This window comes from Melospiza georgiana, chromosome 12 (assembly GCF_028018845.1).
Source record: "Melospiza georgiana isolate bMelGeo1 chromosome 12, bMelGeo1.pri, whole genome shotgun sequence".
Classification (NCBI taxonomy): domain Eukaryota; kingdom Metazoa; phylum Chordata; class Aves; order Passeriformes; family Passerellidae; genus Melospiza; species Melospiza georgiana.
Window position 1 is genome coordinate 16,973,047 of NC_080441.1, and position 285,624 is coordinate 17,258,670.

At 44.3% G+C, this 285,624-nt stretch overlaps 7 protein-coding genes and 1 non-coding gene across 10 annotated transcripts; 3 read left to right on the plus strand and 5 right to left on the minus strand.

Annotated features, from left to right (window-relative positions):
* Positions 1-32,065: 32,065 nt before the first annotated feature.
* On the minus strand, positions 32,066-92,938 carry AMOT (angiomotin). 2 transcript variants are annotated; one of them, XM_058032666.1, is made up of 13 exons: positions 92,874-92,938; positions 68,174-68,339; positions 65,857-66,775; positions 58,418-58,868; positions 56,877-57,021; positions 55,471-55,563; positions 52,810-52,955; positions 43,136-43,285; positions 41,454-41,644; positions 39,433-39,555; positions 38,567-38,799; positions 37,574-37,798; positions 32,066-36,599 (listed from the first exon to the last, which is right to left on the minus strand). In XM_058032666.1, exons 3-13 carry the CDS (start codon positions 66,726-66,728, stop codon positions 36,499-36,501), a joined length of 2,730 nt encoding a protein of 909 aa, XP_057888649.1. In that variant the 5' UTR covers positions 66,729-66,775; positions 68,174-68,339; positions 92,874-92,938; the 3' UTR covers positions 32,066-36,498. The 2 variants fall into 2 exon arrangements, with proteins under 2 accessions (XP_057888649.1, XP_057888648.1); XM_058032665.1 differs by lacking the exon at positions 92,874-92,938 and adding an exon at positions 81,430-82,031.
* A 3,080-nt stretch (positions 92,939-96,018) lies between these two features.
* Positions 96,019-107,564, minus strand: PGK1 (phosphoglycerate kinase 1). The gene is made up of 11 exons (XM_058032917.1): positions 107,426-107,564; positions 104,949-104,999; positions 103,944-104,099; positions 103,682-103,826; positions 101,600-101,703; positions 100,835-100,954; positions 100,099-100,213; positions 99,624-99,803; positions 98,906-99,083; positions 98,637-98,735; positions 96,019-96,487 (listed from the first exon to the last, which is right to left on the minus strand). The coding sequence occupies exons 1-11, from the start codon at positions 107,488-107,490 to the stop codon at positions 96,447-96,449; spliced, it is 1,254 nt and encodes a 417-aa protein (XP_057888900.1). The 5' UTR covers positions 107,491-107,564; the 3' UTR covers positions 96,019-96,446.
* A 5,621-nt stretch (positions 107,565-113,185) lies between these two features.
* Positions 113,186-144,512, minus strand: ATP7A (ATPase copper transporting alpha). Its single transcript, XM_058032595.1, has 23 exons — positions 144,425-144,512; positions 138,065-138,232; positions 135,155-135,644; positions 133,142-133,873; positions 132,396-132,602; positions 131,303-131,466; positions 130,528-130,689; positions 129,827-129,903; positions 129,433-129,658; positions 128,244-128,477; positions 127,783-127,874; positions 127,160-127,287; positions 126,775-126,929; positions 126,347-126,481; positions 124,316-124,510; positions 122,799-122,981; positions 121,661-121,874; positions 120,855-121,001; positions 120,275-120,417; positions 119,744-119,947; positions 119,111-119,228; positions 118,088-118,190; positions 113,186-116,522 (listed from the first exon to the last, which is right to left on the minus strand). Exons 2-23 carry the CDS (start codon positions 138,170-138,172, stop codon positions 116,246-116,248), a joined length of 4,494 nt encoding a protein of 1,497 aa, XP_057888578.1. The 5' UTR covers positions 138,173-138,232; positions 144,425-144,512; the 3' UTR covers positions 113,186-116,245.
* A 754-nt stretch (positions 144,513-145,266) lies between these two features.
* LOC131088642 (cytochrome c oxidase subunit 7B, mitochondrial) lies at positions 145,267-147,562 on the minus strand. Its single transcript, XM_058032873.1, has 3 exons — positions 147,427-147,562; positions 146,048-146,172; positions 145,267-145,465 (listed from the first exon to the last, which is right to left on the minus strand). Exons 1-3 carry the CDS (start codon positions 147,461-147,463, stop codon positions 145,391-145,393), a joined length of 237 nt encoding a protein of 78 aa, XP_057888856.1. The 5' UTR covers positions 147,464-147,562; the 3' UTR covers positions 145,267-145,390.
* A 175-nt stretch (positions 147,563-147,737) lies between these two features.
* On the plus strand, positions 147,738-147,855 carry TRNAL-CAA (transfer RNA leucine (anticodon CAA)). Its single transcript has 2 exons — positions 147,738-147,775; positions 147,810-147,855. It is a non-coding gene; the product is annotated as a tRNA-Leu (tRNA).
* Positions 147,856-150,894: 3,039 nt separating this feature from the next.
* On the plus strand, positions 150,895-162,148 carry MAGT1 (magnesium transporter 1). Its single transcript, XM_058032560.1, has 10 exons — positions 150,895-150,996; positions 152,096-152,265; positions 153,070-153,187; positions 154,133-154,273; positions 155,722-155,862; positions 156,187-156,276; positions 157,506-157,569; positions 159,157-159,231; positions 159,661-159,751; positions 160,680-162,148. Exons 1-10 carry the CDS (start codon positions 150,904-150,906, stop codon positions 160,693-160,695), a joined length of 999 nt encoding a protein of 332 aa, XP_057888543.1. The 5' UTR covers positions 150,895-150,903; the 3' UTR covers positions 160,696-162,148.
* Positions 162,149-167,117: 4,969 nt separating this feature from the next.
* ATRX (ATRX chromatin remodeler) lies at positions 167,118-236,579 on the plus strand. Of its 2 annotated transcripts, XM_058032341.1 has the most exons (35): positions 167,118-167,291; positions 178,251-178,363; positions 181,622-181,677; positions 182,561-182,613; positions 184,135-184,259; positions 185,444-185,563; positions 188,566-188,675; positions 190,678-190,745; positions 191,873-194,826; positions 197,692-197,770; positions 203,725-203,855; positions 204,345-204,560; positions 206,028-206,121; positions 206,628-206,736; positions 207,346-207,525; positions 207,877-208,018; positions 208,412-208,521; positions 210,316-210,462; positions 210,660-210,837; positions 215,836-215,973; positions 216,593-216,768; positions 217,777-217,894; positions 218,458-218,588; positions 218,881-218,969; positions 219,133-219,302; positions 220,154-220,307; positions 220,458-220,561; positions 222,051-222,159; positions 223,135-223,312; positions 225,101-225,295; positions 230,253-230,402; positions 231,646-231,768; positions 232,298-232,393; positions 232,862-232,990; positions 233,727-236,579. In XM_058032341.1, exons 1-35 carry the CDS (start codon positions 167,272-167,274, stop codon positions 234,003-234,005), a joined length of 7,344 nt encoding a protein of 2,447 aa, XP_057888324.1. In that variant the 5' UTR covers positions 167,118-167,271; the 3' UTR covers positions 234,006-236,579. The 2 variants fall into 2 exon arrangements, with proteins under 2 accessions (XP_057888324.1, XP_057888326.1); XM_058032343.1 differs by lacking the exon at positions 185,444-185,563.
* A 5,340-nt stretch (positions 236,580-241,919) lies between these two features.
* On the minus strand, positions 241,920-252,452 carry FGF16 (fibroblast growth factor 16). Its single transcript, XM_058032778.1, has 3 exons — positions 252,176-252,452; positions 245,889-245,992; positions 241,920-242,324 (listed from the first exon to the last, which is right to left on the minus strand). The coding sequence occupies exons 1-3, from the start codon at positions 252,450-252,452 to the stop codon at positions 242,079-242,081; spliced, it is 627 nt and encodes a 208-aa protein (XP_057888761.1). The 3' UTR covers positions 241,920-242,078.
* Between the last annotated feature and the right edge of the window lie 33,172 nt (positions 252,453-285,624).

Consider the following 285,624-nt stretch of genomic DNA (forward strand, 5'->3'; position numbering starts at 1 on the left):
CCCCAGGTGAGATATGAAGAACTCTGAAGCAAAGGCAGCTCCAGGTGGGATGTGCAGAATTCCCCAGAAATTACAGAATCTCAGGGCAGGATGGGATGCCCAGAGCTCCAGATTGATGGCAGAACCCAGGTGATGCAGAATCTCGGGTAGGACATGCAGAACCTCAGGTTGGATGAGCAGAACCTCAGAGAAATGACAACCCCAAGTGGGATACCGAGAACATGTGATGGCAGAACCTCAGGTGGGATGAGCAGAATCCAGTTGAGATGTGCAGAACCCCACTGTGATGTCTCGTGGCACAAAGGAAACAAAATCTGCCCCAAAAAGAGGGAGCAGGAGGCAGACACAGCACCCAGAGCCCCAAGGGACCAGCACAGGGCTCATCCTGCAGATCCCTTTGCCCCAGCACGTGGGATTGGAGGATTTGTGGCTTCTGCAAGTTCTCTCTGCTCAGAGCAGGTTTATAGGAGTGTGTATAAACATGAACACTCTCTGATGAGCAAATAAAGGAAATATCTCTGTGAAAAAGGAGAGGAATGTACAAATGGTTGAGCAAGCAATGAGCAGTTTGAAAAAGTAAAGGCATCAGCCAAAAACTCCTGCTGCATGATGGTGTTTCAGATGCTGGTTGTCACACACAGCAACCCAGCCAGGTAATTTGCTGCCTTTAGAACTGAAACAACTTCATTTTTCTTGCTTGAAATGTTATCTTGGTGCCAACTGGTCTTGTAGTGCCTCTGTTGTGCACTGCCTCCCATCAACCACGCTGCTCTGCTGTGGGGAAATGTCAGCTTGAGAGATCCCACAATCTATTACTGCCCCAATTCATCCAAATTCTTCCAGCTACTTCAGTTATGGGATCAAAAAGGGCATAGAGAGCCTCAAATTTAGTATCCAAGTCACATAGCACATGTTAAAGAGCTTGGAGAGTTAAGCTTCAGCTACTCTGCTTTAATTTTTTAAATGCCAAAGCTCCCCAGAAAGCATCTTTCAGAGGAGGATACCTACTTAAATCCTAAACACTCTGATAAAAATGTTATTTAAAACATTAGGATATGTGAAAAAGAGGCACTTGAAAGTGAATAAGACATTCAGCAAAGTAATTGTGCACACACATAAAACACTCACCCCCTGCACACTCTGCTGGTTTTGCATTCTAAGCTTCAAATGATGGCCCATGAATTAATGCTGCATATAATGTGAAGGTTGTGGAATGAAATACAGCACAGTAGCAAAAAAAGCCCCAAACTCTATAAAAAACCTCTGCCTGCTGTCCTGAGCTGTCCAAACACACATTCCTGTTCCACCCATGAATTGTAGTGCCTGGTATACCGTCCATCAGGGATTTAATTTCATTATTTCATCAAGGGAAGATCATAAAACCTGATTTTACAGCTACTGTAGAGAGGCTGAAAAGTGCCCAGAGAGGAGATGGAGCACACTGTTATTCCTGATTGACTCGAGCACTCAGATTGATTTCACCATGAGGGGAATGGTTAATAATGTCTCCTCAGCCAGTAAATAACCAGAGTGATTTAGAGGCTGTGCTGCGGTACAGGGGGTCACCCCAGATCAAGAGCATCCCCTGACAGCCCTGGGGAGCCTGGGGAGTTCATGTCCCCCTGCAAGGGGGAGATTTTCATTTTTAGCACATTTAGCATTAAATGTCACTGTATTCCTGCCCCATCTTTACACTCAGCCTCTTTCAGAGGCCACCTTGTGTATAAAATTAACTTCTATTGATGCCTCAGGTTTTAGCTTTTCTATTTTTCAGATTCTGTGCTGCTGCAGTGTGAGGGTCTGGGCTTCATATGAGGGGATGGTGAGCTCTGTGCACAGAGCAGGGAGACAAAACAATTCCTGCTCCAGCTGGTACCAAGGATAAATGATCCAAATCTCAGCCCAAGAGCACAAACAGCATGGGCTGGAGAGAGAAAAACAAGAAGGATGGGACTGAATGGGCTAAAGCTGGAATGGGACAATGAACTCCAATATGGAAATGGAGCAGAATTTATAAAAGAGAGAGACCCCATGACTTGTTGTCCATTTTGTGACCATTTTAGTTCATCTTGCGTGCAGCTTTGGATCCCCAAAGCAAAGTTTCTTCTCTGGCTTTGGTGACTAGCAGCCCAAGCTGCCTCTGCTCTGAAGAGACCAAAGCTGAAACCAAGCTGTCAAACCATTAAAGCAGCTCAGGCTTTCCAGCCCATCCAGCCCTGTCCCTCCCAGCCCTGCTGTGCATTCTCCTGGTGGAGGAAATGTATTTTTCCAGAAATGAACAGTATTTAGGCACTAATATCTGGCACAGCCCTTCCCTTAGCAGCAGCACTACACAAGAAGAGGGATCTGAGGAGAGCTATCAAACCACCAGGTCAGGAGGGAAGCAGAAGAGCTCAGGTACACAAAAGCAGCCCAGGGCATGGCTTGCACTGCTGCTAAGATTAAACTGTTCAGGGAAGAGCAGCAAAAGCTTTTCTTGTCTTTTTTGTTGTTTTCCCCGAGTACAATTTTTATCAGTTTGGCAGGAGAAATGTCTGCAAGGCATCTCTCACCAGTTTCTGTCTTTCACTGGTAAACATGTATGAAATGACAGATTTTCCTGTGGAAACCTCAATCCTATGGCCACTTGACAAGTTGTAGAAGATGAGGCCAAGGGCTTGTAACAAGTGATAAGCTCATCACCTTGCTTGTGCTGGGATAGCAGGAAATACCCACCTGGCTCTAAGAATTTCTGAGATAGATGTGCTGATGTCTGCAAAGCCCTCAGAGATCCAGCAGCAGTGCCTGTGTGTGTTTGGAGCTGGGCCCTGTTCCCCCTGAGGACAGCAGCAAAGCTGGGGCCCAAAGGTGCTTATTCAAGATTCCCAAGTGTCTGACCTTCCTATTTCAGCACTGTTTAACATTGCACTCACACACACACACATATATAAGATTTAATCATTTTCCTGGTACTCATGCAGCTGCACTATTCTGGGAATCACTTTATTGCAGCATTCAGGGGCAAATTAGTCTTGCCAATAATTGCTGAGTGATAAGTGTGTTGTGTTTTCTCCTCCTGGATGTTTCCATCTCTCCCTCCCCTGTATTTAAGACCAGAGCAGCATTTCTCACTTGCTGCTCCTCTGCACTGAGGAGCAGAGCTGTGACTCTTGTCTGGCACTGCCATGGACACCCAGGCTGTCTTCCCCAATAGGTTTTTGCCAGGTTAAAGGATTCCATGATTTGGGATTTGGTTGCTCTGAGATGAGCCTGGTGCCACCCAGGACATTGCTCTGGCTGTCCTGGAGGACTCCAGACCCTGTCAGGGGGCTCAGAGACCTTGGCACTGAGTCAAAAACACCTGTGCCTTTGATTTAAGCCCATGAAAACAATTACCAACTTTGTGTGAGGATTTACAAGCCACAAGAGTTTGAGTAGAATGATAGTTAATTTGTCACAGGGTGAAAAAGTAGAATTTTGGGCATTTAGAATGGGGGTTCAAGAGACAAGAGGGAGGAATCTGGGCATATCCTCCTCCTCCTCCTCCTCCTGTGTCCCTCTCCCCTGGGGGACACAGCCAGGATGGCACTGTCCCTTCCCACCTTCCTCTCACACCCAAAATCCTCCCAGCCAACCAGGTTAACATTCCCCAGCTTCTCCCTCAGTGCCTGAATAATTAATATATTCATTAATATCATTAATTAAACAAAATACAAGTTTTAGGTGTTTGGTTTCCTTCCTGGGGGAAGGCTGTTGTTCTGTGTCATGGCTTTTCCCCCCCAGCTCTTTGTCAGTGCCTCCCTGCACATCCCTGAGGGATTGCTCAGGTGCTTCATTAAGAGTTTAATTACCTTGAATTGAAATCTAGCCTCCTTTTCTATTTTTAATAGAAAATTAAAAATTAAGGTTCGACTTAGAAAAACACCAAAAAACCCCAATTTTCGTTTCCTGCTTGAAATTGGAGGGGGATTGACTGAAACAAGCTGCTGAAAGGGGGCTCAAAATGAGGGATAACTCACCTGGATGTCACTTCATGACACATCCATCAGCCCCAGCCCTGCTCCAGCATGAGCACTGGGGCTGCAGGACCAGCGTCACCTCTCCCCATCACTCCTAACAGCCAAACAACTTCCAAAAAGGACCTCAGTGCTTCCTGGAGCAGAGCTGGAGCTGTATTTCTGTGTCATCTTCTCCGGTAATTGTCACTTGTTTGGGCCTGTGGCGGCTTGGCAGCCAGGATGGGGAGGCAATAATGTAGCAGGTTATTAATTTATGCTGCTTTATAAACTCTCCATCTTATCTACAAGCAGATCTTTACTCCGACAAGGAGCCTGAGCACAGGCACAGCCAGCTACAAGGTGTTATTAATTGTAGCACGTGGCTGTTTACAGAGATACAGCCCCGCTCCCACCTCTGGAGGGATTAAACGAGACCTCGCCCAGAAACGGGGGGTGAAAAATGGGCCCAAAATGAAATTCCTCACCACGATGCTATTTTTAAGCCAGAATTGCATTTTCACTCTACAGGCACATCAGCCCCGCAGCAGGGGCGTTAGATTAAACTGCAACATTTAAATAAATGACACTTTAAAAATGCCCTGGAGCCAGGCAGCTCCCGGAGAGGAGATGTCTGCAGGGAGGGAGCAGCAGGGGCTGTGCTGGGGGAATCATCTCTGCTGCTCCTGCTCTGCCCAGCCCAGCTCCAGAGCCCCCCAGCCAGGGCAAAGCCTCTCCCTCCCCTCTGTTGTATTTGTGGGGACTCACAATGAATGATGAGTCTGATTCCATGCTCTCAGAAGGCTAATTTATTATTATATTATATTATATTATATTATATTATATTATATTATATTATATTATATTATATGTATAATATATATTTTATCTATTATTAAAATATATCATATATATTTTATATAATATAAAACTATATAATTTTTATATATTTATATGTATAAATATATATTATTTATATATAAAGAATACTATACTAAAGAATACAGAAAGGATACTTACACAATGCTAAAAACATAATAATGAAAACTCGTGATAATAACAAATAAAAAGATAATAATGAAAGATAAAAATATAAATAAATAAAAAGATAATAATGAAAACTCTCTCGACATAGCTTGGCCCTAATTGGCCAAAGAGTGAAAACAACTCTCACCAGAATCCAGTAAAACAATCATCTGTGGGTAAACAATCTCCGAACACATTCCACATGAGCACAACACAGGAGAAGCAAATGAGATAAGAATTATTTTCCTTTCTCTAAGGCCTCTCTTGCTGCCTTTCAGCTTCCCAGGAGAAAAATCCTTTTTCCAGAGAATGTGAATGCCACACGTGGGCAGTCCTGTTTGGATGGCAATCTCCAGCCTGAGCAAACATGTTCTGCCTGATTTAAACACTCAGTTTTCTTCTCTTTCACTCGGTGTTCTTTCCAGCCCCACTGTGTCACCCTGATGGGCCAAAGAGTGAAAACAACTCACAGCAGAATCCAATGGAACAATCACCTGTGGGTAAACAATCTCCAAACACATTCCAGACCAGCACAACACAGGAGAAGCAAATGAGATAAGATTTGTTTTCCTTTTCTCTGAGGCTTCTCAGCTTCCCAGGAGAAAAATCCTGGGCAAAGGGATTTTTCAGAGGATGCGAATGCCACACCTCTGAGCACTGCCCAGGTAACCCTAGCAGGTCACAGAGCACCTGGAAGGGTTGGAAATTTGCTTTGAAGGTGGCCATGGTTCTGGTGTGTGCCTCTGGTCAGAAATGACCCAGCCCAGGAGCTGGCACAGCCCCTCTGGGCCGTTCCCAACCCATTGCCATCATTTTCCCAACACAAATCCCCTGGGGTTTGACTTCTGCTCTCTTCCACCAGCTGGGTTCTGCACAGGCTCAGAAATTTGGCTGAAATATGGGAAAGTCCTCAAGACTCAGAGAATAAAACATTGATAAACTTCTTTGTTCTTATCAGCATTTTGCCAAGCAATGTTTTGTCCTCTCTGGCAGGCAAAGTTTGCTTATTTCCCCAAAACACGCAGGCTGCCCTCAGCCCCATCCTCCCCTCCTCGAGCTGTTGTGACAACACAGACACCCATTTTTGCAGAACAGCTCACCCTTACTGATGTCAAATGTTGTTAAAATAATCTTCTTAGAAAGCTGCTTGATTTATGGTTACTTTTTACTGCTGGGCTTTTTTTTTTTTTTTTTTTTAAGAAAATCAATCCTTTTGTACTTTCCCCTTTGAAAAATTCCTCCAGTAAATTTCCTCCTCTGAACTGCTCTGACAGAAATCACTTCCCTGCCCTTTCTGCTTTTGAAGAAATGGGAAAATCAGAGGCAATAAATGACAAACCTCTGAGCCTCGCTGACAGAAATGAGATGGTTCCGAAAAACAAATATTATTTATAGTTATCACTATTTCCTAGTTTGTTCCTGTGTTTCAGCCATGCCTCCTGAGCTGTGCTGCATCTCTGAGGTGGCAATTTTGGCCTTTTTTCTCTGGTTATTGGCAGTGATGCAGGATGGCCTCCCTGTGATGGTGTGGCAGCTCAAATCCCTGTTTTTACTGGAGTGCCCCAGGGGCTGCTCAGGAATTCCTTGGCTGGGGGATCAGGAAATGGTGAATTGGGATCCCCAGCTGCTCTAGAGGCTGCAGGGTGACTCAGAGCTTGCACCAGGCTGTGAGAGTCCAATTTCTTCTGTCCCTGTAGGAACCAGTGCTCCCAGCCCAGCTGCTGCATGTGATGAGCAGCCCTCAATCCCTTCCTGCAAAAGTTCACAGCAGGATGCTTTTATTTTTGGATATGGCAACGAGTGAAAGTTTGGCAGAAGGAGGCAGGATTTGGATGGAGGAAATCAGACAGGGCTCCACCCCACATCTCTCCAGCCTGGGGAATTTGGGGTTTGAGCACTGTGTTTTCTTTGGGACCGAAGCCCCAAAGGAGACATTGGTGAAAGCGACACTCAGGAGGCTTTTGGGAGAGCCATATTTTTTCCAAATCCCCCTCTAACATGTCACTGGGAAGGGACACCAAGTGACCCTACCTGGAGGGACACCAAGGACCCCTCTCTGTCCCTGCCAGCTCACACCAAGTGTGAGGTCACCCCAAACCCCACCACCAAAACACCCCTGCAGGAAATGATTGCAGAACCTCGATCCAGCCAGGAGCTCTGCTGTCACCTCTGCATCCATCAGATGCACCTTGTAGGAGGGGAGAAGGCCTGAGATTAGATTGCACTGCAATCTCCAAGAAAAACTGCTTTTTGATGGCAAAAGTGATGAATTGCTGTCTGTTCAGGGAAGATCACATCCGCGTGTGGCAGTCAGAGCCATTCAGTGCTCTGAGGCTGAGGGTGATGAATCAGTGGAGTGGGGCCTGAAACTCGTCCAAGGGAGGAAAAAATCTCTATTTTATAAATATATACACATATACCTCCACACATGGGTATCTTGAGTCTGAAAACCATTTTCTGCTGCCCAAAGAGCAGCTGTTCTCCATTAAGCAGCCCAAGGTTTCACCCACTCCTGCTCATGCCTTTGCACCCAGGACTGGATGTTATGAGGATGAGGAGGGAAGTTAATGAATCCCCATATAATGAGGTTTCATTAATAAACTGTTTATCTCAGTGACACATTTTTCCCCAGACTGTGACTGCTCTAGGCTGGACAGAGCTTGGAGCAACCTGGTCTGGTGGAACATCCCCATGGCAGGGGCTTGGAACAAGAGGGGCTTTAAGGCCCTTTATAATTCTGTGATTCCATCATTTTGTAATTGTGTGATTTCACAAAAGCAGGTATAAAACACACAAGCCCTTCCGCAGGCAGAGCTGTGGTTCAGATAATAATGGAGACAAAATTGCCAATCTATTAAAAGGCATCTGCTTTTAAAGATAAACCCAGCTCACTTTGCTATTTCCAAGGTGACTCTTTTATTCCCAAGCCACCAGCTGAAAACTGCTTGGAGGGAGGCTGAGGGGAAGCAGGGGAGATCATTCCTCCTCCACTGCCCCAGCCCTGTGGAGCTTCCCTGCCCTGAGAGGAAAAGCTGCTGCTCTGGCATCTGCCTGGTTTAGCAGGGCTTAGTGCTCCTGCTCATTTATGGTGGCAAGTCCAGGAGTGGCTCTGGCCACGTGGGAAGGGGTCAGGATATGCAAAATCTCCTCCAGCATCACTGCAACAGGTTGTAAAATATTCACAGCACCTGCAAGCCTGGGATCTGACACGACACCAGCTTTTCCCTTCCCCAAGCAGAGGGAAAAACAGCATTTAAAACACTCAGAGCCTGCTAAGATCTGCTGTCAGGGCCAAATGTCAGGTTTCTAAACATCTTTACAATGGCTTTAAGTGTGGTCTGGAGATTTTGGGGGGTTTTTAAAGCCTGTCTTTGATCTCTTGGACAGAAGTGATCAGGAACATCTTCTGGGGGCACATTGCAGGAACCCCCTTCTCTGAACAGCTTGCTACAATGGTTTGTGCTTGGAGGGACCTTAAAGATCACCTTGTTCCACCCCCTCCCACTGTCCCAGGGTGCTCCAAGCTCTGTCCAGCCTGGCCTGGGACACTGCCAGGGCTGGGACAGCCATTCCCTGCACTACACCAGGGAATTCAGAGTCTTTGGAATGCAGTAAATCTGGGTACGGGCTGTCTGCATAAGACAGAGGTTTGGGTGGATAATTTATAAAGGATGGTAATAAAACAGACTGCACAGTTTAGATCTTAATAAAACTGTGATGCCTTTTGTCTGATTTTATGGACAAATTTTATTAACTTAGTAGCTTTGTACCAGAGAGGTCTGACAGGTTTCTTATGGCTGAGAACTCTCCTGTGCAGCAGAAGAATATCAGAAACATTTAGTACCCAGCAGCAGGAGATCACAAACCCACCCTCCTTGCAAATCCATCCTCCTCAGGTGAGCCAGGGCTGGGAGGGACTTGTAGGAGAGGAGGAATCACAGAATTATGGAATGAGTTGTGTTGGGATGGAACTGCAGCAATGAGGGAATCACAGAATTATGGAATGTGTTGGGTTGGGATGGAGCTGCAGCAATGAGGGAATCACAGAATTATGGAATGGGTTGGGTTAGGATGGAGCTGCAGGAGAGGGGGAATCACAGAATTATGGAATGGGTTGGGCTGGGATGGAGCTGCAGGAGAGGGGGAATCACAGAATTATGGAATGGGTTGGGTTAGGATGGAGCTGCAGGAGAGGGGGAATCACAGAATTATGAAATGAGTTGTGTTGGGATGGAGCTGCAGCAATGAGGGAATCACAGAATTATGAAATGAGTTGTGTTGGGATGGAGCTGCAGCAATGAGGGAATCACAGAATTATGGAATGGTTTGGGTTGGGACGCACCTTCAAGACCATCCTGTTCCACTCCCTGCCATGGGCAGAGACACCTCCCACCATCCCAGGCTGCTCCAAGCCCCATCCAGCCTGGCCTTGGGCACTGCCAGGGATCCAGGGGCAGCCACAGCTCCTCTGGAGGAGCCTCTGGCCTGGAGCCACCCCAGCTGGCAGCCACGGCTGGCAGCACTCAGGGACAGCTGGTGCCTGGGAGCACCAGGAATTAGGAATGGTTTGCTAACAAATCTCATTCCCAGCCATAATCAGCAGTGCTCAAGCACCCATCCACAGCCTCCCTGTGTCCCACCCCCACAGCTCACACTGGAGAGGGGTACCCAGGAATGTGGGGAGGGGTTCTGGCTGTGTGCTGTGACAGAGGGATATCCCTGCTGCAGGATTCATGGGGATGGTGTGGGATGAGACCCTGGCAGCCATGGCTGGGAGGCCCTTGGGACACCCCAAAACCAGCTCTGCTCGCCCTGCCTGCCCCAGCCCCTCCCTCCAAGGAACAAAATCCAGGTGAGAGCAACAGGTCCCAGTGTGCAGCCCTTCCTCACTCCAGCTGGTTCATGGATTGTTTATCTGCAGCTAATTATCTAAATGATTTGCATCTTCTCTAGGCCTGGGCCCAGCTCTCCTTGGTGAGTGATCCACCAGCCCTTTGTGCCTGCCTCGTTAAGTTAATTTAGTGAATTTCTGAGGTGCTGATTCTGACACATGTGTGCAAGACTTTGCACCTCCACCATGGCCTTGGGATGGGGGAAATGGCCTTGGGGAACTTCCACCCACCAGGGATGGGGGAAATGGCCTTGGGATGGGGGAATTGGCCTTGGGATGGGGGAAATGGCCTTGGGATGGGGGAAATGGCCTTGGGGAACTTCCCCCCACCAGGGATGGGGGAAATGGCTTTGGGATGGAGGAAATGGCTTTGGGGAGCCTCCCCACCAGGCACAGCCATGGGATTTATGGTGTTTTCCTTGAAGAGCTTCATCCCCACACATGACACAGCCCTTACAGAGATCATCTGAGTGTTTTTTGTCTGCTCTTTCCTGCAGGCAGGACAATTCAGCAGACATGGGAGGGTGGTGGGGTTTGATTGGGATCCAACCCCATCCCAAGGCATGCACACTGCTGAAGGACACAGCCAACATCCTCCTCCCTTGTACTCCAAGGTTAAAAAAGGGGGGGAAAGAAGGGAAGAGAGAGCAGCAGCATTCTCGTTTTGTTGCCATAGCAGCCTTCTGGATTATTTAGACTGATAGCATTTGTAAAAATTCAACAAAGGGTAAAGGATCACTTGGAAATGGGAGCAGATGTAACAGTGCGTGCCATATGCCACTGGGAAAAAAATCCCTTGGCAAAGGCAGCATCATCAGAACGAGAGCCTAACCCACATTGTGCTACGGAAAATGTCACTTTCTCTAGATTACAGGGTAGAGGATGGAGCAGAGAAAATTCTGTTCACAGGGATAATTGCTGAAAGGCGTCCACAGCACGGAGCCTCCCCTGCAGCCCTGCTCAACCTCCATGTGACACAAAAGAAAGGTTGTTAACATTAAAAATTAATTAACCCTCGCACACAGCTTAATGGAAGTCACTCCTGAGAAAGCCTGCCTGCCCAAGGGGGGAATTGCAGGGGGCTCTGTGAGGAGCAGAGCCCGAGAAAAGGCGCTGCCTTTGCAGCCTGAGCTCTGCTGCAGCAGTCCTGCAGTGCTGAGTGTGGTGTTGTGATTTCAGGATTTACCTCAGAACCTGGGGTCCTTCCCCTGATGATCCCTGCCAGGTGTGCCAGTCACCTCTCCTTTCCCCTCCCAGCACTGTCTGTCAGTCCTGGCATTCCTGAAGGGCATCAGTGATTGGCAGATTCAAAGGATGCCCCCTACCCCTGGGGGGCATTGGGCCATCCAGGTGTCCTTTGTCCCTTGAGACCTCCCCTACTGTACCTGGTTAGTGGCTCCCTACTCCTTCCCTGCCCCTCTCCTCAGGTAAAGGAGCAGCAACCACGGGCTCAGGGAGTTCTCTTGGAGCTGGTGCTGCATTCAGAGGCCTGTGGGCCAGAATAAAGCTCTGGATCCAAACCCTCCATCAGAACCGACTCCTTTCCTTCACCATCGCCTTAAAGCTTCTCCTCCATAGGGAAACCTGAGGAGCAGCCCCTGTTATGGGGGGAAGCTCCATCCCAGCACCACCAGAGCTCCTGCAGGCCTGGACTTGTCCCCAAGGGCCCAGTGCAGCACCCAGCCAGCCAAAAGTGTCTGTGGGGTGAAACACCACACACCCAGCCAGCCCAAAGTGTCTGTGGGGTGAAACACCACACACCCACAGCCCAAAGTGTCTGTGGGGTGAAACACCACACACCCAGCCAGCCAAAAGTGTCTCAGGGTGAAACACCACACACCCAGCCAGCCAAAAGTGTCTGTGGGGTGAAACACCACACACCCAGCCAGCCAAAAGTGTCTCAGGGTGAAACACCACACACCCAGCCAGCCAAAAGTGTCTGTGGGGTGAAACACCACAGTGCCACTGTTTGATTCAGCACCAAGGCCCAGACAAGCTCAGGCCCGTCCCATCTGGGTGTATTGGTAAATATTCCAATAGCTGACGGAGCCTCTCAGAGCTCCAGATCAATGCCAGGAGTTGCTAAAGGCTCCAGCACACCTGGAGGTGCTCAGGGCAGTCACCCTTAGCAGGGGTCAGGGCAAAAGGCCCCAGCCCCAGAGCGGGAGGGGGCTGCAGGCGAGGCTGTGGGTCAGGGGGAGCTGCTCCAGCATCAGCCTCGTCCCACTGCTCCTGGAAGGCACAGCCAGAGCTCCTCATGGATCCAGCCAACACCAGAGCCCTGTCAAACAGGCACTGAGGGATGAACAGAGGCCAGCACATCCAGTGTGTGGATGGATGAGGGCTTGGAGCAACATGGGATAGTGGAAAATGTCCCACAGAGGCATGCAATGAGATGAGTTTCAAGGTTCTTTCCAGCCCAAACTACTCTGTGATTCTCTGATAATACTTGGGAATGATGAAGCCTGGCAGGGGAAAGCTCTGGCCCCACCCCCAGAACCCTTCTTGGAGCTCCCTGCAATTGGAGGCAGATTGGCAGGAGCTCCCATTTTCACTCACCCAGCACTGCATGGGGCTTAAAAGGCTCTTATTTATCAGATCCTCATTATGAAAGGGGTTATTAAATGCCCAGACCTTCCTACAGCAGCCTGGGCACCAATCCTGGCCATGCCCCCTTGCTTGCTTCTGCTGCTGCAATTTTAAAATAAATAAATAAATCAGAATGGCCACGTAATTATAGGAAATGGAGACACACATTAGGCTGGAGCAGCAGGGAATAATTATTTGCTGTGCTTCAGCACCCCAAAGCAGACAGGAGTGGAGGGGAGGCTTGCTGTGGGTAGGAGCTCTGGGTTGCCCACCCTGGCCCTGGCACAGGACGAAGCCCTGGCAGCCAGGAAGGGGAAGCAGACACCAGGGATGGTGCTTGGCACAGCCAGGAGAGCCAAAACCGTGTGCAGAAGGGAGGGAAGGACATGGCCAGATGCACAGCTGGGGTGGGGATGGGGAATGGAGCAGAAATATTCCAAAGTGGAGCACACAGAGCCCCTGGAGCACCCCGAGCAGGGACCCCCCAGCCCAAGGGCAGCAAGACACAAGGATCAGCCCTGGAGGTCCTGGGTGCCCATGGGGGTGGGACATCACCACAGCCAGCAAAAATCACCTCAGATGCAATTTCCAAGGAAGAAAGTTGCTTTATTACATTACCAGCCTGTGGAAAATGTATATCCTGTTCCTCTCCAGAGGAGAGAGACACATAAAATTTGGGCTCGTTTTGACAAGCTCCCTTCAGTGAGTGTAAATCACTCATGGGTTGATTAACTCCTCTTCTTAGGCAATTCTGCAAGTTAAATGACAAAGCTTCCTCTCCTCCTGAAGGCTTTTACTGAACTTGTAATGAATCCAGGTATACTAATGTCTTTCTTTTTTATTATTATTATTCTTACAGAGCCCAGGCAGCACAGCAGCGTTTCTGTCTGGGAGCTGTTTGTCATTGCACAGGACACCACTCGCTGTTTACCTTGTTTTGTCCCCAAATAACAGCAAATTAAAAAAAGGGGAGAAAAAAAGGAAAGATGATTTTGTCAACCATGACAAATGATGCCATTTTTTGATGCATATGCAAAACAGCAAATGAGGCATTTGCTGATGCTCTTCCATTTCAGACACAAAAGGGGTGGGGTGCTGGATGTGGCCTCTGGGAGCAGCACAGGAGGGAGGGGTGGATGGGGTTGCCAGAACCAAAATATGATAAAAATACTGTAAATTCCCAGAAAACTCAGAAATTCCCCAGTCTGGCCACAGCCAGTTCATATCCGTGATAGCAGTGGCAGAACAATCCCTCAGGGCTGGGAGCCAGGCAGCCATCCCTGCCCATGGATCTTCATCTCCTGGCCCTGTCACAGCTTCTCCCTGCTGAGGTGCTGAGATGAAGGTTTCAGGGTGCTCAGGAACTGTTTTAATTCAAGGCATAATTATTTGAAAGAGCAATTATGTGCTTGGTTGTTGGAAGTCAGTGCATCCCTCCAGGTGTCCAGAGTTGCCCCCCGTCAGGGGGCTCAGAGACCCTGGCACACAGCCCAGAGCACCTGGGGATTTGATTTTGACCCCTGGAGCAAGTTGCCGACTTTGTATGAGGACCTGAAAGTCACACAGATTTGAATGGTGTAATAATAAAATTATCACAGGGTGAAAATGTAGATTTTAGGATTTTTGGTATGGGGGTTATGGGGACAAGATGGAGGAACTTGGGCATGTCCAGCCTTCCTTCTTCTTCTTCTTGTTCTCCATTTTCTGCAGTGATGTTGGCACTTTGGGATTGGTTTAGAGTAGAAGTGCACTGTCTAACATAGGTGATGGGTATTGGGAATTAAGTGTAAATATGTTATACATAGTTTGTAGTATAAAAGGACAACACCACCTCAGGGGCGGTCAGAGTGCCTGTGGCTGCCCTGCTGAGCAGATCTCAGCTGGGCAGAAAGAAAATTTTATAGATAAGAATTAATAAACAACCTCAAGATGGAAAAGTGAAGAGTCCAGACTCGTTCTTCAGTTGCGGGGCTGAAGCAGAGACATCCTGCACATCTTGGGCAGCAATTATCAACAGCAACCCGAGACTTGGTGAAGCTCAGAGACCCAAGTGGTGTCTGAGGGAGCACTGAGTGCCCTGGGTGGCATCTGTGGTGTTTGTGACCACCCTGGTGGCTGGGGGGGTTTGTTCCCCTCGTGACTGGAGGAGGAGGATGAACATCCCTGTTCCTGGCTCTGCACTCCTTCATCTCCACTGCTGCACCAGGGTTCTGCCCTGAGAAGCTGCCTCCAGGGTGGAGGAACTCATTTCATCTCTTGTCACAGACATCCTTTATGAAAAAATCCTTTCCTTAGGATTTTTCCTCCTGAGAAGCTGAGAGGCCTCAGGAACAAAATGTAAACAATGGTTATCTGCTGCTGTGGAATGCAACAGGTGCATCTGGGATTGGTCTCATGTTGGATGTTTCTAATTAATGGCCAATCACAGTCAGCTGGCTTGGACCAAAAGCCCAAGCCACAAACCTTTGTTATCACTCTTTGCTATTCTATTCTTAGCTAGCCTTCTGATGAGAACCTTTACTTCTATTCTTTTAGTATAGTTTTAATGTAATATATATGATAAAATAATAAATCAGCCTTCTGAAACATGGAGCCAGATCTTCATCTCTTCCCTCATCCTCAGACCCCTGTGAACACCGTCACAATCTCTCAGCTTCACCTGCAGCATTCTGCCTGTGAAATCACTGTGGCACAACAAAAAGCCATTTTTATGTGTGAGTTCTGCTCATGTCTCAAAGTCTGCAATGTAAAAATGTAAAATAGAATCATTTTTAAGCCCATTTGCAGCAATATTTCTCTCACTCAGGGCAAAGAGCTGGGGCTGCTTCCCTGCAGAAATTCAGATAAAAGAGGGGGAAAATCCTGCAGCTTCCTACACCAGGCTCAGGCAAAGCAGGGATGTGCTGTTAACACGGCTGTGAGCTGCTGGAATGTTTTCTTGGATTAACAAATAACAAATGCTGGTTTCTCTGGGCTGTAATAAGAGCAGGGACTGCAGTGAGGAGGGATGGATGAGCACCCACCCTGCCAAGGGCAGCTCCTCACCGAGGCTGGCACAGCCTCTCACACCTCATACAGAAAGTCCAAGTATCTCTGTGATGAGTTTGATAAATGATGGAATACGTCCTCCAAAATAAACTCTGTCAAGGAAGCTGATAGCAATAAAGGAGTTATGAGAGAAGAGGAAATTTGCCATTCAGAGAGAGATAACCTTGCAAACACTCTGTATTCCTGCCACAGAGAGAGCGGAGCCGACACGCTCCCTGCTCTCCCGCCTATCCCAAAGAACCGAGCTTTTCCACAAGCTGTGAAAAGGATCGTGCTTTATCTGCTCCTTCCCAGGTTCAGCTGAGGTTTCAGCAGGAGCTTGCTGAACCATCAGTGCCTGCAATTAACACTTGCAGCTATTTTTAAGCGGGATCTGGGCTGGGTGTTGGAGAGCCCCCGGAGCGAGGCTCAGGCTCAGGCGCTGCTGCGGGAGGAGCATCACCCTGACCCTGTGGCTGCTCCTTGCCTTCCATCCCTCAGTGGAACCTCTGGAAACCTCTAACCTCAGCCTAACCCTTAGGGGGACCCTAAACCAGGACTCAGTGTGGTCTCACTCCCTGCTGAGAGCACGGCCAAGCACTGCTGCCCCTGAGCATCATCACCAAACACAGCTTGGGACACCCAAAGGTTGGAAAATTGTCCAAAAAAAGCTTCCAGGTGTTATTTGGGCTGAAAGGAAGGGGCTGGAGCCTGAGGGCTCTGCTGCATGCTGGGCTGGGAAAGGCTTTGGGCTGTGCAGAGCTGAGCTCTCCTAGCAGGGACTTTGTGTGCAGGATTGCTGAGGGAGGCGAGGAGAAACTGTCCCAAGGGTGAGATCTGGTTGATTTTATAGCAGAGCAAACCCAGTGTGGCTTCAGGGAGCTCTCCAGCTTTACTCCAGGTGCCTCAGCCAGGACCTGCTGCCCACTGCAGGTACAAGTGTGTCCTTTCCCTAAGCAGGAACAACAGGCAGGACCTGGAAGCTCTGGGTTGTTAAATCTGGAACTGAATCCACAACCCAAGGCCATCCCTGGGTACCCCAAGGTGCCATGGGGCTGATGGTGAACACAGAACCAGAGGTGATGTCCAGTGCTGTACCCAGGCTGAGGATGTGAAGAACTTTTTATTATTCATTTTATTATTCAGTTCCTGCAGTGACCCAAGTGCAGATGGCAGGTCATGCTGGGGATCACTTACAGCCACAACAATGACATTTTTTTGCCTCTTTCTTTTTTGCAGACTCTGCAGAACCAGTGACCATTCACCCTGCCCCAAAGGGCACTTGAGGAAAAGCCACCGTCCTAGCAGGAATGAGTAAAAAAGCTTTCAATACAGGTTTTGGGGTTTTTTTTGTATAAGCTCCACTGTGAGTGGAAGGAAGCAGGATGGGAGGCATGGAATGGGAGGAAGGTCTCAAAGCTGCCATGGGCATCTCTGTCCCACAGGAAAGCTGAAGGTACCACCTCCAACTAATTTAATTTGTGGAGAGAAGGGGCTTTATTTGTATTTGTGGCAGTATTTCACACCCCTTTGGTGGCAAGGAGGGGCTCCCTCTCCTCCCCCAGTAGCCTCATTCCCTAGCAGCCACAATCCAATGATTCTCCTTTTTAATCTGCCTGGGAGAAGGGGGATAATTAGTAATGAAGCACACGTGCTAAGAACATGCAATTATAACCATTGGGTTATAATTTATGTCTTATCCTTCTGTGCAAAGTAATTAATATAGTAAAAGATTATTTATACCTAAGTGAGTAGAAGGCAAAGTTAGCTCTGCTCAGCAATGGACCCAGCTGAACAACCTTGCCCAAAAGTGGCTGGGGACTGGAAACCCAGGGAGAGGCAGAGAAATTCCTGAAGGAACAGGAACTTTTTGGGAAAGCCTCCTCTTCTGGGCACCTTACAGTGGAGGAAAAGAGGGAGCAGGCTCTGCCTTTCCTCTGCTCCCACTGCAGCTCCTCTGTGGGGTGGCTCTGGCCCTGCTGAGGTTCTGGGCTTTATTTTGGGATTGAGATTTACTACAGAATAATTTAGATTCTGTTCCCCACCCAGTAGCCAGTAGCTTGTTTTTCTGGCCACAAAACAAGGATCAAGCAAGGTGAGGGCTGGCCCATCCAGCAGGGAGGGGCAGGGCAGAGAGGGGACAGCAAGGACAGCAGGGACAGGGGGTCCCAGCCAGCCACCAGTGCCACTGGGAAGGGAAACTGGGACCAGCAGCCAGCTCTGAATGCATCCATGCAACAGTCTGAGCCAATTAGCAGGGTCTGATTTGTTTCTGATGATGCCCAAGCACTCAGGGCCTTGCCCTTTAATGAGTTTCTCCCCTCAGCTCTGGCCTGCAGCTGGTCCCCACCAGAGTCAGCTCAACATGTGCATTTTTATTAAAAATCACTGCAAACTCCTGCCAGGTCACAGAAATAGGGACCAATAACCCTCAGAGTCCCAGGGAAAGCTGGAACATGCCCAGGAAGCCCTGGGATGAGTTTCCCTGCCCTGTCCCTGCTGCCTCTGGAGCTCCAAGCCCCAGGGGCAGAGGGGGGAGGCAGCAGAGATGAACAAAGCCTCTCCCCTGGAAGAACCCCTCAGCCCAGGCTCAGAGGCAGATTTTGGGTGCCTGGGTTTTGTTTCTGTGGCAATTTGTCTGGGAGCACCACTGCAGAGGGAGCATCCCCAGGGGATGGCCTGGGAGCAGAATGGGCTGCAGGGCAAGGCTGGGGCTGCTGGGGACTTGGCATGGAGAATGTGGGGAAGGAGCTGGAGCTTGGACTTCCACTTCAATTCTTTACTTCAATCAACTTCCAAACTGCTGCTTTCCTCCTGTCCTGGTGGGGTTTACAGCCCCCTGGCCATCCCAGCTCTCTCCTGTGTCCCACCTGGCCATGGAGGAGCTGTTTCAGCCAGGAGGCCACAAAGTAAAGGAGCAAACGTTGCTGCCAGACCATGACAGGGACAAACCAGCCAGGCAGGGGCATGAGGACATTGGCTTGGCCACCAAAACAGCTGAGGGGGTTCAGCACTGTCATAACCCATGTTATGTGCAGGGCAAAACCTGGATGCAAAATCAAGGTGCACAAAGCAAAGCTCAGCAGCAGAATTCAGGTTTTAGAGCCAGCAGAGCACCCAGCAGTGCTGCAGCTGTGAGGGCAGAGCCTCCAGCCAAACTGCACTCAGGTGAATCCCCTCAGTCCAAGGGGTGTAAGAGCCTGAATGAGAGATGCAGGATTCCTGCCACTCTCCAAAATGCAGTTTATTCCTTGCAAGAGGTTACAGCAGTCCAGGATGGTGAGTGACAGAGCTGTGCCTACAGCTGTCAGCTCCAGCTGCAGGCAGGCCTGGAGACCCTGAGTTTAGGTTACAAATGAATTATATACTTTTCTTTTGGTTACAATGCATTATATACTTTTCTTTGCTGAGCGTCTCAATGCAGTAGAACCAATCTATAGCTTAACTTTTATCTATAGCCTATCATAATTACTGTAATTACCATATTTGTATTACTGTTCTCCAATCACTAAAAGTTAGTACATTACTGTTTAAGCTAGAAGTTGTTTTTCAGTTTTCTTGCAGTGGAAAATTCTGAGACCTTTTTTCTACTTGCTACATTTGCTGACTTGTTTGCCTGTGCTCTCTTCCTGCTTGGTAAAAGCATCTTCTTGTTTGGGGTGGGTTTATCCTTTGCTCTAAGTCATAAAAACCCCTTCTAATGAGCATACCCTTGGTTATCCAGTAAGACTGGCTCAGCAATTCTTTTCTTCCATATCAAAACTTGCTTCCATCTCTTTTCCTTCATCACACTCTACGTTTAAAAATCTTTCTGCTAAGCACACATATCTGTGAGACTTTCTTGCCAAACTTTGACCCTGGCCAACACCTGGGGCTCAGCCCAGTTTGGGAGTGGCTCAGGGGGTCCTGTCCTGCCCTCCAGCAGCTCCAGCTGCTCCCTGACCCCCCCAGGCCCCTCTGGCACAGGGTTCTGCCAGCCCAGGTGGGATAAAGGACAGAGGGACACAAGGCTGTGTGCTGGGTCTGTGCTGGGTGATCAGGGGAGGTCAGGGTCCCTCATGGCCTGTGCAGGAGCCTCCCCAGCCATGGGATGCTGCTGCTGGAGCCACCCTGGAGCAGGGATCACTGCCAGATCCTGAGCTCTGCTTTCTGCTGCTGGACCAGCCCTGAGCATTTCACCCCAGAGAAAAGCCAGGTATGAGAAAGCAAAAAATAACTTGGGGCAGGTGGCTGAGGAGCAGACAGGCTTTGCTTTCTTTTTTTCTGTGCCAGCTTCCAGAGTAATTTGCAAGAACCCTTTGACAGTCATTCTCCCTGCAAGAAAAACTGGCATTTTTACAGATGATTTAGGGATTATTGCTCTTTGACAGCACTGTAGACACACAGGTGGTGTGGTGGTAGTGCAGATAAACAGCCCTGTCCATCTGGCTGTGGCTCTGCCTTGGCTTGACCAGCCCTGGGCTGTGACATTGGACTGATGATGATGATGAGTGTGAGCATCATCACCTCCTGGAACAGCACTTGCCCCTCAGCTTTGTCCATGGTGGCTGTGCAGCTCATCAGCACCATGGTGGCACCCAGTTTGTGCCCTTGGCACCAGCTCCTCACACACAGAGCTCACCTGGGGCGCTTGTGCTTCTCCTGAAGGTCACTGCCATGAGTCAGGGTGATTTCGTCTCCCTCCAGGCCTCCTGAAATCCATGGAGCTCATTCAGCAGGGAGAGGTGAGCATTAAAGATTACAAAAGGATGTGCCAAACACCAGCAGAGAGTATTTTGAATTCTTTCCATCACTGTAAAGATGGGGGATTCAGCAGCAGGCTCTCAGGGCCCTGGCTGGTGCTGGCCATTGCTGCTCTGGGGTGCCCTGGGATTTGAGGAGACACAGCCACTCCCTTCTGCCCCTTCAGCAAGGATTGATGAGGCACTGAAATCCACCCAGCTGTGGGCAGTGCCTGTGCCCAGCTGCTGCCCTGGCTCCAGTGCTTCTCTCCAGTTCTGATGGCCATGGGGGCTCTTGTCAGCAGATGCTCCTCTCTGCTGCTTCCAGAAATGTGCTGTAAAGCACTGTAATGAAAAATTGATAGAGAGGCCTCCAAACACTGCTGTGCCAGCAAACACCTGCTCTGGGGTTCCTTCCTGCAGCCTCTTTTTAGAGGAGGCAAGAGAGGCAGAGAGATCAGCCCCTTGAAGGATCATCCAATGCCCCAGGAGCAGAGCTGGGCTGGATTCTGCTGCTTTACAGGTGCAGCCTGGGGTGTGAAACCCTATTTTCATTCACAGCCCTGCCAGGAAGGTTATTAATCTGGAATAGCCCCGTGGTGCAGCCTGTGGGTATCCCCAGGGTGAGTGGGGAGTGAATAACTCAGTGGTGCTCCTGCTGAGCAGCATCTCCCTGTCCATCATCCCCAGCTGGGCTTTCCCCATGTGCAAACGGGGCCAGAGCAATCAGCGAGCCTGGCATGAAGGGAGGGGAAGCAGAAGCAGCTGATGTGCCCAGCACAGCCTGTCCCTCCTGATGATCACTCAGTGCATTGACCCAGAGGTCTCAGGGCTCTCACTGCTCACAGTGACCCCAAGGTGTGTCAGAAATTCTCTTTTCCCAGCCTGGCACTCAAAGAAGGAGTCAGAACTCTTCAGTTCTCATTCTCAATGTTGTTTATTGTTTCTTATCTATAAAATTATTTCTCCTGTCCAGCTGAGGTCCATCCAGCAGGACAGTCAGAGGCACTCTGCCTGCCCCTGGAGTGGTGTTATCTTTTTATACTAAAAACTACGTGTACATTATTTACCATAACTTCCCAATACCCATCACCTATGTTAGACAGTGAGCTTCTACTCTAAACCAATCTGTAAGTGCCACCATCACAGCAGAAGATGGAGGCCAAGAAGAAGAAGGAGAAAGGCCGGACACGCCAAGATCCCTCCATCTTGCCCCCTGAACCCCCATTCTAAAAACCATAAAAAAACTGTTTTTCACCCTGTGATAAATTCACTATCATTCTACTTAAACTTTCATGGCTTGTAATTCTTCATACAAGGTTGGTAATTGTTTTTTCCAAGGGCTAAATCAAAGGCACAGAGGGATCTTGGGCTCTGTGCCAGGGTCTCTGAGCCCCCTGGGCAGGGTCTCGAGTCTTCCAGGGCAGCCAGAGGAATTTCCTGAGTTCCCACACAGAGGGAGAGGAAGCCCCCTGAGGTCTGTGCTGGAACAGCCCTGTTCTCACAGCCATGCTGACGCTGGTCTGGCTCCAGTGGAGCTGCTCCCTCTGCAGAGCCCCCAGAGCCCTCCCGAAGGACCCAGAGACCCCTGCAGGACCCAGAGACCCCATGCAGGACCCAGGGCCAGCAGCTGTGGGCTGGGGCTGGGCCCAGGCTGGGCAGAGCAGCCCATCTCAGACAGGGTTTGGTACCCAGCCACAGCCTCTGCTCCTGCATCCTCTGCTCTGACCAACACATCCCTGTGCCCCAACGTCCAGACAAACAGCAGGAGGGGAAGGATTTGGGAGCACAGCCCCGGCTGGGAGCGCTGCTGGCACAGTGCCCTCGCAGCTCTGCTGTTTGTCCTCCTGCCAGAGGCACTGAGAGCTCCAGGAGGATTCTCCAAGGCCAGTGGCTGCAGATGGGAGGGTAAAAGCCAAGCAGCACTCAGAGCTGACAGCTCTGCATCTGGCTTCTGCTCTGAAGGAAGTAATTAACAGGAATAATCACCCAGGAGCAGTAGCACACCCGGGAGGGGAGCTGGGTTTGTCATCACTGGGTAGGGGATGGTGCCACCTTCTCCAGGGGCAGAACAGCAAAAGGCAGATTCATGCAAAAAAAAAAAAAAAAAAAAAAAAAAAAAAAAAAAAAAAAAAAAAAAAAACCAAAAAAGGAGAGAAAAAGAGGTTCCAGGCAGAGCCTGGGGAGTCTCCCTCCACTCCAGGCACTGGGCAGATTTTTCAGAAGAGGTTAAATAATTCAGTGGTGGCCTGGCAGGGAAGCAGCACCGTCATGTTCTGAGTCTTTCGTCTTGCAGAGCAGGGATCAACTGCCCCAGCTCCTGATGAGTGAGATAAGGGACACGAAACGTTCCCCTGTGGGATTGCTGGCTGTCCCCATCACTGGGACCCTGAGAGGGAGCAGCGCCAGACCTGGCACTGTCACCTCCTGTCCCATGGGCTCTGCAGCAGGGGGGCACCTCCCTGCACCAGCCTTGCTGTGTGGCCACAGAACTCCTCCTCACCTGGCTGACACCTGCAACACCCACTAGGGAGCAGAAAAATCCTAATAAAATTCAATGAAAGCACTCAAAGCATCCTTGCACCCCCAGTAGGGTGTGCTCCCCAAATGCCACCCCATGGGGCGACAACATCAGGTACCAGCAGCAGATCCAGGATCCTGAGTGGGGACATGGAGCCTCTTGAGGCCCAGAGGGGAGTGGCAGCCACTCTGCCTCCTCAGCCTTGCCAGCAGACTTGCAGATGGATGTTAAAGGCATTTAAGTTTTAATTTTTTATGGTGTCTGACAGTTTATTTTTTAATTAAAGCCGTGCCTGTGTGGGAATAGCTGGAGTTGTTGCTCCTGTGGCTGCGCTGCCCTGGCAGATGCTCATGGTTGTGTTTCACCCACAGGTCTGGGAGAAGGAGCAGGATGGCCTCTGGGAGCACAGCCCTTTCCTGGTTATTTCAATAAAAATGCTCAGGATGCCATCTGTCCTTCCTAAGAAAGAAAAACTGAAGAAACTCCTCCAGGCTCCATCACCTCCAAGATACCAGACACAACAAGTCATTAAAACCCATCCTTTGCACTTACAAATGACATTACACACGGTGCAGCCCTGGAATGGCCTTTCTAGTGCTTCTGGGGGGAACGAGGATGAAAAATCAGCCCAGGATGAGAAATGCTGCCCATTTCTGGGAAAGAGGAACAGAAAAGCTCCTGGTGTGGGTGCCCAGCACAGGGCACTGCTGGAGCAGTCACCCCTTGCTTTGCCTTTCACACCAGCCCTGCTCTCAGGCAGTCGCTAAAACCAGGCATGAAACAGACTTAATTACGTTAGCAAATGGCTCCCAGGAAATAATTAACTCTTTTATGGGAGTGACCTCATTAGGCACCATTAAAGCGGGCAGAAAGGAGCCATCTGGTGCCTCTGACATCACGGCTCCAGCCGGGGCTGGGATGCAGCCACGTCCTCCCGGGGTCACCCAGGGGTGATTGTCCTGTCCTGCAGCCTGATCCCAACACACAGCTGTGCTGAGGGACACCTGGTGACAGCACAGGCACAGGGCAGCCCTGCCAGGGAGCCCAGGAGCAGTTCCTGGTGCGGGAGATGCGAGTCCTGCACAGCAGGGAAGGTGGAGGAACACAGATCCTGAAATCCTGAAGGAGTCAGGGCTGCCTCGGCTGGCAACACATCTAAATCAATAACCAGGCAGCCCAGCATAAATGGAGATAATTAATTACTTCTTACTGCATTATTTATTATTGCAGGGATTTATCATTTTCTATCATGATTCATTATTTTCTGCTTGCTCCCTTCTGCAGCTCCTCATCCCTGGTGCTGAGTCAAGTCCAGCCCTGGGCAAATGTGTCACCAGGGAAAAGCAGCCCTGCAAAGCTGCTGGGAAAGCTGCTTGGTGTCCAGCATGCCTGCAGCTCATGCTGTTCTTGAGGCAGGGAAAGTGAGCAGCTCCTTTTTCTGGATGTGCTGCACCCTTGTCACTGTTGGGTCAGACGTGACACCCACACGTGATCAGGGTCCAAGAAGAAAAAATATTTTTATTTTGTTCTCTTAACAAAGCGTGATCTTAAGCCATTAACTACATCCCAATAACTTATTCTATTCATTGGTGCAAAGCAATTAACGTCAATATAATTGGCAAAAGTTCTACAAAAATTTAAAATAGCACGTATACACATCTACTTATGCACGTTGTCTAGCTTACAAATATTTTTATGTATCTTTTCTAATCTGTTTCCATGCTGACAGCCTTGTCTTCTTCCTTGCTATGGATACACTCAAAAATCATCAGTTGTTATTTCTTGTATTAACTCAGCTTTGCTTGCAAGCCAGCTCTGCCCTGCCCATGGCTCCACCTTCCTCACAAAATCTGAACTGGTGGAAAAGTTGTTGAAACTGAAGGAAGATGGAGTGTGTTGGTTTTCTTAGCTTTTACAGAGATGGGGCAACTGAAAGGCATTTTAAAAGATTTTATTTTAATTCTCAAAACCTAACAAAAAGCTCACATAACTTATACATCTATATACGAATATTAAAATAAAATATACTAACTTTAAAAAGCATAAAATAAAAATAACATTATTTTCTAAAAATTAAAACAAAAACAAATTTCAAAAAGTTTCAAAATATAACCTTGCAAAAAACCTAAATATTTTTAAAAATTAAAATGTTAAAAAATACTATAAAAATACTACTAAAAATACTATAAAAATTATAACAAAGCCACATAAAGAAAAAATATATATAATTAATATCAAAATAATAACATTATATAACAAAAATTAATTAACCAAAAAAGCATTTATGAAATATTATAACCAAAAAATAAATTAACTTCTGATGGAATGGCATTGAGTTTTACATCTCTTGTGTCTCACTACTCATTGAGGCTGATAATAGAACAAAACCTTTTCAAACACCTCTCAGTTGTCTCTGTAAAAGCTGAGAAAACCAAGAGGTGGGCAGTGGGATGGGATGGGATGGGATGGGATGGGATGGGATGGGATGGGATGGGATGGGATGGGATGGGATGGGATGGGATGGGATGGGATGGGATGGGATGGGATGGGATGGGATGGGATGGGATGGGATGGGATGGAGGCAGGATGAGGCAGCAGATGGAGCAGACCCAGGGCCTTGGTGCCCCTGCCTGGCTCCCCCAGCAGCCCAGGAACCTGAAAATGGAAATTAGGCAGCAGCAGCAGTGCCCAAGTGTGAGCATGAGGAAACACAGCCGGAAAGTGACTCTTGTTTTTCCCCACCTCCCACCAGTGAGGCTGCAGTCTGTGATTACATTTTACGGGAGAAAGCAGCAATATTTGCCCTGTTACCTGCCCAGCAGCTGCAGTCTGGGAGCTCTCCTGTGAGCACAATAAATTCCATTTTCTGCACCCATCGCCGGGGACAGCCAGGGACAGGCGGGATTTGCAGTTTCCCGGCTGGAAGCTGCTCCAGTCTCAGGTTCCACAGCAGGACCCCGCTGGTCCCTGTCCCCCACACGTGGGGTTGGCCAAATCTGGGCTCAGCCCTCCTTGGCACCCCCAGCAGCAAGAGAGCCTGCAAAATCCTACTTGGCTGGCCAGTCACTCTCCACTTAAAAATACACTTTACAGTTTGGTTACCATGAGAAAATCCCTTCTAGCCAGCTGGGAATAAACTGGGTGACTTTGCTTGTTTTTCTCCAGGTGCGTTTGTCCCCCGTGAGACACAGGAGCTGATGTCAGGGCTGGTGGCTCGTCCCAAAGCCCCGTGTCGGGAGCAGGGAGGTCAGGAGCAGGGACAGAGCCCCGGGGGACAGGCAGGGAGCAGGACAGGAGGGATGTGACAAATGACACCGGCTCAGAGCATCTGCAGGCGGCAGAGGCCGGGCTGGCTCCGGCGAGCTGCGGGAGGAGGCGCGGTTAGCAGGGCTGGGAGCGATTGCCATCTAGAGGCTTTGGGGAGAGCAGTGCCCTGACCCTGCAGACCCTGCAGACACAGCCCGAGCCGTCAGCTCCCGCCCGGTAGGTGACACAGGGCCCGGTGGCTGACATCGGGGATGCTCCGGGACCCGGGGTGGCCGTGATGTCCCCAGAGGAGCCCCCCGGGCCTGCACGGCGGCGCTGGGATGGCTGAGCCGGAGCACGGAGGAAAAGCTGATGGTGGCTGGGATAGAACCATGGAATGTTGAAGTTGGAAGGGGACCTTAAAGGTCATCCAGTGCCACCCCTGCCATGGCAGGGACACCTCCCACCATCCCAGGCTGCTCCCAGCCCTGTCCAGCCTGGCCTTGGGCACTGCCAGGGATCCAGGGACAGCCACAGCTGCTCTGGGCACCCTGTGCCAGGGCCTGCCCACCCTCAGAAAACGATTTTCTTCCTAATATCTAAGCTAAATTTCTCCTATTTTAATTTTTACCCATTCCTCGTTGTCGTGTCACTGCAGGACAATGGGGCCCCAGAGAAAGGACAAGCTGGCATGGGGCAGGAGATGTGGGCACGGCCTGGGGCGCCCTCAGGGCTGTTCTGTGCCTGTTCCCAGGCCGTGGGCACCTGCCCAGTTTTGACCTCTCTGCCCAGGGTTGGGTGTGGGCTCTGCTTTGTGAGGTGGTGAAGTGCAAAGATACTCCAAAAAGGATCAGCTCACAAAGATGCTACCCCCACACCCATTATTTCAGTATTGCATTGATTGTAAAGGTTTTTTTTGTGGCACCGGGACAAAACTCATCTGTCCTCTCAAAGTGTGTGCAGCCTCCCTCCTCAGGTTTTGATGTGCTTGGCAAGACACGGGTGCAGGGTGGGTTTGATTTGATTTTTTTTTTTAATATACTTTTTTTAAGTTAATGACATTTGAGACTTCCCTGCTCCTTGGTGTCGCCACAGAGCCCCCAGGGCAGTGCTGCCTTTCCTGCCTCCTCCAGAGCAGCGTTGTGCAGCTGTGGAACCAACGAGGCCCCGCTTGTTTCAGGAGCACAGATGAATTTAATAAAGGTCTTGGGGACTGCCTTGTGGCACTGCAGCCCCGGGGCTGGGTTCCTTATCTCTCCCTTATCGATCTCTTATCGATCTGTTTATCTGCGGGGCTGGGAGCGCCCGCAGCAGCAGCACGGACACCGATGGCGCTGTTTGGGTGAGAAATGGGATTTGCCTCTCTTCCACTGCTCTCTGAAGCATGAAATGCTCATTTTTTAAAAGGCACGGATGTCTGGGAGAGGCAGTTCCTTTGTGTTCCCTGCTGTGCTGAGCTGCAGGTGGAAATGTTCCCCAAAGCCCAAATCCTGCTGTTTAACTTCCGTGTTTTGCTTGAAACTCTCGAGGAAAAATGCTGCTTTACAAAATCCCATTCTTGCCTTCCTTCATGTTAAAAACCAAAGTGAGAAAGGTGCATTGGGCACAGGCTCCAGCCCTGCCTCAGCTGGGTCTCCCTGAAGGGCTGCACTCTGCAAAATGGGATTTTCTTGCCAGTCCAGTGCCTGAGGGCTGGGTGGTGCCCATGGACACACCTGCCCTGCCAAGGAGGGCCAGGAGCAGCATTTTGTGTGGCTGCAGTGAGGGGTACAGGGACCATCACTGTGTTGGTGATGCCTCGTGGCCCCAGCACCCCAAGCCCCTGGTTAATAATTATAACAAATAAATACATGTGTTAGCATCAAAACCTTTCCCTACACATGGTAGATTCAAGCCTGGTTTGCTCAGCCACTTTGTTTTCCCATCCAGCCATGGGGTATCTTTTTTTTTTATTTATTTTTTTGAAGACTCAGCAGCAGCATTTGAGGGTTAAACCACCAAACCACCACCCATGAGTGGAGCTGGCACAGCTGCTTAGCCTCACTCCTCCTGGTGCTTGAAATGGAACAGAAATCTAGGTTTCATTATCACAGCAGGCTGTGGGAAGGGTTAATTTTGGATTTTTGTGATGTGGGGTGTCACTCATCAGCCTTTGTTTGGGCTGTGAGAGGGGCAGAGCAGCCCCTGCCCACTGTGTCTGTACAGGCAGAACTGTTTCACTCTGCAGGTCAAACTGAGTTTGATTTGCAGCACGTGGCTGTGCCAGCTGGGCATCTCCAGCTCCTGATGTTTATTTTCTCAGCTTTAACCTCTATTTTCTCCTCACAAGTTGTTCACAGTTGCCACTAATGCAATTACTTTAATTTAAATTGATATTAGGAAGGAATTCTCCCTGTGAGGAGGCCCTGGCACAGGGTGCCCAGAGCAGCTGAGGCTGCCCCTGGATCCCTGGAAGTGTCCCAAGCTGGATTGGACAAGGCTTGGAGCCCCCTGGGACAGTGGGAGGTGTCCCTGACCATGGCAGAGGGATTTGGAACAAGATTCCTCCTAACCCAAACCATTCTGTGATTTTATGATTTGGGGACCAGTGGAAGTTTCTGATTCTCCTTCCAAGGGCTTAATCTGGGAGTGAAAGATTTCCCATCAGAAATTGTTTACAGAGTGCAGGATTATGGCTTGTCCAGACTTTGGGGTTTGAAGTGCTGAAGAGTTCCGGGAATGTCACCTCTTAGCAGCAGGGACAGCAATTCCTGCCCCGCTGCACATCCCATCTCTGAGCCAGGCAAGGCCCACACTGGGATGGCTCAGAGGGCACCAGAGGCTCAGAAAAAAGGGAAAACAGAAGGACTGGGAATTGCTTAATTAGAAACAGTTTTCTCCTTTAATGTTCTGCAATTACTTTGAGGTCAGGAGAATTATTAGTAATATTAATGGCTGTATTTCCAGAGAACTGAAGTTAATAGTGCCCTAATTGGGCTGTACAGTCCAGCACTAATTGCTGAGGGCCAGCAGGCAGCTCGTTAAGTCTTCCAGCCCTTCTTCCTTGGCAAATCTCATTTCTCCTGAGTCCACATCCCAGATAATGTGGCTGCAGAGGGTTAAAGTGTGGGGATAAGCTCACCAGACCAACGAGGCTGAGGACTCTGCTTTCAGCCTCCCAGCCATGCCACTGACATCTCGGGCCTCTTGCCTTTGTTTGTGTCCCAGGTGGGCAGGGAGAGGTGTGTGCTGCTGGAGGTGGGCCCAAGTGTAGATTTTTTGGCTCTGAACAGGCTGGGATCTTCCAAACCCTTCTGGCCTGGGCAGGGACACCTCCCACCATCCCAGGCTGCTCCAAGCCCCATCCAGCCTGGCCTTGGGCACTGCCAGGGATCCAGGGGCAGCCACGGTTTCTTAGGCACCCTGTGCCAGGGCCTGCCCACCCTCATGGGGGAGAATTTCTTCCCAAAATCCCCTCTAAACCCTCTCTTCATCGCTCTGAAGCCATTTCCCCTTGTTCTATCACCACATTCCCTGGTCCAAAGTCCCTCTCTGTAGCCATGATATTTTCTGAAAAATCCTTTTCTTAGCATTTTTCTCCTGAGAAGCTGAGAAGCCTCAGGAACAAAATGTAAACAATGATTATCTGCTGCTGTGGAATGCAACAGGTGCATCTGTGATTGGTCTCATGTGGTTGTTTTTAATTAATGGCCAATCACAGTCAGCTGGCTCAGACTCTGGTCAGTCACAGGCCTTTGTTATTCATTCTTTCTTTTTCTATTCTTAGCCAGCCTTCTGATGAAATCCTTTCTTCTATTCTTTTAGTATAGTTTTAATATAATAAATATCATAAAATAATAAATCAGCCTTCTGAAACATGGAGTCAGATCCTTGTCTCTTCCCTCATCCTCAGACCCATGTGAACACGGTCACACCTCTCCAGCTCTTTTGGTCTCTTTTAGGTTCTGCAGGGTTGGGTGCCCCAGCAGGGAAGTGCTGGTGCTTCCCACAGGAGTACAGGACAGGGATTTTCCTCCTGCCAAAGGGGATGGATGTTCAGACAGGGATTTTGTGGCTGTGAATGAACGTGACCCAGGCATCATCCTGTCCTTTGGGGTGACCAGCAAAGGAAGAGCAACCAAAATACACTCAGAATACTGAAATAAAGAACTGAAAAGCTGCAGACAGGAGGGGTTCTTTCTTATTTCTGAGTTCTGAAATGCAGCAACAGGAAACAGAAGGGTAGAGACACAATGAGGTTCCAAACCTGCCCATTTATGTTTGAAAAACATGACTAGGGAGGAAAAGAAAATTTCATCAGGTACAATTTGGTTCTCAAAATTACCAGTTTTTATAAATTGCATGTATTTATGTGTGTATATATATATATAAAAAAGCCTTGTATTTAAAAGATTAGTGCCCCTTCTGGCAAGACATCAATGACAATTTTCCTCTCCCATTTACCTCCACAGTACAAAGTGAAGATTATCTCATTCCAACGTCACTGTACATAAATAGCACTGTAAAAGCACCTTCACAGGGCCAGTGTTTTGCTGCCATTTTATATTGTTCTTCCTTACAGAATTCAGATAAATGCTCCAAAATACATAAAATGCTCCAATTTTGCCTTGGGGAGCAGGAAGGGGAGGCACAGAGTTGTTGCTGGGAAAGATCCTGTGGCATTATGGAATTTTGCTTTTCTCTGGAGGTGTTTAACAGCAATAACAGGCAAGACTTTACAATAAATAGAATAATGCAGCCCTTGGGAATGTGCTGTACTCACTGTGCACTGGTTTAGCTTCTAACTCCCTCCTCCCACCCATGGGGCTGGCGTGGAATCAACCTCTGCACTTAGTGAGGGTTTGGAGCAAAGGAGCTTTTTCACCTAAAGGCTGGAGCCAACTGAGAGGGGGGAAAAAGCCCAACCAACCAAACCTAAACCACCAGCCTTTTCATTTTTATTCCCTTTTAAGCCCCAGCTCTTGGCAGGCTGAGTAGCAGATAATGGGGTTGAAGGAGGTGCCTTTCCCTTGCAGGTGTTGAGCAGATGCAGCAGCAGAACAGGGATGGCCTCTGGAGGGGTTTAAGGGCTGGACAGCAGCAAAGGTGGGGGCAGTGGAATCCCAGAGAAATCCCAAATCCTCCCTGCACGGCTCCTGGCTGCTCCCCACAGAGCAGGGGTTGGATCTTTGCTGCCCACATGGGCTTGTGAAATGCCCAAGGACTCCTCTCACACCCCTGTGCAGATGGGCCGCACTTGTGTTATTAAATAAAGCAGCTATTAGCCTGCTCCTCCAGTTTTATCTGGCCAGGTTGGGTTTTTTGAGGCTTTTTTGGTGGTTTTTTTTTTGGTGGTTGTTGGTTTTTTGTTGTTTTTGTTTGTTTGTTTTGGAGTTTTTGTTTGGGTTTTGTTGTTGTTTTTGTTTGCTGTTTTTGTTTAGAGGGTTTTTGGGTTTTTGGGTTTTTTTTTTTTTTTTTGTCTTCTTGTTTCTGCTCTGGCACTCCAGAGAGATTTATAGAAACAACATCAAAAGGCCTGAGAGTGGAGGGGATGGATGTGCTGAGCTGACCACTGGCCCCGGGATTTGTCAGGCTGGTATTTATTACAGCAGGGGAGGTGACAGCTATGTTAAGATCAAACTCAAAAGTCAACAGTGAAATTGCATCAAGGCTGACAACTTTCAAGCAGCTTCCCAGTAATCCCTGCTCCTTCCCTCCGACAGCACCAGCAGAGGGGAGAGATAAATTAGGAGGCAGCAAAATGCACCAAGAATACAGGAACAAAAGGCACAAGGGTCTAGTGCAGGCTGTGATGTGGGAAATACTCACAGGGCTGAAGGCTGCTCGTGGGCTGATGGCCTCAGATGTCTGGAAAAGGGACCAGCATCAAAGGAGAGGTGGCTGTCACCGCAGCTCAAAGTGCTGCTAATCTGCTGATAAAAGGTGTGAGCTGCAGGGACGGCCAGAGGGAAAAATAATTCGGGATGCTTAAGGGAACAGACTGGAATGACAATTACTTTATCCTGTAAAATGTCCCATTAGGAGTTGAAGACCCAAAGACAGAGGCCAAGCAGTAGTGAGGAGGAGGGAAGGTGAAGATTGTTTTTGTTTTATATTCCATAAGCTTCTCATACCAAACAAATTTACTGCAAAACAAGAAAATCAGTGGAAAAAAGCTGAAAACACAGGGTCCATTCTTTAAAAATACATGAATACACAACATTTACAAGACTTCTTGGTGCGTATTTACACTGACTATTTTGTTTTCTTTCTAGAATTAAAGCTGCCATAAACCTTCAAAGACTTAAGGGCTGTTTCAACAGCTGAATTACAAAACAGCCCAGTCACAAATTACAAAATAAACTTGGATGGTTTAAATAAAGGGGGGAAAAACAAACCACGTGATTCACTTCAATATAGATTTATATAGGGAAGATCATTCTCTTTACACACTGTCTGTGGTTGTGAAATTGTAAACTTTAGTATTTTAATTCATGCTTTGATATTTTGGGTCCCAAAGAGAAGCAGCTGACTGGGCCCCTGTTAGACCACAACCCTGCTGGGAGGGAAACTGCTCAAAGCCATTTGCCCCCCAAAAACCCTGCAAGATGATGGTGGTGGAAACCAAACTCTAAAACCAACTTAGAAGAAGATCTTTTTGAAAAGAAATGTATTTTCTTCATAAATACAGTACAATTACATTTTACAATGTCTTTTTACTTCCTAGACATAAAACCACTAACTTTTACAAAAGAGTTCCTATACAAATACATGAAAAGAGACCCTTCCCCCCTCCCAGCCCCTGGCACAGAGCACAGCCAGGGCAGCAGGGTGAATCCAGGATAAGCTGTGCCAGCCCTGGGGAGGGGAAGCTCAGCTGCCCCTGGCTGTTCCTGCCCTGGGTACTCCGGGTTTGGGCTTGTCTGGTGAGAATTTGGGTTTGCCTGGTGAGAATTTGGGTTTGCCTGCTGTGGAGAGCCCGGGTCTGAGGGTGTCACACGTGTCCCACACACTCTGGCCCCTGGAGCAGGAGGTGACCTTGGAAATGGGCCTGGATAAAACTCTGAGAGTGTCCCCCAACCCAGGCAGCCCCAAAAACCACAGCAAAGGCCATGCTCAGCTTCCAGCACAGCCCACAGGGGCAGAACTTCAGCCCCAGCACTCGTGGTGACCTCAGTGTCCCCCTGCAGACTCCTCACACATCCCCAGACACTAAATCCCTACTTTAACCCCCCAGGAGCTGCAGGTAGGAGCTGTTTAATTTAATAACAACCTTGGGCCAGGTGGAACAAAAGTCTCCAGATCTTAGGCAGTTCCCTGAGCAGTGAAACCACAAAGGAACTGCCCAAGGGAAGGACTTGGGAGTTTGGCCTTTCTGTAAGCAGTGAAAGAGGAAAAAATAACTAAACTTCATTTTCTTGTTTTGCTCTACAAAGAATATGTGGCTTTCTTTATAAAAGCTACAATTCTGCTTCTAATACCCGAGTTTAAGAAAAACTCTTAGTCTAAAATTTTGGTTTGCAAAGGTCATTGCAATCATTGTTAAAAACCACTTTCTACTAGAAATAAGCTCTACAGAAGGCAAAGGAACTAGGTGTGCAGTTTGTCCCCTTAAAGCAGGTTCTGTTTTAAAAACAAAATAAAAATCTGTACAGAGACTGAAGACTATGGTACACATCTTCCTCAAAGCAAGCAGCTCGTTTACATTCACATCAGGATGGCTCTGAGGAAGCTCCAGGGGAAAAATACATTCCTGATGGCTCCCAAGAAAACAACCTCCAGCTTCCACAGCAAAGTTTTGGGGTTTTGCTTTTTTGGAAGAAATTGAAATTATACAAAATAAGGCAAAGAGCCCGACCTAAGCAGTGTGAAACTGCATCATCTTCCAAAATTACTTCAGTGGGTAAGGAACTGCCAAGGCTGCTGCAATCCTGATGGCTCAGGCTGTAGAGACAGCCTGGCTTCCATTTCTGGAGGAGATAGTTGCTGTATTTTATTCACAAAAAGCTGTCATGTCCTTTTTGGTTTGTAAAAATAAAATGCAGTGGCACTCCACTTGAAATCAGTGAGCTGCAGGGAGGATAAACCAATTATTTTCACCTGAACAGCCAATACTGATTGGAGAAAATCAGTTTTCTGAAAGAAGTTTTATCTGTAAAATATCCAAATTTTCCCAGACATTTTAGAATTTATGTGAATCAAGAGAGTTGTAACTGTTTATTTAGAGCCCTACAGTCATAAAACTTTTTTTCCAGATGCTGAAATGTATTTGCAAAGATGGAATATTACTTTTCCTGACTCTAAAGGAAGAGAAAAGCATTCAAACAGTTCTCCCCCCCACACACTGCCACTCAATGGCATTTGATTTCCCTTGCTCATTTTAAGCCAAATTTATAAAATATAATACAGATACTTATGCTGAAATGGCAAAAAGGTGAACACCTTGAGCTAATGAGAAAAGCTGAATTTCCAACAACTGTGGAGGAGGAAGAGAAATCAAATCACCCAGGGTGGGCATTACATCATAAAGTGAGATGGAATTAAACCAAGAGAAATAAAACAAGACATTCTCAGGGATGAGAATGAGGTGGTGGTGGACAGAGTGCCTGGAAAAGAGTGGGGAATGGCTCAGAGGGAAGGGAGCTCTGGCACTGTCTGGACAGACATCCCACAGGACAGACAGAGCCTGGCAGTGCCTGCCTGATGGAAGGGGTTTGTGCCTGGCCACAGCATCTCCCAGCCCAGCCCTGGCCACCTCTGCCTTCTGCAGCACTGGGAGTGTGGCCTGAAGGTCCCTCAGCAGCAGCAAAGCTGCCAGAAAAGGTGGGAAGGGTTTTCCTTGGATTTGCAGTGATTATTATCAGAAGGAAAGCTCAGGGCTGAGTTTAGGCACCACCTGTCCCCTCGCACTGTAGAACTCCTGTGATCCCTGGTGGGCTGCTGAGGCCATTTCATTTGAACACCACAGCAGTAGGGTCAAACTGGAATTAAAGACATTCACTAACTCTGTGATAATTAATTGCTGGATTTCCTTTTTTCTGGGGTGAAATTATCTGTAATGAAAATTTTGCTACTCTAATGCTGAACAGAAAGCTGAAACTAGCCAGGTTCCCAGTGTGTGACCACTGGCTAATGAAATATTTTAATTTTCAAGTACAAAAAAAGAGTAGGTTTTAACAGAAATTAATATTGAAGTGTTTTAATAAAATGCAAAGACAGTAACAAAAAAAATACTCATGTGCTTCTATTGGTCTTAATATCTCCTTATAGTTTCTGTAACCAAAGCACTGCTGCATCTGTGCTAGTTCCCAAAAATCTGCAAGTGAACCTCATGACTTAAATATGTAACTTTTTTCTGTAATGCCTCTGGGACTTTCTTTAAACTGCTCTCTCCCCTCAGATGAATTAAAGAAGTATTTTGAAAGGAGAGAATCTGCCATTTGAACCTTTACACAGAGCTTCTCTTTAAAGCTCTACCTCTGAGGCTTTGCTATGTGAAAAAGAATCCAGTCTCTCCAGAAAGGAGGGATATACAAAAGGTATTTGAAATATAGAAAGGGTATTTGAAATATAGAAAAGTCTGCTACAGAGAAAAATCTCCACAGATACAGTAGATTAAGTTGTTATATCTACAACAGAGCTTCCCACTTGAGCTATGGTAAATTTGAAGTAGTTTCACTAAAGCCAATGGAATTATGATGTCAGAAATCTGATCTAGCAGATATGGGCTGGGCCTGTAAATTCTCCTTAATAATTCATGTAAAACATGAATGCAATATATTATTTACTATCCACTGTAAAAATTATTGAAAAAGTACTTAAGTATAAAAGTGTGGCAAATCTTGCAAAAGGAACTACAAATATGAAATGTGACATTAATCACCAGAGTAGTTTGTTTTAATAATGAAATAATTAAAAAAGGAACTTGGGAAGTTTAAAAAAACGTTACCACACTGAAAATGGACATCTTTTCAACCTATGAACATGAAACACCTACTCTGAGTTCTTACACTGAGAGGAAGAGGAAGTGAAAGGGAAATGTCCCTTGATCACAGCTCAGATTTGTCAAAGCTCCCCAGAACAGCTGAATTCCAACACCATTAAGTGATGCTCACAACCATGTCCCTGGTTCTGATCATTTTAAGGCCATTAAGCTCACCTCACTACATTCAAGCTAGACATGTATCAGCACCTGTGAGAGCAGGTACTTCTGCTTAAGAGACTTTAAAAACACTGAAATGAAATAGATGTAGTGCACCTAAGGTCTAGTTTTTTTCTCCAGATGTTACCAGATCCAGTATTTAAAAAATAAAGGGGGAAACTTTCAAAGAACAAGTGTTATGGGTTTTTTATAATTTAGAACAAATTATAAATTAACCTGTCCAAACTTTTGAGACATAATATACAAGAGCGAACAGCTGAGTGTTCTTTTATTACTCAGGTACTACATTTTTTTTCCCAATAAAAATGTCTTTTACAAATTTCTTGCTACTGTTATCCCAGCTTAGATCCTGGTACAGCCTTTCAGATGAGGTATTCTACCATCTCTCCATCTGGGAGGTCCTGCCCCACAGTCTGAACAGGGGCTTTTCTTTCAAGAGTGCTGGAGTGGAACAGTGGCCCATCTATGTGGTGAGGAAAAAACAAGAGACAATTAAAGGTGAAACTTCAATCAGGTTAAAAATGTGACATTAACGCTTTAAGTCATCTTGTATCATTGGCTAAAGACAGCTAATAACTTATTTAGTTTTAAAAAATTCAATTCCCACATATGCAGCCAGACAAATAAAGCAATTTTATCAAATTCCCTTTGGGTACCTCCCACTGATACACAAATCCACAGAACTGGAGTGACTGCATGTAAACCAATGCAGTCAGGGTGGATTTTCACCACCAGACCTGTTCTCCCTCAATACCCATTAAACAGCACAGCATGGGCAGGAGGCAGAGCCCAGGCAAACACTCTCTGCCATGAAGAACAACAGCATTGTAATGTGTCTGTAAGGAGAAGAGGCAAGGTTGTGTAATCTGCATTGATTTGGCAGAGTGGGCTGGAAAATGAGCAGCTCCTGCCAGCTGGGAGCTCTGTGGGAAGCAAATTCAGCTCCTGGGACAGTCACTGTCAACTGGATCTCCAAGGCTGAGGCTGCTCCTGTGACTGGGGTGGTACCAAGGCAGCTTTATTGTGATAGCTCCCTCTCCTCCTTCTCCCTCCCCCTCTCTGAGTCCACCTGGCTTTGGATGCCCCCTCAATGCAATAGCCAGTTTGAACAGCCCATTTCCATGTGTTTAAACCCCACATCCTACTCACAACTTACTTCAGAGCAGACACTGACTCAGAGACTGCCCAGGGATTTGCATCTCCCTGTTCTCAATTCTCAAATCTTGCTGCACCTCCCTGCCCAGTGTGCCCACACTTATGCTGCCACTCCTCAGGCTTTTCTTTTATTCCCTCAGTGTGTTTGAGACCACTCAATCACACTTGTCCTCATAGAAACCAACCCCTGTTTGCCTGGAGGGAGGAAGGGAGGTCAGGGCTGCCCCAGAGATGGGGAGTGGGTGGCAGGGTGCCCCTGGCACTGGGGCTCAGCTCTGTTACCTGTTTTCTCTGCACTGTAGCTCAGGTTGGTGCTGGGGAGTCGTGCTGGGGTGGGAGCTGCAGGGGAAGGAGCAGCTTTGCCCTGCTCACTGCCCCTGTCTGTCTGGGTGCTGCAGTCTCTGCTGCCTGTCTTGGAGTGGGCTGACAGCAGTGGTGTGGAGGGCAGGACAGGAGAAGGGGTGGAGGGGATGGATTCGGAGCGATATTCTGTTCCCAGCAGAACACCTGTGTGGGAAAAGGGAAGGAAATGTCACAATCACAGAAAACTAACTGCTATCAGCTCTGCACCACTCTGCACTGATTGCTGCAGGAGCTGGAAAGTGCACCCTCCCTCAAGAGGCAGCACAGGTTTGCCTTTGCACAGCACTCCCCTCCCCTGGGTGCTGAAGTACCAGAACAACAGCAGTGTCCCCATGCTGCTGCTTGCAGCTGGGCACTAATCTGCACTCTGAAATCACCTGCAACAGGTCCTCATTTACATTTCAGGGGTCTTTACTCTCAGTTCTGAGCCTAACTTCTCCCAGGGAAAAAAAAATCACCTGGGATTTGCTTTGTTACAACTCCATTTCTCAAACAATGCTGTTGAGCCATTCCAGACAGGAGTCATGTTGCTGCAGGCACAACACTACAGGATAGAAATCCTGATTAAAATCTCTGCTGCAATTCAAGGAGACTTTACACCACCATCCAGCTGTAACATCCAGCTGAAAGCAAGTGCTTGGGAACCCTGGAAACTGTATCCCAGACATCCCTAAAGTCAGGTGGCAAATTAGAAATAAAGGTTTACATATCTAATGGCAGAGCCTGAGTATCAGAAGTCACTAATTCCCAGAAGTGATTAAAATAAGCACCTATTTCAAATGTGTCCCATCCTACAGCTTTACTGCAGGCCAGGCCAGCTGCTCTATCTGTCCAACACACCCTCCTGTGCTGCCCCTGCCTCCCCTCCAAGCTGGCTCTGAATCAGAATTGCAACTGGTATCTGGAAATTACCCAGGCTGCCCTTCCAGCTCTTGTCCTCCCTCTTCTCCTCCAGGATGGGGGTGCTGCTCAGGGTTGAGGAGTGGGACAGCAAGCCTGAGCCAGCGTTGGAGATGGACATGAGGGACTTGGCAGGTCTCATGGAGGAGAGCTGCTCTGTCTTGCCAGGCTCCTTGCGGGAGCGCTGCTGCAGCACTTTGATCATGGCGTCCTTCTCGATGATCTGGGCATGCAGGGTCTTAATCCTTTGGGGCAAAGAAAAAGAACAGTTTAAGTGTTTCCCATCTCCCTGGGTTGAGGCCTCAGTGTCCTCATGGCTGTGATTAGGGCTCCCTTAGGCACTTGGAGAGGTGGAGGGAGGATGCCAGGAGATTGTCCTGGGCACTGGCTGCTCTCTGACCTACAGAGCAGATCACGTGAGATACACCCACCTCCCTCTGGCTGCTAGAAACTGCTCTAAACAGCCATGGAAGGAGCTCTGAAACAAACCTGAGAATAATGGGCAGGACCTGAGACCAACAGAAAGAATTAACACATTTTGGGAGTCTGAACTGGGGACCTAACCCCAGGGAAAACAGCTCTGTGAGCCTGTTAAAGGGTGGCTGGAGCCTGGGGTCTGATGAAGATGCCCTGAAGAGAGAAGAGGAACAAGCTAGATGCAAAAAATTTAAGACAAGACTTTTTTGCATTAGCCCTCAGTATCAAGACAGGTTTTGGATTGCTGTGTTTATTACTTCCTTGGCCAAATGAGTGTCTGGCATTTGACATGGCTGCTGCTGGTGAAGACACAAGAATTTCTGGTTCTGAGGCGTCTACCCAGGCAGTTCATCTCAAATCCCTGTCCCAAAGAAGCCAGACAGGACCAAAGTGCACTTTACCTTCCCTCCATGTCCAGACATCTCCTGTTGGCCAGCAGGATCTCCTCCTCCTCCTTCTGGATGCGAGCTTCCAGGGAGGTGTCATAGCTGGGGTTGGGCGAGTGGTTGATCACCGTGGTGTCCCTGCAACAAGCAGCACAGCACATGAGGGACCTGACAGCACATGAGGGACCTGACAGCACATGAGGGACCTCACAGCACATGAGGGACCTGCTAACTTTGCTGCTTTCCCCCCAGCAGCACAAAAGTACTGCTCAAATGGAACAAACACGGATATCCACATTTTTTTTTGCATTTAAGCTGGCTCAGTGTCTTTCAAAAATTCAACTCCTAATTTCATTTGTGTCCTACTGAAGAGGGATTACAAAAACATGGAGATCATTATAACAACAACCTCCTGTCCATTTTGGGACAGTGCCTCACCTAAACTGAGTCACTGCACTACTCTGAAGTGATTAAGGAGGCAAATCCAAGGACACAAGGAGGAGAAAGGAACACCAGGCACTTCTCTTCAGATTAAAAGCTTTTTCCCTTCCCCTTCCAACAGTATCATACAGGGGATGTGAATATCAAAGGGAACAAGGCATGGAAGTTTCTTAAGCAATCCTAAGAAGCTTGGTCCAAATAATCTGGAAAAAGGTGAAAAGAGTTTCAGACTAATATAAGGCCTAACGTTAACACTGTGATACTTGGTCAGTCCACTAACCAATTAATGAGTATTTCATTCTGCTTGTGAATGTGGCAGGATATGAGAAGATCCTTCACCAAAGAAACCCAACCTGACCCAGCTCCGGCCTCTAAAGCCTCTTCCTGCAACCTCAGCTTCCCAAGGGATGCCAGCTTCCACTGTTAAAGGAAAGGGAAAGAAATCTGGGCAGTGTTGATGAGGTTGCCACTGGAATTAGTGGAATCTAGATGGAAATGGAAAAGCAGAGGCTCTTTCCTGACTGGACAACATTCTTGTTCATTTGGTGAAACCTGAGCAGGCCTAACACATCCCCTCCCAGTCCATGATAAACAATAGACCAGGCCCCAACTTATCAGCCCACGCTGAAAATATAACCTGGCCTCTGAGCACAAGCAGCAGCTGGAGCCTTCAGGGAATCTCTGGAAAACAGTGCACAAGAAGCATCAATGCCCTAAAATAACAGCTTCCTTCTGGAGCAAGATAAGATAAGTCTTTAAACACCAACACAGCAGATCTGCAGCTTCACCCCTGTAATTCCAGTGTGATCTTACAAGCTGGGAAGCCAGTTGTGATAACATCCCTATCTGGATTTGGCTCATGAAACAATCTACAGGAAAATCTGCTGTCCAGAACCATGAACTAGTGAGCAATGAAATGACATGCAAGCAAGGCCTAATGCTAAGGAGTTGCACTCCAGTAACAGCTCCCATTTACCAACCAGCTGAGGCACTTGGCCTATTCACAGCCATAGTAAGTGTTTCTGTACAGTTGTCTTGGAATGGGAGCTTGTTACCAAATTTCAGACACCCTTCCCACCCCCACAAGCAGTGCTTTCCATACACAGCAGAATGTTTTGAGCAGAATTTCCTAGTAGATGCTTCTGGTTAGTAACCAGACAATACCACAAAGTAATTTGCAAAAACATTCTGGAGAACAAGGAAGCCATTCAGGGTGAATGATGTGAATCACCAAGCTCACCCCTTCTCACATGACTTCAGCAAGGACTGATCCCTGTTTTAAAAATTAAAAGAACCCAAAACCTCTTCCCCTTTGAATCAACAGCATCTAGGAATGGCTCAGAACAATTTTAGTCTGGAAAGTGGATCCTGCATGTGGAGGAATCTTCCCCTGGAAAAACATTTCTAATTGCTGGCAATTGCACAGCTCCCAGGAAGAGCAGCCAAGCTCCACTTGCTTGCAGAGCTCTGAGGAGCTGTTCAGACCACAGGATGAGCAATCACAGGAGGATGGCATGACAACATTCCTGGGTGGGAAATATGACATTCAGCTGGAAAAAGAAAATAATCCCAGTGCTGTGAAAAGTCCCATTTACCTCTGAGCAGCCACAGTCGCAGCTGCATCCAAAGCAAACTGTCTCATCACACTTTCCTCCAGGTACTTCTGTTCCCACTTGGTCATGTCAGCTTCCAGAGCAAGGATCCTCTCCTCCTTCTCACGCAGGAGCTCCATCAGCGCTGTGGCGTTGTACTCTGAGACATTGGCAGCCTGAGATGTGCCCTGGCGCTGAGCCCCAGGAGGAAAGGAACAAAGCACACAAAAACAGGAGTCTCAGGATGCAGCTGTAAGGTTCAGGGTTGGCTGCTTTGCTTTTTGTCACTGGTTTGACACAAGAACCCCCCAGAGGGAAATGCAGTGGCTTTATGCTGTGTTGGGCAGGGTAACAAGAAAACACCTGAGATGCAAAATAATCCTCCCACGGCCTTTTTGCCCAAAAGTATCTTTTTTTCCAAAGATGTATATTTGGGCCTTCCCAAAGTCCCAAATGTGCATCCCAGAGCTGGACTGTGCTATAGAGGTGTGATGTGCACAGCCCTTCCATAATGCCTGCTGTAACACAGACTGACTCCCAAGTGTTCACCAAGGCACCGACTAGTGCCATCCCTTCCCAAAAAATACATCAAAAATATTTTACAGCATTTGATTATTAAATTAATATGATCAGTGTATAGCTGGGGACTGAAATAATTCAGTTCTAAAGCAAGATTTGGAAGGCAGGCAGTGTTTCCTTTTAATGTAAGGAAACATGGAGATTTGCTCAGATAATAGTTCAATGAATAAAACTTGCAGTTTTATATGGAAGTCTCATGTGGAATCCCACATGAGCAAGACATTTGACTTAAAACATATTTTTAAAAAATGGTTTAAAGGAATAGAAATAGGGCAAACTAACTATTTTATGCTAAGCTCAGAATTTTAACCATGACAGGAAAACAATTTTGGTGTTGACTCAGGCTCAATGTAAAAAGCTGTGGGGTTTAGAATACCTGATCTTCCAAAAGTGTAACAGAAAAGTTTAGCAAATTACTGTAACTCCTACTAAAACCTACACAAAACCCCAAGATTTAAATATCTATTTCTATGCAGAGATGGAAGTTAGGGGATAAAAGTAAGCTGAATCACTAAAGCTAATCACTAAATGTGATTTAGAGCACAGGCCTGCATCCTATTTCCAGTAAAATTCAGACACCTGACAGTTTATCTGTATTTAACATAGGCTGAAGTTAATGTAATTTTTAACACAATTGCACAATCTATTTCTTATTCATTCTTTTCACTGAAAAAAGACTCTCAATAATACTGCAATACAGTCTATATGAAACTCCCATCTATTTCCATCAGCTGCATTTATAGAATTGACTTTGCTACTTTACCCTTGTGTGCTTTTTCAAATTCAAAAGGTTTTTGAAGGGCCTCTTTTCAGGCCAGTTGTTAATGAATTTTATGTAAAATCACAAACTGTGAACAAGAATTTTTAAATAATTTCAAATAACATAGCCATGGTATTTAAAGGTACAGCAGCATGTAGCTATGAGGCTGATCTTGTCACAGGATGGATCCTCTATTGTTCCTTATCTATAAATCAGGTGAAAGCAATACAATGGAGGAAATCCATGAATATAACTAGTGAAAAAGAAGTTTTTTAAGAACACCAGATTAAAAATGCAGTGCCTTTCTCCTGTGTGTGGGGCAGGAGCCCAGCAGGGCCAGGGGTACCTGCTGCATGCGGAGAGATTCCAGCTCCCTCTCCAGCCGGGTGCGCAGCCGGTGCTCCAGCTGCTCCCTCTTCTCACACGCTGCCTGCAGCTGAACCAAGGCCTGCTGCATCTTCTCCACCTTCTCAACATAGACCTGCTTCTTCTTCAGCTGAAACAAAGCAGGAAAAGGCAGCATAAACAATGGGAATGAGTGAGTGAACTTCAGGCTTTGCTGGGAAGAAAATGTCCAGGTGACTTCCAGCACCTGAAGGGAGCCCACAGGAAAGATGGAGAGAGATAGGACAAGGGGGATGGCTTCATATGATCAGGGGGATGTTGGGAGGAATTCTCCCCTGTGAGGGTGGGCAGAGGTGCTGTTGCTGCCCCTGGATCCCTGGAAGTGCCCAAGGCCAGGCTGGACAGGGTTTGGAGCGGCCTGGGTTAGTGGAAGGTGTCCCTATGACAGAGGGTTGGAATTGGATGATCTTAAAGGTCCCTTCCAGCTCAAACCATTCCATGATTCGTGACAGATTCCATGCTGTCAATGGGTCTGGGACAGTGGAAGGTGTCCCTATGGCAGAGGGCTGGAATTGGATCATCTTGAAGGTCCCTTCCAGCCCAAACCATTCCATGGTTCATGACAGATTCCATGCTGTCTGTGGGCCCTGGCCTCCTGCTCTGGCCTGGCCACTCAGGATGTTCCAGCTCTGTCCCAGCTCTGCTCTCCTGCTGGGTGTTTTTGTCCTTTTTGTCCTCAGTGACCCCATGGTAACGAGGGGGAAACAGAAGAAATTATCTATGGCAAATGTTTGAGAGCAGCAATGGACTAGAAAGGGCACCAGGGACTGAAACAGAGTTTGAGTGACTTGACACACGTTTCCAAGGAAACTGCAGCAGTGTTTAGAGCTGATCCCCAAGCTGGGAACACTCTCAGTGCAGAATTGAAAATTGCTGGCAGCATTTTCAGAAACTGAATCAAAATTTGTAGCATCCTATTGCTTTCCAATCACAAGAAGATAATAGGATCAAAGCACACACCAGCCATGGCCCAAGCTCTCCCCATGGCAGGTTTATCCCATCAGTATGGCCATTCTTCTTGGCCTGAGAGGTCCTGCTCTGTATCTGCCACTGCCCTTCCATCCTCCTCCACTGCTCGTCCTGCAAACCAAGCTGCCACCCTGCCTCACAAGAAGCAACAAAAAGTACTACACTGAGCCCCCAGTAACTGTCTTAGCAAGATTAATCCACAGTTCACACAGATTAAAAACTAAAACATTACTTAAAAATAAAATACAATATATCCAGGGCCCGGTTCTATTCAAATATAGGGAATACTGCACACCTGTAGGCATTATTTTCTGTTTAGGAAAAGATTAAACAATTGCAATTAGCTGGCCCTGTGCAGCAAATCTGGGGCACTGCTTTTGTAGCTCTGATTGTCATAAACCCTGAAATACAAAAATAGCAGGAAGAAGGCAACTTTTCCCAACAGTCAGAGCCAGAGCTCTAGACAAGCACCACAATGCAAAACACAGACTCCCTTATGTGAGTTCAAAGAGCTGCTCTACAGCTTGATGGAAGAAAAGTCCACTGAGGGATATTAAAGACAAAAGACACCACTTTTGGCTCAGGAAGTCCTTCTTGGAAGCGGAAAGTATTCTGGGAAAGTATCAGGGCTGGCTGGCCCCATGCTGCCAGTGCTCCCCAGGAATCTGCTCTCAGCCTCAGCACACACAGGATACTTTGATCTGAACAACACGAGCTCTTCTTACATCACACCTTTGCTCCAAAAAGGTCTTATCATTTGTTCCTTAAAAAATTTTGCCTTTTCTCACTCCTGTTCCTTCAGGCAATGCAAGGAGCAGAGACAGAAAAATCTCCCAGCAATATTAATCTCAGACATAGTATTCTTTTCTCCTCTCCATAAAGTCAGCAGGCATCTAATCTCACAGCGTGAATGTTGCTGCCTTAGAGGATTTTTCCCAAACAAGAATTTTTATTATAAAGTTACAACAAACAGTGAGCAATCCAGCCAAAGGACTTCTCACCAGTGCATGTACAGTAGAAAGGTATTTTTATTCTTTGATTGCTCAAGATTTCAAGCTTGTTTGGAATGGGAGGGATGAGAACATTTAAATGTAACTTAATAGTCGACTGCTGCTCTGCAGAAAATCAATGAATGTGTTATACTTAATAAATCTTTTAATTCCAGATCATAGTACTTGATAACACCAATTCAGAGTTTGTCAGACTCCACTGAAGTGTGCATTAATGCACCAGGTTTAAACTTAGATTAAGAGCAGCTCAGAGTAGCCAAAAGTGATAAATACAGGGTCAGATAGAACCCAGATATGGAGAGCACTCAGTATCTTGGGTTTTGACCTGGACGAGAGTGAGGAACAACTCGATAAACTCACTAGCAGTGAAATACCACACATTGAGCTGAAAAATAATCCCTTCAAAACCAGCTCTCCTACCTCTCTCTTCTTTATAAAGTTAAGGATGAGGTGCTGGACATTTGGTCTCATTACTTACTACCAAGCATTTCAATTCCTGAGCAGTTTTTTAACACACAGGTAAAATCCTGCAAAAGCAGCAACCAACAACTTTTTACAGTTTCGCAATTAACAAACCTGAGTATGCATATGTGTGGATTAACACTCTGGCCTGCATTCAAAGAATACCAAGAGCCCAGCCAAAAAGCAGAATTAGGACACAGAAATTCCACTGAAACATCCACTTTGAAGGTTCTCCCATCAGCCAAACCTGCAGGTGAAAAGTTGCAACACAAGGTGTTGCCCAAGCTCCCAGCACTGCCTGCACACGCCTGGCTCGGGCACCAGCCCCAGAGTACAGGCACAGCTTGTTCAGTGGCTTTGCAGAAACACAACGTTTTTTTTATCCCTTCATAAGATGCACTTCATCTTCCAGCATCAGGAAGAATTAGGAATGTTGGAAGATTTAGGGCTGGTGTGTGTATTCTTTTCAACAGCTTAAAACTGGAATTAATTCACAAATTCTTCAAATGATTTTCTGGTTTTTGGAACCCAGGCGTTCAGTAAGCTTTAAAGGCACGGGATGTCTCCAGACAACTCAATTTTCCTGATATCTTTTGTCAGAATTATCCTTTCTCTATAAGATAATCTCATTTCATGCACTTGCTGCCCTCAGTTAAGTCACTGCATATTCTGGCACTCTCATTCATTTCCAGCTCTGCCACTCTGCTGCTGCAAGTATTTGTGAGAAAAATTTACTTTTCTGTGCACCAGGATTCTCCAGAAGTGCTAGAAGGGAAATCTTAATTTATACATTTTTGGTTTTCACCTCTCTGAGTGGATCTAACTCTCACTGTAAAGAGGATCAGGAATGATTCTTCCAAGCACAGAGGGATTTCATTACCAGAAATCAAGAGTATGATCTTGTTTTCCTAAGACAGGGATTGGAAACAATTTCCTGAGTATTGCCAAGGTGCTGAAGACATAACTAAGATGGGAAGAAGGAAAAAAGGCAGCGAGCTGAGACTTGTTCTTGGTCATTTGCCATGGATTCCCCACCCTCCCTCTCCCAGCAAAGAACCAAAATTGGCTGCTCAGTGCCAAGGGCCACAGCAACATCCACCAGGGCAGGGATGGCATCAAAGGACACAGGAATTCTCTCCTCTGCATCAGGCCTTGCAGAGAACACGTGCTCCAGATAAGAGCTCATTCCTGAAGCTTTACAAGGATGCAGTCACACCCTTTGGGATGTAATTTTAAATAAATTTGACAAGATAGTAATTTTCCTTTTGATGGTACAGCATTTAACTAAGAAGCAAGCTCATGTTCACTTAATGTATCATAACTGCTTTGCCTCCAAGGGTGCTCTGAAAATGCAGAGCATTTTGCTAATGAGAGTATCTTTATTTTAACACCTATTTACGATGTAAGATCTCAAATAACCTCAGTGCATGTCTGGAAGCACAGCAGGATGACTGTATCCACTCCCAGCATTTCCTACAGCACAATTTCAATAATGTCCTTATCATCTCCAGGTCAGTCTCTGACTGCTTTGGAAAATGTCCTAACCAAGCATCAGAGGTCAGGCTGTAATTCTAACTAAACCAATGTAAACAGGAGCAGCCACTCTCCAGCTGCCATTTACTACAAAGTTTATGTAAATTCTGTACCAGGACTCAGGACAAGAAAAATAAAGATGACCATGACTGACCTGGGCTCTGCAGAAATCCAGGGCACAAAGAGCAAAGCAAGGCAGGGAATATCCCAGAAAGATTCCCTGGCTGCCTGATCAAGTATTTCCAGCTTCATTTAACTTCCCCTCTCCCTTGGCATGTACCTGCATGGTCTAAAATCAGTGGCCAAAAACAAGTTTTCCTCTCAGAAATGGGGGATATTTGATTATTACTACAACTGCCTAGCAGAAAATGATTTAACAACATTCTAAAAGCCAAACACTGTTCCTCATTTATTTAGGCTTTTACAAACCATGCAATGCCTTTCAGGGATCCCAGCTCCTTGCAGAGGCTCTGAGGAGTGCACAGAGGTTCATGGAAAGGGAGCTGGGGCACACAGGAATGAGGAATCTTCAGTCAAGGCACAAAGGAGGCTGTAACATCCTCCAACTGGAGCTGCCTGTGTAGGGCAAACACAGCCCTGGACACAGCAGGTGAGGGGGAAGGATCTTCTTTGAGGAAAGAGATTCATTGCTTCCAGATGAGTTACTCAGCAAAGATTTTTTTTTTTTTCTGGGGAAGAAGAGAAGACTTCCTGCACTGATTCAGAACTCTCCCAGGCATTTTGTCAAACCCAGCCATTACCCTCTTCATCTTGGACAGCTCCTATTTCAGCAAATTGGTAACACTCATCAGCATCTGCTTGTCTCCCACCCACTATTTCTGATGTCTTCAAAGTCCTTTGTTTAATATATTCAGGGTGTTTTCATAACATTTCTGGGTTTATCCTAAAGCTGAATACATTCAGATGCAGCTGAAAATGTGTTTCCCCACAAGAATTTGCCAGCTATGGCAGAAATGTAGTTAAAAAAAAAAAAAAAAGAAAGTTAAAAAAAAAAAAAAAAGAAAAAGAAAAAGCCAGCAAGCACGTTTACATCACCTCACCCTCTTGCAGTTGGAATATATTCCTCTAGGATGTCTTTGAACCCTCAGTTTGTTTGAATTCAGGCCCAACAAGGCGCCAGTGGCCTCAGCAAGAATTCCTGCTGAAACAATTTGGTAACACTATCCCGTGCTAAGGGAACAGTGTCTGTGGCATGGCAATGTCACAATGTCGTCGCCCGTTTGTTTGTGTTTGTGTTAAAATAAAGTTCTGACTCTCAAAGCCACTGCTGGAAAATCACTAACAGGCAGAACATGTGAGACAGTGGCATGGCAATAAAAAGGCAGCTCTGTCACAAGAATGCAGGTCATTAGAGGGAAGCAGTTTCAGGGAAAACAGGGAGGTTTCTCTCCTAGGCACCCAATCCATCCAAGAGTGACAAGCCATCCAAAACTTGTCCCTTTTAGAAGAAACTCTCTCCTGAAAGGATTATTAGGTAGCTCTCAGAGTCTATGTGAAACAAAGCTGTGGAGACCAGGAATATCTTTTTATAGTGACTAGAAAAAACTTGAGCAGGCATCAAGCAGACAGCTCTCCTTTGGGTCTCCTCCTTACAAGCCAGGGCTCTGTTCTGAAAGTATCTCAGGCACAGCATAAAAAGTACAAGAGATGTCATTGGAAATGTATTTTTGCATTTCCCCCCAGACAGAACCCTCAGTGTTATCAGAAATAGAGCATTTTTTCTCTGCACAACAGCAGAGTGAGAAATGAACACATTATCTCAGCTGGTATCTGCTCAATTTGGAATTGTGATGGCTGAAAGATCTATGAACTTTTAAACAAAAAGATATTTCATTCAAACTTGTCCCCTGCTTTATCCCCCAGTTTCTACCCATTAGAGAGGTGGTCTGTCTCCTCTCCCCACTGCAAGGTGTGTGTCTGAGGATGGCAAAGAGCAGATATTTTTATCTTCCTGATGCTTGTCATTATTCTTCAAAGCTGTCTCCTTGAGGCACTTGGTAAAAAAGTGATTTGTAAAGCAGTGGAGCAAAGGAGTACAAGTTACACTACTATCAAAAACCCACAAACTTTTGTTAAGTTGAAATGTGGTCTTCCATGGTATAAATTAAATAGGGTAAGCAGAAATGACCAATTTGAGGGGGAAAAAAAAGTAAAACCAGTAGCACTTGCAGCCTCTGCACTCAGCAGTTGTGGTTAGATAAAGTATTTGGCACCAAACTCCCTCCTGCAACATTCCAAGTCTAGTAAGGACTGGCAGCAAGTCAGCATTTCCTCAGAGTCAGGTGGGTCAGGATGGTCCTTTCTGCAAAGCCAGCAGTTCTGGCCCTGGCCCAAAGCTAAGCCCAGCTTAGCTGCTCCATCTGCTGCAGGCTCAAGGTGGATGAGAGCACACGGGGTTAAATCCTGTGGGAGAAACCACAACCCTGCTGCCATCCCACCTGAGACCCTCACAAATGCTCCAAAATGAGAATTTTTCATTGCTTTAGCTCCAAATATTAACACTAACTCTTTCTGACTGTGATATACATTTTAAAGCCAACTTTCATTTTACCTCAAATATGTTCAATTTATGTCAAATTACATGTATTACATTACATGTATTACATGTAATGAAAATAATCTGAAGTTTTGATTTCAGAAACCACAGACCAATACTTCACTAGAAACAATTTTAGTAAGCTGCTGATTTATGCAAAACTGTGGAACATTTACTAAAGGGAAGAACAAATATAGAGAAGTGAAAATAGGGGTTAATAACTGTGTATCTTTATGGAGAGTAGAGAAGTAGTAAAGTTTAAATATTATATATAAAACATATACATACTTAGCAATTCTGTTCGTAGACACATTTAAGTTTGCTTTAAATATTTATGAACACTCACCCTATTTTGCACTTTGCAGAAATAAACCCCACACTATCAAAAACTTTAATGGCAGCTTGTTCTAAATTTGAAGAGCCATTTCACCCCTGCTAACAGGAGAAGCATTCTGTGAATGTCTACTTTTGCATCCAACTGCTTCACACTGCACTTCAGTATCTCCAAGATCATTCCTTTCTCCATCACATTGAACATCCCATTATCTCTCCTTTTTTTTAACTTGGATGCTGAAATCCAGTATATATAAAAACCCTCAAAGCTCCACAGGTGTAGACAAGTGTCAACATTTTACAGATTTTGTCCAGACTGGCAATTCAAGCCAAGGGTTTTGAAAAGAATCTAAAGCTCCAATTCCAATGCAACATTTAAATTCAGTTACAGTCATATATTGCTTATAGCTCTCCCTAGAATGGAAATATTCATTTATAAAGGATCTGGTGCACACAAGGCAAGGTTACTCTGCTTAATAGGAAGTCAAAATGGAAAGGGTAAAAAGAAAAGGTGAAAACTTACATTACAGGAGGCAACACCTGAAATATGCATCCCCCCTCAGGCCCTGAGCCAGAGTAGCTGCCAAACCTGAGCCTAAGAAACTCCACCCTCTGCTGCAGGACCAGTTTGGAAATTCCTGACACTTACAGGGACTAGTCACTCAGATTAACTTGGACAGAATAAAGAAATAATCCACTAATGGTTCATATCTCTTGGCCACTGAATGCCACTAACTCAGAATGGTGTTCCCAGCCTTTTCTAAAGGTGCCCTGAGCTCTGAGTAGCTCCTTGGCTGCCTTTGGGAATTACCAAAGAGCCTGGGGATTGGAGAACTTTCCACAGTTCAACACTAATGAGGCAACAAATACGTTCTAATCCTAAGTATTTCATTAAAAAGTGATTTGGGAAACCTGCAAAAGTGACTCTTTAGCATTTGTTTCCCCTTATTCTCTCTCACCTCTAGGAAAAAGCAGAGTTAATTCCTGCTCCCTCACTGAGACACTTCCATATTTATCTACAGCAGGAAGGGTGGCACTTCCTGCACACCCTGGGATTGGAGCAAAGGTTGGATGCCTGTGACCACAAGCCCTCATGCAGATCATTTCACCCTGGATCAGCCTGTGTGTGCTTTTTAAGCTATCATACAATTTAGCCCAGAGTGACTTACCTATTTCACTATTCTACCTAGGCAGAAATACTCTGCCACAGCACTGAACCCAATTCTTCTACTGAAACAAGAGCAGTCTTTGGAAAATAAAACATACATTTATTACCCCTCAAGGCTTCAATTTTGCATTGAGGGAGCCAAAAAGAGTGCCTACACAGAGGTTCAGCCCAGCCAAGTGCTGTGTGTGCTGGCCCAGCTATCAGAGCACCTCATCCACGCTGACTCCAAGCATTTTCCAGGGAAACCACAAGGATGTCCCATGTCCTTGGAGTTAGTGACCCATCAGACTTTTACATAAGGTGCTGAAATTTGAATGAAAGCTAAAGAGCTCCAATACATTGCAGAATCAATGAGAGAATAGTTTGAGAGCTAAAGAGAGCCATGGCAGATGTAAATTATCCTATAACCTAATGCTCCCTGTCCCCTGAGTGAGTGCAAGTCAGACATGGCAGGCTAAAAGAGGTTATGACAGCAGATAAACCCACAAGAACATCCTGAATGAGCAGAGCAGCTCCAGGGCAGATCCAGAGGGACTGAGGGAAGGCTTCCATGAAGAGATTGAAAGAATGACAAAAATTAAGGATGGCAGGGAGAGACACAGGAAGATTCAAGGGAGGGCTATTGAGGCAAATCCAGAGCTCAGAGAAGAGCAGGCTAAAACTCAGAAATGAGCTACACCTGCACCTGGGAGAGGAGGATATTCACTTAGTATTTGATCATTCCTCCTCTGTTGGCACAATGGGATCCTGAAGGGAGAGAGAACTAAAAGCAGACAAGGGGAGGGTTTGAGGAATGTCTCTGAAAGCAGCAAAATTCAGGTGGGCATAGGCACAGTGCCCAGCTGAGTGCTGGTAGCCAGGGAGATGGCAGGGTTGGAGAACAAATCTGCAGTGAGGAAGTGTGCTTGGCCAGGAGATTTCCTCCTGAGACTGTCCATGGAGGAAGAGTAGGAGTAAAGGAAGCAGAGGCTGGAGTGGGAAATGGGGCCTTTGAGAGGAGAGGAGAAGGCAGGAGAGGAAAGGACGGACACCGTGACGCAGAAGGGACAAAGGTGAGAGCCATGATGGCAGGGACAAGGCTGCAAAAGAAACTGCTGTGAAAGCTGCCCAGCTGAGCAGCTCAAATGTATTATCCCCTCTTGGGAGGAAAGGCAGAGAAAACAACTAAGGTCATGCCCGGCTTATTACAAATGCTGGGCACACACGGGGATCTGCACTGTCCCCACACCTGGCAAAGGGACAAGCCACATTCATCTGATATTACTTGAAAGTCCATCCAGATCTGAATTTCTGCCAAGTTTAGCAGGCTTCCAGGGCTGAGATTCCACTTCCAGCCCATTTTTACAAGTTGAAACAAAAAAAAAAAAAAAAAAAAAACAAAATATGGCTGCTTAGACAAAAGCATTTCCAAGGAAATAGAGATTTGTGGCTTATCTGTTTAGCCAGTCAACACAAAGCTAAACTGACAGAAACAGCTTTGAAGAAAGCAGATTTCCTTATAACTTCCACAAGACAAAGTCATTCCCACAGCCACTTTTGCTGGCACACAAGCTACCCTGACTCCTCTTTCTCAGCTTTCTTACCTCCTCCTCCAGTTTCACCACCTTGGCCTGAGCGTTGTTCAGGGCCTGGTCTCGGATCTCGATGTGTCTCCGCTGGTCCTCGTTGGTGGAGCGGGCAGCAGCCAGCTCTATTTCCAGTTTCTCTTTTTCCCTCTGTGTTTCCTTGTCTGTGGATAAAAAAGTGATAGTTACCAATGCACAGCACTTGTCTCTGTCCAGTTTTCAGGAGCCTTTCACTCCAGAGGTGAAGGGAAGATTGCAATGGGACTTCTCAGAAGAAAGAGAATGCAAATCTAGTGCTAAGAGGGAAAAGAAAAGGACATGGCTTTCAAGGAAGAGAAGGACCTGTAATCCTGAAAAACAAGTATGGTACCTTCAAGCAACAATGTGCCACAAAGATAGTGAGAAGGAACAGAAGGTGCATCACTCAGTACAGTTACTCAGGTAATTTGCTGTGATTATACAGATGGTTAGTGAAACTTGGCACTTCCTCACCTCTGAGCTTTCAGCAGTGGAAAACAAACTGAGTAATTTTAATATCTCAGGCTGGGGAGAGAGATAGCAGACTGGTGTTCCTGAAAAACTTGTGTTCCTTTTTTCCACACTGACCCCCCAAACTGGAAGGGGGTTCTGTCCTTTCTCAGGGCAATATCTTCAGAGGAGGTATCTTCAGAAAACAAATCAGCAGTAAGAACTGCTCAGTCCTCCTCTACTGCCTGTAAAATTGACCCCCTGGGCCCGAAGTGAGGCACATACATCTGTTCTGTCCCTTCCCAGAGCAGACCTGCCACCCCAAACACAGCAGCTCATCCTTTTCTGCTGCTCTCCAGGAAGAGCTGGAGCAGCAATGCTGAGTGTTGCAGGAACAGGGCACTGCCTTCATAAAAACATAGATAGGATAAAAATAATTGGAGACTGGAGAAATTATCACAAAGGGTGTAAGGCAAAGCCACAACACAGAGCTGATGTCCTCTGTGTATGTTGCCATTCCCAGCTCAAACCAACCAGCTCCAAAGATAACATTAACCCACTTGCTGCATACACAACCACAGAATACTCCCTGGAGTGATCTACACCCAGCACTGATGACACCAGAGAAACTGCATTCCAGAAACCAATATCCCACGACAAAGGAATGAGGACAAGGAGTGGAAGGCTTGAAAAACAGGAACGAGGTGCTGGGTGTTAGGACAGACTGCATATGGAGCACACAGGCCCATTTGTGCAAGCATGTGCATAACTATATTTACAGGACCACAATTACTCCCTTTCTTCTGCCAGCAAAGAGCCAGGAGCAAAGCTTTAGCAACACAGAGGAGCTCAAGATTCCCTTCTGCCAGGGAATCAACACAGCCCACACACAGGTTGCAAAACAAACCTGTCCACCAACAGCACCCAGAGCTCTGCAGAGCAAACCCAGGGCCAGCCCAGGACATAAGGACAAATGTCATCACATGATGGGGTTTTTTTTTGCCCATCTTTTCCCAGCATTTCTCCTCCACCCAGGAATGAGCTGCTGCCAGTGTGAGCACATTGCACTGTACTGCAGAGACTGAGCTGCATTGAGACAGGGTGGCATTGTGCCAGCAGGTATCAGTCAGTGCTACCAGGCTGTTTGTTAATCTGGAAATGCTTGCAGGGAGGCTTTTGGAGGTTTTGTTGCACACTTTTCTCCAAAGGACAACTGCTTCACTTGACAAGTGCCTGCAGCACCCCCAGAAATGCTGGGACTGATTAAATGCAGGACTGTGGCTTCCATGTTCATCCAAAAGGAGAGGCCCCACAGCTTTGACCTCCCCAGTTTCTGGGTGCACCTATGAACCTCAGTGTCCACCAGCAGAAGGAGAGACTAAACTCCCAGACTTCCCATTACCACCAGGAGTTTGGAATTCACATCCTGCCAGCCATTTGCTTGCAAGGCAAACCACAAGGAATAAGCTAAAGATGACACAAGAGAGGGACACCAGAATCTGTCAGGGTAGCTGCTGTGTCTATTACACCACAGAAAAACTCTGTTTTGCAATTTTATTGTACTACCTTTTTATATAACAATTGGAGAAAAGTGAGCATTGTCAGAAGGGTGGAGCACACTGTGGGATGAGAGAAAAGTTGGCCCGACGCCGTCAGCCTCAAGACATTTCAGAACAAAGGAAAAGCAGCACTTCACACCCGTCATTTTGGTTTGCCTTGTGATAAATCCACTGCTGTGGACACAATTCCTGACCCTCACCCAGCCCAGCAGACTGCAGGAGTGTTCATCATCTCCTTTATTTTTGCTCAACAGGATAGGGCAGTGGCAAATTAAAGAGGAAGGAGATAGAGACCTAGCAGGCTCCTCTCCTGCTGGCCTTAACTCATGCCAGGACTCCTGCTGGCTTGGGAAGGTTTCATTTCAAAGCTTTCAAGGAATAAAATAGATGGATAAAATATGTAAATTATGGGGCAAACACTAATTTTATGGTTTAACTGAAAATTACCTATGCTCCAATATCTCTAATAAATCCCATCAGATGGACTTCAGATACTGACAGAAAAGGAATTCTTGGATCCCTCCTCCCTTCTCCACTGCCAGCTTTGGGCTGCCACTGCCCTGATTTCTGTGCTGATCATTAACCTGCTGCACTGTCCTCCCAGGCAGGTGACTGGAGCTTTCCAGTGACCCACAAAGGCTGTGAAACTCACTTTGTGCAAAGAGCTGGGAGATGGTTTTCCGATTGTCTTCAGAGCCCTCAAACTCCTTCTCTGCCAGCTGCTTGTTGGCTGTCTCCATGCGTTCTGCAAAACAATTCAATACAAGCAAAAGGAATAATTAACAGCTTTAAGTTACATCTGCTCAGGGCATTCCTGATACTGGGGGAATGGATCTGCTAATTCTACAGCCTATGAGAAACTGGCACTCACTTTTGAAATGTTTTTAATTATGTCTTTAAGGAAATACACTCAATGAAACAAAAAAAGGTTAAAGTTCCAAAGAAATTATTTTAAACCTCTGTAACACAGAAGTTTATTTTTTCAATTTATGCCTTTATTTTTTCCACACAAATAAATCCCACCATGCAATTAAAAGATCTCTTATAACTCTCCACTAAATCTTAACAGGAGATTAAATTACTGTTGTCCAATTACCTTACTTGAGGGAATAGTGTAAAACCCTAAAAACAGCTTAACAGCTCTGCTGCTCCAAGCTGCTAAAAACTTGTATCAGTCTGTGAAAATTAGAATGAAATGTTTATGCTGTGTTTTATTATGAATAAGATTATTTAATGCAGGCCTTAGTGTACAGTACTGGGAAATGCATGGCTTTACTCCCTGGATGCAAAACAATTTCTGTGAGTCTTAGTAAAAGACATGAGGCAGTGAGAGCATGCAGGATAATCAGAAGCCTTTCTTAAAAAAATTAAACTTACAGTTTAAACAACTGTTTGTGTACCTTCAAAAATGTCAAATTGCAGATGATTTCCACCTTCCAAACTAATGTTTAAACTTTTCCCCCCAGTAAGGTCAAATACCACTCAACACCACTCTGCTGCCAGCCGTGGGGCTGCCTCAGCCTCTTAGCAAGAACCAGACACCAATAGCAGCTCACTCTGGAAAAGGAAGGGAGATCCAAAAAACCAGATGCCTACACTGATAAGGAATGACAAGACCTTCAGGAAGAACAGATACTCTGCAGTTTGTATGTCAGTGCAAAAAGGGTCACTGGACAGGAAATAAAATGAACGTGCCTGCTGTGGAATTAGGCAGTCAGCAAAACCTCTCTCCATTTGTGTAAACTGAACAAATTGTACAAATTGTCTCTGGGATATAAGACATGAGAGAATTCCAGGCTTGCATCTGGTTTATGGTATTTGGCTTATCACATGTTTCTTGTCAATGAGAAACAGGCTGAAAATGAAAGACTGCAGCCCTCTCCTAAACCTGTCTTTTCCATTCCTCCAGCAAGTGCTTAAAATCTCTGACTACTGAATGCACCTGAGTATCCTGTCATATTCCAGTCGTGTGAATTCTGCAGCAAAACTCTGTCCTGCCAAGTAAGCATAACAATAAAAACCCCCAGCACTGAAGAACAGAAGTTTTACTTCATTTACCTCTTAGATCCCTGTTGAAATCATGAAGCCTACGAATTTCTCCTTCCAGTTTGTTTCTCATGGCTTTTTCCAGGGCATCCCGCTTAGAGGATGATTTCTCCAGGTTTTTGTAGGCCTCTGAAACTTGCTGAATTTCTGTTTCCAGCTGCAGTGGAAGTGAAAACAAGCACTTATTTTTTTTCACTGACAAATTTCATAGTCTCAGACAGGAGATTACTTTGTCTCAAGTGTTCTTCATTGAGGGAAACCTACACTTACACACTAAGTAAAAGTCTCAGATCCATGATGAATCCCTCTATAGAAAGAATACCAGTGGCTGAATAATTTTGCAATAAAATATTCATTATCCTTCATTTAGGATATGTTTTATCCTTCAGTGTAAATCTTCTCTGATCATCCAGAGCAGGAGATTCTCTCCTAACTCTCCTTGCTGGGCATGATTTGCTAGGGAAGTGTGGATCCACACCATAGCAAACCCCATCAGCACTGTCTAAAGCAAGTGATCAACAGCGAGGTGGAGGGAAGTGCATTTGTATCCTTCTGTCATTATCAGGAAGCTGTCAAACAATTATCTCAAGTATTTCCTGGCCAGAAAAATTCCAAAAAAATACAACCAAATGAACCTATGTCCGTGGTAAGAGGTAACATGGGGAATAATGAGTGTGGAAAGCCACACTGGTCACCTGAACTCAAGGACAAGCAGCCACACATTTTTCTGGCCCAAACACAGTGCAAAGAGCACAGCAAGGCCCACAAAGTCCTAAATTGCTAAGGAGCATCAGCTTTTCCACAGCTGCAAGGCAAAAGCAAAGCTGACCTGCTGCCCAGCTTTAAACCACTGGTCATCAAGAAGTTATTTCTGTGAGGCAGCATGGAAATACCTCCACACATGCACATTAATGATGGGTCTCACTGGGGTATTTCCTTCTAAATGTCTTAGCATCATTTATTCCGCTTGTTCCACAAAGCCAAAGGTGGAAAATGGCTGGGTCCAAATCAAGACATTAAGTTTTCATGGAAATTGTGTGGTGTTGAGAGAGGGACAAAAGGAGTGTTAGTCCCAGTCCTGCAGTCCAAATGCCTTTAGTGCAGCCATAGCAGCACTGCTTGCCCTGCACACTGTGGTGCCAACCAGTTTGTAGCAATGTCCTCTGAGCCTCCTTGAGTGGCTGTGGTCTTGTGCCACGCCAAACAGGCCCTTCCTGCAGCTCTGAAATCTTTTAGGGAAAATGAAACCTGCTGCTATCATGGACAAGCCTTAACTTAGCCAAGCAGTCAGCCTCTTCAGCAGCTGAGGAGGATGTGCTTCTGAGCATGGTCAATGAACTGTTAGCAGAAAACTGAAGGCTTTGATTCCATCTTCTGCCAAAGTTAAGCTGCTGCCCAAAGGCACAGGACACAGACTAATCAATCTGCATACCAAAGACTCTAAAGTACCTCATCAATCCCTTCAGCACAGGAATCCAACACTTGCAGATTAAATGATTCAATTAGGGACTAGACCAGAGACAGGAGAATGCCTGAATTACACATCCACCCACCTTCTGCAGCCGGGCCACCTTCTCATAGCACCCATCCAGCTCCTGCCGCAGGGACCGGTTCTCCTCAGACAGGATTTCCACCATTTGCTGGGCCCTGGACACGATGGCAAAAGGATCCACTTGCACCTGCTGGTATGGAGAAGGGATCTGCTGGGCTCTCATGGAGTAGGAGTCTCCTTGCTGCTGCTGCTGGGGGCCCAGGAAGGGCTGGCACAGTCGGTACAGATCCCCCTGCTGCACTGGGTTGGACAGGAAAGGCTGCTGGGGCCGGGGCAGAACGCCAGGGTCGGCCTGGCTGGGAGTCAGAGGTTGCTGGTGCTGGGATGGGGACAGCCTAGAGGGTGGAGGAGACTGGAGCAAAGTCAAAGATCCCAGGGATGTCAAGGAAGAAGTTGGGCTGTGGTGGTGAGGTGGTCTCTGTTGTAACTGCAGCTGCACATCTGGGTTCTGCCTGGAAAACAGAGAGCACAGGCTCCATCACAGTCATGCACAGGAAGGTGCACAAAGCAGGGACAAGCTGTGTAGCTCCTGTGCACAGGTCTTCCCATACAAAAGGCTCAAGTGAGGCTTTCTTCCATTTAAAAAACATTTCAAAATCAAATCTTTAGCAGAAAATTTATTCTAAGGGCACAAAGGTGTTTCCTAGAAACTATTTTTTTTTACAGAAGTACTAAAAGAAAGTGCATCAACAACTACCGGCCAAAATTATTTTCATAACTTTTCTCCACACTTTGTGGATAAAACTGCTCAACTAAGGACTGCTAGGAACAGGCTCTTTTGTTCTGGCCTTAAATGTGCCATCTGTCATCAAGAAAACAATTCATTTTCTTCTGCAAGCCAGGATAGAGAGTTGAAAGCATTGGCTAAGCTTGATGCTACTATTCCAGCATCACCGATCTGAGCTTTCTGAAATATCAATCAATAAACTGCAGCCTGGCTAAATGAGACAAAAAAAGGATATGAAAACCAGCCAAAGAATCAGAAGCAGCATTTCATTCCACCCTGCCCTGTCCTATGCAGTAGGTGTGCTTACTGCTCCTAACAATAATTCTGCTGGCTATCAGAGACACATCTAACAATCTATAACCTGCCTGAGTCCACCACAGAACTAAATCCAAGCTACACCCTCTGACATTTCCCAGGCTCTGGAGATCCCCAGCTCAACTCCTGCTGCATCAGCCAAGTAAGAAATCTCCCTGAGAAGACTGTGTGGATTTATCATGCTTGGATGACCTCAGGAGGCAGGATTTGCTTTCTCCTCCAAAAACATTCAACCTTTAACTTCTCTGGAGGTTCTTTATTCTAACAGCTGAAGTCCCTCCCTCTCCATGCTGCAGCCAGTCTCCTCCTGAGCATGGAGCTCAGGCCAGAGCAGACCCAGCCTGGCAGCTCAGTGTGTCCTGCTGCTCTGACACAATTCCCACCCTTTGGGATGCACTTCAGTCCTGCAGCTGGAAAAGCACACACTGTTGCTCCACCTGGCCAGAGCTGCTACAGAACATCCCCCTGGCTGCCTGTGCTCCGAGGAGGGACTCCTGCACTGCAGAGGATGGACAAGGCAGCTCAGAGCATTCCCACAGCACCAGGAACTGACAGCAGGGAGCAGGAAGCTGAGCTGGGAGCTCAAGGATTACACACAACAATCCTGAGCCCAAGTTCAAACACTCAGCACCATCCTTCCTGCTCTCCAAGAAAGAGGGAATCACTCCTTGCACCCACCACTCACATCTGGGCTTTACTCACATCTGGCAGCAGCTCTCAGCCCAGCACAAGGTTCACTATTTCAGCATCATGCCCTCCATGTCTCATTGCCCTGCTTCCCTGCAGAGAAACCTCCAAGTTCCTGCTCAAATTCCTTAATGGGGAAACAAATCTAGCCTTTGTTAACTAAGAAAAACAAAGAATCACTGCTCTAGCTACTGTTTCTCTCCTTCTCACATTCAGGTGATTGTGGTGCCTGCCAGCAGCATCATTTCAGGAGCTGTATTTCCCCAGAAATGATCATTTGCAGCATGAGGATTTCAGGGGTCATGCAGAAGAGTGATGTGCAATTAATTTCCTCAGGAATGTTCAGTTTAGTAGCAGCAATTTGGTTCTTCTCCTCCCAGGGGGGCAGCTCTGCTTATTGTTGCACTGATTTCATTAACTTCATTTGCCCGTTCTCCTAATGAAGAATGAGGCAAAACCATCACAGGCCATGCTCAAGGTCACCTGGTTTGTCTCAGGTGGTTTCCTGCTGCTTTCTCAGCTCAGCCAGTTGTGTGCAGAGTTAAAACTTTGCATCCTCACAAACCACTCATCTCCCTGAGTTTACTCTTTACCTATCACCACAGCTCTGCTTTGATGTTGTAATCAGTTAGGGAATAACCTTGCTGTGACATTTCATCTGTGATGACCTACAGAGTTAGATCAAAAAGAAATACATTGCCAGTCTGCCTCATGGGTGCAAAAAACCAATTTTCAACCTACAAAACACTCTTTTCCAGTTTGAAAACAACCTGGAGCAGTTACTCAGGAAGACTGGTGTCAGTGAGTTAATCTTAAAAGCTTCATGAGGAAGATTTAAATGCCAGTGTTAACATTTTGAGCTATTTGACTAAAAACATCTTGTTATTCTGTCAACAGAGACCCAGTGGCAGAACCTTGCCATCCTAAGCATCAATGAGATGAACAAAATAATGGCCACAGAAACACAACAGCAGCACTTTAATTCTGAAGGGCCAGTGGAACTGACATGCCTTGTAATTATCCTTTTTTTTTAAACCTATTGTAAAGAACAACTCTAGGAAATCATGGCTGAGCATTTCTAAACAGGATACATTTCCAAGAATTCCAGCATCTTGGCACTCACATCCAAAGCCTCTCATAGTCTTGAAATTATATCAATCTTGTGGGCTCAAGCTAGAACATGAGAGCTTGGAGCCTCTAGTTCTGTGGCATTACCAACAGCATTACAGCTTCCAAAATGTCCCAAATGCATTTATATTCCCAGCAGAACAAGACAGCACAACTGGGTTAATACATCCTAAAGAATTATATTTTAAAAATATCATCTTTTTAAAAATTGCATGAAAAAATCCTAGTAACCTCATAGTGACGCCAGACTTATTAAGATCTTGCATGCAAACTTTTGCATACACATTCAAAGAACTTTTTGGCATTCCCACTGCTTACAATTTTGTCTTATAAAATGCTTACATATAATTTGTGGGTAAAAAATACCTGGCTCTGGGATTTCTTTATATTAACAAGAGAAATGAAGAATTTATTTCTCTGGTAAAGCAATTTGGGGTTGAGAGAGTCAGAAAGGTAAACGAACACAATTTGGATTTTTCAATATTTTTATGCTACACTGCAAAATGTAAAGGTAAAAATGACTATTGCTGTCTCTTAACAGTATTGCTGATAAAATGGTAGCAGAAAATTCCCTCCATGAGAGAATGAGTCCTCAGGTAACCCCACAACAGCAATCACAATTTGATCTGAACCAACCACTTCAGAAAAAATGCAGACTCTCAAAACACATATACAACAAAATTACACAACCTCCTTCCATTTGCCTCAGTGTCACAAAGACCTGAATAAACCAAATGCAGGGGGAAAACAAAACTCACAGCAATTATCCCCACAAGTGTTTGGGTTTGAAAGCATGACTTTAAGGGCCACTTCTCTGTGCACCAGGCAGGAATTTCTGCTCTCTGGCATGGGCAGAGGAACTCCACAGAGGCCAAGTACAAACCTGCATTTATGGCTCTGGAACCAGCAGGGTGAGCTGAGCTTTTGGGGCAGGAAGGCAGAGCCAGAGAGCGAGGGCAGCTCTGCAGCCATGGGGTGCTCAGGCTGCCAGGACAGAGGGACACACACAAGGTCTGTGGCACAGCAGCACAGTGGGGAAGGCAGAAGAATGGATCAGGAAAGATTTCTGGCTCGTCATGGTTTTTTTTCTAATGCCTTCCCAGCTTCTCCTGCCTGTTTCATGTTCAAGAAGCTCCAGTCGCCCTCCTGCACCGAGCAGGAAATGCTGCCCGCGGGAGGGAGCAGGCTCCACTCCATTACACAGCCGAAATCAAACCCAGGAATTTTTGTTCTGCTGCCCAGTCACACCTGATTAGCCCCCACTTTGATGCTGCTCAGGGGAACGTAGTGCACACGGTGATTCACTAATTATGGGACAAATTCTGCAGACCTCCCTCTCAAAAACTTTCTGTGAAGTCGATGGGATTAATCACCACAGCAGGAGCTCAGGCACTTGGGCTCCAGACAGAGGATGGCGCTTGAAGCAGAGAGACAAGGAGCTTCATTGCACCCAAAAATGCACCAGACAGGAGCTTCCTCTGCACCCAAAAATGCATCAGACAGGAGCTTCCTCTGCACCCAAAAATGTATCAGAAATGAGCTTCCTCTGCACCTAAAAATGCATCAGACAGGAGCATCCTCTGCACTCAAAAATGCATCAGACAGGAGCTTCCTCTGCACCTAAAAATGCATCAGACAGGAGCTTCCTCTGCACCTAAAAATGCATCAGACAGGAGCTTCCTCTGCACCCAAAATGCATCAGGCAGGAGCTTTTTCTGCACCCAAAACTGTATCAGAAATGAGCCTCCTCTGCACCCAAACCTGCATCAGACGGGGGCTTTTTCTGCACCTAAAAATGGAACAGACAGGAACATCCTCTGCACTCAAAAATGCATCAGGCAGGGGCTTCCTCTGTACCCAAAAGTGCACCATACAGGAGTTTCCTCTGCATCTAAAAATATATCAGACAGGGGCTTTTTCTGCACCCAAACCTGCATCAGGCAGGGGCTTTTTCTGCACCCAAACCTGCATCAGGCAGGGGCTTTTTCTGCACCCAAAGCTGCTCCAGCCCTCGCTGTGCTGCCACAGGAGCCCTTGCAGCCCCAGGACACGGAGCCCAAGGCACCCCTGCTCTGCTCTTAGACTGGTGGGTTGTTTTCACTACCAATGCTGAAGTGCAGCTGAAGTATTAGGGAGAGAACCCGACTCTGGAGCTTCACATGTGGCCAGCCCTCTTCTAAACTTTCTGTAAAATTTCCACATAACAGCAGAGATGCCTCCGGCATGCCCGGTATTTACATTAAACCAACATCATTACCAATATACACCGTTCCCAAACTTGCACCGCCCAGGAGCAGGTGAGGCAAACTGTTTGCAGACTGGTTTAAACTTACCACACAGCCCATTCCTTTCCCAGACTGGGGAGGGTGAAGCATGAGAATGCTGTGAATTCCCCAATGTTTATCTTGCTCAACGAGTTTTATTTAACCGCATCATTAGGTCACCCTCAAATTCCCCCGAACAATGAGGGGAAAAACCCGCAGAAAAGGGTGTGGCTTCGGGAGCACAGAGAAGGGGCTTTGTTTCCTTGACGCACAATTCAAAAAATGCACACATTTACCAATCCAAATGGATCCCGATAAAGGCTGAGCCGCGGTGCAGGAAAACTGGAGGCTGCAAGGACGCTCCTGGTGAGAGGCAAAAGCTCTCCCCGGAGCTGTTTGCCTTTAAAATCCCCACACACCATCACCCAGCTGCACCTTTAGCAACACAGAAGGTTTCTTGTCTAAATGACAGTTTCTCTTACAGCATGTGGGAGAGGGAGGGGAATAGAGGACTCGCTGCCTTCCTTTGCTACACTGCTCTGTAATTTATGGATTAGTCTTGCAATTGTTCTACTGCTCCAGCATTTGCCTGCAAAGGAAACCTCTCCTCTGTGCAGCTATTTAGGTTAAAAAGTAACCTCATTAGATTCCCAGTGCTTTGAAGACAAATTTCAGTTGCTTCCCCTACTGGAAACGTTGCCAGCTGAACCTTTTTCCTCCCCCTCCTTCCCCCCACCATGTTCTTTCAAAGCAGCCAGGATCCATCCAATACAGACAAAAATCACCCTGTCTAGAGGAGCTGACTGTTGGCGTGTTTTCAAATACCTCTCCCTTGAACAGCAAGCAGGCTACATCTCACTGCATATAATATAAGGAGTATTTCTGATGCAGCAGAACCACTGAGGAGCTGTATCCCTGTTCTGTGTGCACAGAGGTTTGAGGCCTTTGAATTTGCAAAAACATTTACAACGAGCTTCTACAATCATTACCCCCCCTAAACCCTTTACTTCCCCTTTTCCTGGCCTCTTTATTATTTATTTAGCCAGATCAAAGGGCCTTTTCATCAGGCTTGTATGCTGCTGAAGTCATTTCAGATCACAAACAATGGTGGACAAACTCTGAAAATAGCTCCTCATAGGGCTAGGAAGGTTCTGAGCAGATTCAAACTCCCTAAAGCTCAGACTCTGCTCCCAAATACTGACGGGTTTCTTCATGCTCCCCTCAAAATGGGCAAACACAAATTCACAGAGACCTCTCCATTTACATCCTCTCGTTGCTCCTCTGAATTATCCTTTTAGCTTCAAAATGAGGCCAAAATCATTACACCAGATCCCACCTGGTCAGGCAGAGGTGAGATGGTATGGGAACAGGTAAAGTGAGGCTGGGGTTTTAGCCCACCTTAATAAAACTTCATCTTCCCACATGGACATCAGTGCTTGGCTCAAGCCAAATCCAGCTCCTTATCTAGAGGGAACCAGAACAGGCTGAGATTTCAAATGATGCAAGAAAAATGAGCAAAAGCTGAACAAGCAAGCCTGGGATGAGGCACAAAGCATATTCAATTTCCTCTCCTACACTTCAGGCCACTGGAAATAAAATTCTAAAAACTCTACAGGAGTCTCAGAGGTGATTTTTGCTACCTGCACCATTATTGCTTTCATTCATTTTCTCCTGTCCTATGTGATGCGCTTTTAAGAAAAATCTTTTGTCTGGCGGATGTAATTAAAGAACAACCTAAGTCTTGCAATAAGTAACTACAAGTTTCTACAATGAATCACACCATAACTTTGGCTTTTGTAGCAAAGATTTTGTGAGGCTCTGGAGCCTCAGCATTGAACTTCCCCATACCATAAAATCAAGTTGGCTTGTTTTTTTTTCTTTGTAAAAAAGTATCAGGCCTCAGCATCTCTTTTTTTTTTTGTTGGATTTTTTTTTTTTTTTTTTTTTGTAAAAGAGCATCAGGCCTCTAGTCAGCTCCTGAAGCAGGTAACAGTCCTTCCAGACAGTCTACAGCTGAACACAACATGTCATCTCACATAATGAAGATGGGGTCTGTGTGGAAGGAAAACCTGCCTCAGGAGTTTTATATTGTCATTCCCTACGTGGCTGTTTTAGTTTTGTATTGTCATTCATGAACTGAGTTTTATATTGTCATTCCCTACGTGGCTGCTTTAGTTTTACATTGTCATTCATGGACTGAGTTTTATATTGTCATTCCCTTCGTGGCTGCTTTAGTTTTACATTGTCATTCATGGACTGAGTTTTATATTGTCATTCCCTTCGTGGCTGTCACAGGGCTTGTTTTAAGGTCTCTCTTACCTGACTGAGCCATACTCAGGGGGATGCTGATACCTCATCATGGGCCCATCAGATCTTCCCTGCTGGCTCATGCGATGCTCACTATAGAAATGCCCCGAGTCCTGAGGCTTGCAGTTCATAGACGGGGTGGACACGTTTTTGTAAGGGTACTCTGGGGGAGGCCCCCGCTGCTCCATTCCTTTGATGCTGGGCTGGGAAGGGGGCTGCACCGAGTTCTTGTAGAACTCATTGGAGCCAGAATTTTTGTAAGGGTCGCTGGACTGCTGGGGAGAGAGCGGGGACAGCGGGGACAGCGGCGCGCTGGTGACGGGCGCGTGGGCCTTGACGCCGCTGGTGGCCAGGGACAGCTGCATCAGCCGCTCGCTCAGGGAGCGCACGTGGCCCTGCTTGAGGTCCTTCAGCCCCTCGTCCTGGTGCACCTTCCCCGGGCTCACCCTCTGCACCGTGGGCCTCCCCTCAGTCCTCATCTTCTGGTTGGTGACGCCCGTGACGTAGAAGGCGGCCCCGACGCTGGCGTGCGGCTGGCCCCGGAAATACTGCGACTGCACCTTGGCCTCCTCGTAGGTCGGCAGGTCCTCGCTGTTCTGGAGGCGTGGGGAGAGCTGCTTCTCCATGATGCTGTTGTCCACCTGTATCTCCTGGCCCTGGGGCTCCTGGCGGGCAGCATGGGTGACCAGCTGGTGCTCCTGGGAGCTCAGCCCTTCGTTCTGAGGGGCCGGGCTGCCGGTGCTGCTGAAAGGGGGGGCATTGCCTGTGGCTTGCTGGTGTAAGGCCAGAAGGTTGCGGTTGTCATTTGGGTTCCCGTATCGGAGCTGCTCCTGCAGCAGGCGCTGTAAAACTGTCGTAGCTGCTTGCTCTTCTGAATTCCTCATCTCAAACTGTGGTGCCTTTTGGGTGGAATGTAAAAGCTGCCCTTGACCTAAGGAAAGGAGACACGGTTATTAGCGCCTGAGTGGATGGAGGGAGAGATATTCAGGAGCCACGGCTTGAAATGCAGAAAAAAAGCAGGTTAGATTACCAAAGGTTCCCATAACAATGGGGGTCATCAAGGCCCGTGGAGACCTAAGAAGGACGTGCATGCCCGGGGGGCAAAGCCTCACAAAGGTGATGAAAGGTGACTTGAAAGTTTATAGGCAAATCAATCTGCTGCAAGCAGTAGGGATGCGTGCCAAATACCTCAGACAGCATCTCGGGCAAAAAGGAGACGTGGAATTCACAGGATGATGGTAAAAATGCCTGAAACCTGTTTGCTTTATACTCGGAGTTACCAACAGTGAAATACACTTCCCATATTTGTAGGCAGACAAGGATTGAAGTGTGAAATCAGCAACTTGTCGGTTTCAAGGGAAAGAAAAAAAACAAAAAAGAAGCCCATTGAGATAGCATATGGCTCAAAAGAAGTAAAGAAATCTCTCGGCTTGGATAAAGCAATCCATGAATACCTAGTTAGCCAGCAGGTTTTCAGAGTTATGAAATGCCCAGAGTGAGATCAGCACCTCTTCTCCCTGCTGCAGAAAAGCCCAGGCACGGTGCAAATGAGGATTCGGGAACTTCCTGCTGTACAAAGGCAACCAAATCCTCATACACATCTAAATATCCTCAGCGGAATGCATGCAAATGCAAGGGGAGGAAAAAGAGTTGTCTGATCTAAGGAACAGAAAAAGACCTCTGAGTGGCAGGAAAAAACACTGTGTCCCAATGAGAGAAACACAAAGAGCCAATGTCAGGCACATCCTAAGCACAGATTAGGCCAGTGACCAACAGCAATTGCATTTTGCTCAGCCTCCCAGTGGATTCAGGAGTGTGTCATGGAAACTCAGGCCCAATGGCCTTGCCTGAGTTGAAATATCAAAAATTAATGATACCTTTGAGACATGTAACTGAAAGCAGAGCTACTTCTGAGCTAGAACAGCTCAGAACAGAGCTCAGCCTCACACGCTGGCCAAGGTACAGCTCTGCCCTGACAGCAGAACACGTGTTGGTGTTCTAGCATTTTCTTTTGTCTCCTCTTTTCTGTATTACATTGTCCCTCAGCAGGAGGTAACTTGTTCCCAACAGTTTGTTCTGTGGCAGAACCAGGAGGCCTGAAGGGTCTGCTTTGTGCTGCACCTCCACAACCTCCCCGTTTGCTCCCTCAGACCAGCCAACCCTGCAACACAAGGATTCCCACTGGGCACACAAAAGCCTCCTGCAAATCTTAATGAAGAGAAAGTTAAAATCCACCTCATTCCAGGCTGCCCACCACGGCAGGAATTCAGGCCCTGTTAGCTGACCTGGAATGTGACTCCTTTGAAATGCTGTTTGAAGTGGCACCTACCTTTGTCCTTCACTTGCAGTTCCCTGGAAAGGAGGAGCAGTTCTGCCACATGGGGGTACACACTCAGCCTTCCTCCTGCAAACCCAGGATCTCCACTCAGAGATGGCTTCAGGCTCCTCTTCAGCAGGCCTGATCACTTGATACTCTCCTCGCTCCCAAAATAATTCTGAGGAAAGCATTGAAAACACCATTTTAACCAGCAGATGAGACCCTCAAAATAATAAACCTTGGCCCATAGTTCAGATTTTCCTTTTGCAGCTTCTTGTTTTCTCCCAGAGCCCAACAATTTTGATCCCTTTAGGATGAATGAACCCCCGTGTCCCCAGCAATCTACTCCAGCTGCTGCTTTAATCATGACCATTTCTGCTCCAAGATTAAATGTTGCCAAGTAATGCTTTGTCCCATCTGTGCCTCCAAGTGAAACAGTGATTAAAACCTGCTAATTCTTTAACTCCATTGTTTTATTTTTTGCTCAGAATGAAAGCTGCAGCACAGATGAGGATGCCCTGTGCTTATGGCTCCTTTGCCAGTGGTGCTGAGTATTTCAAACTGTGTCAGCAGAAATCCTCTGCTGGATGGTGACACTGTGAAATGCTTGATAAACTTCAACACACTGTGCCTTAGAAATGACTGTGAGAGTGATCAGTTTGTGAATATTAGCTTTATTTTACAGACTGGGAAAGTCAGGGGAAGAAAAGGACACTGACAAGAGTTTATGCCAGAAATACATTGCAGAGCACAGCTCTAATTCCCAAAACACTCTTTAATTACGTTACTTTTTTCCTTCAGAATATGAAGCAGTAAAGAAACTTTAACCATTGAGAGGAGAAGCAGGAGAATACAGAATAATGTGTATTTAGGCATGTTACAAGAGGCAGTTACTGAAGGTGTCCTAAAGAAAAAGCAATGCAAAAGATGTGGAACATATTTGTGCACTCAGTGTGTTCATACTTTAAGAAAAGGCAATGAAAACAGAACTAGTGAAACTAAAAATATTCATTGATACGTATAATTTAACTTAATTTCCTGGAATGTTGCAAAAAATAAAGCGAACAGATGTAGTGAAGGAATGCAGACGTGGATACTTCTGTCTCTGACTTATTACAGCACAAATCCACACCCAACAAAAACTATCTCAGATCTGCAAGTTAAATACTTGAGGTGTCAACAGCAATTTCAAGGCACATGAACAATATCTAAGGAGAGAACAAGGCAGTGTTGTGTGGTGTGGTACTTCAAGATGGTGGTTGAAAAAAGCAGCTAATGTCAAATTCTTAACTGGTGACTTAGCTCAAGAGGGATATATTGAAAACAGCTGCCAGCAAATATGCAGGAAAGAACCTTTAAAGCAGGCATTAAAGATAGCAGATAACTAGAGCAATTTCTAGCCTCTTTTCTCAGTGTTGCACAACAGAAGTTAAGGATTCCTCATCCCCCCCCCCACCAGAATCATCACTGACTCTTCTTTTTATAATTTTTTTTAAAACCAAGCTGCCCTGAGCAACCCTTTTTATTAGAGTATAAAAAGGCTTTTATTATGCAATATGATGCTGCCTTTCCACCCAAAGATTTCTTTTGTCTCAACTGGAAAAATCTAAGGAGGTGGTGGTGGGGGGGATTGTTTATTTTTTTAATACAAAGATATAATCCAGCTTGAGATTCAGCCTCTCTGCCTTAAAGATTTTTTTTCAACAGACAAATCCAATCTGTGCATGTTTAACTCCTTCAAATGCTCCAGGAACCATTTCACACGCAGAGCTTCACTCCTCAGCACTACCAGCTCATTCTGCTGAGCTGATGGACGGAGGGCACAGTTCACACTGAAAAACATTTGCTGGAACTCAATACTACTAATTTTAGTGTGGGTGTAAACTAGAAATCAACCTGGAAACCCAAAGCAAAAGGTGGGCTGAGATATAATATGAAGATATTCTGGCCAACAAATCCGCTTTCTTTAAATACCAACTGGTAGCCTATTTTTTTCCAGTTTTATCCCATTATTTTTAATTAACAAAGAAAATCTTGTGCAACTAACTTGGGTGGCAGCATTCCTGGAATCTGCTTTCTGAGCAGGCTGAAAACTCCTGGCAGAACCAGTGAGTTAACTTTTCTATTAACAAAACACAAAAATGAACAGTACAATTGGTGCTGAAGCCCATGTGTTATTTATTTGGACACCAAACTCTATTTTTTTTTGTCAGGCTCTTCCAGCAATTTCGGTTTTCTCTGTGCCAAAGCTGGAAATTAGTGAGATGCACTGGAAAAGTTATGATAGAGCTGAAAGGAAATTGGGAAGGTTCTGTAGATACTTTAAACAGACATATTTGGGGTTTTAGCCTACATCTATTATGACTGATAGGGCTGAAATCAGAGTGACAAGAGCTCTGCCAAACTGTATGGATTGGATGGTGCACTCTCCATAGCCACAAAGCCTAGAAACACCTTTTCCAGTGGAAAATTCAGGTTTAGATCAAACCTCATCCAAGCAACCACAGTGAGATTTCCCAGGCTGAATCAATTTTGCAATTTGCTCCCAAGCATTGCAGCTCTATCATCTTACACCTCATTCCAAACTCTGGTCTGAAATTACTACTGGTAATTTGAGGGAAACGTCAGAACCTGGAACTGGTAGAACTAAGACAGGAATTGCAAATAATGCTTCACCATGCTGAGATCAAGAATGGGCACAAAATGGGGGTAGTGTAGGTACTGTTTAAGGAAGAAAAGCCTCATGTTTGCAGGGCATTGTGTAAAAACCCAGTAGCTGAGGCTTCTGTCTTAAACATCATGTAATTATGCACAGGAACCTTGCCAGTCCCTCGTGAGGAAGGAAGATTAATGAAGAATTTAAAATGATAATACTGCCAGGCTGTAGGGAACCAAAGCAGCACATTTCTGTACAGCATGCAAATATTTTCCAGCATTATAAAAATAAACAAGCTTAGACAAGTGAGCGACTCACCACTGTTTGATGAGTGGCTCTAATGCTATAGCTCAATTAACCTGCATGGAGCAATAATAACCTCACAAGCAAAGAGAAGCATCTTTCTTTAGCTTGTGAAACCAAGAGGAATGCAAGAGTCCCTGTGAGGACAGCCTGTGCATACTTGCCCAGAATTACTGCTTAGCCAAGGAGCTAATTAGCTTACACATCAGGTGGGATGGGAACAGGTTCACCACCTCATCAGGGCTGCACTACAGTTAAGCACTTTCAGTTTTACTCCTAAATTCTGTGTCACTCACACCCGAAGCAATCCAGTGTCAGACTTCAAACTCCAGCAGCAAATTCTGCAGAGCAATTCTGTGGTTTCTTAAAGGATGTGCTTGTGACACTGCTCATCCTGGCTGGCAGCAGGGGATGAGGGGATGGGATGCTACCAGGCAGATGAAGTTTTTGGCTGGTTTTTAGGTGCTGAGCTTTCTTCAGTCAGACCTGCACTCTGTAATAGAGGAGGGGACAGGAAACAGTGTGGAAAGGACCAGCTGTGAGGTCCCTGGGCAATACTCCCATGCTGAGTCACCCCTGGGTAATGGAAACACTCTGCTGCTCCATGGCCCACGCAAAGCCCAGCAGGCTGATGCCTGATCCTGCAGAATTCACTCAACCTGTGTCGTTGAACCGTGGCTGTTCTGCACCAAGGCTCACTCTGGAGTGGCTGGAAGCATCAGGGACTCAGAGGCAAGGTCCCAAATTATTTAATGAACAGTGGAGGTTATCACTGAATGCTCTTTGCTTCCTTCCAGTCCTACCCAACGAGGAGGAGGAGGAGAAGGGAGAGAATACACACCAGGCTAGTCCTGGAGAATAAAGATTCCCAACGTCTGGCGCCAACACCCAGACCTGCAAGGCAGCACCCAACAAGTCCCAGCATTGTGAGATCATTTTAGCACCTGCTCCTAACCAGGAGGAGTTCCAGACTCCATCCATAAACACCTCCCCAGCTCCCATCCAACCCTCCTGGCCCTGCCTGCCTCCATCTGCTGCCCCTGGCTCAGGTGATCCCGCAGGGTGGCACCCAGCAGGTGCATGGAGTGCTGCCAGCATTACTCATCTTCATTCCAGAAGGGCAGAGTCACCGGGCAAACAAGAAAAACTTCCTTCTTTTAACGAAAAAACAAGAACAATGTCACCCGGAGGGGGGCGAATAAGATGCATACCCATTGTATTAGATCATCGTGCTGCAGCAAGGAAAGGCCAGGAGAACAACCAAACACTGGTCCTGGTTTTAACAACTCTCCCTGCCAAACTGAGTCCACCTGAGCCAGGATTAGGCTGTCCCTAATCCTGCCCCTCAAACATGTCACTGGCACAGGGAAGCCTGGCAGGCTGAACAAAAGGCAGCAAGTTGCTTGGCCTGGCTGGAGATAAATAAGTCAAGACATCAACATGGGAAGATCCCCTCTAAATTACATCTCAAAGGAAAAAACTGACAAGACCTTACTTGACCTTTGAATTACTGCTCCCCTCACTAAAAAGTATCAATTTCTTCACAGGGAAGTTCCTATAATCTTCACCAACATAATTCAGGCTTTATATTACAAAGGAAAAAAAAAAGAATAAACACTTACAAAGCCCAGTATAAATAGGAATGTGTAGTGGCTTTTAAGCACTTTGAAAAGAATGCTTTGGGATTTCAAGTTCCTCCCTAAAATTTTAAAAGTGACAGGAGCAGGACAATTTATTCTCAAAATACCAGTCTAATAGGAAAACCAGCTGTTTTTATGGAGATTATTTCTACATGAAGACATCACACCACCCAATTACTTACACTGTTATGCAGCACTACCTAACACTGCTCACACATGTGCACAGTCACAACCCTTTAGGGGCAGGTTCTGCCATTTCTCCATCATTAATGAAACACAAATTCCACTGCTACCAACTCCAGAAAGGCCAAGATCTCACCTTTTAGATGTCTTCTTGCTAAAACCTTCAAGCTCACTCAGCTGCAGCCACACCAGGTCTCATTTCAGAGAAATTCCTCCCAGCACAGAGCAAGCAAGATTCCTCTGCCTCAAACTTCAGCAATTCCCAGTTATTATCCCTGCAGAACTGGGGAACTGCTGCAGTTTGAACTCAAGATCAAGCTTTGTTTTGTGTTTTGAGAACGCTCCACTTCTGGCTGCTGCTGGCACTCCGGCAGCGCCCTGCTTCTGTCGTCAGCAGCCCCTGTCCCACAACCATCCCAAATATGCCTCAGCACCAGTTTCATTGCATTGTGTGGTTTCTCCATTCCTCCCCTGATTTAGTCCAGGCCTCTCCTCGGGGCTCTCAGATAATGAAAACCATGTGAGAGTAAAATGTAATCTTCAAACACGCAAACCGGTTTCATGTGCATTATCAGAAGAGAGCAAAATGTTGACAGTGCATCATTTGTCCCTACAGATAGGATCAGACTCTTTTAATTGCTGCTGAGATGAAAAAAAAAAGAAAAAAAAAAAGATTGGAATCACAATCTAGGTTAAAAATAAAGTCAAAATTCGAAGCTAAAAGCTTAAGCAGTCCTGAAAACAATGGAAATATGATCCTCAAAGAGATACATCCATTTTGTGCCACCTTAAGGTAGTTTTTCCTCATATGTCAATTGTGGCATCCTGAAAATTTATATCATAAGCTGACACAAATAAAAAATGTAGGTGGAGGAGGATGCAGAGAAGAAAACAACCACTATGGAATTTTCTGGCTTTTTCTAGCAATACCACAATTTCAACTATTTTAAGCCCCATATGGAGGAGCTCTTCTTATTTCAGAATGCTGTTTCACAGAATTTAAAGGGACTAGCCACAGAATCCAGAAAGCAGGCAGGAATGTCCCCTCCTTTGGTCTCAGGTCTGCTTTTTGTTTCCTTTAGAAAAAGAAACAGCTAAAATACAGATAAATTGCCAATTATCAGAGGTGCTGTGGCCCAAGGAAGGGCATAAACCCAGTGCAGTACTGGGACAGCCCAACAGTGAGAAATCTCAGTGGGTGCCATGGGTTAAAAACATGAATTAAAACTAAAACTAAAATCCTACAGAAGATCCAGCCCACTTTATTTTTAGACAGCAAGGATGTTATAAAAGTGGTTTTGGTGTTGTTCTTTTATCATAACCACCTGGGCTTTTCATGTGCACCTTGTGAAAAACCTTTAATTACCTATAAGATGATTAATTGAGCCTCACCACCACACTGGGAGGAAGATATTACTCCATTCATTTTAGCACAGTGGTGACTGGCTAAGCCTTGGCCTATACTGATGTTTTTTGTTGCCACAACTATGTCACTCAGGGAATTGATTTCTTTCAATGTGAGTATTCCAGCAACCACTCTAAAACAGATGCAGTTACTGTAGGAAATAATTGGGTTTAGGTGTATTGCTTAGGAAACCTCGTGCAAACCACACCAGCACAACTTCTGCCTTGCTAACAGAAACTTCATCACTGCTGGGAAGATTTTCTGTAGTAACAGCAAGCACAGATCCTGCCTAAATGGATCAGGGATGTTGGCACCCCAGGACTTGTGCAAGCAGAAGGCACAGGAACCCTCTGAGAGTTTTCTACTGGAGAAGAAGATACTGGAGCTGGAGAAGATACTTCTGCAAAGGATCCTCAGCAGCTGCAGGAAAATAGTTAAAGATTCAGAGCCTAAATGAGCTTCAGTGAGTGCACAGAAAGCAGAGGTAGCACACAGCTCCTGGAGCACAAATCCAAGGTGATTTACCCTCCCTGCTCCCCTGCGAGCTCAGTCAATGCCAGCAGGGCCTGTGCAGGAAATGCCCTCAGCTCTCCCCTGCCTGAGGAATGCAGCGCCAGGGCCTCTCCAGGCAGGAGCAGCTGCTGTCCTGGGCTCCCAAGGGAACACATCCTGCAGTGTGCCTCCCCCAGCACCTCCCTGGGCCCTGACCTCCATCCCAGCCTTTTGGAGTGCTCATGGAAGCTCCCCTCAAACCCCCTGAGCAGCAGGGGATGGGGCCAGCAGTGTCCCACACACAGTTCCTATTGCCAGCCCTGCTCCCCAGATCAGAAATCCACTGGGCTTTCAGCACATGCTAAATCCACTCTTCCCCCCAGCAGTGCTAAGCGCTTTTTATAACTTTTTCTCTTCTAAAGAAGATCCAAATGTTCCACACCCAATCCCAGCTCGACAAGAGCAAAAGCTGCTCTTTCTCATGGAACTTTGGAGTGCTCTTTTGTGCCTGCTCTCCACAGATCCCTCATCTTACCCAAAGGAAGGGTGGAACAGGCTATGTAATGGCTCTTGGTCTCTTCAGCCTTCATCATTTACAGTAAAAAGTGTTCCAAATTTGTTTTTACCCAACACAAATATCAGCACTCAGCTGTGCTGACTCCAGAAAATTCCAGATTATCAGCTCCTTGTGCACCTCCACAGGCTATCCCAGGATCCCAGACTGGTTTGGGTTGGAAGGAACATTAAAACCCATCTCGTTCCACCCCCCCAGCACAGGCAGGGATGCCATCTCACACTGGTTTTAAATTCTGGCTCTCCAAAAAATACCAAGGAGGTTTCAGCTTTTTTTCTTTTCAAAAAGACAATGGGAAAACAAGGAAAATATATTTTCCCAAGCCCCACAACAAGACAGGCTAGCCCCAGTATGAAGCAATCAAATTTGTTTCAGCTGAACACAGAACCACCCAAATTAGAACAGCAGGAAAAGTCCACCAAACCCTGATGGGAACAAAGTCACTGAAATGTGGAATTACTTTCCTTGAGGGTTCCAGTAAAAAATCCTAATATATTAAGTAATTCTTTCAAAAAACAAGTTCTGTAGAGACACAAAACATTTTAAGAAAATATTACCACGACACAACTCTTAGACAAGGTCTCACAAATGCTAATTAATTTATCAAACAAAATCCTAAACTGGCTTAATTCATAAACATTCATATAAGAGAACTCTTCAACAACATCTTGGTCTACAATTGGACACTGTAAGTGCTTTGCTAATACAAATAAGCATTTAAAAACCAATTTTATTGGATCAGAGAACTTTTTTGTCATTTACACAAAGTCTGGTTCTGTATTGTGACCAATACTGATGAGCCTTAGCCCAACAGTGGTTACCAAGGAAAATGACCAAAGACCTCTCCAAACTCCCCAGGAATTTCAAATATTTAGTATTAAAAAAAAAAAAAAAAAAAGTTATTTTAAGCTGAGACACAACCAAACTAGACAAGAGTCACTCTCAGAGAGGACAAGAAAGTAAAAAAGCAGCGAGGCTGAATGGCAGCATTTATCTGTGAAGCCCTTCTGCAGGAGCAGGAATGCAGAGTGCCTGCCAGGAGCAGAGGAGACACTCAGCCCTTGGGAACAGGAGGGAGCCCTCACTTGTCCAGGGCCAGCCAAGCCCTGTGGGAGCTGCCCAGGACAAGGATGACACATCCAAGAGCCAGGGACCCACAGCTCCATCCCAGGGAGACTCCAACACACGTTCCTCATGCACCCAGGCTGAGCTCCTCACACAAACCTCTCCACTCTGCTAAGGCAGCATCTTAAAGCTTTCAGGGGTGTGTTTCCACAGGCCTTTAAATTCTGTTCTGTTTTTAGGTTTTTTTTAATTCATATTTCATTCTCTATTCCTATTCACTTCTCAAGCACCAAGCTCCTGCTGACATCAAATGCCTGGTTTGCCCTGAATGGCCATTTATACACAGGTATGTCTTAAATCTATTCTTACTTTAAAAATTACATCCAAGCGTCCATATAAACACAAATTCCATCAACCACAAAAAATTCCTTTCACTTACAGGCATAGTAAGCAAGTAAGAAAAGATTATATTGCATGTGTAAAAAATTATTGCTCCTAGGAACGACTTCACACTATTTTTCCCCAAAGCTGTTGGATCTTTTTCCTGTCCTGAAGACATTTCAAGGCTGCTCTGGAGAGCCAGGTAATATGCAAGATTTGGGTATTTGCTGACTTTGGAGTTCTCCATACAGCCCATTCCTTTCACATGGACACATTTCCAGTATCAGATCTGTCCAAAGCATGGACCAAATGCTTTTGGAAAGGCTGAAGGTATGGCCATGGAGGCTGCAGCATGAAGCTCTTCCTGTGGCCAGCACTGCATTCCAGAGCTGCTTGGGAATATACTCTGTCCTGTATAAAAGGGTTGAACAACTCCTGCAGCCAAACTGGACTCACAGGGCAGGTAGGTGCCTGCTCTTTCATAAAAGACAATGATTTAAGTCTACAATATGATGCTGCTGCCACATATGAGGCACGTGCAGAGAAAAAATCAGGTACCAAGGTATGTGGAAGCCTAACCTAGAAAGTACCTACTCATCAGAAAGTAAAAAAAGCAAAGAATTCCTGAGAGGAATGAGCTTAGAGAAATGGGTTGTGGCCCACATTCAACACAATGGACTAAATCACTTTGACAAATCCTCCAGTGCTTCCTGCAAGTGTAAAAGCCCAGCAACAGGCAGTTTGGAACACTTCTATGAGGAACCAAGTCCTCTCTTGTATTCCAGTGGACAGAAGAGGAGAAAGAGAGCCTGGACCTTATTGCCAATCCCCAAGAATGGCTGTTCTCACACTTTTATAAACACTTGGTCTCCATGGAAGGGGGATACCTAGCAGCAAACATTGGCAACTAAGGACATTCCACTCCCACTATATCCTCCACAATAGCAAGGAGTGGGAAAAATCCATAAGGCTGCTTTGATTAGGAACCCTTTGAGAGGACTTCTTCAAAAGTGAGTGTCTGAAAATACCTTGAAATGTGGGAATGTGCAACAACAGCCAGATAGAGGAAAACAGACATCTTACTTTATTCTGAAAGCATTTACACTTCAGCCCAAAGTGGGAACATCCATTAATCCAAGAATCTTTTGCCAAGAACAAGGTCATCATTTTCTTTTTAATTCACAACATATTCTGCACCAAACAGAGAATCTCATCATTTACAGGTGTTTGGAGCCAGGTTTGAGTTTAATGCATACTCTGGACTTGTAAGAACTTTATTATACTGGGTTTTGTCTTCCCTGCAGGTCAGAGGTCTGCAGCTCTTTAAAAGCCACCAGTAAGAATGAAACAAAAAGTGCACAAGGAGTTCTGCCCCACAAGGGGGGTACAAACAGACAAATTCTTTCACTGCCAGAAGTATTTAAACATTAACACACTCCTGGACTGCTGATAATTCTAAAACTGAAGACCTATTCCTGTGTATACATTACTACAACAATCTAAACCAAGCTCAGATTTTACTCCACATTAAGAAAATTAAGCTTTAATGAGCTCAGATTCTCCTTGAGCTGCTTGCTCATTGCAGTGACAGTGAGCCCCAGCCATGGAGCAAGGCATCATTGTGCTGAGCCCTAGGAAGAATTAAATGGTGCAAGTTGTTCTACCAAAATAACCACCAAAAAAAACTATAAATCACATTACACTCAACTGGAAACAAAAGGAAGGGCTAGAAGTGGGAGAAGCATGAGGGTTGCAAATTTTTAATTTCACTGTCATGGTTAGGAAAACGTGGCAGCAAAGCAATGCAACCTTATTTCTAAATAAACAAAAAGATTGGTCAGTCTGCTGATGTAAGACAGACTAAAGAGAACAAGAGAACTATTAAATTATCTCCACTTCTGGGATTCTGGCTATTCTTTTGCAAAGTGAATGGCTTATGCTAATCAGGATGCATCTGAAATGCATCATTCAAGCCTTCTTGTGCAAATACAGTTCTTATTTATCCCAAAAGATCCCCACCAGCTGGCAATGTTTGCATACAATGTTAAACCCAACCTCAAGAGCCCATGCATTATGAGTCATTTTACACTTAAAAACATTAGTTCCCTTCAGAGTTCTCCAAGACCGTGTATCCCACGGGAAGCATTTTAGTGGAATTCAGCAATAATACACTACGTTACCATCCAACTTCCTCCAGCACAAAGAAGTTACAAGTTTTCTGTTGTTCGGTGGGTTTGGTTTTTTTTCCCTCCTAACAGTGCTTTTCCTCCAGAACATCTTTGGGGAAGGAACAAAAGGATTTGCACCAATCCCTTCTACATGAATCAAATATTTATGCTATACCCTCTTGAAGCACTTTCATCTAGTAACCTATGGAATGTGATCTCCTGACCTCAACACTCAGGCACGTCTAAATCAGCTGCCCTTTGAGCTGTATTAGAGGCCACAGAGAATTTTTATACATTTGTATCAGGCATATGAAAACCCTGTGGCCCAGCTGTGGCATTCCCTGCCACAAAGCATTAGTGCAAAGTGTGCTCTGGGGAAGGGGAATGCTTTGCTTGTCCCACGTTCACGGCACAATCTGATGTCGTGTGTCACCAGAGCAGGCAGGGTGATGAACCACGCTATCAGCACATGAACCAGCCAGCACAATTTAAATTCAAGTGTCATGGCAAGCTCCAGGATCACATCCCACATGGCCACTCTGCCCAGCTCCCTTCTGCCTCCAGCCCCCTCCCCAGGGCAGCCAGCACTGCCTGCAAAACTCCTCCAGAATCCAAAAGGCAAAGCACTTGTGGGATGAGCACCCCATTCCCTCCTTCTGGAAATCCCACCCTTTCCCCAAGAAAAATAAATCATTCTTGTCTTTCTGCCTCGTAGGAATCTTTGAAGGATGGGGTTATGTTGCAAATAAGTGTCCTGTAAGTAAAAGAGAGGGAGACCAGGTGTCCCAGATGAACCTGCAACTCCAACTACAGCACAAATTTTTCCAGGCTCAGCTCGTGACCCTGCTCCCTCGAGGAGCAGCCACTGAGGTAACCCTGGTGAAAGTCTGACCCAGAGATTTAACAGGGTCATGGGCCTGATGGTAGGGCTCATGTTTTCACAGCAGCCCTGAAAACCCAACGTGATGCTGCTCATGCTCACACGGGAGCAGCATGAGGGCACAGGGAAAGCTCCAGAACACAGCTCCAGTGTTCCCACCCTGACCTGGTAGAAAAGGCTCAGTGCCCTGAAACAGTCAAGCAGAAAAACGTGAGACAGCAGCCAAAAGCAAGCCCCTGTCCTGTGCCCCAGGAGGGATCCTATCAGTCCCCTCAAGGTGCCCCAGTGGCTGCTGCACCTCAGCAGAGACCGAGGCACCCCCAGGTCTGAGGGCCCAGCAGCTCACAGCACCCTGCCTTGCTGCCCCACCTATCCAACCTTCTCTTCCCACACAAATCCCTCCAGGGAAGAGGAAGGGAAAAAACAAACCTTAAAAAAGAAAGAGGAACAGGGAGCAGGACAGACCAACATGTAGCATTTCCTGTGTCATCCACAGGAAAAACCCACGCAGCGGGGAAGAGCTCAATGTCAAGGCTGGTTCCACCACGTGAACAGGCAGTTCCTCCTGCTGGGGGATGCTGTGTGATCCCACAGGGAACAATACAATCTTCCCTGACACAAGGAGTCCCACTAGCAGCCACACAAAATTCCACAGGTCCTTCCCTTGCAGAAATGCCTGCTAGTAAAGAAGGAGGAATGCGGGTATAGAGCTGGGGGAGAAGGAAAATGAGACATTCACTGTGGTATTATCAGTTGTAAACCAGGACACACTCAGCACTTGGCCCCTACAGAAAGGAGTATTCTGCAAAATATGTTTCCCTGCACAGAGACTGGGCCTCCATCCAGTTATTATGTGCACATGTCCCTGCTGCGTTTTCAGTCTTACTTCGGGAAGAAAAAGCCTCAAAACAAAGAAAACATCCCCTCATATTCACTGTGCACAGTGCCAAGCATGCTCCTGACCATGTTCAATAATCTGTTAAGGCGTGCTAATTATGGGTGCAACAATTTTGCACCTTGTGACACAGCAGTAAAGCACTTAATGTAAAACAAATTCCAGTGTGAAACAAGAAATCAGCCGATCGTGGCAGCCCCGTTTGCACGTGTGATACAGAAATGCACAGAGATGCTCCTCTGTGCAGCACGACCAGCAAAGACAATCTCAACACGTGGATTACAAGCACAATGACTGCAATTATTTTCTCAAAAGAAAAGAGCACCACAAGAAACGGCTGCTTTCAAACACAGCCTGACACAAACCCACTTCAGCGACTTCCACCGAGTTTTACTCAATCCAATTATACACACGTACATCACTATTCGTTTTGGCAATTTACTAGCACTGGTGAAATAGGTGGATGAGCGCATTTTGTTCTTTTTTTCTTTTGCAAGATGAAAAGCAAACTTTACAGGAGAGAGAAGTGATGGACAAAAGCTGACAGAGAAGAGAGCCAGTCTAAATCCCAGGTTAAGGCTGGAGAAAGAATGCAGAGTCCCTTGCAGCATGAGCACATCTCTTACCTAGTGATCTGCTGAAGACAAAAGGGTTTTCTTCTTTTCAGAAACTGGACACTTGTAGCTCGTTGGGTCAGTCACACAAAGCTTCCCTGCTGCCAAAGGTATTCTTTTTCCCCTCGGGTTTTTGTTGTTGTTGTTTGGTTTTTTACCCCAGAGAGTAAAGGGCAGAACAGTGGATTCAGCAGGGGCAAAGGGTGGAATTCGAGATTTAACGGGCTGGAGAACTGCAGAGCTCTCTCCAAAAGATGCTGTATTTCAAGGCGCTTTCATTTGCAAATCCTTCTTCATCCTCAGTGTCAATAAAACTGGAGGAGGGGGAGTAAACTTTTTTTAACCGCAGAAATAAACCGGACTCCACAGTACGGGGAATGTGATACAAACTGGATTTGTGGCTCGACTTTTTATTAAAAATAAATATACTTTCAGAACAAGCAATCGAGCTGGAAGGGGGGTTAAAAAAAAAATCCCAGAGTCAGCCAGGACCTGCCCGCGGTGGCTGGGAGGAGGATAGCGGTACCTCGAGAGCGGCAGAATAAACACAAAGAGGGGAAAGTCCGCGTCCGGCGGTGGCAGCTGGGCTGTCAGTGGCAGCGCCGCCCGGGGCAGTGGCAGCGCCCGCGGCCCCGGCAGCGAAGGGCGGCCCGCGGCATCGCGCCCGGCCGGGCTGCGCTGGGCTCGCTGCTCCTCGGTTACCTGTGCGCGGCGGCGGAGCGGAGCGGAGCGGGGCCGGGCTGGCGGCACGGAGCGGGCAGAGCGGGCGGCACGGCTCCCTCCTCCGCCTCCTTCCGCTGCTGAGGGCGCGGGCGGCCCGCGGGAGCGCTGGGCCGGGGCGGGCAGGAAGCGCCGCCGCCCCCGGGCCCGCCCCGCCCGCCCGCCGCTGCTGCCGCCGCCGCTATTGTGTGCGGACACACGGACACACGGAGCGGCCCGAGCCCGCCGCGGGGAGCAGCGCTGCGGACCTGGGCCCGCATACGCACCCCAACCGCCCCATCCTGTGCCCGGAGCGGCGTCCAAACGCTCCTGGAGCTCTCTGGGGAGCCTGGGCAGTGCCTCAGCACCCCCCAGGGCAAGAGAACCTTTCCCGAATTCCCAGCCTGAGCCTCCCTGACACAGCTCCAGCCGCTCCCTGCGCTCCTGTCCGTGCTCACAGAGAGAGATCGGAGCTGCCCCTCCAATGCCCCTGGGAGGATGCTGAAGACACAACGAGGTTGAACACACCAAGGGACCTCAGCACTCCTCATAAGAGTTTCCATCTAGACTTCTCCCCATCCTCGTGGCCTCCTTTGTACACTCTCCTAAAACCTTCATATCTTTTTTTATATTGTGATGCCCAAAATGGCTCAAAACATTGGAGGTGAGAACATCTCGGTGCAGAGCACAGCACAGCAGGACAATCCCTCCCTGGCCTGGCTGGTGATGCTGTGCCCAGTGCCCCCCAGGACAGCCCTGATCCCTCTGCCACACCTGGGCAGCTGTGGAAGCACCCACAGGAGTCAGCCCCACCAAACCAACCTGCCCAGCCCCTGGACTGAAATGGGTTTATAGCAACGTACACCAGCCCAGGACTCACCCCCCTTTTTGCTGGCCAAATGCTGAAAATAAATGAAAGCAAGGCAAGAACTGATCATGACTAACTGCATATAGGCAGGGTATTAAAGGAGATCCCTGTATATAATGTTCTACTTAAAACCAAAATGTACATCATGTGATCTTCCAAAGCTTAGGCTATCCTGAAAAGAAATATCCACAGACCTCTACTACTCTGCCACAGCTGGAAATAATGGTCAGTGTGAAAATATGAAAACACTTCAGTTCTTCCCACATACAACTCTCATTTTGCTGTGTTTCAGCATTTTATCACATGATAAAAGATGGTGGCCACATTCAGAGGTAGCTTTTGCTGAAGGCTTTAGTGCCTGGAATCAGAGTGTGGAATTTCAACTCCTAAAACAGTTTATCTTTAAGCATTCCACAACCTTTACAGCAAAGCATGGACTCACCACCTTTTTGTGCATGTGACCCCATTCAAAAGCCTGTAAAAGGGTCCCAAAATGCTCCTAAAAAGGAATACTTAAGGCAGTCTTGTTTTGGAAGACCTAATAGAGGATTAGTAATGGCAGTAACACAGTCAGCTCTGCAGAGGAACCAGTCTTTGCACCAGAGAGGCAAAGCTCTTGTTCTGAAATGGGCTAAGCAACACCAACTTCTGCTCACCCCATCCCTGTAATCAGGGCAAAGCCCCAGTCTAAACAAGGCCCAGAGATAACAAACTGGTCCTTCAGTAGGGACTTATTTGTGTACAAACAATCTACCCTGCCTTTCTCACAATCCACCTCCTCCTCCAGCTTTTGCATAGGGAGCACTGGAATCCTCCCCCAGCGAGGCCATTCCTGTCCTGAACTCCAGAGGAGGACAATCTTCCAGTGACAGCTTCCACTTGGCTCCTGCTCATTACCTTGTAATTTCAAAAAAAAGCGAAACAGAAAACTGAATGCAGCTGTCACAGTGTGTCCACAGCTGATTTAATGCATAAAGGCCTGATCATGCAAATATGAAGCCCACTAAGCAGCACCAATTTGGTAAGGTTTGAGGCTAAGATGCCACCAGTTTCCAAAAAAACCCCTGAAAGTGCAAAAACTGCATTGTGAAATTTGGCCTTCATGTGAGGAGAGATGGCATGATTCAGCCATTTACCTTTTAATCACTCTGAGCAAATAAATCCCTTCCAACATTCCTAAATGTTAACATTGAAAAGAAAGACTTGGCCAAAAATTCAGGAAGTCGAATTACAGAAATCCCAAATGCAGCATCTACAAACATCTATTTTTTTTCCCCCCTCATAACCAACATTCATTCACTGGAATGTTTTAATGGAAGAAATGCAGAAACACATGTAAACAGCTCATTAACATCCCATAACCTTACAGTTTGAAACGCCAAAGGAAAAAAAACAGGCAGTGGAGAAGCAGCTACTGAAGGCAACATTTGCTGGATGCTGTGGGGCAGCGTCGTAAGGGAAATTAGCACAGCTCGAGCGAGGGAAAGAGTTATAAACTGTGCTTCAGTCACACATCCTGTCTCCCTCCCACATGCTCAAAGAAAATATGGGAGTAAAGAGAGGAGGCAGAGCCATCAGGAAAGCACAAGCATTGCTTCAAACCGGCACTGGGGAGCAGCGAGCCTTGCCCGAGGCGTGTTAACCTCTGCTGCCTATTCCAGGAGCACCGCTCGTGTTCAACCCACACAAGTGGAGATACCAGCCTTATCGGGGCTGCAAAAGAACAAAGCTGCATGAAATCCAAACTCTCTTCCTTAAAGCACTCTCCCCCTGCATCCTCCCTTCACTCAGCTCCCCGCCCAGGCCGGTGCTCAGGAGCTCCAGCACACATCTGAACGGCTGCCAGCGGAGGAAGCGAGCAGTTTCCATACACACATCACGCCACAATGTGGGAATTCAGGAAACAACACAAGAAAGGGGTTCCTAATAACTGTTCCAGCGTGCTCGGGCCAATTTATGCAATCACACAAAGGTCACGGTGGTTGTGCTAAAAAGCACAAAAGATAAGCGCTACAACGGCAACTAATTCAAAGCAGGAGAATAAATCTCAGGCTTAGGAAAACCTAGAGTTGCTCCACCTACAATTTTTTAAGAGGCTGTCCTTCACATTCTTTAAAATTCCTCCATCTTAAAGTTCCTGCCTGCAGGAACGGCTGTAGCTCAGGCGCCCTTTGTCCGCAGCAGCTGGAGCTCAGGAAGCTGCTGATATTATCCCTCCTGTACAGACACAGCTCAGCTCAGCATCCACGCACCACTCTGCACAGGGCCCTGAATTCATTTCCCTGCAGCTCTGATCCCGAGCCAGTTTAACAGAGCTTTTCTTCTCGCACATAAAAATAAAGTGTTAGCAGGGCTCAGAAGTGGCATTTAGCTCTTGGGGCCAGACAGAACGTCCCCACCAAAGTGAGGGGTTCTTTGTCTATAAAATACATTATTGGGCAAAATAATGACCCTACAGTAAACAGACAGTAATACAAAGAAACAGGAAAAAAAACCTAAGAAGAGGAACTGAGGATGTTTGCCAGGAGCAAGGAACAGGAATTTCTGAAAAGGGAAAGTGGATTTCTTGTCATAGAAGACAAAGACAGAATCCCAGAATGGTTTGGGCTGGAAGGGACCTTAAAGCTCATCTCATGCCACCCTCTGCTTTGGACAGGGACACCTTCCACCATCCCAGGCTGCTCCAAGCCCTGTCCAACCTGGCCTTGGACACTGCCAGGTGTGTTTGACAGATACTCATTGAATAAAAGGAAGTAAGCGAACCAACACCACACGTTTGGGAACACAGATCAAAACAAGACTAAAAGATTTCAAAGCCTTGTAAAAATCACAAGAAATGTGTGGAGAAAGCACCAAGGTACCAAAAGGCTGAGTGGTTGGTCCAAAGTCAGGTTGGGAGTTCAGGCTGCACTTGCAGAGGCCCTGCCTTGCTGCCCACATGCAGTGAGCTCAGACAGCTTTTGCTGCTGGTTCACCACCTGGTTTTAGCACCCAGCACCTTCAGGCTGGCCATGGCCATCTTTGAGTCATTTGCAGAGGATTTGGTGTTGCTGCCACATGCAGCCCTGAGCTGTAACAAGGCCTGAAAAGCACCCTTGGGTCCTGTGTTGGATATGGCTGGAGAGACACTACGATTTCTGAATGGAAAGGGAATCAGACAGATGAGGGATTGAGGCATGAACTACATGAGTTATTATTCACCAAGATGGCAAGAACAGCTATTCACAGATCAAGAGCACCAGAAATTACCACCATCAAACTTGACATGCGTGGAATTGCTAGAAAAATTCTATTCTCAAAACACATGAGCAGGAACAGTTACACACTACTTATTCCTCTGGCCTTCACTAAGTAACTGCTGTGTCTCTCCATACAAGTGTATTATTTTACCAATTCTACACAATAAAACTTTCATGACCACATAACTTCTGGGAGGGAAGTAACTGATACAGAAACCTCTGTAAGGCAACTTGATGTCCTGTCTCTCCTGTGATTTACACTGTAACACAGCCCCAGCTCATCTAAGATTTTTCATGCTGCTGTGTGTGAAGAGTTTTAAAAGTCTGTCAGTCTGGGAGGTGCCTCTAATGTATTGTAACTCAAGTGCAGCGTGGTTCCTGGGGTGAAGAAAAGGCCTGCAAGGAAGGGGGAGAAAAGGAACAGCTTACCACAGTGAAATGTAATATAGAGGTCAGCAGTGACATGTCACCCGTGAGGTGATTGATCAGGTACCACCTGTAAGGAGAATTATTCTAACTGCTGAACCTTGGCCCCTGTCTGTGCAGAACTGCAGAAGAGAGCTGTGTATCCAGGAGAGTGGTAAACAACTGCCAACTATGGAAAAACAAATGTTGCAGCTTTGCCCTAAACACATTCACACCTCAGTGCCCTGCAGTTAAATGTAGTTTGGGCAAAATAAGGTTAGTCTGGACAAAGTGATTTCCTTACAAAACACTGTTCTTCTCCCAAAGATGGGCCTGTAAGCCTTTAGCTGCTGTCTATTATATGTTAACAATCTTGATGTAGGAAAGTTGACCACTCCCTTGCTTCCCTGCACCCTTACCTCTTAAGTCTCCTTAAAAAAAGATGTGTCTTTAAAATCTGCTGGAGTTAACTGAAAGATTCCCTCAACTTCCAGTGGATTTGGAGCAGAGTGAACTGTAAGAGTAAAGCATGGGAGCACTGAACTTCAGCACAATATTTGTTTGCTCTCAAGGACTAAAGATTGTGTGAAATTACAAGTGAAAAAGATGTACAGCAGGTTCTGCAGCAAAAACCAGACTTGTTAATCCTGATATTTCAATGACCATAAAGCCTAAGAGGGGACAACCATGGCTGGTTTGATACCAAACACCCAACCTCTTCAAAGCCTGCAGGCCTTAAAATGGTGCAGCTGTATTGATAAATACCACAGGAATGGGGACAGGGGGTGCTCTTTGATTTAAAGCTCTTGCAATTCATTTTTAATGCTGATATCAGAAGCAGACTCAAAAGTGAGAAATGAGAGAGGCCCAACCAACAGCAATCTCTGGCTGGGAGCAACCTTGCAGTGCCTGGGAAGGGTAAAGGCATGGTCTCAGTGAAACACTGAGTGCCATGTGCATGCAAGAGCTCTGTAATTGCAGAAGCAGAGCCATCTTCCCCTGCTACAGAGAAGCTGTACTGTAATCAGCTTGTTCTGAACATGAAATTAAAGAAGAGAAATGAAAGGAGAAAAAAAAAAGTTAGGTACAAAAAACATATTGCAATAAAATAGATTCATTTCTCTTAAACAACTTCTTCAAAAGTGTCAATTAGAATTTTTATGAATACATAGATGTGCTCCTAAAAGCAGTCTTTTCCCTGTAGTAAGCTACAAAAGACTGATAATTAGAGAGAGCAAGATATCAAGTTACAGGTAATTGATTAACATTTCATTTTCATGTAAATGAAAAACTAAAAATAGAATTATGGAAAAAAGTCTGATTAGATTTTACCATCATTTTCAAAAGCAGCTGCCACATTCTAGAAGAGCACCAGCACTCTCTGCTGGTGATCTTTGCTCAACAGTTATCAAGAGAAAAATGAGGGATGAAAGTGCATTATGTTCTTGATATGAAATGCCATTTTTGTTTTAAATTGATGATTAATTAGGTCCCTAGCAATTTAGCAAACAGCAACTCTAGGAGCTAGCTATGCTTTTGGAAACAACACAGCCATTACTAAGAACTGCATTTACTCTGGGCAATCATCACTCACCGGAATAAATTTCACTGCCTCAAATAAACATCTGATGTAAATGCTTCTCTCAGCAGAAAGCACTTCTGTGGTGCTGCCACACAAAGACGAGCTGGTGTGAGAATTCCCATAATGCCAAATCCCTTGGCTCCACCCTGACTCTCCATCAATTTTTGGGCTATGCCAAGAAAAACAGCTCTCCTTTAAAAAGTCCTAGCCCAGCTGCAACACCTTCCCCAACAGGAGCCACAGTGGGAATGCTGCCGTGTTTTCATCAAAGCAAACCTGCTCCCAGCCCTGTGTCTGTTCCACCCTTTGCCAGGAAGCTGGAAAAGCTTGGATTCCCTCTCCCCAGGATGCACCCAAGCCATCTCTCCTGGGCTGCCTCACACACCTGAGCCAGAGCTTGCACAGGGACAAGGAAGCAGCAAAAACCTCAGTGCCAGCTGTCCCAGCTCCCAGACTGTGCTCGGATCAGGCACCAGGAAGAAGGGTTAAAAATTGGCAAATTGAATCCATGTGCAGCTCATGGAAGTGTGGGAAACAAAAGAGACAATGTTAAGGACAGAGTATTCATTAGCAAAGGGCTCAAGTTTCTTGGCTTCTGCCATCTGCTTCCCAAAGGCCATTTTTCAAGGTAGCTTTTTGTTCTTCACTGTTGAATGTAGCTGTGGAAAGACATCCTACTCCTTCTCAGCTAATGAACCAAAGCTCAGTGCACGTTCAATGTCTTAAAATATTTTGTCTTTTCAATTCCCTGGGGACAAGAAGGGAAAGCAATGTCAGAGGTGGGGTTTTTCTCCTGGGATTTGGATGAAATTTTTACCTGACACAGCTGACCTGAAAACCTCAGATACCTCCATAAATATTTATTTACACTATGGTATTAAATACATAAAGAAATCCTGTGTTAACAAAAAAAAAAAAAAATACACAAGACTTCACAATGCTGTATATATCTGTATATTATGTGTAGAGATATACAGCCCTTTTGACTATATTCCTTTATGAAGTAAAACTTGGGAAGAACAGCTCCTGAATTAGAGAAACAGCTTAGAGCCCTAAAAAGAACACACTCTGTGGTAAAAATAAGTGAGTTTTAACATAGTTGTAAGTCAAAGTCAGGAATAATTGTTCTACTGCATTCTGCTCCTGACAGATCTCAAATTTAGACGAGCTTCACATTTGCTGAGAGTCCCAAGGAACTCTTGAAGCATTCAGGGATCACTGACACTTGGCAGAGTGGGACAGAGTGACAGCCAAATGCCAAGCACAGCTCTGAAACACTGCATGAGGAACAGACATTCCTGCCTAAGGGGGCAGAGCAAGTTTCCCACTGCAGACAAGGACAAGAGTTTTCAAACCTGAAGTTTTCTGCTCTTCAAGGAATTTAATATTGTGCACATGACAGGATCCAGCCAGAGACAGGTGATCTACAAGGGATGAGAAGATGCTCAAAGCCTTGAGAACCTGAGCACCTATAGGACATTAACATGATTACTTTTTTAATATTATTAACTATACATGCCAGGCTGCTCTTAAATATTTTCTTCCCACATTCCTACCCACACCTTTACCTTTGTGCCATAGGAATTCTGTGTTCAGCTCTGCCCCTTGATCATTAATGCAGACTCCTGAGCTTCAGACTTCAAAGCAAAGCAGGATTAAGAGTCACAGGACTGGGACAGCATCAAACCCTCCCTGTGCAGGAACCTCCACCTTGTGTTCGACTCCACAAACACCTCCTGGGTGTCAGGACTGGGAAATCCAGGGATTCACGTGGAGCTTCCCACAGGTGAAGTTAATAAAGGAGCCCAACAGTGCCTCACCTCCTTCCAAACACTGGGAAATGAAAGGAAATAGGAATTTCTCCTGGGGTTTGGGAAAGAAAGATGTGAGTGCTCTACAAATGTGCAAGGGAAGAAACCAAAGGCTTCATTGTTGAAATGCACTTCTCCAGGAAATCTATTCTCCCTCTCCTCAGCAGCACACGAGAATGTTCTCAGGGAACCCATCACCCACAATCCTGGTGGTGGTTTAGTTTTTATTCCTGACTTTTCCATTTTCCCCCTCACCCTCCCTCATTCTGCTGCTCAAAATGTCTGCAATCCCAGTTTCCTCATTTCTGCACATCCTCCCCTGCCATGTGCAGCACATCCCAGAACCCCCAGCACTCCTGGGAGCTCCAGCCATGCCCCACTACTCAGGGCTTCCAGCAATGAGATGACAACACAACACAAACGAAGACATTACAGCACAGATATATCAAGATACAGGTCTGTCCAAGACACTGAGGAACTTTGGGACTCATCTCAATCAGCATCCCTTTGAGTTACATTTGAAAATTACATCAACTTGGCCAAGATTAAGCCACATCAGGCTTAGGCAGAAAGACAGTCTGGGCTTTTTCAGCTGCTCTTATATCACCCACTTACAAGGAAATTCCACACCACCAGACTAACACAGGTGCAGTTCCTTTAGTGGTAAAAAGCTGCTAGAGATCACCAGACTCAGGAATTTTCATGACTACATGGTCTACACCTGCTCTGAGTTAGAAATGGCAATGCTACAGTGGGAGAAGCTGTTGTAGAGACACTCAGTGCCCCCATCAGCCTCCTGATCCCTCATGAACACTGGGCTGAAGTGGTGGTAGGTGGTGTCACAGAGCAGAGATTTACTTGCTGAGAAGGTGAACTGCAAAGCCAAACTCAGAAATTTCTCTGCCTAACGAGAAGGTTGCAATTAGGTCATTGCTGAGAGCTGGGTAAGCACAGATCAGAGCAGAAACATTCCCACAGAATAACTCAGATGTGACAGCAGGTACTTGGAATGAGAACAAGGACTTCATCCACGTAGTCCTGCTGCTGAGTTATGTGGATAAACAGTGATCCTGATGGAGCCAGCCCCCAGCAGGACAGCAGGTGTCGGGATACACAGACCCAGTTCAGCACAAGCAAACTAAATTCCCAAACAGGAAAGCCCATCTCCAACTTCTGAAATTTGACAAAGAGCTCAGAGCAAGTTTCAGGTGAGAATTCTATTTAGGACATGGATGAACTGGATCCAGCCACAAACTTTTTTTTTTGTGTCTTCTGGACTCCAGTTTGAGCAATGCTTCTTATTTCTGAGCCCTATTTCTGCTAAAATACTCCATCAGTTATATGCCCAACCCTGCTCAGCTCAGGCTGGATATTTTGGTAAACACAAGACCTTTATTCAAATGCCAAGGAACTTCACTAGAACACTCTCCAAGCTGCTTTTTGGTCACTGAGACTCCCTCCCTTGCATCCTGCACATGGAATTACCTGTCCTAGGGGCACACAGGTCAGGAGAGGGGAGATTTGTGGGTTAATGGGATACTGTTCTGTTCAGGGAGATTAGGTTACCAGGCCATGCCTTGTAACACACCACCTTCTTCGATGTGGCACTTCAGTTTACAACTGGGGATTTCTCCTAATTAGATTGTACTTTTAATTATTTATGGCCTGTATTATCTGCAAAAGCTGCCCAAAACCTAAGCCTTAATAAGGATAATTGGAATAATCATATTTTTCCCTCTGTTGTAAAGCACCTTGAGCCTTACTGATGAGAAATGCCAGGATGTGATTAGACGCTTAATGAAAAAATATCATTAGAAAGTGGAATAAAAATGAAAAATGAACTAAAACGGAATTTTCTATTTTATACTGTATTGGAGCTGAATTAAGAATCATTTATCAGAGGTGTGATGCTGAAAATTTTAACCTGAAAACTGAGTGGAGATCTTCTTTATGCATGTTATGATGGGAGAGTGCAGGTGAGGATGCCAGAGTCGGGGGTGGATGTTGTGAGAAGTCTGAAATTTCAGCTTCGAATTATTTCAAATTATTTCAGCCCCCAGGAGTCTGAAATGTGGAAGCGCTGGGCTCTCCCACCTGCTGCAGCCAGCACCCAGAAAAGCAATGGGTGTTCAACATCCCCCCCAGCTCCTGTGTCCACCACAGCCCCTCCACAATGAGGATTTGGCTTTCCAGCCCTCACCTTCCCCAAAAAGTACCCGGGAATTGAGGCAGAAGGGGTTTGAGCAGCTCAGACCATGTGGCAGAAGTCACGGTGAATATTTATGGCCCTGCCTGACTCAGTCTGTGAATGAAATCCACAATGATCGTACCGGGGACGGCCGAACCAAGGCACGGATGCAAAGCTTTTAACCCTTTGGGGATTATCACCCTCCAAATTTGCTCTCCCGGAGATCAAAGCAGGAGGATTTGCAGATATGTCTGTTAAATTCAGAGCTGGGGCAGGTGCGGGGGAGGAGAAGGGCAGGGCAGGGACCATCCCTGGCGCTAGGGCAGAGCCTGAGGGTGACAAAACATCCCCGGCCCCACTTGGACCCGGCAGCGGAGCCGGGGAGGGGCCGGACAGGGGAGCAGGGACGGCTCCCACAGCCCCCGAGCCCCGCCGCCTCCCCACAGCCACCACCAGCGCGGGCTGAGCCCGGGCACCGCCCCACACCGCCCGGGGAAGGAGAAGGAGATGCCCGTGAGGGCAGCGGGAACACCCGGCTGCCCTGCCCCGCCTCGGGGGCCCGTCCCGGGCGGTGCCTGAGGGGACAGCGCCGGCCTTTCCCCGCGCCGCCCGCCGGCCTCGCCCCGCCACCGCGGCCGCGCCCTCACCCGCGCAGCGCCCTTACCCCGCGGGCGCCGGGCCCCGCGGCCGCCCGCACATCCATCCCGGGCCGGCACGGCGTTGGGCCACGCCGGAGAGCTCCGGCAAGGGCCCCCCGCCGATGCCGTGGGGAACTTTCAGCAGGCGGCTGCAACTACGGCGCCCGGCATCCCCCGGCGGGCCGGCGAGCGGTGCCGGCCGGGAGCTGTAGTTCCGCACGGGCGGGGGAGCCGCCGGCGCCTGCGGGCAGCGCGCCTCGGCCGAGGGGAATCGCGGCACCGGCGGGGCTGGAAAAGCCTCTGAGAGCAGCGAGCCCAGCCTGTGAGTGAGCCCCACCTTGTCAGCCAGCCCAGAGCGCTGCGGGCCCCCTCCAGTCTTTCCCTGGACACCTCCAGGGATGGGAGTCCACCACCTCCCTGGGCAGTGCCTTCCAATGTTTAACAACCTTTTCCGTGACGAAATTCTTCCCAATATCCAACCTGAACCTCCCCTGTCCTATCACCGGTTGCTTAGGAGCAGCCCATTGCAATGTTTAACAACATTTTCTATGAGGAATTCTTCCTGATATCCAGCCTGACCCTCCCATGGCACAGCTGGAGGCCATTCCCTCTGCTCCTGTCCCTGTTCCCTGGGAGCAGAACCCAACCCTCCTGGCTGTCCCCTCCTGTCAGGAGCTGTGCAGAGCCACAAGGTCCCCCCTGAGCCTCCTTTTCTCCAGGCTGAGCCCCTTCCCAGCTCCCTCAGCCCCTCCTGGGGCTCCAGCCCCTTCCCCAGCTCCGTTCCCTGCCCGGGACACACTCCAGCCCCTCCATGGGCATTCTGAACTGAAAGGCTCAGAAGTGAACACATCACTTGAGGAGTGGCCTCAGCAGTGCCCAGGCAGGGGACAGTCACTGTCCTGGTCCTGCTGCCCCACCATGGCTGGGACAGGCCAGGTGCCCTTGGCCTCCTGCCCACCTGGGCACACCTGGCTCATGCTCAGCTACTGTTGAGCAGCACCCCCAGGGCCTTTCCCACCAGGCCCTTTCCAGCCCCTCTGCCCCAGCCTGGACTGTTCCATGGAGTAGGTGTGGCCAAAGTTCTTTACTTTTTATTTTACCTGGCTCTTAGTATCAGCCCCCTAAACCTGCTGTATCTATTACCTCCATCACATCATGAGCTTTCTGCAACAGCTTTGCTTCTAAACTTTCTTCCACCATGTTTCTGACAGGGACCATTCCTCGCCCCGGAAACTCTCAACAAAAGCAATAAAAATGTAAAAAGCCAACATGTCAAAGAAGCATTAGCAGGCAAAACTTAAAGAAAGGCCCTGGAAAGTCTGTCAGTGAAATACTCAGCTGCTGGCCATCAAGGGTTCAGTTCATATGGTCTCATGTTTACATACTTCCTCCATTTTTATCTACAATTTATTTTTATTTAAAGCTGAGTATCTCTCTGGCCCTGCTGTGCCATGTTTCCTGTGTTCAACACAGTACACAAAACAAGCCATATGGAAACAAAAGGATATTTTAGAGATGGGAGTAGGAAGCATCCAAATTCAGGTGGAAAAATGGTTTTAAGCAGAGACATCTGTGTGTACAGAGCATTATTACTGCTTGCTGTATTTAATTACAGATAGCTTTGTTTTGTTGCTTTTGATGGAGAGAGGAAAAAGCCAGCAGAGGTAGTGGCCACACACCAACCTTCCACTGTAAACACCCAGAAAGGAGGGCTGGGGGAAAGTCTGTTATTGCTCCATGGGAGTCCAGCAGCACAGGGGCACAAGAGTGACACAAAAATGGGCTGTGCTGTCACAAGGTCTTGTTTGGCAGAGCCAGACAACGAGGATCTGTTACAAGACATGGTGGAATGTTTGTTTTTGTAGTACTGGATTTCCAAAATCCATGCTCTTTTTGTGGCTGACAAGCCCCCTCCTTTCTTTGCCTCGTTCCTGCAGCTGTTGGAGGTCTGCACCCCTGCCTGGAAAACATGAGCACAGCACAGCAAAAATGTGCATCATTCATGTGCCATCAGACAATGCTTGGGAGAGTTACAAAGGAGGGGAGGAAGAGGAGAAGGAGACCACAGTGCTGCAGTAATTTGCATTATTTCTACTTTCTTTGCAATAAGTCACTTTTAGCTTTTAACTGTAACAGCTAAATATTTCATGGCAGCTTTACCACACTTCAGCATTGCTGAGTTTTCATTCACACTCCCTCATGACCAGGTAAAATTTAGCAGTGTCTGTGTTCTAACACACACTTTCATTTTGTTTTGGTAGTATTTCATATATAGAAATGAACTGAAAGGCAGAATCTGTGTTGTGACTTGTTGCTTACCTCAGGGATTCCCTCCGTGGTTTCATCCTCAATGCTTTGTGCTGTGCAGAACCTCCTGGGAGCACCACTGGGATTGCACTGGGAATCAGAGCAGGCCCTGGCTGCCCCACACCACTCACCCTTCCTGGATCCAGCAGGAAGATGCAGCAGCAGTTCAGCTGGAGCAGGGCCTCTCCTCAGAGCAGGGCTGTGACTGCTGCCATAACCCAAAGCTGAGGCTGGACAAGTCCCAGGTTTGGTTTTGTGCCCACATTTGGGCCCTGCAGTGAGCACAGGAGCCAGCACAGGGCAGTCCATGAGGAAATCCAGCTCCAGGCACTGGAAGCACCTTGCTGGGCCTCCACTGACAGTACCTGCAATTCTGCCACGTGCTGAAGCCACACACAAACCTCAGTGTCCAACTGGGCAGTTTCACCATGCTGCTTTCAGTGCTTGTAGGACCACAAACTGGAACAGAGGCACAATTCTATTTGCCAGGGACTTCATTTGTACCTGTCTCAGTCTTCAAAATTCCCCTTGTATTGACATTAAATACATTAGTTGCCCACTATGAGGCAAGTTCTCTAAATGACAAGCAGCTGAACTTGCATTTTTCTTACTTGCACATTCAAATTTTCATCTTACTTTTTTAAGAGGGGCATTGAAGTTTTAACATAACAGCACATCTTTGGCAATTTACTTCCTAACCAAGTTCACTTTGATGAGGACTGGGTGCTTATAGAACCACTAGACAAACACAAAAGGAGATTTAGAAACAAAGAGGAAATAGGAGAAATAGCTCAGATTCCAGATGCTAGAAGGTATTTTAATGCAAACCATTCTAAAAATCTGAAATAAGGACAACATACAAACTGGGAGCACTTGAAATATGTTTATTCAGCAGCTATTACAACCAACCTCCAAAAAACTGGAGTCCCTCTGGTTTCTGAACCGTGTCAAGTGATGAAAATGCCTTTAGGATGGAAGCTGGACAGTGCACTCCTTTCTGAGATATACGTCTAACAGGGATTAATCTCTTTGAAAAGGCAAAATATAAATATATACACTCTAAATTCACAACAACAGCTTCAACTACGTTAATTCAAGTGGGGTAACAGTGGACAAACCCACATCATGTAAACTGCAGTCAGGAAAATCTCTGCTCTCTGCTGCTCCCTCCTGCTCCCAGGCCCCGTTCTGGTTTACATTCTGGGATGTGCCTCTGGCAGAGCTGGAACACGGAAGCGCTGAAGTGCTGGATCTCAGGGGCTGTGCACGGGACCAGGCTGGGGCTCTGCTCTCTACACATTGCTCAAGGCATCCACACCAGGGAGAACCTTACCTGGGGACACAGAAAACACAGCAGCAGGGTTAGGGACCTCTCAAGCAACTTTGCAACATTCAAAGAGATGCAATGTTAAAAAGTGAATCAGTAATTATAGGTGGAAAACAGAAGAGTTTGGCTCCACGTTGACTGTGGTGGTGTTCACAGGGGTCTCAGGAAGAAAGTCAGATCCTCATCTCTTCCATGTTTCAGAAGGCTGATTTATTATTTTATGATATATATTGTATTAAAACTATACTAAAAGAATAGAAGAAAGGATTTCAGCAGAAGGCTTGCAAGGAATAGAAAGGAATGATAACAAAAGCTCGTGACTCTGAGAGACTGAGCCAGCTGACTGTGATTGGCCATTAATTAGAAACAACCAGCATGGACCAATCAAGGGTGCACCAGTTGCATTCCACAGCAGCAGATAATCATTGTGTTTCTTTTTCTCTGAGGCTTCTTGGGAAAAAAAGTCCTGGCAAAGGGATTTTTCAGAAAATACCATAGCTACAGTTGACCATGGTGGTTCCATGGACCTGCTCCACACAGTGAATCCACCCAGATGTCAGCAGAGATTCCTAACACAGCCCAGCCACCAACTCTCAATTAACAGCAATGGCACATTTCTGTTCAAGTCTCTGCTAGGGCCAGATCCAAACACCCAACATCCTTTTCCATTAAATTTGATGGCAAACAGATTTTTGATTGGATTTAAAGAGTTGCTGCATACTTTCTTAAATCCCTAGTGGCATGTAAATAGAATTCTGGGGAGTGTGGTGGAAATTTTAAGAATGAATTAAGAGAAAAAGCCTCCTATGAGTCTCAGGTCTTTAAATAACTAAAACACTCAGGTTGAGACATTTACACATTTCATTCCAACTGATGGAATCAAAGAATATTCTCAACTTTGAGTACAAGGGCCTAGATTAATAAAGTGCAACATTTTCTAAAACATTTTTAGCTTTTTGTCCTACTTTAATAATGAACAGACACCACTCTGGTTTTGCCTTTCCTCAGAAAAACAACCTTCTAATGCTCAAGCTGTGCAGCAGGACTGAATTGTAACACTGTTCACAACTCACTAGTTTGCTGAGTTTTCAGGGATTTTTCCCCTTTCTTCATCTTCAGAAGCTTTTCTAATTAGCCAGGCTTCCGTTACATTTAAAAGATCACACACACAAACCCATATTTTGGGCCAAAACTTAGACAAGTTTGTGCTTTTGAATACACAGCATTTCCTTCGAGCCATCTGCATTCTTTCCCTTCCCCATCACTCCCTAGGCAACAGAAACAAAAGCTCTGTCTCCCATCTTGCTCCTGCAAACAGCAGCTGCAAGGCAGTTTATTGAAGTTTCTCCTCTCCAGAGGAGTTGACAGCGTTGGATAATTTACACACACTGGGAAACGGCAAATTACCAGAGGAAATGAAAAGTCGTTTCGAGAACAATGGAACTCGTTACAAGAATCCCTTCATTTCCATCCTCTCCATTTTGAATTCCAAGCACCCTCGTGCAGGTTTGTCGGTGAGCACTAGAGGGCTCCCCAAACCCAAGGGAATGCCAAACAGGAAGAAGAGGCTTTTGGCAAGAATTCCAGACTGTTCTGAGGAGGTTCCCCTATCAGAAACCGGGCATTTTCAACTGGCTGGCATGTCCTGAGGGATCAGTGACCAAATCCAGCCCACTCTTGTTTTCTATCCCAGTATTTTTCCTTTCTGGGAGGAGCACACTGTGTTGTCTGCAGGAATATTCCATTTTCCTTCCTCTCTTCCTCTGTGAGAGCTACAGAACAGGAGAAGAGGAGCTTGTAGCTCCAAAGCTACATGTAACTAACTCCACATGGTGGCACAGAAAAGACATTTCTCTGTATCCTGGTTTGATAAGGAAGTGAGTTTTTTGGGAGTTTGTGGTTAAATTAATTAGTGTTGAGATTTGAATATTGGTATTTGGTGTGGCTACTGAGGACATGGATACGTTTTTGAGAATATAGGGGGTTAAAAGTAGAATACTTTTAAGGGATTTTTTTGTTGTTGTTGTTTTTGTTGGTGAAAGAGGTTAGTATCAAACCATGACACTCTGTTGTTGTGCTTTCCTGATAAATGCTAATGGCAAAGCACCCAGAACTCCATATTTACTAAAACAAATGAAGATAAAAGAGGATTTACCCTCTAGCAGCTCCAGGCTGGCTCCACCTCCTGTGCTGACATGGCTGACTTTATCCTCAGTGTTCCACTTAGCACAGCAAGTGGCTGTATCTCCACCACCTGTAGCACAAACAGAATCCATGAGACACAAGAAATACAGATTTTGTCCAACTGAAGGACAGAGGAGAACTTCTGAAAAATAATTTGATCAGTATTTTTATCACAGTGCTGGCCATCACAAGCTTCCTCCATGCATTTAGAAACAGAAGAACAAGAACACAACTACTTACCAATAATGGTGATGCAGCCTTTCCCAGTAACTTCTACCACTTTGTCCATCAGGGCTTTGGTTCCTTTGGAAAACTTGTCCCACTCAAAGACTCCCACTGGACCATTCCACACGATTTGCTTGGCCCTTCCCACAACTTCAACAAACTTCTTCACACTCTCAGGGCCACAGTCCAGGCCCTAAGGGAAGTGAGAGAAGTCACCACTGCTGACCCCCAGCTCAAATCCCCCATGCCCAGCCAGAAGCTTCCCCCTCACCCCAGACAAGAAACAAGAATTTCTCTCCATTCACAGACAGATTTGCCAGCAGCTGCTGCGGGAGGGTGGAGTCTGGGGGAGGTATTTATCTTCCTAACACTTCTTAATCTTCCAGTAAGTCAATTTTAAATCAATGTCAGATTCTTGAAACCTTAGAAAACTTTGCCAACCCTACTTAAATTCCAGTCAAATAAAAGGGATTTTTACTGCATTCAGATCTGCATGTTCAGAGAGGAATTTTGCTGTTTTAATCCAAATCTCACAGAAGCTACTTTAGACTTAAAATTTCAGAACAAACAACAGGGCTTCAATTTCATTAAACCAACAAACTCCACACAGCTTGACTGCCCTCAGGAACATGTGCCAAGGCTCACAATTACTCTTTCTACTCCTTTAAGAGGTGTCCTACCCATCCTATTCCTTACTGCTGCCCCTGTCAGTCCCTGTCCCACTCAAACCTACCATCCAGCCAGCAGGAATGCCTGAAGCCACTGTGGCCTCCCCAGTCTGTGCATTCTCATCAAATTTGTCAGCAGTGATGAAGTCAACAGGCAGAGTGATCTTCACACCATTCTTCTCTGCCTTGGCCATCAGGTCCTTGACAATTTTTGATCCCTCTTCATCAAACAGAGAGTTGCCAATCTAAAGGAAACATTTGGGAAAAGTAAGAGAGGTGTTTGTTTAGCTCCTGGTCATGACAGAAGAGAACATCAGCACTCAAACTGCCCAGACAGCAATTCTGGAAATATTGTTTTCTTAAAGCACATGGAGAGACAGAGGAGCAATCTGAGTTTTGCAAAGGGATTGTCAAGTAATTTCTCAGTGCTCCCTACTCTTGCAGAGAGCCAAGAGAGCCTGTGCTCAATCCCAGAACATGTAAGGGGCATTCAGACCACATTTCCCACTAGGAGCAGACATGGAATTGTTCTCCTCATACCTCCATGTTGTTGAGCACTTTGAGGAAGGTGAATGCCATTCCACCACCAATGATCATCTCATTGACCTTATCCAGCATGTTATTGATCAGCTGGATCTTATCCTGAACTTTGGCTCTAAAAGAGAGAAAAGGAAAAATAATTAATAATGAATATTGTGACTTTAGTATGTCAAGGCTGTTCTAGAGAATGATCCAATAAAAGAATTGTTTGAAATGGGCAAAAAGAGAATTTTGCAAGTTAGCAGGCCAGCATTAAAATTCAACTTGCTGGAGCATTATTCAGCATTCCTTTTTTTTCTTTTCTATTTAAGTATAAACCTCATTAGCCCTTTAGAGCCTGATTTCCCCTGACTGCCCAGCAGAGCCCATGCAGCCCCAGTTGCATAATGAGAGGTCATGTCAATTTACAGAGCCTGAGCACTCCTGTACCCTGAACTGGGGGGAAAGGTCACTGACAATGTCTGGGCCACCTCATGGCTCCAACTGCTCTGCTGGCTCATCTGGGCAAAAAACTGCTGGGGACTGTCTTGATTTGGGGAACAACAATGAACTGTCAGATTGTATCATCACAGGAGCAGATGTATCAGTTAGCTCCTCTCTAATCCACATCTCATATCTCAGGAGTCAGCTACAAAACTGAACTGCTGGTAAACTAGAAAGGAAAGCACTTGCTTAAATAACATGTCATTTGTTAGGGCAGTTAGAGAAATACAGTCACAATGTTCTCGAGCCTTACCCTCCAAGAATTGCCAAGAAGGGTCTCTCTGGACTCTCCAAGGCCTTGGCAAAATAATCCAGTTCTTTCTTCATGAGGAAGCCAGCAGCCTTCTGAGGCAGATTGACACCAACCATGGAGCTGCAGAATTAAAGTAAAAAGTGAGGAAAGGAAAAATTTCTTTTTTCACAGCATTACAAAGCCAACCCTTTAGTCAGCTGCAGCAATGAGAACAGCTAGGACCTGCATGAAAACACACACAGGGGCTTTGTTTTCCTAGCCTGATAAGACAGCTGTGCATGCCTCACTTCTGATATTGGTTCTGCACAGAAATACTGATTTGCGAGACATTTATCATCTCAACTAGTGATCCAACAAACAAGAGGACAATTAAGAATTCCCAAGAGCAGAGATTTCTTCTTCCAAGAGGACTACAGTCTGCAAGTACACATATCCAAACACACTCCGTGAAAATAATAACTCTGGAGAGATTAGTATTTTAGAAAAAGGGCTGTTGTGTTTGCAGGACAATTTATACAAGCCCTAAGTAATCATTAGATCTTCAAAGTCTAAAAAAGTCTTAAGATCTCATTTCAAGAGACAAACCTGAAACACCATACACTGATGACAACCTCCTCCAGTAAATCCACTACTGAGGAACAAACACAGCACAATGACAGTGGGGTGAGCCCAAAAGCAAGTTACAACTCCTCAGGGACAGTATTTGATGTGTTTCCACAGCAGACTGTTCTGCAGTTCTGCCTGGGGAAGGGAAATGGGACTCACCTGTGAGCTCGGTGTGCAGTGCCAAAAGCATCGTTGACATAGACATCTCCCAGTTTGGAAAGAGAGGCTCTGAAAGCCTCCACTTTTGCAGGCTCAGCCTTGATCTAAAAAGAGAAAGAAGGACAAGTTTGTACCCTGAGACTTTGACTCTGAATCTGAACTCAAAGTCAGCTATTTGACTGAAATCCAAAGCAAAGGTCAGTTTGAGGAACTCATCAGCCCATCCAGTGGGTCACTCTCTTCATTTGCTTTTTTCCAGTCCAGCAGAAGCAACAAAGCTTAAATGGTTTAAATTCCACTTTAAACTCCCCTAGACTGCTATTGCTGAAACTGTTCCCACTTCTGAACTGCAGCACCACAAACCTTCCAGTCTCTCTCCAACAGAGTTCCAGTGTTGTGTGGTGAACACAGGCAGCACAGGAAGGGTGTGGAGAGACAAGGCAGGGATCAGGCTAAACAAATTCATGCTCACTCACTGAACAAAGCAAGCATCATCTCCAAGAGATACAAGTAAAAGGCTGAGCTCCTGAAGGACTGATTTAGCAACTGCACTGAGGATTAACCAATGAACAGTCTGATAAAAGGCTTGCACACTGTAACAGGCCACAGTGAAAGCAGCCAGTGCTGGAAATGCAGATAAGTGCAGTATGTAGTGGGTAAGGACAGGTGTATTTCTGTGAAAAGACTACTCCAAGCATCCTACCAAATCCTCACAGGATGGCTTTTGCAGTCCAGCTCTCCCTCCCAGCATGAGGAGACAGCAGAGCCCACAAGCAGCAGGTGAGTGCTCAGGGGCAGCTGGCAGCCCCTTGGTGCAGGAACAGCCCAGACTGGAGCCAGGCCACCCCTCCCAAGGGCTCTGCTCAGTCAGCTCAGCACCAGATGTGACACCACAGGGACAATGGCAGGAAGGCACTCCAAGAGATGGCAGCAGGGCTCAACACAGCTTTGGGGCCCTTTTTAGCAGAGACTGTGCAGGAGACAAGTGCAAGGGACCACAGAGATTCTGCAACAATGCTGCCAACTTCTCCCTCACTCTGGCTGCACAGAGACTAAGTGCTCCAGTTGGAACCAGCTCCATCTGTGAGCAGAACACAAGAGGCTCTGACAGAAGGAACCACCACCACTGCATCTACTTTGGAAAAACACAGTTCAAGCAGCAGTCAGCAACCCTGTATTGCATCACTGTTTCCATAGCACTGACTTTCACCTCTGCTAGGAGAGGCAGCTCTGACACTGGCACCTCTCCCCTGTTGTGCTCAGTGCAGTGTGTGCTTCCATATGCACACACCCAGCTAAATCACCTGGGAATTACAGAAACACACAAAACCAAGGGACTGTCTCCCAGAGAAAATGAAATTCTTGCCCCACTCTTCTCCCTGCCACAATACCTGCAGTGGCACACAGTTCTAGCAGTGAATAAATCCAGATTTGCTCAATTTTCCCCTGCCATCTGCACAGGCTCACCAACTCTGTGCTGTGTTCCTAAGCTGCAGGAGTCCTGTGTCAGCCCATAAAGGGCACACTCCATGTCAGCATTCCCTCCAAGCACAGGATCTCTGTGAGCCAGCAGGGTCACCATCGCTAAGAAAAGCAGCTGTCTGGAGCAAGCACTCTGCTGACCTTCAGCAAAATGTCAGAGGTGCAAGGCAGCCTGCTTCTAGAGACCTGCTCTGAAGAGCACACAGGCTTAGGGGGTTTGATAATCCCTGTGCTGCAGAAATATTAGTCATGTAACCCAAAAAGGAAGTATCATTCTTATGGGCCTGGTGGCAACAAACTGTCTCCAAATTTTAGACATCCAATACTGAAGCCTAACAAGCAGCAGTTTCTTGCACAGCTCTAGTTTATTTCTCCTTCTTTGACAGAGTCATCTACAGCCTTCCACTTGAGCTGTTCCATCTTGGAAATTCACTGCACTCCACTCAAAGCTTTTGCACAACAGTGGGACACAGTGAACTACAGATCTCTGACATCCTGTTAAGAGCAGGTTCACAATCAGTGTGTTAGAGAGGCTGCTGGCTCCTTGTCAGTCTGCACAAACAGCAGGAAAGACCAGAGCAGGCACACATGAAGTTTCACCTTGTTCCCTGAAGCATCTTTGCCTTTGCCTTCCTCTTCAACATGGAACCTGAGGTTCTCCAGCAGGATGACTGAGCCAGCAGCAGGATTGGCACAGGCATTCTCCACCTCAGCACCAACACAATCCTTCAGGAACAACACCTCCCTGCAAACACAAGCCACACACTGTAACCTCACCAGTGGCTTCCTGGTGGAAAGAAAAACATCCAAGGTCCCCCAGCAGGGAGGGTCTGGTGCACACCAGGCTGCTTTTGCACTTTACCTGCCCAGGAGTGCCTTCAGCTCCACAGCTACTGGGGCCAGGGAGAACTTGTCAGGCATGGGGACACCATCCGGGCGACCCAGGTGGCTCATGAGAACCACAGACTTGGCCCCATGGTCCAGGCAGTGCTTGATGGTAGGAACAGCTGCCTTGATTCTGCAACAGCACACAACAGCTAATTAATAAGGAATCAATTAGAGTTTACCAGGCAAGCAGATTAGTACCACTTACACATGAGCCCCAGGAGCTGTCCCTCGAAAATGGCAAAAGAAACAGAGCACAAGAGCAAAACATTGTCCATGTTTTCTTTTAAGGAAAATTCTCCATCCCAGCCTGTTTTCATACATTTCACTGTTATCTTCCATGGACATGGAATTAAAATGCATTTTGTAATCTAAGTTCTGCTGATTGCTCAGCTAAGAAATGCCAGGACACACCTGAACAGTACCAGGCTCCCTGGGTTACTCTGGGATCCTGCACCAGTAGAGAAATGATGAGCAGTGAGAATATTGTGGTGAGCAAAGCTGGCACCTCCTACAAGTGGCACACAAGCAGGGCAAGACAGCTGGCATCACTGTTTGTAAACTGCAGGGTTTTGTGTGCTGCACAGCAACAATTGCTCTGACAAAGACAACAAGTTACCACAGCCCCAGGGTAAGCAGGAGGCACAGAGACTTCTGGATAGTAAGAGAGACAACTTTCACACACAGCCTAAGGGATGTGGCTGTGAAATGGCCACAGCCAATTTAAGAAATTTAAGTTAATCTCTAAAATAACATATTTTTTCCAATATGCTTTCCACAGCAGCCACAGTGAGTATCACCTTTGCATTTAAGTGTAGTTTGCTAGCAACTGCAGGGGGTTTAATTAAAAATTGTTGGACTTTCTCTGACACCTTTAATATTCTGGTTTGAACAGTGACAGCTTAATCATGGTAATGTTCCAGGTACTGGGGTGAAGTCAGACACAGCAGAACCTCCATTTGGGATGGAAATTACAGCTCACCTCTGATTGTTGGTTATTTTGTGATCCTTCATTGGAACATTGAAGTCAACCCTAAAAAAAAAAAAATCAGAAGCAAAATTCAATATTCTACAGATTTATTTTATTACTTATTTAATTAGTTTTAAATATTCAACAAATGAGTGAAGGAACCTGCCAGTAAAGGTGTTGGCTAGAAAAGCAGTGTTACAATTAGAGTTAGATGTTCACCTATGGCCTGTAGACAAGTTCTGTTCTGAAATCAATGTGTTATCAGCCATTTCTGCTTGTGATAACATCACAAATGCTAGAGTAACTCAGGAAAGCTGGGCCACCAACACATCCTAACGCTCAGGACCAGAGCAGCAGTAATGCTGAGCAGGAAATAAACCCAGATACAACTTTTCATTTTTAAACAATATGATTTCAGACCCCAACGAGGAACATCCAAAGGAAAGGAAATGAACGACTAGTGACCTTGTGTCCTCAAATGAGGCTTCAGAAATACTTGGCTGGACTACTGTGGCCAGCAGGCAGTTGAAGGAAGCTTTAACTTCTGTCCTCTGCAGCTCTAATCTCCCTGGAAGACCTGACTTGGATCTTGAGGTGACTTCCCGAGCCGTGCCAGCTGGAGCTGCGGCAGGGAGGAGTTTCAGGGCCTGGCATCGCTGTGCCCATGTGCAGGAAGCTGCGTTGCGTAACCGCGGAGGCAGAAATCGCTCACGGAGCCAGGGGAGGGAACACCCATGGCCGGAGCAGAGAGCACAGCGTGCATCCTTCATCCTTCTATACATTAAAAACAAGCTGAGTGAATGAATCCCCCCGCAGCCCACTCAGCACGTGAAACAAACGGGAAGAAAGGACAAAAGCTGCCAGCAAAACAGGAGTAGCTGAGCAGAAAGAAATTGAACTGGCAGCGCACAGCACCGTGGTCGAGTTCTAGAAGGGGCAAAGAAAAGCATTATCCTAAAAGGAGACAATAAAAGGACAGTTTGCTTTACAGAGCCATCAAAACTACAAAAGAAAGGTCCAGCTCAGCCTTCTTCCCCCCTACCATTGAAATCTGAGCTCCCTGAGCCCTCTCTCCTCCCCATTCTCAACTTTTCCTGAAGCTTCGGCACTGGGACCCGAAGCTAAGCAGGATGTGAGTAAGCCGAAATTACCATGAACATGAGGAGAAAAAGAAGAGGTATCGATTTTAGTACTACTGAGAGCACGTGGTGACTCGTTCCAGGAGACACTGAGCCCGGCAGCTCACCTGCTGGGTTTGGGTAGCCCCTCACGGAACAGCAAAAATTAATTAGCATTAATTAACGGAGATTTTGAGCGGGCAAACCCAGCCCACCGCCTGCCAATGCACGGCTGCTCTCCGTAACATGACTCAGAAATGGAAAAAAACCAGTCAGATGGCAAAAAAAAAAAAAAAAGTCAGGTACAGATTTCTACACAGAGATCTTTTGTTGTATCAGACTTAGAAAGTGCACGGAAATCCGGAGCAAGCTTCTTCAGTACTTGCTACATGGGCTGGTTTCCGATAATCAAATTAGGGAACTAGTTCAAAACAAGGTTGAAGAAACAAGGGGTAAAAAGAGCAAGTTGTCTGTCAGACTGTGACTAACAGGAGCTATATTTTTGCTATCCCTGCCTACTCACAGAGCAGATAACACACACACGGTAACCACGTTATAGTGACCTTGAACAAACTACCCCATAATTAAAGTATTTCGAACAGGACGTATCACGATGTACCTTCGTGCCCTTATCTCCCAGGACTTGGCAACAATTTTAACATGAGGCGTTCAGGCACTGATGCTTTATAAATAAGCAGTGACTGCCTATTTTAGGGTTTCAGACTAGGATGTGCTGAAACCCTGCGGTGATGCCCCAGCCCTGGAAGTGTCCAAGGCCAGGCTAGAAGAGGTTTGGAGCAACCTGGTCTAGCAAAAGGTGCTCGTGCCCTTGGCATGGGGATGGAAACAGATGGGCTTTAAGGTCCCTCCCAACCCAGGCCATTCTGTGATTCTATAATTCGATTCCTGCTAAGAAATTAATTATTATTGGTATTTGGACAGCTGAGCAGAGCCGTATCTTCACTTTTTTATTGCAGTGCTTTTTTAATATGCATTAAGGAAAAAAAAAATTACTGGGAAATAAGCTTTTTTTGGGGTAGTTCTCTGGGATAAAAGCACGGCAGGCTGGCTGGATTTGCCCTGCAGCCTCCTGTGGCCGACACACGTGCGAGCGAGCAGGGTGATCCAGGGCCGGGATTTACACCCTGCCTGGCCGCCACGTACCCGCAGGGGAGCCGGGCCGGCTCCACGATGATGCAGGAGCCTCTCCAACACCCAGCGAGCGAAAAATAATGAAATTAAAGCCGCACAAATCGACATGCGCCAGGCTCGGGCAAGGGGCTGCTACCGGGGGGCACCGACCCGGCCCCAGCGTGGAGCATAGAGCAGGGCGGCCCTCAGGCGACGCACATTCCTCCCGCAACGCCTCACCTCATGACGACGCGCTTTCCCTTCACGTCCACCTTGTCCAGGGTGAGTTTGTTGGAGAGAGACATGTTTGCTACCCGCCGCAACCACACCGTCCGGCTCAACCTGCTCCGCTTCGCCGCCTCCGCGTTCTGCCGCAGCGCCGCCCGCGCCGCCACCACCCAGCGCATTTGGCCCCGCCCCTCCCGTCAGCGATTGGTCCGTGCTGTTCTCTCTGCGTTTTTATTGGTCAAGCCTCCTGTCAGTCAGCGGGCATCCCGCCTCACGGGGGCGGGGCTGCGGCGCCGGCCCCGGTCACGTCCCACACGCAGCCGCCGCTCCCTGAGGGCGCCGGCAGAGTGCGGGGTCCTGTCCCTGAGTACCGAATTAACCGTTCTGCACCTTATCTGAGGGAAAATCACCCATAAATGGTGTCCAAACGTGTGTCGGCTGGTGCGAATCCTTCACATGAAGGGCAGGCGCTTCACGGCTGAGCCATAGGCCTGGGGAAGCCACGCGTCGACTGTAAAGGACGAGACAAAACCCGGGATATTTTTAAGTGACCTACATACATACTTCTCAAGACAAGTGGGGACAAAACAAAACAACTGAAGGGATACACCTTGCAGCAGCATGGTTTAGTAGCATCACAGAGTGGTTTGAGTTGGGAGGGACCTTAAATATAATTTCATGCCACACCCTGCCGTGGGCAGGGACACCTTCCGCTATCCCAGGCTGCTCCAAGCCCCAGTGTTCAACCCAGCCTCGGCACTGCCCGGAACCCAGGGCCAGCCACAGCTGCTCTGGGCACCCTGTGCCAGGGCCTCAGCTCCCTCACAGGGAAGATTTTTTCTTCCTAAAACCTAATCTCAACCTACTCTCTTTCAGTTTGCGTCCATTCCCCCTTGTCCTGTCACTCTAGGCCCTTGTCAATAGTCTTTCTTCCTCTTTCTAGTAGGTTCCCTCCAGGTACTGGAAGGCCACAAAGCCTACATTTTTCCAGGCTGAACAATCCCAGTTCTTTCAACCTTTCCTCATAGGAGTAGTATTCCATCCCTCTGATCATTTTGGTGCCTCCTCTGGGCTTGCTCCTTGTCCCTCCTGTGCAGGGGCCCCAGAGCTGGAGGCAATCCTAGCCCTGCCCTCTGCCAGGTCACAGCCATTCCCTTTGTGTCACTCCATGCCTCCATAGCAGGTTCTGGGTGCAGCCCAAAATCACCTGCCCCAACATACGTGCAGCCTCTAACGCAGTGCACTGGGCTGTGCATTGGGTGACAATAGCACAGGGCAATGCACTGTACTGGGTGAAAAAGGAGCTCATGGTCTTTTGTGTTTTGTCCATAGGATAGGCCTTTCTGTTGCTGACAGGGTTATTTTTTTTTGCCACGCTCACAATAATGTACAGATACCGCTGAGAAAGTGGTGGTGACAAAGTCAGTTCTCTGCTGACAGGATGGTGCTGGAGGGTGTCAAGAGAAGGGCAGCAGAGCTGGGGAAGGGTCTGGAGAGTCAGTCCTATGAGGAGCAGCTGAGGCAGCTGGGAAGGGGCTCAGCCTGGAGAAAAGGGGGACTGGGGGGCCCTTGTGGCTCTGCACAGCTCCTGACAGGAGGGGACAGCCCAGGGAGTCGGGCTCTGCTCCCAGGGAACAGGGACAGGAGCAGAGGGAATGGCCCCAGGCTGGGCCAGGGGAGGGTCAGGTTGGACATCAGGAAGAATTTCTCAAGGAAAAGATTGTTGAACATTGCAATGGGCTGCCCAGGGAGGTGTAGAGTCACCATCCCTGGAAGTGTTCAAGGAAGGACTGGATGTGGCACTCATTGATAAGGTGGTGATCGGTCAAAGATCAGATCCAGTGGTGTCAGAGGTCTTTTCCAACCTAAAAGATTCTGAGTCAAATGAGCACACACTGACAAGAAATGAAACACAAAGGTTCCTAGAGAGCCAGGCTAGTGCAAACACCCAGCCTGAGGCAGAAGGGTGGGAGTCTCCTGCTGCAAGACTCAGGAAAGCCTGGAGGGGCCTCCCAGACATGTTAAAGGTGTTGGTTCCAACAGCAATAAACCCTGAAATACACAAGTGGGAGCAAACTGAGGGTGACATGAAATCTCCTGTGAGGTGGTCACCAGTTAGGATGGAGGAGACCAGGAACATCCCTTTAGTTTGTCAGTGTGTGCCACTGTAGTTTATCTCATGTTGCTGTAAATCTACAATCAAGGTTCAAATTAAATTAGGTGCAGTAATGGTCTCAATGTTGACTGCAGAGTAAACCTGGGGGGTACCCAGGGGTCCCTCCTGTGACACAGCAAATCAGAGCCAACCTTGCAGTCACCAGGGGGACCCTTGTAACCCAGAGCCCTGGACAGTGCTCACAGTGTCCCTGTGGGCAGGGTCATCTGGAAGTGTCAGTGTGAGTCCAGCCTCCACCAAGGCCTGAGAGTCAAATCCTAACATGGTCCTGAGCCCAGCCTCCCCTCAGGAGCTGGGATTGCCCACTCAAAGCACAGCTGGCCAGTGCCACTTCTAATCCAAGCCAGAAGCACAAGTGACAGCAGGTGGACGCTTAGAGGCACTCCTGTGAGGAGATAAGGGCGGCTTCTCTGGATCCACAGGAGCTGTAACTCTTTAACTGTTCTGAAATTAATCCCTTTCTTTCTTCCTGTACTACTTCATGCTGTGCTGCTTTCTCCAAAGGCAAAGGTTAAATTCCTCAATGCTGACTCAGAAAGGAAAGCTCTTCCCAGCTGCAGCCCACAGCCCTGCCCTCCCTGGGAAATGGCTTCATTCATTAGGACAAGGCTCTCATTTCAAAAGCTCTCCTGTCACCTCCTAGGGGTAAAAATGTGTGAAGCAGGAATGTCACAGTGTGTGGTGTCCTGTGTTTTGGGACAGCTGTGTGCCACAGCTGAGGGAAAAGGGACAGCCGGACACTGGTGAATCCCCAGGTAGACAGGACATTCAGAAAGAAAGGACCAAGCAAGCCATAAATAAAAATGACCAAGAGGACTCTACTCCACAGGACCAACTCCACTATATCCCATAGGTAGGAGAGTATTGGATAAGAGCCTGGAGCAATCTTGGTGCACTTACAAAGATCACTGTTCTGGCAGAAGTGCAGCTCACTCAGTGTTGTCTGGTTTTATCCTTGTTTGCTTTTTCTCCTTTTTTTTTGTGTGAAGAACATGAGATAGAGGAATAGGGAGGATGTCACATGAGAACTTGAGGTGGCAGAATGCAATTACAGATGGGAAATGGCCAGGCATGAGAATTTGTATCTTATAAAAGGAGTTACAAAAAACAGACACACACTCAAAGCTCACTTCCACGTTTGAGTCACCTCTCTGTCCTTCCCTCCTGTTGTGAAATATTTAGAATATACTGCAAATATTTAAAGAAAAAAAGCCCACGCAAACAGTTCAACCCCTGCACTTTTAAATTAACCAGTGCAGCAAAGCCAGGAGGGCAAAGGGCTGGTAATGACAAACCCAAGGAGCTGGGGTTGGACCTGTGACCGTTCCAGGGAGTCATTCCTAGGAACATGAAGCAGCAGCTGCACTTTAGACTTGCACATCCCTCTCCTGCGTGATCCTGCTTCATTTATCCAACAGGAACAGGACTGGGCAAGTTTAGGCAGACCAAAGGCTCTGGTGCTCTGGGGTGTGTTTGTGAGACCAATAATCTGCATCTCCATCCATGCCCTGTGACCCAGGCTGCAGAAACTTCCTGCTTTTGGAGCCACCCACAGCTTTTAAACCTCCCCTTAGAAACGGGCTGCGGCACAAGTCTGAGTGCTCTGATCTCCCTGCAGTGGGAGATGGTCATTATCCCAGCACAGCGATCGTGTGGGAAAGATAAAGAGCACCCAATCTGGAAAAGCTGCCTGAAAAACAGGCACAGTGCTCAGAGAATAAGGGCAGACAGCTCCTGGCTGCTCCCTCACCTGACCACTGCCTGCAAATGTCATTCCCAACACCTGTAGGGACAAAGGCTTCAGGCTGTCCATGCATGAAATCGAATGAGGGGTTAATTAAAAAGTGCTGAAGAATCTTCTGTGTCTCTTTTTCCTGCACCTGAGTTTATGTGTGTGTACAGCTCTCCATAAAAAATTATTTAGAGATGTGTTTGATGGGATACAGGCAACCCAATCTTACCTGGTCAGCAGTTTTCCTTCATGACCAAGTAGACATGGTACAAATTCACAGCTACTACTGAAACTGCCCAGTCAACTGGAAGAAAAAAAAACCTCACATTGCCCATAGCACAGCTCTGCTATCAAGGCAGATGCTGAATTTGGAATCAGAGTCTGAGCTTAAAGGCTTGTCATACTGCTCTGCAGAGATGTGATCTAAAAATGTTACTTAAGAAGAAAAAAAAAAAAAAAAAGAAAGAGTATCTTAAAAGATGATGTAGCCACCCTGAACTGGAAGCATCAAAAACCCAGGCAGGACCTGCACTCTGGTGAAATGGAAAATGGGTTCCATGAAGCCTGCAAAGGTGATGCTTGAGGCAGCAGAGGCTCCAGTGTTAACCCTGGCTGTGGCAGGCTGCAGGAACACAGCATTGCTCTGTCTCTCTAATGCCACAGACAGTTTTAAATGAACATGAATCCTAATTATCTACAGTATCATTTTCTATCAGAGCCCTTAAAGGTGGTATTTGTTCCACTGATTTTTACAATGTAGACTGAACCTCAATTTGACGATATAATTTACCCATTTTTCCCTAACAAAACAGTGCTATGGAACGTGAGAACTCTGCTCACCCCTCACCCGTGCTCACTGCCACCAAGGGAGGTGAGACTCTAAACTGAGCTCAAGAAAAACTGAAATCAGGGGCTTGTAACAGAATTGACTCTGGGACAGCTCATGGTTTCACTTAGGAAACATCATTGACTTGTCAGGTTCCAGGAAAGGAGAGATATTTTAAACTCCGGGAGAATCTTAAATTTTTGTTCTATATCAAAGTTGCTGTTTCTTGAATCACAATGAAGGGTGTTGGCCAGACAAATGCAGAGATTTTTGTATCACAACTTAGTCCATAGGATGTAGGGCCTCCTGGCTACTTAATAAGGTTTGTTTAAAATTTTATTTATTTTTAATTCAGTCAGGGCTAAAACAAAGTTCCATTTGAAATGAGAAGGTTCACATACTGCCTTAACTCAAAATGACTCAAGGCCTAAATTAAATAGTTCCAAGTATTTTGGTTACTATTTTTTGTGCAACAAATCTGCATTTTCCAAACCAGCGCTAAAATTGTGGTTTTCCACACCTGATGGGGCATACTAGGCCTGAGGCAGGCTGAGAATGAAATTAGAGAGTTGGATCTTAAGGAAAAGCAAAATTCTTCATCCTGGAAACACTTGGATGCAACTTGAACCTGACTTGCTCAGTGAAACCAGTGACAGAACAAGGGTTAATTGGCACAAACCAAAATGGGAAATGTCATCCCAACACAAGAAACCCCATTTTTACTGTAAGGGTGAGTGACCCCTGGAAACACCTGGAGATGTTACAAACCTCAGTCCTGGGCTCTGCTGGGACAGTTCTGACTGTGTGAGCTCCAGCAGCCTCTGCTCTTCCCCCATTTGCTAATAATGCTCCTACATGAGATTATTCCACAATTTCCCAACTTTCACCAGCCTCACTCGCCCCCAGCTCTACAGGCTCAGTGTTTGCTCAAGGCTGTGTTTAGAGAGCTGGAATTACACCTAAACCCCAATCCTTGGCCTTTTGCTGAGACAGCTAAAGATATTGAAAGGAGATGAAAGAACATGCTTTAAACCAGCCTTTGGATGCTACATTTTTATTACAGAGCTCACAATTGCCATTAGAATGATGGAGGCACAGTCTTAAAAGAACAGGAAACATGAGACAACATGTTCTGAGATGCAAAGAACTGTAACAGCCCTACATTAACTTTCCAACCAGCATTCACTTCTTCATTCTTCATCCCTAAAACTGAGTAACAAATGTTCTCCAGTTTAAAACATTTTGTTGGAAGTTCTAAGAAAAAAAAAAAAAAAAGCATAGTTTTGAATAAATAAAAGTGTGTTCTTGCTTCCATTGTGTTCTGGCAACTTTACATTCTTTTTTTCTTTTTGTATAAAATTTCAAGTGTTTTAAACTCTTAAAAGTAAGTTTGGTAAGATTCAAAGAGTAACTTTTAAAGCCTGGAGCATATGTACTTTTTTATTAAATAGAGCACAGGTTTATAAATAGCTAGACACAGAAAACAATAAAATAGACAAAGGAGTAATACAATATTGTTTGTAACTGAGTGTTTCTACGTGATAGTTTAAATTTCTGAATCCAAACTGTCTCCAACAGAAGCAACCTATTTACACATTAAAACATTCACATTTGGGAAAACACTGAGCTCCCACACGATTCCACTTGCACTGTACATTCAAACAGAAAGGGATTTTGGTTCTTCAACGTAAAGCACCTTTTGTAATATTTTAATCTCAATATAAACATCCTAGAAGTCATTATCTCACCCTTGGGGAGTGCTGGACAGAGAACCTGCTTTCAAAAAATCTGAGTTTATCACAACCACCTTGCCCCCAGCCACCCTGGGCTCAGTTATTTCCTCTCCCCAGAGCCTGATCCTCTGGCTGTCCCTACAAGCTGCTCTCACATCCCCCCCAGCCAGCAGCTGCTGTTCCTTACTCCCTGATAATCATCCTGCACCTCTTTAAGTGTCCTGCTTTGGAAAAAGAGCCTTATTTTGCTGTACCTGGATCAAACACTGAGTTTCACAGAAAATGATAAAGCCTAGAAAAATACCTGTGTTGGGAAAAAGTTGGAGGTAAAGCTGTAAACATTCAACCTACACAGCATTTGGACAATGAAAGGAAAGTGCTCTAAAAATACAGCTGGAAATTGTTTAACAAGTTCTTAATGCTGCTTTATTTACTAAGCAGGAATCCAGCCCTGAATTACCTCCCTGTTTCCTGCAGTGGGAGGTGATGTGGCATTTCCAAGCCATCCACTCCCCAGCCAGCACTGAAGGAGTGGCTGAGACCACCCAGAGCAGACAGAAATATGGAAATACCTCCCTTGCACCTGCACAACGTGCCAGGAACACAGAGAAGGAGGGTGGATAAACAAGACAACTGAAATCTCTGCATGATTGTGAAGCACTAAAACCCATCCTCACACATCAAACAACTTTGGGTAACAATCTGCTTTGTAAAAACAGCTCTGCTGCTGCAAACAGAGAACAAAACCTCATGGAATGGCTGTGCAGTGATAGATCTCAGCATGGAACAACACCACATATTACATACATGTGTAATCTAATTTATAAAAATACTCTGTATTCATGTAGAGATATTAAGAACCCAAATCCTGCTACAGCAATATTTTGTTTCTCGAGCCAGCAGCACATGATACTGCTCCCCTCACTGCAATACAGGTACCCTGATTTCCTCACAAACACATCCCCAGCACAGCTCTTCTGCTCTCACACAATGGGATTTTTCTGGTGGTTCTCAGATAAAATGCAAGAGTTGTTTACTCAGGACTTTTTACATACACAATCTATGGCCTGACATCAGGCTTTGAGTTAAAAAGCAGAACATTGAAGAGAATCTCTTTGTCTCCACCACACTGAGTATTTCTCCTCTACAAGCACAACTGGTACACATTTACATCATGGACTGCACTTCATCATAAAATTCATCATTATTGAACCCAGCAATTCCTACCAATGACTGCCTCAGCAGGGGAAGGGGACAGCAAGGTTCAGTGAGTAACAAACAGGTAACAGCCACTGCTGATGAGCATCTCTTTCTCACTGAGGATATTTTTTATATTAATGATTTCAAGATCAAGAGCTGCATTTTGATATTGCAGTTCAGCAACAAATGACAACTGTCTGAATTCTTGATGCCTGGATCTGCACAGAACAAGCAGAGGGGTTTGGATCAACCAATGCTGGGCCATTCCTAGAATACAGACACTTCACAGGCAAAGCCTGAACTGTAGAGACTTTAAAGCAGTCTGTGACAAACTCCCCTGGTTCACTGGAGTAGTGCCAGTAGATCCTGGTGGTGGGCACTGCTCATTCCTAAAGCTGAACACTTTGGCTAAAACCAGCTCACACTGATATTGCATTCAGGTGTTGCAGGAGTTTTTGGCTTAGGAGAGGCTGGGAATGAGCAAACCTCCCAACCCCAAACCTTCAGGAAGGCAGAGAGTCTCAAGGCAGGACGTGCAGAGCTCTGTGGGGATGGCCCCAATCCTCCCTGTTTGCTGCCACACAGGAATCTGGATCCCATGGAGATGATTTGAAGCCTGGAGTGTGAAAAGCTGGAATCAGATGTTGACATCAAAAAGAGGCATTTGAGAGGACTCATTTCTGGCAGAAGGCAGGCTGTGGGAGTGACAGGGTTCTGAAGTAAGGCACATCTCTCTGCAAACAGAACTGTCAGGATTTTGCAGATGCAAATTCACAATTTTTTCACACAGTACTGAACTCCACTATGGATAAAATAGCCTGGTATAAGGCTGGGAAATCAGTTTCTGCTTCCTTAGTTTCCTTAATTGTATTTTGACAATTTGCCAAAATAAATGCTATACTGCAAGCTCCATGGAATGAGAATACAGCCCTGTTTGTGAGCATCAACAGCCCTGCACCAGATATTTTTGGTAAGTCTAGATTAAAAACCACAAAAGACTCTGGAAAGTCACTGCAACAACTACCTCTACACTGAAGAAGAAATGCATCCAGAAGACCTCTACAAGGATCAGGACACGCACAGACCTCACGAGAGCTGTTTTGGTTGTGTTTTTTGCTTCAGGGTATTTTTGTTTTGCCTCAGTGGGGTGGGAGGAGCAAGTCTTTCATAAGGCTGTGTCATCATCCTCCCCAAAGTCCCCCACCAGCAGGGAGTGCTTGTCAGGCTCGCTGAGGACGATGCTGTTCACAGAGCGCTTGTCTGAGAGCAGGGAGTTGATGGAGGCCCTGCTGTAGGTGATGATCCGATCCATCAGGCTCAGCTTGGGGGAGGCAGCCCCGCTCTCCTCGATGCCCACGTGCACGCTGATCTCTGACGGGCTCCTGTGCCTCAGCTGGCCACGGGCACGGAACTCCAGCTTCTCTGAGCTCGGCTTCTGGTACCTAGGCAAGGAAAAAACACAATGTATTGTTGCATTCGGATCCCTCCCAGGAGTGTCAGTCACCTCTCCTTTCCCCTCCCAGCACTGTCTGTCAGTCCTGGCATTCCTGAAGGGTGTTGAGTGATTGGCAGAACTCAAAAGATGCCCCCTACCCCTGGGGGGCATTGGGCCATCCAGGTGTCCTTTGTCCCTTGAGACCTCCCCTCCTGTACCTGGTTGGTGGGATCCTTACTCCTTTCCCTGCCCCTCTCCCCTGTTAAAGGAGCAGCAACCACGGGCTCAGGGAGTTCTCTTGGAGCTGGTGCTGCATTCAGGGGCCTGTGGGCCAGAATAAAGCTCTGGATCCAAACCCTCCATCAGAACCGACTCCTTTCCTTCACCATCGCCTTAAAGCTTCTCCTCCATAGGGAAACCTGAGGAGCAGCCCCTGTTATGGGGGGAAGCTCCATCCCAGCACCACAGAGCTCCTGCAGGCCTGGACTTGTCCCACGAGCCCAGTGCAGCACCCAGCCAGGCAAAAGTGTCTGTGGGGTGAAACACCACACACCCACAGCCCAAAGTGTCTGTGGGGTGAAACACCACATACCCAGCCGGCCCAAAGTGTCTGTGGGGTCAAACACCACACACCCACAGCCAAAAGTGTCTGTGGGGTCAAACACCACACACCCAGCCAGCCAAAAGTGTCTGTGGGGTGAAACACCACACACTGCACAGCCAAAAGTGTCTGTGGGGTGAAACACCACAGTGCCACTGTTTGGTCAAGCAGCAAGGACCAGACAAGCTCAGGCACGCCCTATCTGGGTGTATTGGGAATTATTCCAATAATATATCAATGCCTCTGAAGCTGAAGTACACTGAAATATGAACTGATTATGCACAAGTCAGAGGCATTTATAATTTGACCAACAAGATTTCTCACAAACACACAAAGGTCTTTAAGTGTCACAGTCATATTTACTGAAAAATCTCTCGGCCCAGGATTTTCTCCTGGGAAGCTGAGAAGCCTCAGAGAAAAAGGAAAACAAATTATCATTTAATTTGCTTCTCGTGTTGTGCTCACATGTGTTTGGAGATTGTTTCATTGGTTTCATGTGAATTGCTTTGACTTATTGACAATTTTGAATTATTTGACAATCAGGGCCAAGCTGTGTCAGGGCTCTGGAAAGAGTCCTGAGTTTTCATTATTATCTTTTTAGCATTCAGCAAGTATCCCTTCTGTATTCTTTAGTATAGTTTAGTATACTATTTAATATAATATAGTAACATCAAATAATAAATTAGCCTTCTAAGAACAGAGTCAGATTCATCATTCCTTCCTGCCATGGGGCACCGTGCAAATACAATAATTTAGGAATTTCCCATTCTGAGCACTTCTGGTTTGTACATCTCTTCCCATTAAAAATTACAAGTTTCTAAACACTGCTGTCTGCTTAACACAGACTTGTGAACTGCTCTTCAAAAGCCTTCAAAAGTTCTCACAGTCCCACATTTATTTTCTGTCACTCAAAGTAAAAAAGACCTGAGCTTCAAATCCAAGTTACAAACCACAAGACTGTTCCTACTCACATCTTCAAGAGCAAAGAAGAAAGCACAACAGAGACTGAGGAGGCAGCCATGGCTGCAGATCCCATCCAGGGCTGCAGAACCAAACCAATGGGCAGGAAGACACCTAGAAAATTACATCAGCAGAAAGTTCAGAGCAGGAACACTGCATTATTCATATATTAATGGATACAATTTCACACAGACTGTCCAGTTACAGTTGTTTTGTAATTTGTTAGTAAATGGGATTTTAGTTTAAATGGCCAATATTTAATGCATAAGGATTTGTGGCTTATCCCAACTAGAACCTCAGCCTGAAACTCAGAGGTGGCATGTCCTGCCCACCCTGCAATAAAACTGCTTGCTCACAGGCTCTTTCAATAAACCTTTTATCCTGAAGCTGTTCTGATGTGCTGAGCACATCCATAGTGTGGGAGGAGAACAGCTCACTCATGCCTTGAGAAGGCTGATGTAGAACAGAGGCTGGACAGAGTTACAGAATAAAGCAGGGATTTATTAAAATGCCTCCATGGATGCACCTTGGGCAGCACAAGAGCCCAACCAGGGTTGCACCCAAGATGAACCAAAGTGGTCACAAAAATCCCTGACTTGGTCACAGGGTCTCTCGCTTTTATAAGTTCTGCTGCATTTGCATATTGGAGTTAATTGTCCAATTAACTCCTCCCTTCTTGTTTTTCACTCTTCAGTTCACTGTTGTTAATGCTTTTGGGGCCTGAGATTTGGATCATTTGTCCTTGGTCCCCAGGTAGAGAGGGAATCGTTTTGCCTCCCTACTCTGTGAAGACAGCTCATCAACACTTAATATGAAGCTCAGAACTCCACACTAAAACAGCACAAAATCTGAAAAATATAAAAGCTAATACTTAAGGCATCATCACAGATATTCCACTGCAACATCCCCAGGCAGAAAACTCTGCCCTGACAGCCAGAAATAAAGACAATGGAAACTCTCCCACCCAACAGTAAATCACTGCAATCTTCTACTCACTGAGCCCAATCTAATTAGTGCAGGCAGCACTCACACACCTGCAGCTATGGGAACTCCAATGAGATTATAAATCAGAGCAAAGACAAAGTTGATCCGGATCCTCTTCACAGTTTTCCTGGACAAATCTATGCTTGCTACCACATCCATCAGGTCATCCTGCAAGTGAAAATGTTCATTGGAGCACTCAGAAAGACAGAAAGCACACAGGTGGTGTCCTCACTTGTGTTACAGCTCACTACAGTGCACTGGATGGAACAGGCCAAGCACAGTGAGCCCTCTGGAGGCTGCTGTGCTCAGGCCAATCCATCACAATCCCAGTGATGTCCCCAGCCCCTCCCAGGACAGCTCCAAACACTGACCACAGTCTGCCAGGGAGCAGCTGATGTGTAGGGAGAAGTGCCTGTAACCCTGGAGGTGCCATGGTGAGCTACCCAAATGTAATTTATGTTTGCCAAAGGATAGGTCACTTTGGCTTTCTTTGCCACTCTCAAACTTCGATTACCCAAAAATGTGCAGTACCCAGAAAATGTGGAAGGGGGATAATCACTGCACTAAACACGGTGAGCAGAATCTCTGCTCCAGTTCTCCAGCTGATGGGGACTGTGCACCCCTGCACACCCAGCACACCCTGGGCCCTCTGACCCCTCCTACCTTTAACTCTGGTTTCTTACCCTGATGAGCACCACATCAGCTGCCTCGATGGCCACATCAGTGCCCGTGCCAATGGCAATGCCCACGCTGGCCATGGCCAGGGCTGGGGAATCATTGATCCCATCTCCAACCATGGCCACGCGCTTCCCTTCATCCTGCAGCTGCTTCACTTTGGCCACTTTGTGTGAGGGGAGAACCTCTGCAAACACTTTGGTGATGCCAACCTGAACAGAGAGAGAGAGAGAGAGAGAGAGAGAGAGAGAGAGAGAGAGGACACAGCTTTTCCAGCAGCTCTCAAAGCTCCTGCCAGGAATGATGTGGCCAGGAAGAGTGAAACCCATTTTATCATTCATGAGCTAAAGAGCAAACCCAGCTGATGATATGAAAACAGCTCTGAATTTACAGCTGATGTTACTTCCATTCAAAAACTTCTTGCAATCTTGATTCCAAATTTTTTAAAACTACCATCTTTCACAGCAGAGCAGCCACCAGTAATATGAACATGCCACACCACCCTTCCTGCTGAAAGCAGCCCCAGGCCCCCAGCCCACCTGGGAAGCAATGGACCGGGCTGTTTTGCTGTTGTCACCAGTCATGAGGACAACTTCTAAGCCCATGCTCTTCAAAGTGCACACTGCCAGCTCAGCCTCTGGCTTCACAGTGTCTGCAATGGCTATCAAGCCACAGAGCACTCCTGAAAGCAGAAAGAAAGTGATTGTAATGAAGAGCTTTATCAATTTAAATTAACTTCCCCAGTAATTCCAGTTCCAGAACCAGTTCATACTGACAGTAAAGGGTGGGATGATAAGAGGTATTAAGGCAGTAAGATAGAACATGGACTGTCCAACCACAATAAAAATTCCTTTTTTTCTATCCTTTTTTCCCTTTTGCATTATATGCAAAAGGGAAAGTCTCTGCATTATATTATTATGCCCAATTGTCCTGTTAGCTAAGAAGTGAAGGAAGAGCCTTTCCCATAAGAAAGTGCTGTAAAATGGATGAATTATCTCTTTTCATCCCATTACTCTGCTCCAGCTGTAGCTGCTATGACATCACTACTTATTAATCTCTATTTATGTGATGTTTCATGTGATATTTAGTGGGTGAACACAGCAGCAGCCCTGAACTCACCATCCACAGCTGCCAGGACAGCTGTGCGGCCTCTCCGCTCGTGCTCCATCATGGCTTTGTCCACCTCATTTCTCACCACCAGGCCATTCCTGGTCATCCATTCCCTGTTCCCAATGAGAACTGAGTATTTCTGAGAGGTCACAGGAGCTGAAGGAAGAACACACAATGTGGATAAACTAAACCAGGGAGCTTCCCTGCAGCTCATCCCAGCCAGGCTCTCCCAGTGTGCACTGGCACAGCACTGCAGGGAATCCAAACAGAAATAAAGAGCTCCTCAAAACTTCCTGTCCTGCCATCTTTTCGTGTGACCTCTACAAGAGAGACACCAACATTTCTTCAGTACTGGGGAGCCAGCCCATGTTAGAGGGCCAAAAACCACAGGAAAAAGGACATTAAAGGACCAAGTAACCTTCTCAGTGCTTCTGATTTCTTAGAACAGCCCAGTGGAGTTGGAAGGCCTAACAGTGAGTTGTTCTTTAGTGAAAACTAACCAGTTATGCAAATACACATAATTTTGGCTAGCAAATGGTAACCTGGGATGAAGCAAAGTAAAGCCAGAGAGAGCTGACAGACAACTCCTGTCTGATTTTCCAGTTCCATATTCAATATGCAACTTGAAATTGCATTTAACTTAAATGTTCTGAATGATGTATGAGCACAAAATAAACTAATGAGCAACAATTTAATGTGTGCCTTGATGTCAACCCAGTTCTGCAAGGTGGAAATAAATGACCTCATTCCTAAGGATCCCAAAGACACAGAAACAAAACCTGCCCATTTTATTCTCAAACCCAGAATTAACTTACTTGGCAGTTCAGCATCAATGATCAAAGGAGTCTGCACTGATTCGTCTGCATTCTCCTCAATTTTCACAAGTGTCACATTTTTAACATTGTTTTCTTCAACCATTCTGTTTTTCCTGTAGAGTAATGCTTCAATATTGGTGACTTTGCAACTAATGCCACAGCCAGGAACTACCTGAAAATCTGTACATGTCCCAAGGGTTTCTGAGTTCAGCTCCTAGGAAAAGAGGATGGAAACTGATGAAGTTTTTAAATACATAAAAGCACAATGCAATTATAAAGCCCACAAAATTAAAGTGCAGTAGAACAGAGATAAGGAGGGAAAGAATCATCAAAATCTAGGTCTGAATGGTGCCTCTAATACAGTGTGATTTATGTGGCTCCACAATTTTCAGCTTTCCCAATTAAACACAGCTGTTGGAACCCAGGACATTCCTCTGGCTGTCCTGGATGGCTCAAGCCCCTGCCAGGGGGCTCAGAGACCTTGGCACAGAGCCCAAGACACCTGTGCCTTTGATTTTGACCCATGGAGCAAATTACCACATTTATATGAAGAATTACAAGTCAAGAGAGTTTAAGGAGAATAATAGCTTGTCACGGGGTGAAAATTTGATTTTTGGGGTTTTTAGAATGGGGGCTCAGGGTCTCAAGATGGAGGAATTTGGGTGTATCCTGTCCTCCTTCTTTCTTCTTCTTGGCCTCCATGTTCTAGGTGATGGTGGCACTTTTGGATTGGTTTAAGATAGAAGCTCACTGTCTAACATAGGTGATGGGTATTGGGAAGTTGTGGTAAATAATGTAGGTGTAGTTTTTGGTATAAAAAGATAACACTGCCCCAAGGCAGTCAGTGTGTCTCTGTCTGACCTGCTGGACAGACCTCAGCAGGCCAGAGAAAGAATGTAATAGATAAGAAACAATAAACAAACAACCTTGAGAATGAGAACAGAAGAATCCTGATTCCATCTTTGACTGCCAGGCTGGAAAAAGAGACTTTCTAACACATCTTGGGGTCACTGTGACCAGCAGAGATTGAGACACAGCAACTGCTTAACCTGCACAAACAGCCTTGTGGCATTGAGGAAGTCCTGCCAGAGGTTCTTGCCCAGGGAGAGCAGGCTCTGTGTGGGAGCCCCTCTAGTACCTTCTTGCAGTACTTGGTGATGGCAGCTCCCAGGGGGTGCTCGCTGCTGCTCTCTGCTGTCCCCACGATCGCCAGCATTTTGTGCCGAGGGAGGAGGTTCCCCTCCACCAGGAACTTCACCTGCATCACCTCTGGAGTGCCGTGGGTGATGGTTCCTGTTTTGTCAAACACAACCACCTTCACCTGCAGGAAAGCAGGAAGATTTCACTCAATGAACCGAGCATGGAGGTGCAGGTTCCTTGGCAAAGCACCCACTTTAACTCTGAACACAGAGCCATGACCTAACAGGGAACACCTCGAGCTGGATGGGACCCACCAGGGCTGTAAGATCATGTCTGGGATGGGCTGTTGGGGTATAACTCCAGCTAGCAATGGACCCCAGCCCACAAGATCCTACACAGACCAAACAAAAGACTGGAAGTGCTCTTCCCTACATGGGAACCTCCATGGTACATTTATTTCCAAGGTGGGCAAGAGGCTGTGGACCCAGGGCAGGAGACTTTTATACCTGAGGGGAATGGGGGTTAGAGGAGGATCACAACCAATCAAACAAATGGGGAGGCACTGACCAGGGGAGAGACCACCAGGGGGTATTGGGCAGAGGGGTGCATGAGAGAGAAGCCATGTGATAGGAGAGGGGAATAACAAACCACATTGTCACCCTGATTTTTTAAGATTTTCTAAGCCTTCTGATGTTTACATTCTTGTAGCAAACTTTCTCATACACTTTGTGTAAATAACTTATTGTTTTGCATTCTTTTATGGAGGAGGAGAAATTTGATGGACTGTTGGTTTGTCCAGTGTCATTGGAGAGGTGGCACTGTCACCCTCCAATCCACTGTCACTTTTGGAAAATTGTAAGTGTTGGAGTTAGAAAATAAACTTCCTTTTTCTTCACCTTGAGAGCAGTGGTGCGTGCTTGTGTTGTTTTGTGTCCTATAGTGACATCACGTGATATAGCAAACTATATTCAGTGCAATATAAAGACTACTCTGTGCAAATCTCCAATAACCCAGTGCAAAACAACAACTAAATAAACTATTTAGTGTCACAGACATGTTTTATGAAAAATCCTTTCCTTACGATTTTTTCTCCTGAGAAGCTGAGAGGCCTCAGAAACAAAATGTAAACAATGGTTATCTGCTGCTGTGGAATGCAACAGGTGCATCTGTGATTGGTCTCATGTAGTTATCTTTAATTAATGGCCAATCACAGTCCAAGCTGTATAGGACGCTCTGGTCAGACACAGGATTTTGTTATCATTCCATTCCTTCCTTGCAAGCCTTCTGATGAAATCCTTTTCCTCTATTCTTTTAGTATAGTTTTAATATAATATCTATATAATAAAATAATAAATCCGCCTTCTGAAACATGGAGTCAGATCCTCGTCTCTTCCCTCATCCTGGAACCCCTGTGAACACCACTACAATTTACTGCAATACAACACCGGACATTCCATCATCATCTCCTCCAAAGAGCTGGCAAAACCCCCAGGCTGGCAGCCTTGGGGCACCCACCTTGTGTGCCATCTCCAGGGGCTCCCCTCCCTTGATGAGGATGCCGTTCTGGGCACCCACACCCGTGCCCACCATGACGGCAGTGGGGGTGGCCAGGCCCAGCGAGCAGGGACAGGCGATGCACAGCACCGTGATGGAGGCCTGGAAGGCGAAGCGGATGATCACCTCTGCTGCTGAAATGCTCTTGTTGTAGCCCTGGGCACAGAGGGGAAAGAGGGAAGAAATCAAACAACAGGAACAACACATTTGGCTATGTATTGTCTTGGGTCAGGGAAGAAATGAAACAAGAACAACTCATTTGGCTACGCATTGTCTTGGAGGCTGGAAACATCTGCTCATGTATCCGCCGAGTATTAACACTCAGCAAAGTATGCAAAACCTAAGGTGAATGATTAAATTAATGATTAATTAACCAACTTGTGGTCTATACTATGTCACCATGATATTTTATGAAAAATCCCTTCACCAGGATTTTTCTGCTGAGAAGCCTCAGAAAAGAGATGTCAACAATAATTTTCTGATTGCTTGGAATGTGCTTTGGAGGTTGCTTACCAACAGATGCCTCTTTGATTGGTTCCATGTAAATTGTTTTTAATTAATGACCAATCCCAGTCCAGCTGTGTTGCACTCTCTGGTCAGTCACAGTTTTTTATTATTCATTCCTTTCTAGCCTTCTGATGTCCCCTCTCTCTTTCTTTAGTATAGTTTTAATATATTAATATAATATAATATAATTTCATATAATTTTCATATAATATAATTTCATATAATTTTCATATAATATAATTTCATATAATATAATATAATTTTCATATAATATAATTTTCATATAATACAATATAATATAATTTTCATATAATATAATTTCATATAATATCATATCATATAATTTTCATATAATATCATATCATATCATATCAAAAAATAATAAATCAGCCTTCTGAGAACTTGGAGTCAAATTCTCATCTCTCACCTCGTCCTGGGGACCCTCACAACACTGCAACATACTGCATCCACCCACTGGAGCTGGGGGTGCTCAGCCTGGAGAAAAGGAGACTCAGGGGTGCCCCCATGGCTCTGCACAGCTCCTGAAAGGTGCCTGTGCTCAGCTGGGGCTGGGCTCTGTCTGCAGGAACTGACACAACCAGAGCACACAGCCTCGAGCTGTGCCAAGGGAAATACAGGCTGGATAGCAGGAAAAGGTTTTTACAGGAAAGTGATAAATTTCTGGAATGTTCTGCCTGTGGAGGTGGTGGAGTCCCCATCCCTGGTTGTGTTTAACAAAGCCTGGATGTGGCACTGGGTGCCAGGGGTTGGGTGAGGGGTTGGGGCTGGGATGGACTCAGTGATCTTGAAGGTCTCTTCCAACCTGGTGATTCTGTGAATTACCTTCAACTGTTTCATTTATAGGACATTCCTCTAAACAAGACACCACATACTACAACTCTTTAATCATGCACTGTAATAAAAGATACTGTATCAAAGATATATATATATATATACACACACACTAAGGTACAGAAAAAGCAGAAATGAAGATGGCTTTCCTGGAAATGGAGAAATTCTAATTAGTTTTGAAACAAGAAACCCAGTGACCTGAGCAATGCTTAAGTCCAAGCTGGGATCCTGACCCTCCTCTGGAATTTGTAACCAAGATGAAGTCCACTGATTGCCAAGATGAACTTACACAGGGCTACATATATAATTGGAGCTTGTGACAGGAGGGACTTCTTTTTCCCACAGAGGAGGGATGGATGGTGGGAAATTTGTGATGTTTAATATTTCTTTTAATTAGCTTTTTTTAAAATCCTAACTTAGAAGAGTTGATTAATTACTGTGGATTCTCTTCTAGTATAACTGCAGGAATTATACAATTTAAAAAAATATATAATGTAAAACATGCAATAACAAGAGCTGTAACAGTCAGCAACTTCCTGCAAGGGTAATCCAGAAAGGGAACCACTGCAGTCTAATAGAATTGTAAAGCTATTTATTAAATATTTCAGAAGGTGTTTAAAGAAATTTACTTACCAGAAAGTACTTTTCTACTATTTCAAAATCCACAAATCCAATTATAATCCAGGCAAAAAGGGTAACCACAGAGACAGCCACAATAAAAGGAACGAAGTAGCCACTAAGTTTGTCTGCAAATTGCTGGATGGGAGCCTGGCAAGGAGAAACATCACTCAGCACCATCATGTTTGTGTCTGAAGGCACAGAAGAATCACAGCTGCTGCTTGCAGCACACTTGGCTTGCCACACTTGGTAATTACAGATTTACTTAATAAGAGGATGAGACTTGGCTCAGCAGACAGGATCAGAGTCCTTACTCAGCAAGAAACTTCATTATGCAGCTTCAACTCAAATCCAAGCAGTCTCAGCCACCCCTGCAGTGATTTGGTGTGCTGGTGCCTGCATGAGACAGCAAACCTCAAGTGTTAAATTGGGTGATACTCTACCTTAGAGGTCTGGGCCTCCTCCACCAGTTTAACAATCTGGGACAGGGTGGTGTCAGCTCCCACGTGGGTGGCAGAGATGAGAAGGGACCCATTCTGATTGATGGAGCCTGCAATAACTGTGCTGCCAGGCTTCTTGGTCACAGGCATGGCCTCACCTGAGCAAAGGGAAATTCTGATCAGAAATTCTAATCAAAAAGTAAAAAAAAAAAAAAAAAAAAAAGAGTAAATTCTAGCAACAGGAAGAGCAAAAAAATAGCAAGACACAGCACTGCTGAAAAAGGCACCTTGGGACAGCTGCCAAATCCAAACACATCAGCTTCAACCTCCCCTCTGGAGATTTGTTTAAAGGAAAAGAGTTTAACCCTTGGAAAAAGCAAATGCTGACCTGTGATGAGAGACTCATCCACCATGGAGTGTCCTTCAATGACACGGCCATCCACTGGGAATTTGCCTCCTGGGACCACCTTGACAATGTCCCCTCGCTGAACCAGCTCCACATCCACCTGCTCCTCACTGGAATGGTGCAAAGGTTTTGTAAGGGAATAAAACTGGAGTCACCCAAGCAAAGGAGCTGGCACTACACACAGAGCACAGCCCCACTGTCTGGCATTAGTGCATACAAAAACTATCACAAGAAATTCATAGTGCTCTTTGAAATGCCCTATTTTATCATGATTTTATTTACTTTCCAGTTAAGAAAATCTACTTTATCTATTTATCTATTTAAGAAAATCCACTTTATCTATTTTTCTGTCTTATCACAGAAAAAAATAGCAATAAAGCAAAGCAGAGCAGTGTTAATTCTGCATTTTAATATTTTTATCTGCCAGCAAATCTGAAGTTATTTGCTTCACAGCTCTTATAGAATAGTAAATTTTTTCTGTGAATTCAGCATAATATGAAGTTATTTGCTTCATAGTTCTATAGAAAAATAAAATTTGTCTGTGAATTAAGCATATTAACAACAAAAAAGGCACAACAGAAAAAGCAAATGATAAAGCAAGATACCTTAAAAGAACGTTATCAGGGCCCAAGGTAACAATAGTAGCTTCAGTAGCTTGTAATGAAATTAGTCTTGCCAGTGCTTCTGAGGTTTTACCCTAGAATAATAATTTTCATATTTTTCTGACTATACTATTGAAAAAATAAATCTGGGTAAATGACAACTGTGTACGTTGCAATTTACCCTTTTACAAAACATTTTCTGCAAACAGTCTGATATTTAAACTTTTATTAGTTGAGTTATTAAAGATGATTTTATGACACAGAAGGTTAAAGAACCCAGCAAAGCTTTTGCATGGGATGTTTTCTGTGGTGGTGTTTGCAGGGGTCTCAGGATGAGGGAAGAGATGAGAACCTTGACTCCATGTTTCAGAAGGCTGATTTATTATTTTATGACATATATTAAAAGAAAATCATGTATTAAAACTACACTAAAAGAAGAGAAGGAACAGCTCCTGTTTGCTCACCTTGGCCACGTGCTCCAGCCAGCGGCCCAGCGAGATGAACACGAACAGCATCGGGGGCGTGTCGAAGAAGGTCACAGGGTTCACTTTGGCCCTCTCAGCCATTGCCACCAGGAGGATGATGAAGGAGTAGAGGAAGGCAATGGATGTTGCCAGCACCACGAGCACGTCCATGTTGGCTGTGTTGTGCCTCAGTGCTCGGGAGGCCTGGATGTAGAAGTGCCACCCCCCGAACACCTGCAAGGGCATTTCACACAGCTCCAGCACACAGCAGCAGCAGCTTTTCCAGCTTATTTGTGCTATTTTCCACTTTCCCTGAACATAATCCCAGGTCTAGTCAGGGCTGTGGTCTTCCCACAGCATCCTCAGGTATTCCCAGTGCCCTCCCAGTGGGATTCAGGAGCTGCCTCAGGTGCACAGCTGCTGGAGTTCTGCATGCTGAGAATTTGAAACTTTCTACGCTGAAGGGCACAGACCCACAATAAAATTCTATGTTTGACCTGAGGCCTTGGAGAAGGCTTCCAAAATTGATTGACAGCACTGAAATTGTGAGTGTGTAGTTTGATTTGAAGTGTGTAATATCACAGAGTTTAAGGTTTCAGAATATAGCAATATATATGGGGCAAGATGGAGGTTTTAGGGCAGTGGCAGGTTGTTCTCCTTCACCGTCCTCTCCATGGGTTTGGGTGGTATTTTGTAATTGGACAGAAAAGTCCACATTACAGACTTCAGGTGATTAGTTATTGAGTCAAAAGTGAAAATAATTTAGGTGTCACTTCTTAGTTGGATAGTTAAGACTTAAAAGACCTTGTAGAGAAAGCTTGCTAGCCATTTTTGTGCCTTGTTAGTGAAGAACTGCAGAACTCACTGCTGTGAGACTGTAACACGGGTAAGAAATAATCAACACCTGAGTCTGAACATAAAATACCATCTCCAGTGCCTTCAATCCCAACCTTGACACAGGTAGAAAAAAGAAGCCAGGAACCAGCACAGAACAGCTCCCCACAGCCTGCCCCACCCCTGGAGTCCCCAGCACCTCAGCATTATTTTGGCAACAGCAAAAGCACATAAGAACCTCAAAAGCATTTTGCATCAGCACAATTGCATTCACTTTTCAAACTTAATTTCTTCAACACCTTCCAATTTGAGCATTTAAGCCCAATAAAGCACGAGCTGGCATAACCCCACTCACCTGTACAGGGACACAGAGTAAAAATGACAGGAAATTCATGACAGACAATCCTGGCAGGAGCTGGTACTCCAGGAACATGGAGGAGTGGAGGGTCTCCATCTCCTCACTGCTCATGTTGTGGTGTGCGTGAGCATGCGAGAGCTGGCTGTCCATCACCATCATGTAAATCATCAGCCCCATCACAGGGATGCAGAAAACCAGGCTCACCACAAAAGACCTTTTCCACCTCAGATTTAAAAAAAGAAAAAGGAAAAAACCACTTGTATTGCAGTCAGGTGCTGGATATTTTAAGTGGTAAGTCTGCACAGTCACAGAAAAAAACCATAAATTGATGGTTGAGCAACAAAGAAGAATCAAAGATGTTTATGGAATCTGTATGTTCAGGAATACTTACTGCCTGATTTCCTGTTTGTGATCCAGATGACTGGCAGATCTATCCTTTTTGACTAAGGAAGTAGTAAAACCTAAATCCTAAGGGGAAAAAAGCACAAAAATAAAAAGGAGAACAGTCAGTTCTAAAATACACTTTGTGCTCAGTCATTGCCAAATTACTGATGGTGCCAGTCTTAACTTTGATTAACTTTATTAATATTTCTGGTATAAAATATTATTGTTTAGTTCATGTTGTCTGTTATTATTGTTTAGTTACTTTTCAAGGAAAGAAAAGCAATCTGATCTAGAAATTAACCTTTCTGGAACAAAATACTATTCTAAACTGGGGCTTTCCAAAATGGTTGTTCCTAAAGCACAGAAATTGAGAAACTGAAAGAGAAGGCTGAGAAACTTATTTCACCTCTCACCTGCAACTGTATTTTATTTTTAAATAAATGTTCTTGATTTTTCTACAACCCTATAGGTGGTATCTCCATGACCTGGCTTTCACAGTATTTATTTTTAAAAATTAGGCAAAGCTGTAACAGAGCATTTTTAAGGGGGAACAAACAAAGTGCAGGTTTCTGCAGCTAATAAGAAGAAAGAATATGGAAGGAGAGAGATCTATTTTTTTGCTTCAGCAGCCTTTCCTTCTATTTCTGGGGTGTGTAACTCCAAGGACCCTGGGTATTTTAGGAGACTTGGTGCCCACATGAAACTCACCTTTATCACTTGTATGACATCTCGAGGACCAATGGCCTCAGGGTCATACTTGATGTGGGCTTTGTTGGTGGCAAGAGCCACAGAGCAGTACAGGACACCATTGGTCTTCATGAGGGTGGATTCTATCTTGTGCACACAGGAGGCACAGGTCATCCCTCTCACCTGGAAAATAAAGGTTCCTCCTGTTGGCAAAGCACAGGTTACCTGACAAATGCACCTTAGCAAGTAGGAAAAGTGCTTGTGATTATGCTGCATAATTTATTGCTTTGATCTGAGCACTGTAGAATCACAAAATAATTTGGGCTGCAAGGGACCTTAAAGACCATCCAGTTCCAACCCCTGCCATGGCAGGGATGCCCCCCACAAGATCATGTTGCTCAGGGCCCCCTCCAACCCTTCTAGAGGAAGCACAGCACAGGGACAAGGTAATTAAGCCCTGCTAAAGCTCTGTTGGATGTCCAGTCTCAGAGCTGGGGGACACTGAGCTACACTCAGCCACAAAAAGTAAAAAAAAAAAGTAAATTTTAGCAACAGGAAGAGCAAACAGAAAAATACAGGAATATTTCTCTGCATTTTCAGTGTAGTAGTTTAAGCCAGCACAGTTTGCAGGACAGATAAAATCTGTGACACACACCTGATGTACCATTATATTTAACTTTTTATAAATTAATCTCTATTACACTATTAAACTCTAGGCAGTGGGCACTAACACAGGCAGATCCAACAGATAAAAGCAGTAAAAGCTGGAGGTGTTTGGGTTTACTGCTCAGCTTACAACAAGCTCCAGAACTCCATCTCCTTCCCCACAGTTCTCCATGACGGTGGCTCCGAAGCCCAGCTCCCGGATGAGCTCTGCAATGGCTGCAGGGTGAATCACTGCAGGGTTGTACCTCACCTCTGCCTTCCCTGCCATCAGGGCCACAAGGATCGAGTGGATTCCTGAGAAACAGAGGGTGTGAGTGGCAGATCAGGCTTAGGAAACATCCTGCATTTATTGTAACACGAGGGCACGACACAGTTTATTGAAATTGGGAATGTTCCCTTGTCTATAGAGAGAAATATCCTTGTGTTTGGAAGCTACACCAACACCTCAGTGCAGGTGTGACAGATAAAGCATCACTCCACATGAGCAGCATGCCTTTAACAGTCTCATTACAAACATTCTGTCCATGCTACATGAAAAAATATCTATTTTTCCTTGAAAGAAGCTCTTCAAAACCACAGTGCTGCATATTTCTCTGATCTGCATTTACCACTTCCTGCAGCCTTTTTAAAGGAGAACCTGCATGAGAAAGGGAAGATCTAACAGTGCAATCCTACTGGGCACTGAGAGGATTTAGAGTCATCCATTTCCTAGAATGAAAAACATTAAAATCCAGGCTGGACTTGAAACTTGTCCATCTTCATTATGATAATTAAACACAGTCTGCATTAATGACTCTGTTACATCACAGTCATGCAGCCGTTTGTTCCTGCAAATATAATCACAGACAGCAATGCCCTGACTTGCAGAGCTAAAATTAACCTGTGTCCCTTTAATCCACTCACACTGTCCCTTCAGCTCACATCTGCCTCTGCCTTTCAGCTGCACACCTGGGAACCTCCCTCCAGCAGGAAAGAAATGTTTTCCCTTCAAAAGGATCCCTTATTTGATCGCGATATTCTCTGGAGCTGCTGCTTCTGCAACAGCAGAGTCTGGGCAGCACGTCCATAAAGCAGCAAGGATGCCCCTGCTCCCACCCTGTGGGCCAGAAGTGAGGAGGAACACCTGTCCTGACAACCCACCCCTTAAAAACACTGCAAAAGCCAGAAGGATTCTCCAAACAAATTGCTGGAGATGTAACAGACCATGCTGACAGACATCTCACCATCCTCCCTTCTCAGATTCCTCTCGATGTTGGCCACGCACGAGGCACATGTCATTCCTGTCACCTGCACGTAGCACTTGGAGATGGTCTTGCTCTCCTGCCTGCCAGGGTGGGCTGGGGGCACTTTGGAGGGTGGCTCAGGCTTGTGAGAGTCCAGCTGTGCTTCAGGGCAGGGCTGAGCTTTGGCCACAGGGAGCTCTGCCTTTGCTGCAAAGGAGACAGCAAAAGAAAACAAGACAAAGGTGGAACACTGATTAACTTACTGGTTTGTTACTATTTTCCTTTTGCCTTTCCTCATTGTCTTTGTTCTGTTGCACATCCTTTGTCCTCTCCTGAAACCTCAGCATTGCAACCTTTGTTTCACACACAGTTTCACTGACTTTACCTGGAGCACAAAGCTGATTTTGTATGCAAGTGCATGTTTCATAAGCAACCCCAATGTTTTTAACTTAGAGAGGGGCTCTGGAACTACAGGCTCCTTACAGCAGTTCAGGGGATGCTGTTTGTGCAGGGCCAGGGTGAAAAGGATTAAATGTGAGCACCCAACCACTTCTGCAGCTGTTGACATAAAATAGCATTCATCTGACATATCTATATTGCCAGACACCTCAATCATTTGAGTCAATCTGATGTGTTAAAGGATGTGCACGTTATCTTTAATGATCTCAAATTTCACCTTGGGTAGTACCAAATCCTCAACATAACTGCACAATCCTTGTAAATGTAAAAGTTTCACATGTCATTACCTGGAAAAGATGCATCAAATCCCATATCCTCTATTGAGAACCTCAAGTCTTCTGGGCTTGTTTGCAGTGGGTCATATTCTATAGTCCCAGTTCCATTTGGGAGAGAGACATGAACAGATTTCACACCTGCCTTCTGGGACAGCACTCCCTCAATGGACTGCACACAGGAGCCACAAGTCATGCCCTCAATATTGATCACAACAACTTGAGTGAGGGGCTGGCTGGGACCCTTGGCAGCAGGGTGGGATTTCAGGGGAGATGCCAGCGTGGGGAAAAGTGCCAGGTTCTCCTGCTCCTCAGGAAGGCTGACTCTGAACCTCTCAGGAGACACATTCTCCACAGCTTTCCTCAGCTTCTCTATGCTAATCAAGCTTGGGTTGTAGTTTATAGCAGCAGATTTGTTCTCTAAAGAAACCACGACGCTCGTCACGGCCGGCAGAGCTGACACAGTGCTCTGGATGTTGAGGACACAGGAATTGCAGTGCATCCCCTCCACTCTGAACACAACTGTCTTGCTGCCAGTCCCACTGGAGTTTTCTCTCTGTGATGCCTCAGAGCTCCTGGGCTGAGCATTCCTCAGCCTCTCCAGGTCGATCCCACTGAGCTTCAGGGGTCTAGGCTGCTTTTTGAAGGCTGCTGTGAAACCTGCTGCTTCAATTTGCTGTTTTATTTCTTCTGCTGTGATTAGAGGAGGCTGGTAGACAACAACAGCTTCCTTATTGTCCAGGGACACTGGAAATTAATCAATAAAATAAGTGTGTGTCACTGCCCTAAGCATAACAACCACATCACAGGATCTTGTGAAAGCTTTCCAGCAACACTTTAAATGGTCACAAATGTAACTGCAACAGAAAGGAGATTTCATTGATTTCATTGGTCAAACAACTTAGTTCTTTAACCAGTTTTTGTCTAGTACTACAACAATTTTCAATTGCTCCTCAAATTTTTCCTCTTTCCCTAGGATTTTCACAAATGGCATCACTACTTCTTACTGAATTTATCCTTGTTTTGGGGTCTATGGCAATACACTTATCCCAAAGGTAACTATATCAGTAAGCTGGTCTTGCCTTTTAGGTTTTTAATTGGACAGAAAATATGAACTATTACTAATTACAATTTTAAAAAGGCATCTGTTGTTAGAGATTTCTATAACTGGTAATAAAATTATGGAACATGACTACTCCAGGCTGCCTACCAAATGCAAAACAACCACGGAACACCATCACCCATGTAACAGGCAGATCCTTCCCCCAATGTGGGTTCCTTCCTTCATTTCTAGTCCACATTAAAAACATAATTAAATACCCAGTCCCACAAAGAGTCACTGTCACACTCAGCTATCTCACCTAAAACCTGCAATGCTATCAGAGGGCAAACAGCATGGCCAACCTCAATTTACATAAAACTCACTAAGGTTATGTCACAGACATGTTTTATGAAAAACCCTTTATTTAGGATTTTTTCTCTTGAGAAGCCAAGAGGCTTCAAGAACAATATGTAAACAGTGGTTATCTGCTGCTGTGGGATGCAACAGGTGCATCTGTGATTATCTCATAGAGTTGTTTTTAATTAATAACTAATCACAGTCAGCTGGCTTGGACTCTGTCCAAGACACAAGCTTATGTTATTCATTTTTTCTATTCTATTCCTAGCTAGCTTTCTGATTAAATCTTTTCTTCTATTATTTTAGTATGGTTTTAATATAATATACATCATAAAATAATAAATCAGCCTTCTGAAACATGGAGTCAGATCCTCATCTCTCCCCTCATCCTAAGACCCCTGTGAACACCATCACACTAAGTCCACATTAAAAACATAATTAAATACCCAGGCCCACAAAGAGTCACTGTCACACTCAGCTATCTCATCTAAAACCTGCAGCGCCATCAGAGGGCAAACAGCATGGCCAACCTCAATTTACATAAAACTCACTAAAGTTGTACCTCTAATCTGTTGAATTCCTTGCAGCTTGCCAGCTTCAATTTCCATGAAAACACACAAAGGTTTTACCTCTGATCCTCTGAACTCCCTGCAGTTTGCCAAGCTTCCCCTCGATGGTGCTGGTGCAGGAGTGACAGGTCATGCCATCGACCTTCAGGCGCAGCACAGCGCTGCTGGCCTGGGACCAGCTGGAATCCTCCCACGTTCCAGGTGTCACCTCTGGCACAGAGATGCTCAAATCTGCTCCTGGGACCATCTGGGTAATGTGCCTGCCATTGGTGATGGAAGGGATGAAAGCCACCACGGCAGTTCTTTGATCAGAGGACAGTTTCACATCCAGGATGCCTTTGTGGCTCAGCAGCGTGGCACAGATCTGCCTGGGTGTCAGGGCTGACTGGGCAGGCAGGATGAGGAAAATTGTGTCAGGCAGAACAGGTTGTGGGCTTGAATCAGCCAGGGTTGCATCAAACCCCATGTCACAGATGGCTTCCTGCAGACTCACTGGGGTTTGCAGCTTGGAGTCGTAGATGATGACAGCGCTCTTGTCCTCCAGAGAGACCTGGAGGGGACAAACAAAGTGAGGAAACCGCACCAGAGCTGGGAGAGACTGCCCCACACTGCAAACTGCTCTGGCTTGCCAAGATTAGCAATACTCCTCCAGAACAACTTTCACTACTCACTCAGAGAGCAAAGGCACACTGAGTGACTGCTGCTCTCCTGGGCACCCACAGGGCTGCAGAGAGCAGATCCCAGCCCCAGAGTCTGCCTGGCCACCTCCACTGCAACACCCAGACAGCACCAACCACCTCATGAAACTGCCAGCGCCAAATTCACTTCAATTAGGATGATTAACCCAATTGAACCCCTGGAGCAAAACAGTCCACAGAAGAAACTGGAATTGGTTAGCAGTAATTCTAATGCAGTTAGGAGTGACTGCCCCAGGCTACAAGGATGGCAGAAAACACTCTGAAAAAACCCACAGCTTTCAGCAGCAGTGAAAGGAACCCAGCATTTCCAGGCAATGGAGGCACAGGCTGGTAACTTGCTGTGACCAAAAACCTACATTAGACTTCACCAGAACTCACTTTAGACACTTGATATGTGACAAACATTAAAGATGTTTTTCCTCTCTCTGTACATTTTGGTGATGCACAGACATCCTCATTGGTAATAACCTTTCCCATCTGATGGTTCACATAGCCTCAATTGAATTTGCTCCCAACAGATGATGCATCAAACACAATAACTGCAGTTTCCAAAAGGAAAAAGCAATGCCTGCCAGAGGCCCACATTACCAATTCAATTCTATCTTTCCTCTGGGCAAAGGTACAACCTAAAAACCAGAGCCATGATTAAATTATATCAGTTAAACCATTTTAAGAACCACCTTTCCTCGTTTCTGTCCCAATTATGAGCCTTAGCAGAATTAGCAACATGGACATTTATGGGTTTCATTGCAGAATAACCTAAAAGCAGCTGTTGGTCTATATTAATCATCTAACATTCATGTCCCTTGCTGACCTCATTCATAATCACTACACAAATCCCTGTTTTATTATTCCCAGAGAATTTTCTGAATCAACTGATCTGCCTAGACTGAAGCTCTGATGCTGTAAGAAGGATAATTATTAAATAGGACTTCAAAGTTTCTTAAGAATCCTGCTCTACTCAGACTAAGGTTTTGCAATGCATCTTTTGAAATAGCATTTAGCTTTGGGATAAGGTATTTCCCTAAAAACCTAAACACAAAGGCTTTAATACAATCCTTTTAAAAACCTACTTCATTCCTTTTGTAAGGACACTGGGGCTGCATATACACTTTATACACTTTGTATAAATCTCCCTATCCAAAATCACCTGTGTATTCTCAGAAACCACAAGGCTTACAAAATGACATCTTTTGCTAGAATAAGGAGAAAGAGAAGATTCTGAAATCAGATTTTTAGGGGTATTATTTTACAGGCTGCTTTCAGCCTTTATCTGGGCTCATGCTTGCAGACACCCAGTGATTTATCTGGCCATGCACAGGGGGCTGTTCAGAGCTGGCACAGCACAAGCTCACATTAAAGCTCCTCTACAGCTGAAGGGAGATGAAAAATGAGCTGTCTTGTAAATTTTGCTGCTTTTCACCAAAATTTCTGTACACAAACACCTATTTCAGGCCACAGGGAACTGCTCTGAGCTGGGTAGGACCTGCTCTGCAGGGGAAGTGCACTGCAATAGGTCCTGCAAAACCAGCTCCAGACAATGATCACACACACCCCAAATTAAACTGTACTCACATTCTGGGAAGTGTTCACCCAAGACAGCCCCATAAAACAGATGTTAACTGCTGATAAAACCAGGAGGATATTATTTTCTTTGGAGTAAAGTCAACAAGCACAGAATGTAGGAGGATGCTTTCAGAACACAGACACTAAATAAATAAACTTCTCAATTTTCTGTGATTAGAACTGTTCTTTCTACCACAGGCTGGGTTACAAAATTCATAGAAGTCTGCCAGCTTTTCAATTACTTCCATTACTACTTTTCAATTACTACTACTGTAAAATTATGTATTCTGCAAGGATGATCAGTTCACCCTGGAATATTTTACAGTCCAATATTTAGCCCATGTCAGAATAAAGCAACATTGTTGTCTATCTCCTCTGAGCTAAGGAAAAAGTTAAAACTAAGTCAGGCAAAGAAAGCCTGAATTAGGACAAATCCTGTTCTTGCCTTTTTTTCCCCCATTACTTCACAATATTGAGTTAATGGTAAAGCAGATAATCAATTAAGAGCAATAACAACTTAACTCCCTCTGCAGTGAAGCCAGCACCTGTTTTTCTCTTATTTACCAGAAATACACCAATGCACCTCCACCATCAGCCTGCCAAGAAACATACAGAATAAACCCTCCTTACATTATTTTCCTCTCTCAGAGCACAATTTCTCATGGTTTCTCACCCAAACCTTTGCCAGAAGCAGTGTTAGACTTACTTTGATGTTGTGGATGCCATTCATCTTGCCAAGGTGCTGCTCAATGCTCTGGACACAGGAACTGCAGGTCATCCCCTCCACGCCGATGGCCACAGACTTTGCCTCCATGGTGGATTCTACTCAGCTCTGCTCATTGCTGGTGGCTAAAACCCATCAGGACATCAGTTCCTACAGAATTTGAAATAAAACAGATGTAGTGGAAGGAATCCCCATGGCAGGGTTGGAGTGAGAGGAGCTTCCAGGTCCCTTCCAATCCAAACCATTCTGGGACTCAAGGGGTTAACAGAGGAACTCCTTCACCACATGTGACTCTGGTAGATGTCAAAACCTGAGCAGGTATCAACAGAATGGAAAACTCCAAGTGTTTATTCCCATGAATTCTCCAAACAGGAAAGAGTTCAGGCACCTATTATTAATTTTGGGATACACAGGAGATCATTTAATTACATGCAGCAAGCTGTGGCTCACTGGTGTGAGATATTAAATTATAGGGGAAGCAGGAGAGAGAGAGGGACAGCAGCTCTTGGAATCCTGAAACAAGAGGATGGCACATCAGACACAGCTGGTAACTCTGCTTTTCCACATCTCTCTCTCATACATTGCCCTCTGCTTGCAAAAACAAGTGATGCTGAGTTAGCCCAGGCAGCAAATCAAGGTTTTTGCCACACCTCATTCAGAAAGGTCCCATTTCTACTCCTCTGAAGAGTTTAATTACTATTTTTGCTCATAAAAACCAGCCAAGGAAAAAGAAATTTTTGAACCTAAATGAAATTTATAGAAATAACAGCTAATGGAAAGGACTTCTTTTGCCCAGTGCACAAACTGTTAAGTGACTGAGGGGGAAAGAGGGGACAAGAAGAAAACCTCCAGATTATTTTGTTAATATGCTGAAAAATGTAATGCAAGGTTTTATTGCCAGAGAGGTCAATGACCAGGGAAATGATCACAGTTAATGTTTGGCAGCAATGGAAGCAGCAGTAAAATCTGATGAGTAACTGAGGAGCTGAAGTGAAGCACAAGCCTAACTTGTTTTCTTACCCTGAGGACTTATCTTGGAAAACTCAATTACATTGATGTTAGGTAAAATAAATTTTTCCTGCTCTATGGTGACATTTCCAGGCTGTTCTCTGTTACAGAAGGCCTGGAGGGCTCTGCTTTCACTTTGAGACGTGCCACAAACCATGTAAGAACACAAGGAAGTTTCATCATTGAAACCAGTTTACCTCCCTGATGCACAAAATGAAATGTTGAACTTAATTAACAAGCACTGACAGTATAAAACTGGGAATGCTGAGATTAAATACATCTCATCCTTGCTAAGAAGAGAAATGAGACAACTCTTCCTTAGGAGTTATTACAGATCTCAACTCTCCCCTGCTCTTAAGAGCTGAGTTGCTGGAAACACTCAATATTTGTGTGTGAATTGCTACACATGACAGAAATGCAGAACTGTCACAAGAATTATCAACCAACATGAAAGTTTGTTTTAAGCAAATCTCATACAGCAGCTCTTTCTCAGGCTGATCTGCACACTCAGAGGTACAAAATACTGAAAAACCACTGAGTTACCTAAAGAAAGTCTTGCTGTCCTGCCATGCCATGGAAATGTGATGCTCTGTGCCCAAGGAATGCCCAGTGCACACCCACAAACAAGGACAGCTCTGTAACCCCACAGGCAGGGACACACCAACATTCCCACCAGCCTGAAACACCAATCATGTCACAAAAAGCATTTGAAACGTGCAGGGAGCTTTGAGAGCACAACCAGGCATGTGGGACTAAATAAAATCAGCCCAGACAGAGCAATCTGTCCTCCAGTAAGGTTTGGAGATTAAATTAAAAATTTCATTGAATTTAAAAGCATTTCAGGTACATGACCAACATGAACTGCACTGATACTGTACATGGAAAACAAAAATAAAGTAAGGGCACACTTTGGCTGTGAGCTGATGTCTGAAATAACCAAAGGTTGGCAAGATGCTGCCTTGGAGGAGAGCTGGGGTACAGCTGTGACAGAGAAAACCTGCTGAGCTCCTGCCTGCCCTCCTGGGCTTTGGTTTAAGGGACTCAAGCTGCAAGTACAATAATACCCATTTTTACAAACCCAGGATACAATGTTAAAGGTTCTCTGTTAAACAAACAGCAATCACACTCCCAGTACACTGAATAAACACTGATTACAGTAACCAGCAGCACTGCCACCAAACACCCACCAACCATTCAAACTGCTTAAATATGTAAAAATAACATTAAACTTCTTTTCACATCTATTATTATTATTACAGTTTGTATGGACAAAGTGTTTCCTCCATTTTCTCAGTCTGTTTCCTTGCCCTTCTGGTGTTTATTCATAAACACAGCATAGAAAATCCTTTCCTGGAAGAGGCTGAAATTAAAACAAAAACCATACAGGCATAAGAAAAAAATCCCTAAAATTTATTTTTCCTTTTTTACCCCTCAAGGCCCTGAAGTACCAAGACTGAAACCAGAGCTTCCCTCACTAGAATTTATCTGTTGGACCAAACTGGCTCTTCATTTTGTCCTCTGACCTTCCATTAAGGATGAGCCAGATCTCTCTGACAGGAGCATCACCCACAGATCCCCGCTGGTGGGGAAGACAACCAGTGAGGATTTTTATTTGCCTTGTTGCAGGTTGCTAACAGTTTTTATATTCATTTCAAACCACCAGTGAGGATTTTTATTTGCCTTGTTGCAGGTTGCTAACAATTTTGACACTAAGTTTAAACAACTAATGTGGATTTTTATTTGCTTTGTTGCAGGTTGCTAACAGTTTTCTTTACTAATTTTAAACAACCAATGTGGATTTTTTATTTGCTTTGTTGCAGGTTGTTAACAGTTTTTATATTAATTTTAAAAACAGGTTGTCTTATCTTTTAGAGAACATATCCAAATCTAACATTATTATTAACACTCTCCAACATTATTATTAACACTGAACTGTTAATGAGCTGTTTCTCAAACTCTGTTTCCTGTGCAGCCTTGCTGAAATTTCCAAAAGCCAAACTGTCTGGGTTTCCAGTGCTCCTGAAGCTTCAAAGAGATCTTGTTCTCAGAATGAAATGCAGAGTTATACACAGTGACTCTAAATAGACAAATCCTTTTTTCCTCCTCCTGCAAAATTCCCAGGAGAAGCAGTTAAAGCTAAATTCCATCTCAGGCTGTGTTCTACCTTGTCATATTCATTTCATTTCTGGTGTTCTGCCTCCCTTACAAGTGCTTCAAGGTTCAAAGAATTTGGCTGAAACTTGAATGAAATATTTGTTATATTTCTTCCTGAAGTCCATGACTAAGCAGACTGAAAATACCTGTTACACCAATGAATTAGGACTGGATGCACACTAAAGGTAGACAAATATTAACAATTTAATCTCAGTTCTCCTCATTTGGATTAACATTTTCCCAAGAAAATAGAAGTCAAAATACCTGCAGCATTCCATATAGTCCACATCCAACTTGTGCAAGTTAGCATGGACACATCCTTTTAATTATAATTTATTTTCTTATAGAAAAAGACTTGAAACTGAGGTGCTGAAAAGACCTGAGATGCTAAGTTGTGTATTACACAGATTTTAGAGAAAAAAATAATGCTTTTATTCTTAACCAATTGCTCCATCTATAAAACACCTTTACCATAAATTAGTAAAGAATTTCAGGAATTGACAACACAAAGAAATGGCAGTTCCCTTTAGGAGTTACCAGCTCTGAGTTTAGTTCCATTTTCTGGAAGAAAGTCAGTTAGTGCTTCTATGAAGTAAATGAAGCAATAGAAAGAGGGGATTTCTACTTCCAACAGAAATTTCTCCCTATGGACAGGAAAATTCAATAGTGATCAAGCACAAGGTGACTGAGACACTCATTCATCTCTCTAAATAGTTTTTTGGTGTGACACCAGCCACTGTCAGTAGAATATCTGAAGAAATAAGGCTTGATGAGGTTAAAGTTAAGTAATTCATAAACCCACACTACCAAAAAAAGAAAAAAAATGAACAATGCAAAGAGGAAGTGACAAGACCAGTAAAAACTCAAGAATCCCATTTAACCCTAAAAAGGCACTTTGGTGCTTCTAATATCTGAGCACACCCAGAGCAGCAGAGCTGTGTGCCCCACAGATACACTTTGTGCCAGTTTTGGGATTAGCAGGGGTGCAGCCAGGGCAGACAGATGCTTCTGGTTACCTGCACAGCTCCAGTTCTCACCAGTTTGTGATCACCCTGAATTTACAGCTGCTGAAGTCAAAAGAGGTCACAGCTTGGCAAATACCACACAAACGCCAGCAACAGAATTTCACAGGTTTAATTACAGCCTTTGGATTTTATTAAATTTTTAAATGGCCAAGTGCTACTTAGCTTCTCTATTTATGGCAGCAGAAAGCTAAATTACCTTTTACATTAAATGGAAAAAAAGGTGCCTGTCCCTAAGGAAAAGAGCAAAGGGCAGGAGAGGGAAAAAGCTGCATCATCTCACCCTTGGGCTTGAAAGGTGCTGCAGGAGATGGGTCCAACAGGGAAGAAGGAGATTTTATAGGGTACATGGGCAAACAGAGCCACTGGAAAGGTGACTGGGTAGGAGATATGGATGATAGGCCCATGGGTTGGTGAGGCTTAATCACTGAGAGAGAAACTGTGCATCTGCAATAAATGGCACAGCTACGTGACACTTGCAACAGGCTGTAATTCACGTTGCTCAAGACTTTAACAAGCCTTGCTTGGTCAGCGGAGCATGGAAATTGCTCTCAGGGAATTCATTTCTATACCAGCTGCGTGAGGAAAAAAAAAAAAGCACACATTGCAAACATTCTGCTTCATTTCTAATGAGTTTTACAATATTTGAGACAAATTCTTAGCAAATCCTTTAACTCGTTCTTGGCTTTCCTCCTGAAGTCAGGTTTTTGGAGAACATGAATGTTCCCATGGAAGAATCATAGGAAATATTATGAGTAGAATATAATTTACAACCCCTGAAGAATCAAAGGAAATATTATGAGTAGAATATAATTTACAACCCCTTGTTATGTAAGCATAGCAAGGTCAATGGGGGCTCCTCAGTCTAAGGCTCAGTCTCAAAGTACTCGGCAGAACAACGTGGAATGCATTACACAGTAAAACTGAGAAGATTAAGACAGCAAACTACATATAATGTTAGCTTTTGCTTCCCTGCTTTGCCACCTGGGAGGGAAAAAAGCTTCAGGTCTTTTCTCGACTAAGAAAATACATAATGATTATTAAATTCTAGTCAAACTCTGCTCACACAGGGCATTGTCATACACACAAAGTCCCACAACACCAAATCTTTGCCTATTTACATCCACACAATTCAACAAGTGTTTAAGTACAGAAACTCAACCTTTGCTGACTGTGCAAGAGATTTTAAGATTTTAACACTACACTACTTACATACAATTTTCAGAACATGAACAAAGGGTAGAAACAGTTAAGGTGTGTTGTTCTTGCTCATTTTTGTGAGATTTCACCCCAAACCAGCATCAACAACTACTTGCCCTTTTCTAGAATAACCACACTATGCTTTTAATAAGAAAAAGATGCTTGTGCACAGAGCCCTGCCATCATGAGGTGACATAAGGTGACAACAGAATAAACACTAAGTAAGGAGTTTCAGAGGGCCAAGCTGAGCAGCCCAGAATTGGAACAGCCACTCGGTGACTCAAGCGCTCCGAGACTTTCTCCGGCCAGTGACAGGAGCACAGGAGGGATTTTCCAAGGGAGCTCGGACCTCCTGCGTGCCGGGGCCCGAACCGCGGCTGCTCCCGGCCGAGCACACCCGCGGGTCCGGCTGCACCCCCGGGAGCCGAGCCGGGTCCGGCCCCGCTACTCCCCGGGGCAGCGGCCGAGCGGGAGCCGCCGTGCCGGCCCCGGGGCTGCCGGGACACGGAGATGCCGCCGAGGCGCTGTGGGGGTGAAGCCCCAAGGCACCCCCTGGTTGAGGACACCCTCACACACCAGGCGGGTTTTGGGCCTCGGACCCACCCGCCCCGTCCGGGGCACGCAGCCCGGCAGCCCCTCTCCGCCGGGGACACGGTGACAACGGCCCGGGGACAGCCCCGGAGCACGGGGAAGGCGGGAGCCCTCAAGGCGGGTCCGCACGCACCTGAGGCCGCGGCAGCGCCCCTGGTCTGCGCCACTGAGGGAAGCGGGAACCCCCCGAGGGTCTGCACTGCCGGGGACAGCCCCGAGGCGGCTCCGCGCCGCTGGAGGGAAACAAACAAGGCGGGAGCCCAAGGAGCGTCCGCACTGCCGGAGGGAAACAAGCAAGGCAGGATCCCGGGGCGGGTCCGCGCTGCCCGAGGAAGGAAGGGGAGCCCCGAGCGGGGCCCGCACTCACCGAGACCGCGGGCTCCGAGCGCCGCTCCCGGCCCGGCACCGCCGCGCTCTTCCGCGCCGCGCCACGTGACCGCCCTGCTCGGGCCCCGCCCACTGCCACGTGATCACCCAGTAGGCCCCGCCCACCGCCGCGTGACGCGGGCGGACACGTGACGGTGGCGGGAAAGGCGGGGCCGCAGCCGCGGTCGCGATCGCTGTCACCGTATCGCGACAGGAGCCCGCCCGCCGCACAGCCACCGCAACTCGGTGTGCTCCAAGTCCCTCCCAAGCCAAAGCAGCCTGGGATCTCTGATCATCAAACACCAGCATGAGCCGGTAACTGTTCTTCTCCCACCCCATTTCTCTGGTTACTTCTGCTGTAAACAGAAGGTAAATGCACAGACAGGGCTGGAACACCCCAAATCTGAGTCCCTTCCACCCCAAATCACTCTAATTCATTACCATTCTTATCCATAAGAACTCATTACCAAAGTCCCATTGATCCTGGGTTGCTGCCTGCTCCTATGAAGCCTCTCCAACTCAAAACTGAATTTAATTTCTTCACAATTCTCAAGGGTCTCAGGAGAAGCAGCGCACTGGCAGAAGGATTCAAGCCATAAAAATCCTTTAGTGGGGAAAAAAGGGGTCTAGACTTTGTCATTACAAGTCAGAGGTAAAGGAATGTGTGCTCTGTAGTGGGGTTGGTTCACACACACACCTGGCTAAATAAAAACTCAGTTCTGGACTTGTCCTTTATCCACCACTACAGCAATAACTGGGACTGTGTAAAATTACTTGGAGTTTTCACACTATTTCCTACACTTCAGCAGAAGCAGAGCACAGAGGAAACCTTGAAAAGCCAGACAGGTTTCTAATACATTTATTAGACCAGGAATGCCACTGTCCAAGTGGTAATCAGGGAACAAATGCCACTACAGGACCATTTCCTCAGTGAAACTCTAGACCAGTTCATTAGAAGCAGAGGCTGTTACTCTCTCCACTCACTGGGAGTGACTCTGCCAACAGGTGAAAAGCCCCACTCAACATTCAGCGATGTGAACACCTGTAAAGGGACAAAACCCAAGATTATTAACTCTGAAATCAAAGAAACATTCAGACATAGGGTTGCTTTTATTGTTTTCAGCTCTTGTTATTAGAACACAACATCTCATTAACTTTCTAATTAAAGAAGTACAGTATATTTATATTGAATGGTATTTCAATGTTTCAGTTTTCTCTTTGAAAATCTCCAACTGTAGAAGAAAGAATATGCAATATAACACCCCACCACCATGTTGGTATTTTTATCTTATAAGTTATATCTTTATCTTATAGTTATGTTTTTATCTTATAACATATCTTTATAAATTTTGCTGCTGTACCTGTAGAGGTTTGAAATCCCAAGTAAAATTAAGAACACTTCTGTTTCTGATTTTCAAATCAGGCAATACACTGATGCAGAAATTTGAGTAACAACTCAAAACCATGCTGGCAATTAAAATAACTTTCCCCTCTATCACATCACTGTTTGCTTATGCAAGAAGCTCCTAAATTCTGGCCACTGAATTTATTTCAAACAGGCAAAAGTGACACTTTTAAAGCCTGCAGCTTGAGTCACAAGGGAGTGGTGACAAAACCAACTTACATAGCCCCAGACAGCAGTGAACATGGAGGCTCCCCCGAGGAGGACCATGGTTCCATATTTATCGTGGAAGGTGGGCTCGTGCTTGCGATGAGCTCCTCTCACTGCAGTGTGCTGGATGCCACGAGCTGAGGGTGCCAACAGGTACAGAAATCAACTCAAATACATCCTCAAACCATCCCCAGTCCTCATCTCCCACCAAGAGAGAGGCAAGTGTTAGTGTTAAAAGACTAAAAATCCTGGAAAAAATATTAAATTAGATTTTGAACTCTGGTGTTACTCCAAAACACAGGATATACATAAATACTTTAATTTTTTTTTCAGCTCTCTCAATTTCTCTCTAGAAAGTTATTAAGTCTAATTCCAATAAATAAAATTCCCTATGATAACCTTTTCTTTAATATGTTTACTGTTTCTCTACTATTTTGTTTAGTGCTTAGCATTTTTAGATTTCTATATGCAAATATCTATCCTGGAAGAATGTGTACCCAGGCAATGTCAGGATGAAGCTCACCATCAAATTATGCGGTAATTCCTGCTTCATTCCCTCGGGATTTTTTTTTTTTTTTTTGAAGGGACGAGAGAAAGGAAACAGAAATAACCTTTGGGCATGAGATAAATAATAGAGAAAAAATACAAAGTGATATCTTCAAATTATGTACATTTTAAGTGTACACTATAAAAGGTAAACTTATTAAAGAGAGGGCAACAGTGAAAAATCAAAACAACAGCTACAAAAGATAGATTGCCCATTCGTTGTGCACAAAGCATTTGATGAGAGGATGATGTGTGCATAAAGATATTACAAAATAAAACCTTTCAGTCTCAGGTCAACGGTTTGCATTTTTACCCCACCGTGATTAGAGAAGATGCTGGTGATACCCATGTTACTACATCCCTCTCATGCTCTCTAAGGCTGCACAAGGCGTTTATTTAAACACAAAAAAAGCCTGAGTATCTACGGAGATACATTTATTCCAGGTGCCGGCATGGGATGAGCCCATGGTGCCGCAGGAGCAGAGAACAGACCCCGCTGGCTCGGTATCACTGAAGGGCCAACTCTAACCTTGACTTTAAAGGCTGGGTATTGACTGCCCCTTGTCACCGCACGCTACCAGGCCAGAATGTGCCTTTAGTACTAGGGAGAGAAAGCACCAAGGAAAGCAGTCCTATACCAAAAAGCAACTAGGAGATTAAAAAAGGCTGAAAGAAATTTAAAAAAGCGGGAAGCGAAGGACGCCAGAGCCGCCCGCAGCACCTGAGGTGCCCTCACGACCGTCCCCGGTGCACAGGGCTGAGGGGACAGCCCGCACAGGGGAGGGCACAAACCGGGGAGACCCCTGAGGAAGCCCCCACACCCCGAGAGCCGACCCTGCTCTTACCGACGAGGCTCTGCGCGGCCCTGGCCAGAGGGAACATGATGAGAGCCGAGCGCGTACCCTTGACGCCGGTGAAGAACAAAATGGTCGCGGCGGAAGTGGCGGCGCGGCGGGGGCCTGTGGGTAACGCCGGGCTCCTCCTCGCTGCGGCTGAGCTCCGGGACCGGGCCGGGCCGAGCTGGCCGTTCCCTGGCTGCTGTTCGCCACCTCCCGGGTACAGACGGGCTCTCTGTGATGAGGCCGAGGGTGCAGAGACACGAATTGAGCAGTGGTGACCGTACTAAGTTTGTCCCAGACAAAACCGTGATCGCAGTGTCAGGATGGCCGAGTGGTCTAAGGCGCCAGACTCAAGGCGTTCCGCGCTTTCCCATGAGCGGGGTTGGGTGTTCTGGTCTCCGTATGGAGGCGTGGGTTCGAATCCCACTTCTGACACCACTTTTTTTCCTCGCTCTGTGGCTTAATTTAAATCTGCGAAAGCGCCGAGCTGAAAAAATCTGGGATTTCAGTACAAATAGAAATCAGAAATAATTTAAAAACAAAACATGTAGCGTGATGTGAAATACAAAGCTCTTTTTCGTGTCAGATACATACAGGCAATGTGTGTATTTGTGATTGTGATGTGTGTGGAAACCGACCATGGGACAGTTATAAAGATGAATTCTAAAAAATAACTGAGGAAGAAAAGCATGGAAGAAGGCCTTTGAACCTATCCTTTGTTTGCAATTAACCTTGTTAAGTCTTAAGTTGATTTAGGAGCATTTGAATTAAAGCCTTAAGGATGTTTCTCTTTGACAGGAACTTTCTGCTTGTAATTAAGCCTGCAAAGGCAATAATGGCCTTTTGAAGTATAATTTTAAAATATTGCTTGTAGTAAGGATCTTTGAAACTATAACTTCAGAATATATAAAAAGGAAATATGCTTATCTCATGCCTCAACAAAACAGTGAAAAGCAACTTGAGAAAGGAAGATGACCATCAACTCAAGGGTTAATAGTTTTGACCAAGGGAAGCTGGACATCACTGTTATGAGATTTATAGTCCTTGCAATCAAAAAGTGGACCCACATCTGGAATCTGGACCTCACCAGCCGGGACACTTCTTTCTTCTTTAGGAAACCAAACCACAACCATCTGTGGATACTCCTTTTCTGGGATACATCCTGAGAAAAACAAAATCACAATAGTGTATAGAGTTGTGATGTAAAAATTGGGAGTAGAAAATGCTGATGAGTAAAAATTGGGAATAGAAACTGCTGAGAAAGCTGATGAGAACCCCTATAAATACCTGTAAGCCCCAACTATGGGTGTGCAGTTGGAGGGAAAACTTCCCCCACTGTACCCAGCACTGCATTGCTCATTCTTTATCATATTAATTAGTAAATTGATTGCTGCTTGAATATTGGCCTAGTCAAGCTTCTCATTTATAACAGTGAGTAAATCCTTATCCCTTCCTGGGGATTCTGCATCAGAGCCTTAACCCAGCACACACCAGCTGAGGCATTCCCCTGTGCATTTGGATTTTAACAATATCTGTAGCACACAACCCAGCAATTTATTGTGTGTGTGTATAACATGAAGAATGTATCTGAGGCAAGAGGGAAAATTTCGTCACACTGAGGGTGGCAGAGCACTGGAACAGCTGCCTAGGCAAGGTGTGGAATCCCCCTCTTTGGAGACACTCAAAATCCCATATGCAAGCATTTGTGCTGTTTCAAAATGTGGAATATGTAAGATTTTCTTAAGAGAGGATGTTCTTTGATGTTTGATCTTTGTGTACTTTCTAGCCTAATCAACAAGGAAGGAGATTTAATCCATGAAACAGCAGGTATGAAGCTCTAAGTGATATCCAGATGTTGGAAAAAAAATTACTTTTTGGTAGAACTGCCTTGTTAAGGTTTAGGGCTTGACATGCTCCAATTACCTCAGGCGTAGGGGGAGCTTAACAAAGCTTGGGAAGGAGGATGTGCCACTGATTGCAGACACAAAGAATGCAGAATTTATGGCCCACAAGGACGTTTTGCAGCACTCCTACGATAAGGAAGACACTAACAAAGCCAACTCAGCAACTGGGCTGAAATCAATTCCAACTGAAAGGGAATTTCAACAGGGGCAGATCACGACCACCAACCCACTGAGCAAAAAGAAGAGAAAGTCACAACCTGCACACTAATTAGTATGGGAAGCAAAGAGAAGCATTGACTAACATTTTATAAATGAGAAGCTTGACTAGGCCAATATTCAAGCAGCAATCAATTTATTAATATGGTAAAGTATGAGCAATACTGTGCTGGGCACAGTGGGGGAAGTTCTATTCCCAATTTTTATGTCACAATTCTATACACTATTGTGATTTAGTTTTTCTCAGGATGTATCCCAGAAAAGGAGTGTCCCCAGATGGTGAGGTCCAGATTCCAGATGTGGGTCCACCTTTTGATTGCAAGGACTGTAAATCTCATAACAGTGATGTCCAGCTTCCCTTGGTCCAAACTATTAATCCTTGAGTTGATGTTCATCTTCCTTTCTCAAGCTGCTTTTCACTGTTTTGCTAAGGCATGAGATAAGCATGTTTCCTTTATATATATTCCAAAACTATAGTTTCAAGGATACCAGCAATATTCTAAAATTATACTTCAAAAGGCCATTATTGCAAAACTCTTTAAGGCTTAGCTACAAGCAGAAAGTTCCTGTCAAAAAGCAACATCCTTAAAGCTTTAATTCAAATGCTCCTAAATCAACTTAAGACTTATAAAGGTTAATTGCAAAGGATAGGTTCAAAGGCCTTCTTCCATGCTTTACTTTCTCAGTTATTTATTAGAATTCATCTTTATAACTGTCCCATGGCGGTTTCCACACATATCACAATCACAAACACACACTGCCTCTATGTACCTGACACCAAACACAGCTTTGTATTTCACAAATAGAAGATAGAATACTAATTAATGAGAGAACTGCATTATTACATTACCCAGTGAACACAAATTCCTATAAACAGTAAAAAGTTTTGAGAGCTGGCGTGCTTGATTTGTGGAATACCACTAAGCACTCAAGGCTAGCACAACTTATATAAATCAATCTCTCTCTGAGTGTGTAATTACTGGCTTGCTGCACACCGGGCAGCGAATCCGGTATCTTAGCGGGCAACACTGTCACCTGCCGGGAGCCCCTGTCTCGGGTGAGCTGCAGAGGTGCCTTTGAGCCGCAGGGTTCTGTGATGCGGCTGAGGGATCCCCTCGGCTGCCATCACCTCCGGGGCTCCCGCCACACTTTCCTCCCTCAGGGACCGCTCCGCCCCTCCCTCAGGGCTCGCCCCGCCCACCCCTCGGGGCTCCACCAATGGCACGGCTCCAGCTCGCCGCGCTCCCACAGGCCCAGCCAATCGGAGGCCGGCAAGGACTCTCGTGCCGGCACCTCCGCCAATCGGCGTCTGGTAGGCGGGGCCTCGCCGCCGGCGGGGCGGGGCGGGCGAAGCGGGGCGGCCATGGCGGCGCTGCCGGTGCCGCTGCTGGCGCTGGCGCTGCTGCTGCTGGCGGGATATGGCGGGCCCGGAGCCGCGGGGCAGAGGCGGAAGGAGGTGAGGCTGGCCCGGAGCCCCCGCGCTGTGCCGGGCCGGGTTCTCTGTGAGCGGGGTGAGGGCAGGACCGGCCAGGGCCCGGCGGGGTGGCCTGGCCTCGCCTCACCCCGGGTCCCGGCCCTGAGGGAGCCCGCAGGGAGGGAAGGGCCTCGGTCCCAGGTTCTTCATTTCTTGTTAGGAGCACTGTACGAGTGTTGTCTTCCTAGGGTATGGGATTTACGGGGGGAAGGACGTGTGGTCTTTGGTTTTAGTCGCTAATGTGCAACTTAATTCCACTCACTTGAGCTGCAGGGTTTAGAAAAATCCTCCTATATAAGTGTCAGTTGTATGTCAGAGAACAAAATTTTTAAAATTATTATTATTATTGTCATGGCGAGATTCTTGGGGCTGCTCTGTGCACGGTCAGGAATTGGACTTTGATGCTCCTACTGGCTCCCTTCCAATTCAGGATATATTATGATCATTTCCTGTAACTTATTTATCTAAATAAGGCTATTAATGAGTAGAGAAGTGCTTTATGATAAATGTAACATTTGTGAGTTTGTCAAACTAATGCCTCTTCTTATAATCTTATAGAATTGATTGTCTCCTGTTTAAGGAATATTTTAGTGTTGAGCACTCCTGAGTTTTTCAAATGTTTTCTGAATTATGGTTCTTTTTTTCCACCAGTGCTGAAAACGAGAGGTTGAGATTGGTTCTATCTCTGGTGGAACAATTTTTGAAAGCTGAAAGAGTTTGATGCTTAGTATGGCAAAAAGGCTGTGGAGGGGATGGAGGTGGTTGGCACACTTGAAAGAAATCCTACAGCTACAGTGAGAAGGGGCTGCTGAGCTGAGGGTCTTCACCAGCCTGGCCATGCTGAGTGCTTGAAGCTCTGTGTGTTACTGGGTGGTTGAAGTTGATAAATTATTTTAACATGACTGTCAAAAGCTTCTGTAGCCTTGCAGAATCTTACTGAGGTATCACATCACCCGGGCAGCATTATGGAAAGCAGTGCAGATATTTGTTGCATCAAATATAAAAATTTCTAAGACTGTCCTGTGAGACTGGGAAAAAAACCAACCAAACAACCCAGCAATTGCTCTGACTTGATTTTCAGATGGTGCTGTCAGAAAAAGTGAACCAGCTGATGGAGTGGACCAGCAAGAGATCCGTGATCCGAATGAACGGAGACAAATTCCGGCGCCTGGTGAAGGCCCCTCCCAGGAACTACTCAGTGATTGTGATGTTCACTGCCCTGCAGCCTCACAGGCAGTGTGTTGTGTGCAAGTATGAGCTCCTTTAGTCCTGCATTAGAACCTGAAAGTCATCTGATCTTTGTAGGACACTAAATTTAAGAACAGGTTTGCGCTTTGACACAGGTGGGAGGAATGAACATGGGCAAGTTACAGTAGGATTGGCTTTGCAATTTAATGTGTGGGATGTGTGTGTAATGTGTTTGTGAGGAAACATAATCCTCTGATTTATCTCCCTCCTAATATAATCCCTGCTTTGCAGAAACAGTGTTTACTCTGGAGAAAGACACAGTGAAAACTCAACTTTCCAAGCATAAGCTGCTGAAGAAATGTTTGTAGAATTATTGCTGGCCATGCAGCTTAAATGTGGTTCTTAATTAATATATTGCTTGACACTTAATTACAATTCCAATATCCTGGATCCTTAACTATATTTTAGCTTTTCTGTATTAATCTGGAGGTGGCAGAGGTCTGTAAGGGTGATTTTTATACCTAGAAAGGGCACACCTGGCCACATTTGGGTACTCTGTGGACTGGCAAATCATGAGCAGCTGAGTTCCAGTTCATCTTTCATTTAGAAAGCTTGTGTTTGTGGACTCAACAAATCTTGCCCTTCCTTTTAAAAAAGCAGATGGAAATGCTTCCCCTGATGGTAGATGAGTGTCTGTGCTTAAATGATTTCATTAACACTTAAACTTTCTTTTGAGCCCCAGAAAATGAATGGGGTGGGAGGCACCCATGGATGGGGTGGGTGGGCACAGCTCCCTCAGCTGCTTTACAGCCTGCACAGCTGCAGTGGACAAACCCATGACACAGCCTCTCACTTGGTGTTTTCCAGGCAAGCTGATGAGGAATACCAGATTCTGGCAAACTCCTGGAGGTATTCCAGTGCATTCACCAACAGGATTTTTTTTGCTATGGTAGATTTTGACGAAGGCTCAGATGTCTTTCAGATGGTAATGTCTTTTTCTGTTTTTAGTTTGGGTTTTGGGAAAGAAAGTAAAATGTTAAATAATTTAGTGTAACAGTGAACAAAGGAATGAAAAGATAAAAGCTGTCACTCCTGAAAGAAAGATGGCCATAGCATGTTGGTAAGAGTATTAACAGAACTGACAGATGTGGAATAGGTACAAGGAGTGAATTGGTTTCTTTGAGTTTTTTCCCTGGGTTTGTCTCCTGTAATAACTTATGGTGTAGTTCTTAATGGAATTATTCTGTGGTACATGAAGAGACAAGATGGAAAGCACTGATGTCATTAGAAGCAGCTATTACAATTTTTAGATTACTAGAGAATGATAAATTAGTCTTTTGGTATTTCTTTTCAAGCACCCAGCCATTTTTCTCTTCTGTTATCATTGTGTGACCACATTTTTTTTTGTTCTCCAGCTGTGAGAACATTCCATGTACACTTGGAATTGTAGGTCACATTAATAGTTCATTACAGTCTTGCAGATGTTAACTTTTTTTTTTAAGAGGTACTAATCTCTATTTAACAGCCACACAGTTTAAGCAGTGATACTTTATTAAATGGAAGCTTTTGAACCGGGGAGTTGAAGAGAGATGTCTTTTTATTACTCTTGTTAATTTTTTCCTTAGTGTTACATTAAAAATGCATTCATCAAGCTATGGCCTTCCTAGAATGCCATATTTTAGAATTGTAGATTGTTATTTTGGAGGTTTTTTTATCAAAAGTAGGGTTTGGAGACAAAACAGATTCAAAAAAATGTGCCTGAAATACAGAAATGCAAGATGTGCGCTGCCTACTGTTTTTTTTAAAAAAGTCACAGCCAAGGAGTTAGCTTTGCTGATTCAGTAACAACATTGCAAGCCAGAAATGGCACAGAATTGTGTCATTAAATAGTCCTTTCATAGGCTGTATCCTGTGTGAACTCTCCCTGCAGCTGAACATGAACTCTGCCCCCACTTTCATCAACTTCCCCGCCAAGGGGAAGCCCAAGCGCGGGGACACCTACGAGCTGCAGGTGCGCGGCTTCGCGGCGGAGCAGCTGGCACGCTGGGTGGCCGACAGGACAGACGTCCACGTGAGTGCAGACAGCTGGGCAGGGCCAGCCCCCCTTCCCTGAGCAGGGCCAGCACCCCTTCCCTGTGCAGGGCCGGCACCCCTTCCCTGTGCAGGGCCAGCCCCCCTTCCCTGAGCAGGGCCAGCCCCCCTTCCCTGTGCAGGGCCAGCCCCCCTTCCCTGAGCAGGGCCAGGACCCCTTCCCTGTGCAGGGCTGGCACCCCTTCCCTGTGCAGGGCTGGCACCCCTTCCCTGTGCAGGGCCAGGACCCCTTCCCTGTGCAGGGCCAGGACCCCTTCCCTGAGCAGGGCCAGGACCCCTTCCCTCAGCACTCCTTCCCTCATCACCCTTTCCCTCAGCACTCCCTGTGCAGGGCCAGCACCCCTTCCCTGAGCAGGGCCAGCACTCCTTCCCTCAGCACTCCTTCCCTCATCACCCTTTCCCTCAGCACTCCCTGTGCAGGGCCAGCACCCCTTCCCTCAGCACTCCTTGTGCAGGGCCACCCCTTTCCTCAGCACCCCCTTTCCTCAGCATCCCTTCCCTCTGCACCCCCTGTGCAGGGCCAGTACCCCTTCCCTCAGCACTCCTTCCCTCATCATTCCTTGTACAGGGCCAGCACACCTCTTTCAGCACCTCCTGTACAGATCCAGCACCTCATGTGCAGGGCCAGCACTCCTTCCCTCAGCACTCCTTCCCTCATCACCCTTTCCCTCAGCACTCCTCTGCAGGACCAGCATCCCTTCCCTCAGCACTCCTTCCCTCAGGATCCCCTGTGCAAGGCTAGCACCCCCTTCCCTCAGCACCCCTTCCCTCTACGCCCCCTGTGCAACACCAGCACCCCTTGCCTCAGCACCCCTGTGCAGGGCCAGCACCCCTTCCTTCAGTACCCATTTCCTCTGCCCCCCCTGTGCAGGGCCAGAACCCCTTCCCTCAGCTCTCCTTGTGCAGGGCCAGCACCCCCTTTCCTCAGCACCCCTTCCCTCATCACCCCTTCCCTCAGCACCCCTGTGCAGGGCCAGCACCCCCTTCCCTCAGCACCCCTGTGCAGGGCCAGCTGGGGATCATCACTTGTGCTCTGTGCCTCCTGAGCAGCTCTAAAGAGCTCATCTACAAAATCTAGTTCAGACTCACGACTGCATCTTTGAATTTCCTCACAGCCTCTGTGCTGGTATTTTGTGTAATGCTGATTTGAGAAGATGGTAAAACTCATGTCCTTCCTTCTTGCTCTCTGCTCCTGTGGATGAAAAATAAAACAATCTCTAAATTATTGAACAGGGTAAAGTTGTGTAAAACTGAAGTTACAGTACTGATGGAAGAAGCATTGCTTACCTCCTGAGTCAGATTTATTACCTAGAGAAAACGTGTGTGCCATAGTTTTTCCACTCAATGTGTTGTGGGGTTTTTCAGCAGGAGTGCAGGTATGATGTCTGATCCTGCTGAGAGAAAATAATTGCACTGTCCTCCACTCAGATCCGTGTGATGAGGCCCCCAAACTATGCTGGACCCTTGATGCTGGGGCTGCTGCTGGCTGTCATTGGAGGCCTCGTGTATTTGCGGGGCAGCAATCTGGATTTTCTCTACAACAAAACTGGCTGGGCCTTTGCTGCTCTGGTGAGTCACCAGGACTTTTGTTTCCCTGTAACACTGACTTTTGTAGCAGTTCAAGTTTTCAAAAGCTTCTGTATTCCAAAATTCTTAAAACTGGTTGAGGAAAAGGGAAATGAGGTACAGTTAGTTTTGCTTTTTCATAGATTGATAATATAATATGATCTTAGTCCCTTCAGCTCACTGAATGCTTGATTAGATGCCTTTTGAACAAAGATAATGTGGGACAATCCTTAGCCTGTACATTTTGGTATGAAGTGAAAAGATATTAGGTTAAATTAAAAATAAAAGAGAATCCTTATTAAACAGCATTTCTTCTTTCCTTTTCAGTGTTTTGTGTTAGCAATGACATCAGGCCAGATGTGGAACCACATCAGAGGCCCCCCCTATGCTCATAAGAATCCCCATACAGGACAAGTGGTGAGTGTTGCCTTCATTTTCTTTTCTGCATTTCTGTTGAATTTCTGCAGAATAAGGGTGATACAAAGAGACAAACCAGAGTGCAAATTCTGCTTTTGGCTTCTCTTTGTGAGTGAGACCAGCCTCTCCTGCAGTGAGCAAGGCAAATCAACATGTCTTGCCCATGTGTTGTGTCTCCAATGGTGAGGGGATGTGATAGTTCTAAATTGCTTACAGCACAATGAAAGTATTTATAGGTTCAGTCTTAGATGCTAAAATTCCTGTTGCTGAGCCTGGCAATTATGTTTTAACCTGGTCTTGTTAACTCACCCACTCATCTCATGACTTCCATGTAAAACCATTTTCCTCAAGATTATTGAGCTAAATTAATATCTAGTGACCACAGATTTATGAAGTCTCTTTCTTGGGAAAAATGTCTTTAACATTATTTGAAGTATATAGCTCTGTTCATAACATAGAGTGAGATGCACTGTGAAAGTAGTCCCAGTGTTCTGAGAGCATTGCATCTGCTCGGGGCTTACACATCACATACTGGCATTTTTCATGTTTTTACTCAGGGAATTTATTTGGAATTAATTTGGTGAAATGTCCTTTTGTGCATGGTTAGATGGGTCAGACCCTCTGTATTCTTCTGTAGAAAATAGATAAAACTTTTTTTTCGTACTTAGAAACGACATCACAGCTATAATAGGGTGTCCTTTAGGGATTGAAAAATGGTATTGTTCCACAAATTTCAATTTTTCTGTTAACCCAGAAGTGAAAGATTCCAAGTGCATGGTTCTGGAGCCAAGTGAGTCAGGTTCACACAGAGATTGAAGGGATTGCCCCTAAGCTAAGCAGCAGTGTACTCAACCTAAGAATCTCAGTCAGGGAATGGATCAGATTTGGATCACACTGGGATGCAGGAGGGACTAATCTTGTGGTTTTTCACATTCCAGCCTGGTTGGATTGTGAATCTGAACCACAAAGGTTGTACCTGCTCTTCCACTTGCTGTAATCTGAATGAGGCTGATTGTGCAGGGTAATAGAAGAAGGATCTTTGCTTCTGTTGCAGCTCCCCCAAAAATCAGTGATCAACAGCTGAAATTGTTCGTGCTCCAACTTCTGCTCTCTCCTGAAAAAAAACAACAAAACAATGCAAACCCCAGTTCCAGCTCTGCAGCTGTTGTTAATCATGTCAAAGTTGTCTCCAGTCTTTTCTAAATCTAATTACTCTTTGTCTCTTACAGAATTATATCCATGGAAGCAGCCAAGCCCAGTTTGTGGCAGAAACACATATAGTTCTGCTCTTCAGTATCCTTCCTGAGAGAGGCTTGGGGTTGGTGACAGATTTTTGGTCAGCAAATGCTGCTGCCTTTTCTGTGGTGCTTTGTCATGGTTTAATTGCCACCTAACACTGATGCAGAAGCTTGTAAAACCTTTCTGCCCTGCCAACTGTGCTTTTCTTTTAAGTTGAATGGAAAAATATTTACTGCTTTCTCACCTTCTTATTTAAGTACCAAGCTGACTACATCACTAAAATTGTGGATCTCTTTGGAATCAGAAGATTCTCCAGGATACTCCCTGTTCCTCTGTGCATGTTTCTTTTCAGTGTCACCTATTTCTTGCTTTGGAGTTGAATTAATTCCTCTGTCACTGATCTTTTATTTCTTTGCTTACCTTCTTATAATCTTACCATTTGTTCCTACTAATGGTGCAGGATTTTGCCATGCTGTCAAGAAAGGAAAGTGGAAATTTTCAGATTGAGAGCTTTTACTTTACTCATTTGTACCAAAAATGCTTCTTTGGGGTCTTAAGAATACTTTACAATTCAATGTTCTGGTTTTCTATTCCCACATGTATGTCTTTGATCCACCATTTGCAACTTTGGTCATTTCGGGAGCCTTTCTTCTGTGTCTTGTCACCTGTATCAGCATTCCTTTACTTTTTATTCAGGATTTCTTCTATTTAATTTTTTTAATTTAAAACAAGGACTTAGATGATAACTTCTGATCTTTTTTTATTACTGTATTTTTGATCCACTTGGTCAAATTCAAAGTAGAAACTTTTTTGTTGATATTTATTTGTGTTATTGCTGTCCATCAGACCCAACCCACCCATTGCTGGAGACATTTTCAATCATTAAATTTGGTGAGGTTTCTGTGGGTTCAGGAAACTTTCCTGCTGTGCTGAAGGTGGGCTGTGTCTGAAATGGAAAGATTCTTGATGGTCCTGATGCAGTCAATGATAAGAATTTTTCCTTTCAGGAGACTTGGGACTGGCCATTAGTAGTGAAATGGAATGAAATCTTTGGCATTTCTGTCTTTCATTCCACTGGATTCACTACTTTGCTTTACAAGGATTCATTCTTGGCAAACATTAGGCCTTTTGTGTTGTCTGTGCTTCTTTCATTTTACAATCTTCTTGTTTTATTTTAATTTGAAGAATTAGAAACGAAATATTGCCACTTGAAAGACAGCCTTGGATGTTGGATTAAATACTGCATGTGTTTTGTTTGTTCTCTTGGCTGAGTGAATGCAGAAGCTGAATTCCTTTGGGGATTTTCCAGTGGAGAACAGCAGTAGGAGTGAACCAAGCTCTCTGGGAAGGAATGCTGCTGCATTACAAGCTGAGATAATAAATGCATGGTTTTCATTTTGCCTGAAGACTTTCCAGTTTATATTTTAAGCTTTGCATTTATTTTCTCCTAAAAGCTGATGTTATGAATGTCTTTCAGTTGTTCCTTTTTTTCCCTCATATTTGCTAATTTGGCTGGGAAGTGTTTGATTTTTCCAGTGAGTTTTAATGCCCCAGGTATGGTGTGGGAGCTGAATTTAGGGGATTAGGAGTGTTGTTTTGAGTCTCTTCTACTTTGTTGTTAGCCTTAAACAGCATTTGTAGATGGTGGAGTTACTTTAGGAATGGTCCTTCTCCATGAAGCTGCTACTTCTGACATGGATGTGGGGAAAAGAAAAAGTAAGTACTGACAGTTTGCTCTCTGAACAAAGGCATAGTGAAGGTGTTTGATACACCCTGATTTAACAGAAATGCTTTTGCACTGGGGGGTTTTGTTCTCTCCCCACCTCTAAGCTGACAGAACCATTTGGATTTTTGACAGTTTTTGGAGTTGCTTAGCAAACTGCACAATAAATCCTTTTGGCAGATGGAGAGAGATAAAGATGCTTTGCAGTGTTTTGCTAGTAGGGAGGAGAAGGGACTTTTTCTCGAAGCATTTATATAAAATTGATGTAAAATTGGTGTTAATTCATATTTCTCAATGACACCAGTAGAGCCCTCATCTGACCAAATCTGTAAACATTGCAGAAGGCTTTGGAAAGCTGAGTCCCTGAGGTGTTTGCAGGGGCAGCTGCCCCATCTCAGCCTCTCCCTGTGCATCTCTTGCAGTTATGTGCATTGCTGGCATTGGCTTGGTGGTGCTGTTCTTCAGCTGGCTGCTGTCTGTCTTCAGGTCCAAGTACCATGGCTACCCCTACAGGTAAGGCAGCCTGGGCCCTGCAGCCCCTGCAGCTCTGCTGCCTCATTTGGCAGGAAATACTCCTCTGAAAATGCTCCACTGGCTTCTCAGAGTAGCAATATTTGTTGATAAAATCAGCAGAAATGAGTGTTTCATGGATATCATGATTTTTCAATCTAACCAAAGCAAACCCTACTTTTCATGTCATTGCATGTTATAAAATAGTTGTATTTTCAGAATATCTCAGCCAGTTTATACTCCCAACAAATGTTTTTTTCTGTCTTCCATATTCATAAATCTTCATTATTAATCCTTCTTTGTGAGAACAGGGAGGATGCCTGATGCTTTAAAGCTGCCTTCATTTGGGGATTGCTTGTGTAAGGAGTCCAATACTGTTAGTTGACCACTTCTATGAATGTCTGACTAGTACAGACACACACACCTTGGGTCTAATTTCTACCTCTTATGCATTTTGAAGCAATAAGTACATGTTAAAGCACCAGTTTCTAATGATTTCACCATCTGCAATGAGCTGAATTTGTCTATAAAGCTAAACCCACAGACAGATATTATGCCTTCTCTATGAGAAATGTGTTCTCATTTAAAAATATCTAAATAATAAAACCTGATATTTTATGAAGGCTTTTCTCAAGAGCAAAAGACAGCTGAAATTATTCCCTGTTTAATAATTGCTCAGCTTTTATTCTGGTTTCTGCAATGGTCTTAGGTACCCTTGCTGACTTTATTGAAGGGAAGATGTGGTTGTCTTTGGTTTTGAGTTATTAGAAACTCATTTTTAAGTGAGTTTTTTTTGACAATTTTTGTTGTAGCAGCATCAGGCCCATTTCTCACTCTGATTTTCTTGGTATTTATAAAAGCTAAGTGGAATCTTGCACAGCTTTGTTTCTTACACAATTAATAAGAATGTTTGTTATTTTGCTCTTTGCAGTTTCCTAATGAGCTAAAGGATTGCAGTCTGTAACATCAGGAAGGTGCTGGCTCTGAACTTGGATGTGGTGGGATGAGGAGCTCAACGTGTGTGGTTTGTGCTACCTCTGCTGACACTGAGACAGTTAAACACTGAACCAAAGACAATGTAGTGCCTTAAATACAGCAAGCAGTTTGCTCTGAAGGACAGAGTGTTAAGATGCAATCTCTCTTTCATAAGCTTTACATCTTCTTAAGCAACTCTACTTCTAGCAAAATTCAGAACATAATGCTTAAAACTACATTTCCATGGACTAACTAGAAATGGTACTTTCAATTCACTTGGATAATTTGTTTACCATGGTTTTTTTTTCCCTTGAATTATCCCCTTATTTCCTGTTTGTGCATAGCAGGTGACAGCAGCTTCTCTGTCATGCCTTTTCATGGTTGAGGAAACAGCTTCATGTACCTGGAAATCTTTTCCTTCAGCCTGTGTGCAACCCTTGGAGCATGCTCCAGGTTCCAGTGTGGAATGTGCAAATCCTAGAGCTGTGTCTCATTTTTGAGAAGAGTTCTCAACTGCTGTATGATGCAAGAGGTTGTTTCACAGATGAAGGGGGAGTTTTCAACATGTTGAACAGTTATTCATTAGTTAATTTTTTCTTTGCCAAATGCTGAAACTGCAATGTTTTAAGTTGTAAACTTCACTCAAAGCTGGAAAAGAAATTCTTAGACTGGCCAACACACACACTCTTAAAAATATGAACTGAAAGTAAAAATGTAACTCTGTATGTGTTGCATGAATTCAAAATTGCTAGTTGGCCTTCTGGTTACTGCCCAGAGCCCTGGCAAACCAACAGATGCCAGATTTGTGGTCACTATATAAGTTCATGCATTCTCCACTTGTTTTCTCCACATTTTTATCCTTTGGGCAGAGATGTCTGCTCCTGGGATAAATGTTGTTACCCCAGGACACACTTGATAGCCTTACAACTGAATGCATGTGCTGCTTGCTCTCCCCTTTTGTTCTCTCATCTCACAAAGATACTTTGCCTTAAGAATTCTTGAGTGGAAGACCTTGTGCCTCAGCAAGAACTGTTGTGCAATTCAGCAGTTGTACTACAGGAAATCTTTGCAGCCTGATTCAGTAACACTTCCTTCCGTAGGCTCTGCTGCCCTTAGAGGTTCATAGGCAGAGAGAGGCTTTTGTCTCCTGCTTCTGCCTCTCCTCTCAAGGGGTCACAGAATCTGCATGTTGGAAATTGAATCTCAGAAGGGATTGTATCACTCCAAGCAGAATGTTATTCTTATGCAGTTTTGCTGAATTAATACACATCTCAAAGTGCCTTAACGTTGCTAATTTTGTTGTTTGATGTTTCAACTGTTGAGATGCATTTTTTATGCCATACAGAACGATGAGCCTTAGTGGAACGGATAAATTGTGTGCCTGACTGGATTTTGGACAAGTTTCAATAAAACTTTTTAGTCTAATCCATGCTCCTGTGTCTTTTGAACTTTGACATAAAACAAGCCAACCTCTTTTCTTCCACTGTTGTTTCAACATGTTAATCACAGTATAGAGAGTGACCTGAATATGGGTGAGTAGACTGAATTAGTAGCCTGTATGTGTTTATGTGGAGAATTACATCCCAAAATGTCAGCTCTAGAGAGATGCTCATGTAGCCAGCTGATAGTATAAAGATTACATGATTATGGCTTGTCTTTGACAGCTGTCATGCTGTGAAAATCTTGGATTCCTGGAGTTCTAGACAGATCAACTCCTGGTGTTTCTGGAGGCGGAATCTTGTTAGCATTGTAGATTTGCCTGGAACAACTCAGCACTGCTGTGGCTTGTTTTCCTGCCCAGCTGGTAAAATGCTTCCCATAAACTTTTCCAGTTATAATTTGTTCTGTCTTTCTAAAACCACCCAGTTCCATATTGCCTAAGTTTAAACAGTCACACCTCATGCAGGTGAATGCTGAATTCATGTTCACCTTCCACTTGAGGTGGCCATGATGTTGAGAGTTTGGGATTTTCCTTTTTCCCCCAATGCTGAGATGAAAATAATGCTCTTTTTTTACCACAGTTTTTCTGCTCTCCAGGGTGAAACTGAAGTGCAAGGAGGAGGAAACAGGTGTGGTAGTGGAGCAGAAGATGGAGTGCTTGCAAGGACCAGTGGCAGGTTTAGAGAGGATGAATTCTGGCAAGGTTTGACTTGTGCAGCAGTTGGTTCTGGTTGGTCCCCAGAGTGATTCTTGGTGCCAGGGGCACTGGCACCTCACTGCCTGGTTAATGCAGCACAGCTGGGGCCAGAACAGCACAGCAGAACAAAGGTGGCCAAGGCAACACATTCAAGATGTGCTCTGGGGAAACTGGGAACTGCTGAGGACATCTCCTTTAGAAAGGGAGTCATTAAATAGCTCAGGAGTGCCCTGAAAGCTCACTGTGAGAGAACACTTGTGGTGAAGGGAGGAAATGGTGTATTCTGCAGCTGAAAATGGACTCTGTGGTTTTGGTAATGGGGCTGGCCTCAGTCAATGCTGCTTTTTGCTGCTTTTGAGAAGGAGCTGTGGTGTGTTGAGAAGATATTTTGGAATAATAGCTCGAAATAATTAGGGAGCTCTCTGCACTAAGTGCAAGGCAAGATAGTAAATTTAAATGGATTAACCTGTGTAATGGTTTGCATTATGTACAATTTACTGGATGTTCCTGCCTTCAGACCATTCTAGTGTTCAGCACAGAATGTGATTTTCATGAGGCCCTGGCACAGGTGCCCAGAGCAGCTGTGGCTGCCCCTGGAAGTGTCCAAGGCCAGGCTGGGCAGGGCTTGGAGCAGTCTGGGACAGTGAAAGGGATGAGCTTTAATGTCCCTTCCAACAGCAACTATTGTGGAATTCTGTGGCAGTGGTGCCTAGTGGTCACTCCTGCAGCTGAGCCTTTCAGAGCAGCTCCACGAGCTCTTCAGGGCCAGAACTGCCCTGTCCTCCAGCAAGGTTGAAATGTGCCCAGCACTGCATCTGCTGTGCTCTTGGTGCTCATGCCAACAACCTTAATTAATCCCCTGCTGGTGATGGCCATGAGGGTAAGAACCAGTTCAGCCTCTGGGCAGGCAGGGGGTGCCCATCCATGCTTGGGGAATGTGATGAGATGATGGCTGGCTGGGATTTCAGGAGGAAAATGTGGGTGCTTTTATGGTCACAACCACTGGGAGTGTAAGCAAATGTACAGCCAGGTTTGTTCTGAGCCCTCAGAACATAAAAACAGCAGAGATTTTTTGATTCCCAGCAAATCAAAGAGTTTTAGAAGTACTAAAGAAAATCAGCTTAACCTTCAAAACATTTGGAACATCCAGAGAAAATCAGATGTGTGAGTGGCTTCTGCTTGTTTGAGTGTGCTGCCCATGACATCAGATGATGCCAAATCGTGGAATCTTGTAGCCACACTTGGTTGGGAGATGAGAACAGTGTAGTGTTCCTCCAGGGGCTGGTGGCAGTGCTTTGTGTAGTTTGTTCTAAAAAATACCCATTCTATAACAGAAAAAAACCTGAAATCAGGTAATTTAAGAAGTTAAAATAAAGTTATTTAAGAAGGTAAAGTGCTTTCATCTGCTGTGAGAAATAATTCTCACAAAGGATTTGAGAAAGTACTGGCACTTGGTTTCTGTGTTGGACCTTGATGTTTGCTATTTGCTCATGCTGGAAAAGTTTAATTCTCAACTCCAAATCACTGCTCAAGTGACTCCACACCATTCCTTTGGAATTCCTAAGGGGAATAGAGCAACAGCAACACAAAGAACAAACCCAGGCCCTTGAGTGAGCATCACCTGTTTTCAGTTTTATCATGCTTTTTCTCTGAGAAATAGAGAGTTTCATTGCATTAACCTGTTCCAATTAACGCCTCAGATCTTGATCATTCCTACAAAATTAATTTAAGCATAGCCTTTTATTGGTCTGGATTAATTGTGCTACTTTTATCACAGATAATAATATGAAAGAGATGTATATGTAGTTTGTATTTCTAGGTCAGGAGCACAGCAAATTATTAAAATATCCTCTTGTCAATTGATAGCTATGCATGTCTTTCAGCCATGTTCCTTAAAAGTAGGCTAATATGTGCTTAAGAGAACTAATTGCTATCATTATGAAGAGAAACAATGGGTGTGATGAGACTCTGCAGTGGTTTGTCCTGCAAGCTGAGCTCTGAATCCTGTTTTTGCCAGGCTGTTGGAGCAGGGGAAGGCTCCTGGTGCTGGGGAATTACCTGGGTGCATTACCAGGGCTGCTGGATGGGAAATGTTCCCTGCAGATGCACTCAGTGTCTGCCTGCTCACAGATTTCAGTCTACAAAAACAGCCTGTGCTTCTCCAATCTGTTTTTTGACAGCTTCATGATAATCTCAGGTTTTGTCTTCTGGAGTAATTGCTGGGAGATGGGAGCATTTCCACTTTTACTTTATCTTGACCTTTTCTCACAGTAGGAATCCTTTTACATCTGTGACTTCAGATAGAAGTTATGAACTGGAGGCAATTAAATTTGGGTTTTTCAGCTGCTCTCCAATACCTTCCCCAAGGAAACAGTGAAAGAATAAAATATTACAGAGCAATAGTAATAAATCTATGTTATTCTGAATCAGTGGGATATTAGTTGGTAATGCTGACTAAATCCCTTGAGGTGGAAAATGAATGTTTTGTGTGCTTATTTTAATCACACAGTTGGGATCCTAATGCAGAGCTAAGACTGGGTAATGCTTCCTGTTCCCTTCATCTCTGGTGGCAGAGCACCTAGAATGGCTTTTTTCAGTATTTAATGGAATTTGTGGCAGTCAGTTAGTATGGATTTTTTTCCTCCTAAAATCAAGTGGGAAGGCAGGCTTTGGTCCTCTCCAGCATGAGACAGAGTTTGGTAACAGAGCTGCTGCTAAATCTGCTCTCTGCTATGAGTGAATTCAGCAGATACAGGGGGCAGCTTTGGGTAAAATGTTACATTTAAAACAAATTGTGCTCAGATCTGTTTGGAGAATTTCCCTGGGAGATGTGTAAGCTTGGATGTGCTGAGGTGTGAAAGTGCTGTTGATTCTATTATCACAGAATGAGATGGGTGTTAGGGGTGATTTGCTTGGGTATTTTCTCATGTTTCATACATTGCTTTATGAAACCAGGTGAGTAGGTATGTTTTTGGGATTTTTTTAGTTTATGCATAAAAATATATTAATTTTCAAAACTGGTTTTCTTTACAGCATGTGGCTAGTGCTTGTCACCTGTTTCAGATTCTGTGTGGTACTGGGCTTGGCTTTGGGAGCCTGGTGAAGCCTGCTGAGTTCAGTCATCTTCTCACAAAGCCTGCAAGAACTTTCCTTTGAAGAGGGCTGCATTCCAGTCCTCCTTTCACAACCTCTAACATCTGACAGGAGTGTAGAAGCTGCTAGTACCAGCAGGCAAAATTGTCCTGGCACACTTAGGTGTAGCTGCCAGTGATGCATTTCCTTATCTGAGAGTTTTCTTATCAAAAAGGAGAAGTTCTACCCAAGCTGGGCTGAAGCTGCCCCAGGCAGGGTTCCTTGGGGCTGTGTGTGGTTTATGTCATCCCTGTCCTGCTCTCTTTGTGCTTGGAGAACTCTGCTCCAAGCTTGCCTGTGGGCTTGGAGTTCCAGGGCTGGTTCCTGCAGAGATGAGGGTCCTGCTGGTGATCCCCATGGAGGAGGAGGGTCAGGATGGTGATCCCTGGAGGGGCTGAGGGTCATTCTGGTGATCTACAAAGCAGGAGGATCACTCTGGTGATACTGTTGAAGGAGGAGGGTGGTTCTGGGGATCCCTGCAGAGGAAGACAGTTATTCTGGGGATGCTCATGGAGTGGTTTTGGGGATCCCTCCAGAGGAGGAGAGTTGTTGGGGATGCTCATGGAGCAGGAGGGTGGTTGTGGTGCTGTTGGTAGGAGTTTGGGCACATGCTCCATGTTACTGGTAGTAAGGATGATGTGTCTGAACGCTGTGATTCACCTGCCGTGGGAGGCTCGATGCGACCCAAGGCCACCCTTGCGATGGGGTGGCTCCTGTCCTGATGTGACACGGGCTTCTGTCCTGTCCCCGCTGTGACACCGGCTCCTGTCCCGGTATGACACTGCCTGTCTCTGGTGTGACACGGGCTCCTGTCCCGTCTCTGGTGTGACACGGGCTCCTGTCCCCGCTGTCCACCCCCGGCACTGTCAGCGCTGGGCTCCCGCCGCCATGGCCGCAGCCGCGCGCTGGGGCCCCCTGCCGGGCACAGGTGTCAGTGCACTTTGTTACGAAATGATGTCACGGGCTTCGGTCCATGACGCCGGCGTGACGTCAGCCCCGCCCCAGCCAATCAGCGCGGGGAAGGTTGGGATGGTGACGTAAACTGCCCTAGCAACAGTCGGCGCGGCGCCGCCCAATCAGAAAATAGCTGTGGGCGGCCGTGAGCCAATGGGAGGCGGCGGAGGAGGACGGCGGCAGGAGGCAGGTCCCCTCGGGCTCCCTCCGATAAGATGGCGGCGGCGCTGGCGATGGCGGCGGCCGTGGCTTTGTCTGCGCTTAGCGCCTGAAGCGCGGCCCCGGCCCGGGCGGCCGCTCCGCTCCGAGCAGCGGCGTCGGAGTCATGACCGCAGAGCCCGTGAGGTACGGCCGGGCCGGGCGGCTCCGCGGCGGCCGCGCGGGGTGGGGCGGGGCCGGGCCCGGCGCGGCGCAGCCCTGGCGGGACGGGCGGGAGGCGGGATGGCGGCGGGCGGGCAGCGCCGCGCTCGGCCTGGGCGGCGGGGCCGGGCCCGGCGCGGAGGGCGGGAGGGACCGCGCCGTGCGGCGGGAAGGCCCCGGGGGCGGCCCCCGCCCCACGTGCGAGCGCGGCGGGAGCTGCGCCGGGCCCCCGCCCGCGCCTCACGCCCGGCGCAGGCAGCGGCCGCCGCCGCGGGGCCGCTCCGTCCGTCCGTCCGTCCGTCTGTCTGTCCGTCCGGCCTTGGGGCTGGCGCGGAACGGCAGCAACCGACAGGCGCCCGGGAAGCCGGGCTGGGAGAGAGGCGCCATGTTAAAGTGTTAATAAATAGTTGTCTTTGTGCGCTTTCGGTTTTGTGCGGATCCCCGGGGCTCCGAGCCCCGCCGTCCATCACCCCCAGACACCGCGTGCCCGGAGCGCTGCACCGGCCGCGAGGGGCTCGGGCTCGGCCCTCACGCTCGGCCCTCACTCACACGGCTGCAAACCCTGGTAGGGAAACAGCGCTGTGTGTGTCCCCAGTGCTCGGCACCCTGGCTTTACTGCTGAGCCTTGCGGAAAGTTTTTGCTGGGGTCATTTATGTGTATCCTCACCTCCCGCCTTATTTTGAGTAGTTCATAACAACTGTGTCATTTTTGATAAAAGTTGAAGGGATAGTGGTTTTTCTCCTCTTTTGCATTGCTTGTTTTTGAAGCTTCAACACTTCCAATGAGGAATGTAGAAGAAAAAGGTTTCTGATGATTATCATCGCTGTTGATGTTGATCACATGCTGATGTAGGTCATGAGCGTTGCAAATACACATTATTCGGTGCATGACTTCCCAGCAGTTAGCAGTTTCTTCTGCATGTATTTTTTCCTTATTTTGTAAGACAGAGATGGTCCATCTCTCATCCTTTCTCCTCACTCCCACTTTCTGCCCTCTGTGTTCTTGAAGTGCTTTGACAGTTTAAACAACTTCTTTTGTTGGACTGTTTATTTTGTTGTGTACACTGAAGTGCTAATTAAGGAGCTTTCTCCTTTTTCTTTTCCAGCTCTTGAAATCAAGTGTAGAGTTTTATTTTTGTAGAACAAAAGGATCTGAGTTACTAATATTTATGATCTGATTTGGAGTCACCATTAGTATTGTATATTCTGAGAAATGCTCTTCCATTTGGACCACTTTACTTTTTATTTTATTGTGATTGTCATATTTTGTTCTCTGTTGTCCATAATCTTGTTTGCTTTCTTTTGAACCACTGGTCTGTAATATACAAGGTTTGTATATTTTTTCATTTCCATGTTCCTATGTTGTTATTAGTACCACAGTTAGTGTTACTAGCAAGGGGATGCTTTGGACGAAGAGGACACAGAAGCTCATACATTTTCCATGTAATTCTTAGATTACCTGCAGAGAGGATGGGATGATTTCAGATTATTGGTGATTTTGCTGGTCAAAAAGCACGGACAGAACAGGTCTGAGATTGTGTGCAGTCCTTGGGTGGGATCTGCCCACAGAGCAAGCAGCCCTGTGACAAACAGCTTTTTAGTAGATGGGCATAACAATTTTCTTATGCACCAAACTTTCCTTCTGTTCATGAGCTCAGTTCTCATTCAGTTTAAATGTTTGCTACAATTCCCATCCCTATAGAGCTCATCTGGAGCAGTTTGTAACTCACCAGATGTGTGCCAGGAGCTGCACATGGCCCTGGCCATTGCATGGGCTTTGCCTTGTTGTCCAGTCCAGTTCTTCCTAAAACTGGAGGTGGAGAGAAGGAAATGAAGAAGAAAAACACACCCTGTCTTCCTCTTTTGTTTGCATTTGCCACTGAGACACACACTGCCTGAGTTTGTGTCACTTCACCCTCTGCTCTCTGCAGTTTGTCCCTGTCAGAGGTGTGCAGAAATAAAGGAAATAATGGGGGGATTGCTCTTACAATTATTGGGAAGAGCAAAAAACTTTATTTGGATGGAAAATTTATTCCCAGCACTTGTGGAACATTGACTTACAGTGTTTCAGAGGAAAACCATCAATCCATACTAGTCTGCTCCCAGAGAAGTTTTAAACTTTTGTTACAAGAATATTTTTATTCAATATTAAGATTCTGGGAGTCTCTCATGTTCTGAATGAGAAATTTAGAATGATGAAAACTGGAGTAACCTCCTAAGAAACTTTTAAAAAGTGCTGCCTCTGTAAATATTTATAAAGATGCCTCAATAACTTTTGCCCCAAAAACTTCTCTTTTTTTTCCTCATTGTTTCCTTTTCAAGGGGAGGAATTTTTGTCATAGTGACCCAAACTGTTGCTGCCAGTTCATACATTGTACAGCATAAGCACAGCAATAGGAAAAGAAAACAAGTTTGGAATTTTCCTCACTATCTGGTAGTCAATGAATATAGTTTGTTTGTTTTTTTTTTTTAAAGTTGGCAAAATAGGCTTAGTTCTCGGGGTTTTTTCTATTCAGACTTTTCACCTCATGTTGTGATATTGGTCACTTGGTTTTAAGGTTTTTTATTAAATTGTCTGCATTTTTGAGTCAGTTGTGTTCTGAGTGATATTGCAGGGTTGTTTGAGCTGTGTTACTTGATGCCACAATGATATAATTGGAAGTAAGTCAACACCAATCTTCTGTATTCCCTGAAGGGACAGTGAGAGTTCTCTGTCTTCCACACTGTTCTGGAATGGGCATGGGCAGATTCTTCAGCTCTTCCTGAAGAAGAGCAAAACTGTGTCATCTTCAGTGCCAGCTGTGCCCCAGAACCAGTGTCTGCAGCACTTAAATGAAATGAAATTACTGCAGAGACTTTGTTATTTCTGGTTCTGTTCAATACTGTCTGTTAGGGCTTTGCAAATTTTTTATCAGGGTCTTTATGGGGCTTAACTGAAGATATCCTAATTTTCTAGAAAACAATTTGGTGCATCAGAGAGGTGTGTAACACAAATTCTGCAGCAGGGTGACCTTAACATTGTGGGGATTTGGAATTCTCAGTTTTCTGTTATAGATTAACTCCTTGTACCCTCTGCTTGAAGGGTGGAAAAGAGACTGCTTTTCATGTGCTTATACCTCACCAAAAGAAAATCTCAAAGTAAGGCTAAAATGTGCTGTGTTCATCATAAAACCAAATGCCTGCAGCTTGTGACCAAGTACATTTTAGAGTGGATTACCAGCAGGGTCTTTTCTGAAGGGAAAGCCCAAGGATAGTGCTGAGCCTCATGAAATCCCATTTTGTATTGCTGGAGCTCAGCTCGTGCCTGCAGGTGATCTGGAGACATGAGAGAGTTCATGGATGGGTCAGTGGCAGGTTGTTCCCTTGGTGTGGCAGCAGCAGAAAGAAGAAATAGTAGAAATTCAGTGGCAAATATAATGGAAGGGTTTATGTTGACTGTAAAAGAGGTGAAGTGTCCTGATTTATTTGCTAAAGGAGAAGCATAAAGCTTTCAGTCTGTGATGAAATGTAGTTGTCACTCAGGGTGGGTGATGGATTGATTTGTGTTGGGGGTTTTTTTTGTTAGAAAAGGAGTGAAACCTTGAAAAAATCAAGAACTTGATGACACAGGTTGCTGACCAATGTCAGCTGCAGTGCCATTGAAGCAGTTCATTTGCAAGCCCAAAAGCTGCACAGTTGTAGAAATTTCTGTCTGAGTGTGTCCAACTGTAGGTTTTAATAGGTTCAGCCTAGAAGCTTTGGGCAAATGCATCTGTCATATAAAGCAAGACTAAAAAATAGGCAATAATTTGAGACTGAGGTGGCTTTTGTCTTGTAAAATGAAAACCTGTGCTTGGGATGAGCTACAGCCCTCAAAGCTGTGACAGCTGTGATTGGGACTGTGTGGGAGAACTGAAGGGCCAGGCTTTGATTCTCAGCAGAGTTGGTGCTGAAGGAAGTTTTGTGGAGAGCCTGTGATCAGCTTCAGGGAGCAGAAAGCAAATGAAGCAAAAGGTGTTTTTGGAGTTAGGGAGCCTGATGCTCTTGGTCATGGGGCCTTCCCTTCCCTTCCCTTCCCTTCCCTTCCCTTCCCTTCCCTTCCCTTCCCTTCCCTTCCCTTCCCTTCCCTTCCCTTCCCTTCCCTTCCCTTCCCTTCCCTTCCCTTCCCTTCCCTTCCCTTCCCTTCCCTTCCCTTCCCTTCCCTTCCCTTCCCTTCCCTTCCCTTCCCTTCCCTTCCCTTCCCTTCCCTTCCCTTCCCTTCCCTTCCCTTCCCTTCCCTTCCCTTCCCTTCCCTTCCCTTCCCTTCCCTTCCCTTCCCTTCCCTTCCCTTCCCTTCCCTTCCCTTCCCTTCCCTTCCCTTCCCTTCCCTTCCCTTCCCCATTTTAAATACACCTTGGTTTGTGTGTTGTATGTGCCAGACTAATCTTCCTTTCCTGATTCAGCAGAGTAAGGTGTGTGCACTTCACATGATTTTTGTCTCACGAAGGTGAAAATGTTGTGTTTAGGTTTCAAGTGGCAGCTCCAGTCTTTCTCAGCTTGCAGGGTGTTTCACCATTGAGGTTACACTTCAGTGTGGCATTGAAACCAACCTAACAATGAGATTGTTTGTCTTACTTTCACCTTGATGATGTTGCTTGTTTGGGTTTTTTGAAGATCTCATTAAAGAAAAGGTTAAAAACAAAGTTTTTGTTTTCACTTTTTAGTGAATGAAGTGTGATAACTCACAGCATGTGAACAGAAAGAAATTGTGTAGTTTTCCTTGAACAGAATAAAGGGTCTCTTAGTGACTTTGAACTGTTGCTTTCTCATTCCCCTTGTGTGTCTGGAGGAAGATAATTCTGTTTACTTGTCTGAACCTGTTATGCTGTATTTCAGCTCCAAAATTACTGCACCCACATCATTTGAGTGTCTTCAACTGCACCAGCTATCACTTGATTAAGCCTCTGTGGATTAAAAGTCAGTTCTAAACAAAGTTAAAAAGTGAGTGTGTGTTCACAAAGTGTTGGGTACAGAATCTCTGATGAAGTGCTGGATGCCTCCACCCCTGTCCAGTCAGAGCTTTGGTGTTCAGGTGTTTTCTGATGTGTCTGATGCAGTCGGTTCAGTGTGGTAAATTCCTCCTGACACAAGGGGAGTGCTTTGCTGTGATCATGGTCAAACCCAGGCAGCTCAGCCAGCAGGGCTGTGGGGTCCCTTGGAGCCTGGCTGGGCACTGTCCTGGTGTCCTCCTGTTCCTGAGGCATCTCCAGAGGTGTGGAGTGCAGGAGGGAGGAGAGCACTGGCTGTGGGTGGCACCAGGTGTGTGCAGGGTGGGAGGGTTTGTGTCCTTGGGCAGCACAGCTGCTTCATGCCAACACAGCCAGCTTGTGAGAATCCTGAGTGTGAAACCTCACCTGGTGTGGCAGAATTGGTGTGTCACTGTAAGTGAGGTCCAAAATATGAATCTGATCTAGGACTTACAGTGTCACATTGCTTTTACCTGCAGAAAACCATTGTTGAGTTAAACAACAGACACTGGGATCAAGTGCTCTGTTTTCCCACCATTATAAAATCATATTTTACTTGTGCAAGTAATATAATGGTAGGCTGATTTTATTTTCTGGTTTTATATTTTTTCTGACAGAAGTAGCTTTTCTTAGGACATGGCAGGTATGGTGTGTTCACTTCATTTTTTAAATTGGGATAAGAAAATAAAACAACTCCTACTGGCCATTTTCCCCTCTTTCGCTCTTTTCCACAACTTTAAGTTATTTCATTTATGTATGTTCAGCCACAATATTGGCATATTTTATGTAAAACAACAATGTAGGCTCTACCTTTGTAACTGAGCTCTTTGAATTGGGCTAATTCTATCTCTTTCCTTCTCATCAGGAAAAACTTTTATGAAGATTTGCAGGTGACAGAATTATATCAAGGCTTAGGAATAGTTTCTGTTCCCACCATCCTAAATAAAATACTGAGAGTTTCGCTGTGGGTTGTTGGATTTCTGCTGTTCACACAGGGATACAGGCTGAGGCAGAGGATGGCAGTTTGCAGACCAGAAGTTTAAAAGTACATCTGGTTTTATTTTTCTTTAATTATTTTTCCTAAGGATTGTTTAATTTTGGCTGCTTAATAGTTGTTCTGCAGTGTTTCAGTTTCAAAAGTGAAAAATGACTGAGACTTAATCTGAAGCAACTGTAAACATGAATTGAAAAAAAAAACTTGTGCCTTGAACTATGTGAAAAGTTTAAACGTAGAAAAATCTTAGACAAGTGTTGAATTTCAGAAAGACACATGGTTAAAAAAAGCATCTTTGTCAACATTGGGATAGATAAAAGCTGGAAAGGACTCCTGTGCCACTGAAATGCATGAGGGACACTTGTTTAGAATGTTAGTTGGTAGGTGTTTGTTTAAAGAAAATGCAGCTTTCCAATTACTGTTCCAGATGTTGACGAGAACTGGGACATTCCCCACTTCCACTTTTAACATGTCTTAAGAAAGCAAACAGAAACTGAGTGCAGGAACGAGGGTTTCAGTGCAGTTTCATGGTTTGCTGCTGAGGTGGTCAGTGCTGCTCTCTGGTTATGAATTTCATCACCTCACCTGCCTTCAGAAGAAATATGATCATGTGAATGTGTGGCAGGTTGGATCCAAATGCAAAGTGTTTGTTTGTTAACATTTTATTTGTCCTGGTGATGTGCTTTGCTTTGGGGAGGGGCAGTCAGCAGCTGGCACAGGGGTGAGGTCGTGGTGGTTCCCTCTGTGTCACTGCCCCTCCTCAGCTGGGCAGGGCAGCGAGGGGACATTGAAAAGTTCAGGTTGAGATAAGGACAGGGACATCACCCAGCAAGTGCCATCATGGGTAAAACAGACTCTGCTTGGGGAAATCAGCTGAATTTATTGCCAGTCAAATCAGAGTACAGTAATGAGAAATAAATCCCCAATGTTAAAATGCCTTCTCCCCATCCCTTCCTTTCTCCCAGGTTCAACTTTACTTCATTCTCTGCCTCCTCCTGGTGAGCAGTGCAGGGGGTGGGGTCCCTCCCTCCCATGGGAGATGGTTCTCCATGGACTTCTCCCATGTGGGTCCTTCCCATGGGCTGCAGCCCTCCCTGAGCTGCTCCAGCGTGGTCCTTTCCCATCCCAGGGGGCTCTGGAAGGGGCTGCTCCAGCAGAGGGTTCCTGTGGGCTCACAGCCTCCTCTGGGCATCACTGAGCACCTGTGGGGTCCTCCTGATGCCTTGGGAGGCTCCTGGAGCAGAGTTAAAGGATTAAAGTAGGGATTTATTAAAAGGCTTTCACAGGATTCACCTTGGGCAGCACAAGAGCCCAGCCAGGGCTACACCCAAGCTGGATGAGGGCCATGAGTTCTCACACTTAGAAATTTTGGTCCATTTCCATATTGGGATTAATTGTCCAGTTCCAGCTCTGGGTTAAGCAGTCCCATTCTCCCAGTTTGCTCTCCTCTATTCTCTGTTGTTTGCACTTTTTGGGGCTGAAGCTGCAGTGGTGTCCTTGGCTCTAGCGTTGGAAAATAATTGTTTTGTGTGACTGAGCTGTGAGGAGAACTGCTAACACTTTATATGAAGTTCAGAGTTACATACTAGTGCAGTACAGAATCTGGGAAATATGAAAGCTGAAATGTAAGGCTGCAGCTGGATCTCTGCTCTCCTGTGGGCCCCCACGGGCTGCAGCTGGGTCTCTGCTCTGACCCTGATGTTCCCTCTCCCCTGGCCTCAGTGTCTGCAGGGCTGTTGCTGGCACACACTGGCTCCTCTCTCCCTTTTTTGGGAAGGTTTTTCCCTTCCCAAATACACAATCCCAGAGGCACTGTGGGCACTGCTGATGGGCTCAGCCCTGGCCAGCAGTGTGTCCCTCTTGGAGCAGGCTGGTGTTGGCTCAGCTGCACATGGGGGAAGCTTTTGGCATCTCTGCCCTCAAGTTTGTCACCCTTGGAGCCCCCCACTACCAAACCTGGCCACACAAACCTGCACAGGTGAGGGCATCCAGGGAACAGCAGCTTGGAATGGAGCATGTTATGTCTAGATTATGACACAACCTGTCTGGCTCTTTATTTATTCTAATTATTTATGGACTCATTTATAGGTAATTTGCCTGCCCTGGATGTTTTGTTACTGTGTAAGGGCCAGGCATTTATTGTTTGCTTTAAGAGCACTTGCTGTGAATGTAGGTGAGGAATGGTGCATTCCAAGGTAGCTCCCAAGGTCACAAATCAGGTTCATGGCCAAACCAAGAATAGCAGGGCACCTTCCCTTTCAGTGCTGTTTTAACTAGGCTGAACAGTGTTGAAATAGCTCTACAGTGGTGGGGAAGCCATTTGCTTAGAAAACTCAAGTGTGAAAACACTAATAAATAAAATACTGTGGGGGCTGGCAGTGCAGAGGAGCCTGTTTGCCTCAGTAGTGCTTCAGAGATGGTTTTACATTTTTAGGCTCCTGTGTTTATTAAAACCACACATTTATCAATTGTGATCAATTTAATAGTGACTGGGTCTCTACTGCAAAGAATAAGCATTTTCCAGTAGAAGCTTTAAACAAAAATAATAGATTATTATTTCTCAAGTATAAATGAATGACATAAAATCACTTTTGTACAAAACCAGATGAAGTGTTGCCCTAAATTAATATTTTGTAAGTGTAACACCTTTACTTAGATTTGACCTGGTATTCCTTAACAAAGGCTTATGGTATGAAATAATGAATAATCAAGAGAAAAAGCAAGTTGAGAAGACTTTTTACTTTTAGTTTGTATATCATCTTTTCTGATTGGTTGTTAGCAAGAACACTTTGCTCTGAAAATGATAATTTGACGTTAGTTATGATAAGAGTTAATGAATGGTAGAAGATAATGTTCCAAGTATTAGTCACAGACACATGCATACTATTGTGAATTCATTCTCTATTGGTAATAGTAACACTGAACTCATCTCTAGCTCCCATTTTCTTTCTAAAATGCTGTTACCAAAACAAGTTATTTATAAACTAAATGAGCAGAATTCCACATGTGTGGCTTTTTTTTGTTGTTGTTTTTACTACCAAAAATGTACTTTCTTGTGGCCTTTCTAAATGTGCTTTATTTCTTCAGACCATCTGGAATGGATATAAAATCTCTTTATATGCTGTTACTATCAAATAATTCTGAACAACTCTATTTTTTTTTTTCACTTAATGTGAGTAAATTGTCATTAAATCTCCTTTCTAAAGGAGAGCATGCAAGCTGTTGAGACTGCAGTATACCATTATCATCTTGTCTAATGTTTTCCAAGTGTGCCTTCCATCCATGAGAAAAAGAGAAGCCCAAGATTAGGGAGCTGGCAGTTGTATAGCAGCATGAGTCCAGTAATTAGAGGGAAAGACTTTTGGACAGATTGAGAGAAAAATTTTAAGGTACTCTAGAGAGTTCAAGAGCTTTGTTCTGCTCTTTCAGGCTTGCTCCAGTGATTGATGGTGCATGTGCAGTCTCAAAAGAAAAGTGCCCTTCACTCATGCAGAAAATCTTTTCATTGCAAAGTGCTATTTTGTTTTATTTTGAGTATCTCAGGTGATTTAAAGAAATGGCAGATGATTTTTTTTAAATGGATGGTTTATGCTGTTTTATGGGGTTATTTTCACTGGTTGGAACAGTCACTGGCACTGATGGGAGGATGTTCACTCACAGCTCAGGAGAGCACTCAGCTGCACGTCCTTCTGATAAAATGAGATTATTTTTTTAGCAATAACAAATTGAAAGGCAGAAGTTAATAAATTGATGTGTTCAGAGAAACAGTAGTGATGGTAAAGGTGACTGCTCAGGTTGAGTATTCACAAGTTCTTATGAACCAATGAAACAGGCACAGAAAATGTAATTTCTTCTTGTTATTAGAAGATTATTTTGAAATTAATGGGGAAACAAACAGTGAGAAGGGTGGGAAGCCTTTATCCTTCATCTGGGCTCACTTCTGCTGGGGATAGGGCAGGCCAGGAGTGGGAAAAGCATCTGGAGCAGCAGATAAGGAAAGGATGATGAGTCAGGGCAGATCAGCTGCAGATTCCAGGGGGCTGATAAGGAGGGCAGGGAGCAAACAGCTCCCTGGCACCTTCTGAGCAGGGCCTGAGCACCCTTGGCCTCAGTCAGGGAGCTGGAAAAGCCTTTCCTGGGAAATGGTTGGAGTTTGGGAGAAATAAACCATGTGAAATGGCAGGGCTGACACGGGGGTTATGAATGGAACAGCTTTTTAAGGCAGGCCTGGCATGCAGATGTTGATTTTTGCTGTAGTCACTAAAGGTACTCAGAATTGTTCCTGGGGTCTAAAAGTGTCCAGTGAAACTTGCCAGGGGATTCTTGTTTATGAATTAATCATCAGCACTCTAACAAACAGATCAAGGAATGATCAGGTCCTGCATGGTTGTTTGTTGACAAAAATGAACACCACACAACATGTTTGTAGATGGTAGATCTAATAAAAGGTTTGCATGAGCAAACTTTCAAATCCAGTGGACCTGTCATGTTCACTGTCATATTCAGTGGACCTGTTTGTGGCTAAGTGTGCAGGTGAAACTCTTCTGTGAGTTCTAGTTGGGTTTATATCCCAAAGGTGATGTGTTTGTTATTAATAATTTTATTATTCTTACCTGTCTGGCTTCTGACAAGTAGAATATTAATTTTTTGCTGTCTTCATGTCATAGCAGCATTACCACTCAGACTTTCTTGAATTTTGTCAACAATTGTATTGAATATAATTGTATATAAACAGTGAAAATTTCTTAAAATAGACTTTTTGTGCGTTTTTGTCAATAAGACTGCACCTAATATTTCACTCAGTATTTAGAAAAATTCCATGTTTTTTATTTGCTCTGATATACAGAAACAAATGTTTCCATCTCTTGTGGATGTGTATTCATTGAGATTAAACATAAGCTTTCAAGCTTGATAAATTGGAGTGAGATGTGTAGGTAACCCTGAGTATTACTTGTATTTTAACAGTGAAAGCAAGTTGAATACTTTGGTACAGAAACTCCATGACTTCTTGGCTCACTCATCAGAAGAATCTGAGGACGCAAACTCTCCTCCAGCATTGTCTAAAAACAAAAGTATAGGTAAAAACACATTTTATGTTCATTTTCAGTGTATATGTGATCCTAAAGTCAAATAACTTGGTGTTGTTATTTCACTATATCACACTTCACTGGGGTAATTACACCAAGTCTTAATGTGATTTAAGTGGTGATAGCTTGATAAATGCACAATAGGCCTTTGATACAATATTTATTTCAGTTCTGAATCTTTCTAAAGGTGAAAAAAATCTAATCTCCTGGTAGTTTTCCTTCTCTGAAACATGAGATATCAGGCACAGGTATTTGCTGTGCTAGGAGTTCCTTGTTCAGTGTTCCTGAATTTATAAATGCAGTGTCTTGGTTTTTCTGCTGTAGTAATGCTTTTGCAGTCATGGTAGGTGTGGGAGAAGTTCTGTAATTTGAAAAAGACTTTTTACATATAATCTAGAGACATTTGAAAAGAAAATAATACTTTTTTAAAAACTAGCGCCCTACACTAGGTCAAAAATGGAAATTTTTACTTCTAAGTTAGAAATAGATAACAAAGTTTAAACACTTCCATGACACTGACTAAAACTGAAATTATTTCATGTCAGTACTGAATAAAATCTGTTTCCAAATTTAACTGGTTAAATTTGTTTATTAGTTTCACTTGGACTGGATACAGGTGCAGAACCTTTCAGTCTGTCCTGCTTAATGAGCTAAAAGTTGTGTTGATGTGGTGGAGTGCAGGAGAAGAGTGTGCTGGCTCTATTAGAGTTTATTTTCAAACTCCTGTTGGCTTGAGTAATATCTTCCATTGACTTTCTGGCATGCAGTTTTTATCTTTTAATGTTCTGTTTAGAGAGAGTCTGCTGCCTGTGGCACTCACCTCATGTCAGCATCAAACTGAACTGTTAGCACAGGAAAAAAGAAACTGCTCATGTGGTGCTTCAGCAGAACAGTAAAATAAACTGTGATGTAGATGCATCTCAAAGTGAAATTTTTCTGAGGAGCACACTGGGAAAAAGAATTCTCCCTTTATCCTCTGTAGTTAAAAATTAGCATTTGGTTCCTTGCTGTAAAACACAGATTGTCTTTGAAATGGAGACACTTGCAAATTCATAGCAGACATAATTTAGTGTTGGTTTTGAGATCTAAAAGAACATATTAAAGTTGAACAGTCAGAATTAAACACTTAAATATTAGGAAATGCCAGAATTTACTATGCAAATTTCCTTCCCTTCCCAATGTTCTGTGCATAACAAAAATGTCTTTAGCAACTGTGCTTCCTTTTTTTTTTTAATTAATCCAGAGGGTGCTCATTACAAATAGAAGTTATGAATGTGACTGGGACCAAATCAGATTTTTTTAGTAATTGATCTTGTTTTGTTCCAGCATTTGGAGGAATGAACTATTGGGTAGAATGTTGTTAGGAGGGATGTGACAGTGTTCACAAGGGTCTTGAGAATGAGGGAAGAGATGAGGATCTGACTCCATGTTTCAGAAGGCTGATTTATTATTTTATGATATATATTATATTAAAACTATACTAAAAGAATGGAAGAAAAGATTTCATCAGAAGGCTGGCTAAGAATAGAAAAAGAAGGAATGATGACAAAGGTTTGTGGCTGGGACAGAGAGTCTGAGCCAGCTGACTGTGATTGGCCATTAATTACAAACATCCAACATGGGCCAATGACAGATGCACCTGTTGCATTCCACAGCAGCAGATAACCATTGTTTACATTTTGTTCCTGAGGCCTCGCAGCTTCTCAGGAGGAAAAATCCTAAGGAAAGGATTTTTCAGAAAATGTCATGGCTGCAGAGGGAGATGATGCTGAAGGTGGTTGTGTGTGACCCAGCAAGGCTGGCTGTTAGAAATCACTTGGCTATTAGCTGGTATTACTTCATCCCCTAAACTTTTGTGCCTGCCACACACAGAGGTCAGCTAAAACAGGAAGCAATATTTGCTTTATAGCCTTAATCATGTTCTTTATCCCCTCTGCACTGGAGCTGGATGTCTCCCTCCTTTCCAGCAGCAGAGAGCTCAGCAGAGCCAGCCTGCCTGCTCTTGTTCAAGAGTGGAGCAGCAATCCCAGGGGAATCTCTGCTCCCTGACAGCCCTGGAGGGGCTGGGCAGAGCAGCCAGGTCAGCACTGAGCTGGGAGGGGGTGGCTGCAGTGGGCACGGAGAAACTGGCACTGCAGCACGTTCAGCTGCTGGTGGAACAGCACATGAGCATCAGGCTGCCAGTCTGAATGCAGAGTCTGCTCTCACTGGGGCTGCCAGAGCAGGGGAAGCTCTGCCAAGCTCTCTAAGCTGGTATTTTCCATGGGTTTATCACTTGGGCAGAGTTGGTCAAGAGTAGAAAGTGGGCAGTATCCAGGCTCCAGCAGAAATGTCACCCTCCTTCCACATCTCAGGTACCTCCCTCACAATAGGGAATGCCTGTAGTAAAGGCCAAAAACATTGTCTGCCTCCATTTTGTATTTCCTCCTTCATGTGTGGAAATGGCTGAATGATTTTCCCTGCAATTTACTCAGCTCTGCAGAGGTCAAATACCCAGCATTGAATTCTCTGAGTGATTCACTTTTTTCAAAGTATAGAAATAAATTGTTTGGTTTTCCCAAAACTGAAGTTGAAGGATAGAGAAGTTGCAGTGCTTGTAGTCATCTGTTAAAAATCACAAATAATCCTGATAAGTATCCTGTAATTATACTTCCTACTCAGTAGCATCTGTTAAAATCCTTCCTAAACTTTTGGGGCAATTTCATACAAGAATCATTCAATCACTGAACTCCAAACTTTCCCTTCCATTTCCAAGACTGGTGGATTGGAGGAGGTGCCAATAGGTTGCAGGTCTTTAGGCTTTATATTCCACAGTTCCCAAGTTTGAGAAATAGGAATTGTCATCAGAACTTGGATCAGATGGAATTTTTGTCTGTGGTTCCATGATCCCAGATTTAATACTTTGTTCCTTATGTCAAGATGTGTGAGAGAAAATACTTGTAGTAAATTCTTAGAGATCAGCAAAAATGCACTGATGATGATATTTCTGTATGCAGTTGCACTTGCAGTGCTTCAGTATTTCTTCACCAGCAGCAAGGCTGCCAGGGACTGAACTGAAAGGGATTTCTGAATTATTTCTGTAAAATGTATGCCACACCATGGAATGTCTTTTCTGTTGTGCACCAGTTTGTCTCTGGAAGTCACATTTATCTCTGGCCAGGTGAAACATAAACAATGCTGTGATGTGCAATGTGAAGAACTTCTGATGTTCCTTGCATTTCAATGGACTCCTTAAATTTCTGTCCACAGGTAAAAGCAGAGAACCTAAAGGAAGTCCAGCTTCAATGGAGAACAACAGGGACGAGGTAGGAATAAAAATGCTTTGAATTCCAGTTGCATGTCTAGGGCACAGTGGCTGAGTTCAGTCTGTTACTTTTGCAATAAATACTTCAGCAATACAGTCAGAATCACCATTAATGTCATCCCCCTTCACCCTGTTACTCAGATAACAGTTGTTCTTTAGCAAATATGCTTCCTTGTTGAAAAAAATAAAAATGGGCACACTGGATCTATGCTAAACTGAGCAGAAATTTTTCATGTGGTGTTCTATTTCTGTCTGTTCTCCTATTGGAGACATTCTGGTGGATAAGAGCTTAACATTGTAGAGAAAACACAAGTGCCAGTGTCAGGCCTTACTTTGCCTTTACTGCTGTAAATTCAGGTGTTTTCAGGTGCCCAGCCCTAGTTGTGATCTGAGTGCAAAAACAATTGAAAAAATCAGTTTTGCTCTGAGGGCAGCCAGTGCTTTCTGGCACATGAGGCACACACCAGGAGTGTGTTGTGCTGCAGTCTGTGGCTGCAGGCTGCCACTCCTGAGTGCCAGAGCCCTCTGCAAGGGTGTGTTGGACAGGGCATGGTTTCTTCACATAGCAAGAAGAGCATTCCCAAACCTGTGTGAGCTGCTGACTTCTGACCTGAAACTCCAGAGATTCAATTGAACTGAACTGGCCTGACTGTTGAAATTGTCACTTGTACTTACTGCTTTTCCTTATTTTAAAATTATTTTAAAATAAAAATGATTTTTAAATTATTTTAAAATAAATTAAATAAATCAAAATAATTTTAAAATTATTTTTTATAAGGGCACTGGTGATTTCTGACTTGTTTCTAGTTAATGCAAGAAACTGGTTTTTGACAGTTCCTATGGCTATAAATGTGTTGACTTTTACATTTTTTTCTTGTTTCTAGGGAAGTAGTTCTTCTGAAAGAGCCAAATCCTTAGGATCATCCCGTTCCAAAAGGTTGGTTTGGAAAACAAAAACAAATAAATCAATTTTTGGCTGTGGGAAGCTATAGAAAAGTGGGTGCACTGTTTAAAATCCATGAAGTTACGGAGTGCTGGTAAAACAAATGCCTTATAGTACACTTAAAATTCAAACCATTTCTCAGGATGAAAGGTCAAGATGCTAAAGCTTGATTATTATTTACAAAGACAAGATTATTCCATATCTTCAAGACAAAGGAGTTTATACAAGAGTTCCTTCAGTCTTGCTGTTTGTACATGTAGGATTCTTCCCAAAATGTAATTTGGGTCATACAGAAAAATGTTTTATGTGCTCCACTACTGGGAGAGTGCAGCATCAGACTGTGCTGCTGAATTGTCCTGTGCAGAAACTGCCATTTGCTGTGTCCCTGCTTTCCCTTTTTCCTTCTTTGATCTAAGAAGTATGGAGTGAATTGTTTGTCAGCTGCTTGAACCTAAGGAAACAAATTGTTTGTGTCCCAAGTGAGAGCAGACTTACTCCAGTCAAATTCCTCATCTGCTCTCAGCTGGTGCTCACTCAAATTCTGTTCTCTGATTTTTATTAAATCCAGTGAGCAGTGCAGGGAGTTGAGCTTTCAACAGCTGCCTTAGTGCTGCTCTTTAGAAGTCTGTATCTCTTTTCTCTCTCCTTTCTATCAAAGTTGCTTTATTTTATCATGTCTTCTGGAATTAATATTCTTCAGTCTCCTTTTTATATTTCTCTTGATGCCATATTTGCAAATGATTTTATATTTGGCTTTAGTTTCTCCTCATCTTTTGAATCCAGTGTCCTGCTGAATTCTTTTTTATTTATATACTTCTTTAGTCCTGTGTTTTGCTTCCTGTCTTATCACTAAAGGGATTTTCACTCATCCATTTACCATATTGTACCTTGTATTGACAAAAGCAGTGTCCTGCAGTAGTTCATGCATTGCCTTCAGACTACTGAAAAATTTCCCCCATATTATTTTCTTTCCATCCTAACGTAGTAAATTCATCAGTTTAAATTGTTTTGTGGAATTCTGTCAGTTGATCCTTTTGTTCAGTAGTCAGCTTTTTCATTTCTTTTTGCATTTCCTTCATTATCTTGCAAGCATCTCTTCTGACAAGATGCTTTTTGTAATTTGCTGATATCTGTGTGTTCTCTTTGTGCTGCCTGTTAAACTTGGAATGATGGATAAAATTAATGAGCAGACATTCACCTGTGTTTCATTTAGGCTTCTTTCCTGGAATTATGACTTTCTTAAAAATACATCACACCTTGATTTTACAACAAAAAGATTTTATTAGTATATACTTCTGTTTCACGTGGGAGGGGAGAAATCATGTTCCAAACCAGAAAATTATCCTAAAATTGTATAGCAATAACTTGGAGCATTCCAGCTCATAATGTCTTTAATTAATTTAAAAATAACTTAGTTTTCACAGTTCATATGGTGTTTTGCCTGCAAAGCTTACCTGAATTGCAGTTTGTACTGTTTGTCAGAACATGTTGTTTTTTTTTTTTCTGTCTATGCAGGAAACCCACAGTTGTAACAAAATATGTTGGGTCAGATGATGAACAAATTGCAGATGAAACTGTAAATGAAGATATTTCAAATGAGAACTCAGAGAATGATGTAGATATGCAAAGCTTGCCTAAAGGTAGGTCATGTCTTCTTTTTTTTTTTTTTTTTTGCTTCTGAATTCAGCAAATTTGCCAAGATTATGATGCAGCATAAATAATTCACTAGAATGCACATGTACCAGTAAAATGCCTCTTGAAGGTCCTGTTGGTTTTCTGCCCACAAAATGAGGAACCTGAGCACTTTCAATTTGGAACCCAGCAAATTTTAATCTGTGGGTGCACAAGGATGTGCTGGTGGCTTAATTTCAAGTGCCTGCTGACATCTGTATAAAACCATCACAAAACAGGGAAATTATTTATTCTGTCCAAGCTCTGTCACTTGGAGGTCTTATTTTACTGTTCTGTCTTTGGGGTTATTAGCAATTAGATCAACAAAAGCAAAACTAACTCTGGGGGGAAAATGCCATTATTGGATCTATTTTTAAGCACATTTTTTAGAAACAGTTAATGCTGTAGGCCTGCATCCCTCTGCTCTTAGCTGCAGTGTGAGTTGGATTAATCTCCATTTCTTACCTATGAAAGTGACAGGAAAAATTGCTGCTCTTCCCTGTGTGAGTAGCAGTATTGAGAGCAGTCACTCTAAAATGATTTTTTCAAAATATTAGATCATTTTCAGTGTCCTCACAACAAAACTGGGCTCTTAAATAGGAAAGAGGTGTTTTTTCCTTCACATAATTTTGATTAGTACTTTGTTTAAATGAAAATATCAGATTTTGAATATTGTCAAAGACAAAGCAGGTTTTATGCTATTGCTTTTTTGTGTGTTTCACACTGAAAAAAATGAAGATGAGGGAAACTGAATAGAAGGGGGCAAAGAGAGAAGAACATAGGGTTTTGAGGGATTTAAATGATGTCCTTTATTGGTAGCAGTTCCTGTCCTGCACCCCCAGCAGTGTGACAGTCCTGTCATGCACGTGCCACAGCAGAGCACAAAGAGCAGAATTTGCTCCTCAGCCCATTCAGTCCTTGCCTTCTGTCCTACAGCTACAGCACAGATGTAGTTTGAAATATGTGGTGTTGGTTTTGGGTTTTGTTTTTGGTTGGTTTTTTCTTTCTGTGAACATCTGTGCATTCAAAACTATGTTGAGTTTTAGTCAACAGATTGCACTTTTTTTTTTTTTTTTTTGGCTTTATTAATCAGAACTTTTGCACTTCGCTTGGATGTGTAATGGTTTCCAATTTCTAAATAAAATTATTCTAGGTACAGTGGTTGTACAGCCTGAGCCAGTGCTGAATGAAGACAAAGATGATTTTAAAGGGCCTGAATTTAGAAGCAGAAATACCGTTAAAATGAAACCTGAAGCTCCCAAAAAGCGTGGAGGTAAATACAGTTTAAAACATCTGTTGAAACGGGTTTAAATTGTTGCTTATGACCACATTTGGTACATCTAAAAATTGTCCGTATTTCTGATAAATTATCCTAAAAATACCTCCACTCTTCTGGCTTTTTGTTCATTAAGGATTTTAGCTGGTAGAAATTAGCCTCCATTGCTGCCCCTGCAATGCAGCAGTGAAAGCTAAGATTAGTTCCCATTAAACTCCTTATTTTCAATAGGTATAGGATGCTTCATTAGGTGCAGTTGCTTTGTTGCAATCAGGTGTTACAAGTATTTCTTTTTTAAAGGAATTGAACACCATTGATACAGGAATATTCACTGACTGACCAGGAAAGCAGCCATGTTTGAGCAGGGACATGTATGGGCAGATTATCCATCAGTGAGCTAACAAAAATCCTAAACCCTCAAACAATACAAAGACTTCTTTCTTTTGCTTTGAAATTGTGGGAAATTCCCTACCAGTGGGCCCTTCTAAGGATTACCTTTGAAAAGCTGCTGTGTCAGTTGGTTTTCCACATCTGCTGCTAAAAGTGAGAAGTTAGGGAGAGATTACAATACTAACAGAAATTAATTTCTCTCTTTTTTTTCCCAAAAGCAAAGGGGAGGAGGGAGGATTATGTATAACATAGCCAATAAGAAGGTGGATATTTTTGTTAACCCTACTGTAGTATTTTAGCTCGCACACCTCCAGCAGCAGCCAGAGCATTCATACAAAAAGCTCTTGCACACATTCTTCATCCTCCCCATTGCATCATTTGAGATCCTTGCTCTCCTTTAAAGTAATTTATGGAGTGCTGTTTCTGTGGGTGAGGGGGAGGGAAATGTGACTGTGGAAATGTGCTTGTGCTTACACCTGGCCTTGTGTGTTGTCAGTGACTTTTGGAGCATTGATTTCTCTAAACTACAACTTCAGAAGTCAGTTCTGTTTTATTCATGCAAGATGTCCTGTTCATATAAGAATGCTTTTTCCATTGTGCTTCAAGCAATTCTACATATGGTCCAGCAGAGCTCTTAGGGGCACAGTGTTGATAAGACAACTTGTGCTTGAGCTTTGTGGCCTGTGTCTGTATCCCCAGGACAGTTTGTGTCACTTGCCCTTCCAGCTGTTTTAATCTCCATCCCTAGGGAATTTGCAGGCCTTCCTTTGTGTGTCTGGACTGGTTACTCATGTACTATTTTAAATATTTGCATTTCTAGTAGGAATTATATATCCTGTGTGTTTTAGAAACAGGGTAGAAGCAGAACTGTGGCCTTTCTAGCATGCAAATGCTCTTACCTAAGTCTGTAAGAGGCATTGTGTCATTATTTTCAAGTGTTGTGTCTGTAGTGTGGTTGTGGTTGTATTTTTGCTAATAAATTATGTTAGGAATATTCTAGTAGTTTAGGAATATTCCAAGTAGTTTATCAGTGTTAATGACTTAGTGGTAGTTTCATTTCTTTGGGTCATCATCATTTGAAGTAGTAACATGATTTACAAAGGTTTGCCTCATAAATTCTCTGTTTTCCTGGTCCAGCTTGCAGGTTTGAGTGAGGAGGCTGTAGTGCATCCCCTTGGTTGTGGAAAAGAGGGAAGAGGTTCAAGGCTTGGCAGGGAATGTCGTGTTCTCCCTGGGTTGGCTGGGCCCCTCAGTGATTGCTGCTGCAGTTTAAGGACTGTGCTGTGTGTCAGCCTTGGTTCTGTGCTGCAGAATGTGGGATTCTTTCCCATGGATGGGTTCATCCATGGTCACAGCAGTGTTTAAAAGTGAGGTTTGAGCTGGTTTGGAGCTCCTGAGAGGGGCTTGCAGGTCCACAGGGTCTGCAGGATGTGCAGTCAGGAATGGCTGGAGGGTGCAAACACATCCTGTATCCAGAATTTCACTGAGTTAGGAGCAGGATCAGCTGTTTCACTGCCCCTGAGCCATCTGAGTTTGTGCTTCAGCAGCAGATAGCTGGGAGCTTGTACTGTGGCCTGAGAATGTTCCTGCAGTTCCTTAACATGCTGCTGTTGCAGCTTGGTTCTGATTCTGAGATAGTGATTATTTAATTAAAAAAAGAAAAAAATATAGAGTCTCTACTCAGATTGTAATCATTAAATTCAACTGCTTGGGGTAATTTCCTTATTAATTCAATCACTGAGCATGACAGCAAAGGACAAGTCACAGTTGAATGATCTCTTATCAAACCTGTATCTGCTTGATCCAGATTGGCCTTTTGGAAGTGCAGAACTTTCACCAGTGATTTTCCTTTTTCTGCTGTTGGAAACAAAAATAAAATCTTTGAGTATTATTTGAGAGCCTGGCATGGAGTGAGCCTGCCAGGCCCAAGTTCACCTCTTCTGAAGTGAAATGAGGGGTTGGCATTAAAAAAAAAGCTTTTTTGACCACATGTAGATTGCAGCAGCAGAGTGGTGCACACACCGTGGGAGCAATCAGCAACATGGGGAGAACATGGGGATTACAGCATAAGTGTAGTTTCAGAAAAACCCAAAAACCACTGTCAGGAAGGGAACAAAATGTGAGAAAAGGTTTTTCAGTCACTGTTACTGGGATTCCTTGCATTTTGTATGAGAGTTTTCTGTGTTTTTCTTTGAGAAGCTAAAAGTTTGTGAAAGAAATGTCATAATATGAGCATGAATTGCAGTGGTACTTGTTGAACTAAGATTAAATGGGGGAGGTTGTCCAGAATATCAGAGCTGCTCTGGAGGAACTTTGGTGATTACTCCACTTTAGGTGTGTTTTCATGAGGTGACTAGTTAACCCAGCTTAAACCTCTCAGAGGGAAAGAACTGTGCCTTGAGACCAAGTGCAGCATAGAAATCAGGAAAATTCAGTCTTAAAATGGCAAATGGTTACAGGAAGATTTCTCTGGTGCTGGGTGGTGCAGAAACAAAGGCCTGTAAAAAACCTGACAGGCCAGAATATTGCAAGAAAATGCAATAGGTATATACAGATTTCTTAAATGAGAATGAAAACAATTAATGTGTTGTTTGTAATCCTCTCCATAGAAGAGGGACTCCATGGAATTGTGAGCTGCACTGCTTGTGGGCAGCAGGTGAACCATTTTCAAAAGGATTCAATCTATAGACACCCTACACTCAAAGTGCTTATTTGTAAGGTATGTGGTAAACAGTTCTGTTTATTTTTGTTTCAAAATGTCATATTAGTTGGTTTGGGTGGGATTTTTGTGGGAGTAATTCCTGTTCATTAGTTGACAAAGTTTTCAGTCATTAGCTGTTACAATTAAGGAAATTAAAAGGAGGGAAAAAAAAGCAAATGTACTTATGAATTCATATTCCTTTTTTCTTGCATTTCAATTAAACTGGTGGTGGTTTCATTGTTATTTACTTCTATAGCTTTAAGGGTATAATCTTAGTGAATTTTTAATGTAAAACGATCTGTCTGAAATTTCTGCCTACTCATGATGTATTTTAAGAACAGATTCAAGTCTGCATCTCCTGCTAAAGCATTCCATGTAAAACAGCACTGAAATAAGGAGCAGAAAAGCAGCTTCAAAGCCATCTCTGTTTCTGCCAGCTTCAGGACTGGTTTAAGTTATGGCAGCTTTGCAGTGATGGTTTAGTCCATAATCTGAGTCTTCAGCTGTGTGGCTTCCTGGTGGCTCCACACAGGCCTGAGCTGGCAGCAGAGGGAAGAGGTGGGACAGGGCAGGAAGGAAATGTCCCTGCCTCCTGCTGTGGAGACCTCTGCTGACTTCCAGAGAGCTCCAGAGATCTCTCTTGCATATTTCTCTAGTGGTGGTGATGTTATAATTATAAGATATTGCTAAAGATAGAGATACAGTTCTGTGTTGTAATGTACATGGAGCATTTCCCTGCTCTTCCTCCTCCTCTTCCTCCCCAGTTCCTCATTAGTGTTACAGACTCACCCATGCCCATCTAGGCTGGTTCTTCTCTGCATTCTGGCTTGTTTCTTTTACAAAATGTGCTTTACAAAAACCAGCTCACAAGGTGACCTTTTCCCATTTCCATTGGATCCCAGCTGGTGTTCCTGACCTCCTGCAGTGTCACCAGTGACCTGGGTCATTTTTATAACCTGATCAACAGCAGCTCTTGATTGAGAGCTGTGCTACCTGAATTACATCAGGGGTTGTTCCCCTTGATTTTCTCTGGTTTTACTGAATTGAACATGGCCTTGTGTGAATGTGAGAGGGGGGAATGGAAGCCCCTCATCTCCAACTCTTCCATTATTTCTGTGCCTAGTTCTGCCCTAATTTTTCTCCTACTTAGATAAAAGTCCCAGACCTGAGAAACTGTTTTCCTTTGACTGTGAATGTTCTATCAAGTGTCTAAACACCAGATTTTACTGGGGTTTTATGTTGATTTTGGTTGTTTGGATAGTTTAGTTGAACAGATGTGCAAGTCTGTGCCACATAATGGGGCATCTTTATTGTCAATTCAGGTGATGAGGCCTCTTCTGCATTCTGAATTGTATTAATGCCTGTTTAAAGTAGAGCTACAGGTCATGGAGAGCATTCTTCAGTAACAACTGGGAAAAAAATGACACCAAACCTTCAAAATTTGGTGTCAGCAATTCAGCAGCTGAAGCCATCAGTACTCCTAGCTGAGTCATTGGTATTTTTTTATTACCATTACCAGATTTTCAAGTGAAGATGCTTTGTTTGCACCTGGAAATGGAATTATTGGATGTTAACGTCATGATAAATGCTGAAGACTTTTTAATCTAAAGCCTTATGGCATCACATGGTAACATAAGGAGCATCCAGCTGAAAATTGTAATTTATGTGGGATTAATTGTGTCGAGGAGGATGTGGTGCTGATTTACCTAGGAAATAGATGGAAGAAACATTCAGTCTGGAGAGAAGTATTCAACTGATGTTCTGAAATACACAAATATGCATCCATTAACAAAAGCTTGTTAAATTTTCAAACAAACCTTGAGCCATCTAAATAAATCATGGTTTGGAACCATGGAAGATGTTTTTTAGATTAAAACAATTGTAAAAGACTTAGAATACTGAGGACCTTGCAGCTGCTGCTTTTGCTGGCTTGCTTCTAATGCATGCTGAAATCTAATGAACTGCTGAAGCCCAGTTGAGATTTAATAAAGAATTCTTTGTCCTGTCTCTTACTTTACAGACTTGCTACAAATATTACATGAGTGATGACATCAGTCGTGATTCGGATGGGATGGATGAACAGTGTAGGTAAGTGTACAAAAACTGCAGTGTGTGCAAAATGGGAAAGTGTACAAAAACTGCAGTGTGTGCAAAATGGGAAAGTGTACAAAAACTGCAGTGTGTGCAAAATGGGAAAGTGTACAAAAACTGCAGTGTGTAAAAAAACTACAATGTGTGCAAAATGGGAAAGTGTGCAAAAACTGCACTGTGTAAAAAAACTACAATGTGTGCAAAATGGGAAAGTGTGCAAAAACTGCACTGTGTAAAAAAACTACAATGTGTGCAAAATAGGAAAGTGTGCAAAAACTGCACTGTGTAAAAAAACTACAATGTGTGCAAAATAGGAAAGTGTGCAAAAACTGAAGTTACACCCACAGCTCTGCTGATTTGGGGGTCTTTTTTCTGGCTATTGTGACATTACTGACAAATAAAGACAAGTACATAAGATCTGAATCAACAATTATTTGTCAACAAAAAATACTGAACCTCAGGGGTTTTTTAGCTGTTTTAGTAATGAACAGGAAAACATTTTTAAAGAAATCTAGTAACAAACTCTTGTAAGATCACATTTTTAGTTAAATAACATGCCACCTTCCTAGCACCTTAAAGGTTGGGCTAGAATATGATATTCTAACCTTTATGAGCCAGAGAAACTCAGTTCTCCAGATGCATCTACCACTTTTGAAATATCAAAGAACTTCTCTGTCTTATGTGAAATATCTAAATGTGTAATTCAGTAAAAACTGTGCAGTCTGTGGTTTCTATGAGCTTATTGCCCACCACTTTTCAGAGTCTGTGTAGTGCAGTAGTAATATATGAGTTAAGGCTAGAAAGACTGAAGCTTATTAATTTTGCTGTAAAATAAATCACAGATTTTCAGAAGAAACAGGGAAAATAAGTGTTATTTTTTTTTCTTCTTTAAAGAAATCAGTGCTGAAATTCTGTTTAAAAATTACCATTTCAGCTTTATGAGCTGTTAATCTAAAACATTAATTTTCTGACTTTGCAGTTCTCCAGTGAGCTTTTCAGTAACGGTTTAGAATAATGAATATCTGTTCATCACCTGAAGTTTTAAACATGTGAACTTAATGTATCACCTTGTTGGTGATACATTTGTGGAGACAAAACTCTTACCTTTCTCAATCTCATTGCAGGTGGTGTGCTGAAGGTGGAAATTTGATTTGCTGTGACTTTTGCCATAACGCCTTCTGTAAAAAGTGCATTTTGCGCAACCTGGGCCGAAAGGAGCTCTCGACTATCCTGGATGAAAACAACCAGTGGCATTGCTATATTTGCCATCCAGAGCCTTTGTTGGACTTGGTCACTGCTTGTGACAGTGTCTTTGAAAATTTAGAACAGTTACTTCAACAAAACAAAAAAAAGATGAAAGTTGAAAATGAAAAAAGTAAAACATATGACCACACAGTCAAGTTCTCTCCAAAGAAAAATAATGCAAATTGTAATGGGGAAGAAAAAAAATTAGATAATTCATATTCAGGTTCACTAACATATTCTTATAAAGCACTAATGGTGCCAAAAGAATTGCTTAAGAAAACAAAAAAACTGATTGAAACTACAATAAATCTGAATTCTAGCTTTGTAAGCTTTTTGAAAAATGCTGCAGAAAATGTAGAAATAAGCCCAACTGTGCAACTGTGCCAGCTGAAAGCTTTTAAATCTGTGCTGAATGACATGAAAAAAGCTCATCTGTCACTGGAAGAAGGCCTGAACTTAGAGATTCAAGCATTGAATGTTAAAATCAAAGATAAAAATACCAAAGAGAAAAAAACTGAGGTTAGATCAGAAAAAAATGAGGTGAAAAAAGATGAAGGAAAGGAACATGCAGCATTAAAAGAGGATGATGCTGCACAGACACAGAAAAAAGTCGTGTTGGAGCGGCCTGACAATGAGCCCATGGATCAAAGTGTTCCCTCAGTGGAGCAGACAGATAACAAGGCAGCCCCTGGGGAAGAGAAGAAGTCTGGCAGAAATGAAGAACCACAGTATGAGCCCAACAGTACAGAGGCTTTAGACATGGATATCGTGTCCATCCCCTCATCCGTTCCCGAAGATATTTTTGAGACTCTGGAATCTGCTATGGAGATTCAGATGCCATCAGATGAGCAGGACAGTGGAAACACAGCAGCAGATAATGAGGCTCCAAATTCAAATACAAAAGCAAACGCTCCTGTGAAAGATACCAAAGGTGGTACCAAGCTAAAATCCTCGGCTAAAGGAACAAAAGAGCTGATTGTAAAATTGACTCCTGTTTCCCTTTCAGAGTCCACAGTTAAATCTGATGATCAAGACAGCAGCCTAGAAAAGGACAGTAAAGATGCTGATGCATCTAAAGATGCTGATGCCTCTAAAGACATTGATGAATCTAAAGATGTTGATGCATCTCAACCTGGGGCAGCAAACTCTGATAGTGGAAAACAAAACCACAGTGCTGGCAGCGAGCCCTCCCCGGAGAATGACGCCATGCCCGTGGAGGACTCGGATCTCCGGAGGTCACCCCGTGTCAAAACCACCCCCCTGAGGCGCCCCACGGACATCAGCCCCCTGACATCCAACTCAGAAGAGGACAGCAATGACACGAGCAATGAGAAACAGAAGAGGAAAGCATCCAAGCAACCCAGAAGGAAAAGCGATAAAAGAAATACTTCTGACAGCGCTGCTGATGGTCCCGGTCCTAACAAACTTTCCAAATCCAAAAAGCCATATGACTTAGATCGCAGCTCAGACTCTGATGAGGTGCCAGCTGTCCTTAAAGAAGCAGGGATGATGAGTCGCAGCTCCTCAGACAGTGAGAGCAACAGTGAGGCGCCAGCAAAGAATCAGAAAACTTCGGATTTACAGAAGAGTCAACCAGTAAAGGATGAAAATGGGAAAAGAAAAAGGAAGAGTTCCAGTTCCGGTTCAGATTTAGATGCTAAAAGAGGCAAATCAGCTAAAAATGCTGCTGCTGCTAAAAAGAAACGACAAAACTACTCTGATTCTTCAAATTACGATTCTGAGTTGGAAAAAGAGATACAAATGTTGAGTAAAATTGAGGCTGCAAAGAAATCGAAAAAATTCTCAAGAAAAGATGATAGTTATGATTCCTCTGAAGAAGAGCAGGGGAAAAAAGTAAGCAGTAAGAGGAAGGTAAATCTGAAGAAGAAGAGAGGTAAATCTTCTGAAGAAGATGATGATGGTGAGAAGTCTTCTGCAGAGAAGGAAATAAATCACTCTTCTAAAGATAAAAAAACGGGTAAGAGGTCAGCTGCTAAGGACAAGGTAAGCAGAGACTCAAAAGAGAAATCTGCAAAGGGAAAACGTGATGAGTCATCCGATGCTGAGAAGTCTTCACTGGAAAAAGAGGAGAGTCCTGAAGTTAAGAAAAAGAAGGATTTGAAAAAGAAAAAGGCACAGGATGATTCTTCTTCTGAGACTACTGAGAAATCGGCAAAGAAAGAGCACAAGTTGGAGTCTTCAAAAGACAGACTGAAGAACAAAAAAGGATCAGAAAGCAAAGCTAAGAAATCTGAAAAATTAAAAAAGAAGGGTTTCAAGAAAGATCAAGATGATTCCTCTTCTGATCTTGATAAGTCATCTGCAGAGAGAGGAAGTAGCAATTCCTCCGAAAACGACAAGATTAAAAAGGAACCTGTGTTTACAGAAAAGAGAAAATTGAGAGAGAGAGTAGCTAAAAGAGTACACATTGATTTATCCTCTGATACTGAGAAATCTCCCCAAAAAGAGGAGAGTTCTGATGATGATGCCATGCGGCGTAAAAAACGAACTGACACGAAAGAAAAGAGGAAAATAAGCCACAAAAAGAAGATTTCCAAGAAAGAACAGAATGACTCATCCTCTTCTGATGAGGAGTCTTATGAAGACACTAAGAAAAAGGTTAAAAGAGGATCAGTAAAAGAAAATAAAAAGAGCAACTTAAAAAAGAAAGTGGCAAAAAAGAAGGCGGTTGTCACTTCCTCTTCCCCGTCTGATAAGGAGGAAAACGATGATCAGAATTCCACGGGCGACGGAAGCAGCGACGAGCAGAAGATCAGGCCCGTGACTGAAAGCTTGATGCTGTCTGCTGATGCAGGATTCTGTCAGTCATCAGGTGTGCCAGAGTTGTTCATTTGGGTGACATTTCATAATCTAGAAGCAAAAAACCCTCTTCAGTTGGTAATTATGCATTTAAGTGTTTGCAGCCTGGAGGATTTTCTGATAAGGATTTGGAAGCACCTGTTGTAAAGTTCCCTTCCAGCCAAACTATCCTGTGGCTGTGAGATGGCACAATTTCAGTTTGTGCAACTTGTGCCTTGAGGAAAAAAATGATGTCACTGTAAATGGAGGTGCTTTGGAAGCTCCAGGCAGTATTTACAACAGGTACTGCCTTGCAGTCCAGCTTTCCAAAGCCTGGCCCTTGCCTCACCTGCCCAGGGACTGTGTAGCAGAAGCTGGTTGGAAGGAGTAGATAATGTGAACTCACATTTATCACCTCCTGTCTGTGCACTGGAGGTGATGCTGGAGACCTGTGGCATTGTAATATACATTTAAAAATCAAGTAAATTATTTTTATGCCTCACAAGAGCCATGTAGGCTTAGACCAGCTACTTAGAAATCTGCCATTCTTTTCATATGTTGTGTCTCTGTGCAGATAATAATACTGGGACTTGTAGGGCTTTTCTCTGAGTGCTGCCTTATCAGTGTTTTCCCCAGTGATGTCACAGCTGGGGGAGATTGCAGATAATTAATGGTTTGCATATGGTCACTGCCACAGCCATTAAAACTCTCCTACAGACAGATAATTGCTGGCACTCAGTGACAGTTTTCAGCACCACTGGACCATCAGTGAAAAATGCCTTAAAAATGGAGTTGTTCATGTGCAGTTCATGAACTTGGCATTGAAATGGCCCAAGAGGAGAAAGGTGGTTTTAATTTATCAGAAGGTGTCTGAGGCATTGGGAGCTGTTTCATTTGCAGGTCACAGTGGGAAGATTGGGTCATTATTGGAGAGATGGATAACAGGGTACAAACTGAACAAAGTTGTGGTGTGGCATCCTTGACAGGAGAGTTAGACTGAGAGAGAAGAGGCTTGGTTTAGACTGCAGACAGAATGCTAAAAATGGGGTGTCTGAACTTCTGTCTGCAAATCACCTCAGGGACAGTTTTAGGGGTCTGAGCTGGATGTGTGCCCAAAGGATGAGAGGCAGTGGATGCAGCATTTATCAAGGAAAACTGATAGATACTGGAGTATTCTTACACTGAGCAGGGTCAAAGCTTGGAACTGGTTTGAACTTGAAGTTAAGAATCTTTGTCCTTGGAAATGCTCAAAACTTGACTGGCCAAGATTCTGAGGTAGCTGACCTGACTTTGGAGTTAGTTTTGCTTTGAGACAAAAGTTGGAGTAGAGTTGGAGTTGGAGTAGAGCATGTCCAGATGTGTCTTTCAGCTTCAGTTATCATTTGATTTTGTGAAATTCTGCCAATGTTAGTGTATTTTCAGAGGAGAAGAATGGGGCCTTTGTCTGCAGTTTGCTTTTGGTTTAATAGGTGAATTAGTAAAATAAAGGAGCCTGCTCTGTGCCTGAATAAGCTGCGTATTGTAGATTGATCATTGAGTAAGACTTAGGCTCTGGTTTAACCAACAGGATACTTTTATTTGTCTACATGAGACACTTTCTGTGATCACCTTGGAGTGTGCCCCTTACAGCCTAGTTGTAGTCCAGTCCTCCAGTCCCCACAGGTAGAAAATAAACAGAAATTATGAATGAGGGGATCTCAGCTCATTGGGATTGTGAAGTTTCTTTCCCTTAATTTCACTACCTAGCAGATTTGTCTGACTTGCATGCAAGATGAAAGAGAGAGAAGAGCAAGGGGACAGGCCTTGGAATGTGCTAGAAACAATCCAGATTTCTCAGTCCAGCCAGGAGAGTGCAGAGGAGCTCCAGGGCAGGATTCCCACTGTGCTGTTCCTTCTCTGTCACATGTCCCACCACAGTGTTGGTCTTGATGTCCTTTGTGCATGAGACAATGCCATGTAGTGCTGCTGAGTTTGGATATTAGCAGTAAGGATAGCATGTGGAATTCTCAAAATACAACTCTTTACACACACTCAGAGTGTGAAAGCAAAAATAGGGAAGGGTTGGTGTTCTCCAGAACTTCCCTCCTGGCAGCAGGGCAGCCACAGGCTTGGGATGCAGTTCTGTCCTGTGTTTGCTGTGCCTTCCTTTCAGTTTGCATCAACTCACTCATGGAGCCTCTGACAGAGCAAATAACTTCTAAGGGAACTTATTTCTGATTCCTGAGTAAAGTATTTAGTCTCTTATGTTTTGGTATAAAATCCCAAATTTGAAGTATGTAATTAGGAACAAGTTGCAGGTAGTATGAGCAAAACTGAAAAAACAAGATTTGTTGCCATGATATTTTCTGAAAAATCCCTTTGCCAGGATTTTTCTCCTGAGAAGCCTCAGAGGAAAAGAAAAACAGTAATTATCTGCTGCTGTGGAAAGCAGCAGGTGCATCTTTGATTGGTCCATATTGGTTGTTTCTAATTAATGGCCAATCACAGTCAGCTGGCTTGGACTCTGAGAGTCATGAGCTTTTGTTATCATTCCTTTCTATTCCTTGCAAGCCTTCTGATGAACTCCATCTTCTATTCTTTTAGTACAGTTTTAATATATAATTTTCTTTAAATATAATATATATCATAAAATAATAAATCAGCCTTCTGAAATATAGAATCAAGATTCTCATCTCTTCCCTCATCCCGAGACCTGTGCAAACACCACCACAAAGATTTATTTTTATTTGTCAAGACAGGTAACTGGTAGAAAAGTGGTATCACCAAGCTGTTTTCAAATGGGGATTGTTGATAGAAATGCAATTCATATTGTGCTGTCATGTCTTGTTTATCGTTGCTTCGTTGTATCGTTGTTATCGTTTACGCTTATTAAATGTTTTCTGTTGGGCTTCTTTTTCAGGAGATGAGGGAGATGCTCTATCAAGGACTATCCCAATGGAGGAGGAGGAAGATGATGATGATGACGACCCTGAGAATAGGTATGATACCCTCCATAAGGACATAAAAACGATTAGAGCACAGCCTAGGCGTGGGCGCGAGCCGGCGCAACGGAGGAGCAAGCAGGTGGTAAAAAGCACGGCTGCCTGCCCGGTAAAGACTCGCTCACAGGCCTCCTGCAAGTGTGAACACGGGGCCAGAAAACAGAGGCCCAGAGCCAGGAATGCAAAGCAAACGTTTAGAGGTGGTAGAGCCAGGTGTGCAAAGCCAATGTCTAGAGGTGGTAGCTGACCTGGCTGGGGGCGTTCCAAAAGCGCTGCAGCGCTGTCCCGCTGCAGTCCCAATGGGAACAGGGGGCTGGCAGGCAGGGCAGAAGCTGCTGCTGCTGCTAAATGTGAATTTCAGCTAGTTGTGGGAGTAGAAGGGGACAGTTTGCATCTGTGCAGTATGCAGTGCTGCAATATTTTCAGAATGAATTTGGTTATTACTGTTGCTTAATATGCTTTTCTAATTGAAACGCCTTTTCTCAATAAAGAGAAAGCACAAATGTGGGGAAAACCATATTAGATATTTTCAGCTGTTAATTTAACTGAGTTTTAATCCACTAAAAAGCACCTGAAGTGACTAATGTGAGTGAAGGCCATGATTCTACAAGCACTGTGCATAGGCTCAGTTGGTATCAGAGACTAATTATATATTTTAAGTCTTTGCATAGATATTTTCAGAATTATGGCTTATATGTATTGCTTCAGTTTGGAATTTAATAAAAAAAGAATCACTGTAAGATACAGTTAGCTAAGACGTGTCATATTGTACCAGTACCATTGTAGCTATCAAAATCAGCTTGGCTAGAAATGTAAAAGCTTCATTTCCTAAATGCACAACATGAAGTGTCACTCAACTCGAGCCACAGGTTCTTTTTGGAAGTTATTACTGTAGTTAGACTGAAGAGCTGCTCAACAAATTTTTATACAGTGTTTCAGAAACTGATTTTTTTGTTGTTGTTTTGGCCATGTAGCATGTGTGGGACCAGTTGCTGGTGGAGTCTTTTTCTGCTTCTGAGCCTTACTAGTTTAGAATATGGAATCCTTGTTTCACAGAGTTGTATGTTTTGAGATGTGGCTGAAGTAAATTTTACAAACACTGTTTTATCTCCTTTACGGACCTCAGTTTGGCATCACAATGCTGCTGCTGAATTAGTTCTTGTGTGTTTTCTGTCATCAAATTTAACCCAGTAATTCAGCTCTTTAAAGAAAGATGCTTTGTAGGGACTTGACAGCACAGAGTCATAAGCAGAACATGTAAACTTTGGTATAACAAGATTTTTTAAAATCATGCTTTAATTTCAGTCCTGTTTAATTCATTTTTTTCTTTTTCTTTTTTCTTTTTTTTTGTTGTTGTGAGTTTCTGGTTGATAACTAAACCAATGCAATTTTTTCAGAAGTTCAGTATTTACTGCACAAACGTTTCTGACAGAACTCAATCATTATTTAGCTTAAGAGCTGTATTGGGAAATAAATGAACCTAATTGATAACAAACAGAAATATAAATTCGGGCTTTAAAAATCAGTTTCTGTACTTTGTTTTAAAGCTGCCTCTGTTAAGTTTTTATTTAGAGGACCTTTTGAACATCTGATATATAAGATGGGGAGGTATTTTGTCAATAAACAGTGTTGTCAACCTTCAGACATGTTAACTGGTAATGCAGTCTGACTTTACCTTCATCATGTGTTGTACTTGGCACCACAATCAGAGCTATAAACTGTAAAAAGATGGAACAAATTTTGAGAAGTTAAAAACTTGTTCTTCTGTTTACTCAACACAAAGTGTTTCAATAGTTTACCTACTGATTCAGAGAAGTTGCCTATTTTCTTCCAGGCCAAAGAGGGTACCTAGTACCTGCTGGGTGTTTGTAGTGTGGGAACTCTCCTGTTTGCAAGTCTCTAGTTTAGATGTTCTGTTATTTGCATACCTGAGGATGTGCATGACATGAAGATTAATAGCCTTGAAATCATCTTTTTGCCAAAATGCAATGTCCAAGTGGGTCATACTATTATACAGTGCTGTATGCTTTCATCTTCTGTTGTGTAACTATTATTGGTCCTTCTGATCTTTTCAATGGTACTGTTTGATATGTTTGCAGTAGTTCTGTTTATTAAGAAGTTAATAGTGTATTAAATGCAGAATGCCTTTAAGTATTTGATGGTTACAATAAATTTTTGTAAAACGTTTTTCTTGTCCAAGCATTTAATTTAATCCAACTCTGACAGCTTGAAAATCAGCCTCTCCCAACAAAGACAGCACAGTATTTAGCAAAAGGTGTTTGGCAGTTTTCACTCATTTTTTTAGACATGTATGACATTTCATTCAAATATTAATGTCTTAAAATATATTTTAAAGGGTTCTGAGTTTTCTAGTAGTATCCTGAAGGCCCATTTAAGCCAGTAATGCTCTAACTGGAATTCTGGTGGTTTTTATTAGCCACATCCCACCATCCTCCCCCACCCAAGGGCTTGTTTCAGGCAACCTTATTTCTACATATGATTAGTAGGTATTTATGAGCACTGAGTGTGAGTTGATGTAATCTAATTGGTAATAAAACATCACAATGGTGAACTAAAATTTAAAATCATGGCTTTTTAAGAAAAAATATTTTTACAGTGGTAGCATTGTCTCACCAAGGTTTTGAACAATCCCATTGTATTGGCACTGCAAAATTCTTGAACAAGAATGGTGCAAATTACCATGGGGGCTTAACTCCACACCCTGAGAGGCTGCACCTACTGTTCCAGTTCTGCTGCAAGGTCTGAAGGAGCTTTTAAAGTAATCCTGCAGTGTAACCAAGCAACCCCTGGGTAATTTCCAGTCTGTCTCTTGTGAAAACTTTTCTTTTAGCACAACTTAAAAATCCATAGCCATCAATTCATTGTTTAGAAGTGTATTCTGCTGGGGCTGTTCTTAAAAATGGGAAATATCTCTAAATCCCAGTTGATACAAAACTGTGCATATGTGCTGTTATTTTATTCTAGAGTTGGTTTTGTGTGTCCTGCTTGAGGCTGCAGCCCCATTCTGTGAGGCACTGGTTAAATGTGTGCTGGGAGAGTCCCTTCATCCAAATGTCACCATAAGTTTAGATCAGATGAGTGGGGCAACATGACATGCTCAAGGTCTGAGCAGATCAGTGCAGGAAAGAGTAAAATGCAGGGATTTTAAAATATTATTTTAGTTTTTACTTTATTTTTTACTGCCTGAAACCCTGTGCTGGAGGTCATATGGCTCTCTGTGCCTCTTAATTGAATCCAGTGCTGGTGCTCAACTGTAACATCTGAATGGCCAAGAATCTTTTATGTCCTTGACCTGAGGAAATATTACAGTCCCTTTTGATTTCCATGGTTTTCTCTGGAAGAATATGAGTGAGGGAATTTTCACACTATCGTAGCTTGGTTTTTTTGCTGCTGTTAATACAAATATAAAATGTTAAAGCTACCATGTGAAATTTCTTAGCTGAGAAACCTGGTGACTTTAAATGGGTTTTATCATAAAATAGAAATATGATGTGTTATCCTGGTCAACATCTATTGTGGTTTAATTTAAATCCAGCTTCAGGAGTCCTGTACTCAGTTTATAATAATTCATGTAAACCATTTGTTACATCAGTCATTTGTCAACATGCATTTACAAGGCCTAATCTCCTTGGGTCTCATGTTGCTTACACTTACCATTCCTATCAGATGTGTAGTTAATTAAAAATGGACTTCTTTTAAATCCTGAACATCTTAATAATGTCTCACTTTTCTGGCCTAAATTCACACCAGTAAATGCATTGAAGAAAATGCAGCTTTTCTCACTGACAAACAGTCCCAACTCAATTTGGTTGCAAGTGGTTAAGTGTTTATCCTAGATAAAAACCAGAACTTATTTTCTATCATAGTAATAACTTCTTAATCAGTATTATAAATAATTAGAAACTAATCAGTTTACCCAGTCTGGTTGTTGGTTATGCTAGTGTTTAATAGGAAAATGAGAGCATTGTCTGTTTAAGGATGGTAGATTTTGTGCATGGTCTTTTTAGGTGTTAGATACATTTACTGTTTCCTATAGCTCTTAAAAATAGATACTTCATTAAAGAACAAATTCAAATGAAGGTTTGGTTTTGCTAAGAACCAGTGTCAGCCTTTCAAAGGTGACTTGTGTAGAGGTAAGTATTGCCATCCACAAGCTGTGTTAACCTTGCTAATGCACTTGCCAAAATAAGTCAAAGGCAGGACTTTCAGGATTCAATTTCAATGTTTTTATCAGATCTTTTAGATTTTTCCTCTTCCAAAACTCTGGGTTTTTATTAAACAAGAAGAGTAGCCAGACCACTGCTCTCTGCATTTTCTGGAGTAGGAGTCAAGGTTAATAGTTTAGGTTAAAAGCTGTTAAAGGGAAGCCAGCCTGTGACATTCCAAGCAGTTTTATTTTGAAGAAAAAATTCTGACCATTAAGAGATGGAAGAAATACAGTCTGAGTTTCTTATATGAGGAGCTGTTTATTTCTGCTGCTGTTACACATGGTCTGCTGGGTTTTTAAAAAATCAGCATTTAACCAAACCCTAAAATCCCTTTTCCAAAAATCCTCTGGGAGGACCTAATGCAAAAAGCATTTGGAAGAGGATGTTACTTATCTGTGGACTTTAGTAAGTTTTCTTTGGGTTCATGGTGTGATTTCTTGATAGATGTGGAATTAAAGTTCTCCAAGGGCACTGCTTGGTAAAGTTTTAATCAGCTTTTTCTTCTCAAGAGAGAGTGGGAGGGAGTGTTTTGGATGCTGATGGATGGTCTGGCTCACTGAACAATCTGAAATGTTTATTAAACTGTTTTGCTTCCATCTTTTAATAATAACTGAATATAAATTAGTGTTTTTTAAAACTGCACTGTTGCTCAAAAATTAGAAAATACTGTGTGGAGTGTCAGGAAAGATGGCTTGGGAAGAGTCCCTTTGTAAAATGATTGTGTTTTAGGGACACATTGCAGGCTGGAAAATGAAATATTGATTATTAAAAGCCCATTATATAGTGCTCCATAGAAGCAACAGCTCAGTTTTCTGTTGTACAGGAAATTTTGCTTGAGAATCCCTGTTCCTTTGCCATTCCCAAGTGAAGGCTGGATTGTGGTTCAGCTCCATGGCTTTGAGCTGTTGTTGTGACTGGTGTGAGAGCTTTCCCATCCTGAGCTGTGTACACACAGCAGGCATTGATTCTCCCAAAAGGCAAGACAGATGAGGTTTCACCTAGAAAACACATATTTCATTGAAAATGCATGAATTAAAACTGTAGTATTCCTGACATTTATATGAGGAAAACCTGGTTTATTTTTTTCCCCTGGAAGTACAAGTACTTCTAATTCCACTGTTTTCCTGTGCTTTTTACTTACCTGCCTTGGATAGACTCAGAAGATTTTTGTGTTGCAAGTGCATGTAAAGAAATAATTTTTCCATAGTCACTTGTGCATTAGCTTGTTCTTGTTCTGCAGTGAAACCAAGGGAAGCTGAGTTGACAGTTTGTGGAGCAGGAAATAAGATGATGATTTTTATCTGAAATTCAGGTGCTGTAGTGTTGGTCAGACTTTCTGGGTGTAAACACAGAAGGGTTTTTGCAAGAGCAGCTGTAAGGCAAGTGCTTGTGGTTAGTTATCCAGATAGACCATAAATAAAATGAAATCTCTAAATCTGTGCATTTATAACCATTTCAAGTCTGCTGTAAAGCAGGAAACTTCTCTTTTTAAGAAGCTTTATTACAAACCTGCTTTCTAAAAGCAAGTCAACACATTACATTAATGTGAGATTTTTGCTGATAGATCCTGTCTTGCCACAATGACTTTTCATCACGTGTCTTTTTTTTTTTGTTCAGCTTTCAGCCCTTTTTTTGAAGTTCTGAATGGTGTAGGGTTACACTTGTCGTTCATACATTTACCTGAACAATGGAATAAATAGTGTTTTCTGTTTTACTTCAAAGAATTGCCAAGAAAATGCTTTTAGAAGAAATCAAAGCCAATCTTTCCTCTGATGAGGATACGTCTTCAGATGAGCAGCCAGAGGAAGGAAAGAAGAAACCTACAAAGCAAACTGAGAACACAGCAGATGATGGTAAGCACCAAAAAGCAGCTTGGAAAAAGTGGTGCTGTGGCACCTGTCATGATTTCAAGGGTCACTTGGGAAAATTATGATTGTTTAAGCTTACAGCAAAAAAATATTACTGATTCTGATATGTAGTTGCCACATAGAGGCCAGTGTGTGTGATCATGAGGATTATCATCTCTTTTAATATTCTGTATGTTTATTTTTTTGTTATAATCTGGGTTTTGTAATTAAGAAGTCCTAGAGGTTTGTGAGGAGTTATTACCTATACAGAACAGTAAGTCCTGCACAGGAGAGGTTTGGCTAACAAAGCCATTAGAACAGGCATTCCAAGCATTCAGGCAGTGGGAAGTACTAAGCATTGGAGGAAAATGGTATATTGGTGCTTGTGATTCCCTGGAAAAGCACAGGATTTAGCCTAAATTAATTCAGGTTTTAATTCTTGTAAGATAAGAAAGTGACTGATATGCATGTGGTACTGACTCTTGTGTGTGACAGGAGAGAAGGAAAAGGATGACAAGAAGTCAGAAAAGGAAGAAGCTAATTCTGAGGATTCAGATTCAGAGGAGGAAGAAACATCCAAGAAGCCCAGATACAGACACAGGCTGCTGAGGCAGAAGCTCACTGTGAGTGATGGGGAGTCTGGAGAAGAAAAGAAGGTGGTGAAACCAAAAGACAAAAAAGAAGGGGGGAAGCGCAGGAATAGAAGGAAAGGTACATAATCCACATCCTTTTTTTGGTCATAAAAAGTACTTGCTTCTGTAAAATAAATCCAGAGCTTGTTAGAATGGATATCTCAACCTTTGTGATTTTAAAATCCCTGTCTAAACTTCATTGTATATGAAATCTAGCATTTTCTTATCTTTGTTTGATAAATAGTTTTCTTTGAAATGTCAAATACAAGAGCAGTTCTCTCCACTTGCTGTGTCCTCTGAATTGGATTAATCCTGTGGAATCTTAGAATATCCATCCTAAACAGCAGAGGCAAGGCCAGGATGTCTGGATTTGGGAAAATCAGTTTTGTCCTTTATGTAATTTCTCTCTTGGAGAGGCAGCAGTGCCTGAGGAATGAGTCCATGCTGGAACTGCAGGCTGGAGCTGAGCAGCAGATGGCACTGTGAAATGAGCCTGGCCTGCCCTGCATTGTTGCAGGCAGGAACAAAGAACCTGGGGGTGTTTCCTGGCCAGAAAAGGTGCACTGGGCTTCCCTCATCTGGGTTGCACTAATGGCAGCCAGCTTTTGGGGTCTTCCACAAAATAAAGGATGCAATGTGATTTGTTTAGAATTTTCCTCTGTGAAAACTCTAATTTTTATCGACTTGGATATTCATGTTTTTCCTCCCTTATAGGATTAAAGCCCTACCTACAGTATTTCATGCAGGAGGAATAACTGTAAATTCATCTTAGGCTTCTTCAGTGCAAGCCTTTGAAGTTGACTGCTCTCAAACACAACAATATATTTGATTTCACTTTGCCCTTTTTAGCCCTATGTTATTAATGTTACCATTCCCTATTTATGTAGAACAGCTCATGTTTTAAGCCTTGTCATTCATTAAACAATTAAACTTTCCACTATGTTCAAGGTCAGGCTGAAATTCAAGGTGTTAAATACCACACTGGTGTCTTCATTACCTAAAAATGCCAGGAATAGCTCCTCAAATGGCTGGGAGATTCTTGTTAATGCTGCTCTTTTAGGTGTATTTTAATTGCTTTTTGTGGCAGTTTTGAGCTTGCACTACCTGAAGAAATGCAGTGATGCAATTTTATATTTTGTGTGTAAATAAGAGCCCTTTTCTCCAAGTATGGTTATAAAATGACATGTAAAGCATTTTAAACAAAATCTTCTGTTTAACTAAAAATCGCCTTTGGTTTTCTGAAGTTCCATAATGTTCCCCACAGGTCTCCATCATTTACTTCCATTTGCTCCTAAAATAAATGTAGATGTTCATGCATAAGGACCTCAAGGCTTGAGGCACAATAAGCCACCCCCCAGGACTCAGCTAGTGCTTAAATTTGAACTTTTCTTTCTCTGTGCCCTTTTAATATTATGAATGTGGGTCCCATATTGTGTGAAATGAACCCTGGCAGTGCTTGCTGCTCTGGAGCACTTGGCTGTGCAGTGAGGAGCTGCTGGCTTTGCAGTGATGCTCACCATGAAGTAAATGCTGCTTTCTTTTCCAGTGAGCAGTGATGACTCCAATGACTCAGAGTTCCACGAGTCTGCAGTGAGTGAGGAGGTCAGTGAGTCTGAGGATGACCAAAGGCCAAGGACAAGGTATGGACAAAGCTGAGCTGTGCTTACCCTGTGTTTATTTTGGGTTTTAATAGTGCAGTTTGTGCAGGGAGATGGTAAAAGTTAAAACACTTTGGAGCAGTTCTTAAAACCCTTGATGATATTTGTCTGTAGGAATTATAGAATATTAATTTCTTTTGCAGCAAATGTGGGAATTTTGAATTTGTACCACAGTAGGGGATACACAACAATTTGATGAGCCAGTACAAAAAAAATCAACAAAATTGGACATTTTAATGCCAAATACATCACTGTCAGCTGGTGGATTGCAGTATAAAATTAATGCTTTATAGTTCTGAGGTTCTGTAGGGTTTTCTCATTGCTCTGGGTGTCCAGTGGGCTGAGCAGGAAGGAATTTCTAAATTCAGCCCTAATTGCACAAAAGGAGTGTATGTTTTATTAATTAATTATTAATTAATTGTTTTTCAGTGAGGCAGAGGATTACTATGGTTAATCAGTAATATTGTCTTTTTGCTTTTTTAAAATAGATCTGCCAAAAAAGCTGAGGCAGAGGAAAACCAGCGCAGCTACAAACAGAAAAAGAAACGAAGGAGGATAAAGGTTCAAGAGGATTCATCCAGTGAAAATGAGAATAAGGTGCTCTGTCATCTTTTCAAGTAATAAATAAGGATTTCCTGACTCTTCTATCTCAAACACCTCTGCACAAAATACAGTAAAAAATTAAAGCTTTTCTCAATGTCAGTTCAGGCTAAAATTTTGTAAAATGCCACCACTGTGGAGGTAAAACATTATGTTTGAACTAAAACTTTTCCTGTCTAGATCTTGATAAAAATGCATTATATTGAAGCAAATGGAATTTTTAATCTAAATGTAGATGAGACAAATTGTAGATTAAGGCTTTGGTAGTGTTGTGGGGTTTCTTTTCCTGTGTGATGTAAGTAGGGGCTGATCTGATTTAGCACCAGTATAACAGGGAAAAAAGTGCTTTATTAATAATCATTACTACCAGATTATAACAGTGCCTTCAGTACTGCCTTTGCACAGCTGGGCTTATCTTTAATATCTCAGAATACATTACAGAAGTGGCACTTCTTTTGTCAGACTTCTGAAAAAGGCAATTTTTTATTATTAGCTGAACTTCACCTGTGTGTGTAAGAATTTCTAGGAGCTTGTCTAAGAAAGAAGGGTTTCATGGTCTGTGCCATAATTTTCTTGCTAATTTGTATTTCACTTAATTTCTAATAGAGTAACTCTGAGAACGAGGACAATGATGACTCAAAATCTCCTGGAAAAGGCAGGAAGAAGATCAGGAAGATTATTAAAGATGATAAGCTTAGAACAGAAACACAAAATGCCCTTAAAGAAGAAGAAGAAAGAAGAAAACGTATCGCAGAGAGGGAACGGGAGAGAGAGAAATTGAGAGAGGTATGGTCTGGTTTCTGTGTAAAATCCTGTGAACTTGAATTCCTTGATGTTTAACTTCAACCTTGATGTAATTTGATGAGTAATTTTTGAGAATCCCTTACATGCAGCCTTATAAGCCCCAAATTGTCTGCAGTTTGACCTTGGTATATTTTATTTGATGCTGTGACCTTAGAAAGTTGTTTCAGCTCCCTGCTGCTTCACTTCAGTGCCAAAGTTGTGATGCACTAAAGAATTGAAGGTTTTTCTTTGCTAAATAAATTATGACTCCCAGTTCTGGTGAATCTGAAGTGTCTCAGATGCTGGGTGTTACTCCTGTGAGAATATTCCTCTGATGGCCTTTTCTGTTTGCAGGTGATAGAGATTGAAGATGCTTCACCTCTGAAATGTCCCATCACAACCAAGCTGGTTTTAGATGAAGATGAAGAAACCAAAGAACCATTAGTGCAGGTCCACAGGAGTATAGTGACCAGACTGAAACCACACCAAGTAGATGGTAAGGAAAGAGTTTAAAGGAAAAAAAAAATAATCTTTTTCTCTCCAGGGGCATAGCACCTTATGCAGACTGAATTAGAATAATAAAAACTCCTTCACTGGCGAAACCAGAATATGTCTTCTCATCTCCCTGTCCCCAGGATCACACAATCTGCATCCTCACAGGAATATTTTCCAACCCAGTTGCCACATCCTCAATGAAGCTGTGAATATAATCAAGTTCATGATAAAGATCATCCCACATACACCCCACTGAACAGAAATGAATCAATAATTATCCTGACAGATGCTTTCCTAAGAGTTATCATGCTCTCAGTGATCACAGCTGTCTCTTACTGGGTGAACTGTAATAAAATGAATGTTTAATCAGAAAACTTTCAATAATTTTCTTCAGGTGTTCAGTTCATGTGGGACTGCTGCTGTGAATCTGTAAAAAAAACCAAGACATCTCCTGGCTCTGGCTGCATTCTTGCTCACTGTATGGGCCTGGGGAAAACATTGCAGGTAAGAAACACAATTTATTTCCAAGTGCTGTGTAATTCCATTGCAACTCAGAACAAGAAAATAAATACAGCTGGCAGGGGAGAGGCTTCAGGAACCTGTTTCTAAGACTATGGAATAATCTTTAGCAGGTTGTTTTTTTTCTGTCCTCCTCATTGATTTTTTCCCCTTTAATGATTTATTTTCTTGACTGTTTTAAAAATAATTTGCTCTGATGAAGTACAGGTTTATCAGATTTAATTGTTTGGGTTTTTTTAATGCAGACCTTGTGTGAAGTCAGGTGCTGGTGAGTTTGTGGGGATATTTTGAGTGGCACAGAGCTGAGGGTGATCAGAGAACTGAGGTCACTCATGGTATGACCAGTTCAGGCAAACCCAGGCTGAGCTGTGGTTGGGCTGGTGCACAGCAGGATTTTATCTCCAGCTCCAGCATATCTAAAAATGTGCTTTGTTGAGAGAAATGGGGGTGGCAGACAGTATTTTGACAGTCTGCAATTCTACAGAACATTTCAAAAATCACCCTTGAAAGCTGTATTTTTATATACTTGATCCTAGTTTAGCTGGTGTGGTTCTTGAGGAGTTAATCACACCTTTTAGTGGAGATTTGCAATGCTTTGCAGAACTGTTGTGTGGGGGACTTTTTCCACCTACACTTTACACACCATGTAGTCTGATGAAATGCTTAGAGCAGGAGGTATTTTTATAGTGATCCAGATGTGTTAATGACAGTAATTTTGGCTGTAACTTCTTGATAAATCAAAGAAAGCCACAGTTAGAAACATACATCAGTATAAATGATTTTGAAGGCTGGTGTATGAAGCTGAACTGGTTGTTTTTTCCATGTGTCCATTTGCCAGTCACTGCTGTGCTCTGTGATTGTTGCCATTTGTTTTTAGCTTTTAGAAGAGCTGGACCAGCCATGAGTTCTGGCAGACTTTGCCAGCTGCAGGGCAGGATGGCAGCAGAGATGAGGGAAATCAGGGATTGGGGACTTGCTGCCCATGACTGTGGCCATGAGACTTCCTGGGTAGTTTTGTCTTACACAGAACCACCAGCAAATCCTTTTGTTTTAAAAGCACTTTGCTGCTCAGTGTTCCAGGCACAGTCATGCAGTTTAGAATCCCTGTATTAAATCAGAGTTGCCAAGATTTGATGCAGAGAGAACTTGTGGTGTTGTACATCCCAATTCCAGTGGGAGAGCTGGAGCTGCCATGGCATCTCTGACTCTCTTCTCGTCCTGTTTGGTTTGCTGCTGCTCAAAACAGGCAGCCCAGAGTGACACCCACAAGGTTTTGGGTTTTTCCCAGCCTCAAGGAGGTGTTGTCATCCTCAACACACAGCCAGGCTGCAGGGTGAATCATTGGAAACACTGCCACAGCCTGCTGGGAGAATTTCCCTTGAAAAAAGTGGGAGAAACTGCTTTACGACTGAAGTTCACTGTGAATTTATTTTGTGTTTGGGATGAATGTTGGGAGAAAGCTTAAAAATTACTGATGGAAGTGTTTAATTTATGAAAATGATTGGTGAAATGTAGAGGGAGAGTTTTCTATTAAATCATTCAGCAGTTCAGAAGTATCTCAGTATGTGAAGGATGTGTGCAGCCATGGAACACAGAGTAAGGAATGTATGAACTGCAAATACACCTGCATGAAAATGTAACCAGAAATTCTATTTGTTTAACCAGAAAATACATTTAAACAAGACTGTTGTTGGTAATTTAATTACATAATTGAATAGATAACATTTACCTTTTTTTCCTGGTGTTTATTTGGTGTTCTGGCTGGTTTTTCTCTTGCAGGTAGTAAGTTTTCTCCACACAGTCTTGCTATGTGACAAACTGGATTTTCGGACAGGTCTGGTTGTGTGTCCACTCAACACTGCCTTGAACTGGCTGAATGAGTTTGAAAAATGGCAAGAAGGTTTAGAAGATGAGGAGAAACTAGAGGTAAGAGGCTTAAAAAGAGTTCTTCATGAAATGACTGGATGATTTGCAAAATTGGGGAGCTCCACCACTTAAAGGCTAAGAAATGTGCTTTAACTATGTGAAAAATGTCTTTGAATTAATACATCAGAAGTATTAAAAATTAACCACTACTGAATATTTTAAGAGGAATTAAAGGGTTTTTTATACCTCTTTGGAAGGTTTATGAGCTGGCAACTGTGAAAAGGCCCCAGGAGAGGAGCTACATGCTGCAGCACTGGCAGGATGAGGGAGGTGTGATGATCATTGGCTACGAGATGTATCGAAACCTGGCACAGGGCAGGAATGTGAAGAGTAGAAAACTTAAAGAAATATTTAATAAAGCTTTAGTCGACCCAGGTAAGTGAAATTTGTACAGCTTGTATAGTTTGGACTTCCAGGTTTATGTGTATGAGCAAAGATAATAAATAGTGTTGGTAAGATTCATCACATTTTCTTTGCTGGGTTACAGAAAATTGTTCAGAATCTTCCCCATCTGCTTTTGTAAATAGATTTCTCTAACAGTCTTTTCTATTAAATCAAATAGAAGGAATATATTCTAGTGACTTTTCCTATTAAGTATTTTTATTTGCTGGCTTTGCTTCCTTTGCAAAATAATTTGAGGTTTTTGTTGGGGACCAAGGATATTTTAATCTGTTAATTTGTTACACCACAAGCTGTTTTGTCCTTGATGCAAATCTACCACTAAGGAGGCAACTACACATGAAAACAGTAGACAATGTACCTTAGAAGTGTGAAAAAACAAGTGTTAATGAAGTGCTAATTAAGGGAATAAATAATAATAATAAACTGCAGATAAAGCAGTTAATTATTTTTTCAGTCTTGACAAACAAATGTCTGGTTTGAGCTGAGCTGAACTTAGCAAACTTATGTCAACATGTTTGGAAGCACTTGAAAATATTCCAAGTTGCTGTAACTGATTTCTCAAGTGGTCCCCAAAAGGACTAAAAGTTTTAGGATTAGGAAGGTTCACCAAAATAGCAAAATTTCTCTACAAATTCTGAACTGGCAACTCATACTTAAAATAATTTAGGGTTATGTAGAATGTCTTAGAAACTGGTTTTAAAAGTTTTTGCAACTTTGCTATACTGTTGGTATTTCTTGTTGAGAATGCAGGTATGGAAGGCAGAGTAAGTGGAGCTGGGTTTTCTTGGATTTTAATTATCTGATGGACTTTACATTGACAGTGTGATTGATTTTCTTTCTTTTTCCCTCTTTCTGATTGGTAATTGTAATTGCTGAGCTTGATTTTGTGAAGTTTCCTAGTAAAATAGGGCTGTGAATTCTATTCTAACAGACAAAAGAGATTATTCTAAGGGGAAAATACCTTCATGATTTTTGGCATTGGCCAAGTGGAATTGCCATCTCCCAGCTCTGCAGAAATGCTGTTGGAGCCGCTCAAACATTAATTAATTTTCTGCCAGCTTCACTAAGTCATACAATGGCTGTGGAGTCAGGGAAGCTCCAGTACAGCAGCTGATGAACTATTTTAACTGTTTTTGTTGATATATCATGTGTTGATTCCACACACATTATTTAAGCAGTGAAGGAAATGCACTTCTTGCCAATGGGATTTTTGACTCCTCCTACCTAAGCTGTAGTTATTAAATCAAAAATAAGCCCAACAACAAACCACAAAAGAGGGGGGAGCCCTGTTCTGTCAGTGCTATTCTGTATCTGATTTTCTCAGAATATTGCATTTATTGGGAATAATATTGTCAAGGAAGTGAAAACTAAGGGAGAAAAGGTGTGAATTTCTGTCTCAAACAGGACAGTAATTCTGTATTTAGTGGTCTTGATCTGGTACAGAACAAGATGTTCTGGTCTTGTTCTGGTACAGAGCAAGATGAAATAAAATGTTATGCAATAATTGATTTTTGGGGTTTTTTTCCTGGTGGAAATTGTAAGGGAGGACAAACATAAGGGTTGTTTCTGTGTGTCTTTGCAGTAACATTGTCCCTTCATGGATTTGTGTTTGTGTAAGCCCAAAAATACTGGATTGTGGGATGTTAGGAGGAGACAGTGACTGGTGTAGCCTTCCCTGTCCCATCCCATGGCTTTTACACCCTGTGTTCCTGTTCTCCCTCCAGAGCTCTTCAGGCACTGGGACAGGGCAGTGTCTGGGCTTAGCTCATGGCTTTGTGCACTTTATTGAGTTTGGAAGCTGCAGCACACTGACCCTCAGAGATTTTGGATAATTCTGTGTGAACATGGAGCCTCCTGCTCTGTTCTCTTCTAGGGCTGGTTGAGAGAGTGCAATCAGACCATTGGGAAAGCCAGCCTTGAAATAACTCCTTAATTATTTTTGTAGAATCATGGAAACTTCAAGGTTGGAAAAGACCTCCAGGGTGGAGTGCAGAGTCACCATGCCCCCTAAACTGTGCCATCATCTTCCATGTCTACTCATTTTTGACTCCAACACCTCCCTGGGCAGTTCCTTCTATGCTTAACCACTCTTACAGGGAAGAAATTTTCCTAACATCCAGCCTGAACCTCTCCTGGCACAACTTGAGGGCATTTCATGTTGCCTCATCCCTTTCTCTATTTTAATTGCAGGACAGAAGTGTCAGTGTGTTGTTACCCATTAATTTTTGGAGTCATTTGGATTGGCTGAGTGTGCATTGCAAGATTCTCATTTGTTTCTTGCTCCCCTGGTGGGTCAGCGTGGACATTGAAGGAGAAAACCATGTGCTGCCTTCTGCTGGGACTGGAAATAGGGAAACCTTGGCCTCTGGGAGCACTTCCCATTCAAAAAGCTGCAAATTTGGGGTTTGAGTGTTAATTTAATGAGATGTGTCTGGTGAATACTGCTGGGGTAGGACACTATGTGGGAGAAGCTTGTGTTGCACTGTCAAGGGGAGCAGTGGGGGAAGGTTTAGCCAAAGTTTATGGGTGGAGAAGTGATTTCATTAATTAACCAGCTCAGCTATGTGGAAGAATGGCAGGATTTTACACACACACAGGGTTTCCAGGCTGCCTTGTGCCACTGCTGAAGGGCTGTTGGTTATTGGTCACTGCTGTGCTCTGCTTGAAGAACTTTTAAGTCTTTGAAGTCACTTTTAAATTTTTTTTACTTGTTGCTACTAACAAAAATTCTGGTACTGTTTAACTTGGAGACTTCTCTTTAATTGGCAGTTGTATAAAGTTCTTGTAGACTTCAGAGGAACAGGAGAACTGTGTGTATATATCTACATATATATATATAAGTCTTTTATGTATTTCAATATATTAACATGTGCAGGTACAGTAAGAAGATGAAGACTTTGAGGAAGGATTGCATGAATAGGGATTTTTAGCCTAGAAAAAAAAAATGCTAAAATTTTTCACCGTTTAAGAGCTCGTTAATGAAAGGAGTGTTGTCAGTTGGTTTTGACATGATCAGGAGAAAGCAAAGGGCAGAATTTACTCAGATTTGTAGCAAATTGGGTGTTACTGCCCAGTGTTTTAGCAAGAGAGAGGCTGTGGAGTTTCCCACTTCTGTCAGCTCTGCCCCTTTCTCATAGCCCTAATCTCAGATGGAGAAAATTATCTAAATGATCCCCTGAGGTCCCTTTAAGCTTTACATTCCTTTATCACATTTTGAGGAATGTTCTGTCCATAATGATTTGCGTTTGTGTTTTGGAAGAACAAGGGAAAAACCCCACAAATGGATGAAAATCTCTGCTGCTGAACTGTAGCCAAGATGTTAGTTCAAGATATCAGTGCTGCACTGCTGCCAAACAAACCATGAATAATTGTACTGAGTTTGGGCTTTTTAATATTTTTACTGTCATTCACTTACTCTAAACAGCAGGTTTTGAGGTGGTTTTTTAACTTAATTTCTTTAACTTCATGTGAATTAATCACAGTTTTTAATGAAATGAGGACTAGAGAAAGGATCTGTCACTGCTAGAGATGGTTACTTAAAATTAAAGGAAGGCTTTGTGTGTAGTCACTCAGTATTTTTCATTCTGTCAAAACTGGGAATGTACAAAAGTCATGAAATAAAATGGGGAAATGTTTCTGTGGCAGGTGGGAAATTCAGAAATACATTGGCTTGGACAAGCCTGAGCGCATTTGGAATTCAAATGTGGATTTTCATAATTGTCTTCTAGACTTATTTTAAAAGTTTGGGGTTTGTTTTGTTTGGGTTTTTTGCTTGGAAAGAAATATCTTCTTGATTCCTTTCTCTTCACATGTAAGATTCAAATCACTTTTAAATCACCTTAAAATGGCATGATTAAGGTGACTTGCACTGGTGTGTGTGTGGTCAGAGGTGTAATCAATTCTCTGCTGTTGATCACTGCCCTAGAATTAATTTTATTCTTTAGAAGGCAGCTTGAATTTAGTCTGAGACAAAATATTCTCAGTAAATTATAAAAGATTAAACTGTCCTTGCTGACAAATCCTCCTTTGCTCCTCAAATTGGCCTTTTTAGTGCTGAATTGCTGAACCCAGCTGGTGGCTTTTCTCCAAGGTGCAGCAAATTGTCATGAGCTGCTTTCAGAGTTGAGAGTGCTGGAACTGAGGTCAGGTTTAGAGCTGGTAAAACATTTATTCTGAGTTACTACTTAGATCCTAGAATATCTTTTACTTCATTTCAAGGAAAGAAATTCCAGAAATTGTGCTAAGTCTGAAAACAATTAAGAGTAAGTCTGTTCTGCCAAGTTGGGTATTTTTTATCTTATTATTAGAGTTGCTTTGCATGCTGTGGGAATGTGTTGTGGTTTTGACATTCCTTGTGCAGCTCACTTAAACCAGACTGATATTTTATCTCCTGGAAGAAAGCTGAGGACATTCCTGAGGTGACTTTCAGCTGCAAGGTGGCAATTCACTTGTCTGTAATTCAGATCAAATCTAGTTGTATTTTTTATTATCTAAGACTTCTGATTGCACTCTGTCCCCCTAGTATTATTCTCGCCTTAATGAAAAATTTCAGGTTACCTGATTTTTGGGTGTTTTGGGATTGCCCAAGTGTCAGTAGATGGCAACCTAAAGCTGGAGAGAAGGAAATTTCACTGAGTTTTGACAGGATGGATGGAGGTGCAGCCATGCACACCCAGCAGCAGGAATAGACCATTTTGTCAGGAATATGCTGCAAAGCTGAGTTTAATCCTTCCCATGAAGACTTTATAATACCCAGCCTTGATTTTACCAGAGTGGTTCCTCTGAATGCTTGTGCAAAGTCTGAGTGAGATCCCAATCAGTGCTAAAAAATCTCACCATAAAACACAAAAAAAAAAGTTTAAAAAAACTCCAAAGTAACATTGATGTAGAACAAATTTTGGATACTTTAGGCTGTCAGGTTATTTGTGGCAGTGAAATATTGTGGATAGATTTAATATTGTTTCTTTCCAGGTCCTGATTTCGTGGTGTGTGATGAAGGACACATATTGAAAAATGAAGCATCTGCTGTCTCCAAGGCAATGAATTCTATTAAATCTAGGAGAAGAATAATTCTGACAGGAACACCACTGCAGAATAATCTTATAGAATGTGAGTAGTTGTCTTTTATTTCCTTCAGTGCACTTTGGCCTGTCAGCCATAGAAGATATATGTTGTGGTGTTTGCAGGGGTCTCAGGATGAGGGAAGAGATGAGAATGTTGACTCCATGTTTGAGAAGGCTGATTTATTATTTTATTATATATATTATATTAAAATGATATATTAAACTATACTAAAATAATAGAAGAAAGGATTTCATCAGAAGGCTAACAAGGAAAGGAAAAGAATGATAATAAAATCTTGTGACTGACCAGGGAGTCCAAGCCAGCTGACTGTGATTGGCCATTAATTAAAAACAACCACATGAGACCAATCACAGATGCACCTGTTGCATTCCACAGCAGCAGATAACCATTGTTTATATTTCATTTCTGAGGCCTCTCAGCTTCTCAGGAGAAAAAATCCTAATGAAAGGATTTTTCATAAAACATGTCTGTGACAGATATATTTAGTTTGATTGGAAGAGAAGGATTTGAAGCAGTGCCGCTGCCTGCTAAGTTTCTAAGATTCACTGAGCTCTGTATTTAGCTGTGGCACATTTCTGTTTGCATGAATCCCAACACTGTATTTTCCATTTGGAACCACTCAAGTGTGCTCTGTTTCTCCTAGATCACTGCATGGTTAACTTCATCAAGGAGAACCTGCTGGGCTCCATTAAGGAGTTCCGGAACCGGTTCATCAATCCCATCCAGAACGGGCAGTGCGCAGACTCCACCCCCGTGGATGTCAGGGTCATGAAGAAACGTGCTCACATCCTCTATGAGATGTTGGCTGGCTGTGTTCAGGTGACAACACACTGTCCCTAACTCATCATTGCCCTCCAGGGAAGGAGAGGAGTTCTTTTGTCTCGCTCCGAAATCACCCAAGTCCTGTAAACTTCTGATTTGAGAGCTCCATAAATCTTTTAACTTAAATATTTTCACTATTTTGCAGGGAAGAATACTTCACAATATTTTGCAGGATTGTTAGATCCCTGCATTATTTATGACTAGAAAAACCTCATAGTTTTTCTCCAAATGTCAATGTATTCTAAAATACAAATATTAGAGGATACAGCTATTTCATTTCCTGCTGGGAGACAAAAACATATTTTGGTGGAATAGGACGTTATTTGCTCTGAAATATTCCATTTTCATTCCATATTTACATTTAAGAACTACCATAAAGTCTGCACAGAAAGTTGCTAGTCCTAATTTGTCTGACTAATTTGTCAGTTATTTCTGAACATGTATTTTTTTCTGATCTGCAAGAATCAGAGCAACTGAAAACAAGACAGAAAGAAAATTATTCAGGTTCAAAAGGGTGAAGAACTTGTTACTTTATAGACCTTAGATAAAACAAGCTTTGGATGGAGCCCACATGGATTTCTCCAGCTCTGTGCAGAGCAGATCCTGTCCATAGAGAGTGGAGAGACAGAGTAGTGTCAGAGTCAAAAAAAACCCAAATAGAAGTAAAATCTGGTTTTAGTATTCTTAAAAAAACCCCCAAAAGTAGTTCCCAGAGCAGCTCCTGGAGTTTCAGTGAACTTTGCAAGGACTTGGAACTGGGCATGGGGGCTTAGCAGGTCATAGACTTTGGCCTGAGAAGCTCCTGAATGGGGCAGGTGGGTTCCTCCTGCAGGCCTTTAATAAATTGTATTTCTGGGCTGATTTTCCCCTCTGGGGCTGAAAGCACCAGGATCAGCACCCCTGATCCCACAGTGCTTTGTCCTTTGGGATGCCCCAAGTGCTGCTGAAGCTCTCAGGAGTGGTTGCCATGTTTCTGTGACTGAAGCAGTGTCTGTGAACTTGCAGAGGAAGGATTACACAGCCTTAACCAAGTTCCTGCCCCCCAAGTACGAGTACGTGCTGGAGGTGAGGATGACCCCCATCCAGTGCAAGCTCTACCAGTATTACCTGGATCATCTGACAGGTATGTGCCTGCAGCTCTGATGGCATTTAATCATAATTTAATAATTTCACCTAGCACAGTTGCTAGGTGAAAATCAACTTTCTGAACTTTGTCCTGTGCACTAAAGTGCTTGGACAACAAAAGAAATAAGTTTTTTTTGTAGTGGAATACTGCAGCATTACAGGTCATTAAAGGTAGCTCATATTAGATTCATTGAGACCTAAATGCAAATGTTATTTTGTGTTTTCAACCTTGGGCTGCTTTTACAAAACCTAAATAGACAAGTCTGTTCTTTTTAAGAGGATTTGTGTACATTCCTGTACTGGGGAGCAACGTGCTTTTATGTAAAAAATATAATCATGTTTCTCATTATCAAGAAAAAGGAGAAAATCTAATTTTAACAGTTTTAACTGGGAGAAAAAATGGCTGTGAGTGAGTAATTTGAGTCCTTTTACAAGAGATGTTGCAGTATGATGTGCAGCTGGAAAGAACACTCAGATGTGCTCTGCTGGGCTCTTCAAAGGGGAGCAGAGTGTGGCAAACTCACTTCAGGGCTCACTCTAAAACCTGAACTTTATTGTCAGGTGTAGGTGGTGGCAATGAAGGTGGAAGAGGCAAAGCTGGAGCTAAACTATTCCAGGATTTCCAGATGTTGAGCAGAATCTGGACTCACCCGTGGTGTTTGCAGCTGGACTATATTAGCAAAGAAAATAAGGTAAATTAGATATATCAAAATACTCTCACTTGAGAACTTTCCAAACAAGCTCTGCCAAACTCTAGGTAAAGTTTCGTCAAATTAATGGAAATCTTTGTTGCTGTGGGGTCATTTTGCTGCTGGTTTTGTCATATTTTTCTTGCTGGGTATGTTGTCATTCTTAAAACATTTTGCAAGGCCAGGCCTTTGTGGAACTCACCATTGTTTAAATGAAGAGTGAGCAGATGGCTAAAGGTTTAATAAAAGCTTCTGGGTGAACTTTGTTAATAATTTCTGTTTTTTCTCTTTTGAGGGCTATTTTGATGAAGACAGCATGGATGACTTCATAGCTTCAGATTCTGATGAAACTTCCATGAGCTTAAGTTCTGATGATTATACAAAGTAATTGAACTTTTATTTAGTTTATTGGTGTTCTTTCCCTTATAGAACTGAAGTAATTTCTATAAAGTGAATGTTCATTTTGTATTTTATGTGTCTGTTAGAATGTGTTTTCTTTCAGTGGGATTTAAAAAAAAATAATGGGGTGTTTAATGTTGCTTTTTAGGAAAAAAAAATCCAAGGGGAAAAAGGTGACAAAAGAGTGTAGCTCAAGTGGAAGTGGCAGTGATAATGATGTTGAAGTCATTAAAGTCTGGAATTCAAGATCTCGTGGAGGTGGGGAAGGAAATGTAGAAGATCTTACAAACAACCCAGCATCAACAAAGTCAGATGAAGGTGAGGATAACACAGAGTGCTGAAAATGTGAGGCAGCTTCGTTTTGCAAAAGGCAATTTGAGAGGTTCTGTCAGGAATTCTGCTGGGTGGCAGAATGGCAAATTCCTTAATTCAATTACAGCTCCTGCTACTTCTAATTGTGTATTTATCCTGGAAAAACAAGGGGCATCAGCTTAGAACTCAGGGGTTTTGAGGCAGGGAAGCTGCACAGTGAAATTTTTAAATTTAGAAGTACAAAATTATACAACCTGGAAGATTAATGGAAATATTAGGAAATATATCTGTCATAATTTGTTGCATCTGGAATTTGAATTGAATGCTGAGCAAGCAGATCCAGTGCAGCAGGAACACAAGACCTCTTTAAAGTTGTTATTCAAACTTCTTACAGCTGCACACTTAATTTTTGGGGTTTTTTTCCCTGTAATAATCTAGTTTTTGTCTTGTATCTGTTATCACAGAGATAATTTTATGTTATTTCATGTGTGTCTAATCTCTTTCCCTAAGTAATTTAAAAATTTTTGGGAGAGTTCAGGTGAGAATTTTTTTTTTGCCCCCATCCCAGTGACAACATCTTGTAAATGTGTAAGGGGTGGAGGGTGTTGTATGTAAAACATTTACACCCAGAGATTAAATGTGTTAAAGGAATTACACTATAGGCAGACTGAGTTTCTGTCTCTGCATTTAACTCTTGGAATTGCTTATAGTGCAAATGCTGTTTTTTCTTTGTCTCTTTAACTCTTTTCATGCCAGTTAAGTCTGATAATGAAGGAACAATTCAGAGCATTTAAAGGAAGTCCATGTTCTCATGTTTATTTCTTTTTCTTTGTTGTGTTTTTTTTTTTTTTTAATAGGCAAAGCTACATCCTCTTCCAATCCTGGTAGCCCAGCTCCAGACTGGTACAAAGATTTTGTCACTGATGCAGATGCTGAGGTGTTGGAACATTCTGGGAAAATGGTGCTGCTCTTTGAAATTCTCCGGATGGCAGAGGAGCTGGGAGACAAAGTGTAAGCTCTGGACCTGCACGTAACCCGCTCAAGTCTTGCTCTCTTTGTCTCAAAGATTATATCAGAGGGAGGAGGGAACAAAACTGAAGCAGTGCAATAATTAAAACAACTCCAGAGATGAATTCTGTGTTTCCCTGTTTCTTTTTTCAGCCTAGTGTTCAGCCAGTCCCTGATATCTCTGGATTTGATAGAGGATTTCCTGGAGCTGGCTAACAGGGAGAAATCTGACAGAGATCAGCCTCCTATCTACAAAGGTGAGTGTCTCCTCCAAGAGCTGCAGTGCTCAGAGCTCTTTCCCAAGCCTCTGTTCAGTGCCCATGGAGTGTTTGAAATCAGTGCTTCCATGAGGATGTTGCATGCTCTGGGCTGCCCCTGAGGCTGCCAGGGTTGTTGGGCTCCCATTGGGAACTCTCAGATTTCACTCTCTGTCATCCAGGCTAAGCAGATTTAATGTTCACATCTGAGAGAAGGCATTTTGTTAAATTCTGCACAAAAAAATGATCTTAAATTCTGGTGTGTGGCAAATCCTGATCCTTCCTCCTGGGAGAGAGAGAGTGAAGGGAAATGAGGCTGCTTTAAAGCAGTGTGGAAAAGGTGGAAAATGTGAATTTAGGCTTTATGTGCACAGCTGCAGGTTGGCTTATGGATTTCATAGGGAGCAAATATTGAATTAATTATTATTCTAGTGATGCTCAAATGGTATGAAATGCCTCACTGAGATGTTCCCAGAGCTCTTGAGGGTGCTGTTCCTCCTTTCCCAGAGTTTCATTCCCAGGACATGTGGATTGAAGAATTCCTTCAAGTCTGCCTTTCCTGCCCAGTCTGTCACCAACTCTTGCATGAATTTGCACTTGAGATAAGGGAAAAGTGGCTCAGTGATGGTGACTGCAGATCCCCAGGATGTGTCTCTCACTGATTTATTGTTCCTGCCTGTTGCTTCCTATTCTGAATTTTGTCACCTCACACATTACAAGGTGTCCTTTTGAGGAGTTGTGCCTTTATTCTGAGATTTTAAAGAGGTTGGGGGTTTCCATGTGTGGTAGCTCTGGCCAGCAAAATTAAATTATGGCAAAGTTCAGCTTTCCTGACAGAACTGACCAATCTGCCTCTCTCAATGGATTTAATTGAGCAGTGCTGCTCCCAAAACCATTGTTTTCTTTATGATTGATGGCTCAGGGATATCAGTTTTGTACAAATGCCTTGATGGCCAGAGAAAATGGAAGATTACTGAGAGAAGAAAATCCTCCATCAGCTGTAGTTATTTTTTCCCCCAGTCTGACAAGAAGCTGCTGTAACTCACAGGGCAATTAAACCCAAAGATTTTGCTGGATTTCAGTTCCAAAATGAGTTTGACCTTTGAAATCTCCTTTGGAGCATTGACTTCTCAGTGCTGGTTGTGTAGGAGGCTGACACTGGTGCTGAAATGTGAACCTGCCTGGATCCATTGGAAAAGTGCAATTACAGCACCAAAGATGAGATGTAACAGCATCTTTGGGACTTCTAAAATTAACTTTGGCTCCAGGTTAAGGCATAGCTCTGCAAATTTAATAAATACAAAAAGTGTGAAAAATAAGAGGACTTCCCCCCACCAAAAAAAAAAATAAAAATCAGATATTTTCAAATAACTAAATTTAACCTCAGAACTATTTTTTATTATAAATTTCTCTCTTTAAATTCCAGTTGGTTACCAGTCTGGTTATTTACACCATCAGCATTTTCATAACTTGGCTGTTGCATTTGCAGGTGAAGGAAAATGGTTCAGAAATATTGATTATTATCGCTTGGATGGCTCCACCACAGCTCAGTCCAGAAAGAAATGGGCTGAGGAGTTCAATGATGAAACTAATGTGAGGTGAGATCTCTCCTTAGATAGATGTGCTTTATTTTCCCCTTTTTCTTTCTTTTGTTCCCTAGTTATTATTACTTTTAGCAGCTTAATGACCTCAGGACCAGGCAAATGGTGATCAGAGCTCACACAGAAAACCTGCAGGAATGAATTACTGACTTCAGATTTTCCTTGCTGTTTTCATTGTCCAATTGTACAATTTTTAGATTGTAACCAATTTAAATCAGAGACACTGATTTTATTGCAAGCACTTAAAGGATACAAGGACCTAGGAAGGCTGTGCAGTCCCTGGGCCACTCAGGAGCAAATTAATTCTTTCATCTGCCTCCAGAATTTGCTCCCAGCCCTCCACTGCTCCTCCAAAATGGGACTTTCAAGTCTGATGTAGATAGAGAAGTACAGACTTGTATTTGAATGAAGTTAAGGAGCTTCACCTTCCTAGATTTGTTTAAAAAATAAAGTATGTAATTATGGTGCAGTCATTTATAATGTGCAGGGGGAAAAAAGTTAAATTAAGAAGTGAACTAATCCAGTGTTAATAATTTTAAATAATTTATTCTGTCAGGTGTCTGTCGGGAACTGGTTCCAAGTTGAACCAGAGTGAGATTTTTCTGAATCTCAAAAAACCCACATATATCAAAGTGACAGTGTCATTGGAGAGTTACCCTGAAAGTCTGCAGGCCAGGAAAGAGTTTCTATGGCATGGAATCTGCCTGTTTAAAATTAGGGTTTAATTTGATATAACTAATTTCATTAGAGCTTGAAAATGCAAACCCCAAAGTTTTTTCTTCCCCTCCAATTTTTCTTAACAGCTCATTTGCAAAAGGCCTTGATGTGTATTGTTGGGAGAGTATGTTGTCCTTGTAAAATCTGCATCCGTTCTATGCTTAATACATTATTTTAGTGAAATGTTAGTTATTTCAGTATATGAACAAGTTATTTTCCAAAATACTCAAATTTTGCCACTCTTCTCTGTTCCAGAGGCCGCTTGTTTATCATATCCACCAAAGCAGGGTCCCTGGGAATAAACCTGGTGGCTGCCAACAGAGTCATCATCTTTGATGCCTCCTGGAACCCCTCCTATGACATCCAGAGCATCTTCAGGGTGTATCGCTTCGGGCAGAACAAGCCTGTCTTTGTGTACAGGTTTTTGGCTCAGGTACTTTCCTGCTGCACTTTCTGTGCTCTTTCATCCTGCAGTGAAATTTGGGAGCTGGGACTGTGGGCACTGTGCCTGTTTGGGCTGTGTTGGGCTCTGTAGTGACCCCAGTTGATCCAGTCACATTCCAGCTCTGATCTGGAGCAGGGTTTGGCCACTGAAGCAGCTCATGAAGGAAAGAGTGCTAAAATAAATGACATTATTTCCTGTGATGTAGCTGCAGCTCTCCCCAAAGAGAGCAGCAGGCGCAACTTCCTAAGGATATTTCCTGAGAATCACAAGTGAGGAACCTCAGAGAAAGAGTAAACAATTCTTATCTCTATTCTCTGCCCTTGTTGTTTTGCACATGTGGAATGTGTTAGGAAAATTATTTACCTGAAGGGAGTTCTGAATACAATTCTAGTCATGGTTTTTTATATGAATTGGCCTATTAGGTCCAAGCTGTGGTGTCAGGCACAGACAGTCATGGGTTTTTCATTGGTATTGTTTTTAGTATCTCTTTAATATAGTTTAGTATAATGTAATGCAGTTTTAATGAAGCAATTGTTCAGCATCCTAAATCACAGAGTCAAATGGCAATCATTCCCTGCATCAGGAGCTCTCTACATTCAATATTCTGAGGTCTCCCTTGTCTGACACTTCATTAACCCAAATTCTGGAATTCTAGCAGTGATTCACATGTCCAGACCAGACTCAGAACAGGAGTTTCAGCCTTTTTCATTTGCACACCACTAAAAGCTCTGACTGGAGCAGTCCCTGCAGAGGATGGTGGTGTTCTCAGGGAATAGCCCTGCTCAGAGCAGCTCCTTCTGCACACCCTGATGGTCCAACTGCAGTGAAACCACATGGATACAAGTGAATTTTTATAAAAATGCATCCAGTCTTACTTGGAAACTCCTATCACACCCTGCAGATGTTAAAGATGGGTAATATATAAATATGTATAAATATATAAAATATATAAATACATAATATATAAATATATAAAATAACTCAGCTGGACACTGATCTGTGCTTTGAGTAAGGCCCTTGTTCCTGTTGGGAAGTGCCTCTTCAGCTTCTGCTTCCCCAGGTGTGACAGAGGAGCCTGGAGCCCTTTCCCAGGAGCACTCAACCCTTGATCCATTCACTCTTTCCATCCCAGCTGAAGCAGATCCTTGTCTGGGACATGTTACTGTCACAAATGGGGTTTTTCTTCAGGCTTCAGTTTATTTTTGTAGTTTTCTCTGTGCACTTTTGAACTGTTGATATCCTTTTAAAATTACGCTGTTCAGAACAGGCTGTGCTGTTCTCGTCCTTCTCAGTCATCTTTTTTTTTCAAAAAATAAGTGATTTTCCTTTTTTCATCAAAGATCTGATTTTTTTTTTTGTACACAGCTGTGGTGAATTAGGCTTGACTGCCTCCCTTGCCCTCTCCCCCTCCACCACAGTGCTATGGGATCTGTTTTCCTTTTCACAGGCTGCTCAAAGCAGCAAAATAAGGTACATGCTGTGAAAATTGCCATTTTTTGGTCAAAATCCTACTTTGGGGAAATGAAGCAAAACTGGATCTCTTAAAAACACCACTAAAAGACCAATTTTCTTCCTCTAGTCACCAGCTAGATGACATCTGTCCCATGCACAATTCCTGCTGGGAAGGAGATGATTTTTCCTTTTATTGTCCAGCAAACAAACAGCTTGAAAGTGGCAGAAACACAGAAACAAGGCACAGAGAGCTGCTGGGTGGTTATTGGGGTTTTTTCACACCTGTGAGCATTGCTGTGGGTGACAGTGGGTGTTTGTGTCCAGGGAACCATGGAGGACAAGATCTACGACCGGCAGGTGACGAAGCAGTCGCTGTCCTTCAGGGTGGTGGACCAGCAGCAGGTGGAGAGACACTTCACCATGAACGAGCTCACTGAGCTCTACACCTTTGAGCCAGACCTGCTGGATGACCCCAACTCGGAGAAGAAGAAGAAGAGGGACACCCCCATGCTGCCAAAAGTGAGTGGTGGCCATCAGCAGGAGTTCTGTGCTGTAAAAACAACCTGGATGTGTTTAAGTGTGCTGCAGGTTTGTGGTGTAGAGCAGTGCTGGCTGCTTGGAGGGGAGGTGGACAGCAGGAAACACAATAAAATCCATAATTAATAAAAAACCCCTTAATGAGCTGGGTGAGGAGTGTCCTGTCAATGTATTGGACACTATGAGAGAAAGATTCTTGTGAAAAGACCCAACTTTGCTGGGTGAGGAGTTTTCCCTCAGTGTAATTGACAGTGTAAGAAAAAGATACTCATTAAACAACCCAACTTTGTAAGTCACAACAAACAAAGACACTTTTCCCCACATTTTGAATGAATAGAAGTTTTACTGCATGAAATTGTGGAAAATTTAAATTAGCATCTGAGTGGGTGCTGGTGAGCCCCAGCACAAGCTCAGTTTGTGAGAGGTGGCACTGGAGGTAAGGGTCATCTTAATCCATGTTTCCCTTTGCCAGCACTTTTTGGGTTTTAGTTCCCTGTTTAACTTCCTTTAGTAGAGATAAGAGTTGCACTTGGGTAAGAATATACTTTATTTTTTATTTTATTCTCCATTATTTTATTCTTTTTCTCCAAGTCACTTTATATTTAAGATTAGGCTGTGTGTTTATGTTTCATTTATATTCTCTGTGTTTGTGGGCTGCTAAAGACTAATTCATCCTTTAGCTGTTGTGGAATTCTCTACTTCTTGCCATTTGGAACACATCAGGGAGTGGCCTGAAGTGCATGAGCTGGTTAAAATTCTGTGGTTTGGTCACTCTGCAGTGTCTGGGCATTATATTATATAATTAATAGTATTTTATCTTTTTTTACATTCTTAATTCATGTTTTGTGCATTTATACCTCCACAGAGCCAATGCAGCACCATTCACTGATGCTGCTTCTTATTTTAAAAAATGTAAAAATAACTAAAAAAGTTATGAATCAACTGAATCTGTTAGCTTGAAGCATTGATCAATCCAATGCAGCAATTATATTTTGAAGGTTTCTGGTTTTCTATTACAAAATACATCAGGTAATGAATGTGTTTATAAACTCAAAACTTGCTCCATCACTCAGATTTATGTATTAAGTTCCATATTAATGCCATCATTAGTGTAAGGTTTGTGCTAGTCAAGTTGAATATGAGCTTTTAACCATTTCCTGCCTGTAAATAGAGCAAATCTGGGGACTGGATTTATTTTTGTGTTTTGTCTCATGGTTTTAGCAGATGGTATTTTGTCCTTTTGAAGATGTGCATCTCAGTACAATGCTGTGTGCAAATTTCTAATTCCTTTTTGTTTGATGGCTGAAAAGGCTGTAAATAATCAAGTAAATTCATCTGTGCAAGGTTCCTCAGCCATGAACTCAGTTACTATTCCTTATTTCAGTGTGATTTTAGCAGAGCTGCATCATTCAGCTTGGTTATTAATCTCCTTAACAATTAATTTAACAACACACAGCATTTTTCTTAGGTTGATTAAAAATTGGGTTGATAGGAACACATTTTATTGTAACATCAAGTAATTAGACAGCATTTAGAGATAAGAATTCTCTTTAAGATGCTGTAAGATGAGGGCTGGGTAAAAATACCAGTTTTTGTGCTTTTACATTGTTTTAGAGTCCAAGGGCAGAGCAGAGTCCTCAGAACATGGGGACAAGGAGGTTTGAAAATGCACCTTTTAGAACTGCCCCTTTCTGGAGGGAATTGTGAACAGGAATCAGGGGAAATGGGTTCCATCTTCTCTCCAACCATCTGAGCACAAATGTGGAAAACCCTGTGGGGAAATTGGTTTTGTTCTCAGAAACCTGCCAGGGGTTTCCTGCAGTGGGAAGGGTGTGCAGGAATCCTTGAGCCAGATTCCTGTGGGATGAGGAGGGATCATTCAGAGCTGAGTGTCGGGGTGCTTCTGACTCCTTTTTCACTTCCTGGATAGAAGAAAAACCCAAATATTTAATTTTTGTGTTTTAAATGCGATGGGAGGATTCATTCTGCATTGTTTTAAAAGTCAGCAAGTGAAGAAACAAATCCTGCTTGGTTTTAAACTAAATCCTTGAGAATTTTGGCTTTACAACATCCAGCTTTGAGTCCAAGAGCAGTTTTCTTGGAAAGTGCTGTTAAGGAGGGAGAAGGTGTGGAATGCTTTTATTTTGTGTAAAAATGGCAGTGCAGATGTGCAGTCTGTTGTTTTCCTGAAGATTACTCAAATTTCATGGCCAGTTTTAATTGGAGCAGCAGTTTTCTGCCCTCTGTGCTCTAACAGGACCTTGGGGTGTGGAGATTGTCAGGGAAGAAATGCCTGTGGTGCTCCAGGGCTCTGCCCTCAGCCCTCAGAAACAGCTTCTGGATACTTGGGGTTAGCAGAATATTTATAATACCAATGCGGTTCACATCAATTATTTACTCTTAATTTCCATTGTTTGATTTCATTCATCCCCTCTCCCTGCCCTGCTGGAAAAGGCTGCTTTGGAATTTCAGTCCAAAAAAGGTTTCTGAAGGCTGAATGATCACTTGGTCACCTTTGCTGTAGTGAAATATAGAAATAAGGATATATTTCTGTAATTATATAGAAATATAATTATAATTTCCAGAATAGTTCAGAACAGTCCATGAGCTGGACAATGGCAGTGTTGGGGCATTGAGTGTCCCTCAGAACTGGCCCTGCTGTTGCCCCCCTGCCCTGGGCTCATTCCCCATTCAGGGAATTGGACTTGAAGTCACTTTTTTATTGATGTGAAATGTAATGCAGATTGGGAAAGCAGATTAAAATCATAGTTCAGGGTCACTGGATATGGATATCAGCATTTTATACTACCTCAGGACAGAGACATTTGCTTTACTGTGCTTCCATACTCAGGGACAGCTTTGTGAATTTTGATCTCAGGATTAGAAGAATTTGCTTCTTATTTAATTTTTTTAATTTTTATTTTTAGCTTTAGTATTAAATATTCAGCTGGTTGAGAAAAACCTGTGAATTACAACATAACCTGCACTCCTTCATGGAGGATTTCCTTTCTAATACAGTGATCTCTCAGTAGCATTTAATTTCCATCAGGATTTTAAAAAGACAAATGTCTTTTTTAAAATTCAAACCCCTTTTTCAGTCTTTCTTAATATTTTCATTAAAATTCAAACCACTTATTTCAGTCTCTCTTCATATTTTCATTCATCACCAGGATTTCATCCTACAGCTTACAAACCAATTGAGAATCATTATTCTATCAACAAGCTAAACAAATGTAAAAGAAATGTAATATAATAGAAATATGATATGATATTATATAATAGAAATATTATATGATAGAATAGAATAGAAATATAATAGAAATATGGTATGATATGGTATGATATGGTATGGTATGATATAATATAATATAATATAATATAATATAATATAATATAATATAATATAATATAATATAATATAATATAATATAATATAATATAATATAATATAATATATAATAAATGTAATATAATATATATAATATATATAATATAATATAATAAATATAATATAAGAAATATAATATAATATAATATAACATAACATAATATAAATATAATATAAATATAATATAAATATAATATAATATAGATATAATTATTCTGGGGTTTTTTATGTGTAAGGTGGATTTAGTATTTTTTTTTAATTGTGAGATTGAACTAAATGCATCCCTGTTTTCAAGCTCCCATGATTAAAGTCAAGACAAACAAAGTTTAGGCAGAGAAAAGCAAAGCCCCAGTTGGGTGTAAATGAGAGCACATTTGGAGGGCTGTGCAGGCTGGGTTAAACTCCAGGGCTGTTTCCAGCCCTGCTGTTCCCAGAGTGGTTCCTGCACCTCCAGAACCTCCTCAGCCTCCTCTGGGCTTGGTGTCCCCCCATCCCAGCCCCTCGAAGTCCCCTGCTCTGCCCCCTGTGCCCTGCAGGATGCAAACCCCACCCTGGATGTGCTGGGAGGAGAAATTGTGATGAAATTCACACCAAGCAGGAGAAGGGTGGGACAAGGAGCAGCTCACTGATAATTGGTTAATGTAATTAACATTTCAACACACAGAAACGAACAGCTTTGTGGAGCTGCTGGGGCAGAACCCTGCTCAGGACTTCCACACTCAGTTCCCAGCGTGGCTGCAGAAATCTTCTTGTTTGTTTGTGGGTGATTTTTTCAGTCATTGTTCAGCTGAGATCCTGAAATGCCAGAGTTGGGCTGGATTCCTGCTTGTGCAAACCTTGCACAGTGAGGGCAGGACCTGGAGGAGCTCAGGTTCCTCCTGGACTATAATTCCTCCCAGGAATGGTTCAGTGATGCTTTCATATAAGCAATTTTAGCCTGAATGCTGAAGGTGTGTTGGAGCTTCCTTAATTCATGAAGCTCGTCAGGCACAATAATCATGTAAAAACCCTGTTTAAGAAGGACCTCAGGAAAGGAGCTCCTGAGGTGCAGCAGGAGCAGTTCCCCCTATCCTGTAGGGATCTTCATCTTCTGCAGCATCATCTTGCCTGTCAGACAAAAAGGTTTGACTTAAAAAATTGGAGATGTTGGACCCAAAGTAGTGCTCAGTGTTTGAAAGCTGTAGAGCTGCTGTTTCTGTATGATATATGCAGATGTTTCTGTATAATAAATGCAGATGTATTGATGGGTCCTGTCTGTTTTCCAGCCTAAGCAAAGGAAAAGCCACTGAGAACATTCCATTCTTTTTAGGTGCATTTATTGTTGTGGAATCTGAGTGCATTCCTGTGGTTTATTAAGTGGCTGCACTATCATCTCTGCAAAAGATTTTTAATCCATTGCTCTCTCTCTGAGGAAAATTGTACTTTTAAATGATTTTCCAGTTTGATTGTGCTGTGGAGTGCTGATAGCTGTGTGTGGAATGGGGAGGGAGCAGGAGGGGGCACAGGGCAGAGCTGCTGAGTGACTCCTCCTTCATGCCCTGCTTTGAGCAGGACACCATCCTGGCAGAGCTGCTCCAGATCAACAAGGAGTACATCGTGGGGTACCATGAACATGATTCACTCCTGGACCACAAGGAGGAGGAGGAACTCACTGAAGAAGAGAGGAAGGCAGCCTGGGCAGAATATGAAGCAGAAAAGAAGGTAAAGCTGTTTAATCTGGTTTATGTATATGAAAATAACCTTTCCAGGTTTAGAGTCCCAATAACCTTTTCAGTTTGTTTTTGGATAATTAAATATTGTTATAGACCAAGAAATAAATATGTAAAGCAAATATTGACATAGGAGGGATGGAGATACTTGGTCTTTTTTGCTCCTTCAGTGCTGGTTCTTTCTGTGTGTTTGCTTTGCTACTTTAATTACAAGTTCCTTTCACACCTGCATTTTTTTTCTAATTGATGTTAAAACTCAACTGATGTCCTGTGTAACCCCTCTTTTCCCATCTGAGGGTGTCCCTGTCAGAGGTTGTGTGACAGTGTCACCTTCTGAGCTAATGCACACATTAACATAAAACCAGTGCTTGATGATACAACAGAAATCTGAAATTACAATAAGGTGGAACCCTGTTCCCATTTTGTTGTCCTGTATTGTATCAGATACAGTTGGTGGTGATTTATTTCCCCTAACTGAGTGTGTGGGGTGCACCAAAGCTCTTTGTGTTCCTAAAACTAAAGCTGTGCCTTTATCCTTGGCAGGGTCATAAGGGAGGTTATGGAAATGCCACCAAGGTTGAAATTCTCAATCAGATTTGTTGGTGTTACCCCAAATTACCTTTTGAATTTCAGTGAAAAGCCTTCAACTAAAAGTAGAAAAAGTGGGTGTATAAATTGCCACTGACCACTGATGAAGAGGTTTGGGGAGGGAAAAGAAATAGGGAAATAAAGAGTAAAATCTGAAGTTGCCCTGTGAGAAATCCAAATGGGCAATGAGCTTTACATTCCTGAGCAAATTGTGCATTTTACTTTTTCAGAATTTCATTTCAGGCTGGTCAAACTCTACATTAAGTAGTGGGTTTTCAATATAAAAAATTATCTTAACCAACTTAAGCTGTACTAATAAGCCATGATCATTTATGTTTCAAATATTGACAAGCTAAACCCAAAGATATTGAACACTGGAGCTTGGGTTCCTCTGTGACTGAAATGGGGTTCTGAGCTGAGCTTGGGAACCTCCATGCTCAGTGTTCAGGGCCTGTGGCTGTCCCTAAGGCTGCTCTGGCTGTGTGGTTATTGCAAAATTATCAGTGTGGTTATTGCAGTTATCAGTGTGGTTTTATCAGAATTATCAGTGTGGTCATTGCAGAATTATCAGTGACCAGTGCAGAATTCTCAGTGTGGTTTTTGCAGAATTCTCAGAGTTGGTGACCAGTGCCCTCTGTGTTTTGCAGGGCATGACCATGCGTTTCAACATGCCCACAGGGACCACCACAATGCCCACAAATTTCAGCTCTCAGACTTATATTCCTTACAATCTGGGTGCTCTGTCTGCAATGAGTAACCAACAGCTGGAGGTAAGGAGCACTGCATGCCTGTGTTGCTGCAGGGGTTTTCTCTCACAAATTGTGGATAATGTCAGCCCAAAATATTTTTATATTTTTGGATGTTTGGGGGTGGGTGGGGGTTGCATGTAGCTTTACTGAAGTTTAACTTGCATATATATAAATCTATACCTGGGCAGATTGTCAGGATTCTGGAGCATCACCTGCCTTCTTTGCAGACTTTAATTACCACTTTTGAAACTGTAACATCTTCAAGTCTGTATGGTGGAAAATTTACCTGGGTTTTTACCATTCTCATGCTGGTCTGAAAACCTGTGGGTACAAAAATAGGTTTTTACAAATTGTATGGTTTATACTTGTTGTTCAACTGCTCTGTGCTAAAATTCAAATAGGTTGCAGCTTAGAGTCATTGACTTGTGCAAATTGAGAGCAGAGAGGTAATTGAAGTCTAGGTATGTACAAGAGGAAGATTAAGAAGGCTGGGGAAGAAATGTGTTTGTTGTTTCTGTGCTTTATAACTGATGTTGTGATGTTTTCTCAGGACCTCATTAATCAAGGAAGAGAGAAGGTAGTGGAAGCAACCAACAGTGTGGCTGCAGCAAGAATCCAGCCCCTTGAAGACATCATTTCAGCCATAGTGAGTGCAATGGATAACCCTGGCTTAGATCAGGAGTGGAGAACATTAAACACTATCAAACAAAGCTATTGCTACTGCAGATAGTCATCCAGCTAATGAAGTGCATTATTAATGAGCATCATTTCCAGTTGGGAGTGACCTTTATCCCAGCAGTAACCCTTGGTGTGCAGCTGGCACAGAGCCTTACGGGAGTGGCACTTTAGATCCATAAGTATTTGCCATGCTCTGAAAATGCTGTTTTTTCTAGAAATCAGAGCAGCAATTACAGGGAAGTAGTTATTGTAGTTTGTGGACTGCTAATTGCCAGTTAGGAGCACTAATAACTGCTGGTTGTGGTTCTGGTTCTGCACTCACTGGAAGCTGGGCTGGTTTAACTCTTGGTGCAACTGCGAACATGACACAGGGCCTCAGTTACTGTCAGGTTTTTGTTCAAACCACCAGTGCCAAGAAGGTTTTTTTGCTTTTCAGTGGAAAGAAAACTTGACCCTGACGGAGAGCCAGGTGCAGGCCCTGGCCCTGAACAGGCAGGCGAGCCAGGAGCTGGACGTGAAGCGCCGGGAAGCCATTTACAACGACGTGCTCGGGAAACAGCAGATGGTAAAACATCCTCCATTTATTTACCTACTGCCAGAGCTTGAATGAAGATCTTGTATGTGCTCATTCCTGAGCTACAAGTGTATGTTTAGGCACATAAATATCCCTCACAGAGTGGTCAGCAGCGTGCTGGAGTTCATTGCTTGGCCTCAGGGAGGGAGAGGTTCATGAAAAAGCCACTCGCCAGGTTTTGGAGCTGAAGGGCTTTGCTGCGAGGTCATGAGGCATAAAGAGAAATCTGATTCCCAGAGCCCAGCCAGCCACTTAGGAAACACATCTTAGAGAGCGTTGGTAATGTTGTTTTACCTTAGAATTACTCTGCAGAATCTGAAAGTTGCCCAGATGATGTCAGAGGGAAGAGTTTCTCTCTCAGGCAAACAAACACTGACAGTGCACAGGCGGGACTTTCAAAGGGAAGATGAATGGTACCTGACAGATGATGATGTAACTTATACCTGGGAATCATTTCACAGTAGAGTACACGTTGCCATGGCAACTCCCCTAAATGCTGCCTGCAACACAATAGCCAAGTCTTCAGGAGAACTGAGCCCTAAATGCTGTTACTAAATGGTTTCTGCAGTAATGGGCTGCTGAATGCCATCACATTAGGGATGGTGATAACAATGGGGCTTTTTCCCCCAGCCATGCTGTCCCTAACAAATTGATTTGAGCCCTGAACCTGATCCTGGGAGCAGGGGGACGGGTGGTGCACTCAGGCAGCTCTGCTTTCCCTCCACAGTTGATCGGCTGTGTCCAGAGGATCCTGATGAACCGGCGGCTCCAGCACCAGTACAACCAGCAGCAGCAGCAGCAGATGTCCTACCAGCAAGCAGCCATGAGCCACCTCATGATGCCAAAGCCTCCAAATCTAATCATGAATCCTTCCAGCTACCCAGCCATAGATGTGAGAGGAATGTATCAGTCAGTGTCTGGTGGGATGCAGCCACCACCCCTACAACGAGCACCACCCCCAATGAGAGGCAAAAATCCAGGGCCTTCCCAAGGGAAATCAATGTGATTTTGCACTAAAAGCCTAAAGGATTGTTAAAATCAGAGAAAGAACTTTTTATTTTTTTAGGAATCAATGGCCTAACAGAACTCAACTGTAAAAAAAAAAAAAAAGAATTAAAAAGAATAGTTTGGTTGCTCCCCTTAAATACCATGTTCCATATTAGTGTTTCAGCTTTGTTTAAATAGGTCACGATGTTTTCCCTGTTGTCAGTGATGTTGCCTAGAATCTTCTTACATATGTTGAGTACAGGAGATAACAAGTTGTTTTCAGTGAAAACAAGTCCTCCCCTTACAGTAGCATCTCCACAGGTTTCCTGTCTAAACTCCTACGTTTGCTTTTCGTGGCTGCAAAGCTTTGGGAAGCTTAGGAAGGACTGCAGGTCTGTAAGTTCAGTCTGACATATGTGAATTGAAAACAGCTGAGTTCTTGATTAGAGTTGATTCCTCAAATTATGGAATACTTTTCTCCTTGCCCATTTCTTTCTATTAGTGGGAATGTTGTAACAGAAATAGTTTAGTTTCCTTCACGGGTCATCTGTGCTGAATGGAACAGGAGCTGAAAACGCTCCCTGAAACAGAACAGAGTGCAATATTTGTAACTACTACTGCTCTGAGACACAGGGAACTGTGCATCCAGCCTTAAACAGGACTGGGCCTTCCCCAGTCTGCTGCCATTTCTTATTTTCAGTTCCATGTGATGGAATAACAGCTGATGGTCTGGAGTGGAGATGCTTTTCCTTCACAGGCTGATCCCTGCTGTGGAGTCCAGCACAAAGCACATTTCTGTAACTCCTTCCTGCTGGTGCTACTGTCTCCTCCATTGCCGGCAATGGGGGACGGGCCAACACAACTCCATTCCTGTCTTTTGGGGTAAATTGGTGGTGGTGGCCAGGGTGAGGTGGCCTCTCAGAGAACTCCCTGTCAGAGAGCCCCTTTAACGTGGCACAGCCACTGCCCATTGGAGATCCATACAGAGAAAGTGCTGTAGCAACTTCTGGAGCTGCCAGAAGTGTGAAACGACTTTACTGACAGAGATGGGGTTATGCACTCCTCCCCATCCCTTCAGCTGTGTGAAAACATGGGTTAGGACACAAAGAGCTTGATTTTGCTTTTGTTTCTGTTCTGGTGTGGGGTTTTTGTAATGTAGGCCAGAGATAAATTTCAGGTTTATTCTATACCATTATCACTCTGCCCACACTTGTTGTGCTTGTCAGGTTATTAAATACAAATAGGACTTTACTTTGCATAGACTTTGGATGATTCTTACCCCCCCAAAAAACCCCATTGATCACCTAGGGGCACAAGTAAGTGGCAGGAACATGGAGATGGTGGTGTGTGGACGACACAGGGCTCTGGAGACAGATGGAGGCAGTGGCTCCACAATGTGCTGGACTCTTCTGATGCTGGTGTGAACTAAAACAGTTTTGGTTTCTGGGAAGTTTCTTGCAAGAGTTTGAGTTCTTGCCCTGAATGGACAAGTTCTGCAGATGTTCCACGATGTTTTGGTGTGTGACTCACACTTGGTTTGTGACGTGGACAGAGGTTGGTTGGGCTGCTGCAAGCCCAGCTGACAACTTTCTGTCTTGGACTCTTTGATGACAAGATACCACAAAAGACCCTCAGTGTGTTCTAGTGCTCTGCCAGCTCTACAGTTAACTCTGATCTGGGGGAGGGAGCAAAGAGAGACATGTTGGCACTAGAAGAGACAAAAGTGAGATGTTGAGACAAACATTTGAAGGCAAATGTACTCTGGGTAACTGTCACCGATATTCCTACGTGTTGTGAATAAGAGAAGTACTTTCTACCAAACCTGGGAATGTTAAGTGGAGTTTTACAGTAACTCAAAGACTTAAATGTGGAAGTTTTAGGCAACATTGAAAGGCACATTTTATTTCATCCTGGACAAACCTATGGATAACAGAAGACTAATGCACAAGAAGGAGTACAAGATAAGCATTGAAGTAAAACCTGGACCACTTTGCTTACGTTTCTCACTCGACATTTTAGCTGCATAACAACGTGCTTTGAGTATAACATCAGGCTTTAACCAGTACTTAAAGACAGAACATACATCAGTAAGATAATAAAAGGCTCATTTTTATATTTGTTTTAGATGTTTTAACTAGATAAAAATGGCTTAAGATGACAAATAAAAATGTTGCTTGTAATACAGTTTTGCCTGCTAAATTATCCACATTTTGTAACCTGTTTATTCCTTTGGATGTAAAGCGTTTTTGCTTAGTATCGTGATATTGTATATGTTTTGTCCCAGTTGTATAGTAATGTTTCAGTCCATCAACCAGCTTTGGCTGCTGAAATCATACAGCTGTGAAGACTTGCCTTTGTTTCTGTTAGATGGCTTTTCAGTTCTGTATTAAATATCTTAAGTACTATAGAAAAGGTGTCCCCTCTTCCTATAAGGCTGTTTTGTAATATATATAAGGACTGGAAATGTGTTTTTAAAAAAGAAGAAGCATTCAAGTATGACAATATACTATGTGTTTTCACCATTCAAAGTGCTGTTTTAGTAGTTGAAACTTAAACTATTTAATATCTCATTTAATAAAGTGACCAAAATACATCAATGTGCCTTGTGCTACATTCACAGTCCAGTGTTAACTGCACAGGGATTCAGCCTGGGAATGTTCTTTGGAGAACTGTGCTGTGAGTTGAAGCTCTTAATGTTTTCTACAATGACTTTAGTGGGTGTAGACATTGATTTCATTTAGGGAAAATAGCTGTGGTCCAGATTTCCAAATTACTCTGTTAATAGCAGCTTCTGCCAGTCTGTCTGTTAAAAATAAAATGAGGTGTCCAGCAGTGAGATGGTTAAAAGTGAGGTGAAGTTCTGCTGAGTCAAATCAGAATGAGGTGCTGCTGTATTTTAACCTGGTAGTTGTACTTCTCCTGTCCTTAGTTATTAAATCCCCCCTGTTGGGCACAACACCCCCTTTCCTATGCAAAGGAAAGTGCAATAATTGTGTTTAAAGGTGCCCTCTCCTCATTCCCTGACACTGCAGGGCTGCCCAGGGGTCTTGGTAAAGCTGAGGGAGGTGGGAATGGTGTCTGAGGTGGAAATATTGGAGTTGTCCTCCAAGGGGCCCTGTGGGCAGCGTGTTTTTAAATATCCCTGGGACTGATGGGAGGCAGTGGGCAGCTCAGGCTGGATGTGGCTGTCTGTGTTGGGCTGGGAAGTGTCCTGGGATGAGTCCCATGTCCAGAATGTTGGGCTGAGGTGTCCCAGCACTGACCAGCCCCGTTGCTGTGTCAGCTGTGCCCAGCCTGAGCAGCTTTTGCCTTTATCTTAAAAGCAAAACCACTCTGCACACAGTAAATGAAACTAAATTCATCAGTTCAAGCAAAAAACAGTTTTGAAGTTGGATAGATTTTCAATGTTTATGGAAAGCCAAACATCCTAAATGTTCCCAGCTGGAGGAGTCTGGAAAAAAGCTGGTGTTGCAGCCCCAGCACCAGTAACCACGTGGTGTCTGAACCTCCCAGACCTGCTCAGGTGTCAAATAACCCCCTGTGCACCCTCTGTGCTGTGGAACCCACCCTGGGGATGAGGCCTGGGCACCAGAATAATCCCAAATGTGGCTCTGGCAAAGCTGTGCTGCTGTGAAGGGTCTGGACCAGCTCCTGCCCTGCTGTGTGTGGCTGGGGTGAGTGGGATGAGTTCATCCTGTGTGTGACCCTTTCATGCAGCCACAGCTCCTGTTCTGCTTTCCCCAGGGGTGGCTTGGGGGGCACTGGAGGAATCTTGGAAGGGGCTGTGGCCCCAGTGGGGACATTGCCCTGGAGAAGGGCAGGGGCTCAGGGAAGGTGGGGTCACCCCTTGGCTCTGATCTCAAACACCAGCCTGGCCCTGTGTGCACAGACCCTGCTTGAGAATGAGACAGGAACTGGTACCTGAGGCACCCCTCAAACCCCGATCCAGGCACTCCAGCTGCTTTAGGAATTCAGTGTTCCCATTTCCCTGGGTTCTCCCCATGCCCACAGGCACTCCAGCTGCTTTAGGAATTCAGTGTTCCCATTTCCCTGGGTTCTCCCCATTCCCACAAGCAGTGGAGGAGAGGCCCTGGCCGTGTCTGGTGTGGCGACCTGCCCTGCTCGGTGGCATCTCGGTGTGAGAGACACCTCCTGGCACAGCGAGGGAAGATCCTGAGAATCCCTGGAATTCACTTCCCAGGGCTCCTGCTCACCCCCAGTGCAGGTGTGAGGTGACAGCCTTGGTGTTCTCCACGATGAGAATTCAGCAGCTCTGGGCAGTTTTGGAGAAAGCAATGACCAGCCCTGATCCAAGGGGTGCAGGTGTCTTTGTGTCCACACCAACACAAACTTCAGCCCTTCTCCTTCAGGAATGCTCCATCCCTGGGTGTCCTTCCAGAAACATCTCAGCCAAACTCTGGCAGCAGCAGCAGCACATCTCTGGATGTCCAGCCGGGTGGGACAACACCAGGACACCTTCATTGCCTTCCAGCACTTTCTGGATCTTCTGGATTTCTTCTGAATTTCTGGATTCCCTCTGCAGTTTTGGGCTCTCCATCACTCTCTCCACAGGAGGTGATTCTTTGGGGCCTCTACTCCTTTTCCCCTTTGGAGAAAGGAGCCCCAAGCCAGGCATTCCACCCACAGGCAGCAGGGTCTCCATGGGGATGTCCCTGAGGGCACGTGGATATTGGGGCACTTGTATGCCAGTCTCCATCCAATCCATCCCTGTGCCCTGGATCATGAGCCAAAGCCAGGGAGAAAGGCACTGCTGTGCTTGGCTCCACGTTGGCCTCTCCCAGGCAGCTCCTCTCTGTTTCTGCACCCTCCATAGTGAGACTGCAGCATTTCCCACCTCCTGCTCTGCACAGCTGTCCCAGATAATGTTTCACAGAGCAGGCCCAGCCCTCCTGGGTGGAAGGAGAAGGTTGAAGAGATGCCTTTGTCCTGTTTGCTGTGGTGTTTCCAGACCCACAGCCTTGTGTGCAGAGCAGCTCTGGGCTCAGGGGTTTCTGGGGATCACAGCCACCCCCTGCCCCAGCCTTTGCCTCCCCTTCAAGAGAAGGTTTCCAGCTGGCTGTTGTGACTTTGAATCCCTTGGAATCTACATGAGCTGAGACCCCAAACACTGTTTCCTTTTGCTGACTTGGAAGATTCTGTTAGTTTCAAGCAACCCAAACATGTTTTCCTCTCACACTTTCCTAGCAAGGTCCATCTGCCAGCCCTGTGACACCTCCAGGCCAAAGGAGCAGTTGGAATCTTGAGGTGGGAAACAGCTGGATCAGGGTGACAGGATGGGGTGGAGAGATGAGTGTACCCACACAAACCCATTGTGCATCACAGCCCCCTCCTGTGCCACTCAAAATGCACCCCATGTCTCTGGTGGTTCCCTCTGCTGCTGTTCAGCTCCCAGCTTACTCAGGTCACTCACATCTTCAGCTGCTTTGCTGAACCAGAACCAAACAATGCAAATTCCTGTGAAAGAACCATTTGGGTGGGAATTAGCAGTGCTGAATTCCCCATTTAGTGAATGCCCCACACAGGACAGGACAGGACACCAGCCTTTACCAAGGGGTTTCTAGTAAATTCTTTGTGGATTTTGCTTTTTGCAAGTATGAGTTTTTTGAACCTAGACCCTGCAAAAGTGTTTTACAGCATCCCTGGTACCTGTGTGTCCCTTTGTGGCAGGAGGCTGGGTATCAGAAGAACAAGTCCAGCATTGCCCCCATGGGCCAAATCATCTCCCTTTGGAGTTGGAAAAAAATGTACTTGGCATTGCTGAGATCAGGTTTGGACCTTCATTTTGAAAAGGAGCAGGATCTTAACCACCAGATTTATCTTCAAGCACAACAGAAAGCCCTGGATGGAAGGAGCAGGATCATCCCAGGGGGCAAGCAAGGCTCCAGGGCCGAGGGATTTCCCTTGATGCAGGGGAAGGTCAAAAGTGCACCTGAGGACGCGTCTCGCGAGCGATGGAGCTCCCGGCACGGCAGCCGGGGATGAGATGTTTCAGCAGTGACTCAGAGGAAGAAGCTAAATAAACTCTTTTTATTTCAAACACAGGATTAAATTCCTTCATGTCTGGATCATTGAAGGTAAAGCTCCTGTAATCTCCTCATTGCCAACCCCAGCCTGTTGTCTGATGGCTGCTGGACCTGCTGGGACAGCGAAGGGACGTGGGAGGTGGCAGCAGAGAGGGTGAGAGACAGTCAGGAGCAGAGCTGGCCTCTAGAGCTGCTGCTCCATTAGTGATGTAGCTCGTGAAGAAGCTGGTGTGGATCATCTCTAGGTCAGTGAAAATGTCCTGGGAATTCACAGGCTGGAGATGAAGGAGCTGAGGTGTTACCATGAGTGTTTTGCAAGGAGGAGGTTCAGAAACAACACTGTGGACAAAGCTTTGTGATAAGGAGAAGCCAGAGCCAGCACAGCTGTAGTTGTTCAGGTTTTTGCACACTCCAGAGAACCCTGCTTGCTGTCAGCCTCTCCTTGTGCTGCAAAGTGCCTGTGCCTCTGCAGCCACACGCTCCTGCTCCCACTGTGCTGAAATCCCTCTCTGCTGGCCACAGGGCACAGAACACCAGCTGGCATCATTGCTGGAAGCTTCCCTGCAGGTCTGTGACATCGCAAGCAGGCAGCAAGGGCAGATGTGGCACAAGTGTCACTTGAGGGCCTGTGCTGGCACAGCCAAGCTCCCCCATGAGTGTCCCTGGCCTGGCCTGACTGGAGGAGAGCTCTGCTCCCTGGCACTGTTGGGCACAGCTGGGAATATGGGGTGGCTCAGGGCTGCCAAATGTCATCAGGTTTGCAGCTGGAGGCAGAGGAAAGGTGACAGGACTGTGGGACCAGGCAGCTTCTGCAGAGGGAAATGCCACACAGCCATGAACATCCCAGCACTGCCTGCAGCAGGGGGTCACCCTCATCCACGGTAACTGCCTAAAAGTGACGGGGTTTGGAATTGCTGTTGTTGCTTTCTATTTCTCCATGGATTTTTCATGGTGCTGCACGTAAATCTCATGCAAGATGTGATGGTTTTATTGCAGGACTGAAGGGTCCATCCAAAACACAGCAGATGCTTCAATTGTTTGTCCTCTTGGCTTTGAGCAGGACAGTAAATCCACAGGGATGCCTCATGCTCCAAGGAGACCGAGCTGGTGTTTCCCAGACCTGAGATTTGATGTCATCTTCCTGCAGGAGTTTGGGCTTAGGTAATTGATCTTTACTGCACAAAGCCCTTTCAGAGGTGGATTTATTGTTCATGTTGCTGGGGAAATACCAGGTTAGTTGTTGAAGAGTGCCAAAAAAAAGGGCTAGCAAGAAATCTATAATATAAAGACAATTTTATTGCCGATAAGCTCTTAAAACTCATTTTTTTTTCCTGTTTCAGTAGGACCTTATTCTTCCTGATGAAAATCCGGTCATAGCATCTCTCATTAAAAATAAAATTATTTTGAAATAAATAAATATATAAAATAAATATCATATACATTTTATAAATAGTTTTGTCCTTATGCACAGTATCCATGCTTACATCTGAATAATGTTCCTTGCCCCATTCCCACCCCAACAGCAGGAAGAACCCCACAAATCAGGACCAGTCCATGGAGCATCATCCATGTAGCAAACTCCCAGGCTGCTTAAGCAGGGCACCACTCAAAGGCTTTTCCTTAGCAGGGAACTATCCCAGCTCAGCAGCAACATCTGCAGCAGTTCTGTGGTCTTTGTTTTCTTTCCTTCTCTTCATTTTTAGGTTGTTTTGGGGCTTTCTTTTCCCCAGTGATCATGTTTGCTCACCTGCTCGTTCCTTTAAGCAACCATAACATTGAATATTCAGCCTCTCTTGTAGCAACCGGGTAACGAAAGTGAACGAAAATGGAAGATTAAATGTAGGGTTCCCTCCCTTGCCCTACCCCCGCCCCATAAATAACCCAGGTTCGATATACACTGGAAACAAGGAGGAACAGCAGTGTCTGAATTCAATGTAAGTGCTTCCCTAGGTCATCTACTCTTACAGGAATGATGGAATGACTATTAATAGAGCGCTCTGGGAAAAAGCTCGGGAGCCCAAGTATGTACACTGCCACTGCAGGAGCCATCACCTGTAGTGGAAGAGGTCTCTGTACATGGCAGGGATTTTGGCAGGGTCCACAGGCCGGGGTAAGAAGTGGGTGAATTTCTGGTGTCTCTTAGTCCTGTACCCCTCGCGGGGGGAGCCGTCCTTGTTGAGGGCCACGTAGTACTGGCGCTCCGAGTCGGGGTGCTTGTACAGCGTGGACGCGTACGTGTTGTACCAGTTCTCCTCAAACTGCTCGCGGAAAACGCACTCCCGGCTCAGCTTCTTCTGCCGTGGGGAACAGAGACACTGGTGTCAAAGAGGCACAAGAGAAAACACTGCCACCATTCCTTAATTTGTTTTTCTAGTGTTTTCCCCACTGCCTTATCCTGGCTACCCTGAGGATGAGGACTGTGCTGCTGGGGATGAGAGCTGGAAATGGGCACAAGTCAACACCCAAGGAGCTCTGGAGTTGGAGGAGGAAGGAGACAAAAGCAGAAGGTGGGCATGGATTTTGCAAAGGTGCTCTATGAGTAAATCATACAGGCACACAACAAAGCCCCAAACCTGTCCAGGTGTGAGTTTGAGATTGCTGGGGTGGTTGTGCCACCAGGCAGGGACACATCCCCCTGTAACACACACCCCAAATCCCTCTTTTGGATGGGAGAAGCAGCAGGCAGCACGTCTGAAAGGTTCTAAACAGGAAAACAGGAGCAGGCACTGCTTTGGAAGTTCAGGGCACACAGGTGGATGAACTGAGATGGGAATGAAAGCATTGCTCAGGATTTCCCCTCCTGGAGTGGCAGTGAGCTGTGATGGGAGGCTGTAACAAGACCCAGAGGGATGTGGGATGTCAGACCCCAGGGATCTTTAGGGTGGTGACAGATGATGTGATGAGGGTGTGTGGCTGGTGCATCCCGCGCTGGCATGGGGGGACAGATGGCACTGGTGTCACCACAGCCACAGCCAGCCTTCCCATCCAGCCCTTACAGCTGGGGGCTCTTGGCTGTTTGATGATGGACCTTTCATTTATGTCCAGTGCTCCTTCCCTCTCCCTCCCATCTCCATGTGCCTGGCTGCAGTGGGGAGCAAGGCTGTCCCTCTGCCCCACAAGGACACAGGGGGCTTTGCCAGCCCTGCTGTGCTGTCACAGAGGGTCCAGCCATCCCATCCCATCCCACAGGGGTACTGCCAGGGTGACTGGAGCCCTTTCAGCTGAAGGGCAGCCTGCAAATGTAGAGTGCTCTAATATTACAGCCACTGTCCCTCCACTGTAAACTATCTGGGCAGGGAATGTGTCCCCTCTGAGGCACACTGAGTGCTCAGTAAATGTTACTGCTTGCAGTAGATGTGTTTTGTAACACAATCCAGGAGCTCACCTGTGCTCAGAGCCTGCTTTCAATGTTTTGCTGCTAATTAAATAAAGCCTGAGGTGAGTTGTGAGCCCTCCAAAAGTCCTAGGCCACAGCCTTGGCCATCTGAGACCCAGGGAACTGCAGGCTTCTCTTCCCAGCTCTGTCAATAAATACAGGCTGGTTTTTTTTCCTCCTCTCAGATGCCATCTACTTGGAATATGTTGGAACCTGATGACTGCCTGAACTCTGGCTGCTGCTTTGCCCCCATTCCCCCGTGCTGCACTGGGCAGTTTGGAGTACAGTGCTTGTGGAAAATGTTTGGCGAGTCTGGGGTGATTCTGCAAGGTGTGATTTATTCCTCTCCAAGCCCTGGGATGTCCCCACTGAACCTGACACCACACAGGCAGCAGGCAAGGTGCTGCCTGGGACTTTTGCTGCCCTAAGTATTAGTGGCATTTCTGAAATCCTTGGGGAGCTTTACAGCAATGCTGGCACGAGGTCAACAGGGACAGGCAGAAAAGCTCAGTGTCCTGAGGGGACTCCACGTGTCGCTGTGGGGATGGCTGGCCCTGGCTGCATCAACACAGGCATCAGGCAAAATTGGCACAGAGGGAAATAATAAACTTGCTGAAAATTTAAAAATACCGCTGTACTGTGATCTCCCAAAATACCATTGTAATGCTAATGCTGTTGTCAGGCGCTGTTTTATGGACCTTTAATTAAGAATACTGTAGTGGCTTTTGAGTTCCAAAAGCCATCATTGTACAACCCACGTGTCCCAGATTTTAAAACTCCAGGGTTATTTGGGGACCTGGCTTGTGATGCCAGCAGTTTGGAGCAGCCTTTTGAGTGTGTCCCTGCAGTGTCCTGCCTGGTGCACAGGATCCCAGAATGGTTTGGGTTGGAAACAACCTTCAAGATCACCTCATTACAGACCCCTGCCATGGGCAGGGACAGCTCCCACGACTGTCTTCAGGTCAATTCTGTTTCCAGATTCAGTGCTGTAAAATGTTACCCCATTTTTGTTTCTGTGTTGTAACATGAACATGGGATCTAGAATTTAATTAACCCATCATGAAACTCGATTCACAATCAGAGCTGCAAGGTTTGAAGGCAAAGGGGGGGGATGCATGGGCTCATGTTCTCCAGCAGGCACGAGTGAAAGCTGAAACTCCAGGAGCTGCTGAGCAGCCTTGGAGTTTGACAGGAGAGGTGCTGCTCTAGCTCTGCTTTCTGAAGTGTGCTTCAGGAGATGTTGTGGTTTATGGAATCCTGGTGATTTTTCCTTTTTCTATTTTGCACATTTTTTATTTAACCACTCTCTCTGCATTTAACTTCTGTGCTGGGCAGAAGCTGTTACAGAAGTGAGGTGGGAAAAGAACAGTTATTGGTGCATGCAGTATTTGATGATCAGAGAATTACAGTGGTTTGGGTTGGAAGGGACCTTAAAGTTCATCCCTGCCCTGGGCAGAGACACCTTCCACTATCCCACACTGCTCCAAGCCCCATCCAGCCTGGCCTTGGACACTGCAAGGGATGGGGCAGCCACAGCTTCCCTGGACAACTATCTCATACAAACATCAGCAGCTGTGTCTTAAATGGTGGAAGGGTCTGTGGCAGTCTCAGGTGGAAATGGGACAAGGAAAAATGATCTAAACTTGTGGTTTGCCAATCAAAGGTTTTCTTACAGCTTCTGTGTATGCAGAGTACATGAGTTTTAACTTGTACACTGAAGCTTATCTGATGGTGAGAGGAAGTGCTGCCTTCTGCTTTGGTTTAAAACTGGTTTATTTGATTTCATTTTATTTTTACTGTGATCCACCCTTAATTGAGCTAAATAATTAGGAACTGAGTTAAATTAATCTGTAGGAAGCACCTCTGCCCAGCTGTTAAAACCTGGCATTTTGACTGTAAGTCATAACACTTAACGAGTTTACACTTGGGGTTTTTAGTCAAAACATGGAAAATTTTAGCCTGAAAATGGCACTTCTAGGAAACCATGAACAGCAGCCCTAAACTCCTAAAAGGAGTTACAGAGAATTTTACAATAACACTCAGGCTACAATTTCAGCTTCTGTTGGTTAAAGAGCCATAATACAAAGACAAGACCTGCAGATAGATAGGTGCAGACCAGACCATGAGAGGTGAACACAACTGAAGTGTAACTCAGGCTGGGAAAACACATTAACAAACATGGCTTTTTGCTAAATGTCCCCCTGCCTTTACCTGGCCATTGCCACACCATTTCTGAAAGGCAAAACCTCAGTGTGATGTCTGGGGGCTGGGCACCACTGGGGGCTCCCACAGCAGGAGTGAATCCTCCCTCAAACAAAATTTCCTAAATATCATTTATGTTAAAACAGCAGTGGCATCAAAGGTAGGATGGAGATCACTGGCACCACAAGGACGTGGAGGGCCTGTGCCAGAGCAGCTTGTGGCACAGCTGAGGCCACAGGCTGCAGTGGGACAGGGTGCAATCAGCCCAGCCTGAACTTACCGACCCATAGAGCTCGCCTCTCTCATTCATGCCGAGGTAGAGTCCAGAGTCCACCCCACGGATGCTCACCAGCCCCACTGCCAGGCTAATAAACTCCAAAATCCCTAAAAAAGAAAAAAAACCCTGCAAATCATACAGAGAAAAAAAAAAACAACACCAGGCTCCAGCAACAAAAACAAATCAGCCATTCCCAGTAACAATGCAGTTCTTAACTCTATAGTTCCATCTGTGTGCAATCTTCTGATTTCCAGCCTGGGCTTCTCCCCACCATTGTGAATTTGAGTTGCCTAAGAGGGATTGTCTTTGCTAATGAGAAAAGCTTTGCAAGGTTTTGCTAGTTTGGGTTTGGATTTGGATTTTTTTCATAATTATCACAGATGACAGATGTAGAAACTTGGGCCTGGCCACTAGCAATGTCAGAAGGCTGTTACCATGCCAGGTTTTATTCCTCACTAAAACTAGTGTTGTTTTGTCTTCTAGAATAAGATGATTGTCCTACAGGTTTTAAAGTCATGGGTTCAGTAAAAAGAAGTGAAAAGCACTAGAAGAGATGTCTGTGAAGACTGTCTTCATCCTGACACTCCAGTGGGATACCTGTAAACCCAAAATGTATATACAAGCCATAGGGATAAAATCCAGCTACAAAGCATACAGGTTAAAAATGCATCTTCCTCCGCAGCCTTTGCAGCCAGGGCAATGCCAGTCCATTCTCCATCACCCCCTGCCACTGTTACTGCTAGAATCTGCCCTCTGTGTCCTGTTGCCTGTCCCAGCCTCCTGCCTGTTCCCAGTCCAGCAGCATCTGTCCCAGCCATCCCTAGCCCTGCAACAGCAACGGTTTTACCCATGGGCTGCAGCCTGCCAGGATGGTGGCAGCCTCATTTCCTCTGGAAAGGAACGGCAGGGTCTGGCTGCTGCACCCCCACAGCTGCAGCTGTTTCAATGAGGGGAAGACTTGTAACAGGAGAACCTTTGGTGAAGCACTTAAAAACAAGCAGCCCCTACCTAACACCACAAGTGGTGGGGACCTTCAATCTTCCCAGGAAGAATTTCTGAAAGGAGTGGTGGGACTGTGTTATTATGGATTTCACACACCACCTATGTAGAGGTCACGGGCAGTTTTGCCAGTGTCCAGTACAGGATTAATTAGCTGGGAGGCAGAAGGAAGAGGCTTTTCCTCATCTCATCTGATGTCTCCATTGACTGGAAGGGAAAGTTGCTCTAACCTTTAGCATGGCTCCAGCTCTCCTAATTTAGCTCCCAAAACATCCAGCCCTAGGCAATTGATGCTCTGATCAAGTTACCTCCCAGAGCTCCTCTTAAAAGTATTGCCTTGGTTTTAAGGCACCGTGTGACAAGCGGCCACCTGAGCCAGCTGACTTCAGTGGCAGCCACAGCTCTGGGTCACCCTCCAGCCTGGGGCATGGATGTGACACTCTCAGATGACACTGCATCACTGCCTAAATACAGGACAGCACAGACAGCCATGGACACCCCTGACCCACTTAGTGCAGTGCAGACTCATGGCCAGGTGCTGGCAGCCAAGCTGGCTGCAGGAATTCCTCCCTACCCTCAGACCTGTCCTCCCTTTCCTCTGCCTGCTCTGGGGCTTGTGCATCTAACCCAGCCCTCCCTGGGTGCTAGGGGACACAAAACATGGACTTGGGAGTGGCAAGGCCTGGAAGCAAACAGGGAAACAAACACCACAAAACACACTTTATGGACCAGAGCAGATATTTTACAGGCTAAAATATACCCAGCTACACATCCTGGCCTGGGACACATCCTGCCTGCAGAAACATCAGGAACAGGCAGCACAGGCAAGGAAGGCAGCCTTTCCAAGCCAGACAGACACAGACCCTGGCTCTGCTCTCCTCAGTAGCTGTTGTGGTTTCTTAGCTGAAAAGAATCCCAAACAGGGAGGAGAGATGTGCAGATGAGGGGTGGTTTCCTCCCTTCACTACCCACCAGTTCTGACAGGAGGGAGTTACTGAACTGCTGAGTGCTTTTTCCCATCTGCAGACCAGAAATTAGCACAGCCACTATTTGAAAAAGAGGGAGTGAGGAAAGATGTACAACTACAAGGAGTGTAAAAAGTAAAGCAGGAATACACAGATACACCCAGGAATGGGGGAGTGTTTCCCAGGCTGGAGACAAAAGAATAGTCAAGTGAAACATGTCAAGTAACTGGAGAATGGTTAGATAGACCTTTCTGTAGGTATAGACACAGTCCTTAGCATCAGCAATTTTTTTGTCTCCTGTCACTTCTGAGAAGCAGGAAAATGTTGCTGGTTCCACTGAGAAACTGAGGGTTGTCTACAGCAGGGGAACCAAGATCTTTTCTTGAGTATGCCCACACGCATGCTCTGTATGAGGCACATCAGTGCAGGTCTCCAAAGACCTGGGAAGGACCAAGCCAGGAGCAGCATCAGCATCTTCCTTCTCTGAGCAGGAATGAGATATCCCTCACCTGGTGCAGGCTGGGTAGATACGGGTTTTTGCAAATGAAATTTCTTCCAAGATGTGCCCATGACAATCTCTTCTGACAACATCCCTTGTAGTGCTCCCTCTTTTCTGATCTCTGAGTGGCACTTAGAGACATGCATGGAAGATGACTATGTTGAAAGAGCATTAAGAACGTAACTTGAACCCACAAAAGTCAGGAGACAGAGTGAAGGCTGAAAATATGTGGGCGGATATCCATCCTGTCCTTAACTCACTCCAATTCTAGACAAAATTGCAGCTTCGTACATCTGATCCCCAGCAGCACAGGGAGTGGCCACTGGGGCCAGCTCAAGAATTCTCTTTCCAATTGTAGCGGTGTGTTTTTGTGGTAGAACATGCCTTTGTTTTTTTCTTTTGCTTTCTTTTTTTCTTTCCCCCAGGACTTGCCACTTTTTTTTTCTCACTTTGATTATTCATTCTCTTTGTTCCTTGAGTCTTTCCAGATAAGACTTGGAGAGATTTGATTAAGACTCTGACTGGATTCATTTACCACTAAAGCACTGAATAATCTCCTGAGCTTTGCCATGGCCAGACCCACACACTCTCGCCTTACTCTAAACCATCCCTCAAAGAACAATTCAGCTCCTTGCACCTGTCTCTTCTTACATGACTGTATTCAGGAGCTGGGGTACAGAAACATCAGATGTTGTATTAATGGCTACAAACCTAAAGCTTCGGCTAAAAACCTCAACAACTGTTCAGCAACAGGTGCACTATGGTCTGAATGTCAAAATTACAGCCAAACTTTCTCTGGAGGTCTCAGCAGCTTCTCTAGGAATCTGTGTAACATATCCATGAGCAGGTTTGTACCCCAGAAGAGCTTTGTTTTCTGCCTTTATTCATCTGCAGTGCAACCTCAAGGCCTCTTTCCCTCCTCCACTGCAGTGAGTAGCACCGTTGGGTTCACTTTAATGCTGCTGTAAAAGAGATGTGAGGCAGAAAAGGAGCAATTCCTCCTGGCAGGGATTTTCCTGGCAAATTTCTCTCAGTTTCATTCTGAGCAGGATTGTCATAGGGGTGCTAATGTCAGTCCAGACCCCCTCCAGATTTTGATCGTCCTTTATTTCTTTGCAGACAAAGGTTCAGAGTAGATGCAGTGAGAGAGATACATTTTGGAAAACACTTTATCCTTTTGGGGGTGACCTTGCCAGAGCTGCCAGTTGAGAGAGTGAATTTGGGCACTTCTGTAGTGTAAGAATGAGCTTGCTTCCAAGAAACCTAGAGGGCTTTTCCACTGTTTGCATTAAAGCTCCTCTAGGAAAAATAAGCTGCACTCCATTGTTCTTGCAAGAATCTGTGTTTTTAGAAGTATAAAATATCACATTCCAGAAGACAGGTGTGATTTAGGAAAGCTCCAGTCCTTGATAGATAAGCGGCAGTAATTCCAGTGATTGCTCAGGCAGTGGGGGTGGATGATGCCAGCACCTCCCCGTGTCCTACAGTCACACCCCCAAATGCTGTGGTACAATAGAATCTCTTCTTTTAACCCTCATTGTTGGAACCTTGGGACTGTTCTGCATCAGGGGGCTTTGGCTATTTCCCTCTCTGGAAGATGTGGATGTCTTGCACATCTGGTAGCTTTTGGGATGGCTGTGCATGGGAGGGTGCAGATACCACCTGTCTATTCCTGAATCCCTTCCAAATTAAGAGACAGGGATGCCAAGTCTGCTTCTACCCAACATCCCACCTGCAGCTGGACATGTGCCTGGGCTGGGCATCACAGCCATCCATGGAGCACCTTAATGATCTGCTCATGGTACCAGCAGGCACCTTCCAGCCACGTGGGCTTGATCCTGGATTTCTAAGTATTTCTCCAGGTGCTTCAAGATTTAAGGCAGCTTTAAAGTGCTTCCCTGAATCCCTCATCTACCTCTGCACCCCTCACCACAGCTTTGGAGTCCCCAGAATGGCTCATGCTGCCTATTCCTGTTATAAGTTACTTCTTTCTGACTGTTGCATGCAAAATTTAGGAATGCATCGATACATGACATCCTAATATGAACCATACCAGTAACATTGGAATTTAAATATTCATGGCTACTGAACACAGATGGTGAACACTGTGTGCCAATGCATTATTGCTTTGAGTCTCTGCTGAAGCAAGGCTTAGTCCAACTTGATCTGAACGCAAGGATTCCAGTCTAATCCTTTGGGGCTTTGTCTTGCAATTACAACAAATAACTATTTATTTTACACCGCCTCTGGGAAAAGCCTGAAGCAGAAAACTATAATATCTGAAGTCTGGTCTAGTTTACGGAGCTGGATGTGGACTGCTAAAACACTTAGGGAATGCCAATGTTTCGATTTATTGAAATCACTGTGTGACTTAAACTTCAGCATGCAAAATCCATGAAAACTTTTAGCATGTCTAACATATTTTTTCCAAGTTGGAAAATATACTTGCTTTACTCAATCTTTATAAAAAACGGATCTGAAACAAATGCTGCCATTTGAAACTGGCTGTTTAGTTCTACAAAGGTAAGGAAAAAGAACTGATAGACTAGAAACACTACGTGGCAGCTTGAACTACAACCAACCAGATGTAATGGGTTTGCTTTCAACTCTTTGAGCATGGAAACCCATCGTGTGTTACAGCATGAAAGGTGAAAAGATGGGTGTTTTCAGAAGGTAATTAAAGAACGCTCGCCCCACGAGCATATTAGTACCTGACTCTGACCCGCGGGTTATGACTTTCTTGTTGATTTAGGCAGGGACATGCCATGCACACACCTGGTGTTTATGGAAAGATAAGCTTCCCCAATTGTTCCAAAAACCTGCCTTACACCTCCAACAATAGCAGTGGCAGCACTTCCCGGAGTATCAGAACTGACTGCTTGCAAACAAGTAAAGGCAAAAAAAGAATTCCTTTCACCGAGGAGTTAAATCACTTGAAAACTATAAAAAGTCTTGTGAGCACGACTTGCAACCTGTTGACAACATAACTGAGATCACTGGCATGGGACTTGTTGATAGCTTATGCAGACACCTGCACTAGATGCTGGAGCAGCGGGAATTTCTCTGACTGTGCTCAAACTGACTGTACTCTTTCGCCTGTGGCTTGGGATGCATTTTTTGAAGATTACATATAGTCTCACCGCTCTTGTATGCCACTGATACAGACACGGCATTCTTCCGGGCAGCAAGGTAAATCCACGGTGCTCTGCCTATTGTTCCATCTTCTTTCTTTCCGAGGTCCCTTAAGTGTTTTTCCCTCTTCAGCTTCCCCCTTTCCTTTCCAACAACCCTCCCAAACCCAGCTCCCGACACCCCTCCAGCCAACAGATCCCTGCCCGCTTTGGGGAGACGCTCTTCTAATCAAAGTCATGCATGTAAAAGAAAGCAGCTCACAAATATCTGCAAATGCCAGAAAGAAGGAGGAGTTAAAAAAAAAAAAAAAAAGAAAAGAAAAAACTAAAAAAAAGCGAGGAATTTCTTTTTCCAACCTAGGAATTTCCAAGAAATTCCTACGAGGAACGTCTCTGTTTTGCCTCCCTCACCACTAACTTGAGAGGCAGAGCTAAAGCTGGTCACCCTCCTCTTTTTTTTCTTTATTAATTTTTTTTTTTTTTTTTTTAGTTTTTCTTGCAAAGGCACGTTTTAGTGCACCTGCAGAAAGGCTGAGCGCCGGGAGAGTAGGAAATTGGAAATAAAAACTCCCGCATTGCTGGGGAGTGAGCGCATTTGTTTAGGAGGCCAATTATATCCGTCCCGGGATGATTTATATTAGCGGGGTAATTAGCTGTGCGCGCGGGGCACCTGCTCGGGCACCCCCCGGCCCTTACCGAAGCGGCTGTGGTCCTGCCGGGTGCCCTGCACCGTGCCGTTGGGGAAGATCTCCAGGTGGAAGCCGGTGCGGCAGTAGAGCTGCCGCCGCCGCAGGATGCCCTTGAGGTGAGCGAAGTCGGTGGGGGAGCCCCGCTGCAGCCGCCCCTCGATCTGCCCCAGGCGCTCGTTGAGGAAGCCGGGGGAGTCGGCGAGGGGCAGCCCGGCGCCCAGCGCGGGGGGAAAGCCGTGCAGGTCGGGGTCCAGCGCGCCCAGGAAGCCACCCACCTCGGCCATGGGCGCGGAGCGGAGCGGCCCCGGGGGCGCGGGCAGAGCGGCCGCTCAGAGCGCGGGCTGCGGCCGCCCGGCCCCGCGCTGCCGGCCCCGGCCCGGCCCCGCGCCGCCCGCGCCTCCCATCGCTGGATCCAGTGTCCCGCCGTCGGATGCGAACTGCACTTTATATACGTACACACTCCCCTTACATTGACATATTGGATATTTAAATGCAAGCCACACCTCACTGGCATCCCCTTTGGCTATTGCTTCCCTCCCCCCCCTTCTCTGATGCATTTGGCTTTTTTTTTTTTCTTTAAAAAAAAAGGGGAAAAAAGCGCCCGCTTCACTCCCTCTTTTATTATGAAAAAAAATGGCAGGAAAAAGCTACACATCGCAGTGAGGCGTAACAGCTCTTGGCAGGTCCCCGCCAGCCGACGATGAAATCATGGAGCCCCCGCACGCACCCGCTCCCGCACCGCCGGCAGCCCCGGCCCCGATCCCAGCCCTGTCCGGCCCCGCAGCCGCGACCCCAGACCCCGCACGGACCGGGTCGGTCGGAGCCCCCGGGTCGGTCGGTGGCCCCGGGGCTGTCGGAAGCCCCAGGTCCGTCGGTGCCGCCACCGCCTCAGCCCCGAGCGTGCCCCCCACCCGCCACCCCCGGAACGGACACGGTGGAAAAAAACAACACGTGAGGAGAGGGTCGAGACGCGTTTTTCAGCCGAACGTGTAATAACGGAATACGATCTTTCTGAAAGCCGATCCCACGGGCTATACGGCCGGGTTACAGCCGCCGGGAGGGGAGGGAGCCCGCGGCGGGGCCGGGCAGTACCGCTCGCTCTCCCTCCCCACCTTCCCCATGTTGGAAACAGGTGTTTCCGCGCTCTCCCGGCCCGCCGACACCGTATCTGTGCCGGCAGCTGCGGCCGCGCTGCAGACAGACGGAGCCGGGCGGGGCGGAGCGGAGCAGGGGAACCGGCGGGAAGCGGGCACAGACGGGCCGGGAGGGACCCAGGGCAGGGAGCGCCCCCGCCCTGCCCGGCAGGCGGCGCTGCTGCTCGCGCCGCGCCGCCCCGGGGCGCTGGGCCCAGCGCGGGTGCTGAGGGTGCCCAGGTGGGCCCGGGGCTGGGATTGTCGTATCCATGGAGCGGGGTGTCGGCCGTGCCCTCTGCCGTGCCCCGCCAGGGAGAAGAGACCCCACAAACAAATAACCGCAAGCACCCAAAACTGCCCTCAAGCCACCAGCCCGCTCTGCTGCAGAGGCTCCCACGGGTGGCCTCAGTGTGCAGAGCTGAGGCATCGGTGATGCCCACTTCAGCGGGTACCCCACACGGGTCTCCTCTCAGCAGGTCCCCCTCATCTCAGCGTGTTTGTTCTCTTATCTGGTCTCTTCAGCAGCTCTCTCTGCAGTGTGTCTCTCCTCTTAGCGATATCTTCTCCATCAAATCTTCTCTCAGAAGTTCTCTTCTCTCAGTAGGTCACTTCTCAGCAAGTCTACCATGTGGTGGAAGAGAACTCAGCAGGTCTGTCACTTGAGAAAGTCTCTCCCTTCCAGTGGATTTTCCTTCAGGGGTTTCCCACCTCAGTGGGTCCATCCCCTCCTCAGGTCTCTTTCCTCAGAAAGTCCATCCCATGGCAGATCTAAGCCCTCAGCAGGTCTTTCCCCTCGGAGAACGTCTGCCCTACTGTGGATATGCTCTCAGTGGGTTCCCGCCATAGTGGGCCTCTCCCCTCAAAGAGTATCTTCCCACTGTGGATTCTCCCTCAGAGGGTCCCTGCCATGGTGGGTCTTCCCTCTCCCCTCAGAAACAGTCTCCACCTCAGTGTGTTCCCCCCACTGTGAGTCTCCCCTCAGTGCATCTCTTCCCTCAGCAAGTCTATCCCATGGTCAATAGACCATCCCCTCAATGGGTGTCTCCCTCACAAGTAGATTCCTGCTCAGGGGGTTCCCGTCATGGCAGATCTCTCTCCTCAGAGAGTGTCTCCCACACCGCGGATGTGCTCTTACCCCACCATTGTGGGTGTCCCCTGAGAGTGTCTCTCCCCTTAGCCGGTCTCTTCCTCAGCAAGTCTATCCCATGGTGAGTCTCCCCACAATGTGTCTCCCCCACAGTAGATTCCCCCTCAGAGTGTTCCTGTCATGGTGGATCTCTCCTTAGCATGCTTCTCCCCTCAGAAAGTCTCTCCCGATCAGGAGGTTCCTGCCATGATGGGTCTTCCCTCAGTAGGTGTCTCAGCTTGAAGAGGGTCTCTCTCACAGTGGATTCCTCCTGCCATGGGGAGAAAATCTCTCTTCCTCAGCCGGATTCCTGCCATGCTGGGTCTCTCCCACTCAGCTGGGTTCCCACCATGGTGGGCCTCTCCTCCTCAGCTGGATTCCCGCCATGCTGCGTCTCCCCTCAGCCGGGTTCCCGCCATGCTGGGTCTCTCCCTCTCAGCCAGGTTCCCGCCATGGTGGGTCTCCCCTCAGCCGGGTTCCCGCCATGGTGGGTTTCTCCCCCTCAGCCGGGCTACCACCATGCTGGGTCTCTCCCCCTCAGCCGGGTTCCCGCCATGGTGGGTTTCTCCCGCTCAGCCAGGTTCCCGCCATGGTGGGTCTCCCCTCAGCCGGGTTCCCGCCATGATGGGTCTCTCCCCCTCAGCCGGGTTTCCGCCATGGAGGGTCTCCCCTCAGCCGGGTTCCCGCCATGATGGGTCTCTCCCCCTCAGCCGGGTTCCCGCCATGGTGGGTCTCTCCCCCTCAGCCGGGTTCCCGCCATGGTCTCCCCTCAGCCGGGTTCCCACTATGGAGGGTCTCCTCTCAACCGGGTTCCCGCCATGGAGGGTCTCCCCTCAGCCGGGTTCCCGCCATGGTGGGTCTCTCCCTCTCAGCCGGGTTCCCACCATGCTGAGTCTCTCCCTCTCAGCTGGGTTCCCGCCATGCTGAGTCTCTCCCACACAGCCAGGTTCCCGCCATGGTGGGTTTCTCCCGCTCATCCGGGTTTCCGCCATGGAGGGTCTCCCCTCAGCTGGGTTCCCGCCATGGAGGGTCTCCCCTCAGCCAGGTTCCCGCCATGGTGGGTCTCTCCCCCTCAGCTGGGTTCCCGCTATGGTGGGTCTCTCCCCCTCATCTGGGTTCCCGCCATGCTGGGTCTCTCCCTCTCAGCTGGGTTCCCGCCGTGCTGGGTCTCCCCTCAGCCGGGTTCCTGCCATGCTGGGTTTCCCCTCAGCAGGTCTCTTCCCCTCAGTAAGGTGCTGCTCCCCACATCACCCCAGAGGGAGGGTTAAAATGGTCCCTGCTTGCAGGTCCTTTCCCCCAGCCCAGCCAGCGTTCTCTTGTGAAGACATGGAGGAAATTGTGATCCAGGGATGTGACAAACCTGCCCATGTGTCTCCAGTGGGTGAGGAGTTTGGTTTTTAAATGGAGTTTGGGGTGGTTTTTCTGTCAGAGCTGTGGCCATAAAAGGGGTGTCGATGCAGAATTTGACACATGAAGCCTTAAAAAACTTATGTTTTTTTATAGAAGTATAGGCTGTTTCAGAGGTAGTAAAATCTACCAAAGTGAGTTTGTTGACTATTTGTTTATCATGTTTGGTTACATGGAGATACCACTTTCTGAGGAGTTCAAGCATCCCAATGCAAAAATTATGGTTTTATTGCTGTAGTATCTGTATGAAGATTCAGGTGTGATGAGGTAACTGAAGGAAATAAATTGTGTTTTGGTGAAACTGACAGAGGTCCAAGATGGGGAGGAGCCAGACACAGCTGACAGGATTCCCCAAACCTGGAATTACTCTTAAGGATGTAATCCTGTAAAGGCTATGAATTGAATGCATAAGATTAATGTAAAGTGAATGATCCTACTACAATCAAAGACACTTTTCTGTGAAACCTGGTTTTGCTGATGTAAGTGTGAGGTTTGCCTGTGGATCCCTAGCAAATTCATGGTTTGGAATCCTTATTTCTGCACATGTCTGAGGGCTGATCCCAGGGGGATTAGGAAGAAGGAAGACCTAGTTTCCGCAGGGCAGGACTAGCCAAACTCTGCAGAGGCCTCTGCCACTGACTTCAATCTCCTCTGGATCTGTCTACAACATCCTTAAACCCAAATCCACACAAGCACTTAGTGGAACACTTAGGAAACTGAAAAAGGTAACAGAGTTCAATTACACTACAGTAAAATCCAAGATAAAGTAAAAACCCACAAACCTTCGTGCTTAACTAATGTATAACAAAAGCAGCACAATCCCCCATCCAAGCTGACATTCCTCACTTAACTCTCCTGATTATGGTCAGCTTTTGAAGTGTCCCGCGATACATTTTATTGAGAAATCCGACATGCTGCTACAACATGTTCTATTTAGGCACAACAGGATGTGGAAAAGGTATCTTTCTCATCTTTCTTTTTTTCTTTTTCTTTTTGTCTTTAATTTCCTGGTTTATTTATGTTTTTACTAAGCTGAGGAAAAAAGCAGAGATTTGTGCCCTGTGTTTTTGAAGCGAAAGAGGGATGTATTTTAAGTACTGAAAGCTAGAATGACTCCTCCAAAAGCAGAAACAAGTTCAGTGATTTTTTTTTATCTATGACATAGAACACAGTTCTGCACTCAGTAATTTCTAAAAGGAGGACAAAAACTTATGCACAGTTTCTGTCACTGAACATAAGAGTGTTGCAAAATTAACTTTCTGCTCTGCTTTGTTTCAGTTGATTTTCAGTTCCCCCAAGTTTATTCTTTGATTACAGTTTGTATTGCCCACCTTGGGAACTAAAATGGCTACTGCCAAACTGTTTTTTCAGTTTTCAGAAGAATTAGCAATGATTTTTATACAGTTTGCTAAAATACACCTTGAAGACTCCTTCCACATGCTGTAGAAGTGTACTTAGTGAGGTAGTAAAAATATTAATGGCATTTACTGTCAGAGTAATTTCTGTCCATGGAGAGTAGCCACATTTGGTGTCTGGCTATAAAATCAAAGGAAGAGCAGGACTAGGATCTGAACACTAAATAAATTAGAAAAGAATAAGATAAATAACTGCAATGAGCCAAGCCAGTATCTGAGCTACTAGATACTGCATATCCTCTGCCTGGGGCTATTCCATGTGGTACAGAAAAGAGCAAGACAGCTGAAATAATTTGAAGTAACAATGGCCATGAATGCAAAAACAGACGTGAAGAATATCTGAGGAAAAGAAACAACAGAGCCTTGAGCTTTCATAAATAATACTTCTGCTTCCTTAGCACTTCCCACCTTGGGATCTTACAACAATCTATGCACACTAATTAATTAAGACACAACCAAGGTCACTGTGCAGCTCCTTTTCCCTGGACGGTCTCCTTTTCCACTAAGAGATGTGGTCCAAAGGATATTGATGGCTTTCTCTATTTGTTTGGGATTTTGGATGCATAGCAGCCCTGCTGGAGCAGAAGCTCTGACCAGGTTTCTGTATATCCAGAAACCAGACACGTCCACCGTGAGCCTTTCTGCCTTTTGTGGTGTGGTGACCATCTGTGCTGCACATGCAAGGAATGTCTGAGCTCTCCGGGCAGATAAACAGGACAATCTCCTTTGTGAGGGGGTGAATAAACAAATTTTCTTAAGGGGAGCAGAGGATGGTTTATTGGTTTTTATCTTTGATTGGTTTTACTTAAGCTACTATTATTATTATCATTTTTGCAGTACCACTTCCAGGCCACAGACCCTGTTTGTGCTGGATACTGAGTTAAGAAGTGTGGTGTAACAAACCTGAGTGCTTGACCTGAGGAATCTCACTGCTCTGCCTTGTGGGAGGATTCCTACTGGAAGGCAACAGAATCTCCATCAAGGTATAGAACTAGGTGTAAAAGTATGGGATTTTCACACGTTTAGAATTGGTGGCAGAATGAAGGTAAGAGTCTAAGGGATAAAGGTCTGAACTTGCCTACCTGGGTCTTGGAATCAGATGCCTAAATAAATGATGTGACTTTCAAAAGAGGAAATACTCAGCTATTCCAGTTATTGATAGTTTGGTGTCAAACATGGATCTGTTTGTTTTAATTATCCCAGTATGGATCAACAATAAAAAGCAGAACTGTTCTGGCTCAACTCTGGCTCATGAAAACTCCTGTTTGGAGAGGATTGTTGTAGCTGAGATTTGCAGTCTTTAGGGGAACAAGTCAGGGACAAATATGGGCAAATGAACAGGGGAGCTTTGCTGACCCTCAGATAAGTTATTTTGCCATGGTTCTGTGCCTCTTGAAAATTGCAGGTTCCTTGGCATGGCTGAGGACAGGTTTGAATCCTGACTCAAACTATTCATGTTAATACATCTCCAAGTGTTGGATGCTGACTGAGGAATGGGAAGGCTCATTTCTTGGGGTAAAGTGGTGCATAATACTGTTGTCTCCACTTGTAACTTTTTTCTGGGGATTTGAGCTAGAATTACAGGACCACTGAGTCATTAGGCCCAGCAGCTGACATTTGGAGCTGGTTCTCAATTGGAGCTTGCCTCTTTTGCTGTAATTGGGGAATAAAAACAACTGCAGCTCCTCTCTGGAAAATACAGAATGCATGAAATTAAATGCAAGAACTGGTTCTGGTCCTCCTCAAATAAAAAATGCTGTCCTTTAAAATGTTACTCTTCTAAGTGTGCACCTTTTAACTGTAGCAGCTTTTTATGGAATTGTCCATGACCATGGTGGGGTGTGTGTTTAAATTTGCATCAGTGAGTATTAGTCAAATACAAAAAAGAGTCACAGCAAAGTTCTGTCTAGCCCCACATCCTGTCTCTTGATAATGGCTAATAACTTGTATATGGAAAACAGGACGAGTATGGAGTGATACTTCCTTTGGTAAACCCTCCCAGCTTCCAGTGGTTTCTGGTTTAGAGATCTTCCTGAGCTGGAGGCTGCAGCTGTATCATTGTTGTTGCTATTCCTTGATGGACCTTTTTCCATAAAATTGTCTAATCTTTTTTTTTTTTAAAAACCCACTTGTATTTTTGGCTGCCATAACATCCCGTGGCAATGAGTTCCACAACATCATTAGGCATTGTGTGAAAATGAACTTCCTTTTGTTTGCTTTTGAACCCGCTTGCTGCCTGCCAGTTTGAGTTGGTGCCCTATTATTTCTGTTAAGAACACTTTAAAATAATCATTGCTGTTTACCTTTTCTGTGCTGTAACAGCTTCTCTAGAACTTGATTGTTATTATCCTTGTTTTCCATGTTGAAAGGCTCTGGCTTGCTTAGGTTTTCCTTGTGCTAAGGTTTCTAACACCTCATGTGCAGCTTTGGTACATTATGCTTCTTGCCCTTTCTGTGGCTTTGTATTTCCCCAGTTACTAAAACTGTGCTCAGTATAGAAGAGATGGGCATACTGTGGGTTTATTCAGAGGAATAATACCATTTTCTGCTTTGTTCTCATTCTTCTAAAAATTCCTAACAGGATAGTTTTCACCAAATGCTTACAGCTGACACTGTGCTGGTCTTTTTGGACAATGATCCACTTCTCCAAGATTTCTTTCATTACTGGGAATAGAGGATTTAAAGTGTGGCAAGAATGGCTTTTTCCTCATCCATTATTTTTTATCCATGGACTTAGAGTTCAATTTACTATTTTAACACCCACTGGCTTTGTACCATTAGCCACCTACCCACAGCATTTCCAGATCATTTATGGATTGTGAAGCAGCAGGAGACACATCACAGACCCTGTTCTGAGTCTATAGGGAGCTCCAACATTCCTGACGTCAAACATTTCTTTCTCTTGGTTATGATCACCAGTTATGTCACTTATTCTGTCATTCTTGCAGTAAGGCTTGTTCATGACCTGGATTTCATACCAAAGTTAATGGCCTGGCAATTTCCCATGGGATACCTGTGGGGATCATCAGTTAATCCTCATAATATTGTGTTATTTTCATCTGTGCTGCTGCCTTAAATTAATTCTCCTTGCAAAATAGCTGTAGGTGTCTGCATTGAACATCAGTACAAAGATTCATTGAGTTTTCTTGCTATCACCTTTTCACCTGGGACTGTCTTTTCAATGCCTTAGGCAGCTCTTGGTGCTGTAACTGTTCAGACTGAGGCACAGATTTACACAGTGGAACAGAGGCTGTAATTTTCTGTGGTCAAGTTGCTTTGGTACTTTTGGCCCAGTATCTCTGTATCTGTCTTTAGGGATGACACTGCTTCTCTCACTGGAGACTAAAACTGAAATATATTGGTGTGTGAGGTGGAGTTAGGAATCTGAACTCAGGGTTATTCTAGAAGTGGATGATTAGATGGGACATCCTAAAATAAAGAATAGAGGGACAAAAAAGGGAAAAATAAAGTAAAACCAAAAAAAACCTGTCTCCTACTTCTGCTGAAAGGCTCCAGTTTGTGCATTTTTGGTGACTGAGGCATTCCAGCTTTACTGCTGTTCATGTGAATAACATTACTCAAATTCCTTTGTACAGTACTGGGTTAATTTGTGTAGCATGCTTATAAAAAGACACATAAAAACTTGAAAAACATAAATAACTTGATTTGATAATTATTCTGTAATTATTCTTTTCTGTATATTAATTCAGTATACCTTACAAAATTTGTTCTTTTCTCTAATGAATCAGGTAATTAAAATGCAGCATTAAAAAAATGTCTTGGTACTTTGCAAACTTGGTTAGAGAAATGATAATTCCACAGTCAAGGAACCAACTGCCCCACAAATCATGATGCTTCATCTCTAGATCTCTGTGGAGAGAGGAATGAATGGGCTGAGAAGAACACTGTAAAGGTGTACTTGTGATGAGTTCTGCAAACAGCCAAAGGATAGAGAGGACACAGTAAAGAGAGCACAGATCTGCTTGCATCCCAGGACACCCACAGAAATGTTTGTTTTCAGGAGAGCCACTTGAGTTTCATAACACGAGCTTCCTTAAAATCTGTCCTGAGAAATCAGGAGTTAACAGAAGCCAGTTTCTATAGCATTAACCTTTCATAAATGCAGTATTTAGTAATCACAGTTCTGGTAGACTGAGTTTCATGTGAGATCTCAAAATGTTTATTTTACAGCATCCTTTGCTGTATTTGTGCAGCGTTGCTGTTGCCTTTCTCCAGATGGGAACATGCAGGAATGCAGGAGCCAGGTGCCTTGCTCAAGGACATGAGGATCTGTCTTGAGTGCAGTTAACTGGTGCCTTACTGGCATTGTGTTAGCTGTGCTTTGGTCTGAGCAGTCACCTGGATTGTGTTTGCTTCCTTTAGCATTCCTTAACTCCATGTCCTGCAAGGAAGTTAGCCTGAGGATGTGTAGGGTCCTGAGCAACAAGCAAAGTCTGGATTCTCAAACTTCTGCTTTAATAGCATGAATTATTTATAGCCTTGCTAAAATTTGGGGAAAAAATGAGGGGCAATTTGGGGAAAAAATGAGGGGCATGCAGTAATGTTGGGAAATCCTGTTGTTAAAGTTTTCTAAAAGATTAGAAATTTCTCAGATATCTCCCTCAGCATTAAATTAGTCAAAATATGAAAATTCAAGTATCCTTCTCAAAAACTTGGGAGCATCAGTGTGGCAATGACTTTGAAGATTATGCTGGGGCTTTGGTTTAGTGTAGTTGGAGTCTGGTTCTGTCATTAGAAAAATTAGAATTAAATGAAAAAATTAAAATAACACTTCTGCAGCTTCCTTTGTAAACAAATCTGAAACCTTAAGGGCGGGAGAAGAACACTGTGGCTACCAACTGGTATAACTCATCTTAGGCTTCATAGAAGGAAATGATAGATCTCAGATATACACTACCTCACAGGAATATTGTAATGAAATCCAGACAGCTTCAAGGGAAAAACAAAACCTATTGATTTTAGTCCAAGGAAAGAGAGAGAAAAAGAACAGATGTGTGGAGTCTTCTGTCCACTCACTGCAATCTGTAGTGCCGACTTAGCCATTGTTTCTTCTCATGCTTCCCTCTGTAGAAATGCCTTGGTTTAGGCACCAAATGATTCAGTTTGGGGTAGTAGAGAGGAAGGGGAACAAGGACCTCACGTAAGAACTGACCTAAACTCTGAGGAGGTTTGTATAATCTAATTTGCAATAAAATGGTATTTACAATGTTATCAGACAAAGCTTAGCAGTGTTAAGTTAAACAGCATATAATGTGATTAGTGGGGGAGTCGTGCCCATGATGTCATACACATTCTCTGAACTCCTGGAATGGGCAGATAATGTCTCAGGCATTTATTCTCTTGTGACACACACGAAAAGCTCCGTAAAGCTTTGGGGGATGGGAAGGAAATGCTCGGCACCGCGCGTGGAGCTCGCAGCACCAGAGACGCTTCTCCCTTTGGCGCAGAGCTCGACCTGTGGTTGCACCCTGCCAGCGCAGTGCTGTGTAGTGGTTAAACCAGGCCTTTGGGAATAGTTTAGAAGCTTGAAATTCTATTCTTGACTCTGCCGCAGACTTGGGTTTTGACCGCTAAATCTTCTTTGCCTCTGGTAACTCCATTTTTAACTAGCAAAGGTAGTCAGCCGTGTCTGTGGAGTGCCCGGAGTGAGGAGCTGTATGGAGATGGAAACCACTGGCATTCTGTTCATTATGCAGAACAAATACAGCTAGACCACAAAGAGCTTTGCTGTAGATAACAGCGAGCAATTTCACAGCTAGTAATGGCCCATTCAGAGAAAATTAAATCTTTATCTTTCTGTCTCTCCGAGGCATGCAAAATGGTATTTAAAATTTTGTCTAGTCTAATTCATACGGATAAGCAATATAAATCTCACCTTTAGGTTCACATCAAGTGTAATCTAGACTGTATTTATTTTAATGTTTTGCTTTTAAAAACTCTTGCTAAAAGCTGCTGAATGAGGCAGAGCTCCCTTTAAACTTTCAAGTTATTTTAGTGGTTGTGAAAGGACAGGTTCTGGAACATTTAAGAGTATTTTACTCCCCAAGTCCACCAGGGACAATAAGCCCATATCACTTCGTGCATGTTAATGTTTTATAGAAACACAAAAATTGCATAAACATTTTTTCTGCCATGGTGTGAAGGCTGCATAAACTGTTTAACTCTGCTGCAGAGATTGACTACGTAGTATTCCTGTTTTCAGTGATGCAAGGAATTAATACAGACTAGACATGAGGTGAAATGAGAGTTGCAGATGTGCACAATGAAATGGGGGCTGCAGAGCTGAAAAAACTTGAAGGAAGGAGGTGGACAGGAGGGAGCAAGGGAGCTTGGAAACTATGGCTCATGCAATGTCAACTCTATTATGTGTTAAATCAACTGCAGCACTTGCAAGATCCCCATCTTTTATCAGAACAAGTAGTGATTGTCTTGGCTGTAACATTCATGTCAGTTTATGGCATTGGTGTGGATTTGTTGAGAAATGCATACAAGGATTTTATTTGACTGCAGAGGGATGCCATCAAGAATAAATCTTTGTTCAGAAAGGGGAAGCCAAGCTTTTGTCTCTATGGCTGATAAATGAGGAACAGGGGCCAAGTGTAATATGAACAGAGCATTGGCCAGTCTGGTCAGACATGTGGGATGTACTAACAACAACAGGGAATGAAAGCAAAGCCTGCAGGTAGACACCTTTTAAATAATCAAGGCTGACAGTTTTACTACAGTAGCACTGTTTAACACTTTGTAGGTATGTGCTGCATCACAGATGCTGCTTGTATTAAATAGTCTGCAAGTATTACACAGCTTATTTAGAGGATAACTTTTATATCAGGCATTTTTATGTTTGTTAATATAATTACAAGTGAAATATCCCATTGTTGCTGATGCTGTTGCCAATGGCTGATTCTGAATGATGTACCAGAAAGACATTTTAGATGGCCTAGATTAAACTCACAGGGCACTGGGCATCCCAGTTATTTCTCAAACACAGAACATTTCCAGGATGGGTGTTTTTGACACTCCTTGTTAAAGCCATGTACAAATAATTATTGGAAACCTGAGTAATCAGAGAAGCTGTGTTGAGGCAGGTTGCACACAGTGCCTTGAACCTTCAGGGCTGGATTATGGACATGCTGCACTATCATGTTCTGGCCTGTGCCTCAGTTTACCTATCTGTAAAAAGTGGGTGTGATGCTGTGCATAGAAACTGGCCTAGGAAAAGTGTTTTGAATTGCTAGTGACAGACACCAATTAGGGACATACACAGTCCTTAAGGCAAAAGACTTCACAAACTGTAGAGCCTGAAATCTCAGTAAGCAAAATGCCTTCCTCCCAGCTCTCACAGGAAGCAAGTTAATTGGGAGGCCAATAACTATAATGAGGCAGAACCTGGGGTTTTGCATGTGTATAGCAAAATCCTCCCCTTGGGGCCAGATTGCTGTTCCATATTATGAAAGCAGTAAAAGGTCCCCTCAGCAGGTGCTGTGTAAAGGCATTTCAGCTTTGCCTTTGCAGTGCAGGAATTGCCAAGCTATTGCTTCCCTGAGTCTCCAAATGAATTCCCCAAGTCAATGTGGAACAGCTGTGGGAGAGATACAGCCTTGAGAAAAGAGGTGGCAAAGGAACACAACAAATGGGGATTTAATCAAATAGCACATGGCTGTGAAACAGCAGCAGTGTCTTTGGGCTCAGCTTTCCTCTGGGTAAGGGAGAAACTCTCAAAGCTCAGAGGCAAGGTGTGATCACTGTGTGCTGTTGAGGGCCTTTTGTGTGGTGAGAGTGAGCCAGTGGCAATGGCTGGGTTCATTCTGCAGGGAGGAACAGCGTGGCTTACTTGCAAGGATGCCCAAGAACTGGAAAAAGATCATTCTTTTTTTTTCACCTGCCTGAGTGTGGCTGCTGCCTCTGCAGAGGTTTCCCAGAGCACCCAGGCTTCAGCCATTGGAGCCAGGAAGTGAAGTGGGACAAGTCTGGGTGGGTGGAAGCAATTCTTGTGCCCAGTTAGGGTAGGGAAGTTTTTCCTTCATATATGATTGTGGAAGTAGCTGTTTTCTTCCTTATTGAAACCTTCTGAAATATATTTGCACCAAAAAAAAGAGTTCTCTCAACTGAAAAAAATATTTTGCTAAGGGCCACAAATTATGAGTCTTACTGTTTTTCACTTGGAATTATTTTAATTAATAATTTTTGAAAGGAAAGTTTGTTGTGTGTCAAGTCTACCTACCTGAATTTCCAGAGTGCTTCATAAGAGCTTTTTGGAAATCCATCTGCTCTGTCAAATACTGACTGTGCCTGTTGGAGTGATTGCTAAGCTATAAGTGTTATGTCTGAAATATAAAGCAGACAGGGGATAAAGGAAAATGAAGGAGAGTTTGTAACAAGCAGAATATAGCTGGCTAATTACTGTGGCAGGATAATGTCTCAGGAAAAACACCATTATGAAACTCATTTTTTTCTTGTTTCCATGCCATAGAATTTGCTTGAAATCTTTTGCTTTTGAGTGTGTGTGCACTTTCTAAAGTGATTAGAGCTAAATGGCAGCATCTGTCAGGGAAGATAAATGACCTACCAGCAAATCCTCTCAGTTAAAAGGAAGACAAAAATCTATGGAGTAGGGGAATGAGTTTTAAATTAGCCATTTCACTTAACTTTGCCCTAATGAAGGGCTAATCTTTGGACCCCTGCAAAACAAATGAGAGCATCTCGTTAGATCCAACAGGAAACTGGTCATTGAAAAGGCTTTTGCCTTATGAACCTAATTGGAAGCAAAGTAATTCCTTTGATAGCTGTCTTCATTGAACAGTATCTTTCCTTTTTCCTGATTTATATACAGTAAATGAAGGACTCTGTTAATTACAAACACATTTGCCTGTTTGCAGATTGACAACTAAATATGCTTGGGTGAAGCTGGGTAGGCACAAAGGTCTGCAGTGCCAGATCTTCAGGGGTTGTCTGAGCAGAGCCTCCTGCAGAAGACAGAAAGGGAGCTGCTCTTAAAAATCCTTTCCTGGATACTGAGGCAGCCATGTGCTCAGGTTTAAGAAGACTCTGGGCCACTATGGAAATCAGCTAAATTTACACAAGCTAAAACCTGATCTGGGATTTCAAAAATATTCTATCTATTAAATTAGCTTGCTCTTCTATTTTTGTATGTAATGGCAAAATAAGGAGTTTTTCTCCCTAAAATCCAATGAAGTATAGAAAAACACTGGACACTTGATTGCTGTAGAAGCAGGACTGTTCCTTTAAGGCAGATGGAAGGAATGTGTCAGTCATGGCCCCTCTAAAACTGGGACTTATCTTGATTATAGTGTTAGCTTGGTAGTAGAATATGATCTCATCACTGTGAAAGATTACATGAAGTATCTGCTTGGCTGGCCTTAAACCAGCTCTATTCTCAGTTACATTTTCAATTGCTGCAGCTGACATGGACTTTTGTACATGGAAGAAGTGGCCATAAAGATGGTTTGCAGGATTTAGCCCATGTATTCAAGTAAAAAAATTAGGGAATGGATAAAAAACATGGTTGCTTCTTTTGTTTTCTCTTTGATTGTATAAATTTTTTGAGTTTTGTTTTTGAGAATGTCATGACTAACCAAGACTTGGTTCCCCTTAATTTTACAGTAGTTATAACTGATATAAAACCTGGGAAGATAGATACCTGTCTGGTAGAAAGTCACGGAGGTCCATCTAGGCTACAATGTGAATTTTTTTTCACCTTCAAGGAGTTATATTCTTGAGGAGATTAAGTGTGTAAGACAGTCTGGGTGCTGTAACCAGAGGCAAATTCAGAAGGTATGTTCATTTGCTTTCTGTGCACATGCAGTGCAATTCCTTTGGGCTTTGATCATTATACCTTATGCACAAATTCAGAGATAAGCACTACTTTTTAAAAATACTGTTCTCAGTGTGACTTCTCCAGGGGTTTAGTAGATGCCATGCAATAAATAAAATAAATGTCAAATGATGGAGGCCATTTGGGCCTGATTGGAGCCATGGTGTGAACCCTGGGTCTGCGCAAATAAAACATCAGTAGACCTGCCAAGCCTGAGAAAACCTTTTGTATTTCTAAGGATGTATCCCAGGAACTGCATTTGGAACACTGACACCATTATGGCTGTTGAGATAGTGATGAAACAAGGTAGCTCTTAGCCCTTTATCTCTGTAATAATCCTGGAAAAGAGTGCAAAAAGTGAACCATGAAGAAAGCCAATGCAGAGCTTTCCACTAGAGTGCAATAGGTATTGACTCAGAACCACAGTTCCTTTAACTTGTCCTTTAATGTTCAGAAATTTCCATCTTTGTCATGATGCTCAGAAATCCTGGGAGCATAACCTGAAGCTCAGAGGTTTTTTCTCTGCAACAAAGCTGCAGTGGCTCTCAGGAGGTGCAGAGAGAGGTGTGAGGTTGTGGTGAAACATTCCCCTGCAACTCTGCAGGGTCTGACAGGTTTTTTTTGAGATGAAAGGGAATTGTGCATTGAGTACCTTAAATTTTTTCCAAGGAATCTCATAGATAGTTGGGAGTGAGACAATGAGTCATTTCTTGGGAGAGGATTCTGGTTTTATATCCTCAATAGAATATGTTGCCATAACAATAATAATTATAATTATTACAGATAGAAACAAATGCATTCAGGCTGCAGTTTTGACCCAGAATGTTTCTGCTGCTACTTTGCATTGGTATTTGCTGGTGTGAATGGTGTGGTTTTAATTTTTCTCTCAGTAACAGCATTTCTCATTATGCCAAGTGGGAACAGCAAGAAATAGCACAACCCAAGTCTGTGCTTATGGTGGGGCCTTTATGTCTGTTTCATATGAGCCAAGCCTATGCTGTAGTTTTTTGTTTCTTTGAGGAGGTTTAAATTTTGTCTAAATAAACCCTGAAGCATTTAGTTTTTCATTCATGAATTAGAAATGTGCAACATGTGTTACACTGGCTTAAGGGAATTTGCTTTTCTTGAGCTACTGAGATAATGTACATTTTTCATTAGATTTTTTTCTTTTTCCCTCCATAATTTTCCTGTTCTTGGTCTCTGCTAATCAAATCTGAACTTAATACTTGAATCCATTTCTAAACTCAGATATTCAAAGTAGATTTGTGACTAGGCTGAAATAATTCATTCTGGCCATGCTGAACCCACCTAATCTGCTTGCAAGTTGTATTCTTGCCCTGTGTAATGCAACATTTATGTCACCCAAGCAAGGATAATAGATCTTCACATGCTTGGCTGATTCATGTAAGCCACTGTTTAGTGAATAGGCCCTTTGGTGTGCCTTTTTTTTTTTTTCCTGCTTGTTTGATAAACTTGAGACATAGTTACTTTGAAGATTGGGCATTATCTACCTGCTCTGGGAACAGTTCCATGAAAACTGAGATTGGATCTCCAGGCTGCTGACAAGCTAATTCTGGATATTATTGGGAGCCTCAAGGTCAGTGTGCTTTCAACAGCAGAATAGAATTTCTGGTGCATTCATCTCTCATTTTAAATAGGTCTCCCTAAACCTCAGCTATGCTTTCCTAGTGCTATGAGAATTCAGGCTTACATACATTGTACAGGATTTTAAAGATACTGAGATAGGAAAAGAAGACCCTAGAGAGGTTATTAAGTATCAATGTGAGTTTTCACCCTAATGAACCTGCATTCAATGTCTTGGCTGAACAAAACCACCTTCCTGTGTTACAGTAACTGATGTGAAAAGAGCTGCTGAGCACAAACGTTTTCTGGGAGACAAATGCAAGGGGTTTCTGGAGGGATTGTTGTTGTTATTCATAGGCAGAACTGCAATAAGCCAATTTATTGGCAGTTTCAGTGGGGAGGTGAAAGAGATGAAAGACAGAGATTCTGAGCTTGATTTTTCCAGAGCAAAAGGAGGGACCAGTGTGATTTATAGGTGCCACTCTTCTCTGACTGTCTGTGGGAGCATTTGCCCCTAAAATTCACCAGTTGTGTGTAGTTAGGGGACTGTGCTGCTGTCAGAAAGGATTATTGGGTGACTTCTGCTGTGCTGTCACCCTGCTTGGGTGAAGCCTGCTTAGCTTTTCCATTGCTGCCAATTAACCTGGATTGAGGATTTAGGCAGAGTAGAATTCTGGTGTGTGTTGTCAGTGTATAGAACTCTGGCAAAGAGAACACCTTGCAACAAATAGCCAGTGATAATTCAATCTCTTTTCCATTGTCAAACACAGTCAATGCTGTTACCTGCAGACTGGCAGGGTTTTTCCCCACAGAACAGTTTGGATTGGGAAGGACTCTTAAAGGCCATCTGGTCCAACCCCCTTGCAATAAGCAAGGGCATTTTCAACTACATCAGGTTGCTCAGAGCCCCGTCCAACTGACTTGAATATCCACCACCTCTGTGGGCAATATCTGCCGGTGTTTCACTGTCCTTGGCAATAAAAATGTCTTCCTTATTTCTAGTTGAGATCCCTCCTTTTTGAGTTTAAAACAATTGCGCCTTGTCCTATTGCACAGGACCTGTTACAAAGTCTGTCCCCCTCTTTCTCATAGGCCACCTTTAGGTACTGAAAGGTCTCCTTGGAATTTGCTCCAGGCTGAACATCCCCAGCTCTCCCACCCATCTCCATAGCAGAGGGGCTCCAGTCCTCAGAGCATCTTTGTGACCTCCTCTGGGCTCAATCCAACAGCTCCATGTCCTTCCTGTGCTGGGAACCCCAAGTCTGACCAGAGCAGGGCAGAGGGGCAGAATCCCCCATCACCTGCTGCCCACACTGCCTGTGGTGCAACCCAGGACACGGTTGGCTCTCTGAGCCACCAGTGCACATGGAATGGCCAGGGAATGTCCAGCTGTTCATCCATGAGCACCCCCAGAGTCCTTCTCAGCAGGGCTGCTCTCAGTCTCTGCACACCCCAGCCTGTGCTGATAGCAGGGGGTGCCTCCATCCAGGTGCAGGGCTTTGCACTCTTCAGGACTGAGTTTCTGCAAAGAACCTGGAGTAGATGTTGGATTTGCCAGCCCTTACAAATCTGAAGTGAAGCCATCTCCTTATGGAGTGTCAGGAGAAGCTGGGCCAGCACCCCTACCCTATGAGATCAGTGTCCCTTACAGGTGTTGGGTGTGCCAGAACAGGATCCACCTCTTCCTTGGGAAGTCAGCCAGGAGGCCTTGCTGCTTCACACTGCAGTCTCTGTGTATCTCTGACCAACAATTCAGCTCTGGGATGTAAATAATTCCCAGCTAGTTGGTACCAAACAGCTTTGTGACTAAAAAGACCAGCAGTCAGAAACATTTCAGTTTTCAGGCAATAGGGTAACAAACACAAACACAGTAACATGGAAAGCAGGAGATTTAGGGGGACAGAGTCTCTAGTAATTCCTTTCCAGGCAGTGGAGAAACAGAGAGGATGTGTCCTGCAAGAGCTGTGTGTTCTGATACACTCACTGTGCATGAATATGTGCAAATTGTTATCTTTCTCTGTGCTTTGGTTTGTCCAGGAAATAGGGGAAAATTGCAGTCAGATGAAATATACCATGTCAATTATTTTTCTTTCTTATGAAAGATCCTTCCTCTTTATCCACACCCTGCAATGTGTGCCATGTTTTGCATGCTCCCTCTGAACACTCTGACTTGCTGACCTTCTTTGGGCAAATGAAGGTCTGATGTAACTTCCCATGAGTCCCATCTGATACAACTTCCTTTTGAACCCATCACAGCTGGTTTATGATGACTGGAGGGATTGCTGCAGAGCTCCCAAAGTTCAGGTTCTTGTCTGACCACTGCAGACCCCGACTGTCTGGAAAATCAGAACTGCCTCTGGAGAGAGTCCCTTGGCTTGCTGGAAAGTAGCAGAGAATGGCAGCTAAATTTAAACTTTAATAAAGGTTTTCTGAGCAGAATTAGGTGTTTATGGAATGTCTGCACTAGTGCATAATATGAAAGAATATCTTGACATTATTGCAATTGCATTTGAGCAGGGGAGAAGACACTGTAATTTTTAATGAAGTGCTTATGGCTTTGTTGATTGCAGAAGTGTCCAGTTCCCAGTGCTGTAGAATTGCAGAGGTCCTGAAGAGGTGGTGTTTAGCTTGGGTCTGCATGTTCAGACTGATGTGGCTGAGTCTGGACTACTGACTGCTGAAATCCTGCCTTTCACCTTGCATGATTTGAGTAGAAGTTGGCAGAAGTCTTGCAGGAGTAACTTTCTCCCTCATAGAGGATCCTGTCAGCATGGGATGAGATTTGCTAAGGCAGGACTCTGGTTTGGTCATGCTGGAATCAGCTCAGTGTTTCTTCTGAATCAAAGTCTGGATAAATTAAAACCAAAGAAGCATAGTACTTGATTCAGAGAGTTTAAATCCAGCCTGTTCATCCCCTGTTTTCAAGAGGTTCACATCTGAGGGTTGGATTTCAGGAAACTTTCATTGAGGGAGTGACTATTAAAAGAGTTGCAAGAGCCCTAGAAACCAGAGTTCTTTGTTCACAAGCCATGCACAGCGCAGACAGCAGCAATTGCAGCAATCCTTTTCCCCAGGAACTGCAAACAAGCTTAACCCTGAGCTGGAAACACCATACTCTGGAGAGGTGAAAGGAAATTCAATATGTGAGCTGAATGTGTGCTGACTTCCTTGCAAGACAGAGTGCCAACTGCACAAAGTGATGATGATGATGATGATGTGATGAGGACCCAAGGTTCACTGGGGCCTCCAGCAGCCAGGGACACGCAGGGAGGACTCCAAGATCAGCAGTCCCATGGGGTGGGGGACATGGGGTCAGCAGTAGGCCTGTGTTATTCTTATCCCTAATGCACTTGGATGCCTTGGACAGCTTCAAGGTAAACCTTTTGATGTCTCTTTTACAATGATCTGTTTCTCTACATATTTTGAAATATCTGGTTCCAATGGTACTAAAAATTTGCTGTGACTGAGAACTTTTCCAGTGCAAAGTACTTGTTAAAATACAACACATGTCCAGAGCAGCCTTGAATAAAGATTGTTCTATTCTTCACATTATATTAGAACTTTGGCAATTTTCTTCTACTTACAATGTAACTTTCCATTGAAGTCTAATTATAGACTTAAAATTAAAAAGTCTTCTCTGTTGTATAAAGAATAATAGCGACATTTACCAAGTCCAATCTCTATTTTTGAAGTCAGATATTCAGAGATGTTACTATTTGTACTTTTTTCTTCTACTTTATTTTTAACCAGTGATTCTAAAAAACAGTGTCATCTTCCCCAGTCTGTTTTCTGAGCAGTGCCATTTCTGTTTGCAGCCCAAGCTTTGTCACAGTCTGCTAAATGTTCCTGCTGGACTATTTATGTCCCCTTTCATGTGCTGCTTCTGTCCCCATTGGTGTGGGTCTTGTTTCTTTATCCTTAGTTGTTATTTGGCCCTGGTCTGTGTGTGTTCCCCAGCTGGAGGTGGATGTTGCTCCTTTTAGATCTTTCTGTTCTCTTAAAGGGAGTTTTTCTACAACAGCAAGCAGGTGACATATTCTGATAAAAGGAATGTGCTCTCTTTTCTTGAAACCAATATGGTCTTCTCAGTCCACTGCTTGGATTTTGAGAGTTAAAATACTGCTTTTATTTTCATATTTCTCATAGCTTTAATGCAGCTGCCTGTTCTGTCAATCTATTTAATTCAGTGAAAGCTCTGGGGTAAAGAGATACTGTGGAAAACCAGATATTTTTGATTCTGAAGACCTTCACAAACTTCTTTCTGTTCAAGTTTAGTTGATTATTTTATGATTTTCCACTAGTGAGAGTTATACTGTGCAACTTTGTCCAACCAGCACAAGAGCTCAAAGCTTTTAACACAAAATATTTTGATTGAGAGCTTAATAGAGATAAACTTCATCAAAATCAGCTATTTAAATCTTTCTGTAGCAAATATCAGCCAGATTTTTGAAGGAAGGCTTGTGCATATGTTTTATTTTTTTTTCATATATTCATGGTTTTTTTGCCTGTCTTTCTCTACCTTAGATATGACAGGCCAGAAATTGTATTTTTGTGGATGGCATGGAATTTTCTTTTTGGATACATGATTCTTTATGGCTCTTGTGAAATTATTCAGTAACAAAATCGTTGATCATAATGATAGGAACTAGATATCTAAGGGGATAGATAGAGAGAGAGAGAGAGAGAGAGAGAGAGATAGATAGCTAGATAGATAATTATAGGAACTAAATAATACTTTCTGACATAATATGGATAGACAGCTACTTTTCATTTGGTACCCTTGGATTCAGATCTTGAGTCCATTATTCTGCTTCATAAAATATTTCCTTGCAATGACAGAAGGTTTTGCCATTACTGAAAGGAGAGAAAAAAAATAGATGGAAAAGGAAAAGAGCAGGTGAGGAAGATACAAAAGGAAGGCTGTGGTACTTTCTTCTTAAAGAATTTATAAACATTGAGGTGAGGCTTCTCCAGCATGAGATATGTAAAATATTAGAGATGTTCCTTCTCTATCAAAGTTCATTTTTTGTTCTCATAAACAGTGTGTATTAGATTTTGAAATCTAAACTGAACATTGCTAAGATTGGAACAACTCAGTCTCAGGACCCTCTGTAGAGAGGTATTTCCACAAAGACACACTCAGTCCTGTTTTCAAAACAAAGGGTGTCAGATCAATCCTAAAACCATGGAAGCATCTGAGGTTTAGTCATCACCTTTATTTTCTCACATTTGTGTATGTTATACGTGTGCTATGTAAAAATGTACTAACACCATCAGAGATTTGTGTTCCCCCCAGTTACAGCTGTGATTATGATTCATTATAATAATATATATTATTTATAATTGATTATGATATTGTGGCAATGCTGAGGGGCTGGGATTCCCATGTGTTGAATGCTGGGCAGGCAGAGAGGGAAGCTGGATCCTTCAGGATCCTCCTTGTTTTTGCTTCAGCCCTCCCTGGGGAGGAGGTGGCCTTGCCTCTGGAGTCCCCTGAAGGGGGGCAGCTCTGTGTTGTCACTGCTCTCATGTATAATTTTCACTTGGCACAAACCCAGGAGTCACCCAGGTGGGTTAGACCAGACACATGCTGGGAGTGACTGCCAGGGACATGGGGATGAGCATGGGGGTGTTTGTGTGCATTAATCCTAAATCATGCTGGGAGGAGCAGTGCTCTGGGTGTATTCTCCTGTGTGCTCCCAGTGCTGTACTCTCATGTCTGATTTTGATTTGAGCAGGTGAATGGCTCAAGAGCCCATTAGTGAGTGTTTGACCTGCTGTGTTCCCATTTCCCTTCCCACTCTGACACTCCCTGTAATTTATGTAGCTATTACACTTCAGCTGTAACTCAATTCCAGGATTTGTTCCTTTTACACAAATTAGTACTGAAAGGCATAGCAGTGATGGAGGGCTTGGAATAACCACCAGGTTATTTGTCTATTTAATATACATTTTTAAAAAATAACATTTTAATGTTTGGGAGAACACAAGGAAGCTGACTGTACTTCAGAAGTTAAGGACTGGTTTTCAGACTCTAAATTTGAGGCTGCACCATCACACTGAGTGATATCACTGAAGAACTGTGAAATGCAGAGCTACCCTCTCCCCCTTCCTATTCCCCTTGCAGAATAAAAAGCAGGGCAGAAAAACAATGATACTCTGACTTATTTATCTTTATCCAGTTCCTCTGTCAGTAAGGGGATGAAGCGAAAAATTCAGAACAAAGTAACTTAAAAAATCAAAGGATTAAAGCCCCATGTATGTGATCCTGATGAATTGGATGATTCAGAAGATGTTAACCAGAGCAGCAGCTGTAATGGAAGGAGAGTCTGTAACAAACAGGTTTTCTGATTTATCGGGGTAATCAAGCATAGAAGTGGGCAGGCACTGGGTGGTACAGAATACCAACATTTTTTTTGTGCTGCCTGGGAGATATATTTGAACCTCTAGGGAAGAATTGCCCTCTCCCCCTTAATTCCCATGAAGATTTTTTTCCCCTTTTTTCCAGAAAATGAAAGCAGGGAACAAGCATTTCCCTGAATCCCATTTTAAATCTTCCTAAGTTTGAAATGATTATTGCTTGTTTATTATTTTTGGCAATGTAATGACCCTCACAGGAGAGACTAATCCTGCATGGTGAGGACTCCATTCCCAACACAAGGGAGATAATGAGGGTGGGGAACCTGGCAAATACAAATCTAGAGTTGCTGCTCTGCTTAGAAAAATGCAACAGTTGCCCTGTGCTGATTTCAGGGTGCTTTATTCTGGTAGCAACTACTGGTCCTTGGGTTGAAGACTTCTAAGAACCCACTCCAGAATTACTCTTTAGCCCCTCTCTAATGCTTTTTTCCTTGCTAATGCAATATCCCAACCTCTCTTTCACGTGTAAAATCAATGGGAGCATGATGCAGACAAAGTTTAACATGACCTGATCCTGCTCAGTATCTTAGAGATAATAATTTACATCCAGTGTGGTGGGACTGAGGCTTGCATCCAGTTTTGTCCCCTCTAATACCCATCACATTCTAACAGGCTGTGCAGGTTTGCACTCAGGGAGCACATCCCAGGCTCTCTAGGGTACTCCATGAAATCTCTTGAGTGGTGTATTTGCTGAAAAGTGACAAGTCTTGGAATTCTCAGCCTGGGAGTTTTCTTCTGCACAGCCATTTTCTTCTTAGGGATAGGAATAGAATCCCTATGTAGCCCTGACTGGGCATTTTGAGCTTATACATGTCTGGCTGCACCATCTATTTCTTTGCTTTTATTACTTGTGGGTATTTTCCAAGGTGTCCCCAGCAGCATGATGGGCTCATCTCAGTCCCATCCACAGAGCACCTTGCAAAGCTGCCTCTGTGCAGCACCAGCCACAGGCAACCCATGTGTGTCAATTCCAGCCACTCCTGACTGGAAGGAGGAAAGCTTTTGTTGTCATCAATATCACAGGGTTTTTCTTACTCTTATGATCTTTCTCAGTAGTGCTTTTGTCTGTTGAATGTTTATTAAGAAAATAATTTTTGTTTGCTTGTTACAAGAAGAAAGAAGTTCTCTGCACACATGGGATAATATTTGTTTGATTTCCTGATGTGGTTCCTGAAGCCAGAGAGTGAAAATGTTGATATTGCCTCTTGAGATTAATATCACAGGAAAGTAGTCTTTTCCATTGTGTGTGCACAATTGCCCAGATTTACTTATTTACTTACATTTTTAAATCATCACTATTATTTTAGTATTATAGGCCCCTCAGAACAGGCTATTAGTGGTTGTTATTGTTGGTTTTAACATTATACATGATTTTGTGGTCAATAATTTCTCTGAAAGACTTTCAACAAAGCCTTTACCAAGTCATGACTTTGTTGACAGGGTTGAACTCTCTTCCCCAACTGGATCCAAGTTCAAAACCATTGCCTACTCTTAGCTTTGCCCATTTGCTCTTTCTACTGCTGGGTCTGCAGCAGTTACTACTTTAAAATTAATTTTTTTGTGAGGGAAGAACACTCAGAGACTGGGAAGTCATTCCATTAGGCTGAATCCAGTTTCTCTTTAAATGAGAAACCACCTAAAAATAATATTGGAATAATATCACAGAGCATCCAAACAAGCAAAAGGAATAAAAAACCAATGAAAAAACCAGACTGCCTTTGTGCCTTCAGGTGGAGCAAATCTGGCCCTCAGTAAATATTTTCCTGGGGTTTGTGATTTCATAGCTGAGAGACTCCCAACAGAACCACCTGTTTGCCAGCTTTTTACCAGCCCCAAGCTACTCCTTTCTCCCCCAAGCGTCCAGAAAATGTTCCTGCTTTGAGCACCCCCAAAACAAAGCCCCTGAAACTGCTGTGATTGCCTCCTGGCTGTCACATCCCCTTTTCCCTCCCACACTGGTCTTAGCACCAGCTCTTTGCCTCTCCTTGGCCACTCTGGTGCACTGAGTCCATTTGTTCACCTTTTGCTGCAGAAAGCAGTTCCCCATCTTCTGGGGCATTGCTCTGGTAGCAATTTAGCAATTAGCTCTGGTAGCAATTTAAGAAAACCTGGACGCCAGCTGGGACTTCCAAGGAAGAAAAATAAGATGTGTCTGAGAGAAAACAGGTGCACCACAGCTCTGGGCTTGGTGAGCTCTAACAATACATCTGATGGAGCAGCAAAAATATTTTGGGTAACCTTAAGAAAAGCTGTCTCCTGCACTACATTATCATTAATAATGGCACATTCCTGGTTTCAGTAAGAATAGCAAGGATGTTTATTTTAAGGAGAAAGGGCACAGTTTATTTTGCACAGAACCTGCTTGGGAATGTTTGTCATGATGTGTCAGTGACAATCCCAAAGACCTGGTGTTGCTCTCTTTGCCTATCACTGCCTCCCTTGGCTCCCAGCAGTTTGCATTCTTGGTATTGAGTGTGTCTCCCCCAGTAAATGTAGGTAGTATTTTTACAAAAAGAACCTTGGTATAATTGATATCTGCAAGAAACTGAGCTCCAAAAGCATGTTTTAACCTGTGTATTTTGTAAACACAACATGAAAAATTCACAGAGAATTTCTGTTACATCCCGAGGCAACTGCGAGTCTTTTCCAAAGTAAAGGCTGAGGAGCTCTATGGTGTATAAGGAAGAGAAAGTGAACAAAGAGGTGCCAGATGGGAGTCTACAGGTAGAGCTTGCAATTAGTAAGTCTTGTGCACCCAGCAAAAGCTATTTATTGTGCTGGAGCAAGACAGACAACCTGGTGGAGGCACAGCATATTCTGCCAGCAGGTTTTTTGGTGGCTTAGGGACTTCACCTTCCTGATGTGGTTGCACTCCCCAGGATTCGGCTGCTAGCACAGATAATATCAAGTCCCCAGAGTGCCACCATTGTAACAGTGTCAGCTATAGGATGTGTATTTTCCATGCCCTGAGCTGACCTTGGGTGTGCAAAACTCTGGCGAAGCTTTACTGCGTAGACATGGCCTAAGGCAGGTGGGATTTGCCAAACGTGGTGTTTAATGAGACAGCCAAGTGTGTGTAGCACACAGCAAGTGCAGTAAAGCCCCTGAGGGCTGGGGTCCGAGGAATGTGCTCTGATGGAGCAAAAGAAGCCAGTGATCCTTTTCATCCACCTCCTGGTTAGGCTGAGCCGGGCTCCTCAGGGATGCAGCAGGGCGGGGCTCAGAGCTCAGGGACACCAGCAGAGCTGCTCTCCTGGCACAGCCTGTCTCCTGAAGTGTTTATTGGAGCCTCTCCTGAAGTGTTTATTGGTGCCTCTCTGCATTGACTGGGCTCTGTCCTCCTGTCTGGGTGCTCAGGGCACAGCCTTGTCCTCAGGACACTTCCCAGGCAACAAGAGAAGGGCCCAGAGGTGCTGTACTTGCCTGCTGCAGAGCCAGGCAAAAGCCATGGGGTGTCATGGAAACACTGCCCAGGCCAGGGAGGGTGAGCCCAGAGGGAGGCTATCAGGCAAGGACTAGAGGTGCCTCAGCTGTGAATTTACTCCCTTAGTAAAGTCACAGCTGAGCTCCTGGTATAGGAGATTTTATGTGGGATCCCCAAATTTGGACGCTGTAATTTGGTGCCACTACAGAACAATCAAGTACATAATTTTTTTGTTAGAAACGTAGTTACTCTGAAAAGCATATTTCCTTGTTTGAATAGTTTTTATCTCAAGTACTTGAGGTAGAGCTGTTGCATGTTATTGTATTCCCCTAAAATATTGTGACACTACCATTGCAAATTCTGTACCTGTTTTGGAAGTAAACCTGCACCTCTGCACAAATGAGTGCATCACATCACACACACAGCTCAAACCTGCCTACTGCCCTGTAATTCTCAACATTTCTACAATTGGAAACACAAAGAAAATATTAACAAGTGGACTTCTAAAAGTCTCCAAAGGACAAGTGAGTTTCTTGTGGGAGGGTCTATTTTTTTCTTTTTTATCCTTTTTTTTTTGTAAGGCAAATTCTTTCATGTTTTCTGCTACAATAGCTGCTCACTGCTCTTGGGGTTTGTGGATGAGGAGCAGAACCCATTGCTCTGTACACAGGAGGGACAGCACTGATCTCTGAGTGAGGCTTTCCTGTCTTTAGCACCTGCTGGGAGATATAACACCTTTTAAATCTCAGAAAATGACATTTGCTTGAATTTCTTTCATTTCTAGATAAAGTCCTTTTCTCCTTTCACACAACTCTTGTTCTTTTAGCTTGATTAAATCATAGATTAGAACCATTAGAAACATATGGTTTGAGAGACCTCCTGGATGGGCATCAGACCACACCCAACAGATCTGTCTGTATTTTGCTGGCAGAAGTTTAAACTGCAGGGAGAACCTAATGGGGATGTTAGGAGTTGCAGCTCTAAAAACGGAGCTCTCTCTGAACACAATCTCTTTGAACGTGAGAGAAATTAATTCTGTTTCATCAAGGAGATAAGAAAATAAACATGATCATTCCTTGGCTCTGAAATGCTTTTTATTCAACAAAGTAATCTGTGTTTGGAAAGACATTTAGAGCTTGCCTGCTTGACAGTAGCTTGCTCTCTGACACTCTTCTGTAGATTTGAAGAAAAAATTGATGAATGCTGCTCATTTTGTAGAATTTGGAAATCTTTTGAGAAGATGCCATGAAGCAAGCAGAAGTTTAGGCCAGAAGGAAGGCCTGGAGTGTGGAAGCATAGCCCTGGAAGGGCAGGGCACAGCACAGAGGGGGAGGAGAGACATTGAAGTGCTGCCTGCTTGGCTCCCCCTTCTCCCATTTCGGCTCTGTGAGCACAACCTGAAGCAGATCCCCCACTGATATGGAGGTCACACGGTTTATTTCTGTCACACTCACGTGGCTTGCCAGTACTGGGGGAGCATGAATCAGAAGCTTATTTTAAAACCAAAAATATATGGTGTCACTTTGTATTCTGATAGCACCCAAGGACCAGTTTGGATCAGGGCTTCGTCTGTTACATGCTGAATCTATTACAAGGTGAACACGTGTGGTGTTTGATCCTCTGAGAAATTTCAACCCAAGATGCAACCAGCTGTAGGAGGAGAAGGGAGGGCAAAGGAGCTGAGTGTTGGGTGGTCTGCATAATGCTGGAAAGGAGGCAGAGAGCTGTATGTAAAAAACTGTCACTTAGAACTATTTAGGCAAGTAACTGAAAGACTTGGAACAGAGGAAAAGACCTTCTTTGTTTAACTAAACATTAAAGACATCTGAAAGATCTGGGGTTGATGTGGGGCTGGGGTGGGAGGAGGAAGGACAGGCAGGTGAGCAGATTAATGGCATTGTTGCAGCTTGCCCATATGGTGTTTGGGCTCTATTTCCTCAGCTGTATTTCTCTGCTGGGATGTTCTTAATGCAAGCTTGATCTGGAAAAATAAAATCAATTTATTTGAAAAGGTCAGTTTCATGAGAATTGTGTAATTGAGCACCTCCTGTTTTTCAGAGCTCGTGACCTGTGTGTGCTGGTGACTGACAGCAGCCATGATTGCCAAACAAACTAGAGAAGAGATGAAGACATGACTTGTGCTGAGGATGTAGAATGGGGAGGAGAGAGAATGAAACCTGTTTGTCATATGTTGCAAAAGTGTCTCTCTCTCACATCTTCCACTTAATTGTTCTCTCCAAGCACTCAAATGAAAAGGCAGAAAGGCAATTAAGTGATCTGTGCATAGATGCTACTGCCATCTCCAGAAGAAAAAAAATAATGCTTGATCAGAATAAGAAGTTCATTAAACTATGGCTAATGATACTTTCCTTCAACCTAAGCACCACTGCTGGAATAGGATATTCAAAATCTTCCTGTCTCCTGGAAAGTCCATGGAGTTGGAGGCAGTGTGATGGAAACCTTAGCTAGGTATGTAGCATTCAGCAGCTTCACAGATGAGCTTCCAGGAAATCTTTACAGCTTTTGTAATAAAAATAGCATTCATATATGACTTTGTTTATGGTGAGGCCCCAGGGTGAATTGTTTGGGCTTTGTCTGTGAAATTTCTTGCCAGTTGGTCTTGCAGAGAACAAGTGTAAGCTGGAGCCTCATGGAGTTTAAACTCCATGAGAAGGAAATAATATTTGAAGAGAAATAATATTTTGGACCTAGCAAATTTGACACTGGCTAATGCTGCCAGAGTTTGAATATTATTGAATTCAACAATCTTTTCCATCAAATTCCAGAATCATCTGGAACATTCCCTCTTACGTGAAATAAAGGCTTGCAAGCTGCCAGGTGATTAACTCTGTTAACTGAGATGTGAGGGTGTCTCAGGAGACTCTGCTTTGTTTTGCTACTGTAATTTCCAGTAAAGATTTGGTCAAGACTTGAAACTGTCTCAAATGATGTATTTTGCAGCTTTAAGTTAAATTTCAGACCTGCCAAAAGGTTCTTGATTGTTAGTTTTTCTGGCTGAAACCTGCTGATTTTTCCATTGTGCTTTGTCCATGGAGTTATGGATCACTGTTTTATCTCTCTGGCTTCAAAAGACAAACACTGTATCATCTTCTAAGTGTGAGGGAAAAAAAACTTACTAAAATATTAGTAAGAATTTTCAAAGCATTGCAAATTAATCAGATATTGTACAAATAAACACTGAAATTTAGGCCTAGTGAAAAGATTTAAAGCCTGAAAGAGATAAACCATTGGTTGTATTTAAAGGAAAGCATAGAGGTGGAGAAATTACTGGATTTGAGAAGGAATCTAAATTGAGAGGTCATTTGGCAGACAAAATGAAAGGATAATCAAGCATAAAGAACAGTAAAAAAATCAGTGACAAAATAAAGGAAGAAGTAAAATCAGTTAAATAATTTAGTCACATTTGCCTTTTCACAGTTGGAATACAGATAAACAGATCTAAACATTATTTATAGGAAAGAAATGCATTTGGAATGAAAGAACATCAGGTGCATGTGAACATTGCTGCTTTGCAAACCATAAAAATACTATTTATAAAGAAATGAGGACTGGGACTAGAGGTTTCAAGACCCATTCCTTCTGTCTATTATCCTTCATCTGTATCCTACATCAAGGTGAGTGACAGGTCTTGCTCTTCCCACGCTGGTTAGAGTTTGGAGAGTCCCCAAAGTAAGCAGATCACAACTTTCTGAGAAGAAAGGCCCAGGTTAGGATGAAACTTCTTTCTGCCTTAGACTTCAGTATTCAAGAGATGAGTTACTGAGGGGACCTTAAGAAAGTGACATTGCAAAGACAACTCAATTGGCTTGAAAAATACATTGACAACATGCAGTAGGAAAGCCAATTCCTGAAGTCTTGCTGAAGTGCTGCAGTGTCAGACAACCTCCAGCACGGGGCGTGGATGGCAGAGGAGGTGATGTGGAAGCCAGATAAACTGAGGCAGGATCTCAAAGAGATCCTCCAGGGAAGAGCCAGTTGAGTTTCCCAGGTCAGCACACGAATCTCTCAGCATCCTTCATTACATAACCTGGGCAGGAGTTCCTGCAGCCTCCTGGGTGTGAGCCAGGGTGGAGAGCTGCAGTGGAGGAACCTTCCCTGCAGGAGCAGGAGAGGTGCAGGACTGACCTGGGAGGTATTTCCCCTACTCATCAAAAAGGAACGGGCGCAGAGAAACCAGGGGGAGCACACATTGCCTTCTGTGCAGCTCGAGTGTCTCACCTTCTATTTTTAACTGTCTCATGGAAGCATTTAGGAAAAGGAATATAAAAGAGAAAGAATGTAAATATTATGGTTTCAAGGATATCAGCCCCAGTCCAAGTGCAAAAATCTGCCTTTCAGTGAAAGCTTTGAGGGGCTTCTAGTTCAAAGGATTCCAGAGCTGTGGAGAGGCAGCTATGCACATTACTTTCTTCTCTATCAGTTAGCTCTTATTGATGGCAGCCAAGTTAAAATAAGGAAGAGTATCCCTCTTAAACAGTTCTGAGAGGATAGAAACACTGCCATGGGAAAGAGCAGCTACAAGGTGGTAAATACTTCTTCAAATGACAGAATAATTTTTCTGCTGAGGCTGGAAATGTCAGTATTGAACTTTTGCTCGTGCCTCAGACCTCCTGAAGCAATTGGCTATTTCAGTGTGTGGCAAAATACTCAGGGAAACTCCCCATGGTTGTAAGGCTTTGTTTTAGGAGGGCTTTTTGCTCTGCATAAATGTAATGATCTTATTCTGGTTTATCTTTCAGGATTAAAGGGATACTGGCAGATATTTTAGGATTAAAATGTGGGTTAGACTTGGCTTTTTGTTTTGTTCTTTACAGAGTCTGATATGAGTGTGAATATCTTTGAGCTGGAAAATACATCCACAATACCCCTGGAAACTGCATGTTTTTATTTAAATGCAGTCCTGCTGTGTTCAGTGTCAGAGCAAAAAAGGGAACTTGGTATGAACAGAAAATGAAGCAGAAAACTACAGTTTGGCTTCCCAAAATCAGTAAATGGCAAAATCAAGAGACTGTAAAAAATGGATGCTTAAAATGTTTTGGATTTAATCACACTTTTTGTTGTTAACACTCACTTTTTAAAAAAAAACACTGTTTGTTAAAATAGCATCTTACATATCCACAGACTGGAGAGCTGCCTGCATAAATTCTGGCCAATTAATTCTTTGCTAAATTAGCATAAGCATACGTTCAAAGATTTTGATACTTTTTGGTTTATTTCTCATATCTGTATTCACATAAGGTCTCTGTGTTGACAACATGAAAATTCTTTCTTATTTGTGATTAGTGCAGAGCAGCAAGAGGAAGAGTTGGCATGAATAGCTCTTAACAAGTAAGGTATGTGATTCTTTTTTATCTCTCAGCCAGGGCTTTGTCAGAGCAGAGAAGCTGAGATTGGTTAACAGTCAGACAGCCTGCTGAAGTTCCAGTCTGGTTTTCTAATTTAGAAGTGCTACTGGATGACATAAATGGTAGGAATAATTGTGAATTATATGTGAAAAAATCAAGTGGGAGTTGTGCAGACTGTAGGAACAGGTCCAAAGTAGCCCTTTAGAAGTTAGAAACAGCTTCAAAAATTATTATACTCCCAGTGTGATTGTTTTGTTTATATTTCAAATGAATATTTTTCTCACTATGCATTGTTAAACTCACATTATGGCATTTGTTAGAAATCTAGTTCAAATCAAGGAAACTAAAAACACTGAAGGGTAATCAGTGAGAATCCTTGAAAAAATACACAACTGAGAGACTGGACAAAGCCAGCAAGAAAAAGGGTGTTTAATCTTTTCAGAGCCCTTCTCATCTCTGAGAAGACTGCAAGAGAAAAAGTTTGAGGACAGATAATGGTAATGCAGGTTTGGGGGAACTATTGGTCCTATCATGTTTCGTTTCTTTTCTTTTTTGTTGTCTTGGCTTTTTTTTGTCTGGTCTTATTTTCCCAATGTTTTTTTCCTCTGTGCAATTTGAACAGAGAGGAACATAGAAAACCCAACAGGACATCTGTAGCCAGAGTGTCCTGCAGCTTCAGCACAGAGTCTTAGGAGATGCTTCCCTTCCCTTATCCCTAAAAGCAAAGCTAATCTTAGTTTATCTTGCTTCTCAACTAACCTGTCACAGAAGGCAATATTTCAAAAGTACCAAGTTTATTTGAAAACCATAAAGTCTTGCAATGGATTACTTGGGCAGAAGGGGTAACTGGACTGGAGATGGTGGGGGACTCTGAGCAGTCTCAGCTGGTGAAAGGAAAGATAGGTGGAGGAGGAAAAGCCTCCTGTGCCTACTAAAATGTCATGTACCTAGGAGTGGTCCTGTGTAAACTGTCAGAGCTCCCAAGTCCTGGCTTTTTATACTGTAGTTGAAGTGAGACCAAAGGATGGAAAACTGGTTGTCTGAGCTATTTTGAGGTTTTTATTATGTTCAGGGATTAATTTGGATGACAACAATGGTGTTTTCAGCGCAGCAAGTAGAATTAAATAAGCAGTCTGGCAGAAGATCTGAGGAGCAGAAGGTGAAAATAAATAAAATGGAGCAGTGAAGAATGCAGAAAGAAACAGAAAGTGTTCAAAGGCATGTAAATGCCATGAAGGCTGAAGCCAAATTCATATGCAAATACCTAAGGTACAAATCCTCTTCCCTCCTTTTCTCCTTGCCCTGACCAGGTGCCTATGCAGCCCCTTGCCCCCTCTTGTGTTTACTCTCATGGCAGAATTTAAGCAGTGGAACAGAGGAAAAAGGAGGCAGATGTGACTATGTGGGAAGTTGCTTTGCCACTCAGATGTGTATGGGAACCACATCTTTTCCTGTAGTTTGTAGAAGAGGGATTTATTCTTTCAGCATTTTGAGAAAGACTTATGATTCCACCTGGATTCATGCACAATAGCTTTTCTGTCTGTATTCTTTATCTTTCCTTGAGAGCTTTCTGACTAAGTTATTTTCCTCCTGGGATGTATAAAGTATACTCTCACCTACAGTGGGATAAAAGACTCGAATACAAAGGCCTCTGCTGAAGGCCTTTTGCAAGTACTGTCCATTCCCATCTAATTTCACCTGGAGCTCATCTGTAGGGCGTTGCTT

Coding starts and splice junctions, on each gene's coding strand:
- LOC131088642 (XM_058032873.1), bottom strand. CDS start 147,463: ATGTTCCCTCTGGCCAGGGCCGCGCAGAGCCTCGTCG. Junction 146,173..147,426: donor GGCCGCGCAGAGCCTCGTCG/GTAAGAGCAGGG, acceptor TGGCACCCTCAG/CTCGTGGCATCCAGCACACT. Junction 145,466..146,047: donor TCACTGCTGTCTGGGGCTAT/GTAAGTTGGTTT, acceptor GTCCCTTTACAG/GTGTTCACATCGCTGAATGT.
- MAGT1 (XM_058032560.1), top strand. CDS start 150,904: ATGGCGGCGCTGCCGGTGCCGCTGCTGGCGCTGGCGCTGCTGCTGCTG. Junction 153,188..154,132: donor GCTCAGATGTCTTTCAGATG/GTAATGTCTTTT, acceptor CTCTCCCTGCAG/CTGAACATGAACTCTGCCCC. Junction 156,277..157,505: donor ATCCCCATACAGGACAAGTG/GTGAGTGTTGCC, acceptor TGTCTCTTACAG/AATTATATCCATGGAAGCAG.
- PGK1 (XM_058032917.1), bottom strand. CDS start 107,490: ATGTCTCTCTCCAACAAACTCACCCTGGACAAGGTGGACGTGAAGGGA. Junction 100,214..100,834: donor TTCTTGGCAATTCTTGGAGG/GTAAGGCTCGAG, acceptor TCTCTCTTTTAG/AGCCAAAGTTCAGGATAAGA. Junction 96,488..98,636: donor CAGCCTGGAGCTGCTAGAGG/GTAAATCCTCTT, acceptor CTGTGTCCCCAG/GTAAGGTTCTCCCTGGTGTG.
- ATP7A (XM_058032595.1), bottom strand. CDS start 138,172: ATGGAGGCAAAGTCTGTGGCCATCGGCGTGGAGGGGATGACCTGCAGT. Junction 126,482..126,774: donor AGGAGGCCCAGACCTCTAAG/GTAGAGTATCAC, acceptor TCTCCTTGCCAG/GCTCCCATCCAGCAATTTGC. Junction 121,002..121,660: donor CATTGATGCTGAACTGCCAA/GTAAGTTAATTC, acceptor TTCTTCCTTCAG/CTCCTGTGACCTCTCAGAAA.
- FGF16 (XM_058032778.1), bottom strand. CDS start 252,452: ATGGCCGAGGTGGGTGGCTTCCTGGGCGCGCTGGACCCCGACCTGCAC. Junction 245,993..252,175: donor GCAGGACCACAGCCGCTTCG/GTAAGGGCCGGG, acceptor TTTCTTTTTTAG/GGATTTTGGAGTTTATTAGC. Junction 242,325..245,888: donor GAGGCGAGCTCTATGGGTCG/GTAAGTTCAGGC, acceptor TCCCCACGGCAG/AAGAAGCTGAGCCGGGAGTG.
- ATRX (XM_058032341.1), top strand. CDS start 167,272: ATGACCGCAGAGCCCGTGAG. Junction 182,614..184,134: donor GGATCATCCCGTTCCAAAAG/GTTGGTTTGGAA, acceptor CTGTCTATGCAG/GAAACCCACAGTTGTAACAA. Junction 197,771..203,724: donor GATGACGACCCTGAGAATAG/GTATGATACCCT, acceptor TTTACTTCAAAG/AATTGCCAAGAAAATGCTTT.
- AMOT (XM_058032666.1), bottom strand. CDS start 66,728: ATGAGGAATTCAGAAGAGCAAGCAGCTACGACAGTTTTACAGCGCCTG. Junction 43,286..52,809: donor TGGTGAAACTGGAGGAGGAG/GTAAGAAAGCTG, acceptor GCTTTGTTTCAG/CTGAAGAAGAAGCAGGTCTA. Junction 41,645..43,135: donor AATCTCTCCGCATGCAGCAG/GTACCCCTGGCC, acceptor CCTGGGGCTCAG/CGCCAGGGCACATCTCAGGC.